Genomic DNA, 287,001 nt, shown 5'->3' with positions numbered 1-287,001 from the left:
GGAAACACCTGGAGCAGAACCTCAGAGCTCTAACTACAAAACAGGCCAAATGGCTTCCTCCTGTTTAGAACTGTTCTTGAGTTTCAAAGTCCAAAATTATATTATAGTCTCCCCACAAGTTCTGAAGAACTCTAGATTTTCTGAACTGAATGGATCTGTACAATACGCAGTATTGTGTGAGACTCAACAGTTAGAAACTTATCACCATTCAGTTTCCAGTATGACCTGGCTATAGTCTGTAATGTCTCAGATTGTCTCTATCTCTCCTCTGCAGTACTCTGAGAGTGTTGTAATCACAGGTCCCGGAAAGATGGAGAAGGCTTCTGTGTAAAATGCTGGGTAGTCCCTGTAGTTTCAGAAGATGTGGATTCGAATCTGAACTGGGTCATTGCCCATATGCAAATCCATTAGAATTCCCCTAAGTGGTGGCCAGTAGCTAGCCAAGGGCACGCATTGCTGGGCCCAAGTGTGTGTTTTCCTTCGTCTGGCCTGCAGTAACAACTCAGAGGTTTACTGATCACCTCTGCACATTGTGTTGCATCAAAGAAAGCTGCAACAGTTCTTGGACCCATGACCTTGCTAAACTATGTGTCCTTAGCATTTCAGAGGGCAAGCAAGTTGAGCTGTAAATCACACCTTAATATCTTTGGATAGGATGCAACCTGAGTTACAGAGATACCTCACATAGCTGAGCTGACCGAAGCAATCCTGGTGAAGTACCTTGCTCAGCGATGCCATGAACCCACATCCCTCCAGTTAGTCCAAAGATATCCCTGCCACTCTCCATTGTCTCCTGCTTTACGCCTACCTGTGCCTGTAATCTCATTTGACTCCAGCATTATCATGGCTATTCTGCGACAGTTCACCTTAAACACATGTGCCCAACAGGTCAGAGCAGTCCAATGAATCCAAACTATGTGGGATGCAGTTTTCTCCACAAGCCAGCAATGAAACTGTTTTGTTTTAGTGCTAGCCCCACCTGCTGTATTTTGTCTGACAAAAGCACAAGCATTTGACTTCTTTTATGGCACCTGTCGTAAGACAGGAAGAGGTTTTATTAGCCTAGAGATATCTGAAACCACATAACTTGAAAAGGAGCCACTAGGGCAAGTATGCCAGTAATTCTGTGCTTGGAAATAATTCTTGCCATATTTCTGATCTGATTTTCCAAGACTGTTCTTCAAAGCGCGGTGGGGGAATTATGTGGCGTTAATCAAAACCGTCGCTGTTCAGTCCTGGCGGCAGCTAGCCACAGTCAGGCATAACTTCACACTGCATTCTTCCTCTGGTGCAATTCCACAGGGATGCCACCTATGGACAAGGCCATACAATCCGGACATGATGTGAAACCCGGAGCACGCACGTCCTGCTGGCTGGCCATCAAGGTTTTGTATGGCCTCACGCTGATAAAGACAAGAGGAGAGGGAGGTGACCCAGGGTGGCTTGCTGGGTTGCTGCCTCCCTTCCTGAACATTATTTTGCAAGTATAATACAGAAACCTGTCACACTAACAGCACTTCATTCTGGGAGCCTGTAATGGGAAACATAGGGCAATGTTCAAAAGCTACAGCACACACACAGTCCCTGTGCCAAACGCTCACTGTGTATGAATCCGGTCTTCCAGCACTCAGGAAGAGAACTGGACAGGCAAGGCTCAAAGCACCTGCAGGTTGTCTGCTGCTTTCTTTTTAAGGCATGCTCTCTCCATTTCCGAATTTCTCCCCTCACATGCCTGACAGGTATCTAAGAATTAATGGTTAATGACTTACTGGATTGTATTAATTGCCAAGGTGTATCTGTCTCATCTTCAATGATAATGAGAGAAAGTCCATGGCGAACGAAAATGTAAGTGTTCGCAAACAGTGCATTGGGGCCTTGTTTCTTTTTCAGACATCTTTTAAAGACTGAACTCGGATGGGCCCAAAATATCAGCACGTCTAAAAACAGTGCTTTCAGGAAGGCTCAGATCTCTTGATCCTCCTGTGCGTCGGTTTCTCCTGCTTCTCGTTTCCCCTTTCCTCCTGGAGTGTGGGCGACGGTCGACGCAGCCGGTCGCCCTGCAGATGCAGGAAACCAGGGGCCCGGGAAGCCCGAGGACAAGAGTGAGCTCTTCCTGCAGCCCTGAGCAGCACCAAGCAGCTTTCTGAGAATGGGTGGATGAAGTGGTCCCCTGCCACACTCAAATCAGAGCCCTTAAACATACTGAAGCCATTCGGCTCCCCCAGCTCTCTACACCCATGTGTAAACATCCGCCATATTGCAAGAGTGTCTGAGTCAGGCCCTGCAGAATATGACAAGAGACATGAACTGCAGCACATAATGCAGTGATTAAACCAACTCTCTTTTATGCTTAATTTGCTTTAATGTGGTAGAGCCTAAAATAGCCCTCCTGCACGCCAGCCGAAAAAGAGCCCTGTCACTCTGACAGCCCGGCCTCTCTTGTGATGTCCTCGTGCTTCCTGGGCCCCTGGTTTCCTGCGTCTGCAGGGCGACCGGCTGTGTCGACCGTCGCCCACACTCCAGGAGGAAAGGGGAAACGAGAAGCAGGAGAAACCGACGCACAGGAGGATCCGGAGACAGTCATTCCTGCAGCTCTTCTCGGCTTCCTGAAAACGCTGCCTATGTTTAGACTTTTTGATATTTTGGGCCCATACGAATTCAGTCTTTAAAAGAAAATGTCTGAAAAAGAAATAAGATCACAGAGGCTACACTGCTGAACAACACTTGAGCCTCAATGAGCAGCCTGCTAGAAGTCAATGTCAGCAGTGCACAATCACAAAGTGCACAGCAGTGCAGATATGCAGCTGCATTGATTGTTTTCTCCTTTGGGTGTTTTATGTGAAAACAGCCCGAGCAAAAACGGAAAACATGATTCAGACCCTTGTGATGCCCACTTCAAGACCAATGCTGACCTTTATGCTTTGAACTTTGCCTTAATTTGGAATCCAGTCTTTTCCTATAACCTGTGAGCAAAATGAAATACTTCTGAGTCATCAAAAACAAAACCCTGACGTGCTATTTATAGATCTCCATGCTAAGGGGATTACTTGATGGGAAGTTCCTCCTGTTGTTCTGCACAAGTGACTTAAAAGGCTTTATTATTCCTCACCATAAAAGGCCAACAGCAGCCCAGGCCTCTGGTGAGGGAGAGATCTTGGGCCCGTTCAACAATGGGACTGTTAAAGCCATAAAATTGCCCCCCCCCCCCACACCACAGCCCCTCTAACCCTGACGTCAGTCCCAGAAACAAACAGACCCCTAATCTGGAGGGCAGGACAGCTGCCGCGTGCCAGCAGCTGAACTCAGCGCATGGAAATACAGGCTGACATCAGCGTGTCAGGGGTCTCCGCTTCACAAAGCCGGCCGCTGGCTCGGAGCTCGCCGAGCTTCCGTAGCCTTCCGGGAAGCTGCGAGCAGCTCGTGTTGGAAAAGGGTTGTTTTTCTCTGTTAGTCAGACGGCGTCATGTGAGCTCAGAGGCTGAGATCATCGGCTCAGAGCCGCTGCAGCGATCGGACAGCAATGACACACAGCGAGAGGAGAGAGGAGGGGGGGAAACTGGGGCAGGAGGCTAAGATCACTCTTTACAGGAACGATGCAGGTCCACGAGGCACCTCTCCTGCCACTTTCACTATTAACGCTGTGAGAGCGTCTCTTTCTTCCTCACTGAGATGGCAGCCAGTCAGACCGCCAAGATACTCAGACAAACCGGGCTCAGAACCAGCTGGTACCACCTGCATCTTCAAGGTTAGCCCTGAACCTCACTGGCAGAAGGAAATACAAAGGAGCATTGCTGCTGGACAGAAGTGTCACCCCTGTTCGGCACACTCTCGCCTCGTCACAGTATTTTGAACTGCTCCATTCCTCATTTCTGCAGCTAATTTTGCCATTTACTTGCTGAAAAAACAGCTCCCCTGTACTTTCATGATATGAGACACTGACACTAAATAACAAAAAACGCAAAGCTTTATTAATTGAGCAAGACCACTGTTAGATTACCTGAGTTCACAGTTCACAGGACAAGTTCTCGTTCTAATAATCTCTAGTCTACATTGGCTGTGTTTCACTAGGTAATGTAACTGCTACAGTTTCACTGTCCTTTTGAAGTACTACCCTCTTGATGTAAATATATAGCTAGGTTTGTCAGCCTACAGGGTTCCCAGCTGGAAAAAGTATAAATGTAAACACAAAGAACAGCTGTGGGAATATAGAGCAACAAACCCAACCATGTTGTTAAAGCTGATACCCTAGTTTGTTTTCCCCCCATAAAACAGCTGGATGAAATACTTGGAAAAATTAACCACTAATTACCAAACAGGCAAGATGGCCTCCTCTTCTTTGTCACCTTTCTCATGTTCTTATCTGTAAGAATAACAGAGCTTGCTGTTGCCTGGTATCAGCAGCTTAGTCCTGATGTGCTTCTGACACCAGGTCTGCTGCAGCCAGGCTGAGCTCCGACTTGGCCGGACCTCAAGCTGCCTGGCAGGGAGGTCCCCTGGCTTCCCAATGTGCACCTGGAGGGACTGCCCCTGCCACAGCTGCTCAAACACTCCCTCCCCTCTCCCCCCATGCCACACGGTGCACGCACACACAGACACACACACACAATGGCGCTTGGCTTTTGCTCCAGGCAGGTCTCCAGCTTCACCTGTTAGATCACTTCTTGCTGCAATCAAATTTGTCTCGGGCTGTGTGAAAACTCAAGACCTGTGCTGGATTCCAAGGGATGTTGTGTACTGCAGGTTTCATTAAAACCTCATTCAAATCTATGGTTACTCACACTCAGTATGCACATATGTATATTTATTTAAACTACACAGTTTGTATACTGTAACACACATATATAGTAATAAGTAGTATTTATTACACACTTTACATTACTTATATATAAACAAAGCATCATTTATATATAAGAATCTATAATAAACAGAATTGACTGCAGTGGCAAACTGCAAATTTACCATACAGTGGTACCACAGCAAATGATTGTGTGAACTACATTGCATTACAAACATGCTGGCACCAACTAAGGGCTTTTAGATTCAGCTTCCAGAGCTGTAGACTGAAAAAGTATCTATTTATTTAAACTGAAAAGGTATTTATTTTATCTCAATCTGAAGGTGACTTCAGATCTTCAGGGGGAAAACATCACACCTGGCTCATGGCAACAGAGACCTGATTTCCTTGAGCTTTTTAGTAAGCCTGTCTCACAGCTTTCAAGTGTCTTGTAGCACTGTTCAAATACAGATATGATCATATTCTAAGATGCACTTTCAAAAGTGTTTTCTTTTAATTTATTTTTTCAAGCACATGTTGTAAAACTCATTTCTCACAGCAATGTTTCCTCTGGAATAGCCCAACTTATCCTTTCATCTTAAACTTCAGAAATTCCTTCAATGTCAAGAGAGAAATGGAAATGGCAGGAATCCACTATGGACTTGAAGCTACCAGCACGCTGTAATAGTTCAGACCTTCACAACTGAGCCAAAAGCACTTGCAGAAAAAATCACTTTGAATCGCAGTACAATGAAACCTCTTCAGACACGAGATTTGGAAGACGCAACCATTGCGCAGGAATGGTGTGAAATGGCAAAGAACCTATTAACAGTCTGGAATAGGAGCTGGCCTGCGGCTTAATCTGAAATTTCTGTTCAGTTCCTAGGGAGTGCGCCAGGAATTCACACAAACGCAGCAGAAAAGGCCATGACTTCACAACATAAGCTTGCTGACAGTTTTCCACAGGCTTGCAAAATCCAGCTCCGGGTAGGCAGTTGCAGGCTGCCACAGTCTAAGCAGACGAAAAGGCAAAGTGCCTGACATGGCTGTTGCAGGACTTATTTAGTAATCGGAGCAAAGGCAAATTGTCTGAGACCCCCCGATGGTACTGAAGGCAATGAGACTGGTCACTTTAGACAGCAAAGCTTCAATAAATGAAAGAGGAGTTTCTAACTACAGATCTTGCTTTGCAGCACACTGATGTTTCACAAGAGAGTTCATATGTATATCCCACTGACAGGGAAAAAACATTACAATGGGCACAGACTCACAGATCCATTCAACAGGAGGCAGGAGAACAAGGACAAATTTGGCCACAAATCGAGGTCTGTGCGATCAGGAAGAGACAGTGGAGTCAGAATCGCTTCACTTATTAAAAGGTGGGAGAGGGACATTAATGTTTAATAGAACTGATCTTAGCTTAACATGCCTTAACCTTAGCATACTATATGTTTTATGCTAACCATATGTTTTTATCACAAAATACTTTTCATTCCATTTCTTGTTTGAAGTTGTATTTAAACAAGCTTTAGTTACACTCATTTATTACAGCTGTACTGAAATCCTAACGGCACGATAACTGTACTTTGGTGGCCCACTGGCAATAAATGAATTTTTGGGATTTTAGTTTGCATCTCCAGGAGCCATAAACAACTTGCAGTCAAACAGCCATGTGTGAGCTGTACTGAAAACACAACTTTGAAAGAGCTGAGACATCCCACATGGATATAAGGATAATGGATCCACAGGATGTTTGGAAATCTCTTATCTACAGGGACAGATGAAATATCTTTAGAACTAATTCCAAGCAATACAAGATTACACAAGAAGGAAGGAGGCATCTATGGCATCATAAAGCACAATGAATGCACTCAATGGTGGGACCTACCAGCACTTGACTTCAGTGAAAGGTTTTTAAATTAAATCAGACATGAATCCATTCAGCTGCCCCTGGGATTTACTCAGAGCTCTTGACTACCCAACTAACCAATCAAGTCAAGATCAACGTGAAACGTGTTTAGCCACTGACACTGGAAAGTCCCCATTAAAACCAGCAGGACAGGAGATCTCTGGGGTCAAAGGTAAAGACCCAAGCCTGTGTAAAATGAGAAACCCAGAAGGTGACTGGGCCCTTCGGCTCACAGACATCACTAGCGCGTGGTAAAGCAGATTCAGATATGACCAAACAGACTGTGGAAAGATCCCTATGCACCTGTTTACAAATGGAAGGAAATTTCTTTGTATCTCTTCCAAATCCAGCTTTTAGGGAGTTTTCACATACTGTGCACATCTACTAGTGTTTTCTAGATGATTAAGGCTTCAAATACCTGTTGTAATCAGTCCATTTCCCAGATCGGAATCAAATCCTCCCACAGCTGTGTCTCACTGAGGCTCAGAGAAGAGCACAAGGAGCTGCACAAGCTGGGAGGAAAGGTTCACACAGCTCAAGAAGCAGAGGGAAGAACTCCAGGGTTTCTTCAGTGCAAACAGATCGCAGCTCTTTGCCTACTAAATGTCTAAGAGGTACAGCACACAGGATTCCCTTCAACTTCGGTGTTCAGAGCCTGCCAGATGGAACACTAAAATTCCAATAAAATATTAAGGCCTCTGCTAAAACTTAAATGTGGGTCGTAGGGGCTAAACAAGGTCACAATAAGAGTGAAATGCTACAAATTCTAAATTAAGAAACAAAAAATGCACACATAGCCTTTTGAAAGTTTTTTCTGGAGACAATGTCCTGTTGTGTCTACCCTGTGACGAAGTCTCCTCTCCGTCATGTGAAACTGGGCATAGCGCCCACTCCCACACACTTCACGTGGAAAATGAAATAGGCTAAACCACATGTTGTTTGGGGAGCCATGTGAGTGAGGCTGCCTCGGCCACTGAGATATTCTCACATCAATAACACACACAATCAACTGCCCGTGCCCAGTCAGGCCTGACCTCACTGAGACGCTCTCTCTGAGCTGACCTCCTGGGAACAGCAGTGCCCAGCGTTACTGTGGTCTCCTAGCCCTGCAACAGAAAACAAGTACCACCCCTGCTCAGATTGCTGGTGCCAATGGTCTTTTTCAGCCCTTTCACACAGGAATTACTGATAACTTTGAACATATCTAAATACTCGTCATTCCCTTTAAATGTTTATTTACGAGATCTTTATGTCGAAAAGGTAACATGCAGACCACAAGATTTCAGTAACAATTATTCCAAATTCAGGCTATATTACTACTGATTAAGATCATTGCCAGCACACTGCAGACAGGATATAAGACTAGATAAAGCCTTGATTAGCAAAGTCAACACAAGTTTTTAGACGGGGCTGTTTTGGTAGTTTAAGTGTTCCTGTTTGCAGATGTGAAGCATGAAAGCACATTTTCTGTTCTCTGTATGACTTATTTTTCTTTTTTTACCAAAATTGCTAGTATTTGATGTCAGTGATTTATAAGAAAAGTTACAGAAAAGGTTAAAACAAAAGTTAAATGACTCACACCCTGCCATTCAGCAGCACAGTGATTAGTGCATAGGCTTGACTGCATACAGAAAAAGAGTCTTAAACAAGTTAGCAGGTCCATGACTGGTGGCAGCTGGGACTGGTGATCACACAGCCTGAAGCGGCACAGTGGTCAGCATTGCTGTCTCACAGCACCAGAGCCCCGGGTTCAATTCCAGACCTGGGGTGCTGTCTGCGTGGAGTGTGTATGTTCTCACTGTGTTCAAGGTGGTTTCCTCCAGGTGCTCCAGCTACCTCCGACAGTCCAAAGACATGCTGATGGGTTAATTGGCTACTGGGAAAACTGGTCCTGGAGTGAGCGCGTCTGTGTCTGCCTTGTGCTGGACTGGTGTCCTGTCCAGGGTGTACCCTGCCTTGCACCCGTTGCTTGTCGGGATGGGCTCAGGCTTGCCCTGTATTGGACATTTCCTATTGGATATTGTTTCGGATAATGGATTACAGAAACCAGCAAACACAAGGGTGCCCCTGGACCAGCACTAGACTGTGGTCCATGGATCCCTGGTGCTGCTGCAGGTCTGCAGAACAAAACCAACTGAGTGCTAATTATGTCTTAATTGCAATAGATTTCCAAAAGCAGTGAAGTGCAAAAAAACACTAGCACTGTGTGGGGGGCCCAACACTTGTGAAGACCTCAATCCTATTGCAAACAGGTGAACCAGCACGAGCAGCTCAGTACTACAGTGCAATACTCCCATCACAACCATAACTGTCGGATTCCCGGCTGGACCAAGGGCTGCAAACATGGTAACTCTGCAATTCATTACACCTCTCATTCCAGCTGTTCTCACTGCCTGCAGAAACCCGACACATAATTAAGGAAGGGATTCCAATATTTTGGCCAATTAGTGTCAGTACTGCACCCACTGGTTTTAAGTACCAAAAACACAAGTTCTCAAAACTAAACTTTAACACGTCCAACGCAGTACGGATTCCTGCAGCATTAAATAGTTAAGACCTTGTGCAAAATATTAAAAGTGTAAGAGAAAAACCCTGTGAATAAAACAATGTGGAAGAACATGTGAAAACAAAGCCATGTGTCCAGTTCTTGCTGCAAATAACTGATTGCATGCCTGTTTCATTTCTGTGCAGGAAAAACCCACTGGATTTATGACACGAGGCTGGATAATCAGAGAGCAACTAATGAACAGAAACACTAAGAAAGATACAGCAGGACTGGCGTTAGTTAGCAGTTCAATTTCGCACATTAGGAATGACAACATCACATGCTGAACTGCCTGCTACATATTTTACATTCAATTCACAAAGAAGAGACATGTTGTAAAAAGACAGTATGCAACTGTATTAAAATATGAGACACAGTAGTCCAGTTCTTCTCCAAACACAACATGCAACGATGACAAAAGTGAGTGTAGGTTTTCCAGGCCCTGATGCGGATGGCGGTATAAAGAGCCAAGCCAAGTGTTTCTGCCTGCTCCGTTTTGTGCTTGGAGTTTTGCAGCTGTACTGGCCGCATGTTAAAGCTCAGTGCGGGAGACTGATGCCCAGGCCCTCCCCTTTCCCCGGGACACCCCCCCCCCATGGGGCTCTCTTCCTGCCCACCCCAGCTCCAGCTGGGAGCTCCGCTGTGGCTTTCGGGAAGCCTTGACAGGAGAGTCACGCTGTCTCGGCGGCCGGCAGGAAGCTGGGAGCATGCATGGGCTGGGAGACAGCCTGCCTCCCCCCGGAGACCGCGGAGAGGCTGGGAAAGTGGGATGAAATTGACACTGGGCAGGAGACGGCCATTGTTCTGTCAGGGCCCAGACTTGGGTGGATTGGACAGATCAGCAGGGATGCAGTTAGTAATTTCACAGAACACTGTACTGTCCTTTACCAACCCACCACTTACTCCAGAGAGCAGACTCTTGGGATGTACTTATCTCTCCAGCATTTTACAAACCACATCCTTACTGCTGGACTTTTTTCTCCCCTTGTCTCCTGAATCAAGACACGCTTGTCTGATGTCCAAGAGCCCTGATAACCACACAATGGTCTCTTCCACCCGAGTGTCTAGCTAACAGACATAGTTTAAGACATAGTATATACATGAAAAAACCTTCCAGGAAACCAGACCTGCAAGTCAAACAAATTAACTCCCTCCAACTTTTCTGCACAGCAGCCTACAAAATCTGAACCAAAAAAGATTTTTCTCCCTCTCCCATCAGTAGCTTCACAGCTGCTTTACGTACTAATATTTCTGCAACAGGCACTTAAAATTGGAATGGCGCCAAACTAGAAGCCTGATATTTGGAGCCGACCGCATTAAACCAAAGATATGAAATTAAAAAAAACCACCTTCTTAAAGAAGTTAACCAGCAATCGGAAAGTGCAGAGCTAGTGTGTAAAATTACCTTAAATAACAATGCACTGAAAACTTGATGGTAGACCTCAGATGGGAAACTGTAAGACACTGGTAAAATCTCCCCAGCTTTCCTATGTGACTCAACAAGAAAAGCAGCAAGTTCAGTAGAAGTCTGACTCCATGCTCCATCTCTGAAGGCTATCGACTAAGGCAGTTGCTCAGAAAGGCTCAGTTTTTAGCCAAGAAAAGAGGAAATGGTGATAAAGGGGGAAAGAAATCCTAGAAAACCGAAAGAAATAGACAGTTTTGTTAGATGTTGTCTTGTTGACACAACAGGCAAAAAGCCCACTCTTGCCCTCACTTGTCATTGTGAAAATAAAGGCCAGTCACACAGTGCATTAGAACACACTGCACGCCAGGCTCCAGGGCTCGCGGAACGGGAATGACTTCCAGGAGTCTTGAACGGAAACCTGCTGGCTCAGAGGACGTGGGATTTCTGAGCAGGTGAGACAGGTTGCTGAGCAGGTCGGACAGAGAGTACAGCAAGTTTCACCTGGGGGGGGAGTGGGGCCCTGAGAAAGCCTGGATCCCCTGCACAAAACTGAAGAGACACAAACCCCCTGTCCCACAGCTTGGCCTTGCACATGGTACAGGGAAACTGGCAAACAAAAGGTCACACAGAGCAAAATGGATTTTTTTTTGTCTTCAAAAAATAAAATTAGACTTTGTATTCAGAAGTCACTTATTTATGTAATTAAGTACTTATATAAGTGGCATATAAATGCAGTATTAATGACCAGTGAGGTTGAAAGAAAAATAAGTATAAAAAATAAAATACATGAATGCTGTTATCTATCTGCACTTTAGATGCAACCAGGGATGTTAGACACCCAGGCACTCGGCCAGCACATACCCTGTAGGAATACTGACTAAATACAAACACGCACGCGGACATGCTCGACAGTTCCGGTCAAGTCAGAAAACCTGAATGTTTATTATGCTTATGGCTTGATAGACGCAATGCAAGAATTTGTGTAACGTATGCAAGCTTTTCTAAACTGATCCAGCCAGAGCTGGCCAGACAGGTGGGTGAGGTGATCTCTCCAGGGGAACAGCCCACACATCAAGGCCTGTAACTCCACAGCAGCAGGGAGTTTCTGGGGGGCAGGGAGTGTCCAGCTGTGCCCTGTAGCACAAGGAGTCAGTATGCAAAGCGCAGGGTCTGGCTGGGGGTCCTGGAGTGGGACAAGGGAGTGATTTGCATGCGGGAGGCAGTGTCTCTGTGGCACAAAAGGCTGGTTTGCCAGTTCTCTCCTGCCTGCAGTCGCCTGGCAGTCACATGCAAATGAAGGCGCGGGCGGACAGCGAGGTGCCACCGGCACTCCCGGCGCCTCTCGTGTCCTGACATGATCTGGATCACCGTGGCGACTGCCCCTCAGGCCTGTGGTGTGCACACGTTCAACTGCACGATCCGAGCCAGGGACTGCAGAATTCCTGCTGAACGCCACCCGCCACCCGCCACTCTCTGACAGCAGCTCTCAGGTTTGGGAAACTGCTCTAAGATAAAGGTGGAAGAGCTGTCTTAATTCACTTCCTTCTGAACCTTTGGTTTATGCAAGGATGAGACTCTTTTAGTACGTCTGTGCTAGCACAAGCACAGACAGGCTGTAATCAGGCATGATCAAGAACCCCTAAGGTCCTCTCAGAAAGATCATCCCCAAAGGCATCAATTTCCTACTGCAATCTACATGTGCAGGCTGACAGACCATTGTGCTAACAAATACGACGCTCATCTCAACACTGATTGTGTACTGCAGTCTTCAAGACTGGCAGGGAGGGCAACATGCTCTCTAAGAGCACATTCATGACATTCACATGTTGGAGAAGCTGTCTCAGTGAGAACAGCGTGCCCAGCTAGCTACAATCTGCACATACAGCACTGCGGTGACAGGGGGCCCAGTCTGTACTCCACTGCAACAGCACCGAAAGCAGATTTCTGAGCTGTTTCCCCATTTTCATAAAAGTCCAATTAAAAAACTTCACAAATCAATATGATCATTTTTTCTTACCTTTTCGCTTGGTCTCAAACTGTTCCTGCAAGAGAGAAAAAAATAAATTAGTGGAATTATTGTGAGAGGGACAAACATGCTTAACCCCTGCATGCCTTCAATACAAAGACATATATAAAAATTCATTATACTCTGTGTTCTGGGTTTTCTGCTATTAGCAGCTATGGCATCTTCACTAGGTCCCATTTAGCCAAACATAATCACTGCCCCCTGCGTATTTTTAATTCGAATTTAATTAGAATTATTTGAAACTTTGTAGCTGTGATCATTATACATCACATACATCTCTATTCTGTTGAAAACAATGTTGTTAGGATATCTTGTTCTACACCTGGAGGAAATAAATGCACAGCCATACAGAAAAATCAAATGTTCAACTGCAGGACGGATCAATTGGGCAACAAACCAGGCAAAATTCAAAGGGATGCCACATGCCAAAAGATAAACACTGAAAACATGAAACACCAGTTACAGTATACTAAGCTTGGATAAAACACATAGCACTAAAAGGAGTTAGATGGGGAACTTGGCTTTGTAACTTCTGGAGAACCTGCTGCAGATATTAATGTTCAAACCTGATATCCCTACTACAGGTACAAAATGGTTCTGCTCTTCTAATATTGGAAAAATATCTTCAAAACATTTATATTTTCCCCCAAAAGGGATCAAAGCGCAAGCGGCCATCAAGAGGCCCTGGCCCTCAAATGCCTACCCTACCGCAGCAACGAAAACCGTCGAGCTAAACCGATCAATGATTCAATTCAGTGTTTTAGTCACATCATTCAGAAGTTCCTTTAAACAAAAGCCAGAAGAAACTGGGTGAGATCCCAGGAATTGGTTTTCCAAGACACTGATTTAACAGCAGGAGCTGAAGTGTTTTAGGAAATCTACTTTGGGTGCTTCCTATTTAAACTGAGGTGAAGCATCTCTCACTGTATACAAAGAGATGCACCACGTCTGGCTTGACTTCCAGCATCCCACTCCTGCAGGCTGCAGGAATGCTTCTGTGACGGTTACAGCCCTCTGCAGGCAACCCCTCCTACATCCTGCCCAATCTCAACTGAGGCACCAGCCTGACAGGACACCCTTGGCAGCTCTCCTCCTGCACAGCCTGCACCTTCTATGGGCAGGAAAAGCTGTCCGCTTGTCACATCAGCCTACGAAAGGTGGCCGACATCAGAAAAACCACCAAGAAAAGGATAATTTTAGCAGACGGTATTTTAGGAACAGGAGGAGTTTTCTCCTAAAGATAAGGCGTCAGATGACTAATTCATTATCACATAACAGCAACCACATAACAAAGTGCAAAGTAAAAAGCATTCCCATGAAATTTACATCAATTGTCTTTAAATGGCCACAATTAACTAAAAGCACAGACTGAAACTTGAATGAGATGGAGAAAATCAGCCAAGAGGAATAGTCAAATATCTCTCCTAACCAGTGTGAAAAGCTGGTAGACACCCCAAAAGACTTAAAGATGTTATTCAAGCAAAAGGTGGCTCTAGCAAATATTAATGCATGGTGTCTGAATACTTATGCAAGCTGGTTTGTTACTTTAAGATATCTGCTGACAAATAACTAATCTTGTCTGTCTGAGCATGTGAATTTGCAATTAAAATACTGGTTGAAAAAAGATGTGTAAGTAGAATTTGAAATCCAGCAATATTTGTCTGTATATCCATCCTTTGCTTTGATTTGGAGTCACTGTCTGGTGCACAAACAACAGGTTCATTTGGTTCTGTCCAGGGGGCAAAGCCTTTGAAAGTGATGTCTTTTTGTTGAGTCCTAGACCTTCGTGCATCATTCACGCTCCTCTCACCTCTCTCCCCCTGTGCTTTCTCACACTGCTCGCTGGTCACTCAGCTGCTCCTACTCTTCTCTCTCCCGCCTCTGGAGCTCATTCTACCCCTCTGTACCCCTGTGTTGGCACCCCGAGCCCTGAAGCATCAGCCCAGCACCCCTTCAAGATCCCCAGCTCAGATCACACCTGGATCCACTGCTGAGGTCATAGGGTCTTGCATCGCCCCGCTCAGTGCATTACGTTGAAACTCTGCTGTTTATACCATGTTACACAACATGGGCTATTAGCCCTGCATCAATCTTCCTACAGTCAAGGACTTGTTCTGAAAGTGCTGGGCGAAGGCTTCAATTAAGGAGACACTAAAGAGAGTTAAACTGTACTTTTTAAAATCTCCTCACCTTTTACTGAACATTCAAACATCTCGGCAAGCAGTGGTTCAGTTGATCTAATTAAGGATTAAGGACAGGGTGTGGCGATCACTTTAACCACATATAGCCAAAAGCAGAGAGCAGCTCTCACTTTTGGGAAACGATCTCGGTGGCCATTTATAATAAATCAGAAACCAATGAATCAGAGTGAAAAAAAATGACTTATCTTCCAGTGCTGCTGTGGGGCTGGGGCTAACAGACAGTGCATACTGGTTTGTGACTAAATACAAAACCATCCTCAAGCTCAACCGATTTTCGTTTTAAGAGCGTGCATTAATTTCAAGGCCACGTTGTCAAGACACTGCCAGACTCGGAAAGACTACCTTCCCAGGTGGCCCAAACGATGCAGGCTCTACTCTACGATCACGGGTCCGAGCCCGGCTCATGACACTAGTCGACTGTAACCAGGATTCTTTAAGAGTTAGTGCAGAGCTGGTACAGGGCTGTATTGCCTGGGAGCTGTTGATTGACGAGTGGCTCAAAGGTGGTCAGGCTGGAGTCTGTGCAGTTCCTTATTGTGTGCTGTGTGCAGGCAGAGATTCTTAACAAAAGATATAACCTTGTAACAAAGAAATGCACAAACTGTGGACGGCGTATTCAAATAGCATCAGTGACTGCCGGTAACACAGCGAGCTGCAGTCTGATCAGCAGGACTGCTGGTAACACAGCGAGCTGCAGTCTGATCAGCAGGACTGCTTGTAACACAGTGAGCTGCAGTCTGATCAGCAGGACTGCTGGTAACACAGCGAGCTGCAGTCTGATCATCAGGACTGCTGGTAACACAGCGAGCTGCAGTCTGATCATCAGGACTGCTGGTAACACAGCGAGCTGCAGTCTGATCAGCAGGACTGCTGGTAACACAGCGAGCTGCAGTCTGATCAGCAGGACTGCTGGTAACACAGCGAGCTGCAGTCTGATCAGCAGGACTGCCGGTAACACAGCGAGCTGCAGTCTGATCAGCAGGACTGCCGGTAACACAGCGAGCTGCAGTCTGATCAGCAGGACTGCTGGTAACACAGTGAGCTGCAGTCTGATCAGCAGGACTGCTGGTAACACAGTGAGCTGCAGTCTGATCAGCAGGAAAATGCTAAGGTGACACACACATGAATGAACACCTCTTCCAAGGCCCCACTGGATAATTAATCACAGCACAATGACAAGTGAGCACTGGGAGCAACCTTGTTGCTCTATTAAGCAAATCCCTGCTGGATTGGGAGCGCTGTGGGATCGGCACACAGATGGACCTTCTCTTTCATGTCTTACGATGACATTCAGCAGTGCTCTGCCCCCCCACGCGCGCTGCCAGGGTGGCGCGTTGCCGCTGAGCGACAGGACCCCTCGCCGCTGCAGCCGGGCGATCCACCTGGCTGGTTAACCCCACCTCCCGCCCAACTCGGCCCATCACACGTGCCAGCGCGTTCGAGTGCAGGGCTGCTCCTCCAAAGCACCCCAGTATGCATCGTCCAGTACGTCCTCAGACAGCAGCCGTGCCCATATCCTTATCCAGCTGAGCAGAAATGCAATAATTAGCATTAATTAGAAAGCTGGACCCAGAAAACAGAAAAAAATGAGCACTGGGAAGCATGTGCTGTGCAGCTCTGTTTTAATCCCAAAAGATGCTCATTTTGCAACTAGGGGAGAGCAAAACCAAGCTTTGTCTGTTTTGTTTACATTTTAAAACAGGAACTTTGATTCCGAATGGCTTGGAGACCTAAAAAACTCTTGGCTTTCAGTGCAAAGCTGGTCGCGAGCGGACCTGACACCGCACCTTCAATAACGAGAACAGAAAGCTGGCGAAGGAGACGTGGGCTCTGGCGCGAGACTCGTCTGCAGGGCCTGGCGAGCACACTGCACCGACCAAGCAGAAACCTCCACATCTGTCTCGGCACATTTACTCAAGACAAAGTAGCGGACAGGAACCGCGCTAGGCTGACGTGCAAACAGCCTACTGCTCAGCAGCCCTGAAACGGCGCACATTGCTGAGCGATGGCACTTTCATTTCTGCTCCTGAAACAGGAAAGCAGGGCTTTAAAAATCTCTGTGCTGGAATCAAACCTTTACCTGGCCAGCAGCACACATTACAATGTCCATCCATTTTCTAACTGCTGCGTCCAGTTCTGGGTTGCGGGGGAGACAATCCTTTCCCTGCACAAGGCAGGGTACACCCTGGAGGGGACGCCAGCGCATCGCAGGGCAGGCACACACAAACACAGACACGCACCAACTCACATAAGGGCTAATTGTCTTTGGACTTTGGAAACTCACATGAACACAGTGAGAACGTGGAAACTTCACAGACAGCACCCCAGGTCAGAAATTGAACCCAGGGCCCCAGCGCTGCAAGGCAGCAATGCTGACCCCTGCGCCACATTATAATATCAATGAAACTAATCATTTGAGCTTTGCCACTCCAAACATCATTAGACAGGAAAATACTAATTTTCAGAGAAGGCTGGAAACAAAACCAGTTAAAATGTCACTAAGAGCCTTTAAAGAAGCCTGTGGGCTTGTGAACAGCTCCCTGCTCTCCGCTCCTGCTCCGGGAGGCGAGGCGAGGAAACAAAAACATGCCCAGACACTTGACACTCTTCAAAGAGCGAGCACTGCGATCCGCACGCAGGAAGAGCCCACGCGCAGCAGAGAGGGCTGGAGAGCGCCGGCCAGGCTGGATCGGGGGGGGGGGGGGGGGGGGGGTGAGAGAGCACGGAGCGGGAACGCGCGAGACGGAGAGAGGGCAGGGAGGCGAGAATGCGAGGGACACAGAGCAGGGACGCGACAGAGGGGCGTAGGCAGAGACAGGCTGGGCGACACTGCCGAGTGACAGACCGCGAGAGAACAGGGCGGAATGACAGCTTTGGTGTGACCTGACACGCACTGTCCAGGGCCAAGAGGTGCAGAGCACTTTCCAGGAAGCCTGAGAGAAAGAAAGGATCACATATCTATATCCAGGGAGGATTCAAGCCATGCAGACTCCGGTACGGATGTATACACAGGAGACCCAGTATTTCACCTGCTGCGTCTGAACAATGCGTCTCCATGCAATCATCATTTGGCTTAAGGGATCAACATTTTGTTCATCTCTGATGAAGCAAACAGGCATTTTGCAAACTGCACTGTGCAGGTGCCCCAGGCCCTGGTCCTGGAGAGCCGCGGTCCAGTTATTCTTTCACCCTAAATCAGTTATTCCAAGATTAGGAGCTCCTGTAACAGCAACTGATTAAGTAAGCAAGTAATGTTTCCGTTACAGGAACACTGGTTCTTGAAGGCATAAGAATATTCTGATTTTTTTTTTCAAATAATCTCTAAAAGACTGAACACACCTCTGGTTTAACTGATCATATGTAGATTGCTCCAGGCCTTTAGAGGGTGATGATTTAAAGGCTGCCTATAAACCCTACTGGAAGGGGGAGACCCCTGCAGCAGGCTGTCCGCTTCTCTGTATATTTGAGGTCATGCTCAAACTTGAGCAAGCAAACAGGGAGAAACAACTAAAATGGAAAAAAAGGAAACAGTGAGACAAAAGAATAAAGGGTCTTTCCTTTGTGAATTAGCTCACTTTAAAAAAAGATACTGCAACAGCCTACATAAAAATCCATCATGGGAAGGAGTGATTTTACCACACCAGTCCTGCAGGGCCTCCTAGCACACGGAGGGCACTGTGAGCCTGAAGTGTGCTCTGCGCTGCTAGGAGCCTGTGACCAAATAAGGGCAGAGGAGGAAACTGAGAAGAAAGCAGGAGGTCCCGAGAGGAACCATGTGGCTTTCTGCTGAGCATGCTGCACACACCCACTTCACACAGGCACTGTCTGCCCTGCAGCTCGGAGTGGAAGAAAACCCGCCTTGAGGTTTTCCACTGCGTTACATCTGCGCTGATTTCCTGCAGCAAGAAAACAAGAACTGGAAAAAAAATCTGTAAAGGGAGATTCTGCCCAAAGAGAGCCAAAACAAATGCTGGGCCGCTGGCAGTGGTGGGGTGGAAGATTGTTTTTTCCCAAGTGCCTCTTGAACTTGTACCATCCAAATTAAGGTTCCGTTGCCTGTCAGTGGCGGGTCAGTCACAGGCACCGTTTGCTAGCTGCACTGTGGATGCACTGGTGTTACTGGTCATTATCTCAAGTTATCTCCTTATCTTGTGGCTGGACATCTACAAAGGGAAACATCAATCTGTAATGTATTTGGAAGCACAGGGCCGTTTTTGCAAGTTCGTAGAAAATCCCACATTCCCATATATTGAATTTACTAACAAACAAAGTCACACGTTAGTCCCCAAGCCAGGCGTTTTGTGAACATCATTTTCAAGCACTTCGGATACAATGCAGTGCTGTAGGGAATGCAACAGCCCCCCGGGCACTCTGATGATGAGAACAGCACTGTAGCTGCACAAGGAAGTCATTGTTTCCTTGCTGTGGCTGAATGATAATTTGTACTTCAGCTAAAAAAATAACAGCTTTGCAAATCTTTATCATTCTGACATTATTAAGAGCTCGTTCCACGTATGAAGGCTTGAAAGGTGAAGAACATAGGTGGTACCTGTGCAGGGTTCAAAGGTCACTTGCCAGACAGAAGCCTGCACCATTCCTGAGAGCCCAATGACTGCTTCCCGCTCACTTCATGACCGAGCGTTAAGAGCCAATGTCCTGGGCTGGGAAGCTTCCTGCCCAGATTGCAGCGTGCCGCACCCCGGCACCGAGCCACGCGGCCCTGTCTCCTTCAGCCCCACCCTGTCTGAACGAGACACACCAGGAAGTGGCAGCGCGTGTCTGGGGGGAGAGCTGCAGGAGGCCTGAAGCCATCATCTCGATTCGAACGGGCAGAACTCGATCCTCTCTGAATCGACCTGGGACACGAGCGACAGGAAAACAAAAGGAACCGCTTCCTGCGTGCTCAGGTGGTGCCTCTCTCTTTGTGGCTGGAGCTCACCTTGAAGAGCAGGTGGGAAGGACAATTTCTAGCTCTTCCTGCCCTGCATTCACCTCACTCAAGCTTGTGAAGTCTCGTCTCCTGCCCGACAGCAGCTGATCGCTGATTATTAAGCTTTGCCTTCACCTCAGTGTCGGCTTTCTGCTGATGAACAAAACGTCCTGTGGGAGAACACGGAACAACAGTATAGGTCGCCGTTTCCGCATGTATTGAGGGTAAAGAGGGAATGCTTCTTTACGTCAGTCTTGTCGTTGTGCATTTATGGATTTCCAGCCCTGTGATGGACTGGTCTGGACCTGTTGCTTGCTGGGATAGGCTCTGGCTCGCTTGCGACCCTGAATTCGAAAAAGCGGTTAGAAAATGGATTGAAGGATGTGGACTAGCAAAGCCAGGACTAACAATGGCGAGGGAGTGCTCTGCATTCCCATTAAAGGTGCTCTGGTGCTCGACAACAGTTTATCCCATCCGGACTACAGGCTGGCTTCAGGAATATCAGGGGCTCTGGGCAACAGTTCAGGACATAGTCTTGCATAAATCAAGAGGTAAGGAGGTACTGTAGGTATCTGATTTTTCACATCACTATATGCTTCAGTTGAGGATTGGTCCTTGAAGTGTGCTGCAGAAAATCAGAGAATACTTGAATCCTAAACAAGGCCTCAGAAAAACTGTCTGCAAGACCAGTTCTGCTAGAGGCTTAAGAAGAGATGGTGGCTTATTCCCTGCTTCCTCCTGTCGCAAAGATGAAAAAGGTCTAAACAGGATGTTAGCCTGTTAGCAGTTCCTGGAGATGGATATAATACCTGACCACCAAACTGAAGCCATCTAAGAAAAAAGACATTGTAAGTGAGGATCTCCCTTAAGTGTTTTTAGTCAATAACGTCACTATTCTGAACACGAGGAATAATCAATTCCAAATTTGAGAAGTGTTTGTCTTTGACCAGAGTCCGCATGACGAGTTACACCCAACTTGTAAGAGAGGAATTTTAAAGGTGACCTGCCACTAATTACACAAGAAAAGTAACTTTGCAGTAATACCAAGTGTGATAATAATCAAACTGTCGAAATGCTGACCCAGACTCACAATTACTGTGAACTGATGTCAAGAGAATAATGACCTTTTCATGAGGGTGAAACCACTGACATTTCTCTAGTGACTGAGCCATACTGTATTGGCCACAAAAAAGAGATTTAATCTTGCAGAGATGAGTGGTGGGTTTGAGCCCTGGAAGTACGTAATGAGAAAACAAATCCCCCTTTAAGAGTTGAATGTCACGATCGTGGTTTCCCTGGAGATCAAACTCGGGTTACACTGCACAATTTCAGAGCCGGAGAGGGGAGGTGAAATCCTTCAGCTGAGAGCTGTTACAGCAACACACTCTCTCTGGCGCGCAGTCCGCCGCCCCCTCACGAGGTAATCCCCTCCACGGCTCGGCGTCATGAAAACAACACCCACACGCCGCTCGGCCGGCCTCCCTCTTTGTTCCGTAACGTGCCGCGGGTTCCTCCTTACGCACGCCGTCGACAGCGTGAGAAGGGATGACGCCTTCTCCCACAGTCCTCGCTGCGAGGACAGTGCGTGAGCGCGCACGTGTGTGCGGGGGGTTCTCTCGATCCAAACCACAAGGCCCCGGTGACGGCTATCAGCCTTCATTGGAAAGCAAATTCCTCCCTGTCCTCAGGGGTACCTGGTGCGTTTTCATTTTACTTAGGAAGGACCTCAATACCGATACAACAAAACTGAGAAGTGTTACAATCCTTCTTCCACAGCTGCCTCTGTTCTGTTATGGTATTATGCAAAAAAAAACATGCAAATACATAAGACAGGGAAAAGATATTACAGGATAAAAATACAAACACATGAACAGTGCACTATTTTTCAGAAAGAGTAAATAACTGCTGGGATATGAAGCACTGGCTTCACTGGGAACAGAGGATAAAATAAAGGGGCTGACTGAACCTCACTGCAAATTTATTCCGTTCGACCAATTTCACTTTCCACTGAGCTGTCAGTTCTCAGGCTCTGTCACTTCATCTCCCTACCTGCCCCTGCCCCTGCCCCTGCCCCCACCCCCGGGGCAGATCCTGCTCAGCCTCACGGGCACAGGCCTGCCGGAAGGCCGACACCTTGTAGGGCACAGGGACATGGGAGACACTTGTCAGGGCTGCGATTTGTAATTCAGCTGTCAGCTCGTCTTTAATCCTCCCCCTCCCACACGCACAGCTTCACAATGGCACAGGACGGGGAAAAAAAAGGGATGAGAGAATTACTCTTCTCTGACAGCAGCGCTCGTGGTCGCCAAGGAAACACGGAGCCTCTTAACACACTTTGCTGGTTTTTATCTTCAAAGCACCCGGGACTATTAGCACTCGGGTCTACCATGAAGAGCCCCTAGCGAAGGGCTCGGCCCGCATTTGCAAAAGACAATACAAGGGCAGACTGGAAGATCATTTCCGATGCTCCATCTGAAGCACGTGCCTTGGAAAGAAAGGGGGGCTGGTCTTGCGTGCTTCAGGAGGAGATCCTTCCTTTACAGGGGGCCTGCCCGGAAGCAAAGACGTTCGCACCGGGGAACCCCAACACCTCCATCACCGGGATGCTCTCAGCTCAGCCTGGATTTTCCCCATCTCGCCCGAATCTGTTAAGTCGCTACTCAAGTCGAACTCTCAAGACTCAATCAGAAACTGGCTGAGGAGGTGTCACTCTGCCCCTTTTCTTTCCTGAAAGATCACGGAGAGGAAAATAAATTGCGGCCAATTAACTTTCACTGTTTTGGTGCCTATACCCTGAGAGAGCCCTGGAACCATGACTCCCAGAGCAGACCAGTAACACAGAACACAGAACTGTTCCACTGCGGCACTCTTCTGTGCGACACTCTGGTCTATACGGTCTTTGTGCTGTCCACAGGGAGGGAACTCAAACCCCTCAGCCGTTCCTCCTGAAGCCCAGGGCTTTCAGTCCCTAAATGATTTGAAAAAGCCCTCCTGTTCACACATCAGCCCAGAGGTGATTGAAAATGTGATGTTTGGTACACAAGCAGGCAAGGGAGAACACAGCAATTTTCCCTTTTCTTCTGCAAAAAACAAATATCAAAGTTTAGTCACCCAGCCAGTGAGCAACACCAGTGAAAGCGTCAGGGCTTATTGGAAATAAAGAGGCCGGCCTCCCCCCTCCCCTGTACTGACACACTGGCCCTCCCCCACACGCTGCCAGCCACACTGCTGATGTCATCAGGGCCAGCAGCGCGCGCGCACAGCACACACACACGGCCTGAGATCACCGCTCCGCCCTCTCACGGCAGCAGCCCGAGCCCCCCACAGCCCAGCCTGGGAATAACAGCACATGCCTCACCTCCGAGAGCAGCACTGCGAGGCGTGAGCTCTGTGCTGCAGCCAGAGTGCGAACATGCAGACGAGGTTCTCAGTGAAGATGCTCAAATGAGCATTAAACCTGAAGCTTCTTACAACTCTTTACCTGCATTGAGGAAAGGCAGATGGAATGCAACAGGAAACGGTGTATAAACACATGCATCGCTATTATATACATTGCAATCTCAAACTCCAGGGCCACTTATCTTTTTTTAAAGGTATTTTCTGCAAACTTTACAGTCTTTCATCAACCCTTCCCAAGTATTGCTTGTTTATATTGCGCCTTTCAGCTCAATGAAGTAAAGTACAAGTACACTAACCCGCTACACTGATATACTGAGTACCTGTAGGATCGGCTCTAGAATACCAGTAGGCTGGAAAACAGTTCAAGGAGAGAAACAAAGAACAGGTATATACAGCGCGACACAGAAATCCCTCCAGGGGACAGAACAGACAGTCTTTACTGTAACTCACTATTCTCAGCAGTGTAAGCAGGGTGCTCTGATTTTCTCTCACAGTCCAAAAACATATTGGCAGGTTAATTATATACTAGGAAGACAGGGCCTAGTATGAGTGTGTGCGTGTGTCTGTCCTGCGATGGACTGAGGGCCCGTCTTGGGTGTACCCTGCCTTGTGCCTGTTGCTTATTTGTAAGCTCCAGCTGCCCCGGCAACCCAGAATTGGAAGAAGCCGTTAACAAATGGACTGATGGATGGAAAAACCATGCCGTCTTTTAAAAATCTGTTGCATAACAGCTAATGTGTGCAAAATATTTAAAAATGACACTGTATAGCACATATGTAAATTTGCAGCAGGATCTCTGAAAAATACAACATAAAAATGCAATAGACTACACACGCATGCAGTTTAATGGTACATACTACAAGAGGGGATTTTTTATGTTTTTCCCCCATAGGCAATGTTATACTGCTATACTGAGTGATGTTACAAGATTTGGTAATATATTGCTTTTGCATTTCACTACTGTCTCGGCTTAATTTGGGAGACACAAGTCATGTCTGGATTTGGGAGCCTGAGCCTTTCACCTTTCCAGGCAAATGACTTCAGAGAGATGCAAATTCTGCTCCCAGACAGGAGCGGCTCAGAGCCCTGCTGTAGACATTCCAACTGGGGGAGCAGAGACTGGCGTCTTTAGGGAAGAGAAAACGCCAGCATCTCGCGGCTCTGCAAGCCCTTCTTAAAGGATCTGTAGCAGTTGCAGGGAATTAAATGCTGTCAGAGCTGCACAGGGGCTGTAAAAAAAACTGCCCAGAGGCCACACCAGCACAAGCACACTGTATAACCCCAAGTGCACTGCAAGGAATACAAAGAGAATATTATCATACCACTGTTCTCCAAGCACTGAGCAAACCACAGTTTGATAAAGCGTCTTTCATAAACTCGATCCAGAGGACCAGCCCACTATAAGGCTCGTTTGTACTGTCTTTTGCACTCAGCCTGTCTGCCTGTGATTTATCTCTCCACACGTCGTTTTTTTTAATAAATCCAGACATGTGGTGCTTGTATTCATCTGAAAGCAACTGGAAAATAATTAAAAAACACTCAAATAAAAACAATTGATAATGAAGCTGACTGATGTTATCTGAAGGAGTGCCAAGTATAATGTGTAATTTATAACCTAGATTCAGGATCGTCAGAATGTCTCCCTCCCCCCGTTCCTTAATTAAACACAGATTTTTGAGAGCCACGTTACCATCACCATCGAGTAGTGTGAGCTCAGATCACAAAAGCTAAGCAATGCTAGGCCTGGCTAGCACTGTACTGGGAATGGGAGATCTTCAAGATAAGAGTTTTCTAGAGCAGGTGGCACACTTCCCTCCACCAATGCCCTCCTACTGTGACCAGGGTCACTGTGCTAAAGGAGGAGCCATCAATCGGAAGAGATGTGTTTAACTAGGTCCTGACTACTCAGTCCTTATACATCTCATGGAACTGTGACCTAGAGTAAGGCTGTTAACCTGACCTGCGTATATTCTATAGGTACAGAGTAACTTGCTCTAAAGCCCCCCCCCAATTAATTCAATTATTCAATTAGTGAAGTCATTGCTCATATCTCCACCCGATTGTGGATGCTGATGCAGTTTATTATTCAAACGTCTTTATCCTACAGTGCCTTGCAAAAGTTTTCAACCTGGTTTTAATTATGTCACATTGCGCGAGATTGATTTCAAATGATTTATGCACCTTTTCTGCTAGTGAATTAGCTTAGGCAAAACAAATACAGATTGCTGTTCTGGGTGAAATAAATGCTTAAGAGAAAAATCAAAAACTAAAATATGTTGATTCCTTCCCTAAGTGGAAGGACCTCAGACAGCAATCACTGCTTCGAGTCTCTTTGAATAAGTCTCTACCAACTTTGCAATACTGGGATGGTGCAATTTCTACCAGAAATTTGGGAAATTATTAGGTGATGAGCAGTTTTGAAGGAATGATGTATTTGTGCCGGCCTAGCTGGATAAAACACTGTGAATATAGTCTTGTGATCTCCTGTGGCAGCTGTGCAGGGTCTGGAAAGAGTTCCACTTTCACCAAGACTCGCTGAGACATTCCCCAGGGAAGAGCCACACTAGACTTCTACACTCTCTGCAGTCCGACGTGAAAAAGCAGAAGGAAGACGGACTGACGCGGCGCGAACCCACAGGTGAAGCACTGTGATCTCAGATGTGCACGTCAGCCGTCTGCATTCCCCACTCAATTCCCCTCTCTCAGCACTCTCGGCTTTTACAGAGAGCAACTGCCAACTAAAAATAGAAAATTCAGCATGCGGAAAAAAAACTAAGAGGAAATTGAGGAAGAAAATATGTAAGAAAAAACAGATCCTGAATTTTACAAAATGTGTTCACTTTTTATATACACTAGATACATATAGAAAATGTCTTATTACTGAAAGCAGTAGACCCAGGACAGAACCCTAATTATGCCGTTTTAAGAATCACACGCAATAACCTTTTCCCTTACAGATAATAGTTTAATATGACTTTTACTCCCTAATTGTAACAACACCTGATCTGGACCACAATCGCTTCATCATGTAACAATGTCTAACTCTGTAGAGTCCAAGGACAGAAAGCGTGTAGAGGGCTGGCTCATAACTGGACAAAGCAGAAACCTGTCTGAGCAGAGTGAGCGAGGGTGCAAAAATAATAGAGAATTTATTACAAATATTTTAACCTCCCCCCCTGAAAAATACAGCTCTTTTAAACTAAACTCTTCTAAGCTCTTCTATGGCTCAGGCCATACAGCATCCCAGTAAGCAGGCTCACTCTACGACTTGGAGACCTGCACACACCCACCTGCTTTTCAGCTCACAGGCCAAGGGTTATCAATTACAAACAGCTGTTAGCTTGTTAACAGCTTGTTGAATTAATTAGCTGCGTATTTAAATTTGTAGTCTGAATTTACATCTGCACAGACACTAAAATATCCACTAAATGCCCTAATACATACACTGTAAGAAAAGTATATATCATAATATACAGGCAAAACCTTAATTACTTATTTAAAGCAATTAATGAGGTTAGAAGAACGATGAGCTCTTTAAATAATCTTTAATAAAATTGGCAGCAGTGAGTTCTAATTTTGGGCTTTGGGATCCCACTGCTGTGAAGCAGAGATATACACACACAGATTTTAACAAACCACTTTCCTGTTCCCTCACAAGGAAACGGGCCCTGGCTGGACCTGAACTGAAATGGACCTGTTCCAGGTCGATCCAAAGTAAGGGGTTGCATGAGGACGTCCGTGAAGCTCCACCTTCACAACATGCAGAGACAGCAGGAAAGGCTTGTATCTCCCCTACGTACAGATCCATGAAGTTGATCAGACCTCAGGGCTGCAAAGACGCTGGTCAAGACCAGACCCCAGCAACCCAGGCTCTCCAAGCAGCACCCAGGGGTCCACCCTCAGTCCTAGCAGCTCCTCTCAGAGGCCCCCTGAGTGGCCAGAGGTCAGGCTGGGGGCACAGGGGCAGGAGAGGCAGGGGGGCGTGCCCTGTGGTGATCCCTCCCAGAGCGGGAGAGGTCGCACGGCCCTCCCGGCCCGCAGAGGGTGCCAAGGTCACAGGATCCGCCAGGACACGCGCCTCCCTGCAGCGCCAGCTCAGCAGGTGTGGCAGAAAGCACGCGCCCGCTCCCTGGCTGTCTCCCGGGCCCTTTGTGCTGCTTCCACAACCGCCCCGGGTGCCTAAATGAGCCCATTGTCTGCGCGGCTGCCATAGTGATCTCGTCTTGCACCACGGATTTCCAAACCCTTCCAGCCGGTTTCGCTGCGCGAGGGACATGAATACCGCCCGTTTCAGGTGAGTGGCGACATGCCGACTCGAGCAGAGGTCAGGAGCCATTGTACCTATTAGATCACTTGATTGATTCCCCTAATCAAGTCAGCTGAGGACGAAATAAAGGAAACCAGACCTGCCAGGTTTTAAGGAAGTGGTGTTTCCAAACCTTCGAAGGAACCAGCCTCATTTTTTTTTTGCTTCAGTTGTTGTTGCACAATCTCAGGGTTACTGTGGCTGTGCTGCCGAGGCCCGTGACGCACAGAAAGAGAGTGCTTCATGTTTTCCACCCCCAAAACCTGTCAGTTTTACCCTCTTAGGCAGCAGTGTCAATGAAGGGCCAGCTGATGAAGAGCATCAGGGCCTTTTAAAAACTTCAGAAAAAACCTTCAAAAACCTCTCTGTTTCCAATCTGATTCAAGTCTGTGGTCCTGGTAGTCTTTAAGTATCAAAGTGATCAGCAGCTCTTGGATTCATTACGATAATTAAGGTTCAGTTCAGCACTTACTGTAGCTTATTGGGAGGTTCACAGCCCTGTAATGGCAGGAGCTCCTGCTATGTAAGTGATAAAGGATTCTCTCACAACGAGTAGCATGAAAAGCCTAACCTCTTTCAGCCATGTTTCATGCTGAGACTGCTCCTCATGTCTCCCCAGTGTGAGATAAAGAAAAACACATTATTTACTCTGACTAAAAGTTAAAAGTGTTGTCCCAGGGTAATGCTGTAATTGGATGCTGTACACAGACCTGTAGAGCAAAACTGAAAAATGCTCCTCAGTTAAGGTGCCTCATCAGAATTAAGAGCACGGCTGTGTGTTTTACTGTGCTCGCAGCAACTCGCACCTGTGAACAAGCGATCAGTTGGTCTTGTGCCAGAAAGATTCAATCGTAATTCGCTCAGTTCAGGTTTTAAATGGGGTGTGGGTGGAATCTGCCTGTATTTACAGTAAACAGGTGGCAGCACTGTGATCAGCAGGCAGGCTGAAGCTGATGCAGCTGACATTCAGGAAACTGACTCAGTGTGAGACTGCAGAGCTAAGAGCCCCCCATGAGCTGGGATGCCCCCCTCAGAAAACCTCTCAGCCTGTAACTCCTACTCTTTCACCTCTCACTAGTATTTTGCCCCAGCATCTCCGAACCACTGATCTGAGAAAGCCGGGCCCACCAAAAAACCACAGGCGTTCTACAGTGAAATCATCACTTACTGTTATACCGGGACCTAAGAATCAGTGCAGTATCCCGCTGGGGTATTACTGATCCATTCTCCTTTGGCAGGACTGCACACTGGAATCACTGCACAGCAAGCAGAGCTTGATTACATAAGGATTCTTAACGCTGCACTGGACACTTCTGTTCAGCAGCATGGAGATATTTATACTGTACATAAACAAAATGGGCTGTGGATGAGGCACCAACACTCAGCTACTGTAATACAGTGTACAGTGTCTATAAGGACAGGCTCAGGGTCATTTTAAAGGGACGACAGGTGATTAAAATTAAACACTCGACACGAAAGGCCCTGAGTACAAGTCACTGTGTCCCAAACTACTTTTTTTACACTGCCTGCATGCTTTCTGTAACACTGGGTTTGCACACCGCTGAAGCAGAACACTCTAAAACCCAGAGGACAAAGAGGTCATTATAACACAGCCCTAATGGGCTCCCGATCGCACCTAGTACTGAAGCATGAGGGCACACCTGGGCTATCAGTAATAACTGCAGTGTGGACCCTCTACACAATGTGGTCACTTCATAAAGAAAAACAGTGACTGAGACAAACATCTCTGGACACTCTCTGTCATCCGCTTGCCTCAGAATCTGAAGTTTAACATGTGCTCTGATTCCTTTATATTGGCACTTTTGTTTGCACAAACGCGCAACTTGCGGAGTCTCTGTGAGCTTGCGGTGGGTTGGACCTGCTGTGCTGGTGGCGCTGCAGGGCTACAGCAGGGAGAGAGGATCAGCGCACACCTCTGAGCCCCAGCACAGGCATCCTGCTCCTGCTCGAGTGAGCTGATGAACAAACTAGGCATCTCAAAACTGGCAGGTTTAAGAAGAAAAACACATTATTTGCTCAGACTAAAAGTTAAAAGAAGTGTTGTTCCAGGGTAGTGCAATAATTTCCAATAATAATTGAACTACTTTCCCCTTATTACCACTCTGCTCTCTGAATTTCAATGTCTTCTCAGGCAGACAGTAATGCACTCACTCTGACCCTGGGTCAGAATGGATAAAACCTTCTCATATCTCAGTACTTTAGTTATTTTTCCTTTTGGATTTTGCAATGACAATATTTAGGTTCAATAAAATGTTTATGCATATTCACAAAGTCACAACCTTTCCTCAATAACAAAAAAAAAAACAGGGAGGAGGAGATCAAACATAATGTATTAACATTAAGAAATACTTGTTCGTTGATGGCTGGAATACAACAATTTCACTTTCAATTACTTGCCAAAGAGAAAATGTCACTCAGTGATGATAAGCTGATTCACTCACTTAAATGTCAGGACTGAGCTAGAAAATCACTAGTGCTGAACTACAGTTCTGCAGAAGATGGGCATAGATACTGTAATCAAAAACATATCAGTGAGAATATGGGCGATCAGGCTGCACTTCTGGTGCATGTTGTGCCATGTGGCAAATTAAGTATCTGTACATGCATCTTAAATGTCAGACCTGCCTGGTCTATTAGCAAACAGTCTATTTCATATCAGCCCAGCCTATCTGCATACCACTTGTGGCTTGTACTGTAAACCAGCTATGGCTTAATTGCACTTTATCTGTCTGGCTAAACAAGTGATTTGATTAATAAGGTTTCAGAATCTGGATAATTCAGTCATACAGCTGTGATAGGAGATGGAACAACAGATAGGAGGGCAGGCAGTAAGAAAATACTCTGCATCTCCCTGCAATGCTGATGACAATGAAAACACTCCAGCTTCAGCAGAGCCCGGACAGGCCTCTGGTACTGTAGCTGGGAGGAAGGAAATTTGCTGTGAAATGTCCCATCATGCGTGGGTACTGTCCCTTCCATCTATCACACAGGGGACTGATCAATCAATGACTTGCACTCTCATTCTGACGAAAAAGTCGCTTTTCGCTTTTTGTGAAAAGCCCGACAAGACAGAAAGCCCCCATGATTAACTAGAAAATCTCACTTCACGCCAGAGAGAGGCAACTGCTGCAGAGAGAACCCTCACCCTTTTCTAGAAATGATTTTCAAAAACATGCTGCTGATATTTAACCCTGTGAAACATTGTTGTGTAAAAACCCACAGATCTTTAATCTACCTTTGTAAGAGGTGGAGAACGTCTCGGAACAGGGCTTATTTTACTGGGCTGTTACTCTCTCTCAGGTTTTGAGAAGGTTATTATACAACCTGAATCAGCTTAGCATACTGACTATAAGGCAAGCTGTGCTGAAGAACACTGTGTGCAAGACTGCAATGTCCTTGTGCCACTTGAATAAATGTGCCTGTTTCTAATGAAGAAAGCCGGAGTGAGGCGCTCAAGTGAGCAAGCCAGCGTCTGGAACATGTAATTGAATTGTGCTCAGAGGGGGGAGGGGGTGTGTGCTTGTGGTTTTACATTTGTTTTGTCTGCACGAGTTGCAGGTGTTGGAGAGGATGCATGCCCCTCCCCACCTGCTTGTCAATGCGCATGTGGGCGCGTGCAGAGCCTTCAGAGGCAAATGCAGAGCCCCCATCTCCAGCAGAAGAGCCTGCTAATGTTCCATGTGCGTACCACCACCTCCCCTCCCCGCCCTCCCCCTCTTCCCCTTTACAGCGCGTGTCACCACGCCGCCCCGAAAGGCCACATGAGTCACAGCCTGGCCCTCAGCGGAGTGCGCAGTGGGCATGTGCTCGGCTCAACACCTCATCCCAAAACACCACCAGGCCCCCACACCTCTCCGTCCCCTCGCTGCAGCAGGCAGAATGGGACCAGTGAAGAGTTACCGCTGCCGAGCACGGAAGCCAGCGACTCTCTGGGTCTCTCCCACCTGTGGATCCCGCAGGGCGGCCGCGTCCCAGACAAACACACCCCAACCCCTCGTGTAGAAGATGGCAGGGGAAGGAAGCAGTGTTCTAACCTGCAAACCCTGCGAACTGAAAGCACCTCTTCACTGCACACATCAACACGGGGGCAGCCAAGCACACTGCCTTCACATGCTGTTTACCACCAGCTCCTTAAACACAAGGATGCAAATGACAGCCCTCAAGCACTCCAGCCTTCATGAGTTTTCACTGCACAGCTTGTACGAGAGCCTGTAATTCCTTAATCATAAATCAAGCAGATATGCAAACAATCTTTTGAACATCCAAATCAAGTAGAACTATGATGATTTTTAACATCCAATTGTCCAAAACCTATAACTGAATATTTCTAGATGTTTGAGATCTGTCACAATAGTTCAACACAAAACCATTTTTATTTTTAGGCCTTTTCCTTCCTGTTTATTATTTAGAATAAATAAAATGACTGTAGTGCACTTTCCTATCTTGAAAGTCAACATATTGGGGTGAGTGACACCAGTAAAATGTAATGTAGCTGTAACTGGAGTGCTGAGACAGCATGTTACTAAGTTATAATCTCAATACTTCTAAAACGACCACATTTTCAGTTTATTTGCTGAAAACAGGAGAGAAATGGATCTTCACAACTGTTCCAGTTCCTTAAGTATAAAGGGGAGAAGAAGGTTATTCTATCTGTATGTATACCACTGAACAGTATACTGTACCTGAAAGGCTTACTGTGTGAGTACAGTCCTGCTCTGCTGAGACAGGCCTTCTCACTCTGCAGTAATGTGCAGGGCCCTGCCTCCAGCTCTCCTGTTCAAACCTACAGGAGACACTACCACCACCATTTTCTTCAGGTGTGCGCTGCGTGTGCTGTTGTGCTATGCTTTGAAATTCTTGAGAAGTGTAAAGAAAACTACCATTATTATTAAACAGTCAAGAGCGCTTAAGCCTGTTTAAAGGGGAAAGCCATGCTGGTATGGCTTCTGTATTGCTGCAGTGTGCTGGATACAGACAGCAGAAAAAAACAGCTGCTGACACTATCCATACACTGCATTAAAACACAATAATTGGTCAAATGATGCTCCATATCTATTTCATCTTAGAAGAGCTGGCACGTAAACACCAAAGAATCATCCTTCGTGATGCACACTGAGGGTGAACCCTCTATTAGGGCATCTGTGATATTGCAATGTTTGTAAGAAGAAGGGCAAACTGCACTTTGGGACAACAAACCAAGTTCATTTTCTGGAGGAAAAGAGGCGATTGTCTTTTAATTGTGCTAGGTGGGAAAACGTATAGCCGCTGATGAGTGTCACAGGCACAGTGCAGGGGCCTGATGGTTTGGGAAGGTTTCGAGCCCCTCTGTAACGTCACCCTGCTGTGAATGCTGTTGTTATTGAAAACTGCAGAGGTCCTGACAAATCCAGGAATTTGAATTAGAATTCTCCCTGAGGCAAGAGTCTGATGGCTGTGGATTTATTGCCTACCTGTTCCACAACACTGTGAGTTTCTGGTTTCACTATGGAAATGACTAATTCAACAAATCCTTTAGATGGTTTACAGTAGCTCTGTTAAATTAAAGGTGATTTTCTTTTCATCTGAGCCCTACTGTAAAACTCACACTAGTAAATTTCCCTTGGTTGGGTTTTCTTTTAACAACAAAGAAAAAGCAGAGAAAAGGCGGCGTACATGAGGCCAGACATGTGGCTGGTGGATTATGCTCAGGATGGGCTGTGAGGAGCTGCAACATTAGCTCATTATTAGTGCAGAGCAAACTACAGTTCTGAAAATCCTTTCAGCAACTGTATGGATTTTTGACACCAATACAAGTAATCAAAAAACAGCTACCCTGCTTTCTCTCTCAGTTACACTACCAAGAGGGCTCCTAGAAGGGCTGCTTTATGTTAGGACTTGCAGTCAGGATTGGAGATCTTCCGCTGAAACGTTCTGGTTTCTTGACCAACGGGATGGTGCCTTTCATCCACGGAGACACAGACTTGGGCGAGGGGAATCAATGCCCAATCCATGGCATTGGCATTGTGCTGCAAACATGCATTGGACCTCAGTTGAATGTCGGAGCTCAAGGAGGTGGCAAAGTTTTACTGATCAGTGTGACGTGCACAGACTCACAGAAAAAGTCTAAACTTGAACTGCAAAACTCCAAGTAACAAGCACGTTGCTATAAGCCTGCACTTATCTTTCAAATTATATGGAATTACGCTTAATGTCTGTCTTCATCACTGAGACCTTATGCAGCAATACTGTCAGTCCATCCACTTCTCTGCTGCTGCTGAGCAAGACACGCCCCCTCATCCATCCAACCAATCATTTTCTTTGTTTGCAGTCCAGCCCCAGGTGCTTGCAGCCAATCGCTGCAGAGCACTGAAAGAGGTCTCACCCTTAAGGATCTGCTCCCACTAGCTACAAATAAGAGACAAGAAAAGGCTGGAAATGTCAAAAAATCGACCTACTGTTCTGCACTGCAGTGTTCTTAAAGGTCGAGTGATACAGTACACAGAGTCACGCACAGCCGTCTTTGTTCACGTACGTTATTTCTGTTGACTTAGCATCTCAGAACGACCTTCCTCGTTCTTGGCGATTGCCCAACTTGCCAAGACTATTATTTTCTTTCAAAATCCACAAACATTTCAAAACGTCTTGGGAAAAGAAACATTTGCATTCGGACACAGGTTTGAAATAATGGAACATTTTTGGGGGAAATGTCAACAATTCTTTGGCACCATGTCCTTCTCCACACTCACTCGGCGTGTTTAATTATCCGGACATCCCGGAGCCTTCAAGTCAACTACAGACCAGTCTCACTCACCCTTGTAAACTTTCCTAAAGCAATTAAAATCAACAGCAATTCAGCACCTACGCTACAGAAGCAAGCACTATGTGTCACAGAGATTAGTTAATTCACTACAATACCTCAATACCAAGAGGCAGGATTAAAGTATATTTTTCTGTTACAGATAGCCAATTCTTACATCTGCAGGTACAGTATACATCTTTACACCGGGTTATCACAGACGTCTTAAATGCCATTTTAAAATTCTTGCTGTGGCGATTCCCTGTGGCATGAATACGTGAGTGAGATGCCTGGGCTCTACTCTCGCTAAATGTGCCCTGTCTTTAGTAAAAAAAAATTCCAACAAGTTTGCAAGCATGAATGAGAAAATTCCCCAATTTCTGAATTTAATCATCTGTTTCGTGCAGCCTGGGAAACTCAGGGTTGACAGTCGACTTAATGACAGAGCAAAGTGTTTAACTGCAGGTATGCAGACCGTGAAACTGCTGAGCGATTTCTTCCATGATATTGTCTGAAAATGGTCTGTCCTGGACAGCTACACCCACCATTCCTCCAAACAAGCAGTGCAAGTCGTCTGCGTGACCCCCCCAGCCGGATCGGTTCACAGACAGCCCTGCATGCAGACAAGACAGGACATGTCTGGAAACAAGCTGGCCCACTCCTGTACTTCCGGGATCTTACTGCCACATGGGATCTTCATCTGCACTGCTACTCTAACTCCAAACTTCCAGTCGGCAGTACAGCACAGGGGGCTAGACGTCTCACACCTGGGCTCGTGGGCACCGAGGGCACCATCATCTACAACAACAAACCAGAGACAAGCCCCGCAGCTCCTGCAGCGGCTGACGCGCGCTGACCTCTTGCCCTGACGGACCTGCAGCTGTGAGGGTGTGAAAGTAAGAGACTTTTACACCGGGGCTCAGCAGGGAAGAGGTCCCGCTAGTACTTCCAGCCAAGCCTGGGAAAAATTCAGACTCGGCTCTCTGTGACGAGCAAACGTTTCTCTGTTTCCGAAGTCTGGCTCAAATAACCACTCAGAAGTCTTTAAAGATGGTGTTCCCGAGCAGATGAAGCCCAGATGTACAACTTGTTTTCATGCTATGAGAAAGCTGGAGAGACGGCAAACCCCAGAGCATGTACTGTACTGTACTGTGCCTGCAGAAGTCTGTTCCCAACTCACCCTGCCCACGTGTCTGAACGTGCCCTGGGGAGAGCGCGCACTCTTTGCATATCCTCATCTTTGATCTCCCTTTTTACAACTGCCTGCAAACAGGGAGAGTTATGAACTAAGTGGTGCTGCAATTTTGGGCACTATAAATATTCCAAGTTTAAAGCGGGTCTCCAAACTGATAATTACAAATCCCTCCCTCCCTCCATTAAATTCAACATCCTCGAACCATAGCAACAGATCCCCCGACAGTATTCCTAGCCCAATTTATAATGTTGCATGTCCATCTGCATCAGGCCGTGCATGATTCATAAGACCAAGCCAGTAGATTGCAAAGGTGTTTGTGCATGGTCTGTTTTGTGCCAAGTATATTACTGCAGTTGAATCCTGTGTCACAGTGACTTTTTTCTGTGGGAGCATTCTGCTTTTAAAATGACCAATGGAGAAACTGTTATACAGACAGTCAATGCACAGCTGACTTTACATACCTGGAGTTTAGATGCTATTATATTTGGGTGAGAAAGTCCAGGGGATTTCCTGGGACATTGACTATATCTAAACCCCAGCTTGAAATCCATTCCAGAGTGAGGCAGTCTGATACTTCCCAAGCTACTTCAGAAGACAAATAAAAATGGACCTGCAGTCCACAAGTCTAGTGGAAGACAAACGTATTCAGTTCATTGCTTACTGGCTGGCATGTCCTGCAATCCTGCACCCTGACTTACACACATAAAGGCAAGGCAAGCTGTTGTGTGGCAATGAAAATTCATGGGTGAAGCAGAAAACAGTGGCTTTTGTTAATGAATAATCAGCTAAGCATACTATTTCATAAGATTCTCAGCAAACGTTTGCTTCCAGCAACTAGTTTGTGCCCCCTGCACTACAAACTGCTTTTCTTCAAAGTTAGCTTTCCTCCACCAGTTCTTGAAAACAGGTAACAACGCCAAGAAAAAAAACACACCTTAGGTAAAAGATTGTACTTGAACAGTTCTATTTACCTTGCAAAAGTTTTTTTATAGCCGTGCTTATTGGAAATCTAGTCATACTATCTGTGCAAGCACTAGACTGGAAACAGCTGTTTCACAATGCAATTAGTTTTAACAAGATAAAGAATTTCTTTGAGAACATCCTGTACACACAGTAACTCCTGGTCAGGTCATGCCATTCAAGAACTTTTGTCTTTAGTTCATTCGCAAGTTAGCTGATCTGCCAGTATAATACAGTATCATCTTAATTACAAAATAAAAGCAAAAGCCACAAAAACTTTGGAAGCTCTTCTTTTGAGCATTTTTCATTTTGAGGTATATGAAAGAATGCGACTTCCATATGCCAGATATTGACACTTATCTGAAAGAAGAACATAAGACAATGATCTAGGAATTCATGTGAACTCATCTCTTTCTTCCAATAAGCACTGCATGGAATCATAAAACAGGCCAACAAAATTCCTGTTTAATACAGTATAAGTGCATCATTTAAGTCATGGTGCACCTCTCTGCAGTCATCTTGGACATTCACTGTAGGTCTTATCCTGGACACAACCAGCCTCATCATGCCTAACCTTTCATTTAAAATCACAATCAAGCCAATGTTCTGTAAATGTCCCAGTTTCCTGTATGGAGGTGAAATGACACCTCCGTGACTGCCCCTCCTGTGCCTGTGTGTCTCATGGAGAGTAAGATGGGGTATGTGAAAAGACAAATTCCTAATGCAAGAAATTGTATTTGGCTAATAAAGTGATCTTATCTTAGTGTGCAAAACTGTTGGATTCCATGCACAATCAAACATGTATAAAAACACCACTTATTTACCTAATCTCTCTCTGCCATTTTAAGAATAAACTAAAGCAGAAAAACTTTATTTTCACACAGATTTCAAACCCTAGTCTTGAAGAACTGCAAATATAATACATTTTATAGTTCACCCTGAATCCCCAAAATGTCTTTGATGCTTGATGAAGCATATTAGAAACATCCTTGATGAAGATATAAGTTTTGAATGATCTGTGAACAGACTTGAAATCACAAATTTCAAAAAGCCTTCAGTGGCCTTTAATGGTTAGCTATAAGGTTAGCTAAACAGGGGCTCTTCAGGTGCAGGGCTGGAGGTGTCTGCTTTTAAATACATAGATCATGTGCACAACTCCACGTTTTAGAAGACCAGAACTGTGTTAAGACTGTGAGCTCTCTCCCCCGGCAGACAAACCAGGAGCAGGCATTTCTCCCTTCTCCACAGCCCTTCCTGGCTTCCTTTAATGACAAGGTCACCTGACAGTCCGCTCTCCAGCCGAACCTCCGTGGTAACTCCAGCACATTCCTGACGGCTGCAGTAGTTATTTTTGTCAGGGCGGTACGCAGTTAGTAAACAGGGGAAGAGAGCATGTTGTCAGTGACAGTTTCTGAACAAAGGTCAGAAAGAAGAGGACAGGTACTTTGTGTTCAGCACAAGCAGATCACTTTGGTGACTTGGGAAAAAACATTCCGGTACTCTAGACCGGATCCAGGCATTGCAGCCTGACCTAAGGATTCTTAGCCAGCAGCTAAATAACCCTGCAACTAACAACTGGCACCATCCTTCAGGTGCGACCTAAAACCATCCAAACCAGTCCTAACTAAAAATCCTAGACCCTTTCTCAAAGAGGGTAGGAGTGTGACCCCAGTGTCCTGGCTGAATTTCCTCCTGGCTTTTACCAATCATGGCCTCCTAATAATCCTCATTTCTGAACTGGCTTCATCACTCTGCTCTCCTCCCCACTAAGAGCTGGTGTGTGGGGAGCATACTGGTGCACTCTGCCTACCATCACAGCATCCAGGTGGGCTGCACACTGGCGGTGGTGGAGGAGAGTCCCAGTGTATTGATATATTTGATTAATTATATACATATGCACTTGCCCAGTTCTACCTTCAGCAAGGATCTTAGTTATTAGATTGAACTTTTCAGTCTATCTGACAATTTGAGTGTAAATTAAGAGGCCTGGTTAATGTGTGGTGAGTTAATTCTCACTCCAAATATAGCAGAACAAGAGAGGACTATTGTCAGACTGAAGTCTCACATTCATGAGAGGGGCAGGCTGCAAACAGCTCTAAAGGCAGTCAGGCAGCCACTGAAAAGCCAGCTGTGACAAAGACAAAACATCACCCTGGTCAGCACCATTAGCGCCCAGAACGAAGTTCAGTTCCAGGGGTGCTATCTGTGTGGAGCCTTATATTCTCCCAGTGTTTGCATTTCCTCCCACAGTGCAAAGACATACTGGTGGGTTAACTGGCGTCTCGGAAAACTGTCCCTGGAGTGAGTGTGTGTGTTTGTGTGTGTGCCCTGTGATGGTCTTGCGCCCATTGCTTGCTGGGATAGGCTCCAGCTCTCCTGCAGCCCTGTACTGGATAAAGAGGTTAGAAAATGGATGGATGGATGGATGGAGATCACATTTTCAAATTCAGCACAATTTTAGTTTTGCACTGGGAAACTATCTAATTCACGACAAATGGCTGTCTCTCACACTGGCAATTTAATCAATCCTTAACAATCAACTGGCAGTTTCAGAATTTATGGAAACTACGCAAACCTGGAGAACCGTGAATGCCTGTATACACACAAGGATAGTACTGAAAGTGTTTAGACAACACATTTTCTGGTTTCTATGCTACACATCCATGTAACATACGAAAGAGTTTAATATATGTTCGAATATTATCACAGAACATAAGGAAAAACAATTAAACTCTACTTCCTCCCCCAAAGAATCCCACAAGCAGATAAGGTCAGTTTATAGTAACCTCCGGAGTTCACTGCTGTCTCGGGGCGGCCCTGGGAAAGTGCCTGTGCCTCAGGCTAGGTGTGAAATCTAGCAGCCTGCTTCAGGTGGCAGCAGGGGGCCGAGCAGGCCCCTGGGCCCGACACCTCGGAGGGAGCAGGGGAGCCAGCGTGGGAGGGAAAGGAGGGGGGCAGCAGGGGGCCCAGGCCGTGAGAATATAGCGCTTGCTGGGCAAGAGGCCTGAGGGCAAGCTGGGCTACTTGTTGATTTAACTAATGGGGAATGTGAAGGGCTGTCCACCACACTCCTTGTCCACATTCAGAGATTAGAGGGAAATGCAAGATTATCACAGCTACTAGGAACAACAAGGTGTGCATATGTGCATTTTTAAAAGACTTTGCAGGACAAATAATGGGCAGCCAATGGAAAAACTTAACCTGTTGTCCTCAGATGCACCAGATGTCAAGGGTATAAACATGGTCCTCAGACCAGGGTTCACCATACTGACACCCCTACAACACCCCCTGCATGACTGCTAGTGCACCAGCACTCGGGTTTGTCGTTTGGGGGGTTTCTACCTCCTTATCCACATGGTCACCCATCAAACTAAGCCGAACGTGCCATTAAAATTCTCACTTTATTGGAAGTTTGTCTGATTTTTCCAACCTCAGGAAAATAAAACAGGTGCAATTTTCACTCTCTGTTATGTTCTGTTTACCCACGGTTATTTATACAATATTTTCCAGAGAGAACATTCATTCTGTGCCTGTTCTGGAAAGGAATTTACAAAGATAAAGCTGTGGTTTTGTTCCTGCACATGTCACAAGTTAGGAGCGGCAATAAATCTCCCACTGTGCAGCATGTACTCCGCGTGCTGATGCCGATTCCGATCTGGAAAGATCCGAGACACGCTGGGGCCTGGGTGTTCCTCAACAGTGGCACATTTCCACAGAAGGCTGGCCGGCCGTCACCCGTAACTACAAACACTTGGAACACAAGCCGGAGGAAGCAGAATCAGGCAGTGGCTGCACTGCTCTTTCCTTCCACAATCTTCTACGGTCCCTGGAAGGGACGCTGGACGCAGGATAACAGACCAGCGCTGACTTGTGCCAGAGGCTGTCTGTGTGCTCTGTGCTCTGAGATGGCTGTAGAGCCCAAGGCGAGATGATTGACAGACACGACTGGAAAGCTGGCCAGCTGTCAGATGCCACCCAGCCCCACTCTCTGCTCCCCTAGTGTGCATTCACATAGCAGCGACCCTACCTCACTGCAAAATCACACACCCGCGGTGTCAAGAGCAGATAACCAGGCACCTGGGGCCAGTTCTTCTAGGCTCTCTGTGGGGCTGTGCTCAGCTGCAGGTGGGGGAATAGATCTTGTTCTTTTGCTTCTCCTTTGTACAAGACCTTCTGCCCCTTTTTTCTTCTGAAATGGGCAGGAATCACCAGGCAACAGCACACGCCAAGCCAAGAAAATGCTCAGGGTTCCCAACACCTGGCCGTGGTTAAACAGTAACAGGCATTCCAGAGCAGGGACGCTTGGTCCACATGCACAGACTTACACACACTGCCACAGCCCTGCGAGGTCTCATCAGAGCATTCTGTTTAAAATGAGCTTTTCCTAAACCAGTAAATAGAAACATTTTAGTTAGGACAATAAAATCGCATTGCACCCTCTTGCACCCTCTACAAATTCAACTTAAATTCACGAAAAACACAGCATGGCTTCTCATAGGAGTACAAACCTGTCTTATATAAGAGCATAGAAACGATTCTGCATTTCTTGAAGGTGCTGCAATATCAGTTTCATTTCATTTTCAAGATGTAAACAGTCCAACACTTATTACCAGACGAACCAGGTGACAAGTAGAAACTGAGGGGAAGTTGTTTAAGAACTGAGAACAAGAACCACTTCTGTGCACAAAAGGTTGTGAGAATCTGCAACAACTTATTTTTTTGTCAGTCACTACCCTGGTTTCATCCAAGCAACAGCTGGATCAGATGCTCTGTTAGCTGCATACTATCAAACAGGACTGATGTCGCTCCTTGATTGTGACCTTGTGTGTTCTAATAAAAATATATTTTGTCTTTTATGCATTTTACAATTTATGAAACATTGAAGGGAACAAGGTGACTCTTCACAAACAGTTTCAAATAAACTTTCTTTAAAACTGTTCCTTCTGTCTCATCTACATCTGTGATGCACCAAGCTGAAGTTCAGAAAAAAAAAAGTTTTTTCAGATCTATCAGAAAGCTGCATTCTCCGGATAAGAGGCAGGTCTGATCTGAAATATTTCTGTAAATATTTTCCCAACTCTTGCATTCTCCGGTAAATGCTGGCTGCATTCTTCCACTGGTTAGACTCCTCTCCCATCCCAGGCACTGCCTTCACCTCTGTGCGGTTTGCACTGGTTCAACATGCTCATCCAGGTTCATGTCCAACAGGTGCAACTCGCATGTGCCCAAGAATCTGCACAAATGATACTCTAAGTCACTACCAACTAAGGACCAAACCCTTAATCTTAATCTTAATATGTCACTAATACATCTCCTGGTATGAGAATAATGCAGTAGCACAAGATACCTGGGATTTTGTTTGCTTGACAAATATCCAATAAAACTGCACTGCTCATTCTACACTTGTCAAACTTACCAGTTTTGTTCTGGTGAATTAATGAAGAAAAAGCAGCACAATAAGTCATTGAATAATGTAGATGGCATCACCTTATGCAAATATAGACTCCCAAGCCTGAGTGATGCATGTTGATCAGAATTTAGTGGCTGTTCTATTTTTTCCCCATTCATTTAATGATAATAAATTAATTATATTTTGCTCAATAACATTTAGGTTTCTACTATTCTGCTAAAACTTCCTGCCAATCATCTCTACGAGAGCAGTTAGCTCAGTCACTGAGTTCTTTCTCCTAAGACTACCCACAAGGTATAAACACAGGGATTCAGATTCCTGTGTGACGTCACTCTGCTTCTCCGAGCATATTTCTTCCCAACCAGGAGGGGCATTTTGCTTCCTACAGAGCCCTGCCATTGGCTGGCCTTGACAAATACAGACGTATAGATACTTGTAAAATGAAATTGAAAACAGGAAACACAGGAAAAGGCAGCAAAGGAATTTCTGCATCTCATTTTTTGGCCACTTGCATTTTGCAGGGCCTGAGGGCAAACTGCCATCTACAAGGCCATGTTACAGGTGGAGGTAAAGCCTACTGTCGCGCTGTACTAATCCAGACCAGATTCTGGAAGCCCGACTGGCCTGTCCTCCGCTTTGAGCAGCGCAGTTGTGTTGCATGCACAAAAATACCAGCGCCATGCAGCCCAAACCCAACTGTGCTCGCAAAAATCTTTCAGTCATCAGCTGTTGAAGCTGACCAATTCACTGAAGCTATTTCAGCTCTGCCGTACCTACTGATCACATGAAATGTGAACCAGGACCTTGAAGGTCCAGAACACCACGTGACTGGGACCCTGATTTGTTCCATGTGTGGGCCAAAGAGTTTAAACTGGTATATTCTCATAATGCAAATTGTCCAGTAATGGAGGATCCAGAATTTAGAGCAGGACGTACAACAGAGGTCTCCAAATGAGTGCAGGTTATGTAAGTAACTCCTGAAGATCTATGAAGGTGCAAACTATAGAAATGAATTAGGTTGTGTGGATATACCCCAGGTCCTCCGTCCAGCTCAGACTGACTGGAGTAGCTGCTAAACTGCACAGAATCTTTCATTAGAGAACAAAGCTATTCTCCATATGATTAGCCCGGTTGGGGAGTGAAAATAGGGGTATTGTAATAAGACAATGGCTGCAACAGTTATCGCATTAAGTGGCATTTCTCCAGTCTGAGAAGGGTACAGAGGTTTCAAGTTAATGGAAGCAGTTTATGTGAAAAACTTTTCCTCGAAAGCACCGATAGCTGATCAATAAGAAATTCCTCCCCAGCCACCATCATGTTAGTGCAAATGAAATAACGCATAGGAACTAGAAGGTAAAAGACCTACAGTTACAGGTGAGCCTGTGAATTGACAATCCACTTCTAGAATATGCACAATGGCAAGGACCATTGCATATTTCTCAACTGTTTCCCCAGGGCCTTAAAATTCCACAACTCTGCATTATCATCAGACTTGTGAGAGCCATGGAATGGGACTGCAGAGCTGATCCCGTCACCTCAGAAATGCACTCAGAGCCAGTCTCTTGCAGATGCTGATTTAAGAGATCACCAAGCTCAGAATTCTGATTTCTCAGTCCAGCCGAACGCTGCTTCACCCCAAGACACTGAAGAATGAAGAACTGCACAGTGCAACAGACTCAGCAATGCACTCATGCGCTGGTATGGAAGGGTTTCTAGCACAGTACACAAGAAGATGAACATTGATGAGGAGTAACTGATGCACATTATGATGAAAGAAAACATTCTGAATGGATTATTATTTTAGTTAAAGAAATAATTCAAAGCTTACAATTAGATCATGTTTCAAAGCAGAGCGAAGGGAATACTTTATACTATTTTAGGCACACTGCTAAAAAAAAGGATGTTTTGCACACTAAATTGGAAAAAAAGGATTACTAAGGATTTTATTAACGTGGAAAAGACTGCGGTAGAATTAGTTCTCTTGAACAGTGTGTCTTTCCAGGAAAAAGGCAGAACCAGCATGAAATACAGACTCCGTAAACTCGAGACAGAACACTTTCAGCCTCTTGCATGTAAACTGCGTCCAGGAACATCACGACCACAGAAAGCGACTCTCATAAAACACTGACAGCCTGGAAGCAAAGAGACTAAAAAAATCAACCTGAAATCTGACAATTTCAGGCTTAAGCGAACAAAAACATCTTAATGATATTCACAAGAAATATTAAATATCACCAAGGGGGGTGATGGCATTAGCAGTTACAACTCGATTCAAAAGTTCAAGGTCTGGGGAGCAGCATCTGATCTGTGATGGCCTATGATCCTGTTGTGCAGATGTGCACTGTGTTTTTGGATCTGTGGTATAAATCACAGAGGACACTTCAGGTTTCTTGTGAAATGGCAAGCAAGAAACACTTCTGGAGAATCTGCAGTTCATGAGAAAAGCCTAATATTCCTACTAAAGAAAAGCCCGAAGTACAAAAGTGTCTTTTTCTTACTTGATGTGTGAGACTCTGGAATTCAACACAATTACCCAGCTTCTTCTATCTTTGCATTTATGGTGATGTCTGCTTCTAACGGGTGGCTAATTTCCAGCCTTTCTGAAGCGAGGCATGTGGACACTGGCAAAGCCCCTGCCCGTCATGTTCACAGCGTGTGCCCCAGGTCACTTCCATCTGCTCTGCACTCGAATGAGCGCTTTCAGGTTGAGAAGTGTTTCTAAAAATTATGCACATCAACGTGTGTAGAGATGAGCGCAAAACACAAAAAAGGGACTTTCACAATGAGAGTGGTTTAATTATAACAAATGAAAAATGAATCACTGCAATTTTGCAGTGGCAGAAATTCACACCTCCAAAGTTTCTTACAAACATAATTAGACGTGCACAGCACTGAAAAAAGTTGAAACTGTAAAAAAAAGATACCATTATATCGGATTTGAAGGAAATCCGGAAGTGTCTTGACAATAATAAGCTAACAAGCACTGCCAGCCTGTCAGATTGGTTACAGATTTATAACATGACCATACTAAGCACACCGAGTTCAGGCTGGAGGAAGAGAGTGAGTAGTACAATGCAAGGACATTTTTCAAAAGGAGTGGGGACTCACACCCACAAACTTCCAATAAGGGGCTCAGAGCCCAACTTTGCCCCCCCCACCACCCCACTGCCCTCTCATGTGGGTTCAGAACAATCCTGACTACAGAGATACAAGTCTATTGATCTACAGCAGCTTGGGAGGAACTGAATCACCAACAGTGACAGGCAGGAGAGGAGAGGAATGCTTCACACACACAAATATATATATATGCTTGCAGACGTTACTGAGTGTAATGCATATCTAATCTAAAGTTTTTTAAAACAGAAAAACTGAAGTTTACCTTGAAAAGCATGTTTTTTTTCACTGGTTTGGTTTAATTGATTATTAGTTGAAAAAGTATGAGAGCTGGTTTGTAGAAAAATCAATGCAGAAACCCTCCCTGATGAATCATCAAGTCCTGGGAAACTGGATCAAACTCATCAAATCACTTGCCTGCAGCCCTTTGCTCCCAGGTGTGTGTGCTGCTCCCAGTCTGGGAACCACAGCTCCAGCCCTCCTAAATGTCTAGACTGCCTGACAACTGCACTGCGTTACCTACCAGCAGGGCTCAATCACCTCTTGTCCAGCTGTGGTAATAATTAACAGTCCCCTTCCAGCAGGAGGCAGTATTGCACGGCCACAGTGGTCAAGAAACAAGGATGAGGTTGTATGATCATTCTGTATGTCAATGAACACATCAGTGTCTTCAGCATGTTTTGTCTTGCAGGTTTCATTGACAACAGACATTTCTGTACATACACACAAGACACAAGAGGAATAATTCCTTGATCATCAGGGAATGGTTTAACCAGCCCCAGCCTTTCTCGCAGTACACGATTGCAGAAGATGGTATGCAGAATCACAGTTGGATACTTCGGTTTTGCCAGCTTCATGTAAAATGAGCACAAAAATTTATCAAAGTTTTGCAATGCACTCCAGAGCTGCAAGCTGAAGAAAATCCTACAGGTTCTAAAACCTCGATCACACTGCTGTTTCCCCGAATTGGAGGCAATTCTTAAAAAGAAAACCTCACAGCTTGCAAGTCTCCTTCAAAGCATGTTTTATCTGATAGAATGTGGGATCAAAGGTTTCTGTGTACTGTGCAGGAAAATAATTTGATTCTGAGAAAATAAATTAGCCTGTAGAACAACCACCAAACTGGTGCTCTGAGATCCCATGAAAAGCAATTGGCATGAAATATGACTGAAGGCAGCTATATGCTGTTAAGAGTTTTGCTTTGAGCTCCCGTTTTCTGCTTTTGACACAGAATGCTAATGCATTATCACCACCATCCTTGTAAAACAGTGATCTAACACCACAACTTGATTCTAAACACAGGTTTCAGATCATCTGTGTGGAATCAGAAAGGTCGGGGAATGAGGAAACCACGACGAAGGAACCCGGGTCCTTTGCTAAGAATGGCGAGTGTGCGCGCAGGCACGAGAGGGGGGGTGTTGGGGGGCACCCCACTTCACGGAGGACTGAAACAAAAGGTTAGACTGTGCAGGTGGGAGGGAGAGTGGGAGGGAGAGGAAGAGACAGCAAGAACGAGAGAGGGAGGGAGGGAGGGAGGGGGAGCAGGCTGCTGCAGCCCTTACTCATTCGGGGAGCGCTGTTCAAGGCATTCCTTCCCCGCAGGGGGAGAAGAGCTGTTTGAGATGCAGATGGAACGCAGCGCTGCGGAAACGCCCATCGGAGAGCGGCATGCATGCGCGAGTGCGAGTAGGTGGGGATAGGCTGACTGCGATGGATACGATGGCTCCAAACCAGCAACCGGAGGACACTGGGAAGGGCTGGGAGGCGGCTGTGTAATCATCTCCTTCAACACAAACCTCCTCGAGTCGCCTTGCTCTGCACGCAATTGCACAAGGCCTCAAAACGTGCAAGGGAGGTATTCAGATGCGCCTCAAACTAATTGCAATCAGTTTTATTTATACAAGACTGAGTTCTGTTGGGTTGCTATGAGCTAACCTTCTCAGCAGGTGTGGTTCTCATTGCCAAACCATAGACTGTAAATGCACATACTCCCATTAAGTTCAATATGCAACAATAGCAGAGCAGTCTTGCTTAATCTTATTTTCAGTCTTGTCTCAGTAACATTAGTATTACAATGTAACTGTCATACTGGTCTTCAAATTGGCGATAACAAATAATGCATTTAAAACAAGAACGGCTTCTGGTCCCATTATGAAAATCCGGTAGAAGCTTAGAAAAGGTTACAGCTGGAGTAAGAGCACATTTCACTTTGATCTGATTGCATGTTCAGTGGGAACAACCACTGAAAACTGGAGCTCTATATTGGGGAAAAAACAGACTCATTCACATTCCATATGCACCTATGCAGAACCTGGAGCTGGACACCCACAAACCTTGCGAGGCAAAAAATATTCATTCCAGGTATTTTCTACACATCAGAGGTTTTCAACATAAACTGACCTATTTTTCTAACCAGTGACATCCAGTCATATGAGAAACGGAGAAAAACGGGGTTCTGAGCACATGAGTCAATATCCACTAGAGAGGGACCTGAGAATGTGCTGATTCATGCGGGAAGTTTTCACATTGAGTTCATATGTCTTTATTGAGTCAGCAGTTCTGGTAATGCGCCTGACTGTTCAAGACTGGCTGTTCACATCTCTGCAGAGCTGGTTAAGATGGGGACAAACTGGACTCAGATCGGGCAAAGACTTTCCCTGAAACGAAAGTTATTCATTCTCTCAGCATGACTACATAGGAGATTAATCTGCAAATAGAATAATTCAAATTCTTGCTATATATAAACATACCAAAATAACAATGCACAGGTTTCAAGAATTCTGGAGATGGAGCTGAAATCTTGGTTTTCATGCACAAAAGGGCAAAACTCACTTGTGCTCTATATTTGAAATTTTTTTTGCAGGCCCTGGACTTGGAACAACTGGGGTGTGCTACTCAGTTCCAGGGTTCAATCTTTGCCCTGGGTGTCTGTCTGTGTGGCGTTGCACTCTCTCTTTCAGCCTCACTGGTTAGGTTAAGTTGACTCTAAACTGTCCCTCTGTCCACAGCCCTGTGATGGATGGGCATCCCATCCAGAGAGAGCGCTTATGGGCTTATCGCTGTGGCGAGGAGCTTGCAGCCTCTGAGCGCAGATTTATAGTGATCTAGTGAGAGTACAAGGAACATAAAACAGGGAAAAACCTCAAATATCCTGCGATTCTTAAGCACAGGCGTCAACCATCACCAGAAACAAAGCAGGCACATTCTGCAGAACAGGATTTCATCCACTGAGCTATCATAGGTATTTAAGACAGCTGTCAGGATCACTGGCTAATATCCAATAATTAAAGTCAGTTGTACACTTGCATTGATCTATTCGTCCCAACAGCTGTAATTAAACTAACAGCAAGTTAAATAACAGACTGGGGCTTTCTCCAGCTCTGTGCATCTCTAAGGCTGTTCAAAGGTTTTCTTTCAATCTAGAAAGATGGCTTACAGATTTTTCAACCTGGCCTTCAGTGATTTAGAAGGACACAGAGATGCCTTTAGCCAAATGCTAACTTGAGAGATAAGACAATGTCCCCAGTTCTCTCAATAATATTACAGATCTGGATCGGTACTGCATCAGCCTAACTGGCCACATGCAGCTCTTGTTAGCAATGACTCCCAAGAGCGAGGCTAAGAGCAATCGCTGTGGTTGAAAGGGTCTATTGCCTCAATCTGTTTAAAATGTTCGCACAACGATTTGTGATGTTCATGCATAAAACAGCTTTGAATTCTGTTTTCCTGCTATGCTTGATCTCACTGCCTTGTTACACGGAGTCTGTCCAAACTTAACCACTAAAGTGTACAGCTAAAGCTAACTGCTGAGATCTAAAGCGCACAGCAAACCGATCCGAACAACACAAGGGAATGTCTGCACGCACAATGTCAGGGGTTGATCAAGTCAGATAATGCCAGAGGAGAACTGGGAAAGCAAGGGGCTTCCTGTGCAAGAACAAAACTTCACAGCTTGTTTTCTCCCTCCTTTCCCTCGCAAAACTTGAAACATATCTAGACACAAACACAGCGTCTCCCCTGAAGGTGGTTTCCGGCGGTGTGTTTGGCAGGCGAGACCCAAAACTGTCTTAAAAAACTTGCACTGACTCAGAGTCTGAGCGTAACTGATGTAACTCTGAAAGAATCCTGCAGTCCTGGCCAGTCTAGACTGTTGTCTCCTTTCCGAAAGGTTGGAATGATGTTAAAAACAGCCACTGCTTATACACAGTCCAGTACTGCCACCCTGTGGCCAAGTGAAGTATTGTCCTGAAGGAAACAACCTGCTTTCCTGTACAAGACCATTCACTGAAAGACTAAAATATTTGTAAAAACCAACAGGAAAAAAAAAGATGTACATAAAAGGTAATCTTGAAGAACATCCTTATTCCTTCCTTAAAATTGCATTAAAGAGAGGGGCCAGGAGTACTTGTGAATTGAACATTTAAGTTTCAAGAGGTAGTATGAGCAGTGCCTTTCACATGCAGGAGGCCTTATATTCACATGAAGGGTTACAACAATCACATCGCTGTTTATATTCCACAGCCATTCTTCAAGCACTCACACATTCAGTGGGTGTTTTTTTAGTAGTCCATCTGGTACATCTTCCTTTAATGTATCACTTCCCAGAATCTCCGGTTCCTGTTTGAGATTACGCTGTGCACATTTTGGCTGCTGCTTCTCCACTGGTGTATTAGGCTGTGCTTTAAATTTTTTAAATTCTTGTTTATATATTTCTTTTTACTTTTTATTTGCCGATTTGGATGCCAATTGCTGCATCTGTTGAAATATTCAAGGAAGGGGTCCTTCACTGCTCACATGGAGATCACGGCTCAGTAACATTAATGCCCTACTGAAGCTCTCAAATCCACTCCTCACAGGTTCAAGAGGAAATGCAAAGGGGAAGTCTATTAGCGTTGCACAGGCCACCACCTATCAGCTCCTGAGGCCTGCACAAACCTGATTTTCTTTCATACCACTTTTTATCTATTTTAGCTACTTCTGTACACTATTTTTGTTGTAACAGCTATATATTTCATTATATATATATATCAATGCAACAATAACACACTCATAAGTCTGTTATCCAACCAGCAGTGAACATCTATTTGAAAATAAAACACCGGTTCACTTTTGGTAGCCTATAGACAACCAAAGACAACCAAAAACAGTGGTTTTTATTTCAAGCAAACTGATTAAATAAAAGCGCAGGCAGCAGGGATATCACTCGGAGGTGGAGCAAAGTGGAGCAGGACGTGGAATGTGAAAGAAAGGGGACAGTCGGGAATCCCGCTGTGTTGAAAACTGTGCTCTGTGGAGCGAGGGAATCATGTGTCCTTGGGCCACAGTGGCCAACCTCTCAGGACCTGCGCTCCTCCACACACACAGCCCCCCAGGACACAAGAGGTCATGCCGTGCCCATGCTGCGCCCTCTGCTGGGCTGTCATGCTTCCTGCGGGCTCATCTCCCGTCTGGCACCACTGTCGGCTTCCAGCTGCCGGACTACACACACGTGCTGCAGCCTCCCGCGTGCAAACGGCGCTGCGGAACCGTACTCGGGCTCCTTCTCCAAATATCGCCTGGGGCGGGCGTGCTCACAGACGACTTCTGACTCAGACCATCCCAGCCTCAGCGCCATCTATCCGATTACTGTAGTCACACCTTCCTTTAAGCCAGACCGGCTCAGTCAAGCCAACTTCAAGACAAGAATGAGCAACTTGCAGGTCCAGAATGGAAAAACCAAGTGGCTCAGAAATCACAGTGGCGAAAAGCAGGGGCAGAGGCTTCTCATGTTGCTCCATTTTGTAGAAGCGAATTTCATCTAGAAATTAAACAGTTTTAATTTAAAGGCAGATGAACTCCTGAGGGATGGGGATGATACAATGTGTCTAAAATAACCCCTAGAACCATCACTGTGAACATGAGCCAGACATTTCTTAATTAGTCAAAACTAAGGTGAAATGCCCCAGCCCTCACTTTCCGAGTTAAAATACACCTCCATCTAGCAGCTGTCCACTGCCTCTAGAAGGAAACACCACTGAGCTGCACTTTGAGCCACTTCAGGTTTTAAGAGCAGCAGTTGCTGAATACAAGAAGCTCGGCACCCACTGCAGAGTAGGGGCACCGCTTTTAATATTGCCACAAAAGAGCTAAAATAATAACATCGCTTTTCTGCTTTGTTCGGACAATTTATACTTGTGATCGAAGCTCACAGATGCAGAAATGGACAAGCCTGCGACAGGGGTTCTCCATTGGAAGTAAAAAACAAAACAAGATCAAACACACGTGCTCATTGTCACACTGCTGCAAGGACTTCTGGGAAAGATTGTGGCTTTCAATGGCAGCTGCAAAGCATTTTCTTTCAGAACAACAGAACGGCTGAGAGGCTTTATCCTCGGCTTCCTACCTACAGCAAGCAGCCAGGGCCTCTGGGTGCAAGGATGCTGCACCGTGACTCACTCTGCTGCAGCTAAGACTGGAAGTGCATTATTAATTTAAGGCATCTCCAGGTGCCGCAGTGATGACTAGCCTGGAAAACAAAGCGTGAAACAACACTACACACTTCCCGGAAAGATGAGAGCTGGGGAGTGTGGGCTTGCTGCCGGCTGTCATTCCCAGCAGAGGCAATGGATCCAGAGATACAGGAAAGGATGAGGTGCTTTAAGACGAGGCATAAGCCGTCTGCAGAACTGGCCAATCACAGCACGGTGTGTTCCGAGGGCAGCCAATCGGAGACGAGCGGGAGGGGGGTGGCTGGCGGTGCTTGTGTTGATGGAGTGGGGGAGGAGGCGGGGGGGTTCCAGTCATCGCTGTCATAGTCTAGAGGCTTTCGTCACTGCGGAACAGAGTACAGAGTGTCCCCAGCACAGCCAAGCTTGGCTACATCGATAACTCCGCACGACCTGGGAAACACAAACATCTCGGACTCCGCGGGGCAGTGACCGTCCCTGGGGTCCTCTAATCACATGGAGACGAGGGGGGGCGGGGAGTAGGATACTGTACAACAGTAAACATCCCTCTGGTCCAGGTGCAATGGCAACAGACCCCCCCCATACCAAATTTTAGAAATTAGAAACTGATAAGCAAACAGATTAACAGCTTAGACCCTGCGGAACCCATCCATCTATTTTTTAATTGCTTTATCGAAGTCTGGATTGCGGGGAACTGGAGCCTAGCAAGCAATGGGCGCAAGGCAGGGTACCACTGGACGGGACTCCAGTCTACAGCTGGGAACACACAGGCCAATTTTCCCAGAAGCCAATTAATCTACCTGCATGTCTTTGGACTGTGGAAAGAAACAGGAGCAAACCCACGTGATCATGGGAGACCAGGCAAACTCCACACAGACAGCACCCCAGTCTTCTGGGATCGAACCCTGGGCCCCAGCACAGCTTAGCAAAGCTAAGTGATGCACTACTGTGCTGCATGTTTATGAAAACGCTCTGCAAAACTATGTAATTCAAATAGAGGATACAATCCGATCATTGCACACTGGCAATAAAGCAAACGCACAGAATATCTGCTACTTGAGTTATGACAAATTCTTCCAGGAATACAAGTGTCACTACTACTTACCTAGCAGTAGGTCCAATTTGAATGGCAGAGCATTTAGGACTACAACCAAAGGTTTATACTTCAGAGGCAATAGGAAAAGGTAGGTAACAAATACATTAAACTTCTCATCTTCTCCCTCTGCTGAGATTCTGTTTTCTCAAAGACTAAAATCACTTTCCAATTTTCAACATATCTGCATTTGCACTGTGTATAAAAACCTGAATCACCAGCTCTTGTGCTGGATCGTCAAAGGTACGTCTGGGTTTCACTTCAAATGAGTGTTCAGTTACCCAATGGAAACTATAATGTGCTTAATTAGTCAAGATCAACAGTGTTTAGACACTGTTTAAAGTACACCCAAAAGGCTGTGGTTCTCCCGAGACAGGGCTGCAAAATAATTAACACTGCATGGATGCAGAAACAGTAGCAGGAGAGGAACTCCCATTTCACACCAGCCTCTTTGGAGAGTTCGACACAGGAGCACCACTGACGCTGAAAGAGAAATTTACCATCATCTCTCACAGCAGCCTTCAGACAGGGATTTACTATCAATTCATCTTGAACTGATGACTTCTTCTCTCATGCCTCTTCTACTGCAAACATGAAAATCAAGGAACTCCTTGTATTTAGTTTTTTTTATTAACAAATGTTTCTTCATTTCCATACCTGTATGTTAATTTAAGGATGAACTGCAATTGTGTAGAACTATATTACTGGGACTACAGATTCGCAATGTGACTGCAGAAGGTACAGGGGCTTAGGGAGTAGTGGCTCACCTGGAATTCTGCTGTGTTGGAAAAACTCTGCACTGTGGAGCAAGGGAATGGGACGCACACAGTGCACAAGCTCTCAGGAAGTGTACACACACGATTACTGTAATCCACATCTTAGCACTGACCTAAACTGGCACAATACAAATTAAAACTATTAATAAACAACACAGTTTGAACAGTGGCACAGAGGTAAGCATTGTGCCTCACAGCACTGGGGCTCTGGATTAAAGTGCAGAAAGGGGGTGCTGTCTGGGTGGAGTGTGCACGTTCTCCGTGCATTTCAGTTGGTTTTCTCTGGGTGCTGCAGTTTCCTTCCACGGTCCAAAGATATACTGGTAGGTTAGTGGACTTGTGGGAAAGGCATGAGTGTGTGTGTCTGGGGCTGTGCGTCCTGTCCAGGGTGTACCCTGCCCTGTGCCCGCCGCCTGCCTGGATAGGCTCCCACGCCCCTGTCACCCTGAACTGGAAGAAACAGTGAGAAAATGGATGGGTGGGATAAAAAATTGCTCTCGTGTATAAAATACAATCTTACTGCTCAGTTTTGCAGCCGGTAGCTCCCTGATGATAATGGCTGGTTTCAGAAAGTGGTCCCGCCTAACTGAAAACACCTCATCGCCTCCGACCTCGGATAAAAGCCTGACCGGAGGGCGTGTGCGGCTCCCAGACTCCCTCCGGAGAGGAGGAGAGGGTGAGGGAAATTTCCAGCGGGGAGGAGGAGGGGGAGAATACGTATGGAGTGAGATTTTCCAGGCGGGCCTCCCTGCTGGTGCCCTGGCAGGCGGCAGCGCAGGGCTCCCGAGAGGGCTGGAGGCCAGCCAAGCGCACACGTGTGTATACACGGGCAGGGAGCCAGGGACGCACATGGGAGGAGAGCAAAAAAACATCAACATGTTGTGAAAGCAGAGGGGCAGAGTGGGAGGGGCCGGATCTCTCGGGACGGCACAGGACGAGACCCCCTCCTCCTCTCTCGGCTTACTCCATCAACCCCGCTCGGATGTCAGCCCAGTGGGCTTCACGTGCTTCGGCCAGTCTGATGGACAACAGAGAGCCTATACAGTAGCGTGCATGATAATTAAAACACTGAGACCTGGAACTTACTGTTACTTATTGACCGTATCTTGCTTTGGACAAACACAGTGATTCACTTCAAAAGGCTTCTTGCAAATTCATTTTAAATGAAACTCCGTTAAGATCAAAGCACAGGTTTCTGCAGGGAGTGTAAAAGTAAGAGTTGTTAGTGCTAACACGAAACATCAGAGCAGCCACAAATGAAAGGAAACCCATCAGACTCACAAGGTTCTGTTTAAACTGCATAATTGGGAAGACCACACCCCCTTTCCCCAGCCCCGCCCCCTTAGAAAGGGACAATCTAGATCAACCAATCAAAGCTCACCTGAATGTGCTCAGGTGGGAGGAAACCGGGGGACCTGTGGAAAACCCACATTCATACTGCAGGAACACACACAAGTGACAAATAGCTGAATCTAACCCAGGACCCAGGTCTATCTCTTGTTAAATAAGACCATAACCAGTAACATATCTGGCTGTTTTACTTCCATCCTTTCACTAGGTTACTTGAAACCACTTCTAAGAAAGCCAAATGTAATGTAAGGTGTGTGGCTGTGTTTCTACTTCAGGTCTGGACTAATAAGAACATTAATACATTTGATTATTTTGCCAGATTTGCAGAGAAAGTTTCTTACACATAATAAAGCAATACCACTGAAGTGAAGGGGTATTATAATAAATTTACATAACATACACAACTATGTAACTGGGCAATTTCAAAGCTAGTAATGACCTTTGTGTTTTTTTCACGCTTCACTCCAGGTTTATTTTAGGACCAGAACTCCTTGTGCTGTAAAGCGATCCCTCTGAAAACCCCATCTCTCATGAGACCCCTCACTCCAACGTTACACTGCCAGTCTTTTCTAGACACTACTACAGGGTGGACTGGCTGGGCAGCTGGACTTTGCTACTAAGGCAAGAATCCAAGTCCGTTCAACCTGTGTAACATCCTTGCGATGTTCTGGAGAAATCCAGAATTGCTTGCTGCTCTCTGCAGTTTCCCAGAACAGGGAGTTGCTTTTCCTGTGTTCCCAGTTATAGTCTTTGTTATGAGTCAGGGAAAACAAGAATCTGGACTGCTCCAACATTAAATAACACAAAAGGTAGGCTGTGAAGGTTAGGGATCATCTGAAACTCATTTTTTGCTCATTCAGTGAAACAGAACTCCCAGGAGGTCAAAGCTCAGTGCACGTCGGGGTTTTTTTTACTTACAAGCTCTTGCACAAAGTCAACTAATGAAGCAGACAAGCAATAAGATTAAGATTGTAACATTCACGCTGGAGTGGGCTGGTCCAACGGTGAATCGAACCCAGGTCACCAGCTTCTGACACCAGGAAAAGTCTCAACACCGACTCGTGGTCAGTGACACACCGAGGGTGATGTACAGACACCAGCAGGTCAACTTTCATCAAAACATAAGATCACGCAAAAAAACCCTGAGTCAATGATCATATAAAAAAAATTAGTCCTTTTTTCCTCATTTTTCTCTTAGAAAAGTTGAAAATGTCACTTTTTTCCTAACCAGTATAATGCGCATTGTTCTCTGAAATCTACTCAAGGTTTCCCTTGACACGTTAAGATTGATCTCCCCCACTCCCCAAACCCCCCAAGGTCCACTAAAAAGCTTGAAGTGACTCACGTTACTGTAAAACATTTACGCAAGAACACGCAGATCTTCTGATCCAGCACGTGTTTCTTTTAGCTGGTACAACTGAACTCAATTTCCTGGCTGAAAGCTTTTTCAGGAATTCATTTGGTTCAGATTCACAAATCAAAAGCTCATCTGTGAAACTGCATTACAGGTCCTTTGGGAACCAGTGGAGGAAACCCACAGTCCTGCCCAGCGCTTTCCATCCGTATCGGCATCAGCGTCTTGGCTCTGACGCTGTTCAGAGGCCGAACGAGAGAACGTAAAACAAACTGGAAAGACTTCAGCACACACGTTTGTGGGCAGAGCAGAAAACACCTAGGCTGTCAATTAAAACAACTGTTTTCCCTTTTAACTGAAGGCAGAGGAAAAATGAAAAGCCATGTAAGACACCATTGAAAAGTAACACACCTAACTATTGTTATATTTAAAAAATCTTCATTTTGATCAAGTTTAAAGCAGCAGTGTATATCGCATCTGACACTCCGGCTGGCACAGGTTTCATTCCCGGTTGCAGGAGTTTTCTCGGTGCTTTTCAGTTCAGACAGCACATCGCAAGCGACACTGCACAATTGTAACAGGGGCTCAAAGTGAGACTGTTGGTTTGCGAGATTGAAATCCTGGTTTTCCAGCTGGATGTTCAAATACCTGATTTGAAGACGTGAATCAACTAATCCTTTGATCAACTGAATCCTTTAAATTGTTTTTCAGTTCTTGAACAGCAGGGGATGCTTGCAAGTGGAAATGGCCACCTTTTCTCCAACTTAAAAACAGAATTGTTAACTGACCTGATGCACAACCCAGAGAAAGTTACAGGGTGTTTCTAGTAAAAGTGTTTGCACAGTTTCTAGTAAAAGAGGTGGCTCCTGCTCATGAGGCCACAAAAAGGGCCACCGTTAAAGCACAGGAGTTTTCGGCCGGTTTAAAAGGTCTGAGTAGTACGCAGGGTAAAGAGCAGGGTTTGTCCTGCCAGAAATACACTCAGCCATACAAAGGAAAGTATTTTGCTTCTCTAGTAATACAATAGACCATGATGTACAGTACTCTCACAGGAGACTGCTGAACAAAGTGAAACCATGAATCATACAGTGCATTTTCTCCGACACTACACAGGAGACTGCAGGCTGACCGTTTCAAGAATTCAACAGCTCGGAGGCAACACATCTGGAGGGAGATCAGGGAGCAACCAGGGAAGGATGGACTTTCAGCCCTCTATTGAAGTGCGGGTGAAGGACTTGAAGTTTGGCTGCAATTACAGTTTGTGTGCCTCTCTCCAGGGCTGTGTTAGAGTGCAGAACCCACACACTGCCTGGAGCACCGGGGCAGGATGAGGAACAACCAGAAAGAAGAGTAACTCTGCCACTAGCAGCAATCGCACAGCACTGCGCAGACAAGTGCCCCAGGGCTCATCCTACAAGGGATACTTTCTGGGGCTTCACACTAGGCCGAAGTATTAAGACTTATTTTCTATAACGCTGAATGCCAATCTAAAAGGTCTGAGGTAAGGTCAGTGGCGTTGCTGGGGTATTCGTAACACTGGACAGCAGAGAAAGCCATCTGCTCTACACTCTGGTGGGGGGGGCTGGAACTGTCGTCAGCTCGCTGGCTGAGGCAGGACCCCCTTTCTGCAGACATCTCAGTCTTACGCAGGTCTGCCTGGTCGGTGACTCCCGAACTCCGAGCAGGATTTATCCGCCAGTGAAGACTCCCTGAGGACTGAGGAAGTTGCTGGGAAAGGCCACAGGAGGCTCTGCAAGCGACCCGAGATTCACCCCTGTGTTTACAACACTCTTCACAGCTCGTTATCCAGATCTGACTGTCCTTCTGGGGAACAGACTAATACTTTCCCAGAAAACCAGAAAAAAAAAATCTGGCACGGTCTTAAAAGTTGCATCAAAGCAGAGTTTTTAAGTGGATCGTGTTGGAAATTAGGTGGGAGCAGGTCAGAGTCCAGCACTCGTCTTACAAACAGAAGCGACACTGAAAGCTCGGTTTGCACGAGCTGAAGCTGAAACAAAGCTCGAAACTCCTCTGGACAAAACCATATCAGCTTCCCATGAATCTATTCCAAATACCAATACAGTCAAACACTTCCTGAACCTTTACTCCAACACATGTTCTTCCTTACTCACAAGCCTCCGATTATCAAAAACCAGAAACTGACAGTGCCTTATCCTGCATGTGGAAAGTTTCAGTCTAACCCACAAGGGGAAATCTACCATGTTTCCCCTCACAATTCGAACTCCAAGGAGGGAAGTTTTCTAGCCTCGGGCAGTATGCAGTTTTCCGTAGTCCAATATACTATTATATATCAATAGTATACACCAAAACACCTTTATAAATATACACACATTTTCCCCATAAGGTGGAAAGTCCCATCTTCAGGCCAGAGACTGTGAACACTTGTAGGAAGAGAAGTAGTTTTTGGTAGAAATTGGGTCAGGTTTTTGGTGCATTACAGTCAGGCAGGCCCTCAGGGATTATTTATCCCATTGAACACACTTGCATTTCGTTGTGCCTCTATGTGAGGAGTTCAATAGGCACTTAGACCCAATATTGCACAACATGGCTTACGAGCTCCCATGAGGCCTAAAGAACTACATGTTCTTTCTCTGGGGGGCTGTTGGCTTTGCAACCAGTATGAGGGTCTCTGGAAATATCCTGCCACGTGCATAAACAACCCAAAATTGCTCAACACCAAAGTTATGGACAAAGCCGTGGCTGCAGACTCCTTCCAAACTCAGTATTTTACCTTTGCTCCCTGGCCAGCTACGTGAAGCCTTGCACAGCCCTGACCTGCTGCAGTGATATTCATACACGCGCAGCGAACCCCTAGAAACAGGGTGGACTTATTAAACCAACAAGTCACTGAAGTGTTTGGGCAGAATGAGAACACAGGGAGAACTGAAGGCCGCCACCCCCGCCCGATGCTTCCGGCAGGATTGTGTCCCTTAATTCACATTCCTACACCCTCCTTGGCACGAAGCTCAGGAGTGGAGAATGAGTGAAACCACAGACCTGTCCCACATGTCAACAGCAGAAACTCTGGGCACCGGCTCCCCCTAGTGGCAGACGCCACACCTGCCGCAGCTGCTCTGGTGTTCTGGTCAACAAGTCCAGACGCTGTCTACCAACCCCCCAGGCCTCTTCCCCAGAACACTGTGCTGGTGAAAAGCATGCGCTCACACGTCAATACCTGTACACAACACGCATTCATGCACGCTTGGAGCGACGCGTGAATACGCTTACAAGGGCAGCCTACAATCCAGACGACCCGGGAGTCACATCACAGCGCAGGGAAGACGCATCACCACGCGGAGAAAGCCATCGTTATCAACTGACTGCCTCTTCAGTTGTTTACAGCAGGGTGACTCATTTAAGAAAAATTAAAAGCACGTAAACAACGGGTTTTGGCCCGGCGAGTCCGAGAACGGGGCGCGCTCGGCGGCGGAAGGCGTGAAGCGCAGCTTCGCGGGGATGTCCCGGCCCACGCTCCTCACAGGCCTGAAGAGGATTTCCACGGCTCCAGCTGGCTCTCCCACTTCTTTCTCGCCCGCCCAGGAGGGCCTAATCCTTCCCTTGTAAGGAAGAATTTCCGCCACGCCGCCGTGCGCCCCAGTGCGGGACGCTCGGGGCTCCCCCAGACTCTCCGACCCCGGAAGCGAGCTCAGTAAAAGCCCAATCTTTCCAATATTTCACACACTCAACTGGAAAGGAAGACCTGTGGAACAAGGGACTGATGCCAGATCAAGTGAGTGGTTTTTTTCCGCTTGCGACCGGTTTGCACACTCAGAAAATGAGTCGGGGAAACAACTGTGATTCAGAAGTGATCAGATGTTAATACACTGCAAATAAAAACGGTACTACTAGATATCATTACAACGCTTCTTGAAAACGGGGACAAGTCTGTTTTTTTAACAGCAAAGAAGATTCTCCTCAAAACAGTGGTTAAACCTTATCCTTTCTTACGTGCAGGGTTGGAATTTTATAGACTGTGACACAGTGTTCCCTCTGCGCTGTGCTCTGACTCACTCAGATTCACACACCGGGCTACTAAATCACTGGCTCGACGCTCTGCAGCACCGCAGGGGTGCTCGGACTAAACATTACGCCCCGAGTGCTGAAAAATGCACAACCTGCAACTCTCAAGATAAGAAAAAAGGATGTTATAAACACCTCTGACTTCAGAAAGCAAACTGCCTTTAACAGGAACTTTCATAAGCAACAAAAAATGACCTGAACAAAACAGCAAAACAAACTCCCACCAGACCGGCCATCCTTCACCTTGAGATCACACCGGCCAGAAAAAGTGCAACATCACAAATGATCACAGAGGGCTTCAGAGAGCAGGACTGCTAACAATCCTCAGAAACAAAGCAACTTTATGTGTTTCCAGGAAGTCATCTCTACATTAATTACTCTAGAAACAGAACTGCATCAACTGGACCTTGGATTTGTGTCACTCAAAGGGAGGAGGGTTCAGTCACTCAAGGCTATAAAATTAGGAGGATTCACAGAGAGGTTCAGAAATTAATGATGGTAGCCGACTCAGGCCTTGAAATAGGAATCTCTTGGTAACAAGCCCTTTTCCTTAACCACAGGGCTCAACTGGTCTCCTTTAGTTAGCTCTGTTTCAAAGATCTGGGCATCCTTCTTTGTGATTTAAAAAAGTCCTGTGCAAATACCCCCTCACTGTGCATGAAGAGCAGCACAGGTGAGCACGTGCTGTGTGTGTGTGTGTGTGTGTGTGTGTGTGTGTGTGTGTGTGTGTGCTGTGAACGTGCGCACAAGCAGGTCCGCGCCTGTCCGCCGCCCCTCTGCGCTCCACCTGGGACTGACCGTGTCCCCTCATCCTCCGCTGACCCACTTTCCACCGGCGTGGAGCTTCCGGCTGGAGCTCAGCGGCTCAGGGAGCAGAAACAGCCTCCTGCCCCCCCCCCCACCATGGGCAGACACGCCGGCCCCAGGGCGAGCAAGGCAATCAGGCCGAAGAGCTCTTGAACTTTATGAAAAGACAGCTTCACTGAAGCACAAAAAAAGATGAAGTGGGGACGGGAAGCAATTACTACACCTCGCTGACGGGGATGTGCTTTGTGTTTCCTCGGTGTTTGAGGTGAGTCAGCTCGTTTACATAACGCACTCCGGGGAGCTGGTAATCGAGCTGACACCGAGAAGCCGGTTGGCCCACTTCTAAGCCGCTCTCCAAATCAAGGGACCTCTAGTTCCAGGATATGGCTGCTCGCTCACCAACGAGAACAGGTTCGTACCCTCGTCTACAGCCTTCTCGATCTGCCGTGCCGTCCGGTCCCTCACACACTGACCTCGAGAGAGCAAGCTCTCCGTGTCTAGCGGCACAGATCCCACCACGTCTGCGACCTCCCAGTGCTCCCCGTGACCGTGACGTCTCTGCAGTCGATTCCAAAACATTCCTGAAACCGGTCAGGAAGCTGGAGGGGGAGGGGGGAGGAGAAGCTACACCCAGAAACCCTCAATAACAACATAACGTCAGCAAACCGAAGGAAACTACTCAGCCCATGTAGGACAGGTGGCTGCTAGTCAGCCATTGATCCAAGGATCTTGTCTAGCCATGTTTCTGAAGGAAACCAGTGTTAGCATTAAAATCCTCAGCTGGACAGCTTGCTCCAGAATCCCACAGTCCTTTGCGCAAAGAAACGTTCTCAGTTTTAAAAACCCTTAACTGCAGTTTCCTGTGGTTCATGGCTGGTTCAAGAGCAGTTCGCTATTAGTTATGAACAACTTGACAAGGCTGGTTTTGTCAATGTGCTGAATCAGGCTCCTTCACAGCCTTTTCTGTCCAGCACGAAAAAGAGTACGTCCATTTAGTTCCCAATACCCATCCATCCACTTTCTAACTGCTGTAGCCGAATCAGAAGAAACCCACCAGGACACAGGGAGAACATACTAACTCCACACGGACAACACCCCAGATATTGAACCCAGAACCCCAGCAACGCGATCCACTGCACCACCGTGCTGCCCTCGTCTAATCTCAAAAGGCGTACAGTACTTTCACAACTCCCTTTCAAATCTGGGAAAGCACAGCATTTGTATGCCAGCAGGATACCCTTTTCAGCATTCACAAAATGACTGATGTCTTTGGTGTGCTTTTACTAATTCATCTGCAAGTTTCTGCGGTCCGGAAGTCACTGTATTATTCATGTGTTGTCTCTCATGCTGCTTTTCTAAAATAATAATGCACCATGAACACACCTTATTTTGAACAGACGCAGCAGAACAAAGCTCTCTAGTGCCGGGCTGTGCTGGGGCTTTCAGGAAGCGTTATCAGCAGTGAGCACAAGCCAGCTCTGCAGAACGGCGATCGGTGTGGGTACGACCAGGCCGAAGCAGCTCTCAAAGGGCTCTTCTCAGAGAGCAGCTGCACGCCGAGGCAGAGGTGCTGCAGGGCTCCTCGGCGAGGAGGAGGTCAGGGGATGACGCTGTTGGAGCGAGGAGTGATTCAGCCACAGCCCACTTCTGGGATGGGTCTTCAATTCCTCGTTTTGAAACGGATCTCCCAGGTACTCTCAAGCCGCGCTCTCATGTGTAAATAGCCCCCTGCTGCTCCTCCCCACAGTGATCCCAGAGACACACAGGCACACAGACCTCGAAAACCGTCAGCCATAGCTGCAGGACTGGGAAGAAAAGAATGCCCCCTCCCACCAGGGCTCATTTTCCTACAAGCCAATGAATCTCCCAGCATGTCTCTGGACTTTGGGCGGAAACCGGAGCACCCAGAGGAAACCCACACAAACTCCACGCAGACAGCACCCCAGGATCAGGACTGAACCCAGGACCCCAGCACTGCGAGGCAACAACGCTAACCACTGCGCCACTGTGCTGCCCGCATTTCTATAAATCCCCAAAACAAAAAGATCACAACTTCATGAAAAAAAATTATTTCCCGTTGTGCTGCTAACTTGGCAGCTGTAACCAAGATTGGAAGAGGGATTTTGTGAGACAACTACCATTGTTGATGTAGGTTACTCCGCTTGTCCTGCTTGTGTGCGCTTACTTATCTCTGCATGACCTCAACAGCAACAGCAGTGTGATCCAAAGACTGCAAGATCCCGTGCATGAAAATGGCTTTCAAAGGGCTATGGCGCCCCCGTGTGGTCAAAACAAATGTTTGCAGCTATAAGCACAATAGACCAGAGGTATTCAGTTTTTTCTTGATAGACAACTCTTATCAAGGACTCCAGAATAAACATAAATCTTACTTTATGACTACAATCCCGATAACCAATGCAGTTAAGAGAATACCACAAGTCAAGAGACCCACTATTAGCACTGTCAGACAGCAGATCAATTGCATGATTCTCAAGATACTTCTGTGAATGCAATCCTCTTAGGCTTCTTAAAAATAGCTATCAGGTGCCAAATTAAATTAAAGAGGTTATAACAGGCACTGGCATATGGGTTTCCAACACAGCTCCTCTAGATCTAGAATACCGCAGAATTCATGTCCCGTTCATAAATAACTCTTCCCCTTGGCGCAGGGAAAAACAATACAGTTAAGGCTGGGTGGTGCCCCTTATCCACGGCCTTTAAAAGAGACACAGGCAACCCGCTTGGGTCTGGACCTCCAGGACGTGGATTGGATCATAAGAGCAAAGGATCCAAATGGGAGGAGGCCTGTCTGCCCATGTGGGAGATAATCTGTAGTTATTTGATCCCTGGATCTCATCCTGCCGCTTCCCTGAGAGAAACCAGGGTTTCGGCTTCAACACCATGGCTGGGCAGCCGGTTCCAGACTCCCACAACCCTCTGCGTACAGATCTGCATCCTGTTCTTGGTTTCACATGCTTTTTCACATAGTTTCCACTTCTGCCTCCTCATTCACGTTTCACTGTTGATTTTGGGGAATTCCGCTGGACTGACTTGGTCAGAGTCTTTGAAGATTTTAAATACCCGTATCCTGGAGAAACCCTGGGCTGGCGGGCTGCCCTGCTGCACGAGGGAAGGGTCCCTGGGAGACCTGCTGGCCTGAGTGCAGATGAAGTCTGGGTCACATGACCAGCGGAGCGATGGCTGGGATTCTCCCAACAGTGGCGAGCGATTTGGTCAAGCCTTGGCAAGTCTCGGCTCTCAGCGACACAGCGCCTCCTGTGGACACCTGGACACTTGCACACCACATGGCGGTCGGCGAGGGACACGCCTCTCCCCCAGTCAGCTCCAAGTCCCCGGCACAGGGTGGGGCAGGGCTGCCTGGATCGTGGGGCTCGACCGCAAGGAGGCTGGAAGTGTCTCGCTCTGCCCCCTTGTGCGGGCACAGGGTTCGAAGCTGCCAGATGGAATATGAAAGCACAATGGCTTTTCCAAATCAGGCACGTATAACACAAGAAAATGCATAACTGGCGAATGCACATTTTTTTTTAAACAAAGAAAACCTCTGCAACAGAATTTCACAGCGCCTGAACAAAACCACCTCCGCTGTCTCTCGATACACACAAGCCCCTTCAGGCGTGAAAAGGAACAGAACCTCTCGCTACCTTCCTGACCACATGGTTGCTCCCACAATGCTGTGCTCAAGGAGCCTTGCAGAAAAGGACACAGCGCCTGAGAGTTTCTGGAACTTTCAACCAGCCTGAGCCACGTTTCAGCCGTGTCCTCCAGCAGTGCAGTGAAAGCCTTAACCGATCGCAGAACAAGATGTGCTTGATGAGGCCACAGCCTGCCTGCGGCTCAGCCTCTGCTCTTCATGATCGTCACCGAAGCAGAAGGCTGTGCTGCTGCTGGGAAGGTCTAGCTGTGAGAGGTACTGGGGAGGGATGAGTTATTTTCACAGAGGGAGCGGAAGTTGGCCAATGCCCCTTCACAGCTGGGGTGACCAGTGTCCAGTCCAAGGGGGATCTTGTGGTTTCCGTGAGCTTAATGCTCCAGAGAGTAGGAAATCCACCGGTCCAGTGAGCTGTGAAGGACGTCAACCTTTCATCATGCTGCATGAGGGCACCCACAACTGCAGAGGACAAACTAACAGGATAGTGCTGTGTGTATCAAGTTCTTTTTTTTCTAGCACAGCCCTTCATCTCTCTTTGCAGCTTCACCAACACCTTCTCTCAGCAGAAGCTGGCCAGTGAGAGGAGACACTACAGGGACACGACCTGTTTTTAGACCGTGTACAGTGATGGTATACACCAGGGGGGCGCTGTGTCAACTGGTGTCCAGGCAATAGGGGGTCCCCAATTTACGTTAAGGTGGGAGACAAGAATGTTGCGATGTCTAAAAAGATTTTTTTTAATTAAAGGGAATGGAACAATACAAATATGGAGCCATAAGAGCCAATGTTTTGCCAATGTGAATGCAGGGCATTTTCCATTAAGAATGAATGGAACAGAGTCAGGTTAGGAACCATACGTTAGACCAAGTGTGCGTTTCACTTGTAGCTGCCCAAATGTCGTGTTATAAGTCCCTGTTAGATGCCTAAATAATACAATTAGTAGGAAAATTAGGTAGGGGAAATAAAATCCACAAGAATTCATGTAATTCACTTGAGATACATTCCTAACATACAGTTTGGACAGGGGTGTATACTTTGAATGCACTAATAACCCAGAAAAACACAGAAAGAGTGTCACTAATCTCTACCACAGCAGCTTGTAAAGCAATTTCTCTCGCATTTCGTCCCTTTACTGTCCCTTTGTGTCAAATCGTTTACCCTGAAGTGCCGGCAGGAAGGCATACAGAATAACAGGAGTACAGTGGAAACGCATGCAAGGTCTTCAGTATACGACATATTCAGATAAAGCCTTTCTATCATCTGTTTGTATTTTCTGGGATTTTGTATATAATTCTGCAACACTTCCAGTACAACAGTCAGCTCGACTGAGTAAGGTCAGAAGGAACCTGTATTTATTAGATCAGAATATAACATCAGCCACGTTCCTCTACAGGCCTGGAGCAGGAAAAAATAATACTGCAGATGGCCTACTATAACATGGGCGAAATATGACAGAACAAAAGCATCAAAGATCACCTGTTGACCAGACAAAGGCTTTCAGGGACAAGAGCCCAACAGAACACATGTGTGTTAATCAGCCATGGACTGTGCTGCAAAATGCAGGTATTAGGCAATGTTCCTACCTTGACCAGGGCAAACGTCCAGTAAGCTCAGCTTTTTCAGAGAGTTCCCAGGCTAAGGTCTCTTCCCTGAATAAGAAAAGAAAAAAGACAGGACACCAGTCAGACCATGACGAGTACCTGCAGGAAGAACAGAGCAACATTCTGCGGTGCAAAACATTACTCGTCCTCACAAATTAATCCTGTCCTAAAAAAAAACAGGACACATCTGGAAAAAGAACAAGGCATCTAATGTGTATGTATATAAGCTCTTTAAGACAATGCACTTTGATTTAAAATTATAATTTCTCCCCTATTGTTTGTACGGAGTACCTTGCTAAAGGCTTGTAGCAAAACAGCCACCAGAGGGCGCCTGTTCACTGCAAACTCCCTTCTGTTTCCTGGTAAATCATTACCCCTACTTTTCACAAAATAGCCACTAGGACTGCAGCTGACCGTCAGAGCTCTCCCACCTTTTCTCGTCTGCATATGTACACACAAACGCCAGAACCTGCTGCACTTGGAGATTTTTAAACTCTAGTACACGACAACGCTATTTTTAAACATTGGTACACAGTAACTTGTAAAAAAACCCACTTACATCCCAAAATAGAGGGAATAGGCCCTATTACATTGTAAACAAGCAGGCATGTGATTAGATCTTTTAATCCAGTTTTCCGACAAATACTACTTGCATGCAGATCACGTTAGAACACTGCGGAGGTGAAATGTAAGCTGCTATTATTCGCTTGTACATCGCATTAGTGATCATGGTGGACTGGTCAGCAGGAAGGCCCGCTTCACGTCGCGATTCTCGCTCGTAGCAAGACCAGCAGTGTGCAACAACATGGCGACTTACTTTCACAAGGTTCACGATGGTGCTTAATTCGAAATCTGTAAAACTTTTCTACATCGCCAGTTAATTCATTCTGTTACTGAAATCGAATAACCGGTCTAAGACATTGGGACTGGAGTTCTCCTTTATAATGACTTCATAAATCGGTTCCTTTTTCACACGCATTGAAGGCAAAACAGAAAACGACAGGTGCTGTATCTAATTAAAAGCAATCCGACTGTGTAAGAACCTGAGAAAGGTTACAAACAAGGCTGGGCCACCTTGCTTGTTTGGATCCACATTTTGAATGTGCTGATCACTTCCTGTGAACCGACACAGCCAGCTGCTGCTCTGAGGGCAGCCTGGGCGACACTGGCTGCTGCTGTTCCCGAGCGCCCAGCAGGGGGCATCAGAATGTCACCTTCTTACCAGACAGGCAATCCGTCCAACCATTTTCCAACTGCGTCTTCCAATACAGAATCCCAGGGAGCCAGAGCCCATCCCAATCCAACAATCAATCAATCAGCAGGAAGAGGCACAAGGCAGGATCCCAGACAGGACACAAACATACTCCCACCGTGCCACTGAACCACCCATTAAACATGTCCAGGAAACGCATTTAAAATAAAAATACCACAGCTTTAACATTTAAAAATGAACTGAACTTGGATCCAAAGAGCCTGGGTATTTACGCCTTGATGGCTCCAGACACCCCGGTTTTAGAGTTTCCTCTGCAGTGTCTGCATAGCTCTGCTGTTTAGCTTGGACAGCCATCCCTGAGCCGTAATGTCATTGTGAATTAGTGCTTAGCTATTTAAACATTTAACTTGAACATGTAAACTGTCATCTGATCTTTGAAACGACGACAAGCATTTGTCAGGGTACAATAAAGGAGAAGGGCATGAGGCCAGTTATGTTGAAGACCACTGGAGCTGCTTCTTATCTGCAACAAACTCAGCACTGTTCTTTCTCAATGCATTACGAACTCCCTAACAGACGTGTTTAAAGTAGGAATACTGAAGGCATTTCCTTTCTCCCTAAATCCAGCCTGCTACCGATCCCGAGTCCCTGAGTCCCAGGAATGGGCGCTTGGCATGTTGCCTCCTCACTCGCCGAGAGCCCAGACCGCACTTGGCGTAGCTCGATCGCTACGGCCCCCACCCAGACAGCATCCTAGCAACTGCCAGCGCTGTTCGCTTTCCCCTGGGGTCTCATGAAACACTGACTCCTGAGCTGGGACACCTGGGATGCGTCTGGAGGTGGACTAACCAGCTGCTCAGGGCTGGGTTAGCACTCTTGTGCAGAAGCCAGAGGCTTCAGGCTGAAGGCCCTATTGCCTCAAACCCCAGCAAGGCTATTTTTCTGTGCAGAACAATCGCGATGATTATCCCGACTAGGTTTATTCAGAGCAGTTAAAAAACGACAGGGGAGAGAAAAGCCCACACGCCGATTTCGCTGCATGACATTCGCTCTCGCCTCAGATGTGCCATCGAAACGCCCGAGCACTGATCTTTCTATGGGCAGCCGCCAACTGCTCTATTCTTCACATGCCTCCTAAACAGCTGTAGCATAATAGGCCAGGTGTCGCCACCGGAGGGAGGAAGAGTGTGCTGCTTCTTCCTCACACCGCTGAGCCCACAGAGCACGTGCGCAAGCACCCAGCGACTCGCCAGGGCAGGGTGCCCATCCACCCCTCGCGCGCGGGATCCGGTCCCGAACGTCTCTGAGGCTCAGGCGGCTGTGTGCATGGTGAGCCACCGCAGTCCCAGTAAACAGCAATTTCAGCACCTCTGGCCAGCTCTCCCTGGGGGCATCCTACTGAACTGATAGCTCCCAGTGCAGAACGAACGCCCTGTACACTCCGCCAGCAAAGGCAGGTCTTAGCTACCCTGAACCCCAGGGAGAAGGAAAAGATCTTCAATAGACCTAAAATAAGAGTTCAATAGCAGGGAGATGGTATCACTAGGTCTACTCTGCCAAAGTATTAGTTCCTTTGAATTTGGCAAAGATGAGCACAAAGTAACCTGCATGAGAAGAATCACTTGCCATTGTGCCAGTTTCACTTACACACACCAGACAAACCAGACAGACAATAGCTAAGTTCACTTTACCTACTTAGGCAAAATTTATCTCTTTTTATGCAACTAGGCCATGCAGTATAATTAGCAATGAAGATTCTCAGTTAATTACATTACTATAAAGGTTAAGTGATTTATTTCTGTAATCAGTGTGCCGTGTAAGTCTACCAGTAATTAAGCGTTGGTCCCTGTAAGGCCTAACTCACATAAAAGAGCAAGCTGGTTGCAGCAGTCAAACCCATGGAGAACTGAGGTATCTCTCTGAAGAAAGTACAGCTTGGCCATTTACCCTGGCCATAAACACATAAATCAGTTACTTTTTCTTGCTACACAAAACAGTACATATAGCTTTCACATCAAGGGCTCGGGGTGGCAAGGAGACAGTGGTCAGCATTGCTGCCTCGCAGCACTGGGGCCCTGGGTTCAATTCCAAACCTGGGGTGCTGTCTGTGTGGAGTTTGGATGTTCCCCTGTATTTGCATGGGTTTCCTCCAGGTACTCCTGTTTCCTCCCACAGTTCAAAGGCATGCTGGAAGGTTAATTGGCTTCTGGGACAGTGCTGTCCAGGGTGTGTGTGTCTGTAAGTGTCCTGTGGTGGCCAGCTGTCCTGTCAATGGTGTGTGTGTCTGTAAGTGTCCTATGATGGCCAACTGTCCTGTCAATGGTGTGTGCGTCTGTAAGTGTCCTGTGGTGGCCAGCTGTCCTGTCCAGGGTGTACCCTGCCATGCACATACTGCTCGCTGGGATATGATCTGGCTCACCTGCAACTGAGCTGCAGAAAGCGGTTAGAAAACAGATGGATCAAGGGCTCAGCATTGTGCTGATGGCGATTTACACAAGCCTAGGAAAGAGCACAGTACAACTGAATGTTCTTTACTCTATGTGAGGATGTGCAGCGCACCTCAGAAACACTTGGAACACCTGGGACAGGAGTCAGAAATTAGCCCAGCAGCATGAGTGCAGCATATGAGTTCCTGCCACTAACATTGATATCTTTTATATCAATTTTATAACAGCAAAACACCCCATCCAGCTCCCACTAATGGTTATTCAAACAATCTGTTAAGAGAATGAAATCGCTTGTGTCCACATTTTCAGCCGTTTCCAAGAACATCAACCCGATCAGGGTGCTGGAGACTCCTGCTCTGAAGCTCTTACTGTTGGAGGCGAGTGACACCTTTACTTCACATTAACAGATGGGAGATCACAGCTTGTTAGTGATGTGAATACAGACTTTGCACAAAAAAGAACAAAATACAAAAAAATGAAAAGGGCTTCTGTTAAAAAATGAACTACTAATAGCTCTAATGTGAGAAAACTGCTTTGTGGTTGTTGGATAGAGAAAATATTACCCCATTTCCTTATAAAATGAATTCCACAAGTCATTGAAAAAGCAGAATTCCAACCACATGAACAACACGCTCTTGGTGAAACAAGAGGGCCAAGTGCTGATGTCTGTCTCGCTAGGTTGTGCCTGCTGGAGATCCCACACCTGGAGAACAATCCGAAGCCTCAAAGCGACATTCCCAACATTCCCACAGGTTCATATCACCCCCCATCTGAGAGTCCAGTTTAGAAAGATGAACTTCAGCTTGCATGTCATAAACAAGCACAATGAAACGAAAACACTGCTCACCCTGAGACTCTGATGGATTTTACAGCTTCGTTTGTAAGATCTATGAAGGCTCCTGTGAAGCAACAGGCCGTTCCGCAGGCTGCAGAGGCAGAAATCCAGACCCACTTTCTTGCGCTTTTCTTTGGATTCACCGATTAAGCTATTACTGTATCCTCAGAGTTCGCACCTTTTGCTTTTCATGCTCTGTATTACTTATCACACTGATGCTGCTTCCTTTCCAGATCACTTAATAATTCACTGTGACATAAACCCAGTGTTTTTACTAAAAAACAAGAAAAAAAAAGATGCTGGGATCCATGGCTGTCCGGTGGACACGCCTGTGACCTTTAACCCCAGCCTTCGAAGGAGGATACAAAAAAAAAACCCACACAATACCAGGATGTCCCACAGGCCAAACCCACGTCACTCATTGCCAGGGCTGTGACGGGCGGGCTCTGCCAAGGCCCGGGCAGCACGCTGTCCCGGGAAGAAGAAAGGGGACCGTCCAGCGTGTAATCTTCGTCACGCTCCAGGCGGACGAGCCAAAGAGCGAGGAAATGAGAAGAACCGCTGCCAGGACCCATCCCAAACTGCACAAAGTCTCGGGAATTTCGAGAGTCTGGTTCTTGCCCCCCATCCCAGCAAACTCATCGCATCGACCCATCGATCCAGCACAGGGTGGAGCTGGAGCCTCGGGCACAAGGCAGGGTACACCCTGGACAGGACGCCAGCCCATCACAGGGCAACAGGCACAAACACAGGCAGACTGTGGGGGGGGGGAGAATCAGAACACCCTAAGGAAACCCACACAAACCCAGGGAGAACATGCAAACTCCACACAGATGGTACCTCAGGCCAAGAACGGAACCCAGGGCCCCAGAGCTGTGAAGAAGCAATGCTGACCTCTGCACCACCAGGCCTCCACATTCATCTACTTTTTACAATTTGGTGACTTATTTAAAACGGGCTGATGGAGAAATCGCTTTAAACAACAATTCTCTGTGGGATCTCTCGGACTGTCTCTGGTCCCAGACCTGGTGAACAGGGCGCAGGGGCTCATGGGCTCTCCACTCATGCCTGAAAGAAAGTCCTGGCTCTCCTTCACATTCTGCACATCCTTACCAACAGCAGCTGCCGGGTGCGTCTGGATTGTATACTAGACCACTGTGCTACTTCTTCATTCGTCCTTCATGGGTTAATAAACAGATTCAAAACCTCTTTGTAAAAATGTTTTCAATTAGTGCTCTTAGAAAAATCATCTGATTGATATGCATTGTTTCATTTTTCAATGCATAAACTGAGGAAGATGGTGCCATATGACATTTTTGACAAAACAACTGTCTGGAAGAGAGAAAATGGGCTTTCAGTTTCTTCCATGTCCCTGTTTTCTTTACCGTCTTGTTGAGTGCATATTGGAAAGGCGCAGCAAAACACTGTGTAATTACTAAATCTGAAAGGCACAAAGGAAAATGGGATGCTCCTGAAAAGTGAATATTCTGGTTTTTGTGCTAGTCAATAGATTGCTGAAAAATTAGCCACAGCAGAACCTAAACTGGTTTACAATTTCAAGGAATGAAATATCGTTTTTTTAGAAGAAAAGACTCGTTCTAATTGAGGAACTGGAGACAGGGTGGCGCTGTGTGTGTTGATTTCTGTTAATCTAATTCCGTAAGAAGATTAATATGACTTCCGGAGCTGTACCTCTCCCTCAACATAACAACAATAAAAAAAGAGACGTTAACTGCACGTCATGCTCTAGATTGTAATCTCAAAGCAGAGTTTTTTTCTCCCCCCAAACCCTGGTCTACAGCCAGCAAAAATGAACGGTGTCCCAGACAATTTTTGGTTTGGTTTTTGCATACCACTGAAGCTAAAAGACAGATCTCTGTGCTGCTCAGTCACTGTGAGCCAGGGATCTGGTTGCTGGATGAGAGCAAGAAAAACTGGGAGCGCAAAAGTTCTTTTAAAACAATGAGCTGATGTCTTCAGGAAAAAGCTAACAAGTCACATCTCACAAAAGGTTACAATTTGAGAGTTCTTTTGCTTTGAGGTGAACTAATCTGATTCCCAGGCCTTCTATTAGTTAACTTTTTTCCATTTCATATCGACTCCCTTCCAAATGACTGATTTATAAAGAGGCTCTCAGCCTGTGTGCCAAGCTGGGGAACAATAGAAGCCCCCCCAGCTCCCGAATCCACCTATCAGAGTCATCCGTCGGCCGAGCCAAGGCGAGCTGGAGGAGAGAGGGCACTGCAGATCCCAGCAGACTTTGCTGCACTGCAAGCCCAGGGGACCTGACCTCAGTGGTGCACAGCCAGTGACCTGCACATCTCCAGTCTGCCTCCCATCATTCCCTCACAGGACGTCCCCACACCAATCCTCTCCCTTCCCACGCTTCCTCGAGAGGTGAAAGCTCTCGGGATCCCAGGCCTCAGCGGGTCAGATCAACCGCTTGCTCTAGTGGGCAACACCGGTCACAGGGAGGGTGGGCAGGAAAGAGGGCATGACTTGTCGGCAATCGAAGACAATCCCCCGGCGCTGCACTTCTCATCGGAGGAGGAGCAACAGTTCGATCAGAGCCCGGCCCCTCTGACGGCCAGCAGCCATCGCCGGCCGAGACGACCACCTTCTCGCTCTCTCCGCAGGTGGGATTAGTGAAAGACACACCAAAGCGGAGACAAACGAGTGGAAATAAATAAATAACTTCCACAGCTACTTAGCAACCGGAGTACCAGCCTAGAGAGCTAATGGTGTCCAAACAGCGAGTTCGTGACCAGCACTGCGTGGCCTGGAAACGAAAAACTGTTCGCAAAGTACCACATCCCAGTAACTCTCCTGCTTTTGTCAGTGACAGCCCAGAGACGGACCTCAGACTTCAGACTGCCCACGTCCAATTCGTCTCTACGTCATCTGGAGATTTAATTTTCCATCCGACGATAAGCCCCCCCTAAAAGAAGAGACTTCATTGCCTTTGGGGTGAAGACGCACTACGATACACACACACCCAGCCGTGAACTGGAGATGCTGGGACTTGTGCAGCTCAACCTGTGGTCTGGGCACTGGATCAGAAGTTAACCTCCGAGCGAGTCGCCCTCCTTCGCACATCCTTTATGAAAACTCTGTGGTCTGGCAATAACCTCTTCCCAAGTCAAACCAGCTCCAAACCAGTTAGCAGGTAAATATTAAGCAAATGAGATGTAATCCGTCTGCACACGGATCTTAAGGGCCACTGTTTTGTCTCCACAGTATGCAAGTCGCCCATCCCTGCAGAAAGAGGACCCACTGCTCTCCTGTTTCACACCTGCCCAGCAAGTGGCAAGGAAGGGCCCTGCAGCACACCCACATGAGGAACCTCACCCCGGCACCTGGAAACGAGGGCTCATCAACACAGATCTAGCTCTTTACATCTTGTAGAACACTCAATCAATTCATTCCTCCAGTGTCTCAGTGAAATTGACAGGTCTTGTAGTGGACATGCGCTGAAAGTCAGCTTCCCTTGTGGTTGCGAGTCCACAGAGTTCATGGCGAATTTTGTAGTGAATTTACGCCCAACACACCCAGAAAAATAAACCCCTAATGCACCTAATGGCTCAATATGCTTTCCCTGCAAGTCATACAACAGGATAAGGTCCCGATATTTAAACGAAGACTAGTGGTTTTAAGAGGTGCTATTTTGGTTAATCAGGGGGAGCTCATTAAATAACATCCCTGTTTTTCACACGAGAGAGAATAAACACATTTGTACAATTCTATCCAAAAGGTTCTGGGGTACAATTTGGACCAGTAAGTCAAATCTGAATAACTTTTAAAAAAGAGTTTGTTTCCTCTCGCTCTCTCATTAGGAAGAAAACATCTTGTGTTATTAATTCCCCAGCAAGCACATTAGTCAATACAGAAGCAATGAAGCAGTTCATCAAGTCAAAGTGTTAATCACCTCAGCGTCACTCAAAACCCCCAGCAGAGAAGAGAAGCGCTTCTCAATCATCCATTCTGGTAGCTCTGTTGCAGGAATGTTAAAACAGAGCACAAGTGACGCAGGTATGGAATGAAGTGATCAATAAAATAAGAAGATCTAATCTGGCTCAGTTGAGGTGGCAGTAAGAATTTTACAGTCCAAATGTACTTTCCACAAGAAAGAAATTCATGATGGGACTTGAGGCACTCTAAAAGGCAAGGCTATAGCACTATTGAATCTTCAAGAATTCACCATGTCAAGAAATATTGTTCTGAATGGCATTTTTACAGATGTACGTTAAACGCTAAAAAGCATCCCTTTACTGTCCTTTTCAAAAATCGCCACCAACATAAAATTAAATCAGAAGTCACACAGCATAAAAATTAGTTAGGATGAGAATTTTTCTGTTGAAATTAAGTGAGACTTCACGGGTTGTTTTACACAGATCAAAATGAAAGGCTTTAATACAAAGAAAACCAACTTTTAGCAGACATGTGCACACAGCGAGCCAGGTCTGTCACTTCTGAAGCATGGAGCTCCTGTTGGAAGCTTGACTAAGCACAACAGCTCACCACACCAGCAAAGCACCAGTTCTTGCAGTGGGCTTTTCCAAAGGCACTTTCAGGTCAGTTCAGGATACAGTTAAACCTGCTCAGTGGAGGCGGAACTTTTCCCCCAACAAACAACTGAGGTTTCTGAAGAACTTTTATTAAGGTCCCTAATGTAAGGTCCATTCTTCAACTAAACATCACAGGAATTCATTATAACACATGCACTTGGATTGGGAACCGGATACGACAGGAATCAATGCAAAATCTATAGAGTCATGACCTCTTACAGGGCAGATGTAGGAACTGGCGTACAGCAGGGGTACATTGTAGGCCCAATGCTCTTTTTGATCACCAACAGTTTAGATCTGGGTATAGTTAGCAAATTAACCAAATTCACTGATGACAGAAGTATAGAGGGAGTAGCATCAAACAGCATCAAGAGACTTATGATATGACAGACAAGATCGTGGATTTTGCAGACACATTTAAAATAGACTGCAAAGTGATCCACACAGGAAGTAGAAGCATGCATTATACATATCACATGAGCAATTCAGAGCTATAGGACCTACTCGTGAAAGAGATCTGGGTGTTTATACAGATTCTTCCATATGTTCATCAATACAATTGGGGGAAGCTATAAAACTGTATAGAAATATAGCAAAACAAGTGTGGAATTTAAATCAAAGGCAGTTCTAGCCAAACCTCTATCTCTTCAAGGTAGTTGAGAACAGGCGTCTCAAACTCTGACACCAGAGAACTTAAGGGCCCTCCGATTTTGTTCCAAACTGAGAAGTCAATTAAACCTAAATATTTCCTTTAAAATATTCAAGATTTAAAATGTTAGTTAATTACTCACAACGTTCACTTTTTTAAAGGTACAGTTGCTTATAAAACACATGGAAGCCTGGTTAGAAGAACTATATTTAGGATGTTAGTTAATTAGAGCAGTAATAATAATAATAATAATTGCTTACACTTATATAGCGCTTTTCTGGACACTCCACTCAAAGCGCTTTACAGGTAATGGGGACTCCCCTCCACCACCACCAATGTGCAGCATCCACCTGGATGATGCGACGGCAGCCATAGTGCGCCAGAACGCTCACCACACATCAGCTATCAGTGGGGAGGAGAGCAGAGTAATGTAGCCAATTCATAGAGGGGGATTATTAGGAGGCCATGATTAGTAAGGGCCAATTGGAAATTTGGCCAGGACACCGGGGTTACACCCCTACTCTTTTCGAGAAGCGCCCTGGGATTTTTAATGACCACAGAGAGTCAGGACCTCGGTTTTACGTCTCATCCGAAGGACGGCGCCTGTTTACAGTATAGTGTCCCCGTCACTATACTGGGGCATTAGGACCCACATGGACCGCAGGGTGAGCGCCCCCCGCTGGCCCCACTAACACCTCTTCCAGCAGCAACCTTAGTTTGTCCCAGGAGGTCTCCCATCCAGGTACTGACCAGGCTCACACCTGCTTAGCTTCAGTGGGTTGCCAGTTGTGAGTTGCAGGGTGATATGGCTGCTGATATGCTGTAATGTATGCGAGGTCTTAGCTGGAAAAAACACAAAGGTATCAGGCCCTCCCATCTGCGAGTGCATAAAATAGGGGTTATAGAGGAGGTCTGCTAAAAAACAAAATAAAAATTAGGAGGGAGAATAACGAACTTCTTTACATCACGAGCAGACCATGTGGACGTCCTAGTCAGGCAGTTTAAGCCCCAGCTACAGGTTCCTTCAGGAATAATTTGCACAGAAGTCTAGATTCACTCAGCCACTAAAGTACCAGACAAACCTGATGGGCAGAACCTTCTCACCTGCATCTCCTACGTACTGTATTTACAATCGCTCCTACATATTCTGCCATCATGTACCAGCGCACCATGAGAATCATTCCATACCAGATGCCGCTACGTCTTACAAATTCAGCCTTTCACACCAGCGGGTATCAAACTGTAATGGCCAATTAACACAAGCAATAAAGACAGCATCTGGAAAAGCAATCCAACCAGCTGTGACAAGCTCGTCCAATTGACTAAAACACAGAATGTTATTTGGCATTCAAGACAGCACAAATCCTTGCCAAAAAAACAAGCAAAGAACACAACTTCACTAGACACACTGTGAAGTCTAAGACAGCTGCAGCTGAAGAGTTAATGTGTTCTAGAATGAATTACTTTTGACAGCGTTCACCAGTGTGCTTACCTAATAAGCTTAAAATAAAAATCAATTCAATACAGGGAGGGATTGCTTTTTTCAGGGCTGATCAACAAGTGCTTCTAGAAAGCTCATTGGTCTTATCTTTGATAAGCTAGATAAGCAGAATTACCATTTGTTCCAGATCACTGGATCACTAGTTCTGGATCGCTATAAACCTTTCAGGAGTGTGACTCCCTAGAAACAAGCACATTGCATTCTGTGAGCAACGTTGGTCTCCAAAGCCCTGTCCCAAAACACTGCCAGAAAATTCTCACTGCCAATGACGTTGCTTAACATGCTAAGGAAGTTTCAAACTTAAAGTCTTGCACCTTTCTAGATCTATCTTTTATCTGCTACAGTTCCTTCTCAACAGCTTGCCGCTAAGCGCTTTTCAGAACTATGTTACAGTTAACAGCAACAGCAGACCGTGTGGGCACCCAGGAGAGGAAAACAAAACCTCCAGGTGGGAGAAAAGAAACCTCTGAGGGCCCCAGGCCCATCAGTTGCTCCCCTCTCTCCCAGCAATGCATTAGCAGTACATTAGACCCATGGAGTGTTTCCTTGGAAACAAAACCTGTGATCTCCAGGTCTGCACTTTCACGGAAGGTACTTTGGGGGTCCCTTATGCTTTGTAGAGGTATCCCATCCACCTGTTTTCGAACGCTCTTTATCCAATTCAGGGCCAAAGGGGAGCTGAAGCCTACGCAGCATGTAATGGGCACAACGCACGATACACCCTGGACAGGACACCAGTCCATCACAGGGCAAACACTGACACACTGACACACACACACACACACACCGGACAGTTAACTTTCAATGTCAGTGCACTGTGGGAGGAAATGGGAGCAGCCGGAAGCAATCACAGGGAGAACCTACAAACTCCACACAGATAGCACCCCAGGTCTGGAATTGGACCCAGGGCTCCAGCGCAGTGACGCAGTAACGCGAACGGTGCCACCCTATAGAGGCATTCTGTTCCTAAAATCCACAGATCACAGAAGCATGTCCAAGGCTGAGCCACTGAAACTATAGTCCATCGACACCTTCAGACTCTTTGTTTTTCTAACTAAGGCCGAAATGACACTCAATTTAGCTGCCTTGAGAAACGAAACATCCACCAACTGCACTCACCAAACATATTTCTATATCTCTGGGCAACAAGTCAAGAAGCTCTAACCCTCACACACCAGAGCCAACAGGAATTCTACGTGTTTAAACAAGAAAGGAACCAGGAAATCAAACAATGCAAAGTATATAAACACAACCCAGCCGAGAGGAGACAGACAGCGTCCAGGAGCCTCACTTTTGTCTCACCTCCAGCAGACCAGAGCATTAAAAAAAAAAAGAGAATGGAGTTTTCTATACTGATGGGCCCTTTATTTTAATTAATAACTTGGAATCACGCATATGCAGGGTATAGCTAGAGAAACAATCTTAGAATGACATTTCTGAACTGAACACTCAGCAGTGACAGCACATACACTCTTCCTCAACAAACACCTCCATGAGAACGGTGCCTTTTCTCCTGACTGTGTCCCGGGTTGAGTGCAGGTCACAGAGCCAAACGCAGACGGGTAACAGCCATGGCAGAGACACTCTGGGCTCTCAAAACCAGACACCTGTCTGACAGGTGAATGTTGCTGGTGTACCCCTGACACAATTACACTCTGCGCTCTCAAAACCAGACACCTGTCTGACAGGTGAATGTTGCTGGTGTACCCCTGACACAATTACACTCTGGGCTCTCAAAACCAGACACCTGTCTGACAGGTGAATGTTGCTGGTGTACCCCTGACACAATTACACTCTGCGCTCTCAAAACCAGACACCTGTCTGACAGGTGAATGCTGCTGGTGTATCACTGACTAAATTACACAGAAGGGGGGGGAAAAAAAAGCTTTCCTAGAAAATCAAGCGTCTCCTGCTCAACTTTTCACGACATAATTGTAGCAGAGGTGCCAAACACAGGTAACTGGAGCAGTAGTGCCACTCGCGCTCAGCAGTTTGGGAGAATTTCCTACGACATACAGAAACTCACCAAAATTAAAGTGATTAATTTCACATAAGAGGTGAACAAGTTCGCATCACTGACCTAAGTTTCAGCGTATAGCGTGAACCACAATGCATTAGAAACGTTCAGGCGTAAACAAACGTTATTAATAAGAGTATGTAGACACCAAACGGGGGGGAAAACTCTGGAAACCCTCCTGTATTCTGCCTATTCGAATTATTTCAAACAGTAATCAGAAATTACTTCCTACTTTCCGTCTATCTGACAAAACGGCTCTTTCTTCAGGACTGAACCTTCCAACAATGTTGAATTATTAATTTATTTATAACCGGGGAGCAACAATTTATATTCACACGACGGCGTGCTCCAGGGCATTATTTCCAGAGCCGTTGTACTCGGTTTTCTGGCTAACGCAAGTAATTAAATAATCCTCACCGCAAGCAAACCTGAATTCTGTTCTAAAAAAAAAAGAAATCATATATTTGAGTTAGAAATCCACGCAGTCCATTGTATTCCGTGATATATACCGGCCTACCGAGCTCCCCAGATCCCATCGCACCTCAATTTTACTCGCTGTCTCCCTGCTTTTCCACACAGGACCTGGAGAAACACACACTGTCCCCCTAAATACCAGCCAGACATCTTACTTCGCAAAACGCAGAATCACTTTCTGTGCGATTTGCGGGGACAAAATTCGTATTGCAATCGCGTCTCACTTAAAAAAAAAAAGAGAGATACATTTATTCCTTTGCAGTATCGCCACCCCTCCTCGGTCGCTACTCTCTAACTCGTCCGCTGGCGTGTTTTTCCCCCCTTTCTTTGAAGAATAAACAGAACAATACGCAGGGTTTAAAAGACCACTTGGTGTGTTAGCTTAAACCCTCCTCTCCACACTCCTCCGCCGCTCGTCCTAGCGAAAGACCGAAAGCGATACCGGACCCGAGCCGCCGTACAGAACCGGCACAGGAGCGGTGCGTAACCCCCGTCCCCCGCTTGCAAGAAAATTACACATTTCGCCAGAAGGGCATGCTTTTTTTTCTCGCACCTGTGCAATAAATTATAAACAGCGTTGCATTAAGCTACTCACCACCGAATGGTTGATCTATTTAAAGGGCCAGGTCCTCTCTCCCTCTCGATCCACCGAGCCCACCCCCTCACCCGAACCGGAGTCCACCCTACCCCCCTCCCTCGCCTCTTGTGACAGCGCGCTCTCACACAAACATGCTTTATTTTCCCTTCCCTCGGAGCGGACCGAGATCGGCTCGCAGGGAGGCGGGCCCTGTCCGGCCCCGACAGCCAATCGGCACGCGTCTCGGCTTACACTACAGCCGGGCGGGTTAGGCTGTGCCTTCCCCAGCGCCAGCGATTTTGGTCGAAGTAGCTGCGGTTGTAGCTGGCTGCTTGCCTTCGGCGCAGTACTCCATCCAGGCATTAGCCTGGTGTACTAGCTCAAACCCTTCATGTCTTTACGAGCTGTGGTCTGAGTGGCAGCTGTTCGTCCTGAATCTGGCTGAAGGGGGCCAACAATAACCCAACAATCTGTCCTGGTTGAGATGCACACCTTCAAAGACGCTTGGAGCTTTGCATTGTCCAAGTGTATATAGTGCAGTCATTATTTTTTTAGGTTTCCTTATTCATATTTCAATTATTACCAATTTCGATTTCGTTATTTAATTACTGTATGAGTAGTGGTATTGGACAAAAGTTTAAGGCCTTAAAAAACTTAAGAGGTACAAATCACCTGCAGGTCAAAAGGCTGGCATTTCTAAACAGTCTGAGAACAGAACAGATCTCAGCAATATTATCTCATGTTTCACACAACCTGCATTCAAAATAACCGAGCAGCTTTCCCTGTTGTTAGCGGGGTTGCCAGAATAAGTGATTTTGCACAACCGGATAATAACGAGTTGGTTTGCTATCTTGTCACGGCCCACGACGATCACAGCAGTAATTGAGAAGCTCGCTACAAAGTAAAATCACGGACAAACATCTACGGCTACACTGGGAAGCAGAACAGGATTATTAGAACGCATCCAATCTCACGTGTTTTTTTTCCGATTTTAGTTGCTATGGACAGTATCATTTCCCTTTAAGAAACGGGGTTTTGCTTCTGATTTGTCAACTGCAAAATATCATTTGCATTAGAATTACATTTAGCAATTGTAGCCAAGACAATGATTTGCTGGAAAATTTTTAGAATTGCAGATTTGGCGGTGCGGTGGCTCTGTGGCTCAGGATCTGCACCAGTGGCTGGAAGGTGGCCAGTTTGTATCCCGCGACCAGCAGAGGAATCCTACTTCGTTGGGTCCCTGAGCAAGGCCCTTAACCCCAACTGCTCCAGGGGTGCCGTAGAAATGGCTGACCCTGAGCTCTGACCCCCAGGCTTCTCTCCCTGTCTGTGTGTCTCATGGAGAGCAAGTTAGGGTCTGCAAAAAGACAAATTCCTAATAAAAGATATGGCCAGATAAAAAGTGATCTGAGTTAATTACTTGTAACTCTGACCATCATGATAACATTTAAACAGGTAAAATGTACATACATTAAGGCTCATTAAAAACCCCGAAAATAAAAAAAAAGTTGAAAATGATTTTAAAGATCTCACCTTTGCATTCACATTTAGAAATTCGAGTCTTTATTTCAGGGGTTTTTGACACATGAATAGTGAGTTACAGTATCGTAGCTCAAACTATGGATTATTCTGCCACCCTGGGTGTTTCTAACACGATGTTGTCAAGGGCAAACAGTGGATCCTGTGTGTCAGAGACCCCACTTACCCATATGGAGGTATGGTCAGCTCTGACAGGACACTCGTCACTGGACCACAGGGTCATTGTGTAAAATGGTGGCACCCTTCCCTTCAGACCAGAAGGTCCTACCCAGCCGTGACGAGGAAACTGCGCTCTAGGTCCGGAGCTGCGATTTTCCAGCTGACCCACTGAGGTACTGACACCCCCATGGTCCTGGGACGCTCTTCAAAAGAGCAGAGTGACTGACTTGGATTAATGACTATGCATGCTTCTCCATTGTTGCCATATTTAAATCTCTAGTTTTGATGTGCTCCAGTATCGTGAAATAGACACAACACTGTTGCTGTAGAAGACTGGAATACTGCAGCAGCCTTATTTAGTGAAGTGTTTATTCACACAAGTGCTGCTGAGCCAGACGCGTGTTTGATGTGCTGGTCGGGTCCCGAGGGCTGCAGACGGGGGGATATCGATTCACACAGTGGGACTCTCAGCAGGAACACGTCTCACACGAAGAGACGGAGTGAACCACATTGAACACTGGGGGCACTGTTTCCCAGTATCTAAACAGAGCCTGGTCTGACAGAATCCTGTCTCCAGTATATTTACAATATTTATTTAGTTATCTCGCTTGTTATCTTATTTTTGACTACGTGAAGATAAGAATGCTATTTGTTCAATCTATTCCCAGAGTTCTTCTCGGTATGAATGTAATATTATTTATAGTGTTTCCAGGTGCACAGGATTTTCTGTGAAGTATTCTTCTGTGTAGAAGAATACAGAATCTACCAGCCAAGAGGATGTTAAGAATTGGTTCAAGTGGTGTTTCCTACAACACGCCCTCACTTTTCAGATGTTGGCTCCACTTACATGTGACTGACATATGTCAATGAGTTTATAACGTGATCACTTTCCACTTAATTTTGCATACCAGATAGAAGCATTCCTGTACACATTTATTCCCACAGAGAAACCAATACTCTGCTCATTATTTAGTATTAGACAGAATAAGGATATATCCAGAGCAGAACTGACTATGCAGTAGCACTGCCCTCTACAGGACATTCCTTAATGCAGAACTGCTACTTACCTTCCACAAGAAGTTGAGAATCATTTCTGTTTTTATCATAATCATTTGAAATATCATCGCAAAAGGAATAAAGACACACACTTGTATATGGAAGCCTGATGCACGAGGTAGAGCCTGGCACAGTAGAATAATGTTGACATTTACACCATGAGAGATCTGCATGAATCCCATTTTAAGGACTCTTTCTGTAATAGCACCAGGCTCTCCAGACACGCACAGCACTCGGAATGATCTGAGTATACAAAGTGAATTTTGTAAAATTTTGGGGACAAAAACAAGAGGGATGGGCTGTACAATACCAGCGAGACGGGGTTCCAGAACTATTTCATTTAGAAGGTCTGATAAAGGCTGAACAATCAACCATCTGAGCAGGCAAGGCCATCTGACTGCATTTAAAAGCAGAGGCATGTCCAGGCAGAAGAGCTCCCAGGCTTTAAGAGGGGAAATGGAAGACTAACAGCCTCTCCACTACATGCTGGTGAACTGCAAAGTGTATTTATAGCCCTGGAGAAACAAGGAAATAGAGATTGTGGCTGCAGAGAGTTAGAGAGAAATCAGTGTCTCTGATCACCTCCCTGAGGACAGACACGTCAAGCATGAAGCAAACACGACATGCAAATACAAGACATGAGTCACAGGTCAGAACTGCAGTGAGCGGAGCTGAGAAAACTCTACCTAGGTGCTTTTCTGGGGCTTGGGGGAGATCACAGAAGTTAAAGCAGAGAGTAGGGAGTAGGATTACTCCCAGGAAGCAAGACATTTATGAGAAAAATGATTACATCTGTTTTTTTTCAGAGGGAAGGCATCTTATGGATGTATTATAAGACTCCACCATTCAGCTTTTTCTAGTATTAATTTTTACATTCGGACTTACATTTGGAAAGCCTGCCTTTTTGGGATTCAACATAGTTAATTTTTGAAAATCATTCTTCCAAAAAACATATGGTAGTCCTCCAATGTCATGCCTATGTAATAAAACAATTCTAATCTTATGTGCTGAGGTGTAATGCAGTATCATACATTTATGCCTGTTAAATTCCAGACCTCTGTCCAAAATACAGGTACACATTTGTTGTGCAAACAGTAATTAAGATAACTGAGGAAGCTGGAATTGCTAACTAGCTAGTGGTCTAGCCAGTTGTATTCCTCTTTTGTAAACTTGTCTAACTTGTCCAAGATGCTACCCAGTAGATTACAGCCTCAAAGTAGCATTTTAGTGCTTTTCATACACATATAAGCTGTCATAATATTTTCTTGTGTTGTCCCTAATATGAATTGATGGAAACCAAACCAAAAAATTATAATAAAAAGATATAAGTCTAAATATTTATTATATATGTTTTGGGATTAATAAGTGCATTTTAACACTCAGATGATTATACTGTATCTGTTTCCTTAGTTTGTTTTTTCCAGAAATGAGCTTGTTTTCCTTTACAAACCATCTTGCCCCTTTTTCATGGTCTAGTTGCTCAAAGCTGAAAATCAGAAAATTCATTCTGCTCTGGACTCCTGTCAGCAACAGAGACAAAGAGCTTATGAGCTCTTCACAACTCAGCTAAGACTGGGAGGCTGGGAGAGAAAGGGTCTACTTTAGATTGAGAGATACAAAGGAAGAAATCGGTGCTACATCTTGACAAATCCACAGGATAAAGCCTTTGGGATGGGAAGGGAAAGTTTGTTGTGCAGAGTTTCTTTGCTGTTGGAAACCATATTGAAATAATCTCAGCATCTGAAATATGGAATCAGATAACAAATATGGGTTATATCCTGTGATAAAAGGGATTTGATATTGAATGCCATCTGTCAGGAGCTCCCAAGGAGCATATGTAGCCTCCCCTCACTATTCTCAGAAACTAAGGCCAGCAAAAAGCATGTTGTCAGGCTAATGATGGATTTTCCTTCTGTTACAATGCGCTATTCACCACTGAACCTCTCAAAGAGCCTCACACTGAATCGCGCAAACGATTCAACAAATGTAACAATGTACAATGTAACAAAGCGCAATAATGAAAACATCAATTTATTGCAATTTGACACTTGAAATTTAAGCCGTCCTGGAATTCAGACACACAAAACGATTTAGCTCTGGGTGTTTTGTTGATCCCAAAGGAACGGGCGAGGCAGAACGACTGGCCTGTGTTACAGTGTTATCGGTACTTCAGTCTGCAGAGAAACACAGATCCATCAGCCTATCACAGGGCAAACACACAGACACGAACACTCTCACACCAGGGCCATTTTTCCAGGAGACAATTAACCTATCAGCATACCAGCATGTCTTTGGCCTGTGGAAGGAAGGCGGAGCTCCCAGGGGAAACCCACACAACCTTGGGGAGAACATGCAAACTCCACACAGACACATCTAAGGTCTGGAATTGAGCCCCCCTGTGCTGTGAGGCAGCAATGCTGACCCCTGCGCCATCATGCTCCCTGAAACACAAACCTCCCAGTGAAACAAAAACTCCAGGAGGCTAAAAGCATTATTGCTGTGACAAACCCACAAGGCACCCTGCCCCTTCTGCGTGGAGAATATACAGTTAATGAAAGAGAATCAGCATTGAAGAAAGTGAGCCTCTGAAAGCATTGCCCTACTTCTCTGGGCTTGGTGTCAGCATATTTCTGTTTCATTGCTGTGAAAAAGTGAAATCAAGAAAAGTTCAACCTCCTTACATTGCACTTTGTACTGCTTCACCCACAGCTTTACATTGTAGAATATTTAATGTCCTGTTATTTGTTAGGTTTCTATGTGTGGTGGTTTTGGGTAACTTTTCTTCCATTTTCAGGTTGATTTCCATCAGCCTGCTTTTGGTTAATATTAAGCTGATATCTAACATGGTTTCTGAAGGCTACACAGTAATCACGCAAAATAATCGAAAACTGGGCATTTTCCTCATTGTGCTCTGCTATGTGAAAGGAGAGGGATGTATTTATGATTCCAGCTGCACTTGCCTTTGGTGCATCACTGATGGCAAAGTTAGACCTGGCTAATTTGTCAGTTATTCAACATATTCATGCAACACCACCAGGAAGCATCTGTAACAAGACATGGAAGAAACAAAAACACTATATGTTTTGTGGCCCCACTTCTTGCTCTACAAATTGAATTTTCCCAGAAACTAAATAAAAGGTGAAACCAGCAAAAGCACAGAGTGAGCCCTATGGCTAAGATGCGGTGAGTATGAACCTGGGTCGTCATGTCACAAACTGTCTGGGACCAGGACTTTTTTCTTCTGTCAAGGCTGCTCATTCCGAAATGGAAGGGCTCTTTACATCAGAAATCTGTGCTTGTTGCATGGATAAAAAACAATATCGTTTGCAGCTTGATCCAGACATTTTTAAGTAAGAAAAGTGGGCGTCCTACAGGCAACAAGGTTTTGTTGCTGAAGGAGATGAAGAGGCGCTGTAACAGATACAGCGAGAGTCGGGGGGCAGAGAGGAGCCTGCGTCAGGGTCGATAAAGCGTGCTCTGTCAGTGCTGCCTCTCTCTGCAGTGCAGTCAGCAGGCAGCCCTCTCTCCCACGCCTGCGCGGGACTTTCTCACAGTGCCCGAGAGCCTCCTGAGTGGGCGAAAGGGGGCTGGAGAGTTGAGATGTAAAGGGCACTTCTGTCAGGTTCCTGGGAACAAACTGATGTTTTATGCATGAATGCTCTTCCACCCTCCAGCAGAGTTTCTTCTGATCCTGTCATCAGAACCCCACCAAAATCAGACTGTGGTTTCTTCAAGTAGAGTGTAAATGGCCAAGATCACCTGGAAGCAGGGGGGAGGTAATTAGGAAGGGTTATTCAGGCATTTCAGTAATTAATTAGGTTCTATCCACCCCTTGTGCAGTACAAGATGAAGCTACAGTGGTGGCTGAGTTCCGTCGAGTCGGTATCGACTCCTGGCGACCCTGTGGACAGTCCCACCATCACTATCCATAGAGCTCTCATGGCAAGACACAGAAGCAGATCGCCAGGCCTTTCTTCCATGCAGATAGTGCGAGTCTCGTTGCCGTTGTCACTGATACGTGACCCTCCACCACCAACACCACCCCATACTGCTGCTGCCCAGTCTGGGTTATTAGAGAACCTTGCACCCAACACGGGACACAAACCCACTACCCTGAGATGATGAGTCTCATGCTCTCCCAACAGAGCACGTCGGGGCAAGTGAAGCTACAGTACTAATCTGATTTCTGAGTTTTTTTGTGGTTTAAAACAACAGACTATTGAAACAACCTCCCTTGTAGCTCTGAATGTGTCTGGGTATGTGCTTAGATAAATCTTCTCCAGCCATGGCCTGGGACATTCAGGAAATCACCTCATTAAGGACAACAGGCCATATAGTGAACCCTGGCTCTGAAAAGGGTTCCACCATATAAAATTTTCCCAAGATGACCAGCATAGCTCGCAGTGATCACTTCCATCCTCCTTTCTTTTTAATTGTTTCTTTCAATTCAGGGTCGCGGGGAGCCAGTCCATCACAGAACTGATTCACAGTCACAGACACACTCACTCACAGCAGGGCCAATTTTCCCAGAAGCTCATTAACCTACCAGAATGTTTCTAGACTGTGGGAGGAAACCAGCACCTGGAGGAACTTGGGGAGCACATACAAACTCCACACAGACAGCACCCCAGGTCCTTAATTGAACCCAGGGCCCCAGCACTGTGGGGCAGCAATGCTGACTGATTGCTGTGGGCTGATCTAGTCAGATCTCAGATGCTGACCCTTTATAAGGAAAGCCAGGCTGCTGCTGTAAATAGTGCTGGTGGACCAGTAGGTAGTGCTCCTCCTTCTGGACCGCAGTTTCCAAACCCAGTCCATGACCCAGTATGGTGACCGGAGACACTGTGCCATAGGAGGTACTTTCCTTCGGAGAGGACATGATACTGAGGCTCTGAATATTTTTTCGATCATTAATGAGTAAAAGACGTCTCTACCTGATCACTCCTGCCAGGCAGGTGTTGTGGTTCAGGAACGGATGAAGAGGATCCTCCTATTTGCCATCTATTGAGGGGGAAAAATACATTTAAAAATGGAGAGAGTTATTAAGCACTGGTACAAGCCTGAATCCAGTCCACTTACCAGTAGTATAGTGTGTGTTCAACATGCTTCCCCTTGAAGAGCGTTTTCTGATTCTGGGTTTACAACCAGTGAACAATGTCTGCTGAATATCTCACTGTGGTGGACGAACTGGGTCCCCTCCTTTTTCCCACGTGTAAAGAACAACAGAAAGCTCTGGGGTTCTTTGAGATCAAATGTGAAATTTAAATATAAAGACTCCATAAAGAAAGTATGTATTTCAATCCAAAGCACAATACAGCATGTGGAAAACACCTCCTCTCATAGTGCTGGGGCCACATTGTGTCACTTTGCACTGAAAATGGTTTCTGTTGCAGTGTCACATTAACTGACAACCTCAGTACTGCTAAGCTGGGAATGGCTCTGGCCTTGTAAACACTGGCCCCCAGCTCTTCACATTCATCAGCTGTACCTTCTCCAGGTGACTAATTTGCAGTGGTGATATTTATAGAAAGACTATTTTTTTAAACTGCAGTGCCCTCATTTTTGCTGAGGCATGAAATTGTTCTGATGCCTATACATTTCTTCTCCTCTTTTCTGCAAACTGCTTTTTCAATGACCAGCTTTACAGAGAACTCTGAGGGGAAGTGCAGCACGGGGCCAAACTCTGCCTACGGAATATCTCTGGGATTTATGGATCTGACCCAAATGAATGACTTCCTTTTTCACCACATCTAATCCTGCTAAACGTGATACGTATGATTAGATACTGAACCGATTGCTGTCCCAATATATACAGTAGCTGAAGCAGAAGGTTCATAGACACTGCAAATGCTAAAACATATTTTTATTCAGAAATTTAAGCCAGAGAAATTTAAGAAAGAGTCTTTCCAGTTCCTCGTATTGATCATTTCAAACCATGAATCTCCAAAGGAATTAAGTTTTGAATTGAAAAACAGAGAGAGAATATGCCAGTTTTGGTATAATTATCAGAAGTGTAATCAAGAATGAAATAAAGTCTGAGACGGGGGAGTTTGGGAAAGATTTAGCTGAGACAGCAGTAGGCTTTCCATCTGGTTTCTTGTGCCAGTTTGCTCTTGCTGGAAGCTCATTTTAAAGATGCACAGCTTTGCGGCTCCTAAAAATAAAGAATCAAAATGAATTGGCCTGGGTAATGATACAGTTGGTTCTCCAAGTCTTTCCTGGAGTCCCTGCATATTCTCTTTTCATTGTTTGGACTTTGTGTTATCAGCTCCTCCCGCACGAAACTCCTCTGTCTCAAAGCAGAGCAGCGCAATGATCCCAGTAGAGAAGCCACTAGCCTCCTAAGACAGAGGTTGTGGGTTCGAGTCCCAATTCTTAATGTTCTGTTATGAGTGTACCAATTCCTTTGATCACATTGCCCACTCACTGAAAGTTTACAGCTGTCAGCCGTGTGAGTTGCGAAGGGCTTTACTGTTTGATTGACTAATGATTTAAAGTACAACTTCCTGTGAGCAGTCTCTACACCACCCCATAATATCCCACAACAGGAGGGCAGCAATATCAGCAATACTCTGGTCACGGTCAGGTAACACCATGCGAAGTCCAGCCACTTTCCTCATGGGGTAGAAATCACCTTCAGCCTAGTCTGCCTGCTGGACCTTGAGGCTCGAGTCCTGTGTGGGCAGGGTGTCGCAAATGTTTACTTTGATTTTCTTATCATTTGTTTGACTCCCATTTACAGGGTAATAATACATAGAACGGTTGTAATTAGATCATTGTAATCTGTTAGGTTCTGGCAGAGTAGAAATACAGAGCACAATACCTTATAGTAAACAGCAGTGAATGGATATAGGACTACAGTACAATGGGTTTGATCAGCGAGCATGCAATGTGACAAACATTTCTGAAAAGTATGGTTTTTATCTCATGTTAACTGTCCATGCAGTGAAACAGCACTATTCATTGACTGTTCAATCAGTAGTTGTTAAAAATATAGAGCCAACAACGCAACCAAAGATGATGTAATGTCACAGACATGTTAATCCCCTTCTTCAAAATATTAGGTTCCTATAGTAGATACTGAATGAACTGGGAACCAATCCCCTTGGAAGGGATGATTTATAATTAGTATGTCTCTGTGAGGTGGGAGAAAATCAAACCACCTGGCAAAAAACTCTTGTGAATGTGGGAAAGTTTTTGCAGAATAATGTTTTGACTCCCGATTGAGCCCTTTATTGCAGCCAAGCCCTAATCCCATCAGAATATACTTGCTGGTGCCCTTGAGAGCTCAGTAGTTCGGATGACCCTACACTGCAATTTGGCAAAATTACAACCCTGTCATCTGTCAGAAGAATTGTCTTGCTGAGATTCCAGAAGGCTGGGAATCCATCACTGGCTGTCACAGACTCTCCAGAGCTCATTAAGACGACTAGGGATGAGAGGAGAAAGAGAGAGAGGGAATTAGAGAGGCGACAAAGGAACGAAAACAGGGAATTTAAAAAGCAGAGAGCTGTATGGTGCTGCCAGCCTCTATAATCCTCTCAAAACTCAAATGAAATCTAGGGGGAAAAATAAACTGGGCTCTGTTATTTGAAATCACTCGCAATTTGGCATTTTTAATCCCAACCTCTAATGCAGCACACTCACCTCTGCAGTGATGTTACTGACGCCAGACACCAGCCCAGTTTTATTTGTCAACTATTGTATTTGTGTGTGTGTGTGTGTGTGTGTGTGTGTGTGTGTGTGTGTGTGTGTGTGTGTGTGTGTGTGTGTGTGTGTGTGAGAGAGAGAGCGGGGAGGGAGGTGAAAGATTGTGAATGAATTCCATATTTCATTTCTGCTGCCTTTGCTGAAGGTCGTTCTGAAAAAGAAGCTATCTGAGTCCTTCCAGTTCCATTGAGAGAACTGTCAGGCATGACTGATTGTGTTAAACCGGTCCCACCGATAACTCTCCAGCAAGGAAAGTGAAAAGGTCTCTCCTGCTCTCCAATTTTATGATCTGGTAATTCCCTTTTTACCTTTTCATTTTCTCTTTACAAAAGAAGTGCAGTAACAGATAAGAAATTGACCGAATCCTTAGAAGGTGAAGGCTGTTGTACTGAAGGTGGTTATTTAAGTGTTTGGTGCAACTCCTGAAAAGCTAGGGCACAAGGCAGGATTACACCCTTGATGGGATGCTAGTCTATCTACATGTATCTGCACATTCACATGGACAATTTAAAGACATCCATTAACCCTGTCAGCACGTCCTTGGTAAGTGAGAGGAAACTGGGCACCCAGAGAAAGCTCATAAACAGGAGAGCACACAAACTCCACAAAGACAGGCACCACAACCCAGAACTGAACCTGGGCTTTGTTAACATCTTGAGAGTTCTTGTGCTTTCAAGGCCATTAAAACAATTATTTGTAGCAGTAAAATTTTACTTTTTTTTCCTTGGCCTTTCAAATTTTCAAATCAATCTGTAACATGATCGTACCCTCATATACCTTTTTTGTACATAAAATATGCACTGCCTGCCTCAAACAATTAAGTAACACAAATGAATTGCACCGTATTTAGAACTAATGATGCATAGCCTGTACAGTGTCTTATAAATGACCACAAGCAAGAGGTTTCAGTTGTCTCACTTTTTTAGCTTTTATTAAAAAATCAGTATTTCGCAGACCTTGATATTTTATCTCCTTTGTCATGGGATGCATGAGCACAGTATATTTTAATAGGAAGACTATTGCTAGAATTAAATGCAATCTAATATCATGTTAAATTAAAAAAATAATTGGAAATCAGAAGAGTAAGAAGAATGACATGAAGAAAAGCAAAAAGATGCTTCACAGTTTTTGTCCTGTTGGCATGCTGGCGTAAGCATACAGCGAGGTACCAGTGCTGTCCATGCCAGGGAAGGGTCTGGTATGAAACAGAAGATTTCTCTGTGGTTCAACAGCCATCACTGAAATCTTGGCCCAACCTTGATTCAATCTGCATTTCACTTATTGCAACACAAGGCGTCCCCCCAAATCCCAGATACAAGGGACTTGAAAAGCGTGTATCCATAGCCCCCCCAAGTGGCCGGTGTGCAGCAGTGGAGACCCCAGGCTCGGATTCCCCTCAAAGACTCAGAACAGTGGCCTCATACTGACAGGCGCTCAACTGGACTGAAGCCCCCTTGACTGAACCACTATGGTATGAGAGACCAGCGCCCAGGACCGTGATTCAGAGACAGAAGGATCCCCAGACGAGAATTCCTAACCGCAGTGGGAGAACAGAAGGACTGTGGTTTAAAAGCCCAGTAAGCAGGCGGGCTCCCTGCGTGCAGCTGTAGTAAATGCACCTCAGACCCAGATCTCCAACCCCAGGACACAGTTCCACAATGTTTAGCCGGTGAGTTTCCCGTTCCAGAGTCACTACCACACAATGTGTGTCTGCCTGTCTCAGACAACCAGAGACCAGGGTGAACGCAGGGTGACGTCCACTCCTGGGATCAGAAACTCAACGCCACAGGAAGCAATGTTTTGTTTGCCATTTGGGACTGAAGTCATGTTCTACAACTGCATAAAGATGGAAAAGAGTAAAATAAGCTACAATCCATCACCTGGGGTTTGGGGATCTAAGGAGCAGGTGTGGATTCATGTCAGCTGTATCTCCCCCATGTGGGGCCACATAAACGACAGAGCTCAGGGCGTTTGAACTGTGTCACCACAAGACTGTCTACCGTTCATTCCCAGCAACCAGCATTGACCCACTGATACCTTGTACATTTATAGAAGTAAAATTTACACGTATTTACAATTGAACAATGCAAAAAGTACATGATTTTGCAGAACAAAGTGCCTTTGTTGAATCCTAACAGGTTTCTTAAGATTGTTTCCTGGCATTCAGAACACAGTGCCTTCCCTATTACAGTAAGTCACAAATATACAGCCATATGTTTTCTGTATGGGTTACAGAGGTACATTTCTCTGTTTTGAAAAATAATTGACTCCTTTTATCCTCAGGTAAAACACATATTTCAAAACACAAACACAATAAATGTCTTCTGTGTGCTGAACTATTTTTTTGTTCTTTTGAATTTGAAGAACATCACAAAGGGTTTTCTGCATATCTGCACATGATTCTCATCCAAAAATGAGACTGCAGTGAAGAAATATTGGTTTCTTTATCGACTGAAATGGTTTCGAATGACATTAGTCTTGAGGGGAGACAGGAAGATACACCATCTCCAGCCCTCTGCCCCGCATGGCTCAAACAGACAGTGTAATATCAAGTGTGGGTACGAATTCTGTGATAGTGCCATTGTTACAGGACTGGCCTTTGCAATCAGTGAGCTTCACCAGTTTGGGCTGAGCAATGGGGGTTCAGGGATTCAGGGATACAGGGATGTGCCTGAGGCAGCAGTTTACATCTGCTGTGCAGACACAGATGCTAACCTGCCTAATCTACAGCTATAAAGGCCAAAGGTGGCAAGGAAATGTTTTGAAGGATCATAGAACCATCATAGTTTGAACAAAAAGCCATCTTCTTCACTGGTAGACTGTTGCTTTAAAGTACTTCGTAATCATTTGGTAAAAACATAATGACAGAATGCAACTGCAGTGTAAGATTCTGAGAGTGAAGTGGATGGGACAGGCAGTTCGGGAAAGTGGGGGACTGACTGTCCTGTCCCTGGGTTTCGTTTTAAGATGTTGGAAGAGAAGAGAGAGTGGGCGTGTAATACTTCAGACACACACTCAGTGGCTTTTTGAATGTGGACCCTAAAGATAGCAGTGGAATGAATGGGATTACTATGCAAGCACACAGAACAGACAACACATTTCATCTTATTGCATGCTGAAAAGAAAATCATGACAGACCCACATATGTCTTTTTAAGCTCTGCCATTTCAGTCTGCCTTACGGTTGGATGCAAGTGTATTTTCCAAGGCAATGCAACCCAGTGTTGCCATTAGCCCAGCTCTAAAGCCAAAACTGTTCACGATAGCCAGGCTTGACTCAGGACAGATATTGCACTTGTGCAATTCCATGACATGCAAACAAAGAAATGAGCTCCCACCAATAAAGACAGCAAACATGTCAGAGTGGAAGCAGACAACACAGGGGAGAGGCAACTCGAAAACTATTACTTCTACCAACTGTAGTTAAATGTACATGTCTTACATTTTGATATACATCTCAATGTGCAAACAATAGGACTGCAGAGTGTAAGGAAAAGATTCCAACCAAAAGAACAGCATGCTGACAGGTTTCCTAGCATGTCTGACATCACTGGCCATAATATTAGACAATCCTGTACATCTGGGGAAGATATCCATCATCTCCCCAGGTCAGAACAAGCCCCTCAGTCTCAGACTCATTCAAAACACCTGGAGCCAGAGACACATGGATTCCACCCTGCCACTCACCTGTACACTCCTCCCAGCTTGAACTAAACTCGATCCTGCGGGAGGCCAGGACGAGACTGGACTGCGAATAGTTCAAACCCCTGTGACACACACACACTGAGTCCGGTACAAACTGGACTTGCTACCCACTTCACCCACTTCTATGAAAACATGGTAAGCCCCAGTTGGGTATGTGGTATTGAAGGTAGCACATCGCAAACCTAATAATAATAATTTACAGTCAGCGAAAGAGCCTTTACTGTACACCATGTGGAGAAAAGCTCGGAAAGATCAACCTAGATTGCTTATTGTTTTCTACAGCATTACAACCTGTGCTTCCCTTTACCAAGATCCTGAATTAACCAATCACCCCAGTCAATGTATAGATTTCTCTTTTAGTATGAAATATTGTTCACTTAACATGGGTCTCTTTAGCAGGCAAAACTGCTTTTTCTCAGGGTGCAGTGTTACAAGGCAGCCGTGACCCCGGGAAAAGGTTCACTGACAGACTGTCTGATCCCATTCTGTTGTCATCGAAATGAAGATATAAAGTCAAATCAACAATATAAAGTCTTAGTCTTAAATTCCGATTTGTTGGACAGAACACTGACTTCCCCAAAAAGCGACAGCTAACTAAGGACTGGATTAAATTCAGCTTTTCACTAATCTGCCCGTCCTGAATGAATGATGTCATGCAGTTTCACATTGAGTAGAGATTGATACCTCTGGGAGATAAGCCAGCATCCAACATTGGGTTGAGTGTGAAGTGACTGATCAAATGAACCAAGAAGAAAGAACTACCAGCAGCCTGAACAACAAATATATTTTGAATATCTTCTGACATTTAACTACTAGTGGAAAGCAACTAGTTTACCACTAGTATTAATAGTATTACTTACGAGGCAAATATCAGTGTTTTGTTTCTCAAAAAGGTGCTAAGTATCAACAATTTACATCTGCTATACATGACTTAAGTGCTATTTCAGTCTCATACATTATATGTGAAACCCTATCTAAAGTGTTATTACCAGAGCTCCTAATTACAATGCCTATTTTGCCTCTAGAACACATTAAAATACAATATTTGAAAACAAATCTAAATACCAAGAAACAAGTCAACATAAAATCTCAAAACACTGTACCTCTACCACATGTACAGGTATAACAAAATCTACAACTTGCAACTGGAACATTTATTCACAGTAATGCTTTTCCTTTGAAGTCTTTTCTGGCCTCATTTGTGGTTGCCTTTTTTCATACCACAGAAAAACAGCCATTGTTTCAAAAAGTTTAAAAAATATATGATAGTATTCAGTCTCATGGCTGCAGCAGATTTAAGATTACCCCGAAGTGAAAAAGAGAACCCCTTGCTGCTGTCTTCTCACTGTGTATGTATCATCACCAAACACAACTACAGTATAAGTATTTTTGGCCAATTTGTACATATTAAAAAGCCATTTACAAGGCAAGTACAGTAACACAGAGTATGGCATTTTACACATTGGTCAGGAAATCCCAATCCCAAGGTAACACATGATAAATAATATACATTATATATAGTCTTTTTCACACATTTCATGAAAATCTGAAGAATGAACACTGCATTGCTTTGTTTCTTGTAGAGTTGGGGAAGACAGGAACTCACTCTGTGCAGTAAAATGAGCATATTGCCATGGAGGAATTTGCCCCCATCTCTGCTCCTCACAAGAACGACTAACATCTCACTGGGAACACATAGAAAATTGTGCTTTAAATAATCTGCAGGCGCATTGCAAAGCCCCATATCTTTGGCTGCATCTGATGTCCAGCTTTCTTTCATTTTCTGAATGTTTGGGTAAAAACAAAACTATATTTTGAATTTTGATTAATTAAGAAACAGGGGTTCATTTTTTCCTACAGCTAGAAAGTTAATGTCTAGTGTGTCCGTAGGGGCAGTGCAGGCCTGTTCTTGGTTTCTGTTCTTCGGTCTGCAGATGGTATTGATTTCAACAACTAAATTAATAAAAAAAATAAGCTACAAATCATTTGTATCTGTGGACAGTGGTGCAGCATACCAGCAAACCCTTCTACAAAGGAGTGTGTAATTAGTCCATTTCAACAATTAGCAGTTTAGACTATGTTAATCGCTGCTCTCCAGTAATCCATCCATCCACTTTCTAACCACATTATCCAGTTCAGGGTCTTGGGGAAGCCGGATTCTATCCCTGGAAGCACTGGGCGCAAGGCAGGATACACCCTGCATGGGACACCAGTCCATCACAGGGCTCACACAGACACAAATACAGACACACCTCAGGGTCAGTTTTCACAGAAACTAATTAATCTACCAGTATGTCTTTGGACTGTAGGAGCAAACTAGAGCCCATGGAGGAAAGCCATGTGAATACCGTGAGAACACAGAAACTCCACGCAGCCAGCAACCCTGGTCTGAAACTGAACCCACAGCCCCAGCACTGCAAGACAGCAATGCTGACCACTGCAACACCATGCTGCCCACAATCCAGTCATTTCACTCATCAATCGGCTCCTCCTCCTTTAAGTTAAAAAAAGAATGCAAGTTTCTGCTACTGTTAGTAAGGTGAGAGAGTCGATTTGAATTTTTCTGTTCATTTTATGTCTGCAATCTTGAGCAGCTGGATACTGACATTGCTGTATATCTGTCTCTCTCACGTGTTATTGTGCTTTAGTAAATATAAAATAGCATTTTGATATAAATCCACAGACAGGAAATAAATGATGGAAATGTTAAGGTCGAACTGAGGAAGAAATGGTAGTGTATTGAACATGGAACAGTAGTGAATGGGCTAAACTATCCCTACTCTTACCCAACGCTAAAAAATCTGAAACGGAGGGGATCAAGCCTACAGATACAGAAATCATCATCCACAATTAACCCACAGCTGCTTCTTAAGAGATGAGAGAATGTCTGTCTGATTACTGTATGATAGGGTTAAGAGGGCCACACATTCAGTCTTCATGCTCAGCATACTGTATGCATTTATTGAGGGAGTAAAAATCAATATTGAGCAAAAAGAAAGTGCACCACTCAGTTTACTCTCTACTTTTTTCTCTGTTTGCTGCCATTTTCTAATAATAGCAAGAAAATCGTGGGTTTCAGGAATCAGTCCAAAGTTGCTAATTTGCCCCTGTGAGCAACCTGTGTACAAACTGCTGTCTCCACAGCAAATGATTTGGGTGAACAGGCTGTCCACAGATGGAAAAAGCAGGCCTTGAATTTGAGCTTCCTGCATTCATCAAGGAAGAGAGGTGGCCTGAAGGCAAATCAGATACTTGATTCTTTGTTTCCACCTCCCATTAGACCTGTATGGGAAATGTGCTGAAACCAGCAGTTCCGCTGTGGAGGAGGCCCGCTGTTGCAGATAACGAGGAGTTTAGTTCTTCAATCAAGAGACTGAATTTATTTCTAAAAATGACCCTTTTCTCTTTCTACTCCTGCCACAGTTAGCAGACTCCTGTGTGCTGAAATACACAAACATAAAAAACTTGTAGTAAAACATGCACTTGGACATTAACACCTGTAAAGTGCTTTCTAAGAGGAACTTAAGTTTTTTTTTTGGTGAATAGATATATTGCTCAACAAAGCTGATATTCTCATAAATTTAGCATAAATACCCTCATGAAATGAGACCACTGGGTCACAACATAAAAATCTATTATGAAATGAATGAACACCTGTGACTCCTTTAGGTCTCTTAACATACAACTTGATGCTGGTGCATCTCACAGAGCCAAAGAGACACTTCTGCCTAAGATACTTAGGAGACAAATAAACCAATTACCAATACCAATTATACTTTTAAAGACATGGGGCAGGTGTTGTTTGCTTCTCTAGAGGAATATTTTCATATTTCTCTAATGTGTTGTACTGTAGAAGACATTCAGTGTAGGCACGTTTTCATCACTAGGCTTAAACCTTCCTCGTGTGCAGCAAAAACTTCTTGATGAATATTTTAAGCTGTCTAAACCAAGTTGTGTGTAGTCAGCATTTTGAATATGTATGAAAACACAGTGCACAGCTACGGAAATCTAGGTATGAAAATCTTGCTTTTCTCCCTCAGCACAGAATAGCCACAGATGTTCCTACTGGATACATATACCCACAGACTCCTTTTAGATGACTCATTCCCACATTGTCCATCAGTTATTCAAATTCATTTAAACACATTTGTCTCTTCAAAAAGTTATCAACGGGTTTTTTTTTCTAGAACTAGAACACCCAGTCGGGTTTTATCCTCTATTTTAGGTTGGGACTGCAACACAGCAGGATACTGCAGTATTATAAATTAGCTCAGGTAATGTTAAAGACTGTCAAAATGTCAAACCAGAAGGCTTCTCACAACAGAGGACAGAATGAAGCAGGATTTAAAAGGGAGGATCCAATATCATCCTTGAAGCTACAATCCTTTTTTAAAGAGGCCGCTGTTCTGTGATGGTGTGTGCCCTTTGTAGACTGAATCGTTGCAATGCTTGATTTTCACTCTGGGTAACATGCTCTCTAAGTGATGAACGGATGAGACAGCCCACGGCGGAAAACAAGGCCTCTGAAATACAGAAAACATTCGGGCCTGGCTCCCCTGTGATCTTGACGTGGATTTCGCAGTTAGAAAATGTGTGGCTGAATATTAGGATCCTCTCCAGTCTGCTGAAACATCATGCAGTCCTATACGCTGCAGAGTATCAGACTTCTCATTCTGTCGGCCGATTTCTGGAGATTTTCACAATCTGCAGTGTGATATAACGGTTTCAGAAATACAGTGTAAGCACAAAAAACATGCCTTCTGATAGAACGATTACATGATTTCCAACAAGATTCATCTTCAGGCCCATTAGATCTGTCATTTCCGTGCTCACAGGGGACTCCTGTTGGTCTGAAGCTCCTCTGAGTGACTGAGGAAGTGAGGATCAGTCTGCACTGGGATGCAGAGCACACACTGCACGTACAGTAATTACTTTGCACCAGCAGGAGTAAAAATTTTCTGCCAGCTCGGTTTCATGGGAGCACCCTACGTCTGCTGCTGGCATTGCAGAACGAAAACTTCTACATAAGCAGGCAAAAGTCAAAAGCTTTGATGACAAAAGTCATCGGCATAGGTAAAAAAAAATCAGGTTTTGAGCACCTTCCTAAAATTAATTAAATCTTGCTTGCCACTGAACACACAAAGTACAATTAATCAGTGCGCAAAACATGTAAGAATGTATGATTAAAAACCCTCACTGTAAAGACATTCGTTGAACCACTATATACCGTTCCCTAGAGCTACAGTAGGTCTTTCCAATCTCGGGCAGTTTCACAAGGACAAACGCTGGCCTCACATCATCCCCTACCGACCTGGAATTGTAAGTCATCAGCCTCAGCAGTTCACACTAGTCCGTCACGCCTTGTCCGTGCCCGAGACCGCGGGTCTTCCCTGCTGGGCAGTCCTGTGAGTCACTGGGGACTGCGCACAACAGACAAATCAGCCTAGACTGCGAACTGCAGCTCCACCATAAAAGCCTGTGATGACACACGCACATGCATAGCCTCCATCCCCAAATGTTTAAAAAAAATAAAAAATACCCTGCCATTGAAACATAGAAAAAAAAACATTTAACCTGCCTCGTGGGTGCAATTCAGTTAGCACCTTGAAAGACTTGTGTGGCGTTTGGTAATGTTTTTTTTTCATTATTATAATTAAAAAAATGCAAAAACAAAAATTGTGCTGGTATTTTAAAACTACAGCTTACATGTTACCTGTATACTTTGTACAGTAAGTGCATTGTAGACGTAAGCTGCAGAGAACACAAGATGAAAGTCTACAAAACACAGAAAACTATTCCTATAATTGAGTGTTATCAGTGACCCTGCTAATTTTGGACGAACTGATGCCGAATAATAAACATGAAAAAATCAGAAACAATCTCACAGGCATGGAAACGGGAAACACAGGCAATAATAACCATTGTTATAGTAGTGGCACATACAGAAATAGATCATTTGCAAAGCCTTTAGAAGCTAATTTGTAGTCATTAATGGAACAAAACTGCAATTAAAGAACAGCTACACAACTTTGCATCTGTTCCCCCTTTTTCGAAGCCAGCGGTTCACATGAAAATGTTGCACTACAGTTGTCACTTGTCCCCGAACAGCTCCTGCTCAACTGTGCGTTTGTGCTTCACAGCTGAGCGGGAGGTGGGGCGTATTCCGCACCACCAGCACTTGAACAGAACCGACAACCGTCCGTGTGCACCCGCGTTCGGCACCCGAGAGTGTTTCATCCCGGCTGCCATTGAACAGCACCTGAACACGATGCCCCTCTCTCTCTACTGCAATATTTTTAGGGTGCAGCTCTGACGATAGCAGTTCTGTGGGCTCATGGGTTTCACAGAGAGTCTCTGGTTTGCTGGGGTTCCCACTCCTGTGCAGGGCCAGTCACAGGACAAGACTTATAGGAGAGAGAGGCAAAAGTGGCCATGGGAAAACGACATTGCGTGCAGGATGTTTTTGGTCAGGCTATATTTCAACATGGTCTTATGTTAAATGACACCTGAGTAGAGGTCACTTGTGATGCTGTAACAACTTTGATAATCCATCCATTTTCTAACCAATGCAGGGTCAGGACTGCAGGAGGAAACCCATGCAAACTGGGGAGAACATGCAAACTCCACACAGACAGTGCCCCAAGTCCAGATTTGAACCTAGGGCCACATTGCTGTGAGCAAAAATGCTAACTACTGCATCATTTTGCCATCCTGAACAGAAAATTTACTCCCCTAATTTCCCCTTAATTTAATTATAAAATTAATTATGGGCACTTGTTTTAAAAACTGAAGCAAGTACATGAGTCCTCATAACATCTGTTACATAAGATGGCATTAAAATAAAGCCTGACCATTTTTCTTTATCTGGAGCTGGTTATGATCATCTTGTGACAAATGCCAGTGGGCTCTCAGGGGCATGCATCTGCTTTCTTTTATGTGTCTCAGTGCCACAGCACGACAGAAGAAAGAAAAACTGCAGCCTCTCAAAACCCTCACCTACCAGCGCTCTGCCTGGGTTTCTGATTTACTGGCTGAGTTCACTGGTCTGTGCGTCAATGCTTCACTCTTCAAATGTGTTACAGACCCTTAAGCAATGAGAGCTTATACAATCGTCCTCCAGAATGACGCACAAGGTAGTTGTCCTGTTCCTTGCATCCTCAGATTAAAATAATTTTGGAAAAAAAAGTTCAGAAATCTGTTCCTTCCTGCATTTGTCCCCCCTTTTTTTTTTACCAGAAACCAGCTACAGGACTGAACACCGAGTCCTGCTGTTCAGGACTGAAGGGGACAGCAGGGGGGACAGCCAGGGGACGCTGTTGCTGCAGCTGGCACTGCTCTCCGGTTGTTCAGGTAGACCTGTCCCACTGCGAAGGGTTGGCCCAGCTCTTAGAGGAGCCTGCAAGCAGAGCCGATGACAAAGACACACCTCGTCTCCTCCGTCCTGGTGCGCCTCAGCTCTTGACCGCCAGCGTGCGCCGTCTTTTATCGGGGGAGTGACTCGGTCCTCCAGACAAACGGCAGGTGGATGCGGTTTTGGAGCACGCTGCTGTTGAGCTTATTTCTTCATCAAGTTCCCGAGGGCAAAGGAGCTTGACTCTAGAGCGGTTTTTAAGTGTTCCCCCCTACCGTCGACACACACAGATCAGGGGGTTCCCAAGTCCTGTCCGGGGCTGAGGCTGGATGGGTGTCAGTCATAAAAATGCCAATGAAAGAGTCATAAGAAAACAAAACTGGGTTGCAAACAAGGCCCCTCCAGCTTGCTAGTCCTCCAGGTATTCGTTTGCTCTACTTTAGTTAGGCCATTAAGAACACAATTGCTTAAGTGGAGTAGCTAAACAGGTTTTTTCAACAGCTTATTGGGCCAGAACTCATCTGGGTTTCTGTAGCGTTAAGCTACTAATGAGCAGATCACCCCCCTGGATGGGGCTCTGAACACTTCAGGAGCCTCCTGTTTGAAGGCTGCAGGAATGCAGCCCCCAGGACTCAGTCAGACCAGGAGCCCCAGAGGCAGAGTCACCTGTGGGCCACACTTTGGAATTTCAAGTGCAAGGAAACATGACGCATGAGAAAGGTGAAACATGAAGGGATGAAAAGATATTGCTTTAGCCCAGAGGATGGTTTCCTATAAAACAAAAGAACTGTGCATTTTATCAGTTAATTAATGACAACACTACAATCTAGGGTTGTGATTATGGGAGTGTGACTAAACATCTTTTTTGTACTGTTTGAAAATTAGTGGAAGAACAAATGCTCAAGAGCAGGCATAAACTCAACATATAGCTCATGCTCAAGACAGGTTTGTCTCACCTTTTCCACAAGTGATTAGACCAGCTCTGAGCTACCAGTACTGTAACGACCCACCTTCGACGAGCCCATCTCTGTGATTCTCTTCATGCTGTGTCTTCTATGACTGCAGAGTGCATCATGGTAAATCCCCTTCTGTGGGTGCAAGACCCTCACCAGCACAATGGCTCCCTAGATTCTTACTGTATGTCTGTTCGTCTGACCACTAACCAACAGGAATCTCTTCCAGGAGGCTATCTTTTAATCAACACCAAAGTTATCAGTTACATAATTAAGGATCACAGAAAAGACCAAGCCCCAGACAGTTTTACAGGTCACCCTAATCAGCCCGTAAAGATTGGGAACACTTGCAAGTTATTGAGCAGTTAATCAAATAATCTGTTCATCCCTTGAAGTCTCAAGATATTTGTTCCAGATAATCTGTAACTTCCTACATTTATATCACCTGTATTTGAGAATATTTTCTAAACCTTTTGAGATTATTTCATGCCAACAACAACACTCACCATAAAGCAGAAATAAATTGGATTACTCACTAAGAACCACGTTCAGTCCTAAACTGTGTTTTGCAACAGGGTCTGGTCTCATTTGAGAATATTTTATCTTTTATTCTAATTATTTATAGAGCAAGCAATACAATAAGGCAAATAATGTCTTAATCTGGAGGTTTGTATTTGACTATGGACTTAACACTGTAGTTAGGGACACTAGCAACTGAAGAGGCTTCATTCTTTTTTATGTCCTTAGCCTAAAAGTAACCTATCCATGAAAAGATTTTGACTACATTTTCTGTTAAAGACACAAACCCCCTGAGATAGGTAGGAGGACACACACATTTTCTGCTTGGCCTTATTCTGCTTGTATCACACTCTCCCTTGTCCTGCCAAAGTCATTCCTGATCTACAAACCACCCACTCGGTTTACAGGTAATGGAGAAAACTGATGTGATCTTTTTAGTTTGCAAGGTGGTTCCTGGTCCAGCACCACATTGCAACTGTTCTACATCTCCCTGGAACACCAAATAGAACAGCCTTGTGCAACTAGGCCCATTTAAATAGTTGGGGATTGTAATTGTGAGTTAGTGAACAACATGCCTAATTTAGATACACACAAAGCCAAGACTGGCAGAACAAAAACAATCAGTAAAGCAGGAAATTAAAGGGACCAGCTGGGAATGATTTCATAATGGAAATATTTTCACAACTGGGAAATGTCCCATTCTGATCCTCCAAATCTGGAATCTCTGACCAATTGTGTTTTAATGTTAAGGCCTCCAATGATGTCCAAACCAGGGGGCCTTGGGCTCACTTTCTAGATACGGACCTTGAGCAGGTTGATGTTCTCCACTGTAGGGAGGAAATTTCTTTTCTTTTCCCTGCAAAAGGAAGATCTCTGTCCTGTGGCCTCCTTTTCTCTTTCTTCCCATCCTTCCCACTTGCAGGGAGAGACTGCAAGATTCTGGATTCGTGTGGGGGAATGAGGATGAGGTGGCCCCGGAGGGGGAGGCAGGATGCATGAGGAAGAAGGAATAGGAGGCGGCACTGCAAAACGACTCCCGTTCACATATCCTCCGTAAACTCCATGAGACATGCAGTTCCTGTCCCTTTACTGCTTTCCCCCATTCCCTCTAAGTCATCTTCTGGAAGGGATAGCTATGGAGTGGAATGCGTGATAGATGTGTCTAACGTGTCTTCTTCATTCCAGGTTCATGCCAGGGTTGGGGCGTTGCTGCTGGGACAGGCGCAGGGCATGTTATTTTCTCAGAGACCCCTTGTGCTTTCTCCTCCCCTCCCCCGACCCCCTCCCCCCCAGCCCCACCCCCACTCCGGTAGCCTCCCGATCTCTCCGTCGGTCTCCAACGCGGCCTACATGATGCTGCACTTCCCCTTGATCTTGTCCGCCCGCTTCTGCTTGCTGGAGCGCTTGCCGTCAATGTTGAGGCTCATGTTCCTCTTCTTCTCCAGGTTGAGCAGCTCCTGGAAGAGCTCCTTGACGTTGTAGTTCATCTTCGCCGAGGTCTCCATGAAGGCGCACTTCCACGCGGCCGCCTGGGCCTCCCCTTCCTTGGTCTCGACCTCCCGCTGGGTCTCGTCGCACTTGTTGCCGACCAGCATGACGGGGATGTTCTCCACGCTGCCCTTGATCTGCAGGACCTGCTGGTAGATGGGCTTCAGCTCCTCCAGAGACTGGCGGCTGGTGATGGAGTAGACCAGGATGAAGGCGTGGCCCTTGGAGATGGAGAGGCGCTGCATGGCGGGGAACTGGTGGCTGCCCGTGGTGTCGGTGATCTGCAGGGTGCAGACGCTCTTGTCACAGCTGATCACCTGCCGGTAGGTGTCCTCGATGGTGGGGATGTAGGTGTCGCGGAAGGTCCCCTTGACGAAACGCAGCACTAACGAGCTCTTGCCCACACCCCCTGCCCCAAACACCACCACCCGGTAGTCGTTGCTCTGCTCTGGCATGTCGAGCCTTTGTCCTCTATCTCTTCTTTTTCGTCTGGTTTCGTCTTTTAATTCAGGCCTACAAAGCAAACACAAAAACATGTGGTTGTCAATATATGTTGGCTCGTACACTGGTCTCCTGAGGTATGTTAGAAACCTCATGTTGTCTTACTTATGAGCAGACAGGTCCCCAGTGTAAGGGAAATGAAGGGAGGAGGGGGAGGGGTTATATTTTATTGTGCTGTTGAAGTGTGTGAATTGATAGCACCCAAGAAACACAATTGCAAGAAACAATCGGAACATATACAATTAAGTGCAACACAAGCATGTTGAAGGATGTTCTACTGAAGAGAACTCAGTTAACAAAGACTTTTATTATAGTTTACTCAGACTGAACAGACTGCACCTTATCCACATCCCTGAGGTCACAGAAGCTTTTCTCCTGAGTGTCACTGGGGCTCTGGTAATATCACCACTCGCCTGTCTGCTACAGATTGCACCAACAGAAGGATTCTCATAATAAACACAACAGGGATTCAGTCTTTTTTTAGCTTTCAAATTCACACAGAGAGGCAATGAAACCATTAAAGCTGTATGTGAGTTTTGAGAAAAATACACATGAAGTTCTCAGCTAATGCTTTTCAGACATGTCTGCTATACTTCATCTCAACCTGATATATTTATGTAGATTTATTTTTCCATAGCAATAATGCAGCACTATACAGTACCATTGTTATATATTGTATTTTACTTTTCTTATATACTTTTAATTATGTTAATTATGACAAATGTTTGTTTCTTTTTCATAGATTTTGCTTTAATTTGTTTACTTCTAATCTATCACTGCTTTTGTTCCTTCCGATATACGGATCTGCGCCAGTCCCTCTCTAACCCCCTGTGGTGGGGAAACATCTAGATAAATGTGCCTTACAAGTAAATCCCATCCTCTGACTCCTTTTAAAAAATTGCGGCCCGGATTGATTATCATTAATCTGTACAAAACCCAGGAGGCTCCAGGGATCAATGGAACTTCAGAGCTGCTGCTGCCTGAGGCACCAGTTTCACACAGAGCAGCAGCCCAGGTGCCACAGTCTCACAGACCAGCTTGGAAATAATCAGCCCTCTATTAAAGTAACTAGCATGTTGTATTGCTTAGTACTTCATCGATAGCTCCAGTTATTGCTCACTTTCTTAAGTCATTGAGTGGACATTTTTATTAATACATATATTTAAATACACCACACACAGACACACATGGTGACCAGCCCAAACAAGTCATCCCTAAGACGGACCCAAACCTGAATCATTTGAACCATTTCAGCCTTCTGCATGAGGTTCTTGGCCAGGCCCTGTCGGATGCCCAGTTGTGGTTGTGCCATCTTTGTTTTGCACTCGGTGTTGTGCCATGTGCTCTGCGCTAGCGTGCGAATAGTCAAACAGGCGTGGAAGAACAATCACATACTGTATGTAAGTGCGATACTGCGAATCGCCCTGCCAGCACGATTTATAGCCAAGAAGGCATGCAAGGTAGTGTGTATGCGACTATGAGCACCACGGTATCCCTTTCAGAATGTCATTATGTGTGTGTTGTTGAAACCTGCAGGGAGTATGGTGCACCTTGCCAACTCCTAAATCACCAAGATAAAGGCTCAGCAGAGGCCTTCACTGCGACCGGCTGCTCGCTGCTGCTGTCAGCAGAACGGTCAGGCCCCATCAGCAAGTCATCCATCTTGCGAGGGCTCGAGCCGAGGCCGTCTCCCTCAAGGGCCCGGGGGGCCGGGGCTCTCGGGGGAGTTCGACACACCACACGGCCGCCACCGTCAAGGTGAGGAGGAGGAGGAAAGGCCCGTTGGCTCAGTTTTAACCCCGCAGTGATCCGAGTTGCCGGAGCTTCCCCTGCACTGCGATAAAAAAGCAAACGATCGCACATTCCTCGAGCGTGCCTGGATTGAATGGAAGTTGTTTCGTGTCACAGCATGGGCTGGGCATGCAAGTAAATGCCCACTCAAATGCCCAGACTGTCGAAGTGGCAAGCCAGGCAGTCCTGAGTGTGTGTCCCGAGTGTGTGTGTCCCGGGTGTGTTGGTGTGGCTGTTCAGCAATGGAGGGACATCCCTCCCAGGGACAGGGTACCCCGACTTGTTCCCGTTGCTTTGCAGGACAGCCTCCAGCTCCCCCAGGTTCCTGGGGTGGAAGAAGTGGTCACAAAATGGAGCGATGGTTTTCCTGTGGTCACTGCTCCTCTAGCCAGGCCCTCACGTTTTATAAGAACAATGGACGCTATTGAAACAGTGTGTCCAAGGGATCTAGTGCCAAGGATAATCAAGCACAATCTGATTTTAAAGTCAGGATAAGCAGTGCAAGTGCAAGTCTTTTTCAGGCAGCAGTACTTCAGTCTCCCTAGACTCGAACCCGCACCTCAAGTCAGGGGGTGGCATCAGAAGGCTTCCGGTGGACTCGTGGTGTATCAGCCTACAGTATGTGAGCAGGTAGCTGCATCTCCTCAAGCTCCATCCTCCAGATGAGCTGTAAAATCAAACTCCTGTTGTAAAGCGATTGTGGAAGCATTTATTGATGCCAGTTTTAGCTTCTGTAAGCTACTATGGATAGAAACGCCTACTTATGCTTTATTATTGCTGTAGATTTCAAAAAGAAAAAAAATGCTTCACTGCTTCTCAATTCCCAATGCTATGCACAAATTCTGAAAATGCAGTACTCTACAGCAGCACTTTTTAAAAAACTGTTACTTGACCTTTTGGCTGAAATAAGAGCCTTTAATAAAAGGCAGATCAGAGCTCCGTGCCCCAGTATAGATCGGTTACTTCATGCGTAGTCTACCCTGGTCCTCCCAGTAGACGTCTTCAGAAACAGTGAAACACGAACCAGAGGGCACAAGCTGCTTCAAGCATGGCATCTGGAAGAGGGAGCAGGCCAAGGCACAACTGTAGGAACACCCACAATCCCCACAATCCCCACAATCCCCACAATCCCCACAGACGGGCCAGGCCTCGGCACCAAGACGCTGGCGACTGCCAGTGCCCCACCCTAGTCTGAAGTTTCAGCATGCTAACCTCACCAATCAGTGGTTTTAGCAAACCTACCTGATCGTCTACAAATCTGGTCACTAGACATAGCAGTCAGTTACATTTTATGTTTAATTTTATGTCTATTATGTATTCGAAAGAATATCCACAGAAATGGCAGGAACAATTCACTGACCAAGGTTTTGGATAATACATTGAAATTTGGGAAGTTCGCACATCTAACAGTAAGATTGCTGCCATAGGAGTACAACAACAGTAACCCATCTTGGATTAAGAAATCCCTGTTTCCTCGTGAGATAGGCAATTGTATACTTCATATGTGCTGCATTCACAGATAAGACTTGCAAATCCTTTGGATCTTTGTGGTTACTTTTCAAGATGAACGTTTTGATTGTGGAAAAATACTCACTGCACACTGAGCAGAACTAAAACAAATACCCAGTAAAGTGTCGCAGGGGGCCGAGTCATTGGATTCTAATCATACGGAATGAGAACTATGAGGCTATATAAGAGAATATATCAATGTAAATTACCATATTCTACAAATTATTAGAATGTAGGTAGCATTATTATTAAAATAATTATTATTGTAATTAAACTTATTGCAAAGTATTACAAATACTGAAAGTTATTAATTTCCAAAAATCACAACTGGCAGCCCACTGGAGCTCAGCAGGTGTGAGCCTGGCCAGTGCCTGGATGGGAGACCTCCTGGGAAAGCTAAGGCTGCTGCTGGAGGAGGTGTTAGTGGGGCCAGTAGGGGGCGCTCACCCTGCAGTCTATGTGGGTCCTAATGTCCCACTATAGTGACGGGGACATGAGACTGTAAAAAGGTGCTGTCCTTCAGAGGAGATGTAAAACCGAGGTCCTGACTCTCTGTGGTCATTAAAAAAGAAATGGAACCAGAGGCTCAATGCTTGCTTCTATTGGCGATACAGCCCTCACAAGCTGAGTTAGTCAGTTTATAAAAATCCCTTCATGTCTTTTTAGAACAACAATAAAGAGAAATCAGGCGGAAATCTGGCACTGGCTTTCCAAAGAGAGGTCCTGTTGAGAGATGACTAAGCTAATGATATATCATTGATTTTAATTCTAGTTTCCAGTTAATTTATAGATGACCCCTGCTGATTCATGATGACCAACATAAATGCCAGCTGGAATGTATGCGTGTGCTTTAAATTCTAATTATTAATAGTATTTCCATGGGCAATGGCTGGATCAGAGAGCCTTTTTTTAGAAAACCCACAAGAGGCTCAGCTTCTCTTATCCGGAAGCTGATGAAGTTTATCTGTGGGAGTGGAAGGATTAAAACACATAAGAGTCACGCTCTGGAATTGTGTCATATAAACTGTACGATGCCATATATTTCTTGTCACAAGAGGAAAGCTCTCCGGTGCGGAGGGGAAGGTTACAGTAATCTGGTGCGGAATTCTCTTTTCTTTCTTGACAGATGCAAGGCCTCTCACAGCGCCTTGCCTGTGTGACCGGCAGTCTCGCTGTGCTTGTGCGTGTTCTCTCTGCTCATCTCTGGGGTTTCTCTGTTCAGTGGGTTTTTTTTTTTATATACTGTAACTCTGGGATTTCTCTGGTTGCTATGGAAACAGCTCCGAAGGGCAAGTCCATCAGAGACTGTCAGTCAGAGCCGAGGAAAAGAGAGCAGAGCTCAGCAGAGGTTTGGGGGGACGACACGGCAACTTCCTTAAGAGCACTGCGGTTACCGTGACGACCTGCCTACAGTTGTTTTACTCTTTGTAACTTCCCTCAGCCCTGCCTCTCCCCTCCGAACCAGCACAAAGGGGCTGTGATTTTTCTCACCCATTTGATCAAGTGCACTTATAAAGAGTGGTGAACTGTGTTCCTGATTTGACCTCCAGGGCTTTATTCTTAAAGGCTCCACCCAGAATATTTCAAACAAAGGTTATCAACGAAAAAGCACATGTTTTTTTTGGACAAAAATTGAAATATTTTTCCATTTCCAGGTATAAACAAAGCAATAAACAGCAGTTTTGCTCATATTGAGCAGCTGCACTTACATTAAAAGTAAATGATTTGGGGGAAAACATCAGTGCATTAAGACCTGGGTGGCGATATTAGACGGTTCGGCAGCTGGTAGGAATAAAACCCCTGCTGTGGATCACTCTAACTCATTCCTGCCTTTTCTCTGTGCTGTAAAAAAAACAAATTGACTCTAGAACTGGACATCACCCCACGAAGTCAGGGTTAGTTCCTGAATATTTCAGTGTAGTTACAGGCAGACCTAACGAGCTGCTTTACCCTTGCCGGCAGCAGATTGAGCGCTGGCCACCCGATGCCATGTTAAGAGAGGGTCAGGCTGGCAGCGCCCACAGCTGAAAGAACTGCACCTCCCCGCACGCACCCTGCAGCTTCCCAGCTCATCCCAGCAAGGACCATGGGCACACATCTGCATACCGGGTGTCAAAGGCCGTTAATTCCACACAGTGCGTGGGAGCCAAATGCCACCAAGCCTAAATTGACAACATGGGCTATTTCAGTGCCCTAATCAGCCTCATCCCCTGATTAAAAGACCCTCTCTTCCTCCCTCCCCTGCCACCCTTATTAAAATAACAAACCGAATTTGTCAGGTTCTGCTGGCCAAAAGCACAAAACCCGGTCGTGATTCCCCTTTGTTCTTCTTAACCGCCTTAAAGGGACACCAAACACACAACACACAGAAGCGGTTATCCTCAGAGGAATCCCTTCAATGTAGCACCAGGCTAACAATCTACAGTGTGTTACACATATACCCCCCCTGCAAGTTCTTCCTACTAGTGCAGAATGCTTTGCAGAAGGTTCTTTTTTCATGACATGTGTTCTGTGTGGATCATCGGGAGAGAAGTTGTGAGAAAAAGTAATATGCAATTTGGGACACCAGGAAAAAAAACAGCAACTCCATTTTTGCTCCTCCATCACTCCTACATTTAGAGAACCCAGGCTGCATTACAAGCCTCTCATTACAGATTATTTTGGGGAATTGGAAATGAACAATGAAATGACACCTACAGTATATTAATGTAGGCACTTGCTGTTGTGAAAAATGCTCATGCTATTTTTGCAGCATGGCTTCTCATGTAATCACTCAGATCGGTATTGCATCTAATTTAGGCTGTGTTTGCCAGGGAGGTACAGTACCATATGGCATACGCAGCTCATTCAGCAGATGCAATTTGGATGCCAGGACTCAGACTTGACAGAGGACATAAATGTAAATGAAAGTCGTCATCTCAGGTGGCCTTTTCATTGAAATGTTCTTGCTTTAGTAAATGGATGTATTCAAGACCTCTTCACTTATATTAGACGTGTCTATCGACGAGTGATTCTCCACTCTACCATTAAACAGTAAAATCAGCTATCTTTAAAGGAAACGTTGTGCCACCTTTATTAACCACTTCTTCCAATGCAGGGTCACGGGGGAGACGGAGTCTAACCCGACAGGAATATGTGTCCACTCACTGGACTCAAGCCCTCGTTACAGTCAGCCAAGATGAAACATCTCCTCACCCCAGAGACAGGACACGCTGGTAGATGGGGACTTGAACAGCACCAAGGTGCAAAATCAAGAAATGAGAACCATCAAGACACCCAGGAGGAGAGCAGCATCCATTCCACATTTGGATAGTTTTATCTACAGATTCACCAATAGGGTCCCAGGATGCATGTTTTCAGCAGAATATCTTACACAACTCAGATCTTACACAATTCTGTCTGTAGCATTTTGGAGTTTCTGCTAATAGTTAACATGTTCTTAATTCTCTTGTCAGCTTGATGAATTTCTCTTTTTCTAGTTGAGCTGTTTTTTTCTTGCCTGGCACTGGATTATACCAGAAATCAATACTAATGCATCTGACCCTGGACATCTAGCTTCTGCTGAGATCTTCAAATCTATCCTGGGTTCTTCACAATCCCGAACATGACTGACAGGCCCGAGAATGTAACCTCTGCTCTGTGTAGTTCAGCGCAGAGCACGAAGAGCAGAGGGTAAACTACAAAGCCAGTGGGAGCAGGTTTAAATTCACTCATTGAAGCAACTGCACACTCCTCCCCTGTCCAGTGGAACTGCTGGTGTAGAATGGCTGTTGTGTCACCCAGACGGGGCCTCTCTTCAGTGGTAGATGAACTGGGTCCACCGTTATATGTAAAACGCTTTGGGGTCATTTGGGATGCACTACATGAATGCAAAAAGAATTAGTGTTATTTCCAAGATAGGATTTGTAAAATTGTCCTGTGATAGACCTGCGTCCCATCCAAGATATTATCCTGCTCCGTGCCCGTTGCTTGCCAGTTTAGGCTCCAACTCCCCCGCGACCCTGAATTGTATGGAATTGCATGGGCAGAAAATGGGTGGGTGGATGTAGAATTGTATTAGCAGCTCTGTGGCTGGTTGATTTCTTTACATTTTGAACAATAAGCATATTGGTTCTCTTCTTGTTTGACAACAGACTGCACTGCAGTGAAGAGGTCCCCAGCCCCAGCTCACCAGTGGCAGGACCTTCAAACAGGGACCCTGGTTTCTTCAGAATCAAGTGGAGAGAATTCAGTTTCCAGATCTTAACCTGCAGATTCCATTCAGTGCATTACAAGCTCTTCTGGGGTGCCACTCTCATTATACAGTGTCACCTGTTTTGTGTTAAGTTAAATATTTATCTTTTGCTGTTTTTTTAATGCTTACCCACTGATTTCCAGCAGCAGGCTGGAGTATCTATTGGTTTTTTAGGCAAGGTCAGACAGCCTATCAAGCTGTCTATCAAGCCTATGCCGTGAGCTTGCATTGATGCTTAGCCGACATCTGTTCAGCAGTGCAATCAGACTACCTGTCTTCCAACTCAGATGGTGTCCAGACAATCAACCTCTATAAAACTGTCCTCATGCAAGAGGAGACTCCCAGCAGACTCCTTAGCCAGACACAGGTGTGTGCTATACAGTCAAGGATATTTTATGGCAAATCAGTTCATAGAAAATCTCAATGCCGGTCTAGATCCTAGGCAACCCCTTGATTTTTGCCATTACAAAAATTACTTGACTTAATTATTACAGCCAATCCCTGATCAATTAAGTTCTTGAGAACTCAGCTGGAACCCCTCAAGCCCCATAATAAGAAAACAGTTATTAAAGGACAGTTTTTTTTTCATGATGTCCTTCATGGATCAAGAGCAAAATATAAATTTTGTTTTTGCCAGAAGCAAAAGGAAGTTAAAGACGTGTGTCAGTGCCCTTGGGTGGCAGTATAAATACAGAGAGGCTCTGCTCATCACAGTGCACTCAGAGCGAACACGTCTGACCAGACGGCTGCCAACACATGCAGTCTTCCACCCCTCATTGCGACAAGCACTTGCTTGAAAGGTCCTTCGATTTTCAGAACAGCCCTGCTGTGTACCTCTGGACCTGGAGAGCTGCCATGTCTTGTGGTTTTCATCCCACCCTGGACTCTTAATGACTCAATCTGAATCGGTTGTTCACTTAATGGATCTTTATTATCACTTCCAGGTCTTTACGCATTGAGGACTACAAACTGGTTCACTGCAGCCCTCCAGGATCAGGGCTTTATATCACTGATCTACAAACTCCACGTTTATCAGAAAGACTAGAAAAACCTCTCCTACTATATCGCGGTATCATACCATCTAGATGGACAGGAGCTTTAAATATTTTGAAAAACCTTACAGTAACTTTGCTGGAATCCAAACAATGTCCATACAAACACACAAGTGAGACATCTGCAATTAATAAGGAATGACAGCATCAATGATGCAGAGGCCAGAGCTGTCATACCAATCACACCTTTTAACTGCTTTTGTGCCCCGCAGGTTCCTCATGAATGTCCCGTGCTACGTTTTATTTAATGCTTGTTTTCATCATTCCTAATCTGCTGCTCTTTGCAATAGGATTAGGCATCATTCAGACTTGTCAGGAGGGAATGGTAGCAAGCCGGTGAGCACTGCTGCCTGACTGCTCTGGGTTCCAGGGTTAAATTCCAGCCTGGGATGTCTGTCTGTGTTCTCACTGGGATCCTTTATTTTTCCTGGGCTTGTCCGCTTCCTCCCACCTGCCAGAGACGTGATGGCTGGGCTGTGACTGCCGATTGTAAATTGCTCCACTAATAATTTCATTAGCACCTTTCACATCTTTAATTAGACATCAAGGTATTTCAGCTCACCATAGAATTCTGTGGCAGACTGGAACACTCTTACCTTGGTCAGAAGAAAATGTTGCTTAACAAAAAGCTACAATATTGTTAATATTGACAACCCATTTTTGTGCAAAAGGTGTGCAGACATTTATTATGGAAAACCGGGCATCCTGAATTGGTAACGCAAACTCATTGTGTGACACAAAGGAAAACTGCAGAAAGATATTCCCACCGGACTTTATCAAAGTATTATTATTAAAGTGCAAACGTTCGAAACAAACAAGGGAGCAGAAACATGCTCGGGCTATTGTTCGCCTGCTTCTAAAAGCTCATTGGAGACACTCAGGATGCGTCACTCTTTTTTGTGATCATGTAATTAAACACACCTAGAAATCTTACGGGCTGCTTGTTGAAGATTTATATAAATCTCATAGCACCATCTATATCAGCTCTCTATTAATTCACCTTTAAATTAATTTTGCATTACTGAAGGTTATTAAGCTGCAAGCCTGTTAAAGAATCCTAGTCTCCTGAAGATAACAGCACTCTAATTACTATGGTGTGTTGAGGTCTTTCTGCTTCTACCATTGAGGAAGGTTGTGGAGCTGACTTTGTTAAATCACCCTGTAACTTCACCTGACCTGCCACTAATCCATTATTCCCTGGTTTTTCACCATAATGTTTCTCTTGAGACCTGACGATCTCATACCACACTTACAGAGGCAGAGGCCAAAATGTCAGCCAGCCATTAATCTACAGCACTGCCCACACAGGAAAATGAAGCTTGCTCACTCTGTAGGCATGGCATCGATCCTCTCAGAAGGAGGACTGAGGCTTTGGCTCTTGGAACAGACAGCAGCAGAAGGTGCTCATGGGAAGAGTGCATGCTGATGACAGGAAGGTTAAGAATTACAGTCAAGATCCCGGCTTTCTAGGACTTGCGACTGTAGCACCATGTACAGAATTGGTGAAACTGGCTGAGTGCCACCAAAAGTGGGCTAGGATTAGTCAGCCCACTAGTAACTCCACAAATCCATCCACCCTGTGCCGCCCTCTCGGTGAAGCCTCTCAGAGAGTTTGCTAAAAGAGCCCGGAGATGCAATGAAATCTGAATGCAAATTTGCCATCCAGAGCAATTTAGTTCATCTAAACACGAAGCCCATTAGATACAGTGTGCAGTCTGTGCTGGGGCTTGCCCGCAGTGCTGAGACTGTGCACTTTAGACCCTGCCACATCAGTTATGGAAGTTTGCTCTGAGATGCATTTGCTGAACTTTCCCGATATTCTACTGCTAATGTGCAGCTTCTCACAGCGATGTTGTAAGAAGAGCGCAGTGTGTAGCAGTGGTGGTGGAGCAATGCACTAGACCTGTGTTCATTACAGATGAGAGCCCAAGCATTACTCACTCCCAAGCACCTCAGACTTTTCAAGCTCACAGGAACTGGAGTTAATGATGTAAACACCCATCATATAAAAAAAAAATGTGGCACCAGAGTTAGTTTTATTAAATACAGAACACATTATTCCCCTTTGTTCTTCAAAGCTGGAATGCAGGATTCATTGGCACACTGGATCTGGGGGGACTGAGGATCAGCAGGTGTTCCTGAAACTAACCCTTCAATCAGAGCCTTTCAACTGCATGAACGCAATATAAGAGCTGTAGTGCAAATCAACCTAGCACACATGACGTCAGATGTAGCTCACATTGCCTGGCTTCACTAAGATTACACTGCAGCTCAATAATTTGGATCTGTCAGGGACCGTTTTCCTTCCCTACAGGAATAATGGGGCCAATCTGTTATTACCTGTGGGGTGCCGTTGACAACTGGCACCTAGAAATAGGCCTAGTTCCCTACAGCAACATTGCCAAATCTGCAATGCTCCTTAACTGTCACACAATGCACTGGTTTGGTGATTTTCTGAGTCAGAACTCCTGCTTTTCTGCACCTTTTGTATCATAAACAGCGACACCGGTAATAAAGTACTGGACAAGATGAGAAAGCAGGAAAACCTGTTCATGTGAGCACAGTAAACCAAACTGGCCAGTGGTCAAAATAATGGAATTTCCTTTCAACCTTTAGAAAGTTCCGTTTAACAGAACCTCCACAGAAAGAGCAACAGAAGCTGGTCTCAGTTACCTGTCAGATCCAGCTAAAAAGAGAGATATCCAGTACAGAGTCAGGTGCGGAGCCCCAATGTTAAGGGGGTAAAGACTAATAATTTTGTGTTCAATCCACTTCCTCTGTTTCAGTGCTTGGGGATCATGTCTTCTCTTGAACTAAGACATCTCCCCCCAAGCGTGACTTTAGAACACAAGTGGACAATAAGAGGGAGTGCTTTAGAATTGAAATGTGTGGTCCTTCTTTACACAAAGGGCCGTGGGTGTCTGCAATAAACTTTCCAGCTATGGTGTTGCAGTTAATTTCCTGTGATACGTCAGGAAAAGACCGAACAGTTTCTTTAGATTGATAAAATAACTGTCAAACAACTAGTCAGGAAGGACCAAACAGAACCAAAACCTCTTCTCTTCTATAACATCTCTCATGTTAGTATCCTCTTAAGATGCAGTGGAATCCAAAGCAAACAGGAATAAGGAATACAAATAGGGAGTAGATATTAAGAATCAATATCAAGCCAAGAGCCAAGTATGTTATGACAACCCTCACTGCAAACAAGCCTGGATATACAGTATGTATTCTACTCACCTGAAATGTAAACTAGTCAGGTCTCTCTCTGTGCTACAATATGGTACATAATTATGAAAGAAATGTGTGTTCTTGTCCAAAGATGTCACCTTTTTGATTCATGCCAATATGTTGTTTCCCCGGCTTTGTGAGCTGATATCTGCAAAGTAATAAAAATTTACAGATAAAGACTATGGCTCATTAAAGATCTCTTCCAAACTTATTGCCTATTACAATAAAGAGAATTAACCCCAACAGGGCTGGATTTATAAATCGCTGGACACAGCTTTGTAATGCGCAAAATGTACAAGACAGGGCCAATTAAAGACATTTCAAAAGAAAGTACTTCTTGACACACTATTGCTAGTGATCCCCTCACGCCAGTGTTAAAACAAATCTGCAGTTTTAAACTTGCATTGTAAGGATTCACCGAGGGAGAGAATTAAATGGAGAAAACAGGGCGGTCTCTGAAAAGTGAAGGCCATCAGAGAAAAAGGAGATGGCTCTATAGCAGAAAAAGGAATGGACGACGAAGGCAATTTTGGGACAACGCTGCAATCTAAAAAGGAATCTCAGGGGAAAACAGTCTCCCTGAATAGAGAAAGACGCCCTGCCACAACATCCTGTGTTGGATACTCAGAAAGACATGGTACAGCAGCAGAGCCAGGACCGCACAGCTCCCGGATCCCGAGTTTGATCCAAGGCTGGGACTCCTCTGGGTCGGGGTGCACCAGCATCATCAATTATTTGGAATCAGTTTTTGGGGGGTGACGAAGGTAAAATCGGCATTCAATTACCACGTGCTCTCGATATCTAAAGGATCGGCAGAAGCCAGGTGTGGGGTACAAGCTGTCCACTCATGTCAGAAATCTGTATTCACGACCACAGTGAGCGCCTCCGATCACTGCGGAACTGTTCCGCAGCTGAGCACCCTCCGCGCTCCTAGCCCGGTACAAGCATCAGCACTGGTGTCGAAGCGAAACCGACACAGGAGGCATGTACGACGTTTTCTATGCCATTAAGGCTGATGGCAGATTAAAACGTGGGGCTTTGTTTGCTTAGCCTCTAAAATGACATTTTCGTGAGAGAATAAACTCATTTCCCCCCCCTTCAGCTCCACTTCTTCCCACGGACAACGAGCGAGTCTCGCCCCAGTTCCCCAACGCAGATGGTGGATGCGACGGGATCACAGCCTCTCCTCCTCATTCCCGGGCTTGTTTTCAACACCCCCCCTTATGCCCTACAATTGTTGTCACCGCGTTATATAACACGACACATCAGCCCCCACAAACGCGCCCCGAACTTGGGAGTGAATACATGCCGCTATGCGTTCTGGCGAATGTAAGGCGGAGAAAAGGCTTCTGAGAAGCAAAAATCACGTGTTTTCTGCAGCGTGCACGAAAATAATTGGAACGTCTTGATTCCGGTTCTATTTACAACACAACTAACATGAGCGCTTCTGCCTTGCACTGTCAATTAAATGTGATGACATGACAGCGTATACAGCAATACTCAGGTCGCTTCAGGGAAACGACGATGAACATACAAGTGCTGTATATCCGCACACGGCCACAGTATAATGGTTCTTATACAACATAAACGTGGCCTCAATGGATGCCGAACTGTATGGCGTGACGTTCGCCTACACCCACGAAGCGGGGCAAAGTTTACGCGTGTTTGATTGTGACATGTTTCTGCGCGTTAATTACACAGCGCTGACGAGATGTTAACTACAACTCCCAGCCCAAATCACTGGAATTAACAGCGCCCGCTGCCTTCACAGCCCGGTTGACTCAATCTAGCCCTTCCTTCGCGCAGCGAAATCACACAGAGCCTCCTCGTCACACGCAGGGCACAAGAACGAGCCGGCACATTCTCAACGGAGCAGTCCCTGGTCCTTCCATTGCAAGCCGCTACACGCACACTGCTACGCGTAAAACAAAAAACATGCTGCTGGAAGCATCTTCTGTGAATTTCACTGTGAAAGAATGCGTCCTTCCTCCGAAAGACATTTAAAAACCGAAAACACCCCAAACTAACCGGCTACCAGCCCGCAGCATTGTGACACTCTCAATTAGTCTACACGTCACGCAGGAACCGAACCAAAAAAAAGACCCATTTAAAAAACCTGCTAATTCGGATGTAGCCGTCGGTATTTGTAAAAGCCTTCATATTTCACCAGACAGAAGGAAAAAAAACAAACAAATGACACTCCTGCTGCCTGCAGACCCACAGAAAGCAGCGCACGCCGCCCGCCTGCACATTCTCCCGGCGTCTCGCTGATCTTCATTCATAAAGCCTCACCTGATCACAGCTGTGCCGTATTCACACAGCTGTCGGCTCCTCCGCTTACTCAATATTCAGCGCTGCTCATTTCCCACCGGCACCAACAGAGCGTCCGGGGGACCGTTTCACATCAAGACACATCTATAAGACCACCATACCTTGGCGCCAGGGGAAGTGAGCGAAAACGGCATCACCGGGCAGGAGGACGCGTGTCCGACAGCACTATCGCTATTCTGTTCGGTATGCCAGGGCACCACAGCCTCTCGGGTGGAATGCAAACACGTAAGAACGAGGGAATTCTGCTTACCCTGAGCCGTCTGCCTCTCGTATCTGCGAACGAATGGATGCACAATCCCTTTAGATCATCTTAGTGGATTCTTATTGCTGATGTAGTCCTGTAATCACGGACCTTGACTGCAGTTTCTGTTTTCTCCGATTTGAAACCCCCGATACCAAAGATAGGAGGCGCCTTTGTTCTGCCAGCCCGCTCGCTCCTCACTGAGTACTGACGCAGATGACTGCCGCTCCGAAAAACAGCGACCCCCCCACCGCTGCCTCGATCTTCAAAAACTAAAACCAATTGCTCTTCTAACGTTATGACGTACTAACGTTTTATTTCTGACTTCCCTTTAACTTACCCTATTATTAATTTAAATGAAAGCCAGATTTCACAGGGCGAGGCAGAAAGGCCACGCCTCAGACCGAATCATGGAGATTGAGACTTGAACGCGTAACCCATTAACGACACCGCAACAAAGATTGTTAATAAACCCCACAAAAGATCAATACGTTTCGTAGACGTTCTGTGCACACACACACAAAATGAAAACATTTCCAATGATGTATTTACCAAGCAAGCGAAAGTACTGCATTACAACATTATAACCTCATTTATTATGCGCTGAGTGGTCAATTGCGCACCTCCAGATATTCCAGCAAACCTGTAACACTCCTGGGAAGGGTAAAGTTTAAATACAATTTGTAACCCACCAGTAGATTTGTGTCTAGTAATAGTTACTTTTTCAAAAATGTACTTAACAACTCCTTCCCGAAGGACTAGGGCAGAATTCGTTTTTTTTTTTTCACTACAGCGACAAGAAATGTCAGGGAAAGAGATCAGGATATTTCATGTTCCACAGGAGGCAGATGTATTGACGCAGCCACTGACCAAAACCACGTTTGAAGACCGGAACATGTAGGTCAGTTATCCGTGTGGGATGTACTAAGCAAGTGAGAATACGCATTTTGTCTGCACTGATGCAGCTTGACGTCCGGCCCTGAACACAGACAGGTGTGTATCAATGTAGCGTCACAAACAGTTCCGCCCCACCGCCCTCCTGACATCACTGGCTCCAGGCTGCGGCAGAGTCACTCTGGCCCGGCTCAAGTGCTCTGGCCGCACTCGCCTGCCAGGTAGACGTGCGGGACCGTCACCAGTCACTCCTCCAGCCCCAGAGCCGAGGCTCGGCTCCCGTCTCCGATCTGCGCCCGAAGCGGATTGCACAGGGAGACTCCGGACGGCAAGACTGCACAACAAATTCGTTGTTTCCGAAAAGTGAAAATAATAAAAAGAGAAAGTGACACCTTGATATACAGATTGTTCAAAAATGTCAGCAAGAGAAAAGCTTATTTTTCAAACCTTGTATCGATGGAAGCTCCCATAATTCATTTCTCCAGCAGCAGCAAGTGAGGCCGCAGAGACGCCCACATAGTGGACAGACCCTTACACAAACTCAACACAGAGGAGAAGGGAGGCTGGGTGCATTCTGTATGGAGTTTGCATGTTATTCTGTTCTTACCATATAGCATGCTTTTCTGAAGCTTAGTCCACTTTGGCCTAGTTATTTAAATACTGCGTAATCTCCAGTTGGTCTGTGACCCCACACACCATGAGTCAGTTAGTAGCACCTGACATGATTGTTGTGTCCTGATCATCTTACCTCACCTCTGGCCAGCTCTTCCGTGTGAAAAAGCGCTTGTCTGCTGTTGCTTCTGTGTCTTGTGTACCAGGGAGCACAGAACAGCATTGACTGCTGAAATTAATCAGCCTGCCTGTTACAGTGTTCATCCTAATCTAATCGAATACACAGATCTGGAGTATTCTTCAAAACGTGAGTGGTGCATAATTCTTCCAAGTATTGGCCGTTCTTAGTGCAAAATGAATTTGAAACAATGCGGCTTTACCTCCTTGGATCCTTGTGAAATCCAGGCATATCCACCGTCGTGTACACAGTCAGGGGTGGGGCGCTGACCATGTGAACTGAGTGGTGACAGAGGACATGTGAGCCTGGTGGGGTGGGGGCCCATCTCTGTAGCTGCAGGGTCACGTGATCACCAACATCTTGGGCTTCATATGAGCAAGATTATAGTCACATCTGTATAATATCCTTGTCGGGATCTTTCTTTACCGTTTTTACCTTGGATGCTGGTGTTCTCCTTGCTACGCATTTCACCAGCTGTCACAGTACAGTGCAGCTTTTATTGCTGCAGGAGCTGTAAAAAAGGTACTTTTGGTGGCATTTTTTAGACCAGGTATGATTATTACTGATAAAGTAAGGGAAGGGTGCTTTACCAAGGGAAAAGGATTAACAGCTTCAAGTAGACCAGATTTGTTGCCTTGTTGTCTAGAATATAATTTTTCCAATAAGAGTGCTTCCAGGCGTCTTGGGCTTTGTGCGGCACATTGCAGTTGTACTCTGCCCCGAAAGAAAATCCTTGAAAATATACAAAACAGTGTAATATGAGCCACATGTTGGGATATGAATTAATATGAATATGAAGTTTAAACTAATAATTGAAGGTGAAAAATAAACTTTTAAACACGTTCAAAGGAAAGTGTGGTCACAAAGGAAGAAGATGGAATGTCAGCTCCAGTGAACGGACAGGGCGCACAGTGCATCTTGGGAATTCTTCAGGGGCATGTCAGAGGCAAAGGTCTGGTACTGTTAAAGCAAAGGTCATGACCTCCCTGGAGGTCTTCTAGCTAGGTCAAATGGACAGGAAGCACTGGGCTCAGTTTATTGAGTCAGTCAGCATCATCAAGCTGGATTTCTCCAATTCTTGCCACTTTGTTTTCCAAACCAGCGACACCCCAGCTGCAGCCTCGTCTCTTCAGAGGCACGAACTGACAAGGCGTGACCATTCTCAGAGAAACACAACGGAGAAAAATAAGGCTTCTGCTTTCCTGTGGAGCAGAGACAGGGGGCACTGAACAGTGAGGGGTACCAGCATTTAGGTGAGATGTTCTGGCAAGGTCCCAAGTGTCTAGCTCTACAGATTGAAGACCCAACAGAACACTGTGGATTAAGGGAGTTTACTTTAATGTTCTGGCTGGACTCTGGTTAAGAGTTCCGTAGTATAAAAATGACTCAGGCAGTATAGTGGCTGCTGTAATTCCTCTTTCACAATCTTGCCCGGGCCATTAATAACTCATGGTGCCCACTCCTCACTTGCAAGGCACATTAGTGTACTTTGCCATCGGAAAGAGCTGCAGCAGCATATAGAGGTATAAGACCTTCCTCCCTTAGGCTTTCCAGTGAGTATCAATATTGAGGAAATTAAAAGGCCATGGAAAAAGACGAGGTAATGAGCACATCCTGACGAGAGGTGTGGTCTGTGCGTTGATATGGCTTGGACTGAGAGAACTCTCTCTGAAAGGGGGCTCTGCCACCAGCTCGAGCTGTAAAGGCTGTGGCTCTACAAATTCAAGGAGCCTCTTTGGCATGACTGATAAACGGCAGGGTTGCCAAAGCGGTCAAATTTAGCGATACATTTAAGGACATGTACAATAAAAACGTTGTCTGAGAGTCTCACTGTCTGTTCCTCAGCCTGCAGCTCTATTGAATTTCCTCCTCCCTCTCCCAGCACGATTGAAAGCTGTTCTCATTTTGGCAGGTGTAGGAATTCCGAGATTAGATTTGTTGCTTTAGGGAAGAATATCCAATCAGAGTATTTCTCACAGTGCAGTAGGAAATGCACCTTTGTCTCTGTTTCTCCCCGCTGGCAGTGGGAGCACAGCCTGTCCTCTCTGGGGAGCCAGGTCTCCCTGTGTCCAGTTTTGTATGTCACTGAGCCTGAGCTTTGTCAGGGTTTGTTTCTCTTTACTGACTTTTACCCTGATCAGATACACAGCTAGTGTGTATTGTCTTTTTAGAGCCCAGTACAGTAGCGTTCCAGTTTGTGTTGTGTTAGTGTGTCCACGTGGGTGAGGTAATGTTGTTAGTCTTGTGCTGTGATTGGATTCACTCTAATCTGCGGTGCTTTACCAGTGCTGTCCTGAGACCGCTTGGTCATAGTGAGACCATCTTTGGAATGGTAAAATGTATCACTAGACATTATACATCACTTATGGAAATGAACACGTAAATGAGAATATATCTTAAAATGCCATTCTTCAATTATTCAGAAGTGCTGTAATTTAAATGTGCAATACTTAAATAAATGTGATAAATTGTAACTACATAGCACAAGTTATTCCATGACTAACTAGTGAATACAAGTGTTGCCTTAAAGGTCAGTTATTTATAGTCTTTTTAAAATGGCTGCTCTCTTTTTACAGGCGAGAGATGGCTGCATTAGTGCTACTTTACTTGAACTTTAGATTTATTTAAAAACACCTATTGAGACCACCGACCTAACAGAGATACTGTTCAAAGTGTCATTTAAACGCTGCCTTGAACATTCATGTGATGCAGTATTGCCCCTGTACTTTCTCTCAGTGCATGGAAGACATTACTCACAGTGTTATCTCCCGCGCCACCGGCCAAACAGAAAGGATTTATGAATGCAGGTCTCCCTCTTGTGGCCATGTAAGGAAATGCAGATCTACACCCCTGAAGCGCTGAACGCACATGCCGACGGTGGAAAGAATGGCGAACGTGATATATATACAGTATATATGGTAGTATTGGAGGCAAGTTTATATATGGACCAGTCTTGTAAAACCAGTTGATTCTATATACTAAAGAAGTTGAAATTTTGAGTTTTAAAGTAAAATCAAAATCATAGTCCGATTTCTAGTTCATGAGATGACGATTGGAACGCGTTATTAATATTAAATACATAAGTATGCCTGCTGACTTATTTACATATCGGGTAAATAATACTGAGTAAATGATATTTGCAATAAACGGACCGCGTTTGCAATGTGTAAAGCCCAATTTTAATTAAATGGAAGCATCTCTGTGTACAAATTACAGACATATTTCTGTAAATATTATGCGTATACATTTACAGGTGTGTATTTGTCGCGTTTAGCTGCAGACGAGTGACGTCGTTCTAGACAAGAGTTCTAAACAAATACCTGAATCCCATATAACTCCACAGGGCCAGTGTCACAAAAAATGCAAAAAAAAATGTCTTGTTAGAATATTAAAAAAAAAATAACGTCTGGCCTGTTACTGAGTCAGTAAGTGCCTTTGGACAAGCAACACGTTTGGAAGATACAGACTCGAACCTGTGGAAAGAGCCTTTATTTGATATTTCAGCCCTCACCCTCTTGGCGTGAGAGACAGCTGCATGGTCTCATGGATGAGGAAACACGAAGTATCAGTGGAGCAGGAGATTAGCAAGAACAGGGGGCTCGTCCTCATCCCAGACTCTTCAGATCCACTCATTTTGGTGAAAAGTTGATTTTGCCCAGTTCAGGAGTAAATCAGCCTAATTAACTCCTGGACAAAATCAGCCTACAAAATCGGAATACAGACTTGACCATTTCAAATAGGAGGAGGAAACATTGAGGACATGTTTTCACAGTATGAATGATTTCACTGCAGGCATTTACAGGGTCTGCTTGTATTAAATGAGAAACCCCAGTCAGAAACATGCTCCCGGAGACTGAATTGCTGTAGCCTGCAACAGAAGAACACATTCTGGAGATCCGATTCAGGGGTTCAGACTCCTGAGGAAATATAAAAGTGGAACTCAACAAGGACAATCAGAACTAACAAGGGAAAATAAAAGCTCAGACAGAGTAAGAGCCTCTTACACTGGGAGTACCTTCAGCTAAACACATGGGAGGGTTTGGGACTGAACCCTGGGCCTCAGAATTGAAAAGAAGAAATGCTGAACACTGCGCCAACATGTGCCCCTATTTTGGACTTATATTTATTAAAACTAAAATGGCTTAATTCTTCTGACACTGAAGAAGAAACTAACTTTCTCTTCCAGTAATTATATGGTGACAGTCAGAACCTGCTGATGTGCCCATTAAAGTACATAAAGACCCCAGCAGTGCCTAAAACAACACATTTCCCTATATTTCCCTGAAGAAAAGACATAATTTGGTGTTCAGCACTCGCAACATGCTGGGAGAAACCAGTCACTGCAGGTGCTCACTTCAAACAGACAGATCTAACAGGAACTGGGCCATGACAGCGGACTACCCATTAGAGATCAGTTTGCTGCCTAATTATTTTCCATGGCCCTGTGCCGCAGACAATACAGCAATCAGTTCTTGGCTCTTCTTCAAACCCCGCGCTTTATGTAAATATCACTCTGAAATGGTGTCATGTGGTTGGCAGATAGCAGCCCCTGTAAATAACAAATTTAGTCCTTTGATTTCAAAGTTCAGGATTGTACTTGATCTGCATAATAATAAGCTCTGAATCAAAGGAATGGCACGTTTTAGGATTATGAACACTTTTGGACTCTGGGCCTGACATTGTGAGAGCAACTAAAGTGAGCTGTATTATTCATACGACGAAACCGTGTTGCATCTTGAGAATTGAAACACTCATTCGCTGCCAACCTGCCCTGCGACCTGGGAATGATATTACTGCATCAATTACGTGCAGCTGTTGACGCCCTGTGTATGTACCTGTGTTACAGGGAACTGGAAGACAAGTTGCACAACGTAATAGAAACTGTGCAGTAAGGTGCTATAGTAGACAACAGGCTGTCCCAAAATCCGCTACTCACAACTCTAACTGTCTTTACTGGCTGTACTGTATTATAATAATTCAAGGTGAATCTGCCTGGGCTGTATAAATAGATTGATATTAACCAGATGTGGCAGGAGGCTTTAAATGACATATTATTACACGTAAATACAAACGGAATCATAGACATTTTCACTAGGGTGTGTAAATAAATGTATAACTTTCCGGCGTTAAAGCCGCCAGCCACTACTATACAACCTAACGACATTTGACAGACTTTGCCGAAGTCTTTAAGACGTGGGGACAAAATATCAAAAAAGAAGTGTCACCGTACAGGTTACTAAGTCACATTAAATACGCGCAAGCCGCTAATTGGCAGGGCCTGGCAGCGCTATAGCTTTGTTTGACATAAATTGTGGACAAAAATATTTTGGAAAGTCCAATTTTACCGTCCCGACACATACAGTACGCGCGTACTTGCCAAGTGTCGGTATGACGAGAACCGCACAAGCAGAATGACTTTCAGGAACAGAGCCCCCCGGTGGTGAGGCGCAGCATCGCGTCCCTGGCGTCGACTCGGCCCAGCCCTCCGGCAGAGCGAGAGGAGGCAGGCGCAGGGATACAGGCGGAGAGCAGCACAGCATCCTTGCGCGACGGAGGGAGCGGACAGCATCCTTCAGACCTTCATGGGCTTGCACTGGCTCCACGCCCTACTCCAGTCCGCGCTCTTCGGAAATGAGGTGAGCAATTACACAGTGCGCACGAAAATACAGGCAAGCCCGACATCGACGGCGCCTTTTGTACAGTTATGCTTGCTTATCTGTTTCGGAAAAACACAGCGGTGCTGCGCGTTAAAATAAAGATGGGGGGTTTAAAATGCCTGTGCGCTTCGGGGCATCATCGTCCTTAGATCCTGACTCGAATATTAAGCAGAGCTACAGTCTGGGACTGTAACAGCGGCGGTGGTGATATGACAGTGATGTCTCGGGAGAATTTGTTATTTTCCCCTTTGATTTGTTTCGGTCCCGAACAAAGGGAAAACGACAGTGTCATTGTAAATTGTTGTTTGTTATTTTTTTATTGATTCAAACCCGCATTTCTGGTGTGGCGTGAGGCGGTCAGGTGTGCAAGGTCAGTGCTGAGCAATCCCCTGCACCTGTTTTCGCTGGAACCTCGTCCTCTCGGAGAGAGCAGATGGCATTTTTAAAATCAAAGGTTCAATTACGATAACTGCCATTTTAGTATCTCCGTGAGAGCGGCGATTTGGGGTTTGGTCTGTGCTTTATAGCATTTATTAAAATTATTCTGTGTGTGTTTTACTGTCTTCCGGATTAAATATTAGCATTGGCATTTAAGGTAAGAAGAGCTGTTGGGTAAAACGATTGTGTATTTGCCTGTACACACAATGCGTTATTACACTTGACTGCCCTGTATCAACTCACTGTGCAAAGCTATACTGCGAGAATATAACATCGATTCTTAAAGACAGATTTAAGTTTTTAATAGGTTTTCCTGTAGGATGGTGATACTCCAATACTCTAATTGATCCTCTAATTTCTGCTCTGTTCAATATTTTACATTTACGGAGTTTTAGGATAATCCCCGCACCCTTCCATTTAACTCGATATTTTTTAGTAAATATGTGTGCTCTTTGTGTAGAGGTGTATGTGCAGTACGTGCAGTATATGTATATGTCGGTTTGTGTATCCGTGTGAAATAAAGCGAAGCTTACCGTGAGAAGTCCGTTTTCTTTCCCTGGTTAACCTGTGGTATCTGCTGTACCTTACCCTTTGCAAGTGTAGAACGTCTCGGTGATGTCAATAGACATGCAGCATCTCCCGAAGGCACGGCTACAGACTGTTTCGTATCCGCTTTGAAATACTTCGGTTTCTTGTGGATTCAGGTTAAACTTGGTTATTTCAAGGGATGTGGCCGTTTCCGACATACTGTACAACTACAAGCAATCGCGCTGGGCATTTCGGGTCGTAAGGCTGTGCTGGACTTGGCTGTCTCGCCATCGCTTAGTAATACTGCCTGAATTTGATTAAACCAAGTAGCCTGGATGACGGAAAAAGAAATGCTCCGTCTGGTCAAGCTCAGTCTGTTTTGTTTGCGGCTTCTGTTGCTTTTTATAAGAAGAGGCCAATGTAAATGACTTCTGCTCTTGCCCCTACTAAAATATTATCTTCTCTTATGCTCCTTCTTCCCCTTGGTAAACCACCAAACCCGAGAAGGAAGGTGGGACAAAGCTGCCTGTCCAGTTACAGGCTAGGAAACAGCATCATATACTGTATCTGAAAGGAAAGCTCTTGAGATCCTCCTCATATTGCAGTCTCATGGAGAAGGGCTGCAGTAATCCTATAGTCCCTTTTCCCACCAGCAATACAACATGTCTGAACCCTAATACAGAGTTGTCCAATCCTGGCCTCGCAGTGCCAGTGTGTTTGCAGGTTTTCAATCCAAGTTGACCCTTAGCAACCTGAATAAGGTTATTATTGAGATCCAGGTGGCAATGTATTGACCCAGCTCTTCAGGAGCTGTATAAAAAACTAAAATGCTGAGTACTGTCCTGTTTCTATTTTGTAATTTCAGTAGCAGAGTGGGGGAGGCTGTAGCTCAGTTGCATGAGCTGTTCAAGTGGTATCTGCTGGGGTTTAGACTAAGATACAGCACGAAACAGCCCTTGTTGAGGGAGGTTTCTGACTCAGGGGCTCTCATTATAAAGTGTAGCTTTTGATATAGTCAGTCATGCCATTTTACTCCAATTTCACTGTATTGGTTTTGTTCCTGTTTGCCTAACTGGAGACATTTCATAATTCTGGATTGTTCTTAATCTTTTTCCAGTTACTTATGGTGTTCCACAAGGTGCTGTGCTTGGACCAGTGCTGTTGAGTTCATATGTGTTGGCTCCTATGTGTTTACTACTGTGCTCATATTAACTTGCAAACTAACTTGATTATGGCTGTGCATCTCCTACACTTTCCAACTCCTCGCCTGCTGTTAAGATATGGGTGGAAGAGAACTTTCATTAGCTGATCTGTGACAAGACTGGGATTATACTTATTGGTTACGCAAATTTGCTGATTTCAGTGTTGCTGTTGATGGTGCTGAAATGAAACCCTCGAGTGAAGTTAGAAAACCTGGTGTTATTTTTGGCCCTGGATTCACATTCAAAGCTTTAATTAGTCCAAATCTTGACCTAAAATCAGTGCATTCAAGTCTTATTTTACCCAAAAATCTTTGCTTGAGTGTAGAACTCTCTGTAGAATGTCTAGTGGACATTCAAAAAGAACAAAGTAAGCAAAATGTCAGTCTGCAAAGGAACAAGTAATAGGTTTATTCCATGCTGAAAAGAAAAGAAAGAAAACAACGTTTCGGTCGTGGAGCCTTCTTCAGGTGTGAGGTCTTCACCTGAACTAAAATGTCAGTCTGTCAACCAGCTTGAGTCTGGATGATGAATTTGGTTCAAAGGTAAAAAGCTGTTCAGGTCATCATTCCTAATGATCTCCACAATTATGTCATTCAGCGAACTATCTGCTTAAGCGGTTCACTGGGAGCTCAGGCAGAACCAATCTGAAGGTCACTGGTCGATGTCTGGGTTTTGTCATTGGCCTCCCAATAGATGGCGCACCTGTGGCTTCCTGTGGCCAAGCTTGGGAGTGTTCAAAGTCGGGAAAGATTTGCTCCACTTCTGCTTGCCCAGTATTTTTCCAGATTGTTCAAAATCATTTCAGAGATAGTTTCTTTACTTCTTCATTCGAGGGTTTCTGGTTTCTTTCAGCAGTTTCCCGAAGGAGCCCAAGGGCCACTCTGTGGTCTTGGATGGAGGCCATTAACACAGCAGGCAGGAGACATCTGCTCTGAAACAGAAATCCTTTCTTGAAAGTATTTTTTTACTATGGACTTATTAAGCGGAAGCTTTCTCCTGAAACTTCCATTTCTACCATGTGGGTGTTCTGAGTGAAGTAACGTGATCAAAGGAGTGACAACCGTGTCCCACCCAGGACACCGAGCCCTAATCCAGAGACCTTTATCACCACTCCCTACACTTGGCTACTCCAAGCGATACCTTTTGTGCCAAATTGTCACATTGTGTTTCTTGTTTTTGTCAGTCTTTCCAGTCAACAGCTTTTCTCACATCAGATTTAGGTTTGTTCTTTCTCTAATTTTACATTTTTTTAGTGCTGCTTTTTTTGTTGTTTTGCACACCACTGGTAAAAATATAGGCAGGTGTGGTAGCAGAGTGGTTAGTGTTGCTGTCTTGAACCAGAATGTGCCCATCAGAGGCTCAGTGTCCATCGCTGTCCTCTCAGGGACACAGATCACACGTGCCACAAATCATGCTCACATCACCAGAATAAAATGGCTGGCTGTTATATAATGCTTCATTTTTTAAGACAACTGGGATTTGCAAGCTGTCTGCTGCTATGGTGGAGAGCAGTGTAGGCCTCCCCTGTTTCAGAGAGCAGAAACCACGTGTCTCATATTGTTAGATCCTCTAAATTGCCTGGCAGAATGAAAGTGATGTATTCTGAAATTAAAATTTAGAAACATAACCCATCCTGGAAATATTTAGACCCCTCTCTGGAAGAAAGAACCGAACAGGATTTAACCTCTGGAGTCTGAAGGCTCCTAGAGAGAGTGTTTTGAAGAACATTTCACGTGTGTGACTCAGCTTTTACTCAATTCGAAAAAGGAGAGACGCATGTTTATTATCTGTAGACTTTTAATTTTGAAATTGCAGGTGTATCAGTATTTTGATTTGATTCAGATTTGAGTTCTCTCTAGCAATCAAGCGCTTAGGTTCAGATAACAGCTGCTGGTTGTAGTCCAGGTTTGAAAAACCTTTGTGCGAGTCATGGGTTGTAGGTAGGGTTTGGAACAAATTTTACTAATAGTTTATGTTATCTTAGAAAAAGTGCCTTTCTGACCTACCTTTCAGAATGTTCAACTAAACCTCTAATCCGTAATATCATTTTCCTCTTCATTTTTACAGTTTTTGTTTTGCTCTTTTTTGTTGCATGTGACTCGCTTTGTGATTTTTTTTAATTTTCCTGATAAAAGGAAACCAATCAATATATTGCTGCTGCCTTAGCTAATTAACCTGCCTTTAATGTGAAGATTTTAAGACCTTTCTGTTCTCATCTGACACTGGACTGCTGTTTGATGAGATTGTCTCTGTTGTGCATCTCTCTGATCTCTTCACCATGCCAGATCACCACGCTTGTATACCAGAGGAGTGCAGTTAAGGGCTCTTTGCAAGCAAGTGACCACTAGGATTGTAACCAGAAGAACTTCACGGCTCTTTAATGCCACTCGGTATACACAAATAATATATATCGCACTACTGTTTTTTTTTGCATTTCATGATCATCTTTTCTATGGCTACAAATAAAACAGGGGACTGCTCCATCTCAAGTACTTTTCATGCCCTACAAAAAGTGATCTACAGTACTTGGAAAGAATGGAAAGAAGTGAAGAGTAAATTAAAGAGTTTGTGCTTATGTGGTGTTAAGAGAAGAGTTGGTCTCTTGCAGGACCTAAAGGCCAAGGATTGTGACCATATGAATTGATGCAGCGTCCCTGGAGAGGCTGTGATTGTGACACAATCGCTTGAGTGTGTCCTCTATAGTTCAGGCTTGTCGCTCACAGCCTTTTTCAATCATAGCCTGGGCAGCTCAGAAGAGGCCATATCGATTTCTGTCCCTCATTGTCCAGCTATTTATATGCAGGTCACAGATGCTCCTTTCTGAAGCAAAATTTCACATTTAGCCTGTGGCAGTGACAGCTTCAGTAGTGGTAAGCTAATATGCAGCATATCTCTATGAAAAGGAGAAACTGCTCCTCATTAGCACTTAGAACCGAACAGGGACACCAACTCACCTGCTGCAGTAGGTAAAAATGAAAATAAATCTTGAACTGCTCTTGTGGGTGAAATGTGACAAGCCAGTGAGTTCTATTACTCGCAAAAAGCGTAAGTGAAGAGAAAATTAAACAGGAAAATTAAATGCTTGTTTACTTGGGGGAAAATTCACTTTATCCTTTTTCTTGCAAAATGGGGTCCAAACCTTCTTATTGTATCTGAAACTACAGAAACTATAGAAATTCTGTACTAAGTGTACTTGATGGAGGTGAGACAGATAATTGATAGTGCATCATTTGCCCACGAGGCTAATCCAGGTAACACCTGTAGGCAAACTGAAACACGGTTTGGTTTCTAAATGTAGAAAAATGAGCATTTCAGTCACAACGTCCATAAGTCTAATGAACCTGTACCTTCAGAAGGTGATAAGAAAAGTTGGGGATGGGAGATGGCTCCTTTTTATTTTTAGAACATTTAGAAGTAAGCAGCACAACGTCCTGATCTTTGTCCTAACCGTGAGGATGCCATAGAAAAGAAGGATCTAGAACCACTTTCAGTGACTTTCAGTCTTCGTTTTTCCACTGTTTTCCCTTCGCATAGGGGTATTGACATTGAGGTTTTACAATTCTGAACAGAACACCAAGCTCAAAACTGTCTGATGACGGATGACTGGTGCAGAAAACTGACTAGACCACATTGAAATCAGTATCGGTTCAGCACGACTTGGTTTAATATTTCATTTTTTTAAAGTGCAGATTTGGAGCAAGACAGATTTTGAACTGTGGTCTGAGGAGTGTATGAACACGAGGAGAAGCAACACCAGAGGGTAGTAAACAGGTCTCCATATCGGGGAGATCTGTTCCTTCCTCACAAAATGAGATAAAGGCCACCAGAGCGAGCTGGAAATATCAGGACATCAGAACAGGGGAGGTTGTGCATTAGGAGAGAAAATGGGACTTGATTATTATTATTGGTTATTTATAGACAATCCATCTCTTTGTCCACTTCAGAGTCTCAGGTGGAAATTTGCCTGCTGCTTGCTGGGATAGGCTCCAGCTCCACCGTGCGAGGTGGATGAAGCCGTTGAAAAATGGATGGAAGGTGCTGGTGATCTACTGGCCCAGTTGTGTGCTACATACACAAACCCCTGGCTCTGTGGCAGCTTTCCATCAGATCAGAGGAGGAACCAAACCCCACTGCTGTCAGGTGCCGAGTTCAAGACGCACGTGGTGTTTGTTTGCAAGTCTCCTGAACATTGTTCTTGCAAATACACAAATATACAATAGAAGTAGCTGGATGGGCCCCTTGGACCAATTGGCTACTAGCAACCAAAGAAGCTACATGGACCAAATGATCTCCTCTTGTTTGTAGCCTCTCTTATGTTCTTAAATGCTGGCTGCAGCTCCAATAAGTGTTTCCTGTAGGACTATTTACAGTCAGAACCGAGTGGGGAGCAGTGCCAGCATGCTAGATGCAAAGGAACGAGCAAAGGTTAATTCCTCACTGAAAAGAAATAAACACCTTCATACTTAAAAGATGTCTTCACAGCCAGAACATTTTGTTTTGTTTTTTCCTGGAAGTGGAGGCGTCCTCTGCCTGTTCTAGCGTTCAGAGGTGAACACAGAGGTGAGATCACCAGTCCTCTTCCGGTCTGCCTTAATGATGTGCTCCGTGAGACATGTTGCAGGGCCCGACTCTTCTTAAAGAAATTCATTATTTTCCTGCCTCCCATCTGAAGCTCATTCATCCTTCAGCGCTCGCTGATGAGGTTGCCATGGTGACAGTGCTATCTCGCTTTGAACTGGAGGTAAAAAGGGGAAAGGGATAGCTTTGTGTGTTTGCAACGTTTTCTTTGTCACTGCAGTGTTTGTAGTGCTGTCTGAGAGACAGCATGGGGAATAAATACTTTTGCTCATGCACTGATTTTTAAAATGCAGATTTTATATTGGGAAGGAAGGGATTTCGAGATGTTTGGAAGACATTGCTCAGATTTCTTATATTTGGTCAATGTTTTTTGTTAAATCCAATGTCTTTCATGTTATAGAATTCTACAGTGGCGTTCCTTTCCCTGGAAAGCCTTAACCCTGTGTGGTGTCTCCGGGGGGAAAGATTTATGTAAGCCAGACAAAAGTACTCACACCACACTTCTCTTCTTTTATTTCCGGGGAGTTTTCTCAGTTTCTCCAGTCCGTACGTCTTCCAAGCCAATCCGCAATCCGTTCGCTCAATCCTTATTCAGTCCAAGTTCCAAAGTCCGTAAAGTACCACACATCCACGTCGTATCCAAATTACAAACCGTAAACTGTAAACCGTAATCCTTTATTTCTTCCGTTAATCCCTTATTCTTTCATCCTTACAACACCAACCTGATTCCACTATCTCCTCCAAAACGCATTCACCTACTGGCTTCCGCGCCGGTTCACTGTTTCCAGGGTATATATATATTTTGTTTCCTGATGAGACACACCTGTGTCTTGTTGTTTTTCGAAACTGAGCCCTTTCCATCTGCGGGTCAGCTGGTTTCTCTTGGCAACCATCTTGCTCAGGTCTCAATCGAGTATATTGAGCAGACCGTTCCTGAAATACCTGTCCGGGATGACCCTTCCCCTGGCCATCTTACACCTGGTAGAACCTGTATAATTTAAAGTGAGACATGGTCCATATACTCTATTAGGGCTGTGAAAAAGATATGAAGTGATGTCATCCTGTTCACTTGCATTACATTTATCCTATAATATTGATACACGTCTGTCTCTTTATTGAACACGTAATTTCATATAATTATTAATTTAGTTGGCATACACTTTTATTCAAAGCAATCTACAGTGACCTCTTTTTATGTACAAAACTGGTACACATTTTTAAGGTTGGTTTTCTGGAATTGAGTACTGCACCTCACTCAGGAGAACACACACAGCATCCTTGCTGGGATTTGAACCCACAACCCTTTGGTCACAAGTTCAGAGCCCTGATTCGTGGATGTGGACCAATAATGGTGAAGTGCAGCCAATCAGCCAAAGCTTAACCTCCAACACTGCTCTGTATGTCTTCAAATATATAAGACTTTATTCAACATTTGACAATGTTCAAATCCTGTCACGTAAGGTGCAGCCTTGCAGATTCTACAGGAACCTGTGTTATTCACTGCTTTTTAGGTTCTGGAATAGGTTTAAATTTATATGCACAGGGAATCAAGTATCGTTGAATAACAAAGCTCAGACGTACTAGTGAGACCTATAGAACTGGATTTGAACACATCTGCTGCTCCGTCATGCAAAGATAAACCTAATATTTCAACAGGCCGTGAATAAAAATAGACTCCCCTCCCTTTGCTGTAATTCCTTCACGTCTCTCTTGGTCTTTATTTGCACAAAATTGTGGACTGAACCTATTGAGAATTTTCATTTGTTTACAGCTGGCTGGTCTCATGGAATTAATGAGCCATAATTTAATATGAAGATGTATTCAAAGCAAACCTTTAGCAGTACAGCATAATGCTTGCAAGAATTTAATGCAGAGAGCAATCTCATCTGCACTGCTGTAAGAATGTGACTAGCACAGGGGTTTCATAATATACTGAATTGTTGTTGCTGTGTATTTCTAGTGCATTTATGCATCTGAATAAATATAAGGTACTAGGATTCCCAGATAAAACATTCCTGTGCTGTTCAATAGGGGTCAGGGCTAAGGGCTGTTGAATTTTAATCAAGGCATCAGATGTTTGGTGACCTTTCCAAAATGTCTCCTCCTTGAGAAGCCAATGGAAGAAGTGTGCTGGGGCTGTCTTTTTTTAACCGCTGTTTTTCCATAAGGGCCCTTTTAGGGGACAAGGACACCCATGCTCAATGTAAATGAAAGCTTCTCCCCATGAAAATTAAAAAAAGAGAGCACGCAAGCTGAATGTTAAAGCTTTGTCACCCTTGTGAAAAAGCAAGTTTACAGCTTAGAGACTCTGACACATTCAGATAGGAGCTCAGTTCCACCTCTGTCCTGCAGTTCCATTCTGTGGAAATTTAGAAGCAAGAGCTGAGCTTCTTCTGTTAGTTATTATGCACAGTAGATTAGAGCACAACACAAATCTGTGTCTAAGCAGTACTGCAGCCAGGGAGGGGAGGGGGTGGGATTTCTATAAAAGACTGGAAGATTGGAAATTGGGACTGTTTGCTTTTATAGCTCATCACATTTCTTGTCTGCAGCTGATTTTGCCTTTTACTGCTGCGCATTGCCACCTTGCTCAGGCAGGGGGATTGGCCGTTGCCTTGGTAACTAGCCGAGCCGGTGTGCCCCATTGGCTGGCTGCTGACACCCTTGGCTGCAGCTGAAACATTTCCCTCCAGGGGAAGATTTGAATGGATTACCCAGAAAGCACTGCAGCTAGAGAACCCGAAGGGGGATGGGGGGGGGACAGGTCTGAAACATGAAGGAAAATAAACCAAAATGCTCTGGTTTGAAGCCCCCTGCCTGCCCAACCCCCCAAGCATACACTAGGCTGGCATAAATTTTGTTGCTGCTATTAAAGTCACCAGGCGGTTACAGTGGGGGTTTCAGGGCTGGTGCTCATGCTGACTAGATCTGTCAGTGCGCATTCTGTTTGATCAAACACAGAAGCGGACAGCTGGGCTCAAATCCCATGGGATGATCCCACATGCGGTATCTTCATTAGGCATCTTCCTGCATCCATATGGTTATCCATCCCTGCTCTTTGCACTAGCATGCAAAATAATGGAGACACGCGAGGAAAGGATCTTGGAATCGAAAAAAGAGTTCGATCTGTAGCAAAGCGCTGGTGTAGGTGTGATAAAAAACAGAAAGTGGATATTGCACCAGGCAGATGTGTACCTGCCTAAGACTCCTCTAATAATACAAAAGGACCAAGCTACTGTAGCTCATTATTAACTACCACCTTACAGGCATGCATCAGATCTTTTAAAATTAATTGAAATCTATGCAATTGGTCTCCCCTGTGCTTATTTATATAACCAAACCTGACCTGAAACGTCCTTCCCTGCCTCATTTGCTGCAGAAGTGTCAGGCTGAACTCACTCATCCGTTCTGTGAGACTATTGTCCTTGCAGCAAAGGGCAAGGGCAGCAACGAAGAAGAATCGGATAGAATAAAAAAACACTTTCATTTCTAGGCTTTTTTAGAGGCTGTGAATTTTAAACAACCAATTGTTGTTTTTTTGCTACGCCCACCCAGTTCTGGGATTGCCAGCTGTGTGTTTTGGCTGACAGGTATAAACCCTGCACCCGCACACAGGGGAGAGTGGGGAAGTGCAGGCAGACTCCTTCAAGCCCCCAGCTCCAAGCTGCTCACCTTAACATCACAGGGGGCACCGCCACATACCAGAGGATCAGTTCTGATTGGAGGAGAGACACTTCACTCACTGACACCCCACTCAGGAGGCCACAGGGGGCGCTGTTTTGCTGAGCCCTGCAGTCTTTTGTGTTCAGATGTATAATGAATTGTAACACCCATGTTTCCTCTAACTGATGTTCTGTAGCACAATCAAAACATTTTGGAAATATAGCATAGAACCTGAAGTCTTACTAAGTGCAGATTTGAAGCAATTTACTAAATTATGGATGAATAATTTGCAAATTATAGAACAGCGGTGCACAACTCAGTGCCCAAGGATTTTATTACCTAATTGAACTCATTATTTGCATAGAGGGACAAGGTGAAGTCTTTCCTTATTCTTAAGAACCTGAATAGACATATAAAACCCTCTTGACAATTGCCTGTTGTGCTCCCCTGTTATAGTAAGGGGTCATTTCCTACTAAGGAATGAGACTTTAATTCGGTCTGCGGACCGCAGCCTATAAAAATTGATTTATTGGATTGCTTTAAGTCCAGTAATTAAAGACCTTAAAGGGTCCTCACTATAGCACTCAAGGCAATCCTGACCCTCCTTGGGATTTAAGTGGATTTGGGTGTATCAGCTGAAATGCATGAGTCTTTTCTTTTTAAATTGCTTCAGAGCCCCCATCTGAGAAATTTACTGCACTGCCATTGCCTGCCCCTCCCCCCAAAAAAAGTTTGCACTCTATCTTGACCTCGTAATGTGCAGATTGCAGTGATCTGTGGTGTAAGAGTCTGCTGCACTCTGTGCTCTGAATGATACCTCTGGATAATGCCATATAAGATGAGAGCTCTTTTGTTTCTGTAATGCGCCATTTCCATTGAGCTGGAGTTCAGACATTAATAGAGTGAATCCTTCCACAGGATGCCATGATGTGTTTGCAAAAGGCTTTTAACATCATGCTTGCTGATCATCTGGGACCTTACATTAAAGTAGCTCCAAAATTAAAACGAATTTCTCTTTTCGACACGCTGTCTTGGCTGGTGAGTGCATTTGGCTGTGGGGGGAGTGATAATTTCTTCAGCATCCCCTGAGACTTGCCTTAATGTGGAATCAGTCTCCTGCCTTAAGGAGTAATGATGCAAACCTTTGTTTAGCTGTAGTAAATTATTCATTTTTTTCTTATTAAAAATTCAAAATAATTTTTCTTTTGGTATCCTCCAATTTGTCAGTGACAATAGTTAGATAAACAGGCCATCACAGCAAACGCTATAGTAAGAATGCATGCTTCTGTGGAAATAAATGCAGACAGTCAGGACATCTGCCTGTTTAGGGTGGGTGATCTTCATTTCTTGCGGCACGGTGGCACAGTGGTCAGCATTGCTGGGGCTCTGGGCTCAATTCCAGACCTGGGGTGCTGTCTGTGTGGAGTTTGGACGTTCTCCCCTTGTTTGCGTGGGATTCCTTTCAGTGCTTCGCTATTCTCCCACAATCCAAAGACATACTGGTAAGTTAATTGGCTTCTTGTGTGAGTGTGTGTGTTTGTGTCTGTGTGTGCCCTGTGATGGATTGACATCTTACCCAGGGTGTATTCCACCATTCATTAATTTCCTGCCAGGATAGGCTCCTGTGCTCCCGTGACCCTGAATATGATGAAAATTGATCTCCCTTCCTAGTACAGCCCAGGCTCAGCTTCTGAGATCTGATGAGGTCAATCTAGGAGGTTGCAAATCAGTTTGTCAGGACCTCATTATTCCCAGTACAAGGCAAGTCTGGATGTATGGCAAGACAAGAATGTCTGTATTTGTCCATCGCTAACCTGTGGTGGTTTAGTCTCAAATATTCAGATACAAGAGTAAAAGATTCTTACTTGTACTGGCTTTTCCTTTTTTTAAATAATTTTATTGAATTATCACCCCAGAAACTGTAATTCAGGCCCGGCCAACTGTAAACATTGATCAAAACCGTGATAAAGGCATTGTGACAGGTGATGAACACTGCCTGTGTAACAGCTGCTGCTGCTGATGGTGAGCCAAGTGTGCGAGATCAGCTCTGATCTTGATCATCGCGAATTGGACCCCCAGCAATCCTGCGGGAAACATTCTGAGGGACACTTGTGTTTGCCAGAAACATGACTGATCCAGGTGAAGAATTCACATTGCTCTTGGTCTTAGTGATTCACCCGCACTCCCAGCTCCTGCTCTGCTACACTACCACACAGAAACAATAACAAATAACTTGTTTTATTGTAAATAATCATTGTTGTGTTGTGTTTGTTGCAGTTACTAGTAACTACTCAGCTCTTGTTAATAACTGTACAGTATATAATCTTATTTGCAATGGCTCTCAAATGTCACAAATCTGTGACATTGATCAATAGAGCTGATTGATGAAGGAATAATGAACAGCCGATCTGTATTAGTTACAGTATCTACCGCACATTCTAAGCACCATTTTTCATCTGATCCATGTGTAAGGCTTCATTTTTCACATTCAGTTCTTCTAGTACAAGATGGGATTTGAAAAGTATCCTTATCTACAAGCGTTACAGTCACCCTATACCCTGGGCACAGTCATCTAAGAAAGACCAGCTGCTGGGTGCAGTGTTGGTGGACCAATAGGTGGTGATCTTTATTGATCTGGACCCAGAATATCCAATTTAATGTCCCACTAATCTGGCCAGGAACCATGTGCTTTAGAAGAGACGGCCTTGGTTACTTCTTCATTAAAGATTCCATGACACTGTCCATAAGTGGGGGGATGTTAACACTGGTCTGCTCTGGACTTCTCCCCTTTCTCACTTCTTTTTTTCTTTGCTCTTCATCACTTCTGATGTGTAGTGGGACAGCCGACAGTGGTGGCTGAAGTGAGTTCTCTCCTATCTGTAAGTGTTTTGAGATCCTTTGAGAGGAAATTAACTTTATTAATGTAAGTTATGATGCATCAAGAGTACAGCTTGCATAGCAAGTGCAAGGGGATTTTGATAAAAATGTGTTTGACACCTGGCTCAGGCAGGAGATGGCAGTCTCTGTTCCAGTTACTCAAGGCTGTGTCCTCTCTCTCTCACTCTGCGTCCAGGGATTGGACAGCGTGAGGATGTCAGGGTCTGTAGCTTCGTACGACCAGCTGGTCAGGCAGGTGGAGGCGCTGAGGAAGGAGAACACCCACCTGCGGAGGGAGCTGGAAGACAACTCCAACCACCTGTCCAAGCTGGAGAACGAGACCTCCGACATGAAGGTGAGGGGGATCGGAGAGAGAGGCCGGTCTGCCAGAGCTGCCCTTCCCAGACTAGTAGGTAGTAGGCAGAAAACTGCATTCGTAAACACTCATACACCATAAGAATGCTTTTATATTTTGTACTAAATTTTAAATGGCAAATCATCTTTCCAGCAATGACTCCAGTAACTCATGAAAAAGAATGAGATTTCTACAGCTCATCAAATAGGTATTTACATATTGCCAGCTCCATGTGCCTGACAGGAGAGAGAATTCTGACTGGAGGAGCAACATCTCTTCCCAACATCAATGTGAACCTATAGGCCCCCCCCAGTCACAGCATTCCTGGCTCCCTGAGCAGCCAAGAGACCTCTGTTCTCCTGCTCATCCCAGCCCTTCTCCTGCAGAGCCCCGCTGCCCAGGGAGTCCTGGTTACAGATGGCTAGCGACATGACCAGGTTCAGCCCGGCAACTCAGAACCCGAGCCGCTCGAGAGACCTGAGCGACCCTGAATTTCATTTTCAATGTGGATTAACTGCTTAACTTTACTGGGAAAACAGTAATGTTACAAAAAGGGGTGAACAAGAATTCTAAAGTAAGGAGTTATCACATTAATAGGAACATCATGTCTTGATATGAGCATGCTGTGCAAGCAAGGTATGAAGATTACCAATAATTTAACCACCTAAGGTCCCAGAATGCCAGGCATCAAATGCAAACTGATTTCTTTATTCTCTGGTAAAGTAATGACCAGCATGAAGACTGGGGTCTCTTAATTGTTCCCGTGTGCTGGTCTGGGGGTGTAGTCCTGCCTCAGTCTGTTAAGAAGGATCCTACCACCTGGGTCTTGAAACAAAATGGGAAGGAGAAGGCAGTACCCTCTACACCAGTGGAGGCTGCACAACCCAAAGCTGCTGACAAGTTTTAAACACGTGAGGAAGCTGAAGAGTAAGATGGAGTTAGGAACCATGAGATGGTGTCACCCGTTACATCTGTAAGGCTCCCTGTATTTATTGATCCTGCATGTCGAAACACGGCTCCAGTAACCGTGGCAGGTCGTGGAAGCATGGGGTTCCAGTAAGAACCCGCATCAGATTTCATCCGTTGCCAGTAATGACATTACCTGCTTGTTTTCCGGGAGATAGAACCATGTACTAATGGACAACAAAATCAAAATTCACAAGACTTGGACACAGAGCCTCCGCCTGACAGGCTGCTTATTTGACTTCACATGAACTCTTCCAGATGAACTAGAAATTAGACTTGACTGACATCCCCATTGCCACCAGGGTCACTTTTATATTCTTTCTTCCTTTTGCTTAAGATGGTGTTGATTTTTTTTACTTGATCTTTTTGGCGTATGCATTTGCCTCATTAAATGTTGTAATTTTAAAGGTGTTGTGTTTTTAAAGGGGAAAAAATGGTCTATGATAAACTTGAAATGTGCACAAATTTACCATAGTGAAAAAACAGCCTCTTAAATGTAGCTTAAGTGACTTAAATCTGTGAACCATTCACCACTTCTGGCTGTTCACAATGGCATGTGTAAAAATGAAAATAGATTTTTCTGCCTGCTAATGGAATAAGATTTCTCCACATTTGTTAGATTCACAAAATACAGAGGACGTAAAAACTGTCCCCCTTGTATAGTAATGGAACAGGGAAGCTCTGAAAGATAGTCCTCTCTCCCACGTTGGCCAAGTGAAGAGACACAAGTCTGTGGTAGGTGCAGGGAACTCTTGACGTGCAATAGAGGCTAACTTACAGTACCTGAAAGGCTGGTGCTGAAAGAGCTGTAAAAGGTCTCTCCTGTGCTTCATGAGTGTTGAACCAAGAACAAGCTAAGTCATGGCTGATGGCGCTTTGCCAATGAATCAAATCATTCACATTCATTCACTCACTCAGAAAAGGGCACTACTCACTTTCTTTTGGGAACCAGCTTTCTCTGAGGGCTTACTTTTGCAGTGCTTTGGCATCTAAGCTTGGTTTCCTGAATGGTGCTTAAGTCACATCGTTACCTCTCCCCAGGGCATGCAGTATTCCGTGTTTCATTTTAGCGAGCTGTAGTTCTGGCATGCACCGTAATACAGTAAGTGGATGAGTGTCAGCACTAAGAGTCTGGGGGGCTAAAGCACATGTTGAGTTGGGGTGATAGTTATCTAGCCCAAAAAACTTCTTAGGACTCCTTTGAACCCAGGATCAGAGGATCAAAAACATCCAGTTCCCCAAAACCCATTCCCCATGCATCTACGAACAAGGTACCTTGCCCTTGTAGCTCCTGTTAACCCTACCAGCAGTACTGGAGATACAGCTATAAGTTACCAGTGTCCCAAGATGAATCTTGCTTTTCTCAGTTCGCTTAACGCTCCATAAACCAAAACTGGGAAGAGGTCTAACCTTCAGGTTTATGAAGCATCTTCATTTTAATAAGGACTTGCAACATCCACAGACCTGGACCACCCTGCTCTGCACCTGAAAAGCACTTTAACTTGTAGAAATGGTACAGCCTAAAACACAAAAAGCTCCTGTTGACCTACTTACTTTATTCCATACATTTCCACAACAGATTTACTATGATCTACATTCCAGATTGCTTTTTCTGCTGCACTAATCCTGCCATGTTGATTTTACTGGGTCACTATTTCACATCTGCCCCAACAGCGATTTTAAGGTACAGAAAGAAGTACAGCTTAGTTTCAGTTCACAATCCTGTAAGGTGGCCGAGTTGCAAGCCTGCACATCTGTCTGTTTAAGAAATTAAAATGATGCCTTTTCACCCTCTAATAGCATTTCGTAGACCTTTTTCACTGGATTTCCAGATTCTGTTTTACCTTTTGATCATGCGGTGTTTAAAGGGTGCACCCATTAACAAATAAGTAAATTGATCTATTAATATAACTTAGTAAGCACTTAATAGGTGCTAGTTACAAGCACAGAATGCCACAGTTGAGCTATTGCAAGGATAAGGAAGATTTCCAACAGCTAGCACTGCAAAAGGATAGCTATTCCCACTGCCTCTTAAGGTTGTGATTCATTTAAGAAAAATCTATAAGTGAGCTAATTATCATCACTTACTAATGGACATATTAATATTTAAGTGGTACCCCATAAAATAAAAGGTGCCCCATCTTCTTTGCATCAAGATGGTGTACAAATGCCTTTTCACTTATAAGATATTTATGCACATCTCAGGTTATAACGCAGACCCCATCTTCATTATCTTTATGGGATAGCAGACCCTGATTAATCACAGTCCCAGATGTGCCTACTTTATCCATTAGGTGCTCCCAGATTCTTTGTATGACCGTACTGAGACACCTTGTGGGAGCTGGTTTCTGCAGACAGGTTGTTTTTGCTTCGTCCTCCAATGCCAGAGTATGCACTAGTTCATCTCGTTTTGAAATGGTTTCTTCATAGTTGTTATTAAAATGTTTTCCACAGTTACAGTTCTTTTCCCCATTTCAGAATGGGTATAAAAATAAAAGCCTAACTCCGACAAGACTTCCTAAATAATTTCATCTACAAGTCCAGCCTGACAGACGCTGAGACAGGCCGTGATGCTCGGCTCTTTCTCCCAACTCCAGGAGGTGCTGAAGCAGCTCCAGTGCAAACTGGAGCAGGAGGCTCGAACGCTGGCCTCCACCGGGAGAACAGACGTGCTCGACCAGCTCAAAGGTATGCTGACCACATCCCATCTCTGTCTGTGCAGTGGGCCTCAGGTATTTTTGAGAGCTCTATCACAGGAAACTGATGGTTTTGTCTTTAACGTTAGCATTGATTGGGTAGTTTGCATGGAAAGCCAGATATAGTCTTTGAGCATGACTTAAATGCTGCAGATCTGATTAAGGAATTAGAAAACAACTGCTCTTTTAAAAGGCCCTGGTTCTTGACCCTCCTAGAGTTGCACATGGACTTGACGAACTATTACGAGCTGAAGTACCAGCCCCACAATCTGCGGGGGTCCCAGGCAGCCCAGGCCGCTGAAGAGGAGGACCGAACCCCAGCTCCGTCCTCCGATCTGGGGAGGGCCGGAGACAGGAGCCCCCTGCACGCCGCCTCCAGGCAGGCGCCCCCAGTGCAGGGGGAAGGGGCAGCACTGCACCCCGGACCCCCACACATCCTGGAGGGAGCTCTGCAGAAGACGGGCACCAGCGGGGAGGGCAGGGTCACAGCCCAGCACCTAGAGGACCTCTGCAAAGAGAGGTGCGCCCGCGTGGTGTTTCTCTGTGCCCCGCTCAACACGCTGCATGAAGTCAGTAAAAAACACCAACAGCCTGATTAGAGTTTTATCTTGGAATTTGCCTTTCCCACATGTTTATCCATAATTTTAGGAACTGGAATATACTGTAAAAGTACTGTATGTCCCCATATCTTGAAGACCACAGTGTGCAAATTTGTTTGCCACTTCTTCTGTATCTCACTGTCTGCCTGCAGGTGCTAAAGAATCAGATTTACAGAAGTAACCTGTTTACACAAAATATTAAATTCTAAGTATGATGAAATCACATCATTTTGGATGCATAAACCCGGGGTTTATTTTATAGTACTTTATTTTTTTAATTTATCCACATCACCTTACAGGTGTCTGATCCCAGTGTTTAATCATCAATATTTAACAATCGTTCAAATCCCTGTGCCTGTTAGGGAGTTCTGAGCTGGCATGGCTCTCGGCACGATCATTACGTAAGAATGTCTAGTTTTACGCGGACTTTCACTCGAACAGTTTGTGATCGGTTTTAAAAAACGGCCAGTGGGGGAAGCAGCAAAGTAAGCGTGAAAGTCCCCCCTCCACACCGTCACGCACAGAAACAGGCAGGCGGGTCCGCCGACTGCAGCTCCTCCGGACAGCGGGCTGAGCGCTCTGGGGGTTGTGGCTCTGTTCCAGGACGCTGCTGCTGAGCGAGATTGAGAAGGAGGAGCGAGAGCGGCGCTGGTACTACTCCCAGCTGCAGGGGCTGTCGCAGCGGCTGGCCGAGCTGCCGCGCGTCGAGACGGTGAGCGGCTCTATACAAGTGAAATTAGGCCATTGCCTGTGGTTCGTTAGTCCATTCTTAATATAGCGTAAACCGATCATATTAATTATAATTATACTGGTATATTAGTGGGAAGAACAGTGGCACAGTGGTTAGCATGATAATAATTACAATTGTCTAAACTAAAGTGAATCAGGTGTAGTTTTATTCTAGCAGCCGTTTGAGCCGCATGGTCGTGTAATACTGCTCGACATGTTTCAGTAATGCACAGCGCCTGGGCTCTAGGGCCAGTTCTAGACCTGGGGTGCTGTCTGCGTGGAGTTTGCATGTTCCTCCCTCTGCCCAAAGACATGCTGGTAGGTTAACTGGCTCCTGAGGAAACTGGCCCTGGTGTGAGTGTGTGTGTGTGTTTGTGAGCCCTACAACAGACTGGCGTCTATTGTGGATGTACCCTGCCTTAATGGGATTGGATCTGCCTCCTCCTGTTAGAAAACTGATAGGTGGATAATGCAAGTATTAGTTCTGACTACTACACCTGCGAGAAAACAAATGAACCAGAGCTCTTGCAGTGATTTCCCTACATGTCCCTCATTCTCCATCAGCAGGAGCTTTACTACCAGTTCCCAAACCTGCAGGCTGTGATTTCAGACCCCACTCAGTTCTGCCTCTTGCAGTTCAAGCTGTTTAGAAATCCGCACCGAAACAATAATCCACAGCTGTCCTGCACCTAAGCTCCCCCTGACCCGTGGCAAGCTGGGTAGAGCCCCAGTCCCGGCGGATGCCTCTCGCGCCCGGCGTGACTGACTCCTGATCCCTGACCCCTGACCCCCTGCTCTCCCACTGCGCAGTTCTCCATGCAGATGGACCTGATCCGCCAGCAGCTGGAGTTCGAGGCCCAGCAGCTGCGCTCCGTCATGGAGGAGAGATTCGGCACGAGCGACGAAATGGTCCAGCGGACGCAGGTGGGGACCCTCACCCTCTGACTCTGTTTGACAGCTGCGTTGATGAACCGGGGGGACCCACGGCCACAACATTAAGAAAAGGGGTGCTTCCCCTTCTTGGAAGCCTCTTTTATCGGACAAGCACCCCTTCTTTTAATTGGATTAAAATTAAAATAAAAGTCCAGTATTCTTACTGTTTTGCCTGTTTTTGACTCAGTGACTATAAGACTATCGCTAAACCTGCCAGGACCCTAAATTAACATCAGCTGTCTGCAGTTCACCTCTCTAGAGGCTGCGGTCCTTCAGGTTTCTAGACTTGTATCTGTTAGTCAGCACCTGATGTTACCAGCTACTCAGTACAGTGTCATCGAAGGCCTTGTAGAATTAAGGCAAATGGTCCAGTGGTTTGACTCTGGCTGTAATGAGTTCAGCTGTTTAGATGACTTTGTGATTTTCTTGGACAGATAGACATTAGAATGTGTATTCTGTGACTGGTTTGTCTTTTTAAATTCTCCGCTTAAATATGCATTTCTCTGTATCTTAATGTTTCTGGTAACACAAGAAATTGGCCAGGGCTACACTGTACTTGGAGTACAACAGGCCTTATTATTACGTTTAGAGCACAGCTGGAGAAGATACTTTTTTGTGCCTTCCTGAAGGGCCTTTTGGTAAGGATGAACCTGTTTCAAATCTTCACTGAGTTGCGCGGTGACTGCTGGGGTCCCTACAGCACACCTGTTAGTGTATCGTTGTGAAGTACCCGGCCTGGTCGAGTTTATCAAAGGGAATCCTCCTGGCCTTGTCCTGCAGGAATTTCAGGGCTGCTTGGAAATGCTTTTGAATCTAAAAAATATAGAAATGAAAGATCCTGTGTATTCCAGGAGTAAACTGAGCAGTGTGTTTACCATGCAAAAGAAAGAGGCTCCAGCTTTCTGCCCTGACGCTCACGTCTGGCTCTTGTTCCAGATCCGGGTGGCGCGTCTGGAGCAGCTGGAGAAGGAGCTGCAGGAGGCCCAGGAAACACAGGAGAAGACCCCCCAGCCGGAGGCTCAGGTGAGACCCGACATTGCACTGCTCACTTTGATTCATTTTTAAAATGTTCTCAAAATTGCTGTTAATTTTAATAAGTATACCTTTATCCAAGTAATCTGTTATTTTTGAAAAGTAACTTCACCCCAACACTCTTTATGAATATAATATATAAACGATGCTCTCTTCCTTAGGGCTCTCTTTGTTTCTTTAAAATGAATTCTTCTTCACTGCATCTCCCACATGCTCATTGGCAGGCCAGCAGCGGATGTTTTACAGATGTGCTGAAGTATTAAGATGCAGCAGTTGCTCTGGGAGTTCCACAGAATGCACCCACTGACACCATACGTTCTAGAGCCGACTCAGGCCCTTAAAAATTATTACAACCCCCCCCAGTGAGATGTAATGGCCAGGCACTGCTGCATGCGGACACCTTTTCATAATCAACACCTCAGAGACAAAGTATTCTCACTTGAGCTGTTTGTGATTTGCACATAAGGCAGGACTAGAAAAAAGGCAGAACAAACCAGCTCGTTAATGCTTATGTGGGCATCAAACAGTATGGTAATTCAGCTCAGAAAGGGGAGGCAGACTCTCCTGCAGAGCTCGGCAGAACACAGTAATTATTAATAAAGTAGAGAAAAAACAGCACCCCCGTGGAGAGGTTATTGTTAAAATAGTAATTTAAGAATAAATCAAGATGTTACCAGCGTTCTGGCTGGTGATGCATTCTGAATGGGTCATAAAGTAAATTGCTGAGTACGGTTCCTGTACTTCAAAAATGTTAAAAATTATATTAGATAATAATTCTATAGAAAACTCTCCTTTCTTTGTACTGAATCTTCTTTTTTAATGGGAAGCTTTTTCTACAAATCAGAGCCGATCAAGGAGACTGTTAATGTTCCTAAATTGGATAACATGTGAACACGTCACAGATAAGAGCTTGGTGTAAACGGTAAAGGCTCCCAGACAGCTAAGGGTTAAGCCGGAGTGTCTGCCGGCTGCTCTGGAGTGCTGCAGTGCTGCCGCGCTCCACCGCAGGAGGAGGCAGGGAGGTGTCAGCCATGGCTCACGCTGGAGCCCGCAGCCTGCTCGGCCGGGGCCGACTCGGGCCGGCCGCTGTCGCCTCCCGCTCGGGCGCCAGCGTGTTGCCGTGTTGCTATGCAGAAGGAGCTGTGACTCGCGCGGCGCCTCTGCTCTGATTGGCCGGGTGAGCGGAGTGCTGCATCCTGAGCCTGGCAGTGCGGAGATGCTCGTCTCCAGCTCTCATGCCTGCCATCAGTCAAGCGTGAAGTCAGCCTGAGAACACAGCCGAGGCTTCTGGGATGCGCCGACAGGCAGCAGAAAGGACTTATACCTTCATCTTCTGTACTGGGTGTGCTTCCCTGTTCACCAGGTGGCATTTGTAGCTTGTGTGAGAGAACAGGAGGGTCAAGCAGGACTCTTCTTGCCTTTTTTTAACAAAAATCCAGGTAGGACGACAAACACGAAGCTGTGATCTAACTGTGTTGAACCGCATTGGGCTTCTGTGGGCGAGGGGAGCAGTAGTTATGATGGGGAGGAGGGATGTGCCGGTCAAAATATGGCTGGAATCTTGCTAAGTCTTTGCCACCCCAAAGCGCGCACACCACACCGCCCTGCACTCACGTGTGCGGTGCTCATGCACACAGATCTGCTGCAGCAGCTCCTGCCCAGCCCAGCCCTTTGTCTGCGCAGCAGCCGGGCCGAGTCCTCGGAGCTGCAGCTGCTGGGTCTCCATGGTGACCGGAAAGGGGGCAAAGTTTGGGTTTGTCTCCGCGGGACTGAGAGACTAAAGGGGGGCTTGAATGTGCGTGTCTGTGCGATTGTGCATGCAGGTCACCCACTGTGTTTGCTGGGAAAGGGAGCTGTAAAATCCAGAGGATCAAGAGCTTGCATTTGTGAGATGATGTCCGATTGTGAATTTAGCCGTTGGCATTGACGTAGTTTCTCATTTGCGGGGTGGCGAGCATTTGGATAGACTCATCGCTTACACTGAAGTACAGTCATTCCAGGAGTGCTGTGACTCCGTTACTGCTATCTGTGACAGCGTTTGACTGCATTATTGCCCTTTCTAACTTGAGAGATCAGAGGGTGGGTGGGAATGACGAATGCAAATATTAAAGGCTTCTCACATGGTATTGCTGGCATTCGGCCTAATTGAAGGATAAAATTTGACATTTTCTTCAATAGCCGTTGACACATTGATTCATAGAGCAGCCAACCTATTTTTAAAAAATTGCCAGAACAAGCAAGTGTAACTATCACTGGTCTTAATGATTTTAATAAGTGCAAAGACACATTGTCTACTGCATTTGCTTTTTTTATCATCAGGCGGAGTCAAGCCACTCTGCAGTAGGTCATATCTGCTTCCAAAAGAAGAAAACTGCTCTGTGAAGGAGCTCTGGCTGACCACACCAGCGCAACTCACCACAAATGCTCTTGTGCATTTCAGACCCATAGCTGTGGAAAACTGTCCATCCCGGAATCAGAGAACACAGCCTGCTGTGCCATTTCAGAAGCCCCAAGTGACACTGGAAGTAAAGTAAGAGCCTGTCTTTTACATCAGATTTTTTTACAGCAGTGTGTGACTGGACATTCTCTCCCTCCCTGCTAGCAATCCCAGTGCTTTTATAAGATCACATCGCAAGTCTTGCCACACATTTTCTTGTACAGACAACCTTTTCGTAGCTGATTAGAAGATGTTATTTTGAAGCAATATCCAGTAGCAAAAGGAAGCAGCACAAAGAGCAGTAATGGGCCCCTGAAAGCCTCCAATCAATATTAGCTGGTTTGCTCTGAACAGTACTTTCTACCCGATGAGCTAAGACTGTGTTATTAAATACCACTGGCGCCGGCTTACCCAGCCATGTCAACAGAGTAACAGACTGCTACACAAACTCATCACCCACAATACTTTCATCATGTAACCACTAAAGCTGAGGTGAATGTGTTTTTACTTTGTATGTGTTTGGGAATTCAGTTCTGTACCTGGGGTGCTGTCTGCGTGCAGTTTGTATGTTCTCCGTGTGTTCATGTGGGTTTCCTCCAGGTGCTCCGGTTTCTTCCCACAGTCCAAGGACATGCTGGGAGGTTTGTTGGCTTCTGGGAAAGCTGGCTCTGGCGTGAGTGTGTGCCCTGCGATGCAGCGGATGTTTTACAGATGTGCTGAAGTATTAAGATGCAGCAGTTGCTCTGGGAGTTCCAATGAGTGCTCCCACTGACACCATACGTTCTAGAGCCGACTCAGGCCCTTAAAAATTATTACAACCCCCCCCCAGTGAGATGAAATGGCCAGGCCCCTGTGCAGCTGGACTGATGGATGGAACTCTGTGGCAAGGCTCTGCATAACTACCCTAACTCACTCTTCCCAGAGAATCTGCGCTTTCGGATTCTGGTGCATGGTGCAGGTGGGCCGGGCTGACGGCGGCTGTCTCTCTCCAGGTGGAGATGGTGTTCTGGCTGCTGTCCATGCTGGCCACGCGGGACCGCGAGGAGATGTCCCGCACCCTGCTGACCATGTCCAGCTCCCAGGAGAGCTGCGTGGCCATGCGCAAGTCGGGCTGCGTGCCCCTGCTGGTGCAGATCCTGCACGACGGGCCCGGCGTGGGCGGGGGCGGGGGCTGTAGCCGAGAGGCCCGGGCACGAGCCAGCGCCGCCCTGCACAACATCGTCTACTCGCAACCCGACGAGGGCCAGGCCCGTCGCGAGATGAGGGTCCTGCACGTGCTGGAGCAGATCCGCGCCCACTGCGAGGGCGGCTGGGACTGGCTGGAGACCCACCGCAGCCCCGCCGGCCAGGAGGGGAGCAGCGCTACAGGTCAGGAACCGCCACGCGGTGCCCAGACTGGACACGGAGGGCTGATGTGGGAACACCAGGCACCCTACACGTAGTTAACATTTGCAAGGCCCGCAGTACAGGGCCGGGAATCGGAAAGTAGCTCGTTGATGAACACTGGGCGTCCCCAAGAATTAACATTAAATGTCGTAAAAATCACATGCATTAAAAAGTATACAGTAAATGCTCACTAGAAGTTCAGCTCATATAAAAGCATTTATCAAAAAATGTAAAACATCGATTTATCTTAATCTGGCAAGTGCCCAGTCAAAATAGGATTGTGACAGTGGGGACAGTGCAGTCGGAGGGAAACTAAAGCACAGAGTGTGATGATAAGATATGTGCCCTCGAATGCACCTGAGAAAAGATATGTGTTGACTTTTAATAGATGACACAACCTAACGTCCTCATTCCAAGTTATTTCCCTGACTTCAGCGGAGGACCTGTCAGATTATGGAAGCTGTTAATGTTGGAGAGCTACCTCGATACAGCCTTGGGCATAAGGTTTTGTTTTAATTAAAGCCATATTAAATGCACTGTTTTCTTCTAACAATGAATGTATGATGCTGAATTCTAGGTAGACATTGCTTCTCTCAGCTTTGGCTGTTCCTAAGGCGGTTGTCTTATTGCAATATTGCACTGTTTCCTGTCCTCAGCCACTCCTGAGCCAGTGGAGCCTCAGATCTGCCAGGCTATGTGTGCGATCATGAAGCTGTCCTTCGAAGAGGAGTATCGGAGAGCCATGAATGAGCTCGGTAAGCCTAGGGGATGTAAGAAACCGAAACCAGCACAGTCTGGGGGCTCCTGACTCCTGACACATCTCACTGCTTCCAATGTCTACATTACATCCATCCATTTTCTAACCGCTTCATCCGATTCAGGGTCATGGCAGAGTCGGAGCACATCCAGGCAATCAGCAGGCGCAAACAGGGTACACCCTGGACAGTAATGCCAGTCCATCACTGGCCAGATACACACACTCACACCATGGCCAGTTCTCCCAGAAGCCAGTTTACCTACAACAATGTCTTTGGACTGTGGGAGGAAACCCAGGAGAACACAGGGACAACATACAAACTCCAGAATTGAACCCAGGGACTCCATGCTGCAGGGCAGCCATGCCAACCCCCGCAATACCACGCCACTGAACATTACCAGAAACTGCATTAGACAAACACATGCATGCATACTGTACGAGTGAAATTTCCATCGACACGAATGGAAACTAGGAACTGCCTCGTATGCCTGCAAGCATTGCTGGATGCCTGGGTGTTGAAGCCTCTTTGTTGAAGTGGTGGTGGCTTGTGCGCTTGGCAGGGGGTCTGCAAGCCGTGGCAGAGCTGGTGCAGCTGGACCAGGAGCTCTACGGCACGCTGAGCGAGCCTCTCAGCCTGGCACTGAGGCGCTACGCGGGAATGGCTCTCACCAACCTCACCTTCGGAGACGTCGTCAACAAGGTGAGAGCTCGACCAGCCCCTTCACTCTTAGGTGACTGGACAATTAATACAGGACAAACACCCGATGCACTTGAACTTGCCAAAGGCATTCACTTCGAAATGTTTTGATTTTACACAGGCCGCGCTGTGCTCCAAGAAGAGCTGCCTGCAAGCTATTGTTGCCCAGCTTGCTTCTGACAGTGAGGAATTGCACCAGGTAGTGTCCAAAATACTTTTAAGGGTTAAAACTAAACACACTTTAACCACCTGCAGCCTCCGAGCTGGGATCAAAGACACTTGTATGAAGAGCAAGACAGAGGAAACTAGGAAACAGCCACTAATGAATAAGCCTCAAGACATTAGCACAGGATCAATACAGAGGAAAATAAGCACAAATGTCTATATATTCAAATTGTATTGAGAAAGATGTTACATATATTGAATATATAACCCATCTATGCTCTTTCAGACAATCTGCAAACATTTAGGTCGAGTCCAAGACAAGGCTGCAGTGTCTAGAGTCTAACCCAGCAGACAAAGGGCACAAGGCAGGAAAGAGGAAAGACGATTGTGGAAATTGTACCATATGGCATTAGAAACCCTCACCAAACCTGCACAAATGATGCACCAAACTGACTTCTGCCCCATCAAGATGCTCTATAGGTTTTGGAAATTTAAATACTAAGTGACATATCTTTATATAACAACATGTAAGGTCAGGGGAGGATGACTCAGGGATCCCAAAACCAAGGAAGATCCTTCTTGTAGATGATATTGTCCCTTCCTTCTGCCTTCTCTTCAGGTGGTGTCCAGTATTCTGAGAAACCTGTCATGGCGGGCTGACATCAACAGCAAGAAGATTCTACGAGAGGTGGGCAGCGTGACTGCACTGACCACCTGTGCGCTGCAGGCAACTAAGGTGAGGATTTCTTACCACAGTACCAAATAATTATTTTACAAACTGGATGGGAATTGGCTTATTTTAATAAACCTATTCAAGGACATCATTTCATTATTTGAAAGATTTAAGTCAGCAGTCATACATACCTATAAAACTGCTCCAAGGAAGAACCTGAAAAGACAGGAACTCTGGGTATGAACGCTGCTGTTGTGTTTCATGTCTTCCAGGAATCCACTCTGAAAAGTCTGCTTAGTGCCCTATGGAATCTGTCGGCACACAGCACCGAAAACAAGGTGGCAATCTGCTCGGTGGATGGGGCATTAGGCTTCCTAGTGAGCACACTCACCTACAAATGCCAGAGCAACTCCCTAGCCATCATAGAGAGTGGTGGGGGCATTCTGCGCAATGTGTCCAGCCTGGTGGCCACCCGTGATGATTACAGGTACCCAGAGACGTCATTTTAGTTCATACTCGGCCAGGAGAACCTATAACCTGGTAGATCCAAACAGCATTTTCACCTGCATTCTTTACAAAAAGAGCTCATAGCACTCAGTAGACACTCACTGCCGGGCATGGGGGTGAAACTATTAGTTTGTAAGTATCACTCTGGGCATTTCTCTAGAGGAAATTAAATTAATCATTTGTTTCTAAAACCTGAAAACTATAAAGAAGTTAGTGTTGTCCAGAGCCTCGAAAAAACAGGACTAAGAATGACTATCTTTATTATGGAAATTTAACATTATGGATAACAACTGCCCATGAAGGGCAAAGTCTGAATCACTCAAGGACTAAATACTGGCTTAGTTTAAACAGATATAATTAAATAATTCCCCCCTTATTTGAGTAACACCTCCCTTTATATTTTGCAGGCAAATCCTTCGTGACCACAACTGCCTACAGACTCTTCTGCAGCACCTCAGGTCCCACAGTCTGACTATTGTGAGCAATGCCTGTGGGACACTGTGGAACCTGTCTGCCCGGAGCCCCAAGGACCAGGAGCTGCTGTGGGACCTGGGGGCAGTCAGCATGCTGCGCAACCTCATCCACTCCAAGCACAAGATGATTGCCATGGGCAGTGCCGCAGCTCTCAGGAACCTCCTCACTAATCGTCCGCCAAAGTACAAAGATGCAGCTGTCGTCTCTCCTGGGTCCTGCATGCCATCCCTCTACATGAGGAAGCAGAAGGCACTGGAGGCAGAGCTGGATGCCAAACATTTAGCAGAAACCTTTGATTCCATAGAGAAGCAGCAGAGCCCTAAGCTTCAAAGCATCAACAAGCCATTGCGACATATTGAGAGCCTGGCTAAAGATTATGCCTCTGATTCTGGCTGCTTTGATGATGATGAAGCTCCCAATGTCTCTACCAGTTTAGACACGGGGAGCTTCTCCATGCTATCCATGTTTCTCAACTCTTCTAACTTTCTTCAGGGCCAGTCCCGCAAAAAGGGAAGTGAACCTGAAAGAGATGTTGACCCACAGGCAGAAGATGGCAAGAAGCCCCAGCCTGCAGATGATGACGTATCTGTGGCAGCAGAGAAATTAGCCAAAAAGATCACCACAACAGTGGCCAAGATCGACAAGCTTGTGGAGGACATCACCATGCACACATCATCAGAGGACAGTTTCAGCCTGAGCTCTGAAGATCACTTCGTGGACTGGCAATATGGATCAGATGAACTCCATGAAGCCAGGGCCAAATCTTGCTCTCCTTGTCGTCTCTCAGATACCAGCAGTTTTGCCCGTAGAGAACGCCTGAGCAGGGCACATGCCCTTCTGCGCCTCAAGACTGCACACACCAGCTTGTCCACGGACAGTTTGAACAGTGGAAGTACCAGTGATGGTTACTCTGGCAGCAAAGACCAGATCCGGCCCTCTGCAAGGTCAGCCACTGTGCAAAGGCGACCAAACAGGCTGGAGCTGAAAGTGGCTCAACAAGGCTATCTAGATAAACATGATCACTGCATTCCAGCAGAAACAAACCCTAATGATGTGGCAGAAAAGGACTCTGAAGATAGAACAAATATGAGCTTACCAAACCAAAGTAGCACCGATGCAGAAGACCAATGCAAAGAACCACCACCACCAACACCAGCCACCGAGCCTACCAGACTCTCTTCTGAAACCAATGTGCCCACTATAAAGCTGTCCCCTTCCTACCAGCACGTCCCCTTAATTGGGAGTGTAGCTAAGTTTGGTATTCCCAGGAATCCAATTAACTCTCAAGGGATGAGGAGACAAGCTTGGATCCCAGCAATAAACAGTGGGGGCATAATGAAGCAGCCTCCAGTAATCCAAGCCCGGAGCCCAACGCTCAGTCAGTTGGAGACCTTGCAGAAGTACTCAGTAGAGAACACGCCAATCTGTTTCTCCCGTTGTAGCTCTCTGTCCTCACTGTCATCTGCAGATGGAGCCTTGGACGGGCAGAGCCAGAGTGAAAATGAACTAGAGAGCGACTCATCAGTAGAAATAATTGACGTGGAAGACTGTGATCTGGAAAAGAATGAAGAGGAGTCCTTGGAAGATTTGAGTGAAAGTCAACTAGTAGTCTCAGAGCAGAAACAATGTGTTAGTGCAGGCAGCCCTACTTCCCAGCCCATTGAAATTCCCTGCCACATCAAACGGGAAAAGGTTTTCTTGAGGGGGGTGTCGCCAGGCAGACATGAAGACATGACTCCGTCTAGTTCCTCTGAGAACTATATCCATGAGACCCCACTGGTAATGAGTCGCTGCAGCTCTGTGAGCTCTCTGGGTAGCTTTGAGTCGCCCTCCATTGCCAGTTCTATACAGAGTGACCCATGCAGTGAGATGATTAGTGGAACTATTAGCCCCAGTGATCTGCCAGACAGTCCTGGCCAGACCATGCCCCCGAGTCGCAGCAAGACTCCCTGCTACGCGGATGCAAGTGGGCAGGAAGCCCAGGCTGGTGGAGGACAGTGGGAGAGTAACCTACGCAAGTTAATGGAGATTGCAGATTTCAAGGAGAGGTTCAACCTACCACCTGACTTGGATACCATGATCTACTTCACTGTAGAAAAGCCTACAGAGAACTTCTCCTGTGCTTCTAGTCTTAGTGCCCTACCTCTCCATGAGCATTATATTCAGAAAGATGTGGAGCTCAAGCTGATGCCCCTCCTTCATGAAAAGGACAACTCCCCCTTTAACACAGCCCATGGACAGAGAGAAGAAACTGGGGAAGAACATCCTCTTTTGGGAGCAGAGAATCAGGCGGATAGATACGGCGAGGGCAACTCTGATGATGACATAGAAATCCTTAAAGAATGCATCAACTCGGCAATGCCTTCCAAATTTAGGAAGGTCAGGACCTCACTGATGTCCAGTCTCTCCACCCAGGTTCTCAGCTCTCAAACTCGAAGGTCTATGCAGCTGCCTGTTTACATGCTGTTGCCTGCTCAAACCAATCAGATGGGCTCAATGAGGAAGACTGCAAGGCCAGATAAGGACTTCTATCAAGATGATTCTTCTTTTACTGATTCAGCAGAAGGGACCCCTGTGAACCTCTCGAGCACTACGTCCCTAAGTGATGAAACGCTTCAGTATCCAGTAAAGGAGGAAAAGGGCTTAAAAGACTGGCAGCTGAGAAGAATGGAGAAACAGGACATGATGGCTCTTGAAGCAAAGAGAATTGAAGATCTTCGTTCGTTCTCCCACTTCCATAAGCCCACAAAAATGGCTGGTCACGCTGAGATGGTGACTAACCAAATGAACAGGGTTATCAAGACAGTGTTGCCCACGCAAGGAGTGCAGATGCACAGCAGGGAGGCCAAAGCATCTCTTTCTCAGCTCAGAAGTAGAGACCAGTCACCTAGCCATATGATTCAAAGAAAAGACCAGAGTCATCCAAGGAATTTGCCAAAGTTAGACTTGCCCATCAGGAAGCAGAGTGCAGGAATGCACCAAGGCCAGAACAACTATGGGGAGTATGTCCATGGTAACTTGGCATTCCAGTCTATGCGTCATACAACACCCACAGAGGAAGCTATTTATTGCTTTTATGATGATCAGATGGAGGCAAAGAGGGAGGGAGGGAGGAAAGCAAGCACTGGAAGAAAGCAAATCAAGGAGGCAAACAGAAACATTTTGACCCATGCAGCGGCCAGTGCAGACCGGAGCATCAACCTACAATCAAAGCAAAAATGTATAACTAATAAGCTAAAGCACAATTTGATCATGGATGAGACACCTCCCTGTTACTCTCTCAGTTCCTCTCTTAGTTCTCTGAGTGATGCAGATTTAGAGGAACACCAGGGGAAAGCTCAGCAGGTGTGGGTGAAAAGTAAGCGTCACACAACATCAGGCCATAACCGCGATGCCTCAAAGAACTGTGGTCAAAATGATGAAGACAGCTCATCCAGTTCAGTCAGTCTGGACTCGGAGGACGACTTGCTGCAAAAGTGCATAACCTCTGCTATGCCCAAACAGAGAAGGAGGCATTCTGCCCGAAAAAGGAAATCAGAGAAGAAACAAAAACTGAAGAAAGCAGTGGAAGGCTGGAATCCAGCAAGGGACCAGGAGAGTGACAACATGGCATCAGACAAAGACTCAGACCTCAACAGCATTGAGTGGAGAGCCATTCAGGAAGGTGCCCACTCCATTGTTACAAGGCTGCAGGCTGCTTCGAAATCCAGGGAGCCTTCTTCTGAGTCTGAGTCTGTCCTTTCTTGCATGTCTGGTGTGTCCAGCTTCCACACAAACCAAGAGAAGAGTGACAAGAAGAAGAATGTCAAAGAACAAGGAAAGGGTAACAAAATGCCAGATGGCAGAAACCCCAGAACACAGCTAGATTTTGCCCAGCGTAAGCCTGTGCCAAACCTGCCTGTAGTATTCAGAGGTAGGACAGTGATCTACATGCCAAATCCTAAAAAGGAAACCAACAGTTCACAAAAACCTCCCTTGAAAAAAGCATCTCCTAAGACTGAAACTCCAGTGAAGAATCCGAACCTGGCTCAGCAGAGATCAAGAAGCCTGCACAGACTGGGACGAGCTAATGATTCAACTGAGCTCTCCTTACCTAAAAGAAGTTCCACACCACCAGCCAGGATCCCCAAGAGCACATCTTCAGGGTCCTCCCAAAACTCCACACCATCAAGACAGCCCCAGAAGAAACTCACTTCCCCCTCGCAAAGCAGTAAACAGATCCCAAAGAAAGACGTGAAGCCCACGAACAGCCCCACTGACAAGAAAACAAGCCCGGCTGCATCTCCTTCTCCCAAATCTCCCGCTCACAAAAAAACCCAGAAGTCACCTGTTCGAATCCCGTTCATGCAGACTCCTTCAAGGCAACCAATGGCTTCCCGGACTATATCACCTTTAGTCACCAATCAGCCCTCACCAGGCATCAGCAGACAAAACACGCAGCTGAAAAGGACCCTTCCTGCCAACCGTCTGGATTTGGTTCGGATGTCATCCACACGTTCGAGCAGCAGTGAGTCGGACCGGGCTGGCTTCCTGAGACAGCTGACTTTCATCAAAGAATCTCCCAGCCTCTTACGACAGAGAAGTGAAATTCCCTCCTCGAGGTCTGTACCTACCTCTAAGTGTGCATCCCCACGTAAAATGCGTCCAGGTGCCCCTGCTGCTTTTCTCTGTTCCTCGCGCTGCCAGGAATTGAAGGGTGTTGGACAGGGACCGAGAGAAACACAGGATGAAGGACAGGGGCAGGGAGCCCAACGTCAGAGGGCGGCTCTCTCCAGAGCCAGTTCTAGTGACCGAGGTCTTTCAGGCGTACGTCCAGCCAGGAGAACCAGCTCGGAGAGCCCCTGCAGAGCCCCTCAGAAGAACATCTCTGGAGCTTGGCAACGGGAGAGAGATACCTTCAAACGGCACTCTTCCTCCCCTCACATTAACATACTGAAGAGGGCCACCAGCCGTTCCTCCATTTTGTCCTCTTCTTCCGAGTCCAGTGGGAAAGTGAAAAGCGAAGAGGACAGAAAGACACAGAAGCAGCAGGAACCTCGAGGGAGGGGCAAAATCACCTGGAGAAGGATTCGGGACGAAGACGTGCCCCACATCTTAAAAAGCACCCTCCCCTCCACAGCACTGCCCCTCGTGCCATCCCCCGAGGGGCAAAAGCCGATGCCTCCACTGCCCGGAAAGCTCCCCACCATCACTCTGCCTCCTAGGAAAACCAGTGATGCCACTGTCCAGACAGAGGACTTCGCCACAAACAAGACCAACTCCAGCACGTCTCCCACAATAGAAAGAGCTGGAGAGATAAGTGAGGAGGCAGCCCTCTTCAGAAAGATCAGCACTGCCTCAAGCTCCAGTGCGTCTGTTCAAGAGGGGGACCCAAATGAATTGCCAGGTTCCTTTAAGAGCCAGACCACGCCATGTGCTTCCCATGCCATCGAAGGGCACAATGGTGGCATCGGTCACTTCCGCCAGAGCTCGCCCAGCAAGGCTGTGAGAGTAACCCCCTTCAACTACATCCCCAGTCCCATGGCGTGCGGCTCGCAGAGCACGCAGATCCGAGCACCGACGCTGAACGAAAAGCCCGGGGAAAGACTTGAAGCTTAAGTCACAAATATTCTTTTCCTTGAACTAAGATCTCTAGGCACCAACTGTGCTCCTGAAACATTGCACTCAGGTGGATTTCTGATATATCAACCCTTTTACCTCTGGAAGTTTGCATTTATAACAAGACTCACTTGCATCAGGAATCATGTGTCTTTTAAGGGTGCAAATGGGTATCCTGAAAATATACACAATGTGTGCCTACAGACAAAGTGGTGCAAAAGATTGAAGTGGAAGATCCCACTGACTGTTATGTGACAAGCTAGTTCTAGGCACACATTTATGTACAACATTACTGGAGGTTGAAGAGAAGGGGGAACTTTTTAGAGATCTTCTGAACATAGAATCTGTAACTGATTACTGTCTGAGATTCACCTTTTTGTACTTTTTGTATTTGTACATATAACTTTGCCTGTTAGAAGTGTTAGATTAAATGTGTAAACTGAAAAAAAAGGTCTGCAGATTTTGGGATACAAAAGGTTAAGCAGTTAACCTCTGTCTGTTTTGCAGACAATGAATCAAGATTCAAAGACCAATACAATATGCAACTACTCCAAATGTGAGACTGGGTGCTCGTCTCATATACTGTATACATAATTATATATTTGAAAGGACTTGTCTCCTCTCATGGGTCAAAAGAAAAAAACACTTTAGCTCTGGCTGTTATAACTCAACATGTAAGAATTATGGATCAAATATCTTCACGTACAGCATTTCTTACTACGTCAAATGTTTCTCTTTTACAAGGCACTTCAGACTGAGACTATTATACTCTTTTCATCTTTCACTTTTGAAATCAAATCAAATCCAAGACTTACACTACAAAATACCCTGAAAACAATCTGTGCTTGCTGGAATTCTGAGGAACCCCGTCTTTCTTCAGCAGTATTAATTCCTACCCTGCAATGGAGAAGTCCCTGCTACCTTCCCAGTGAGCAAACAGCCTCAACTGCCAACCTAGACTGCATGCTGAATATTCACCACCTGTAAACACCAGTTCAATTATGTCGATGTTGTCCAGCAGCACTCTTAAAGAGGAACAAATACTGTATACAGCTCTGTTACATCGGTGTCGAAGGAACTTATTTAAATACAAAGGTATTTTTCTTTCAGCAATCTGTTAGTGAGCCAGGCTTTATGACTGTAATTAATCCAGCTGAATAGCTGTTATGAATTCTGCTTATTCGTCTGCTCTGTTTCATTAGTGTTTGCCTCTAGAATCAGGTAAAGCTCAGCTAATATCAAGAAAGCAAAAATATTGTGGCTAAGTGCAAGCAATTTGCAAGATGGGAGATACTGCTAACATTGTGTGCTAACAGGACACTGGCAATTGTATTTACTACTGCTTTGATATAGAACAGGATACTGTATTAAGGTATTCAGTTGCAGATCTGAGTCTAAAATGCATTTTTCTGTAGAAAAACAAACGTCCATTGGAAAAGTGGTTCTTTCTCATATTTCACAGCTAACACATTTTAAATCTTAGGGCTACTCTGAGATATAGGCCATAGGAGTCTTACAAGGACAAATCTGACTATCATTCAGTGATATGTTATTTTATACTGTCATTCGGGCTTTTCAGTTACTCTCTGTACATTACCTTTGTTATAAATCACCACAAATTGTGCTAGAAAAAATATCCAGCACTCACATTAATGCCTTGAGAAAATCTGATAATCCATCAACATTTATGTAGGGTAAATGTTTTATTAAAGTACAGATCCATCCAGTACAGGGTTGCTGGGTAAAGTAGAGATGTAGAAAACAATTTCGTAGTTACTATGGTACTTTTCTTTGCGATTTGACTTCACTCAGAAATGTTTTTCATAAAAGATGTTGCACAAAAGCAACAGTGTCTGATAATCATTCATCTGAGGAGACTCTAATGGAAATCCTGAGGATGACCTGTGAAAGCTCACTCTTAAAGCAAATCATTACACATTCCTAGAACAAATTAAGTTCAGCAAATCAACTAAGAACCACTGTTCCAATGTTTCTTCTACAAGTTACCTTGCAATTGAATATGAAACAAACAATATCCCACTTCTCTTGTGAAAGAGTGTTTTTCTGTCATACAATCTATACTCCTGTGCTTGGGTTAATATATGAATTGCAGTGAAATGTATCAATATGGAAGCCAACAAATACTATTTAGAGAACAAATTTAACCTCATTTGCACTTTTTGTGAACCTGCATTCATACTGATTGACATGTCAGTACTGGCAAAAGAAACATCTGTTGATGTACCTGGTGAGGGTACCCTGAACTGTCACATGGTTTGAACCTGAAAGCTGTTACTTGTAGATGGTAGGTTCATAAACGTGATATGATCAAGGCTAACTAGTCTAGGCCTGCTCAGCTGTTGAGGCTGTGGTTTAAAAAAATCACAGTAAGGCTTGTGAACAACATAGATCCAAGACAAATGGCTAATGTATTGTGTCTGAAGAGAAAGAATCCACAAAAATAAATGTTTTCATCCAACCAACTGGTGGTGTTTCATTCACAGCACATGAGAGACTGATGCAGGAATGCCCCTTCTACCTCTTTATCCAATACAGGGTCATGGGGGAGCTGGAGCCTATCCCAGCAAGCAACAGGCACAAGGCAGGGTACACGCTGTACATCCAGGACGACGGACACACTCACGCCAGAAACTTTTTTTCTGGAAGCCCGTTAGCCCTCCAGTATGTCTTTGGACAGTTGGAGATAACCTGGAGGAAACCCACGGAAACACAGGGAGAACACAAACTCCACACAACAAACAGGACACTGTTCTGCACCACTCAATGTGAAACTGATCTAGAGTAAGTCCTGAGTAAGTTTACACGGAGAATGGATGCTAGAGCAGAGATGATACAAAGAACTGTGCAGACATGAAGCGCGGTTAATTATGGATGACAACGTAAATCATCCTTAACAAGGAAATGTGGAGATGTCAACCACACAAAAAGCAAATGCCGTAACGCCAATGTTTTTTTTTATTGAAATAAGGGATTTACACCAGTCTTGACATTGAACATCATTTATCTTTTAGCTTATCTACTTATTGTGTTACAAAATGAGAGTTTTTAAATTATTTTAACAACTACTAAACGAGCATCCTGAAATCTTTCCCTGTACGACACTTGGCTTCTTTGTGCCATTTCCCCCACAGGAAGTAATTTCTGAGTGGCAACATGCGTGCACGACCAGGGTACAACAGATGAATGACTGCTTATACTATGAATACTATAACTGAAGGGGCTGCGCTGATTACAAATGAAAAAACAGACACTTATTTACAGACCACTGTTACACCCCAACATTCCTTTTCCATTCTCGTTGAATGGTGTTTTTTTGAAGGATTTCCTCTCACAATAAAGGAGCTACAGAGTCCTTCCAGCCCAGCTGGGCATCTTCTTGCTTCTGTGTTTCTGCTGCCAGTCGCACTGCACCAGAGGCGGGGGCCGCTGCGTTATTGCTCATACAGGAGTTTACCGCAGGGCAGGGTCCTGGAGGGTGCCTAAGGGTGCCCGAGGGCCCGTCTCACAGCGCTCTCCCCCTGACCTCGGCCACAGTCTGCTCCAGCCTCTCTCCGGCCAGGCGGAGCTCCCCCCTCCGGGCGGCCAGCTGCGCCTGGGCCTCCTGCAGCTGCTCGACCCACTCCAGGTACCTCCGGCTCTGCAGGTATCGGCTCTCCACCTCTCCCTCCGCCGCTGTCCCACGATCTTTCACAACAGCAAAGACGCTGGATTGAGAACCGCGGCCCCCCAACAGGCAAACCACACCACCCGCCTGCGCACTCAGGCCACAGAGCAGCGGAGGGGTACAGGTGCTTTCAAGCTTTTCAAACTCATGGGGACTCACCAGAACGGGCTCAGGGCTGGCACCACGCATTTCCCAAGCAATATGCAAGTTAGTCCATTGATGGGCAATGACCTGTTCACGTAACAGGGCTCATACTTCGTGATTTTCATGATAACGTCACGACCCGCCCCTCCCCCCAAAAAAGCATACCTGAGAGTTTGGAACCTGCACACCAGGGTCACACAAACGCTGCACGTAGAGGTTAATGAACAGCTGTACCCCCCACATTTTAATTCTGTAAATTTAGTTACAAGTGACGTGGCACAGAACCCAGAAAAGGATTTTCAGCGCACGGCTGAGAGGTACCTTGTGAGCAGTCCTGAAACATGGTAAAGACCGGGTCGCTAGGAGAGGCCCTGCCAACATCCTCCAGGATCTGGTCGACGGTGGGCGGATCAGGGCGCGTTGGCAGAATTACTCGCTTCTTACTCTTAGAGCCCATTGCTCAGATCCTGGCAAAGGAGAGAAGCAGCAGAGTTGTAGAGCAGGACTGAAGATCACTTTTGCATTGACTCGCTTTCTGTACACATTGGATACATGTTTTTCATCAATACAAACAGCTACCTATGCTTTATTTTAAAATTATCAAACAAAAATAGTTTAAAAAGTACATTTTGCAGAACGACGTTAAATAATACACTGATAAAGATAAAGCTGTTCGCTATATTTTATCGAACTGTACATCCGCCTACATCTGTAATCCTGAAAAAAAGGACATTCAAGCTAGGAAAATAACCGTAATTACCATGCAATATGTACAATGCTTTCTTATAACGCCGTCTCCTCTTGCAGCATATCCCGGGGAAAACGACGAAAGCCACATCAGTCAGCTTTAGGATCATGTGCTGACTTCCTTGTCACGTGACAAAACACAGGAAGCCAGGCGCCTATCACGTGATCAGGGTGACGAAGGGGAAAGTTGCGCAAGCGCACATCTTACAGGCTACAATTATTGTGCACATGCTTTTCGTTTGGATGGTTTAATATGCTCTAAAAGTAGTGTTTGATTGCTTAAATAACTATGTGTATTTTCAAAACTGGTTTAGGTAATAAAAATGATAATACACTTGCACAAATGACCATCCCATGTGGGCCATTGTCATTCCATGATCCAATTCAATTCAAAATACTTTATTCATTCCCTGGGGGCAATTTAAGACTGTGCAGACTCCGGGCGTGTAGTCTTGGCATCCATTGGCATCTGGGTGTCTTTGCAGGAACAACAGATTAGGATAAGGTATACCCACTAAGGAACTATAACCATCCATCCATCTTCTAACCTCTTCATCCAGTTCAGGTCATGGAGGACCCAGAGCTTGTCCCAGGAAGCACCTGGAGCAAGGCAGGGTCACTGCAGGGCAAAGACACAAGCACAGGCACCAGGCTAATTTCCCCAGAAGCCAACTATCCTACCAGCATGTTTTCAGACTGTGGGAGGAAACTGGAGCACCTGGAGGAAACCAAGGCAAACCTGGGGAGAACATGCAAACTCCACACAGACAGCACCCCAGGTCCAGAAATGAACCAAGGGCTCAGCACGGTCTCACCAGTTTTAATAACCAATAGGTGAAAACCTTCCCAGTTGAAAAAGCTTCCATATCACCCTTGCATCCCTTGAAACCTTTATAGATTTTACAGGCAGCATTTTATTAGGTATTAACTGCCAATTGTAACAATGCAAATGATGGGTGTACATGCTAGTGACAAGACCAAACAAATTCAGTTGTTCACAGGTTTATTGATAGAAATTTAAAAAAAGACAAAATTCACATGTACAAAGAAGAAATTACCTCCCCTCCCCCCCCCGATAATAAGTACATAAGTGAAGCTCTGATTGAAAATGCCTTTGAGTATGATAAAAAAATCAATCATTTAAAATACTATTGTGATTTATGACTGACAGTTGTTGTGGCTGTTTTGACAATAGTCCTCAACTAGAGAAGCGAAGCTGAAATATGAACAGACACAGCTATCGTGAACTTCAGAAAGAGCTCACGTATCTCACTCAGCTGCCATCACGGTCACGGAGGGAGAAAGAAACCCAGTCCTGGACATAAGATGGGAATGAAAATTCAACGAAACTCAACACAAAAGTATCCTGCTCCATAATTTTCCATTCACTGTATTCAACCTTGATACACATTGAACAAGTGTGGTTCTTCAATCAAACTTAAGTGAAGTGGTTCATTGCAGAAGTTCACTATCAGTTCACAACTATAGTGCAAATTCCACTACTGCCCCAACAGATTACATTTTTTAATCTATAATTCCCGCTCATGTGCACACTGGGCCCATTTGATTGCACTGATGTACGTATTCTGCACAAAAATTAACTGCCATCAGAGTCCCCCTCATGTCCCCCTACCTCCTGCTAATGAGATGATAGTTTTAGTCGATAGCAAGACTGAACCTGAGCCTTTCCAGATTTCAGTCACTTCAATTCTAATTGTTCCTAGCAACCATGAGCTCATCCTCACCACAGCGGTCAGCCCTGATTTTATGTGCGATTTTATCCTCTAATCTGCAGGAGAGCCGATACAGCACCAGTCAGCATTTGTGTTCCTTGCAGAGGACTTGTGTGTGGTTTGGTACGATATTACAAGAAACAAACAAGAACAAAAAGGAATGGCAGGTGTAAGGCTCTGTCCAAAACAATGGAAAATGCATAAAAAAACTCAAGTTAAAAATTGCTTGGGTATTGCAAGCAGGAGGCGTCGGTCTTGACTGGAAGCAAAACTATTTTATTCTAAAAGCCAGCACAAAAGTGAATATCTCCATACATGTACAGTATCAGCCCTGATGAGCTTCATGCAGTGGTACACAGTGCTTTAAAGCACTGTGCCAGTGGAGGGTTTGTCTTCTTTCAGATGGCACTCATACTCGTGGGTCAGCAGGCCTTTCTTGTTCAGATGGCATTTTCCTTCTACCACAGGGGGGGTAACATGGGAGCAGATCAGTCGGTTAAGATGAGCTGGAGTCTCCTGGTTCAAGCAGTGGGAGCGGAAGTGTACCTCTTCACCAAATCACTGGGACTTCTCATGGTTGAGCACATGATCAACGGCTAGCTTGGAGGCTGGAAGAAGACCAGAATAATAGATACTTAAAAGCAGGGCAATCTAATGAGCAGAAACTAGGACTCAACTAACAAGCCTATGAATCAGCTGTTGCCACTAGTGGAGCTGCTCTCTGAGCAGCACATAACTACAGCAGAGAAGGAAAATGTTCTGCTCGCAGAAAAGCACAGATGTAACTACTAATCCCATCTGGGACCAGTGCAGCACTGCTGTGAGGATCTATATTAGCACAACATGTGAAGCAGTGCTGTCTCCTTTATCAGCAGATAGCTTAACTCTTTCAAACTTTATTTGTGAGACACACTGGCTTCCCATCTACCCAGTTCCTCCTTCACTTAACCTCTGTAATGATCCGATGAGCTAGTCAGATATAATGCTACTTAAAATGCTCTATATCACCATTAAAATTAAAAGTTGTTCCACTCTACCCTGTGATCAAATGGATCTTTTATACCAACAATTTTAACTGGACATGTTTAATTTTTTAAGGTAATTTAAATCAACTTTAAATCAGTCAGGTTAGATTGAGATCCTGGGTTGCAATGAAAATCCTGGACAGTTACCTAAATTAAACTCCCCTTTTGTATTTCCTCTTTAGAGTTCATGAGTTTAAGAGAGTTCCACATCTTAACCATGTAAGCAAAAAATGGTACATTACACTGTACACATTATTTATGATATTCTGTATATTACCTATATTATTCATAAATGCATTTATGAAAACAGGGCTAGAAAGAAAATCTACACAACTCTGAATTAGGCATCCTTGACCACTAAGGTGGTTATTCCAGGTAAGCAGTGATGGCTTGCAGCCTAACCTGAAAGCAAAGGACACAAGGCAGGGCTACACCCTGGATGGGACACCAGTCCATCAAAACACATTCAACACAGGACAATTTAGAGACACCGCTTAACCCAGCCAGCATGCCTTTGTAAAGGAGAACCCACAGCACCTGGAGAAGACATGCAAACGTGGAATAACATGCAGACTCCACAAAGAAGCACCCCAGTCAGGTATCAAACCCAGGACCTAAGAGCTGGGAGGCATCAGCACTAACTGTCCTGCCACCCAAGGGGATGAAGCTTTATTTTAATTGTATAAGCAAATTCCAAGATGCGGAGCCCCTCTCCAATAAAGACACTGTACCACATGGTCTATAGTCACAAGGAATGGAGAACTCCTGCCTCACACTGACTGCTGCACTCCTGTTTCTCTGGCACCAGAAATCAGCAGTGCAAACAGAAATCTACAATAAATCTTTTAATTTGAGGCTAAGGCAGTGGTAGGGTCATTTCTTCTTGTTCTAGGAAAGGTCACCGATAAAGCTTTTATTACTGTGGTGAATTCATGTGGCTGCTTGTTCAGACATCTTTCAGAATGAAGGAATCAGAAAATGCTGATAAATGAACTTGGTCTCCATCTAATAACATGTTGAAATAAAATGTCTTTGAGTTTTGCAATTGCACAAAGCACTGCAATGCAGCATTATTATACAAGACAATGATGTCCAAAACCCTTTGTAATGGGATCTGCGACGGAGTTAACTTGGTGCCAACATTATGAGGGCATTATATATATACAGGAAAAAAACACAGTGAAATCGTGGGAGTCCAAAGGTAACCCGATGCCATAAAATTTCCACTTAATTCTTGCTGACCTGAGAGTACAAAAACAAGAGAAGGATGCAAACTTTGTCAAACTTACCTGCTCAGTCTACAGACAGATCAGGCTACATGGGTACAGACATGCAAGGCAGAGAGATGCGACAATGGAAAATATGCTAAAAAAATCAGTCATTTCACTTGAATGGGTTTTAGATACATCAGACATCTCGGCTGATTTCAGAGCCAGTGTTTTCATGTACTTTTCTCATCCTGAATCTGGGCTTCAAGTGAGAAGACACACGAACAACACAACTTACACCTGGCCCGTGACTTCAGTCGTGATATGAATGCCCCTCCTCTCAAAACAGCTTGATAGAACAGCGTGGGAGAACAGTCAGTGTGGCAAACTGGTTTGTGCTGAAAGCCCTCCCAGATGCGAGTTCTTATATTTCTAAACACTGCTTGAAAAGCAAGTTTCAAATTTGAAAAGTACACAAAAAGAAACTGAAACCAATACAGCACTAATAGTCCTTAAATATCTTTGAAGGTGTGTCTGTAAGTCCTTTTAGCTTCCAAATGAGATGTGCTTCAATGTTCAAGCCAGGCTCTTTATCTATACAGCAATCAAACGGTTTTATCCAAATGTCCAGACTCATCAGCTATAAATAAGTCAGTTCTCTGTCTTTTCTGCTTTTATTGTTCATCAATTTACAGCGAAAGTATGAAAAATAGAGAACGCTCACTATAAATTGAAAAAATGGTTTCTCCATAGCTGTGAATGGAAGGGCTTAAAAACTGCACATATCCAACAAACCTGAAATCAAACAGATTCATGGCCATGGAATCTAGAAAGAAAAAGTGCTTGTGTAGCAGTGCAGGTCAATATCCGAGCTCCACACAGTCCCACTGTGATGCTTCAAAGGTGAAAAGATTGACTTACACTAAGTATTTAAGACCAAAGGGACCCTCATTTGTGGGGAAAAAAAGTATTTTATGGTTTGATCTTTTAGCAATAAGGTTGAACAGGGAAGGGCATTGTGAGTGTGTGCAAGGACTCTTTTCAGCTGCAGGGGTCTGCAGATGAGGAAAAGAATGAATACCTGAAGGACCAGAGCTGCCTGAAGGACACGGACCACACTGCTCAGTGGCTTTCTACAGTAACTGACCTGCACTGGGTGGGTCTTAAACAACTGAACACCAACACTGCTCGATATTGTCTGTAGGAACAAGTCCTGCAACTAATCGGATAGTTCAAGAAAAGTACATCAAACTTTGTCCTGCATTGAATTCTGATAAAGTCTGGCAATTAGTTTAGTTTTTTTTTTCTGTAAAAAACCTGCTGTTAAAGATGGGCAACACCTGTAATCTGTGGATGAATCAGGGAAGGAATCTGTTCCTCTAAGAAAACTGGTCCTTGAGAGATCAAGAGTGCAGAGATTTCAGCCCTTGATTCTCTCTGAAGTAATTTAACAAGCCACCTGTTGAATTGATCAATGTGGCATTGCGCCTCAGCTCCTGTCACGTCCAATTAATGTCCCTAACGAGACAGAAACTGGGCCAAACTAATCCCTATTCCTGCTTAGGTTTCCAAACACATGAATTGTTTTAATCTGCTAACATCTCCAGCTAACAGCACAAAGTAATTTGATATTCAAGCCCCAGGAGAACAATTAAAAAAAGTTCAGAGAAAAATCTCACCAGCAGCAGCAGAAAATACCCCCCACAGCAAGCCTGTGCATCTTTGCTTTCATGCAGAACTAGAAGTAAAGGCTTTTCCTTCCAATCAGTAGCATTATTGTAATAGTTTCTACAAAGAGAGAATATTGATGTAATGACCTTGACACAGATGTCTTGTAGAGCTCAGGATATTTTAATTCCCTTATTCTTAATGACGTGAGAGTGGCAGCTCTGCTTCACTTCCTGATCTCTGGGGTTTACCCATATTCCAGATTTTCTTTATCTGATGGCTTGAGTGCATGACAATGCCTATGCTATGCCATTGCACAGACCAAAAGCTGGCAGCAGGTGGCGCTCCCAATTTTACATTATCCACTGCCAGACACCTTCTTGAGCCAGAAGAGAAATTATCAGGATTGAGCCATTTAAACAGTCTTACCCACAGACATTGAGAAACTCTGTGAGCTTTAGCAGTTAAGTTGGGTTGTCATAGGAAGTTTACCTTAGTAGCTTTGCGACAATCCTTCCAAAAATCATTATTTCTAAAGCTGCACGGTACAGATGTCACCTTTTCTAGAAAAATAAGGTATCTTAACTAGAGCTTGCTTTAAAGAATGGACATTAAATGAAATGAATGGGCAAATAATCAGTAACATTTAAAATTGAATATTGATCACACTGAATGAATTGCCTACTTTGTAGGTACGATGCGCCATGCGTTCCAGTGGGAGGAGTATGAGAAACAGCCAAGACAGGGCTCTGTTTCTGGGAAGCAGCTCGGAGGTGAAAAGCACTATGCGAGGCATCGTTTGAAGGTATTTGCTTTGCCACACACCTGTGTGGCCCTGTGCAGTGTCACGTCTGTCAGCCGCGCTCCCACCAGAGAGAGGTGAGAGCGCAGAGCTTCTCAAGAGCGGTGTGTGAAGCAGGCAGGGGCGGGGAGAGGGTGGAGGGCCGACGACAATGAATTTAAACACCTGATGAGCATGAAGATTCATAACAGGTATGCTGAGCTGATCACAAGCATTATTAGTTATTATTAGGGAAATTAACAGAAAAACCTATCCATACCCAGGCAGGAATAATGTTTGGGTTGAACTATGCTGTTAAAATGAACATTCAAAGCATTTTGATGTTATGCAAAATAATTTCTCCCATTTTTTCACCTCCGAATAAAACTCATTCAGAATCTCAAAGACCAAATTTAAAGAAAAAAATTTTGGGCCCTTCTTCCACACTGGAACACTCTCTCACTTGTCAGGAATCTTCACATGCTTAGGACCTCTTAATAAGTGCGGAGCAAATTCTGTTCTTAAGCAAAAATCCATCTGTTCCAGACACCGTTTCCACCTGTGACAGCTCTGTCACATAAGTGCCTGGACTTTCCAACTCTGCAGGAACCCCCAGCAGAAAACACAATCACATGATCTTCTATTAGGAGATTATACACTATTAGGAGGCTTATCTTTTCAGAAAGTCCCCCTCTTCATGTTGGCATTTTCAGGACAACGCAGTTCTTCCATCAGCAGACGATAATGGAGGAACTGGATTTGACTGTTTCAGTTTTGCTTGGTACTCGTCATCCCATGCAGTTCAGCGTCAATAACTGCAGCTACCTTTAGGATTTTGTCAATCTACACCTGTGGGTCTCTGGAGTCGGAATGGCGTGGGAGTTAATCATGCAGTGTGTGCTCTGGCAACAAGGTGCTGGAAAGCTCAAGCCGGCCTCTAGGCAGAAGCTGCAGTCACATGGGGAGGAGGGAGTCAAGGAGCAGTTAGTTACATACAGACGTGCTGGGCAGCTCTTTAGGGCCTGCCTCCGGGGGCAGAAGGGTCTTGCTTTGTACCAGTGTGTGCAGGACTGCAGCCGGAAGAAAAACGGAAGAAGAAAAGAGAGCTGGTAAGTATTTAAGCAAACATGCGGTCACACATTAAGGCCTAGATTAACAAAAACATTGGAGCAGCCTGCTGGGCACAAATTGTAATTGCACTACAGTGCTTAATGGCAGGGCTCGTCTTCGCAAGGCAAGGGGTCTCCGGGAAATAATAAATTACAATTTTGCACTGATCTCATTAGCGGGCAGGTTGAAGGTTTGATTTCAGCCAGTACTAAAGTGCAAAGCAGGCTGCTCTAGAATTTACTCTTCAGATGAAAGCCGTGAGACATTTGAAATTGAAGGGAACTCAGTAAAAACATTCATTACAAGTTGCTGCAATCTGCATTCATCTAAATTTTTTCAGTCACCAGACAATCACCAAAACATGGTCTATTAGCAACCAAAATGAGATAACTTCACTCCGTTTTATCTAGAAGTGTTGGAGATTGGATTCCATGAGATGACACGGCAGTATGGGCTAAGACACAGGCAATAATATTTCAATCTCCCTCATCACAGCGACTCTTTATACTTACAGGACAAGGAAAAAACAGTAGAGAGTACAGAGAAGACAGACAATTAAAATCGTCATTATCATTACTGGGTATTAAAGCAAAATAGGCTTTCTCTCACAAAAGCAATTATCCAGCAATTATTGCAACCTCTGATGTTTTAATTGCATGGTCTAAAAGCATGTTAAAGTAGATTATTCAGGCAGGCACAATACAATAAGCATACAGCTCTAGTCTGCAATGCTCCATCTTGCTGCACTCTCTGGAGATTTCAAGTGCTAGCTTTAGAAGTACCACTTCAGGAACAACTAAGCAATATGCTTTGCTGAAGATTTTAAGGAAGGGATAAAATAAATTATTAACATCAGATAACAAAAGAAAATGGGATATCAGCAATTTTATTTCAGGTCTTTTAGCAGCTTTTTACATGGAAGCTGAACATAGAAAAGACATAGGAGTTTAGCTTCTGCTTAGTTCTGTAATTTTAGCTTTCCATTTCAGGTCCAGATTTTCCATCAGACATCTGACAGTGCAAATGTTTACTCCAAGATTCAGTTCTTGGCACGAATGTAATTTGGTTTTACAAAGCAAAGCCATTTGCAGGCATTAAAATGGTGGAGTCCCCAGTGTGCCTTCAAATGAGGGTTAAATATGCAATTAGTGCATATTGGAGAAAAGTCCCAACAATACTCTGTGACTGGTTATAAAGAGAATCATTTAATTAAAAAAATACCATGTTTCCATTAATATTTGAGAGTTGGCAAATACTTCGGCTCACTGGTGTGTGGCGTATTTTTTAATTGAAGTCAAGAAGGGGGAAACAGAAAGGCTTGTTTTTCACGAGCTGCAGACATTTCAGAGCATAATTAGAGGCCGTGTTTACATTGTGTACACTCACCTCCAAACAAATGAAGAAAAGGACTAGCAGCTTCCAGCTTTTTAAAACAAAGGAAGAATTCTGAACCAAACTGGCTGGAAATAAAGGGTAAATACTGCGAGAGCAAAATACTGAAAGAAGCACCAATACATCTTATTTTCTTGTAAATGTTACTGATCGATGTAGAGAAGCACAGTACCACACAATTGTGCTCATTTAAGGCTTATGTAAACACCAACTGTAAATAATTTGATTTATATAGGACATCAATGAAAATCCAGTTGACATATTGCAAGGTGAGCTGTTCTTTAGGAAAGCAGCTTTAGTCTTAATTTTCAAGGGCAGTGAAAGAGAGCAGTCGGGCCTAGTTCATTAAACTTTAAAACCACTTTACATTTGCGCGTTTGCTTCTTACGAGAGACTAATCCATAATTTAACAGACAGCAGATGAAACTGCTTTCATTTTGAAACCATACTGCTTTTTCAACTTTTCAAGATTGTGGTAAACTGGGCTTGGCAGAAAACGGCTAATTGTTTATGCTAATCCTGAACCACACCTGTAACACGAAACCATAAAGGACTCTGGGGTATAGAGAGAAAACAGCAATCCCACTTAGGTTTTAAATATAAGATCCCAAACTCTCTTCTGCACCATTTTTCCCACACAGGAGAACATATTTACAATTCCGAGGGCATTTTGTGACAAATCAGATTCTAAAAAAATTAAGGAAAGCAACAGGCCCAGTTAAGCCCAGCAAGAGCATCTACCCTAACTTCTCCTTTTCATAGTTCTGTGTACCAACCACATTTGTGCCTGGCTAGTCATTAATACCACAGCCGAAGAGGATAGCTTTATATACAATAGAAAAGACCTTTCTTGTGTTGGACTACAGACAAACATGTCTTCCTCACTCTTCATTCTGGAGGATTTTCGTTCTCATATACTATGAATGTGTTTAAACCAAAGATCCATTTGAGATGGCCGTTTTAAACCTGCAAAGAAATACTGTACCCCAGAGCTCTGCTCAGCATCTAAGCAATAATAAGTGGATGGAATGAAAATGTAAAAAAGGTCACAAGGTCAGAGACGGTTTTATTGCATAGCTCGTGGGAATTTTTAGCAGATGACTGTTTGATAGAAGCTCTTGGGGTCCAGGGAACTGGCTTCAACCACATGGCAACAATGATGGATCCAGTCACCTGCTGTTCTCTGTGTAAAGGGGTCCTTTATATTTTCTATCATAAAAGTAGCCCCTCCCCACCTCCATTTGTGACCCTGGCTTTAAGTCAGTTCCCTCTTTCTACAAAACACAATCGCTGACAGTGACACATCTTGCAGGTGCCCAAGACTGGATCACTGCAAGACGCTGCCAGTGTCGCAGCTCGGCCACTGAATTACCACACAAGTGCTACACAGGAACCCAAGTTACAAAGGATGGATGACTGAATGGCCTCTTATCTCGTTTTGTAATTAGTAGCTCATTGATCCAAGGATCTCATCAAGCTGTTTCTTGAATGAAACCAGGGTACCGGCTGCAACAGGATTGTGGAGGAGCTTGTTCCACACTCCTACCAGCCTCAGTGTACAAAAACGCTCCCTGTCCCGACGGGAGGATCTCATCCAGCCATTGACCTCACCAATACGGTTGGCTGGCTTGGGCCACGCCCCCGCACGTCATTGGGGAGAGAAGCGCGCTCTCGGTTCGAGATGCAGGATGTTGCTCAGAGAGCCAGCAGACACGCGGGGCCCCCGGCTGTACCTTCGCGGGTGACGTTCTCCGCCGCGTTGATGGCCTTCCCACTCAGGTCGTTGACCACACTGTCCACGGAGGCCTGGTGCTTGAGGAAGAATGGGCGGACGAGACGCGTGTACAAGATCTGCGACCCGTTCCAGCTCACTGGGGCCATGCACCACAGCAGGAAGATGCACTGAGAGGAGAGAGAGGAGAAGAGGGGGTTACAGCCGCAGAGAGAGACTGGGAAGCAGGATCAAGGGGAAAAGGCAGAAATTGGAAGGGTATGAGCCAAGGAGTGAACACTGGGAAATGGGATAATGAAAAAGCAGCAGGAACCGGTACAAGGAGAAGAAAATACACTTGCAGAGCACATGATTAAGACCACGGAACAAAGAAGTGTAGAGCAGACAATCTTACAGAGACAGCGTATAATCAAAAAAATAAGGTGCTTCTTTCCTTGAGCCAAAAGGTAAACAACAGGACTGAGCCACTACCTGACCCATAAAACATTATCTAATAATTCATCCTTAAAATGTTTCATGCCAACAGGAATCATTGAAACAAAATCAGTCTCACACTGAACATGCTAATTGCAGATTGGATACATCATTGCACATCGCCTGGAGAACCATACATGAATAAAGAGGCATATTTTGCATTGTATGTGTGGCAGATGCCACAATCGGTGTCAACAATGATCAGTGACTGCTCATATTTATGGGGTTTATTTGTATCAGTGCAGCTCGAAAAAGAAATGTTCCTTTAGCAGGAGCCAATTCCAACAAAAATGTTCAATGACAATCTGAGTCTCAAAACAAAAACAAGGCCTTTTCGAGAACCTAACCATTCTCATCTAGCAATCCACCCACTACATTAGGCTCATTTCCACTTAAAGTCACACCCACCCAACATTTAACAGGAGAATGCCAAAATAACACTGAGAAAGAGATTTATTGGGAAAGTAGCGATTAAACCATTGTTACTTTGAGTTCTGAAAGCTTGGTATTTCTATAGGTGGAATGTTTTTTTTTTTTAAACCAGAGCAGCCCAGACAACAGCTGTCATTAACGGTTGTGTGCACACGGAGGTCTTGGGTTTGCTCCTGTTCAGCACCTGTCACCAGCTCCGTTTCTGAGAAACGGTGCAACACCGAGTGGAATTTCCTTAGAACAGTTCTCATGTAAAACACAGCGCCTCCACAAGCAGTCTGTATAATTGCCTATTATTTTATTCACAGCTATTTATCAAGGATATCCCAGAGGGATGTTTCACAGATTTATTTTATTTAGTTTTACTTTAGTTTTGCCAACTCTCATGTCTACCCACATCTTCCCAGCTCAATAGTTGTACAGAACAGTAAGGCCATAAACAGGCCAGCCTAACAAGATGGCTTCTAAACACAGTACAGTACATACTGACTTGGTAATATGGAGGAGCTTACATACTACACAAATCAGTAGCCAAAGACTCCATTGAACTGTCTGTAAGGAAGCACAGCACGCAGTCTGGTCAGGTTCATTTTCATAATCCCCCTGCTATACTGCTGCTGGTACCAGTCCCTGATCTATTCTGCCTTAATTTATGGCCATGTGGCAGAACCAGATGAAAGAAGAATTATTTTTCTCTGTAAATGCCCCTATAAGGCTCTGCTTCACACCCAAAGAAGGCTATACAGCTGAAACGTCTTCTCTTTTCAGCATGGAATTTATTTGTTCCTTTGCAGCCTATGCATGCTGATACAGCTCCCCACTTGAACTATACTTAATGCAGTACTACTCTACTATAATAAAGTTTAGTAACAGTAATATTTTGTCTATAGTAATAGACAAGAAAGTTAATTAAATGTACTCACTGTCGCACCAACTTCGTCTCTTGCCCCCTGTGGTTAATCTCATTCTCTTTCTTCTTCTAATTTCTTTTATTATCCTCTCAGTGGGAAATACGAGAACTAAGAATTTAGGGACCCACAGAGGTTTTTATTTTGCAACATAACACTCAAGTACAGACATTACTCTCATGATAGAGTGCTGACACAGCTTTTATGTCCACACACAAAGCACATCTAGCGCTTTCTTCATGGAAACCGCATAACTAAAGCATCACCCACGATGCCCTGCTACCGTACATAAGCATGTTACCTCACGTACCCCTGCTGTGCCTCTACTACAGTAACCCATGCAGGTCAGGTACAGCAGGCGTGAGAGATGTAGGAGCGCACATGCGCATCTTCTGCACAGACCAGGAACAAGCCATTCTGGTCCTCGAATGCAGAAAAAGCAAGATTTACCGTACCACCCAAATGAAAGTAACTTTCTGCATAACGATTTGGGGTTGGAAAAAAATCAGACCCTCTCTCCTCTCCTTACCTTTAATGCGTAGTAAAAGGGAAACCAGTAGAGAAAGATGTCAGAGAAGAACTCCGCCACGCTGAAGATGCCGTACACCACCCAGTACGTCAGCCACTTCGTGTCGTCCTCCTTGTTAGCGCTCTCGATGGCCTTGATCCTGCGAGAGGAGAGGGGGGCACCGAGGTCAAAGCTGGCAGGAGGAGCAGCTGCTTCACTGGGGTCCGTCCTCTGTGTCCACTGGATACCTGTACTCTGTGTCTCCCTCCATGACTAACATGCTCTATAGAAATGAAACTGGTGGCTGAGTGTGTTTTTTCTTGTGAATGCTTTCTTAAAGCTTTTTTATTGTCTACAGTGTCGAGGGAATAAATAGCCCAGACATCGCTGATTCCAGCTGTAGTGCACAACTGGCGGAGCGACTCCAGAGGTGGGAGGCCTAGTGTGGACGAGGACATCAGGAGCTTGCCAGGTAACAGTGCCCCCTGGGGGCTTGTATTTCTGCATGTCAAATCATGCTCTAAAGTGAAGGCTTGATATTCAAACTAGACAGACAATCCTGATAGACTCATGAAACGGGAAAAATTGTACTTACGAGAAATAAGCCGGATACACAAATCCTATTAAATTGCAGAGCAAGGAGGCTCCATAGCCAAAAATCAAATACAGGCCAGTGAAGGAGACTGTACCTGTAAACAAAGCAGAAAACTTGAATGAGTACTGAAATTATTCAAAAATACATATTCGAATGACCGCTGCAGTCATCACCGATTAAAAACTTCCTGTGCTCTTCCATGTCCAAAAACATAGTGGTAGGTTAATTGGCTTCTGGGAAAAGTGACCCTTGTGTGAGTGCATGGGTGCTCGTATCTGTGCGTCCCTTCCAGGGTGTACCCTGCCTGGCACCCATTGCTTGCCAGGATAGGCTTCTGCTCCTCCAAAGAAGCGACTAGAAAAGTTTGTTTGAATGAAGCCAGGGTACCACTTCAATAACATGACTGAGTAGTTTATTCCATGTTGTGGAAGGCTAAGCAACATTGTTACTCTGCCTTTGCCTTAGTAAAGAACTGATACCCACACCTGTAGCAGCTCAATTCTTATTCCTTTGTTCAGGTTCCGTCTGGCAATTTTTCTGCCATTAATGTATTCTTTGTTGCCCATGGTACATCCTGCAGCTCACAAAAGCTGAAATAGATCCAACTGCTGAGAAGCGAGTGAAACTGCTGAGCTTTCTCTCCAAGATATCATGCACTCATTGTGCACATTTTTCTAGGGAACACTTTCATAAACCTTTTTATTGTCTACAGAGCCAAGTAAATAAAAGCGATTCCTACAGGATATAAACAAGGATAACGAGCAGATAAGCAAATAAGACAGGCATAAACCAGGCACTCTCAAACATCCAGGCGCTCTCACAGGGCGGTGTGTACCGTAAGGTAATTTGTGCCTGACCTCACCCGGCTCAAGACATAAAGGCTTGTGCTGCACATCGACAGTATTTAATACAAACTCAGAAGTGACGCAACTGAGTCTGTCTCATGAACGTTCAGCAGGTACTGACAGCTTTTGTGTCCCATGTGGACATTTAAAAAAATATATATTCTGCAAAATTATTTTTTTTCTTCACAACCTCCTGAAAGATTTCAACACCAAAATACACCTTTGTTTTCCAAATCAAACTAACTGGCTTTTCCTGTCTTATGTACAATTTTTTTGTATTTCCTCAAGCTTGCCCTCATTGCCCTCTGAACTCTACTGGTCCTCATGCAAATAGAGTCTCCCACAAGCTTGTGTTAAATTGTGCCTGTTGCTGGGTGGGTTTTTCTGTTAAATGACCATCACATTTCCTAGATCTGGAGCTGACCCCTAGAATAATTATTTTGGATTTTTTACATCTGATATTTTCGAGGTGCAGCAACGTCATTTTAGTAAGTGCACTGAAGAGTTATTCAACAACAGCTACAATTTTATTTGCATAAGCAAATCATATCCGCAGGCTGTTTTTCATTCTTTAAAGTGGGCAGTGTCAGCACTATCTGTTTTGTTAATCTTTCAACTCCTTATTCCGTTTCTTTTATAGTCCTGAAGTTTAACATCACCAACCTGTCTTCCACTGTGTGCATGTTCAACTCCAGAGAAAAACAAGATAATTAGTGCCTTAAAATTAAGAAGATAGATCTCTGGATACCACCACATATTACATTTCCTGGTTTGGCCCCCAAACACAGCAACTTGATTTGGACCTCTTGTGACATCCAAATAGACAAATCAATTTAAAAATCTATTGCAAAGCAGGAGAACTAGTTATGCGATACCTGATTCATCTTAAGAAAGACCACAGTATGTGTGTTCATCACATAGGTGCTCAACTCCAGGCCTGGAGGAACAGAAAACAATATTGAAAGGACTCTGGTCCATTACAGGGGATGTCTTCACAGTAACGCAACACAATTAACAATCAGGACAACTGATCAGTTAAAAGAAACTGATCCAGAACTGTAGAACAGAAACGTGTATGCTACAATGATAAAGGTCCCCATTCAAACATCTCAATCAAATCCAGCCAGACTTTTACAGAAGTCGGTAGGAACACGTGGGAGCCCAGCACCAGTTATCCTGCAGGCAGCTGTGGTATACTATGCAGCACTAGGGTGCTGGTGCTGCCTGGAGCCCATTATTTTTCATTAGAAAGCATGCTCTGCAAGATGAGTGCATGTCTGTTCAGTGAAGGAACAAATAACTGGCTTTCAAACAATATGACACTATATACCACCATGTGAGTCACCAAATGTTTAAGCAACTGGTCTGTAACATTTCCTGTCACTATCTCATTCTGAAGAACTTTATAATGTAAATAAAATGTGCATAATGCTCCATGAAAGTCTTAATAAAAGAAGAAAATTCAAATATATCTTATCTTTTTGTGTTCTTTCAATCAGGTTACTAAAAGAAAACGATTCAACAGTAAATATCTTCACGTAAGTATGTTAAGGTCAGATGGCTTCTTCTTGATCAGCAATGACTTCAGCTAAACCTTTCCTGTAACTGTTCATCAGTCTCTTGCACTGACTTCCTGAATGTTGTCCCATTCGTCCTTGTAGAACTGTTTCAAGTTGGCGACATTTGAGAGTTTCCTTGCATGTTCAGCTTGCTTCAGTTGATGAAGGGATGGTCTAACATTCTCACCCAGGCGTTGCTCATACAATTCATGATTCCATCAATGAAGGCAAGCGGCCTCAAACCATGATATTCCCACCACCATGCTTGATGACTGGAAGGATATTTCCCACAATTAATATTGGGCGTTCACAAACATTTTATCTGCACTGTACAGCTTCGCAGTCTATAAAACACAGTCCTAAAATAGTGTTAATAGATAATATGGCCATAATCTACTGCAAAGTGTCCCTTGCATAGCAAACCAGTTTTAGTCAGGCTAGGAATTGGTGAGGCACAATGTTTCTTTTTGCTGGAGAGTCCTGTGGCAGATGGCACAGAGTAGCTTTTCACCCTGCAGCACAAACGTCACTAAGCTATTTATAATATTTGTAATACTGTGTCCCAGATCAACACCAATATCCATCCGACCCACAGTGAGGAATACGTAGCACAACTAAAGAGTGGAAATCAAAAAATGTATTGAGCTTCAGCTTTTGAATTGCATTAAATACTGAAGATTGTGTTCATCTCTTTGGGGAAAATAAAAACATTGGAACTCAACTATCCATTCATTTTCTAACTGCTTTATCTAACACAGGGCCACGGGGGAGCTGGAGTCTATCCCAGCAGGCAACGGACACAAGGCAGGGCACGCCCTATGGGACAGCAGTCCATCACAGGCACAAACACTCACACACATGGGCTAAAACACTAAGAAGCCAGGTAACCTATCAGCATGTCTTTGGACTGTGGGAGAAAATCAGAGCACCTGGAGAAAGCTCACACAAACCCAGGGAGAACATGCAAACTCCACACAGACAGCACCCCAGGTCTGGAATCGAACCTGGGGCCCCAGTGCTGCTGACCACTGTGCCACTTTGCCAATCTAATCTAAACTATCCTGATTAGAAAGAAGTTTTTGTGGCAGGTTCCGAGTCCAAGGGACCAAACTACGAAATCTCAAGAAGAGGGATTATCCATGCTTAGCCAGTAACCACAACAGCAAACTGTAAAGCGAACCTGTAGGAGGCTCATCTCAGTAATCAGAAGCATCAGGCGGACAGAACTGACAGAAAACACTGATTATAAACAACCATGAACTGAGATGAACACATCTTTACTCTGAACCCTCCCATGACAGAGTAACCTTTAAGTATTCTGTCTTGTGTTCATTTGATACACAACTATTTTAATTTAAAAATAGCCCTGGGACCAGCTGTCAGGATGGAGAAGTGAACTTATATACAGTTCAGGTTGCCAGTCATGGAGCAACTATAGATGGCTCTAACCATCACTAGGAGACAACGGGTATTTTAAGATGGGAGACACTCTGTCAAAGGGACTCTTTAGAAATAGTTTTTTCTGTTATAATTTTAAAAATCCATCTCCCTCTATCAGGGCAGAAAACACAAAAATAAGAAAGTCCTCCAATATATGGTTTAATTTCAAATTTATGCACATGAACTAGCTGATTCTACTGAGATGTCTGAGATTGTTTTTTTATGTGTTACCACACCACTTTTTGGATTATGGAAGACTAAAGCAACTATCGGTGCAGTGAGGCGATGCTACATCGGAATACAAAAAAAAGTCGCTTGAGGGTGACGTAAAATATGTGGAATATTTGCACGGCTTGTCGGATTGCCTGCGAAAGGCGCAGGTGTGTCGCTCTGTCCAGCTCAGCGCAGGCACAGGACACCGAACAGGCGGCAGAAACTGATAGCTCACATTCAAGATTATGTTACAAATAACCCGCAGCCCGAGGAAGGGAAGTTATTACATAATTTAACATGCATTTGACGATATCTTACTGCTCTGTTATTGGCATTCAACAAAACAGTTCGTATACAACATTATTGTATAATAATGTTGTTATTATAATAATAGCCTGCCGTTGAGAAGGTACAAAATCATTAAGACGGAGATATGTTTTCCAACACCTTAGGTTGTTACATATTTCCACTCAATCATTTTAACTGAAAGTTAATTATACTTATAGTATTATGCTCTATCGAAAACTTATCAATCAAAAGGTAAACGGACATTATTAACATTAATAAAATTTCAAACATCGTGAGAGGCATAACGATCAACTCTCTCAAAGAGACCAAAGGAGTACATACAGTACTACAATTCGTAATGAACAAGGATTACATTTCGGCAGTTGCAATGAGATTTAATTCAACAGTTGGGCACTTAATTCCAGTTAAGAGCTGCACAGAGATTAACCTGAGCCTACCGCCATTTACACTCACAGCTGCAGAAGAACCACCGTTTACTGAAACTACTCCAGCAGATGGTCGGGCTACAGCAGCGTTGTCGGACCGAACTGAAGTTTTAGGTTGTTTTTTAATACACAAAAGGTCTTTCCGTGATATACAACACTAAAGTGCCATTATCAATTTTCACCACAGTGACAATTTAAGAAAAATACCAAAATGAAAATTAAACTCACTAAAATATTCAGCCACGTTTCGTGCAAGGTGAAAGGTAGTGCGGGCATATGGAAGGTGACTCACCTGTCGCCAGGTAACGTTTCTTAATTCCGGTTTTCTCCTCGATCTTCCCCAGGCAGTCGGTTACAAAGTTCTTCTCGTTCAGAAACTTCTCAAAACGGTCTTTCAGTTTGGCAAACATGGTCGAACGCAACAGTTTTTTTTTTGTCTCTAAATCGACATCTGCAAACAAGGACCGCCAGAGAGGACAGAAACGGAGAATGCGAAAGGCTAGGAAGTGTTTCGGTTCCGATTATTTCGGGAATGTGAAATCTTCAATTTCGCTGACGGGACTAGCACTCTGCCCCGGTCTTTCAATCCGCTTTGTGACCGAGCCGCCACTCAGTGCGTCACGGCCGGAGGAGGGGGGTTAGATTGTCAGCTGACACGCACCCGCAGCAGGTGCACAGGTGAGAGAGCAGGTGTAGGACAAGGGAAACGTTCATCAGCCAGACGTCATTAGAGAACGCAATACAGCTTTCGAGTTATAGTTTACTTGAAACAGACTTTGATGTGTCGGAACTGATATACTCCTAGTCTAGGATGAAAACGTAAAGTTATTTATAAACGTCAAACATTTTAGACGAACCTTCAGTTCTTAAAACCCATCTGTATTTCCCAACACGTAATTCAGTTCTGATATACCGTACATGACTTTTATGTCGATACGCATTCATATACTGTAGGTCTCTGGTATAATTTCTGGTGGACTGAAATTTCATTTTTATTTGTTTTGTTTTTTATTTGTACTTAATTAGAATCAGTTTAGCTGTACTATGTGCAATTGTAAAATTGAAAATGTTTTATCTTCACTGAACAGAAAACAGTCGTAAAAAATGACTGGGAATAAAGTCTCCAGTCTTGCACTGGTACTTGAGTACACTGCGTTCAGCGCCTCCTCTGTGTTACTCTTCCTATCCAGCAAGTGACGCTATGTGCCTAAAAATACACTGCGGCCCATTGACTAACACCATAATAATCAATACAAAATCAGAGAACGCCAATGATAGTGGGTGTGATCTCATTAATGTATATAAGACATAAAAAATAACAATGCTGCTGCATTTCTCTTAATCACACTCAAAACCATTGCAGAATTATAATTAAATAAAAAAAACAAAAGCAATATACAATAAACAGTAAAAAACTAGAGAAATATATTAATATTCCCCTCATTGAGAACAACTGACTAAAGAAAATATATAAAAGTGACACTATTACTCATAATAGGATGTCACATAGTTGTTTTTCTGTCCTCTTGGGTCCGGGGTCCGATTCTGAATCAATGCACATTGCGTGTGGAGTTTGCATGTCCCACTCGGGGTCACATGGGTTTGCTCTGCATGCTGCAGTTTCCTCCCACCATCCAAGCCCTCACTGCCCAGGTGTCCCTGTGTGCACCTGTGAGTGTGTGTGCCCCAGGAGCCAGGGCAGGGCAGAAGCTGCCTTGTGCCCTTGTCTGCCCTTGTCTGCCTCAGCTCACGGCTCAGCTCACTGTGAGCCTGGACTTAGCACTTCTTAAACATGGAGAGTTAATAGTATATCTTTCAAAACAAGGGGCAGAGGCAGTATAGTAGTGACAATTCTGTGTAGACGCCAATAGGTGTCCTTTTGTATCAAACGGCCCCTTTCTGTAGGTAGGAAACTCCTGTCTTTAGCCCCTCAAGAGATGCACAGACATGTTTAGAGTTAGGGTCCCTTTTCTATACATCAGAGATATGTCAAAGCTAATACTAGATGATCGCTTGCAAGTTTTGACAAGCTGCAAGTGTGTGACTGTGTGTTTGTGGCTATGTCTTAGTGCCCTGAGGACTATTGTAAAGGCTGTGGAAAAAGCATTCAATTCCCAGGAAAATAATGATTCAATTTGTGGTTTCAACAAATACTGTAGTTGTGCCTTTGGGCTGTCTTCTATGTGCAATCACAGGCTAAAGTATGCATCCTATTATGAATAGCAGGACAAGATCCACACAAAAATCTAACCTGAAACTACAATTAATGCTTTTTGGCAAAACCTGTTATCTATCCTGTAATGGGTACTCCAGCAATCGTACAGTGATTCTATTGTACGAATCGAAGGCCAGGGTGATATCTGCCGTGAGCTTGGTTTCGGTTTTCTGCTTCATCTCCAGGGGGCTGGAATGAGCTGTCTGCCACAGACGCTGCAGGTATTTCCTCTTACTCAGTCAAGAATGTGCACAGCGCCCCTGTCCAGGCAAGCTCACACAAGCCGATCTCGCAGGAAAAGAGAGGAAAAGGCAGCGAATCGACGACGTGGGTTTGTGTGAAGTCCGACAGCCACTGTCTACAACCCCCGATGTTCCCCAAAGACATCTCGAAAGGTAACCAAGTCCTGGAAAGTCTTTCAAAACTATGAAGGCAATCGACACCATTAGGTATACCCTGTTCGCATTCTGTTACCTGTTCTGGGTAAGTGTTTGCCTTTCGGTTTTGATCGCTCGTTTTCCTGATGGTCCTGAAGACCAGTGAGGGGAATCATCTGCAGATTCGCTCAGATTGAAGATCTTAAGATTTACTGCACTCAGAGTCACTCTGAGTGACCGGAGGGAATAAATAAGCACATTTGAATAAAACGGTCAGACTAATAAAGTCCTAATTATTACTAATAAATTATGAAGTTATAAGATAGACTTAGTCAGGGGCTGCTGGTTGATTTGTTCAGGCAGGGGAATGTTTTCAGGTGAAATTGTCAAACCTATACAGTAGGTGTGCTCTATACTCAAGCTGATTTTAAATCAGTCTTCCTTGGTAATTTTTCAAAAACATTTTTTGGGGATAAGAAAAAGTTAATTAGGCGAAATACACACAAATCGTAACTATCATATTGCATAGTTCTAAAGCTATTTCACAAGAAAAATACATGTAGGAAAAAGGTGCATCTAGTCACACACATGGTTTGCCTGCAGGCTTCTTTGATTTTAAAAAAATGAAAACACGGAATGTTGTTTATGGTGGAGAATTGATTCACTTACAGTAGGTTATTTTTCATTACATGTAAATAATGTGGGGGTTTAAAATGCCAGTTTTTTAGTGGAAAAAGTTTAATTCCAGATACAGCTAGTAGCATTAAAATCAATACTAAAATTCTTTAACACAGTTTTAAATAAATACCTACTAACTTAGATCTTTTGCAGTGTGGTGCCTATCTTAAAAAGGCTGTGTGGTGATCTGAGACATGAACCAACACTTGATACTTTTCACCATACAGGGAAGTGTTTACAAGTTCATTAGGAAATAATACAGGCTGTGCAGATACAGACATCTAAAACAGAAACTCAGGATACATACTGTAGATGGTGTGCTGTTCAGGCGTGCAATGACTAACTACAGGCCACTTGTAGTCATAATCGGAAGGCATTAATGGGGGCCTTCATTATTAAACTAGTTTTCAGTTGTAAAAACAGATTTTGGCATAGGTTAACCATCTTCCTTTATGATGGTGTTGAGTGTAAAAGATCAAAATAATAGAAGATATAATAAGAGCTTGCATAATCATTATTTATTCTTCTAGAGGAGGTTAAAGTCTATATCTACATGTCAGGCTGTACAGAGGGGATTTGTCCTGAATAAGTCTCTCGGTAAAGACAGACATTATTCTGTAATACATCTGACTTCTGTGCTTCTTAGCTATTTGTTGCTTAAATTACTGTCTCCTCACTTACATACATAGGTTGCAAGTGCTGTGCTGATCTCAGTTGGCATCTATGCCAAAACTGCCAAGGAGGGTGGTGAGTACCCAGTCTAACCAGCTAAAACACTGGGAGAAAGATAAAGCAAACCAATTCAATCGCTTGAAAACTAAATTAATTTAAATTCAATTATCAAATATTTTTGCACTCGATCTGTAGTTTGACCTAACCATTGCCTTAATTTCTACGGTTCACTTCACTGTGTTTCACCATATTAAATCCTGTTGTACTGCAGCAAAGGTTCCTTAGAAATATTTGTCATGGTATTCCTGTGGTCCAATGCAGTACATACTGTAGAATGTAAACCCCAGAGCACCAATGTACAGTAAGAACATTACTGTAGAGACAGCATTTGTTTCTGCAATGTTGAGCACAGATCTTTTATAAAACACGTAATAATAAAGAGACAAAGTACAGTAGTTAGAAGATGTATGGGAGAATGCAGAAAACGAATTGGAGTATTCTAATTCCAGTGGTTACAACCCATCCACTCTCTAACTGGTTTATCCAATAAAGAGTTGCAGGGCACCTGGAGTGTTTCACGACAGGAATGAGCACATTGAGTGACCTTATTGCAGCAGTCAAACACTGTCCTCACAGGACTGTTTCCCCTGCATGACAATTCTTTTCACATGGTATTCTTTCATCATGGGGTCTAGTAACCATTAGTGACAATGCATTAATCACAAAATAACAGATTATCCATCATAGGATATATGAAGTTAAACTCTCCTTAACAGTATGAATTAGTCATTCATGAAGATACAGGGTTAATTTTTTTCTGAGAACATCTGTTCTGTGTTTTTTTCAGGTGTGGTAGACTCCTTGACCGCAGACCCTGCCCTGATATTGATCGTTATTGGCTCTTTAATGTTCATCATTACATTTTTTGGGTGCTTTGGGGCTTTGAGAGATGTAACTGCGCTGCTGTACATTGTAAGTATTGAATGCTCTCAGGATTTGGCATGCTTGCCTGCTTTTTCTGCACTGCTTTAAGCTGGATCTAGTTTATTTCAGCATCTGTTGAAAACAGGTGGTTGTGAAATCTAAGGATGCTGTAGACTGTAGCAACTTGTTTTTTATATGTAATACGGGAGGCATGGTGATGCAGTGGTGAGCAGTGCGCTGAGGGCCCGGGGAAATTGGCCCTGGTTGTGAGTGTGTGCTCTGGGATAGACTGGTGTCCCATCCAGAGTGTATCCTGCCTTGAGCCTCCTGCTTGCTGGGATAGGCTCTGGCTTCCCAGAGGCTCTGTACTGGATAAAGTGGTTTGAAAATGAATGGATGGATGGATGGATGTGACCTTCTATTGACAAACAACCTTCCACCCCTCTTAAAGCAGTAAAACACTAACAGTCTCGAACCCATCGACTGGTCTTGTGTCTTTTTCAGTTCACTGTGATCTTAGCGGCCGTCCTTTTACTGCAGATCGCAGCCGCTGCCCTTGGATTTCTGTTCTCAGACATGGTACGCGCTGGTGAGCCAGTTACATTTTCCTTTCGCTTCATTTGGCACGTGACAATGAAAATGAATATGAATTACCATCGGAAGCAGTCTGAAGCAGAGCTGTCACGGGACATCACATCTTCAGAATCCGGCTAAGAATTTTCTTGGTTTGGGGAGTTCACTTGAGACTCACTGTTTCATCCTGAGAGCAAGCACTCTGATCCTCAAATTCTTTCTCTCTAGAGGGTTTTGAAATGTTGTAGTTTCTAATGTAGGCCAGTAGTTTTAAGATAGCTTATAAACCTCAGCAACAGGACACCTGTTGTTTCTTGCGTTTGGTGTGCGGTTCTGCCAGCCGGGACAGGGGAAGAGACTGACCGGGATATTACTCTCCATGCAGGTGCTAGGGCGGACAGAGATGCTCATGAGAAGAGGGATTGCTCAGTACCGGGATGACATGGATCTGGAAAACATAATCGATTTTGTCCAGAAAAAGGTGGATATTGATACAGAGCTGTACTGATTTCTCACAGTTCTTGAAACATTGGAATGTCTTTGCTCCAATGTGGAAATGGGACTGGATGAGAGCAGCCGTGGGATGAACCATTCATGCTGTCAGTACAAAGGTGTTTTTATTTCAATCAAGAGGGAGACGTTCAGGATGTATTTGCTTTTGTAGCAGATTTCTGTTTTTCAGCAACAGTAACAGTGGATTTGAAAGAACTTAGGAAGAATAGAAGTACATTAGGAGTAGTTATTTAATTGATTCCCAAATTCTCTACATACAATGCCTGCTATAATGAGACAAAACAGTGCTTATTAGGAGTAAATTAGGAGTTTTTTAAATTAGGAGCTTTTTAAATCTGGCTGTGGCAGAGAACAACATGAAAGTTGATAAGTTTCCTCATGTGGTCTGAAATTGGGCTCTTTGCTGTATTCATCAATGTGTTTCTTCCTTTTCCAAAGTTTCAGTGCTGTGGAGTGCAGCAGTACAGAGACTGGTCGCTCAATGTTTACTTCGAATGTGTGGATCCCAACCCCAGCCTTGAGCGCTGTGGCGTGCCTTTCTCTTGTTGCGTCAGGAGGAGAAATGAGGTGAGAATGGGTGAATTTAGTGAAAGTGTGACAACATAAAGTCTGATTCCAAACAACTTTTTTAGGATTTTTAGTATCTGCTTTTAGGTCATAAAATAATACATGAAGCTTGTTAGTGGCTGAGGGCTTCCACTCTTTCACTCTTCAATGTCTGCTCCAACAGATCTTCACAAATTATCCGATATTTATGTTTGCTGGGAGGACTCGAGCTGGAATGGCCACCTGTAAAGACTGAAACAGTAATTTCCGACAGAGCTCTGCAAAGTTGTCTCCCTTTTTCGCAACCCACCGCATGTACTAGTGCTCCGTTTGTGCTGATTTCTGTTCCTTTTCTTCCCGAGATCCCTGTACTGGATAAAGTGTTTAGAAAATGCATGGATGATTTAATTAGAAAACAGTATCTGGTCTTGGCAATGGTAGGGAGATTGTATTTCTGTTTGTTAATTCCATTAATAAAAATTGAGAGTGTAGCTCAAATAAGGTTTGATAACATCCCCTGACAAATCAGTGATCCATGTTCTCTGGAGCAGGATTAGAGGTTTTTGCAGGCAGTGGGCAGTTAAGGCTGGAGCATTAACAGTAGAATAGACATTTTCTGTACTCGGTCTTCTGAGAGAGGCCCATTGCCCCATGTTGTTCAGCTGCTGTGTGCTTTGTTTTTGCAGTCAGTCCTCAACACTATGTGTGGTTATGGAGTTCAAAGTCTGGATGCAGAGTCGGTGAAAGAGCACATTTACGCTGATGGCTGCCTGGACAAAATTGTCACATGGGGAAAGCAGAACCTTCTCCTGATAGGAGGATTAACCATTGGATTACTTGGCCTAGAGGTGGGTCTGCACAAGGCCACTCTGCATTTAAATACATGGGACCCATTTCAAATTGTGAAAGTTGCCAGTCTGCATACTGTTTATACAGTGTATTAGCACTGTAATCCAGCATGTTATGCAGTTTCCAGGTATCTACTACAGCATTAGGAAGAGAGAACAATATAATTATTGCACTGAGAATCTATAAGTCTGTGAGTTGAGGAGCGTCTTCCAAGTTTATGAGACCAAGTCTTTGGGATCTGCAACTGTTGTATCACATACGCACCTCCCTGGCTCCCTGTTAGTCAGAAAGGAGCAAGACAGCTTTCTTCAGCTCAATACTGAATACAATCTGTGTAAAAATTAGTTAGGCATGAGTAAACAGAACATATGTTAGCTCTAGGTCTAAAAATTCTTGTTGACACATGCTTTTCTCTTCACTTTTTTCCCCCTAGATTTTTATGATCACGTTGGCTGCCATCCAGATCTTTCAACTCAAGAAGGAGCAGATGGAGGGCAGTGAAGACAGCCACACAGGCAAAGAAAAGAGAAGTTTCAAAGACTAAGCAGGGTTACCCACCTTAAGAGCCCTGTTTTTCCAGATTAACATTGGATACATGCAGTGCCCTGAAAGTATAAAATGAGCACCTCTTTCTATAACACAGGAAACTTTGGGGGGCTGGTGGAAGTGTGATGTAGTTTGCTCGTTAAATAGTTCATGGGGTCAGACATTGGACAAGGATTGTGTTTTAGAATGTACCCCAATATTGCGCAAGTGAGCCATGCCAGGGGGAGAATTAGGCAATAAAATATGAGTCTCACAAAACACTATCCACTGTGAGAGGTGTTCATCTTACTCTGCTATGGAAATGTAATGTATATACAGTACATATATTTGGAGTTCTACAGTTTCATTTTTAAATTCATATTAGCTTCTCTTTAGGTTTCTAGAAATATCTGAGTGCACATTATCAGGAGAGGAGACGAACCCAGATATCAGCTGAAATGACCACAGTTCGTGGTAACTTTATCACAATGAAACAGGGATGTTGCAGAGCAAAGCTTTACATTTAAATGCAAAGCATTCTGATAGAGTACAGACTGGAGACTGTGGTGTGTTGGACACATGGAACCGTAATTAGCAAACTGAGGAATTAGCAAAAGGGTAGAAACAGAGTTTACACTATTACAGTAATTCAAAATGTGAAATTAAACACAATTGTGTTGAGCAACTTTAGCATGGCACCTTGGATATATATCTAGAATTTTCTGGCTCAACCAGGCTTCAGACTTGGGAGGGGAGATTTTGTTTTTGCTTAAAAAGTCCATGTATCATTTTCAATATTTATTTTTAACTAATGTATTAACTCTTTTTTAATGCAAACACATGTGAAGATCATCTCAAGTCTGTGAAACACTTTATGCATTTCAATTGTATTTTGAAACAGGTGTATGTGATTTTTGTATATATTGTATCTGAGAACATGAAAATAAAATTCTTTAACTACAATATTTTATTGTAAATGGTTAAAAATCTGCATTTGAGTCTTTTAAAATTAAAATTAATGCTTAATAATCTTAAGTATTCAGACTCGGATGTGTTTTTTATCCTCTAGGGCAACACTGAGAACTGTGCAGAGGGGAAAATAAGATTGCATGCAATTCATAAAGAACTTTACACTTTAAAGTAAAAACATTAACCCTATAGTATCTTTAAAAATGAAGGCAAGTTCTAATGCATTTTGGACTTGCCACTGAGGACTCAATGGTAAATAAAAAACGAATTTCTTTGGAATATTTATTCTTAATCCCATAAATTTAAATAAACTTCACACTGTGCAATCAAGGACCCCGTGAATACACGAATACCTGTTTGGATTTGAAAAGGTCCATTACTTAAGACACTTATTTTTTCTTACTCCGGACAGCTGAGACCATATAGCACACGAATAAAAAAATCAACGTCAGAATAAAGCGCACATTTGTGAGCTCCGAGACTTCTGTTCCCGTCGGCGATGCTGGGCCTGGAGTCCAGCTGCTGTCCCTGAGCTCAGCGGCAGAGAGGCCGCTGTCTTCCTGGGCGTGACCTCGCACTGCGCCCGGACGTTTCGGAGCGGGTCGTACTGTGGGTCTATCGACTCGGGGCAGCGGAATCTCTCCTTGATCACGAATCCCAGCTGAGAAATCGCCACGAAGCCGTCCGCCCAGGCCACGATCTTAGGAACTGAGGCGTAAACGTACTGAACCGCTAACAGCCGTCCTGCGAAGCAAACGCAATACAGGAAAGCCGTCTTTACAGAATAGTGCCAAGGGACCGTGCGTGCCAAAATGTCACCAAGAAGGACTCATCTTAAATAAGAGTTAATTAGTTTTCGCCTTTTCAACTTCGCTATCCTTGCATTTATGGTGGACTGAATATTGTCTAAGCAAAGGGATTATTTTTGGCCAAAGTGTGCAATATTTTGCTACTGCTTGTCACGGGTGGATTACTGTGGATTACTGTACTAGTGATCGAGTGTAACATGTTTACATGATTACAGGCTCATATGAGCCGTTATGACTGCCGGCTCAGCTAGTCTGTAAGAATCTGTCCAGCACGCAGACAGACGCGGCAGTTTGACAGGACTGTCGAGGACACAGCCTCTCTGTGATCTCCGGCACCTTGAGGTCCCTACTGTGCGTACCTTACGTGTGGGTCATCTTCATTGTTATATATGTACTCTGTGTTTGACATGCGTGTGTTATTGATGCTTTTTCTTTCGCTTCTCTGCACCCATGTCTATTTTCTGTTATTTCGAGCACATCACAAAAATCGATTTGGCAAAAAAGTTGATTGTGACTTTTGAGTAGTGCAGCAGCCTCCGTGGTCAAGGGCTCTAGGTTTACAACCCAGGTTAGACACTTTTTAAGGCCCTACACACATCTCTGACCGCTCCCTAGGTACCAAGCAGGGATCTCCACTCTGCACCTTTTAGTAGCGCTTTCTGACGCAGGGGTGTCTCTGCGCCTGCGCTCGGCCGTCCTGCTCCAGAAGCCACTCCCTGACACTGAGACATGTCATCTCTGACAGTTTGTAACTCTAGAATCAAGACATATCTGTTTAATGGGGCTTTTAATTCATGTTTTCCCGTTTCTTATTTTCTAGTTTTGAGTCTCTATCGTTACTTCTTTACTTCTGTTCTGTACTGTTTCTTTTTCTCTTGTTTGTTTTACCCTGTAAAGTTCCCCTAAACACTATTGGTGTACAGGAGCACTGAAATAAAAGATGAGAAAATCCGTAATTACCACTGCTGGTTTCCCACACTTTGATTGTTCGGTCTTGCGAGCCAGTGAACACATAGCGATCGTCTTCAGAGAAAACCGCACAGAGAATCCCTTCGAAAAAGAAACCCTGGACATCAAACAGAAGAGATTGATTGGCACCGGAGAAACAGTGGGGATCAGCACAAATTGCAAATCAAAACCAAAAATAGTGCTCCTTTGCAAAATGATACATGCATACAATGCGCTATAAGGGGTAATGATAATGATCATCAAGACAAAGCAAGTTAAAATGCTGGCCCATTTGAAAACTAAGCACATTGTAAGTGGCTTTTCTTTGGGTGGAGGAGTTGTTCTCTTTTTGCGCTACATTTTCTACGTAGAAATGACATTTCATGTTTGACATTAGTCTTCCTTGAAAAGCACTTTCACTTTTCATGCTGAAAACAATTATACAAAAAAAAAACTAAAAAGAAAGAGTAAGAAAATACATTTTCAATAAATGGCACAAAAGGTCATATTGCAGGTCAAAAACATGACAAAATACTAAATCGTTCATTTATTGAGATACATTTTTAAATATAACAGTTATTGATGTACATCAGCAGTTTGTAAAGTGGAAATGTGGCAATTATCGCAACTTGGCAAATAAGGCACTGCAAGAGTTTACTTGTAATTGATGTTTTTAGCATCTTCTAACTTTAGAATTTAGGAAATAACCAATTCATCATATATATAGTATATAATAGACAAAACAATCCCCGTGATCCCAATCCACTCTCCTGCTGTCTGATGGAAACAGTACTACTTGAGTATCTCAGCTGAAGGAGAAGGTTTCCCATGACGCTGGAGGAATGCAGCATGCTTCAGACATGTCCCAGTTCCACAGTGAGAGGGTTCGCCTGTCCTGCTCACATGCAGCACTCTCAATCCTCCTCTCTTGACTGCCTCCTGTCTCAGGATCCTGGATAAACACACGTCGCCCCTGGGTGCTCACCTTGTAATTCATCTCGTGGTCCACGAGTAAGGGCGACAGACGCCAGAGGCGCTGGACGGAGTCCTGGGAGCCTACCAGGCTGAACTCTTCGCTGTTACTGACAGCGATGCATGTGACCTTCGTCCGGTGTCCCTCCAGGGCCACTGCCTCAGAGCCCCCGAGGTCGCGCAGCCAGACCTGGCCGCTGTCAGCGCCGTACAGGACTCTGCAGTCCGAGAGCACGGCCGCGCAGGAGAGCGCCCAGGGCCGCCCGGGGCCCGGCAGGGGCAGCTTCCCTAGCGCCCGCTCCACTGTGGGATAGGCGTCGCCCGGGCTGATTTCGAACACGCAGATGGCGTCTTCGTACGCCACGGCCAGCCGGTCCTCCCGCTTGCTGACTGCCAGGCCCAGCACCGGGGACAGAGACTCCGGAGGAGGGATGCACATGGCCTCCGGCCCGAAGCCCAGCGGGTAGATGAGGATGGTGCCGGTTTGCAGCCCGCAGAACAAAAGCTGCCTTGACTGGGCTACTTCCAGGCAGGACACCTCGGCGGACACAGCCCTTTCTTCCGAGCACCGGCCTGTGACACGGGCCGGGGGAAGATGGGGAACAAGGAGGGAAAAGTGTAAGATGTGCCCTTTTACAAAACAACCTGCAATGGGTTTTCCTGGTACTGACTGCGCTGTGAGGGGCGACACCTGCTGGCTAGATGTGGTAAGTGACTAACGGCGTTCACTGACGGGTGAAAATTGACAAATTTAAATATTGTAGGTGACGTTTCTGTCTCAGGTGTAGCGCAAGGAAGGTCTACATTTGAGTCCGGGATGGACAGAATAATAATCAGACCCCCTCCCTGAGTTATTACTGGTTGACTATGCCATTATTTCTTTTAAAAAAAAAGAGAATAAGAAATAAAATCAATTATTGACTTAAAACAAACACTGCATGCCTGTATAGAACCTATTAAAACAATCATTATTTAAATTCATTTACCCGACTGGCAGTCCCACACCACAACTTCCCGCCTGTCTCCTGGTCTGAGGAAGTACACAAAATCCCCGCTGTGTGAAAGGGTTGGCAGTAAACTGCGGCCCGGGAAGGGAGGTTTGGTCTTGTGGCCGCGGCTGTAATCCAGCTGCCAGAGCTTCAGGTAGTAGGCGCTCCTGGAGGCGGAGACGACAGTGTCCTGAAGCAGCGCCAGGCCCGTGACGGCGGCCCCCATGCCCGTGAAAGAGTCCAGGAGCAGCCCCTGGGATAGGCACCACACCTGCGGCAAGAGGCAGAGGCAGAGGACGGGTACCGATGAAGCAGAGCGTGCTCATGCAAAGCTGTCCACCAGCCCTGACCACAGGAGGCCTGGCTTTGATCTGTCTACAGCAGGGTCACCCACCCGGGTCCTGGGGAGCCCCACTCCAGATAACCCTCCAGGCCAGATGAGCTCTGAATTACATACATGTACGGGTCACGTGTTTAAGTGATCACAGTGAAATCGGTGGTTGCACGATGACCTGCGGAATCTGCTCACCCGTATAGTTTCGTCCAGTGACCCAGTGACCACCACACTGCGGTTCTCTGCTATGGCCGCCGTCAGCACGATATCTTCATGTTCAAAGCTATGCGCCAAGAACCTCTCCACTGAGTCAGCGGTGACCCGGAACATTGCAATGTGCTTTGCATAGCCTGCATTATAAAAGAAAACACAAACCAACATGTATCTCTCACTGCTCATAAATGCAGACGAGCTCCTCGCTGTCCATGTACAAGACACTAATGGAAATTTCACCTTTTAACTCTGTTTGGTTGAATGAAGGCTTGATATATTATTTTAAGGAAGGTAGCCATCGGCTTTGGTAAGTTTAAAAGTTTTATTCTCATCAGAATTGGAAATTGTACTTGTATGTTTGTTAAGTCCGTTAATACAAATTGCCAGTGTAGCGAGGGCAGCAGGGTGGCTCAGTGGTCAGCACTGCTGCCTTGCAGAGCTTTGGCTCTTAGTCCAGTTCTGGACTGGAGCTGCTAGAGTGTGCCCTGCGATGGACTGGAGTCCTGTCCAGGGTGTGTGAGTGTGAGTGTGCCCTGCGATGGACTGGAGTCCTGTCCAGGGTGTGTGAGTGTGTGTGTGACCTGTGATGGACTAGTAGATACCTGCCCCCTAGTGTTCAGTAAAACTTACTATGATTTAAGATTTACCTGCACACAGAACTGTTTCATCATCAGACACAGCAAGAAATGAGACAGAAGAAGAAACATTTGCAACAGAGCACCTCCCGTCATCTGACACCTACAGAGGAAGCAGATTAAAATTAAAGTAGGTCTGTTTTAAGGGCTGGTTTTTGTAAGAGCACAATGATTTGTTCATAATGTTCCCCAGAATAAGACAGGACTAGGTTTCTGAATACTGGTTTTAGAGTTAGTATTGAGTTCATGGTCCAAGCCTGGATATTCCACAGATATTTCTGAAAAGATTTAGAGTGGACAAATCAAGAACGTGACATTTTTCAATTGCAAGGGGTCATTCCTCAGTCTTCCTTCTGAGATTCTGCAGCATTCTGTCCTTCCACTCACAAGCACTTTCTAATAATAGCAGCACACTTCAAAATTCAGAAGCATGAGTCAACAAACACAGACACAGCATCGGACACAGGAGCAGGGTCCAATTCATTTGTGACAATGTCTCAGGTACTTGTTACAGTTTCAGAGGGTTTACCAGATAAACTGATCCTTCCCTGGAGCCAGCGACCACTCTTCCACATGTTCTTAGCGGCAGGACGCAGGTCCAGGTCAGTTTCAGGTCATCCGTCAGCGAACAGGCACGTTGTTTCAGACCGGTAGTGCTGTCCCAAAACGTAAGGACCCCCTCATCAGAGAGGGAGACTACAGCTGCCCCCTTCCCCTGGAGAACAGCAAATACTGCAGCGTCGCCCCCCTCGATGTGGAACAGGAGCTCTGCCGTTTCGAGGTGCCAAGCGCTCATCTGTTCAGACAGATGTGAGAGAAAGCAAAGGACACGTTCAGCTGGTTTTTAACTCGGGTGGTGAAACAAGAGCCTTCATTTTTAAGCAAGACCAGGAGGAAGGTTCTTCATTCAGGACACTCCTGGCAATGGCCAACAATCTGAGAGAGGGAGCTCCTGTGAGTGGCCTGTGGTTGCATGTGAAATGACAGCAAATAATGCTCCTGAGCACCCAGTGATGGTGCCTGACTTAATTGGCCCACATGCTCCTGCTTTTCCAGACTAGGCCATGAGATTAGCCATATGTCACTGGGATTCCTCAATTAGCTACAGGATGGCTAGGCGTGAGGAGGACAAGGTCTTTCTTGGCTTTCTGTGCAGGAACCATTCCTGGGACCTGCTCACTGTCCTGCGGGCCTGCAGCAACACCAGTTTGAGTAGCACCTCTCCTCCAGTTTGCACTAACTCTCCTGCAAGGGGCTGTGGGGCTCACAGCCTGTCAAACAACTAGGGCTCACGGAGGAGCAAACAAGCTCCTTCCTCTTGTGCAGCATGGGGAATTCGCACACACGTGATTAACAATCACCATTTCAGAACCGGAAAGAACAAGAGAAAGGCTACAAACAATTGGAAGCCATTAGGCCCACTGGCCTGTCTGAGAGTTGATGACTGATTCAAGAAAGAAACCATGGTACTGGCTTCAACAACATGGCTGGGTAGCTTGTTCCACACTCTCACAACTCTTTGTGCAAAAGACATGTCTCCTGGTCTTGGTTTTAAATGCACTTCTACTTAGTTTCCATGTGTGTCCTCTGCTTCATGTCTCACTGGTCATTCTGAAGACGTCCTCCGTGTTGACCCTGTTGGGGCCTTTTGAGGATTTTTAATTCTCGTATCAGGTCCCCTTGTAGTCTCGTAAGGAAACAAAGCACTTGGAGACTCCAAATAATAAGAGAGACACAGAACTACTGATGATGTGAAACGTTTGGCTGTACCTGCGATCCACACGTTGAATAGATGACTCCCCTCTGCTCTGTCACGTGACGCTGGGTGCAGACTGGGGCACCGAACGGTCCCTCGTTAATGCAGTAAATCTGCTTCCCACTCAGCAGGTCCCACAGCCGCAGGGTGCTGTCTCTGGACGCCGACAGACAGCGAGCTCCCTTGTCCAGCACCTTCACACTCTGCACCTCCGCTACCAACAACCACAACGCATTTACTTCCAGCTACCAATCGCTTTACTAAAGCAAGATAAACAATTACAGTATCTGCAGATCCACAGTCACTTTTCAAGCAAAGTATATTACTTTTTACCACCTTCCCTAAATATACATTTTCGTACAGAACAACTTGTTTGGATTCAGCATATTACATCAATAGAAGCGAAGGTAATCTTTGTCTTTCTGATTGCAGATTTTGGGCCAGATGTATTTAAACAAATATCATGAACTTTTGATCTATAAGTAGCTTCTAAAATATAGAATTGATACCAGTGTTTTTTATCAGCTTGTTAATTCTTCACTTGATTGCTTCAGTGAGCTAAAATCTGACCTGGTGAACGACTTTCTAAAGTCTCAAGACCTCTGTCTCAGTAATCAGCTGTGTCAGTGTGTGCTGGTGGCAAAGGAACTAGTGAAGCTAATCCCAGACTGAAAATGTTGAACACCGCAATAAGAAACACAGCATTTTAGCTGTTGAATCTTTGGGTGAGAGAGAGAGTGATAATAAAGGACAAACGAACACAGTACAGAGCAGGGGTGAGAATGGGCACAGGTGAGGAGAATTCACAGGAAGGGGGAAATGAGGAAGAGGTGTGAAAAGCTGAAATCTGTTAATGAATGGAGAAGATTGGAAAAGACAGACTGAGTTCTTTATAAATCCGCACCATCCATTCTCACATTCTCTGTCCTTTCCTCTCCTGTGCTTTCAATTCCAGCCACCTTATTCTCTCTCACACCTGTACAAGGCTTATTCATCTTTCTATTTTTCAGCATGGAATGAACCTTTACTTGTTATGAGATATTCTCAGACCTACTGTTTCCGTCAACATTGTTCTTTTTACTGTATATATCCGGACTTTCCTTTGCCAGCCTGACCTTGAGAAGTGTTTCCTCCCCTCACCTGTGTGGCCAATCAGTGTGTGGACAACTTCTGTGTCCAGCAGGTTCCACACGATCATTCTTCCCTCCTCAGAGCCCACAATCAAGAGACCCTTCTCAGGACACAGGTCCATCACCGTAACTCCTTTAGAGGAGAAGGTTAGAAGTGTATTTTATTGTTCTTATCCTAAAGAAGCTGTATTACAGCTGGAGGCTTATCCTCAGATGTTTAAGTTCTTGCCTGACACTCTGCATATATCATGCATATATATTCTTTATATTTTTAGTTGCTTCCTACAATAAGAATATGAACAATTCTGATAATATTGTATAAGGCTAGAACATGAAAACTGAATTGGAATTAAGTTACCGAATGCATGATTTCTATAATTTGATCATTTTAACATTTGCTCTGAATGACTGCACAATTTGAAGTTCTGCTACAATTTATGTCTAGAATTTCTGGATCAAAAAAAGAGATGCACTCCGCCCAATAGTCCCCTGATGCCATTGCAATTTTCATGCACTCACCAGCTCCAGCTTTGTAAGGTTTGAAGGTGGCAGAGCTGCTGATATGATTAATAAAAATTACTTATTTTTAGAGATTGATAAATGAATTAGCATGGCACAGCATCCCAAAACCCACCCTAAAAGCCACAGATGAAGTCTTGCTCACATAAGTTTTCATAGAGCAGTCCGTCCAAAATCTTATTTTCCTAACCTGATACCGAAATCTAGGTGATTGTAAAGAAACAGCCATATCTCAGCAGTCTGTGACAGTTTGCTCTGCAGCTGCATTTGCCCAAGACATGGATAGTAAGATCTGCTGGGGCTGCACACTGTACCTTTCTGAAATCCTGTAAGAGTAGTCTTCAGAGGACCTCCTGGAGCCTGGAAGAAGCCACACTGAGGGATAAGTATTGGGTTCTTACAGGCAGAGAACCAGTCCTGGCACTGAACGCACAGGCGCCCGATCAGCGAAGGGTATGAGTCAGCAAAGCAGCAGAGCCTGGTGAAGACTTCGGTGTAGAAGAGGGAAGGGTCTATAGGAGAGAAAGAAACCAAAAGGAACATAAATCAGAACGTGCAAGAGTCTTCACGATGCACAGGCAAAATCCAGTCTTACCCATTTGTCCTTCGATGAAATCCAGTGTAGGTTTCAACAGCAGACACGTGTCTCGTACGAGCTGGAGCTCAGGGCTGTTGCTGTGTTCAGTGCACATGGACAGGTCTTCAATGACCTCTGCTATTCCCCAGGTAAGGGTCTTACAGCACAGCCAGTCTGTATTACCTAAAGTAAGAGAAAACATGTGTCAAACAGCCTGTGGTCCAGCATTGAGTTTATTCTATCTTATCACTGCTTATTACTGCTACTAATACTACTGCCAATATTTAGGACTAACTTGACTCTGGGCTATAAGAGATTGCTGGATAGCCAGTGATGAGGCTATCAGGATTAAGCGCTCCTTCCCTGAGCCCAAGATCTCTCTCAGTACCCCACAAGGGTTCCAAACTCGTGCAGTTTCATTCTGTTATAAACTGCAGGCAACTGCCAGCATTCAGATTCTCCGAAGGGATAGGGAAGCTGCAGTGTGTACTGTAAGTCCTTCGAGAGTACGAGACGGCTGGGAAGGGAACACTGATTCGGTTGCTAAATAGCCCTGGTTTCTAAGGTGGTACCTGAGGGATCTCTGGAAGGGGCCAGTAAAAAAATGAACTAATCTCGAAGGAGATTACAAAGGAATCGAGGAACACCATGGATTAACAAGAGAGATTGTTGTAGTTCACAGAGGGGAGGCGAAACTTAATATCCACAGGGATCACTGCGTCTGGGAATCAGTGAGCAAAGGGCTCAGAGATCTAGACTGTGTTGAAGCTCAGGTGGAGCGAGAGTGCTAACTACAAGAATCTTCTCTGGTGACTTAATCTGGCGCCGTGATATCAGAGTCTCGGTGGTAGCTGAGAGTTTCCCTGCAGAGGGGGAGCTCTCGGATGAGAGTACCTCCAGCAATGACAGGCAGAATCTCACCTCTAAGTATATTCCCTAAGGTTAGGGAGAATCTGGGTATCCAGTGCTAGGGTACTCATGCTCTGGAAAAAGGTTTGGAGACTTTAGACCTGAGCTGCATAGCGACAGAACCCTCAAGGAGAAACCCAGTTACAGGCCGCAGAACAGCCACAGAGTCACAGGTTTGTATTGAAGAGCTGCACACCTCTGGGCAGGTGGCACACAAAATGGCATTAAGTCAGAAACTAGTCGTCACTCTATAAGCCTTAGGCAGCGGAGGTCAGTTTTCATGGCCAGACTTTGCTCACTGCCCTGGAGCAGGGGTTTTTGTGTTTTTGATATGAGAAAGGCAGTTAAGCAATGTTACAATTTTAAGGGATGTTATTTTGGATTGTTATTAATTTGGAGCTGAAAGTGTTACTATCCTGTCTGTAACTGTGAGCTGCTACAGGAATAAAACCTCAGTTATTGAAATACCATCCTGTGCTGGTATGTGGGTACACTGATGGCACTGGGGGTCTGACAGCCTGTGCAGAGAGAAGGGTCCCAGTGCCTGTAGAACTTGTCACTATTGTGCCACAAACACTCAGCACACAGTAACAGAAACGTGATTCTTTCCTTATGATCTCTATTTGGTTCTGAACTTTAACTTGACCAAAGATCTCACCAATCACTTCCTGTCGGAGCTCCTCCCAGCGCCCTGCATGAAGGAGGTGATAGGGCAGCTCCTGCAGCTTCCTCCGATTGGCCACGTGCTTGGTGAACCACAGGGGCTGGGGTGCCACCTGCTCAACACACAGGATGTGCTGTAACACTACAACAAACACTTCCCAGTCCAGTTACAGAGACGTGTGGCCTCAGATCAGTGGACCTGATTAATATAAACTGCAGCTGTTCAAAAACTCTTCCATCATGCCTGAAGGTTGGAGCACCAACAACTTAGACCCAGTATTATCAGAAAACTATTCCAAACAAACCTATCAATCCTATTGATTTCATTTTAAAGGGAAACACAAACTAAGTGCCTTTTGAGTTTAGAAAAGAGATTTGGTTGGGTCTTACCAATATCACCCCAACAATGACTTCCAAAACATAGTGAAACTACTGTACACTGATCAAAATCTGAAACACATTTGTGACTTAAATTATAAGCACCGCAGGGTCAACTAGAGAAGTCAGGCCTTCCTGCGTACCTTTCTGTCAGCACTCAGGCTGGTCTTCAGTGAGGGCAGGAGCACAGGCTTTCTGTTCCCCTGGCTCCACGTGCCCAGGAAGAATTCAGACAGGATGCTGTGGCTTTGGCTCCTACGCTCCGCTGAAAGGTATCTCTTCTGGACCATTTCAATAAACTGTCTGTCGAAGAGAGAGCAGATCACTCAGTGGAATGCTGGTTATTCTTCTGAGTGCCTGTGAATTTTTACAAGTTGTTGTATGGGCTGAACACATGGACCGGCAGACCGGCAGGGAGAAACTCCCTGGTTTCTCCAACCTTGACCAATGATTAAACAAATGTGTTTCGCTGCTGCATCAATTACATGGATTAGATTTACATAAAGAAATGCAAACTCCTAGGTTAGGATTATGGGGTCAGATGAGAGGTTTAACATAATCTCTTTCTTATCTGTTCAGGTTTGTGAACTCCTAACAGCTTTATAGTCCAGTTTATTGATGTTTTAATTTAAATGAATATAGAGGGAAAACCAAAACAATAGGAGTGAGAGATGAGGCAATTTAATATTTAGAATGTGTTTTTTTAACTGATAAAAGCTGTTTTAGGTGTTTTTTTAAAAGATGTTGCTTTCTTTGGGTAGTCAGCACAATGACAGACCAACATGTAAAGAAGAGAAATGAATAAAAAGTGATGTTAAAATTCTGCATTTTCTGCCTTCACAATTGGAAAGCTACAAATTGAATGAACTACTTGATGAATCTTACTTTCTTTTTCAACATTACTTTTCACAAATGCTTGCCAGTTGTTGGATCTGGAGAAGGGAAATGTAACAGTATTCTTGGTTTATTGCTCCACAGTCCTCTAAGCCTGGGTCCGCTCCTCGTGGTCGAGATGTGCTTGGTTCACCTGTGATAGAGCCCCAGGACTCTGGTCCCGTCAGACTGCCGTTCCACCAGATACTCGGCCAGGTCGTGCCGGAGCCTCGTCCACAGCAGGGGGGGCAGGCGGATGATCTCATGGTTCGGCGGGGGCCAGTACTGGTAGATGTCAGCAAGAACGGCATCATCCAGGGACAGGACGTCCTGCAACTCGGCCTCCGTCAGCCCGCGCCTGCAGGAGGATCAAAAGCTTCGGGCTCAACCAGAGTGCTCGGCGCACGCATCTCAAAATTTATTTTCAACAAAACAAAATTTCCTTTCAATAAGACCCTCAATATTTCCCATAATTCCACCACAGAGTGCTTTGCTTTGACAGGGCCTTGAGCTTAATTAGATGGAAAAATGTATATTTTTGGAAAATAAACTTTTTTAAACAATGGAATGTTTCACAAGAAAAGATTCACATTCTTGGTGGACTCCAACTAAATTATTTTAAATTCTTTGAATTCTTTAAACAAGGACCAGAAACATTTTGAGTCTGATTGCTTCATTACTTTGGAGCCACAGCTGCAACTTTATTAGATAATGTTGGGCCACCTACTTTGACAAGACAATGTATCCCAAAGCGTGGCTCACGAGCTGTTCTCCATGCTGCTTCTCCAGGCGCTCGAAGAGCAGTGACACTGCCTCCTGAGTTGTGCTTGCAACCCGGAGCTCAGACAGGGGTGTGTAGGATGTCCACTGTTTGGCAGCATCTAGGGTCAGCTTCATCAGCAAAGGATGACCGCAGTGACTGAAGCTCTGGAGCACGAGCTCCCTCTGCGCTGGAGTCAAACAGCGCTTCACCGCGCTCATGTAGGAATCAATGACTTCTCCCCCTTGGTCCTGAGACAGCTGCTCAACCTTGAAAAAACTCTGTGGCTCCAAGATCACCCCTTGGAGGACCTCCAAAATGGAATATCCCTTCTCCAAAGTGGAGACGATGAGGTGAACATTTGGGGGGATCTCCTTAGGTAGCCAGTGCAGTTTGTGGGCATTGTTAGAGGGTGACAGCTGGTCCAGGGAGTCTAGAATGAGGACAAGTGGCTCGTTCTGTTGTGACACGGCATCAAGAGTCCGGTGGAAGAACCTCACCAGATCTTCATAAGTGTTGGCGGTTTGCGTAGTGGGAAAGGGCAGCCCAAAAGCACCACAGATCTGAAAGCAGATGGTCTTCAAAACAGAGTCAATCTCGGAGCTCAGAGGTGATGTACCCAGAAGCCTCAGCACCACAGCCGCCCCAGAGCCCAACACACAATACACCTCCTGTGCCAGCTTGCACATTATGGCCGTTTTCCCAATGCCAGAAGGTCCATAAACAATCAGAGGCCCATGATGGCTGTTGTTTGAGTCCTGGATGGCTTTGCAGATGGTGTTTAGGAGGTTACCTCGCCCACAGAATACGGCACACTTGGCCAAGCTCAGAACTATGTGATGAGTGATCTCACGAAGAAGCCAACCCCACTCCTTCTCTCCCGTAGTTTGTGCAGCCCTTCTGCTGATCTGCTGCTTCATCTGGGAGACAAACTGCTTACAGAGGCTCTGCAGGTACTTGGCGTGTTCCTGGCGTTGTGGGTCAATGGCTCCCTTGCTGAGCTGCACTGAATGTACATTGAGCTGTCCAGAACAAAAGCTTGAAATCCGGGCCTTCAAGCTGGACAGGAGCTCCTGGGCCTCCAGGTCCACAAGTCCATCCCTGGTGACATCAATGAACTGGGAGACGCTCTCCTGGCTGTTGGTCCTGCTGAGGTTAGGTAGCTCCCTCAAGAAGAGCACTGCATAGGTCTCATTGTTCTGCGCCTCCAACATACCCTGCTCAATTTCCCACTCTGTCACTAAGCAGAGAAAGAGACATTTATTTCACTTGGGTTTATCACAGGCACATTTTTTTGGGTGGATGTCTGACTGCTAAAACCTATCAATTGGTACCTGATTTGAAAAACCTGTGCTTCTGCTCCTGGGTGAAGTCTCCGTCAGTTTCCGCTTGAGCTGCAGCCACTCGGAGCAGCCGGGAGAGTTGGGCTTCTGTGGTCTGCCAGGCCCTGATGTCCCTCTCCCTCTGCAGCTGGCTCCCTGGGCTGTTGTCGTCATAGTGACGGAGGTGGGTGGTGATTGGCTGGAGGATGTACACGGGCGGGACCGAGTTCTCATCCTTCCAAAACCACTGGCTGAGGAGCTTCACCGCGTCGCCGTTGGGGTGGAGCTTGGATAGAAGGAGCTCAAACTCCTCGTCCCGGATGACCCGGGGGATGGGCCGGTAGCCATACCGATTACCAACGAGGGCCTGAGAGAAGAAAGGAGGTCTAAACCTGGGCCAGTAGAAGCTGGTTTCACTCACTCTGTGCAATTAGCAATCAGAATAACTCTTTTTTCAAACCTTCACAAAGCCAGCTGCTGAGACACACATGCGAAGAAGCAAATTTGAACAAAGAGCTAGGGTTTTAGTATTGATGACTTAACTATAAATACATACAGTATACCCAGAGAAAACTATAATATCACAAAAGAGCTATTTAAGATCACAAGACCCAGGTGGACATTTGACCCATTTTGCATGATATGGGAGCTACTATATGGCATACATAACTTTGGAAACAGAGATACTTTAAAGAAGGAAGTTGAAGGCATTGTGAAACAGTCTTTATTGAACAGTTGGCCACCAGTAAGGAGCAACGTATTCCACTCACGGTGAAGGTGGGGCCCACAGACACCCTCCGACATGATTGAATCTCCTGGAGGCACAATTCAGTGGTCATGTGATCCACAACTACGGTATCGCGGACCCCCCATCTCATATCCACAACCTAGGAAAGTAGATTGTCAAGGCATGTGTCTGAACACCAGGATTTCACTCTGAGTTTTTAAAGAAAGGAACAGGAGCACATTAGAATAACTGATGACTCCAGATGTCAACCATTTACCAAAGACATCTGTCCTGTTCTTTAAAATGTTCAAATTACACCTGACTTGGTGCAGTTTTAATTGGACTTGCTCTCCTTTATAAAACCATGGCACTCAACCCTTTCTAATAACGTGACCCAGAAACAGGTCTTTGGAATTATACACACCTCGAAGACTAAGCCGAGACTCTGACAGTAGACTTGTAGTTCTGGGTAAGCTTTTTCCAGCAGAGCATCTCTCTCGCTGCTCATGTCTAAAACACAAAATTGATTTACAGTGTCTAAACCTTTGGAACATCTTTTCAGTGGGCAATGAGCACATATTATCCTGAGCCTAGGCTATTTTTATTCTGAAGAAAATGTGTAGGGAGGGCTTCATACTTTTACAATAAACCATTATCAGGATTTTAACCCCTTTAATTTGAATTTCTGTACTTTATTCAAACAGGTGAGGCGGCACGTAGGAACTTATCTCCCATCTTTTTATTATGTAAGGACAGTGATAGGTTCTGGGGGATTTTTGTTCTCCAGAGCTAGTTTTAGGTGACTAACCTCCCCTAATCAATTTGCGTCTGCAAACAGAAACTGTGGGAACTGGAAACTTTGCATCAGGACAACCGATTGATGTTTTAAAAATAGACTTACCGGAGAAAGTTGAACTGATAAAGACTCGAACCACACTGGACCTGAGCTCCGATATTCCACTGGCATGTCCCTTTAGAAGGTCGAGCCCTAGCGTCTCTTTCATAGATGCTGCAGTCATTTTCACTCATGGATTTCCTTGGGATTCTGCCCTTCTTACTATCATAATGGTGAACAAGTCCTGTTGGAAAAAATATATACAGTGCCTTGCAAAATTATTCAAACCCTTCCTGTGGTGTTCCATTCTTCCATTTTCCAATCACTTTATCCAATTCATGGTTATTGGGGAGCCAGGGCCTATCCTGACAAGCAATGGGCACAAAGCAGGGCACACCCAGACACTCAACCCAAAGCCAATTACCCTACCAGTATTCTTGGTACAGAGGAAACAATGCAAACACATAGAGAACATACAGTACAGACTCCACAATGACAGCACCCCAGGACTGGAACTGAACTCAGGCCCCAGCACTGCGCCATCATGCTGCCCACCTATGGTGCCCCTTGTTGTAAAATTACAAAATGCATATACATTATGAAAACTTCATATTTCATTCAAAATCTATTCCACTTGCAGTGTATTTGCAAACTGAAGATATCTCAGTTATCTTAGTAAGTTTCAGAAAATAACAGTGTGAGAAAGGCAAGAGGAGCCCACTTAGCTCATTTATTGTTTTGCAGTTAATTGATCCCAGATCTTAATCAGCTGTTTCTTAGGCCATTTCTCAGCCACTGGCCTCACACCCCCCTCCAGCTCCCCCTGGTCTGTCGCTGATGGGCAGGGGCAGCCTGATCTGGGCAATGTCTGGGTGTTACGATGCACATTCCACTAACTGATGACTGAGCAGACCGTGCTCATAGGAATTGTCATCTCCTGATCTGTGCTTGATCTCTGATTTGCTTTGCAAGTTCATTAGTCTTCATGATTAAATGTGCCCAGGGAATCTCACAGAGACAGGTGTTTTTATTCTGAACCACTACTGTTACACTCAGACAGAGGCCACTTAAATAATTTTGTGGCTCATTAAGGTAATTAATATAACGTCTAACATCTAACCTCAATATTTAATTCAACTGTTTTTTGCAATATGAAGGTAAATTTCTACCAATATATTTCTATCTGTAAAAAAACCGCAAGAGTTATTGAAGCACGGAAACGTGGGCATGCTGAAGGACAGCACTCCATGACCTGCTAGCAACAGAACCAATTAAGAAACAATATAGGCAAAACTGTCTGTTGTTACCTTTCAGTGTTTTTTGGCAAAAAAAATACTATTTAAATTTTGATATACAAAGGAAAAGCGATCAGATCCATAATAGAGCAAATTCCTTGAACGGGGAGCGATCGGGACCGTCCTCTCTAAGGTGGGGAGGAAAAGTTTGATCCCTCGTTACTTACTCGTTTAATCTTCTCGGGCATGCGAGGGCTGGAAAAGAGCGCACTTTCGTCTTGATAGCTGAGTAGATTCGTGACACTAAGAACTTGTTCTAGAACTAAGAGAGTATCTGGTCGAGAAAAAAAGCAGAAATATTGGGGAGATCCGTAGCTAAGATTTCGGGTTTCTCCTGTTTATTTCTTGCGCCATATTCCTACCTAAAACTAAACAATTATACAGTACACAACACAAGCTTTTTCAAGACTTAAGGTGGCAGCTACATCACTACCACAAGGTTTAGCATGTGACTACATTCAGCTTGCATCCGATTATAATAATATTTAGCAAATAATGTTAAGTGTTGATTAAGAACGCGAAACGTTACAAACGAGAGGAGCCCAAACATGTCATGTAACGGGTTTGGTTCCTGAAAGCCAAGCAAGTCGAGGATTTTATCCAGCTGCTTCTTTAAAAAGTCCAGTGTGCTGGCATCTAAGATTTTTCTGAGGGATACAATTTATTATTTCATGAAATGCAAGAAAACAAGTCATTTTACCGTGTATGCCGAGTCGTGGGTGAACGCTGCAGCGACGTTATTAGAAGTGGTTTAGTGCTGCTGAGATCATTTTTAAGTGTTTCATCTGGGGGTATTACAAGCTGTTTAGTGGAGCAAAGCTTTTCTTCAACGTTTCATCCTTGGAGATCACTCTCTCCAAGACAACCTCTGTTTACCGTGTCGTTAGTTGTTCTGAAACGAGGCCCGGGGGCTGTTCTGGTGAGCTGGGATTAACTGTAATCATGTGGGAGAGGCGGGCCTCCTGGGCTATATCGATTTTCACCTATTGTATTTGTAACAACCGGCTACCGGACCACCACATACCTGCTGTGCCAACACGCGGACACTTCGTGAACTGAACCGGCGATCCACATACGCACTATACAAGTTGAAGACTTTGTAACGTGTCCTGTTTAGCCTAAAAGCAAATATTTTATGTAGAAAATGGTTATCATGTAAAAGTAATGCCCACAATTTAGTGGTGTCCATTCCTTTCAGACATAATCTGCTGTGTCTACACAAACAACCTTTGTTATAAATGAATGTGTTGATTTACAGATGAAAGACAATACTGAGAAGTATTGTATGACTAAAACCAGTTTAACGGTTTCACACAATAAAAAAACAAGAATATCCAATTAAAACCACACACAAGTTTACCTGTAGCACAGACAACATAGTTTTCCCTCTGATTTATATTACAAATTACCCTTTCAATCCTTAAGCACAATTCACAAAATCATACATTTACAATTTTAAAAGACTTGCAAATATGCCAATTCCTTTGCCTCCAGAGCTACAGGCAAGTGCGCCAATGCTGCCTGCATTGTCTCAGTAAGTACCAGTCCAGACCTCCCAACAGAGAGCTCTCTGTACAGGCCAGAGAGGACAGAAAGAAAAGACTTACTGCAGCGCTTAGACCTGGATCAATTTAGCCACTACATCTTTCAAACATGAGAGGTCTCAAGGTGCCTGGGATGAATTCAACTTTCAATAAAGTATTTTTCATGTGTTTAACTGTCCCTCACACCTTTATTTTGAATTAAAGTATCCAGCTGTTAAATGGTGTGTCTGGTGGTAGTTTAAGTACAGCATTTTTTCAAGAGCAGCCACCAATAACAGCCATAATTTTCAAAAGCAGAGAAACAAAGGATAAGTTGTGTAATATGGTGCCTTCTGTTCAGAATTAAAAACATTCCCATTAGTTTCACTTCTTGTCCCTTGGTAGTTTTCTCGTTTCAAGATAAAAAGATTTAGTTGTTTTAGCATGCCAATGTAGGACACTCCTGTATGCCCCAAAATGCACCTGCTTGCTTTAGTAAACTGATTCCATTGTAAAATTACCTTTTACCTGGGACCCCCTGCAGAGTGAGGAGTGACCAAGGAGGAGCTGCACAGGTGGAGGAGAGATGCAGGAGATTAATGCAGGGGGGTATTGTACAGTTTTTTTTGTTTGAGGAAATGACATCAGGAATGCTTATGATTTAGGACAGCTGAGGCTGATTGAACTTGGCTACGGTCATCCCTCCCGAATGTTCATTGTAAACGCCACAAAAATTAAATACACCTCAATATAAGGTGTCCTCCAGCCCCAACAGATTTGAACAGTGGTATGAAAGCTAGCAGGTTCTGCTCCCTCTTGCTCGCTGTGTAGCAAGCTAATGAAGTCAAATTAACTGCAGTCTCAGCCTAGAAGGAGCAGCATTTCAGTGGGCGATGAAGCAAATCCATTGTTGCTTCAGTGCTCAGGGATTCCCCAGCTGACAAGTGCTACATAAATGAAAGCTATGCTACTGTGTCAAGTTCCAGATTAACTCTAAATCCATTCTACACAGCCCTCTTCATGCATATGGACAGGGTAAGAGCTCAATGTACAAATGAGATAGATTTTGGTTCTTGTGACTCCACTGGTTGGGGATGATATCTACTCAGGTACACTCAACCATGGTAAAATGCTTATCTCTGCAAGTGCGTGCTCATTATTGTAATTGCGCTGAGATGAAACGAGCAGGGTTATCACTGTAAATTAGATGGTTTTATCATGTCAAATAAATAGCTATCATGGCCGAGCCACAGGTCTAATTAAGTGAAATAAAGTTACAGTAACCAGCTCCTCACTGCAGACAACTGTGTAGGGTGTGTAGCAGTACCAACATCCAGGTGGTACATGAGGAAGTGGGACTGGCTTGTTATGTAGTTACTAAGTCAGATGTACAGCAACCTCAAACCACATATCTAGTGACTCAACAATGAGGACATCAAGGAGAAACAACAAAGTAACACCAACACTGTGAGTAATATTTTGAACATTTTTCATGATTCTCAACTGGTTTCAAATACAATCCCAAAAAATTATTTGAAACAGCCCAAAGTCATCTCAAAAAACTGAACACCGCATACAAGGGGGGAGTAGGGAAGGTCAGGTGGGGTGGAGGGGGTGGGTCAGGGTCTTTCTCAAACCGCCTGGACTGCAGTCTCTTGCACTGGCCACAGGTGCGCTGGGGTTGGTGTGGGTGGGTTAATCTGGGTGCATCAGAGGGGAGGAGGAGGTCAGCAGGCGCAGGGCGTGCCTGCTTCCACCTCCACTGACAGTCCTTTGCTTAAGAGGAACGCTTCCTGTTTTGGTTCGCGACCCAGGAAGTTCTGTAGCATGTCGGCTGCATCCATCGACCCTCCGGGTTTTAAGATGCAGTTCCTGTAGTCCAGGCCCACCTATTGGAATAAGAGGCAAGCGCACTGAGAAACACATATAGTAAATATGCAAAAGTAGTCTGAGTGGTTCAGAGGACATGTTAGGGCTGTGAAGATTAAAGATTTCTCCAAGTCCATAGTTTCTCATTTCACCTCAGACGGCCATGATCACACCGATCTCTCCGTCTGTGTTCTCAAAGAAGGGTTTCTTTACTCCCACAGCAGAAAGACATCAGAAACAAAAATTCTCCTGAAACTTGGTTCACACCTTCCCCCTTCTCTCAATGACAGATTTGTTTTCATGTAATCTTATCTATTCTCATGCAGGTTTCAACTTCACCCCTCTCTTCACCTCTCTCCACTTCGCACCACCTGAGTGGCCTCTCTGCCTCTCCCCTGCTCCAGCCTCCTCCACTCTCCCAGCTTTCGTTCTCCTGTGCTATTTAATCTTTGCTGTCTGCCCTGTCTTTCTCACACCCGAAGAAGGCTCCACAGCCAAAACATTGTGTTTTTTCACTTTTTTCACCGAGCCCCAGAACTCCTTGGGAAAATGAAATATTTAACAGATAAAGGTGTACTGACCTTGGGGTTCATGATGCCCTCCAGTTTGAAGCGGGCATAAAACATATCCATGGAGAAGACCTCACTCCACAGGTACCCGTAGTACTGAGCATCGTAGCCTCCGGCCAGGTGGCCAAATGTGGCCGGCATGTTGGTGCCTGAAGGATGGAGAAGACAGAGTTAACAGCCGAGCTCCTCCCAACATGCCCGCCTTTCACAGCCATTTGGAATGTGCTACCCATCAGGCCCTTCTGTGTCCCACAGGAGTTAGCGCCTCCCGGAGGAGCAGGTCGTCTCTCACTGACATCGCGGTGAGCCAGCAGCATCAACAGCTGGGGGCTCCAAACTCCGGCACGTCTCTGTCGTACCTCCTGCTCCTTCCACTGAGTCGGCTTTATCAGACCTCCTTTTTTTGTACATGTTAATGTGTTTTCTTCTAGCTCTAGTTATCATGGTGTCATACACAGGTGCCGGTTCAGTAAGGGTGCGGTAGGACTCCATCACGGGGCTCTGTTTGCGCTCATTTCCTGAGCCAGGTTTCCCAGCCCCTGCCTGTCATACCTGAGGAAGCAGGCACCCCCAGGATGTCCCGGCACAGCCTGGCGTACTCCTCCGCCGGGTCGAGGCCCTTCTTGGTGTGCAGGGCCTGGTCCACCTTGGCCAGAACGATCTGCCGCAGGTTGAAGAGACCTGAGTGATGGAGAGCCCAGACAAACCGAAACATCTGTTACTCTAGAGCCAAACACAGAACATTCCTTTATTTAACGCACTTGGGATGGGATCAGGTTTCATACTGCTGTATTTGTAATTCTTTGCTATAGGGTGCTTTAAGGTGAAGCACAAAGGGAGTTATACAGCAAAACAATATTGACTAAGCTCGATGTCTCTGTGTCACAATTAGGCCCTGGAGTTTTTCTTGAGTAATTTTCTATCCTGTAGTTCAGGCGCACTTTATGTGATGAACAACCTTATCCAGGGAGATATTAGCACAGACCAACATATCTGTCAGACTATAAATTACAGCAGTTTTCCCTAGCCAAGACGGTGTCAGTGTCAACAGTGTCCATCTTCGATGAAGGGAGCCATCGCATGACACCTACACTGACAGTCTAGTGTCACCATTTAACCTAAACACGCTTTCAACATGGGAGGAAAGCGCAGAAGACTCAGAAAACACGTGCGGACATTGAGACACCATGCAAACTCTGCACAGAAGGAGCCCAAGTCCAGAATGAAATCCAAGGTCTCAGTACTCAGGAGCCATGAGGTAGCAGTGCTGACTGCCAACACCTCTGTGCTACCTGTCATCACGTCTTCTTAAGGCTACATTTCTGGCTCAATATGGAAAATCAGTATCTAAATTATGTTAAGAATAAGCAAATCAGTTTGGGAAATGAGACAAATGCAGATCTGGACACCAGTGGACAGGACTTGCTCTGATCACAGGATGACTACCCATTCCTGGACATAATGCTGCACTTCTTCTTTGCAGAACAGCCACGGGACCCAAACCGCGCACGGCCTTGCTCCAGGGGGTTACCGGTGTTGGCCAGGCGAGACTTGATGAGCTTGTCCAGCAGCTCCTCGGGGATGGGGCTGCCGGTCTTGTAGTGCTTGGACATCCGCTGCAGGGGCTCCTTCTCCCACACCCAGTTCTCCAGCATCTGAGAGGGCGCCTCCACGAAGTCCCGCTCCACGTGGGTGCCGCTGAACATGGCAAACTCCGTCTGCGGGGGCACGAGGCGTTGAGTGTGCGATCCACTTATTATTCTGGGTCATGCTAAATCCCCTGATGTTTCACGATTAGGACATTTGTTTATCATCTTGATCAATTAAGCAAGTCATTTTATAATGAAGGGAACACTGTTCCTTGAGGGATGAAGGAGTTTTGTTCGAAACGATCCCTCAGTGACTTAATTGAACATAACACCTGTTTAATCGATCAGGCTTAAATTGTTTCAGGCCTGTACAAATTGTTGATTTAAAAGCTGTCTATAAAGCCTGCTGGACTGGGGTCATTTTCACTAATTTCAACACTGTATATAATGAAGAAAAAAGCCCTTAAATCTAAAATTCAGACCTAACTAACTGAAATAGCTACACCTCTCTCAAGCAGTCGTGTTCATTGTTATACCGTTCCCACACAAGCGCAGAAGCCCCAGAAGCTCCAGGATGCGCCACAGTACTCAGGGCCCTCCCTCACCTGTGCACAGAGCTGGTGCATGACGTGGCCGAACTCGTGGAAGTAGGTCTCCACCTCGTCGTGCTGCAGCAGCGAAGGGGCCTCGGCGGTGGGCTTGCTGAAGTTGGCCACCATGGCGGCCACCGCGATCTGCCGGGTCCCGTCAGGGAGCAGGCAGCCTGGCTGCAGGCCAAAACAGGCCGCATGGCCGTACTTCCCCTCCCTGCCAAACACAGGAGTTCAGCGCTGGGAGTGCGGCCTTACAGCTGCAAACGCATCGGTCAAACAGTCGTGGAGCTACTAGATCAGACTTCCTTTGGGAAAACCACCGGGGAAAAAAACATACTTGTCCTACTACTATACTTACTACAGAAAAGGGCAGACCTCTGTAGATTGCAGATGAGCGTTTATCAGTATGTGGATTCAAAATCGACTAGGAAATTTTACCGTTTTGAAAAGTAGTCAATTTCACAAAACCACGACACAATTTTAAACCTCAAAGCAATAGAGACTGACAATGTATAGTTTCATCTTAGACCCAAAGAACACTCCATCGTGCCTTTTCATTTAGAATACCAGTTGGAGGGTACTGGATTATTCTTCCTTTTTAGGAAGAACATCAGCACTGCTGCACGATGCTCAGGTGTGTTGAAACACAAGACTCACCTGGGGAAAAGGTCCAGGTAGAACTGGCCAATGATGTCACCAGAAGCGCGGTCCTTGACAGTATACAGCTTGACGTCCTCGTGCCACACAGGGGCACCCTCCTCTAGCTGGAAACTGAGGCCCAGCAGGTCCTGGTAGATGTCCAGCAAACCCTGGGTGACCACCTCCATGGGGAAATACTCCTTCAGGAGGTTCTGGTCCACCGCATACTGGGTCTCCTCGACCTGGGTCATGTAGTACCGGGTGTCCCAGGCATGGATTTGCCCATCAAACTTCGGCCCCCGCTTCTCGCATTCCTTCTCCTTCAGTTTAAGGATGACCGCCCGCTCCTCCTGGCCCAGCGGCTTCAGCTTCTGCGAGAGTTCATCTGCACCAGAAAACCAAGCAATTACTGGACTGCTGGCAGAACAAACTCCTTCATGACCTCTTTGTGGAAGATGACTTTTCGGACACAAGTGCACATTAAGAGAAGGTGCATTTTAATAGTAACTAGGTAGGGTATCTTCATTACACAAAGAGTTTTAGGTGTCTGTAACAAGTTACGCACTCAGGCTGCTGAAGCTTACAAGGCAGGAATCCTTCAAGGAACAGCTGTATGAGATCTTGAAATCAATAACCTACTACCAACCAAATGATGAGCCAAACAGCCTCTGATACTTTAGCTTTCTCAAAGTTTTTTGTGCACTGTCCCAGAATGCATTTATGGTGCGTCTTCCAATCTGGAATTTAGGTGGGATTAAACAAATTGCAAACAACAAGCAGTCATATCTATGTCCCTTTGTGTACAGATGCTCTGCCAGTTCTCAGCAGCAGTAGAAACACCGATACAGACAGAGAGAGGGTCATTTTTATATACTGATTATGTCGCTCATCTCACTCGACTTTCTGGCCTAAGGCCCAAGAGGCTTCTAGGCAAAGAGGTTGGGTACCCAGGAACGCAGCCACTTGTTTGCTGGACTTAGCCATGTTCATCTCCAGGACGAAGTCAGCGTGGTTGAAGAACCCAAGGAGGGCGCATTTCTGGGCACGCAGCTCCACCAGCTCCTTCAGGATCTCCGAGTTATCCTGCATGGGGAGACGGGACATTTCTCAGCAGGGCTGCCCTGGACAAGCAGAGCCACAAGCTCTGCCGGACATTACTCCTGGCCCAGGAAGGCTCCAGATTCTCATTTCAGAGTGTTTGCCTTTCTGTTATTTTAGTAAACTCTGATTTCATTTTGAAGGAATCCTTAGGGTATACTATTCTGCTATTCTACTGATGCTGAAGTAAACTAAACTGATAAAGACAACACCTAGCACACAATGGAGCAGACAAACATGGTTACAGATGCTCTGGCGTTAATGCCAGGGGCACAGAGATCTTGTGGGAGTCAATGGGACAACTTTGCTCCCTTTGGAGGAGTCGATTTCAACACCGCGGGGCTCTGGGAGTGAGTTCGGGCTGAGGAAGGAGCATGACCTCTTTGCATCGGGAGTTGAAGGCCTCCTCCATTTTCTTTCTGGTCTCGGGGACGTGGCACTTCTTCATGGTAGGGAAGTAGTGAGGGTACTTCAGAGTGACCTTTAGCTTGCCATCCTCGTCCGTCTCCAGGGAGCTGAGGAAGTCTTCAGGGAGTCCTCCTGGGAGAAGAGTAATCAAGGAGTATTGCACATCAAAATCTGGAGAAGTTCTGCTCCAGAGGAAGAGCGCCAACCTACCAACACCTCTTACAGCAGCTATTTTTACTACTACAGTAGCACATATAAAAACAAAGACTAAAAATAATTATTTCACACACGTCAAGCAGACCAGCAGCCTAATCTGTAGAATAAGGGTGCTAAACAGATGCAGTCCAGTCCAGAGACAGTCTTACCCAGCTCCTCTCTGCTGAAGGAGAGGCTGGTGGTATCCTCATTCAGGTGCTTGTTGAAATCGATACACAAGTTGCTCAATTTCTTCTTGATTTTCTTAATTTCCTGAAAAAAATTAAGACGAAAAGATGTCCTATCTCATTTTTAGGAGAGACCGGTCAAGCCTTGTAGAGGAACAGGTGCTAATTTGGATAAGTAATATCTTTTTGCCTTTAAGAAATGCGAGGAAAGAGGTGTATGGGAGGTGTATGGGAGGTGTATGGGAGGTGTATGGGAGGTGTATGGGAGGTGTATGGGAGGTGTATGGGAGGTGTATGGGAGGTGTATGGGAGGTGTATGGGAGGTGTAACAGTGCACACTGATGACTTACCTCCTGCGTCTCTTTGGGCAGATGGAGGCCATTCCTCTTCCCAAGCTTAATCAGTCTCTCCATGTACCTTTTGGCTTCAGGGCGCAGGCTGTCTGCATCTAGCTTCTCCTGTAAACGAGCAAGAAGGGCCTGCTGAAGTCGTTCATCTCTCTTTGCTTGCAGCAGCGCAGAGTTCTGGTATAAGCTCTGGACTCCACACCAGGGGTCATGGGTTCAGATCTGCTGGGGAGTCTGCTGTAGCGCCCATGAGCAAAGCACTCGACTCTGATTGCTCTAGCAAACAGCCTGCTGTAAAACCACGCTGCTGGTTGTCATTGGAAATGAGAATTTCGCAAATTAGTTACTTGGTAAAAAAAGGATGAAAAATTGTGCCCCTAAGTGATAGATCTTCCAATATTCTCTTCACAAGAAGAACTCAGCCTCATTCAAACACACATCTTTACCCGAGACAGAGCACCCATTACAATCAATTTCAACCATTTACACTCATTCTTCTCATTGTGGGATGCTTGTAAACCCCCTGCATAATTTGATACTAATGGCCTTCCCCCCAGGGACGGAGCTCAGAGACGAAATAACAAGCTCAGGGCAGTTGCTTCACTTCCAAGTATCTATGCTGCCTGGGAAAAACCTCCTATGGGGACACAATGAGATTGCTGCCTGGATGGCTGAAAGTGAATACAGGGATCTACAGAGGACTAGCTGCGAGCTTTTGCACCAGACATTTCTGCTCCCAGATGAGGGGCGTATGGGGCCAGGCTGCAACCTTGGCCATAGCCCCTTGAATGTTCGTGTGAAGATGATCTCCCACAGAATGACAACTGCATATTATATCACATGCATGAAGCTCACAGGCGATTCACAGTTGCAGCTTAGTGTCTCTAATATCAGCAACTAACCTGACTCCCTGCCCGATGTCCATTTCTTAATAAAGCCGAGATGAATCCTCGGTGAGTGGAGAGGCCTGCACACTCCCCTGCCTGCTGTATTTCACTGCTAAGCGAACGAACCGACCCGTGACAGAGCACAATGTCAGATAGAATGGTTCCGTCTAGCAAACGGAATCAAGGGGTGTCACCTCATCTCTTCTGCTCACTGGGGTCTCTCCCCAACACCCATCTGCCTTGCTCGTCGCCCACCTGTGCGGCAGAAGCCAGGCGGCAGCTCGGGGCCCTCACCTGCAGAGCCACGATCCTCCTGTAGACGTCCTCCCTCATGCTCATCTCCACGTCGAACTCCGACAGCTTCTTGTCGGCCTCAGTACTGGCCTCCCGCACCTCCTTGTTGGAGGACACATGCTGGGGGAAGTCAAGCACGTTCCTCTGCACTGAAAAAGATACAGGTTACACGTTCAATCCTTAGGACACCACCTTCAGGCTAATTGGACAAATAAAGACTTCATGCATAATAAACCACAAAGGAACAAGTAAAGGTTTATTTGAAAAGAGAAGAAAGGAAACACGTTTTGGCTGTGGAGTGTTGTGTTTCCTGTCTTCTCTTTTCAGCAGGAATAACCTAACAAAAAAGGGGAATGTCAGCACTCGGACAAAGGAGATTCTGACAAAGTTGCAGCCCCCCCCAACTACAGATTTACGCCAGGCCTCCAAACAATCAAAACCTCAGAAAAAAATGTATATACTTCCCAGTTCCTTTAACAATACCTACATACAATTTGTTGTCAAACACAGGCAAAGTGTCAGCTACTCTTTATGTAGAAAATGCTGAGCACTCTATACCATTGCCTGCTGCATTCCTGCCAGCTCAGGCCTTTAACAAAGGCTCTGTAGTGGCCTGTGTGTTAAGTGATGTTGCTGTGGGCTTATCTGGACTTATCTGCTTATGCAAACAAGCGTTTTTATTTTAGTCAAGTAAAGTCGCTAAAGAAATCTGCAAACAGATTTTAAAAATCTGATGCCATTTATCCCTTTTACTGACATTTATGACTTCAGTGCTTGTAATTACTGCATGTCATGACAGCATACATTTAATACACTTTAAAACAGTCATGGGCAGGAAACTAACCTACTTCAGCAAGACGTAGTTGGTTTTTCTCAGCACTTGTAAGAGTGAAGGTATTTTTAAGGAATTTTGTACCAAATGGCACGAGATTTGTTTACTCCTTTTAGGTTGTTCAGATCCTAGGTCATCATCTGTTCCTTCCGTTTAGATTCACGTGAGGAACCTTCAAGAGTTAACAACACCAGCTTACAATTCCCTTTCCAAATCCCTTATCCGGATATCCTGGTATCTGGACCTGGAGTGAGGACACAGCTTTAGAGACACACGGATTTTCATTTTTAAAGACCAATTAGTGGCCTAACTGAATCCGTTATTGGCTCAGGGAGGCATGATTCCAACTGTTTCTCGAAACCAGCCGAAGCGTGGCTCTCCAGGACCAGGACCGAAGAGGTGAGCTCGCGTTCTGAACGGAAAACCAGCCCACGTGTCCGTGTGCCGCCACGAGCGGAAACGCAGCAGGACGCGTCCTTACCCGTGTACTCCACCTCCACGTCGGCCAGCGCTTTCAGGGCGTTGTCGTAGGTGACGGCCTCCAGCTCCAGGGCCCCCACGGCGTCGTACACGCGCTTGGTCCTCTCGATCAGCTCGTCGGCCAGCTGCCGGATCTGCTCGGGGCTCAGGTCCCAGCGCAGGCGGTTCTCGGCGCAGACCCGCGGGGCGCTGGCGATCACGACCTCACCTGCCGAGGGGGCGGGGGATGGGTCAGGCCCTGCACCGCGCTGGCCAACGCTGGTCAGGACAACGTCAGGGCAGCTGGACGCTTGCGGACAGGGGCACTGGGGGGGGTTACAGTGTTTCCCCTTCTTGCCTACCAGCTGCGACAAAACAATTCGCTCCAGCTAGGTGGAGCAGAGCAGTGTACCGGCGTGGTCCTCGCTTCAAGAAGTAGCTCAGACTCCTCACTGTCATGGTTGTTTCTTGGGCTCGGATACGTCCGAACATGTGCTCGATGATAAACTCTTGCTCCCCCACTCTTCTGCAGCCAAATAGACAGTGCACCAGTAATCATCCCGTGTCTTTTGATAACCTGCTGACGTGTTTTATTTGTAAAGTAAAATGCTGAAACCTGCACAACTGTACCTTTGTCTGACGGACACCGGGTTTACTATGGGGGCATGGTGTGTCACCTTTGATATGACCTTTGACCTGTTCCAACAGAACAGTTACAAACTCCAACTGCAGTTGCTTAGAATGATGAGTACTGTTCACAGCACTAGCGTGTGTGTGCAGGGCACTTCTGGATGGGCTAAATGGGCAAAGGCTGTGGCCCCCAATGACAAAAATCGCACGAGACAAAATTTAAAAGCACACAACACAACTCCTTTTTATGCAGAAAAAAATATGCAGAATGCAGAAATTCTGGAAAACAAAACAATTAAAGCTGTGGCACTGAAATTGTACAGGGTGACATACAGTGGCTCATGTCTGCGATGTGCTCCTGATCTATGATGCTTACCAGAAATGAAGAAGTGTGACGTGGGTAATGTAGCCAATCAATCCTCACCAACACAAACAGCCCTGAAGTTGTGCGAGATGCTGAAGTCTACAGGTTGGCTAACAACCCGTCATCTCTTTTGTGAGACAACGTTAAAACACGATTGCTAAATGTTTTGTTCACAAGCTCAGGCTACTGGAGAACCATATTTAACCATCAACAGTACCTTAAATTAAAATTTTCTTAGTGCCAGGAGAGGTTTACAGAGGGCACTCCAAAAGCCCAATGATAACCACCCACAGCACATGTCCCTTAGTGTGACCGGAGAGGAATATGCTGACTGACTGACACCCAGAGAAATTCCTTTCAAAAAGAACATGCCTGAACTCTCTTAGGGGGACATTATACAGGTGGTGTTTTTAACTGTTCAAAATAACACTTATTAATTATTATCTGTTTTTGCAATTATGGAAAATGTTTAATAGTTTCAAACACTACATAAGCAAACGGAGTTTCAGATCTACTGAATGTCAGTTTTTCGAGTAACTCCTTTCTGGATATAATTTTGTTATACTGTACTGTAGTGCAGGTGGCTACAGAAAAAGACGTGACTGATGCAATTGAATATATGGGTCCCTTTTTTGCAAGACAATCTGTGTAGAGCTTCTTCGTAGCTTAGGTTAGGAGTGTCACCTAAATCACCACTCTTAAATCACGTCCACCTGACACTGACAGTGACAGATACACTGACACAGTGACATCCGCGAAAAGATTACTCGAGCCGACGATTAGGGGGACAAGCGAGTTTCATCCACGACCACGGACTGAATTTTTGGGAAATTCTTCTTTCAAAACAAATCCACCTCGAAAAGAAGGAAATCTACCAACTACTCGAACCTATAGCTTGCCTCCTCAAGTTGACTCCCGTGTTACTCTTGTAATCAAATACCTAAACGCGATTCCCACTTATCTGCTCGGGAGAGTTGGGAGCTGGGACTGCCCGCAGTGAAACTCGTGTAAACAGACTGTGTCTGGGAGGGGTGACCTCAAGTTCACGGCTGCACTTTGCGAGAGCAAATGATTGAGCACGTTATCCCAGCTAGACACACGCCGCCTTTGCCGGACTTTTCAGTGGAAAATATTGAAGTTATCTGAAGAAAAACTGCACTCCATAAAAAAAAAATACATTTTAACGTTTTAATTACGTAACCCCCCGTAAAGTAACATAGTACGGTCCGATTTCTGAGCAGCACCCAGTATACAAAAAGCAATTCATCTTGCAAATGAGAGGAGCTCATCGAAGAAATTTAAACTGTGGGTACTTATGGGGACGTAGGTTGACAAAAAAAAGGTTTAATAACTCACCTGTCGGGGCCATAGTACACAAGGATGAAGTAAATTCGCCCTGCAAATACTCCGCTGAAGAGCTCCGGGTCAGAATGGTGTCTGCTCACACTGAACCACGCTACTACCGGGCTGAGCAGCAGAAACTCGGTGGTTGGTTGGCCATCCTGTCAATCACTCGTTCCCCTGGAAACCGGCGGTCGCTTCCGCTTCGGGGGGCGTTGTTTTATTAACGGTACTTCCGTCCCAGACTCCTGACTGTCCCGTCTGTTTAATTAATTTCACAACAGTGCGGCGGGTCGCCCTGAGCCTCGGTTGCAGGTTACGGCAAACAAAAATAACAGCACACGTCAGCGGCGACTCTGAATGGTCGACCCCGATGCCCTCTGTTTCGCGATTCCACGGCAAAGGCACTTTAACTGTTGTGGGACAAGGTGAAAAAAAATACCCAGCGAAATCAATAAAGAAACTAAAACGTAATTAAAAAACTAGCAATTATTTAATACAGTCACACACCCGCGCCACATGCTTTCGTTTTTTTTGTTTTGCCGAAAACATCTATTTGTTCGAATATAATCGTTCTGGGGGGGGGAGGGGATGTAGGCACGTCCGACGCGTGACGTCAGAGGACGCAGACGGCCGTCACGCAGCGCAGCGCGAGGAAACTGCGGAGAGCCGGAACCGGGAGGTGAGACCCAACTTTTCTTGCTGCCGTTTTCATTAAAACCCGCACGGTAAACGCCGTTGCCCCGAGCGGGGCAGTCCCCCCCTCCGGCAGGCGGCGATCGCAGGGGCTCTGGGGGCACCTTGCAGAAAGGGGGTTGGTAGCGGCGGCGTCGTCAGCGAAGCGGCCAGTTTTGCTGTACGCTGCGTTGTCCCAGATTTACGGTAAGGCCGCACGGAGGAGCGGCGGCAGTGCTGGAATCTTCTGTTTGACAAAACTCACAGCCGGCCGAGGTTTGGTCAGACAGGTGGGAAGGACGGCGTCCCTGCTTCGGCTAGATCATCAGACCGCCCGGTCGGATTCACTCGGCACAAGCGCGTAGTCTCCTCTGATCGCTCGTTCGGCGCAGGGCAGAACTCTTTCATCGATTAAAAAAAAGTACGGATTTAAAGAACTGGGCAGACTGACAACTGCGGTCGCCGGGGACTTGTTGAGAATTTGTCTGTTCTGTAGTTTTACGAGACAGTTTTCGTACAGCAGTAGTCTCATATGATGCACAGGTTCGGGGACACAGCTCTGCAGAATTGGGAGAGTCAAGAGCGGCCTTACTGAGTGTACTCCGTGTAGGTTTTGGTCAGTATTCAGTGTTTGAAGTTGCTTCACAGGGTGCGGTTACGATTAATCAATAGTAAAGTTAATTATGCCATTTTCAAGTGCAGTGTAGTATAATCCAGCCACAGGCTGTCTGTGTGTACGAGGTACGTGAAAGCTTGGGACGACCTATTAGATCAGCTCAGCGCGTACACGTTCACCTACCGTGACATAACACGTGAGTCACCTTTTTCCGGAACATGCCAGATCCGAAAAGCAAAAGTAGGTTGCTGGTACGAAGGTCCCCAAATAAAACAAGTTACTTCGTGTATTGCTACGTCCAGTGCAAGCTATTGATAAAAATAAATTCATTTTCGCCAGCAGTGTGTGTAGTCTGCCATTTTATTTCATACGCATATTAGGAGGATTTGCATAAGCAATTCTAGTGCGAGCTGCCGTGCTTTGCTGCTGACGATCCACAGCTCCTCCGTCGTGGTCTTCATTTCTAGACGCGAGAGCAGGCCTGTTCTTGAAGGGTGGGGGGGTCACTCTGAGCCACAGTTCTGGTCTCCTGAACCTGGCCGGGGCTGGTTTGCTCCCTGTTTACTCATGCTCCCAGGCATCTGCGAGGAACTGTGCTGTTTCTGGAGGAGTTAATTGGATAATGTCAACTCCAGAATAAGCGGTCGCGCACAAAATGTGCATAGCACGGTATGCGTCAATAGACAAAAAAAATTGTAATGCAAATGACAAAGTTGGTGTGTGGTAACGCCAAGCCAATGCCCTGTTTATTTTAAAGGCTCTTTGTTTTTGTACAATTTGCAGCACGGCTGGCTAGCACATAGGCACCAAGCATCTGCAGCATACTCCTCCTGCTGGTCGTTATTTTTAACCTGATAACTGATGACCTGTCCCCACTGAATATCACTTTCTGCACTGGATCGGGTGCTTTAAGTGAGAGTGGGGAGGCTTCCCATTTAATCAAATAGTGTAACTCAGATGTTAATGGATTCAGTTTCTCCAGAAGAATGTGGGGTTGTAATACCTTATTGCAAATTTAGGAATCACCTTAGAGTCCCAACAGCAGTAGCTAAATGAAGAGCAGTAGTAATCTTTATATTTAGACTTGCTTCTTTTTGTGTGTGTATTTATCAAATGGTGCCACAACCATGACTGAGACACCTGTTAATTGGAAAGAGTGGAGCAGTAAAGTTGATTGAGCTCACAGGGCTATTGGCACATGAAAGACAGATCTGTAAGAGAACTGAGAGAGCAAGACTTCTCCATTTATCACAGGGGTAACCTCCTGAGCTGTGCAGGTGTCCTTGATACAGCTGGGTCAGTTGATGCTCTCTGGGTTATCTGCCTTCCTAAAAACACAACAGTAGTTTCCTCAGTGGGGACTTGAAGCCCTATTCTTCTCAAACGTTTAAACATGACCCTTCCTTTCCAGAATCTCCAGAAACCTTACCTACTGCCCCAGCCTACCCCCTCAGCTACCAAATGGCAGACACAAAGCGTATCGCATTCTCCATCATTCAGTTTCTCCATGACCAGCTCAACTCGGGGGACTTATCTTCAGATGCACAGGAAAGCCTGGAAGGTAAGACGACAATTTCTTAAACCGGTACTGACATTCAGTTTTAATTTTAGGCTGTAGCAGAATTTTAGTGACCTTTGCTTACAGCAGCACATTCCCAGTGGAAATGGCAATAAGTGCAATAATCACTTTGCAATAAGTAGACATCAATAGCCAGCACTGTTTTCAGCATTACAGGACAGTGCCTTGCTCTGTGCTGAATCTGCTTTCACTGGGAGCCTGTGACTTTTGCTCCTGGGCTCTTGTGAGTGCTGGTGGAGATGAGGCTGTCACAGACAGGTGTTTTCAGTTCTGGTTACAGTGTGAGAAGGTGCCACTTGGGGGTGGCACATGATTAGCCATGCCAAGAGAAGCTGGGACAGGGTCACACGTGACAGGTGTCATCTCCACTTTGGATTGTAACTCGTCCTGCTGTACAGACTACCCTAGTCCAGGAGAGCCCCGGTCCAGCCAGACTTACAAACTGCTTCTGGCGTTTGGAAACAGTACCTGTGAATTATTAATGACTTAAGCTAGTGATTGCTTCAATTTAAAATACTCTGGCCCTCGGGGCTGGAGGACACTCACATTTCATCCCAAATGATTGTTAAATAATTTGACAAATAGCCTACTTAACTGATTGCCATTTAATTGTTCATACTCTTTTGAAATTGGTGGTTTAAGATTGAGCTGTAAAATGTACTGGTTTGAGGCTCTCCAGGAGCAGGATTGGGCACACCTCACCTGCAATTGAGTTTTACGTAAAATACAGCTGCACTCTTTTTCTCTTTTTCTGATATAACACTGATATTGTCCAATATGCAATAGTCTGTTTCAGCATGATACCTTCATGAATGGGAAACAAACTTGATTTGCTACATGCATTTTCTAATCAGATATATAAAATACAGTCTACAAACTGCAGTCACCATAGTAAGGCATTAGCTTAAAGTTCAGCAGTGAATGTGTATGCCATATCTTAACATGCAAGCTTATTGTTGTCACTTCCTTCTAAATTCAGTCAAAACCAATTTTATGTACAGAAATGACTAAAGAAAGTATAAAGGAACTATCATCTGTTAATGCAGCATTTTAACTACGTTCTTGTTTATTAGACCGATGAACGGTTCTGGGTAAACTTTGGTTTTAATGTTTTTGCCTGTTAAATGCTAGGTTACCGCCTTTGTGTGTTTGTACAACTCTTAGTCCACTCGCTAACTGGACTGGCGGGGGAATGGGACTCCTTAGTGTTTTTTAAATCACTGTTTCTGTTTGCCAGTTGCAATCCAGTGCCTGGAGACGGCCTTTGGAGTCTCCCTTGAGGATCAGAGCCTAGCAGTGATGCAGACGCTCCCAGAGCTCTTTGTCTCAGCCACAAACAAGGTGAGGAGCTGCCGCAGGGCACCGAGCTCCGTGTTTGTCGTACGCCCCCTTTCTTTCCTCAGCACTGTTATCTAAATCATGTCCGGACTGTGCTGTTGACGTTTTAGATCTGGATCTTTTAACTGGAAAACTGAAAATGAAGGCACATTGTCTGGATTTTAACATTTCTGAATCTCTTCATTATCTCATCTCATCAGTCCCTTACCTGCAACGGACATGTCAGAGATCCTTTGTAAAGGTCGGCGCTTGTTGCGTGGTATCACCTGGTTTACAAAGACATGCTGCAGGCTAGCTGGCAATTAGATGTGCAGTCCTTGACTTCACTTTACAAGCTGGTTACTTGCTATACAAATGACGGGCTGTGTGTACTTGCTAGGGTAGTGATTTTGTGTGAAACCCCAAGATTCCTGCACTGCTCCATGGTCTCCATTATTTTACAGTAGCTCCTTCTGCATGCAACAATTTTAAGTGTTTTTAGGTAAGATTGGGCATCGCTCCCCAGTTTTGTCTGATCTGCAAGCAATCAGCCATGTCGCATTCCTACTGTCAATTTTCTGATACTCAAGATCTTAAACTCCCGTGTGCCTTTATTTTGGATTGCACTGCTGATTCCCAGTTTCAGGATATCTGTGACCACATGCTCGGCTGCAACACGTTTTCCCTCCTAGTAATTATTGATTGAACCGGTGTCCTGTTGGCATCTCTGCTGAAAGCTGTTTGATCGTTTCAGCCGGAGACACCGCAGGTACAGATCAATGCCGTCCCAGACACCCCCACAGAGGAGGACATTGCCGAAGCAGAGAGGCTCAAAACAGATGGTAAGGACTCTGTCATAGTCCTGCAACAGAATTTTTACTATGTGCTCATTACACATTACAGAGCATCAAATTATGCGTTTTGTGGCTTATAAGAATGGGTGAGTTTTTGATTACTGAGCTATTCCATTAAAACATTTTTTCAGATCCAATTAAAAAAGGTTGTTCTCTCTGTCACTTGTCGTTTTAATTTTGAACCACAGTTTTGGTATTACCAGGCCTTGTAGGGTTTAGTGTTTTTTGTAAACACTACCAAGAAGACCAACAATCTGTTCGTCTGTGATAGGAATGTGAGGAAGTATTTATATGGGAAAGGGTATAAAATACATCTGTGCACTTTTTTGGGGGGTTTACCCACATTCCACATCCAACTTTACAGAGCCTGTGCAGATCTTCAAGGATGAATGGGCAAAACTCCCAAATCCAGATGTGTCTGTATCACCTTTGCACAGGAAAGGAAGACTCAAAGCTATAATTGCTGCAAAAAAATACTTTTAACAAAGTATTGACTCAGGGCTCTGAATACTAAAGTAAACCAAGATATTTCTGTTTTTCATTTTTGTGAATTGTTACACACTAAAAATATTTTCCCCTTTAAATCATTGCATACCTTGTGTGGATCAAGGTGGGGGGGGGATTATTTCAATGCATTTAAAAGTCTGCTCATAAGACAGCACTGCAGTTTTTCAGAGCTGTTTCTAAAACACTGTATGTGGTCTGAAAGTAGATTTTGATTTTTCACTGTTCAGATCAAGCAAGGACCAAGCCCTCAACTTAAAGAATCTCTACACTGTGCTGCCATTGATACAACAGTCTTTGACTTGAGCTTAACATCCTGCTTCAGTGTTTTCCCCAGTTCCCCATCTAAGTTGATTTGATTTGCTTTGCAGGTAATGACCAGATGAAGGCAGAGAATTTTGGTCCTGCAGTGGAGTTCTACTCAAAAGCCATAGAGCTAAATCCCCGCAATGCGGTGTACTTCTGCAACAGGTATGGCCTGAAAGCAGTACTGGTTTGGATGGTTTGTATTTAGGAACGGCCTATTTAAGCTATTTAAAAAACAGATGGTGTATGCCATGTATGTACGACTCTCAGAATAAATACTTTGAACCCTATTTGACTGTTCAGTGCGTCCTTAACTTCTGGAGTGTCTGGATTGTTTGTAGGGCTGCTGCATACAGCAAGCTGGGGAACTATGCTGGAGCTGTGCAGGACTGTGAGCAAGCCATCACTATCGACCCCAGCTACAGCAAAGCCTATGGCCGAATGGGGTAGGAACAGCCAGAACCTGGCCTTTTCTATCCCTCTGTTGCAGACCAGTGACCTAACGTTGAAACTGTGAGACAACGTCTGTGACAAACGCATTGCAATTTTCGTGTGTTGCCATGTTTGAACATCCAGGCTATTTTCTGGAAGTTTTTTTTTGTCTCCTTAGTTCATTCTGTGCTTTCTCTGAAAGGTGTACCTTCAACCCTGTCTCCTCAGGCTCGCTCTGGCTAGTTTAAACAAACACTCAGAAGCGGTCAGTTACTACAAGAAAGCTTTGGAACTCGACCCTGAAAACGATACTTATAAATCCAACCTGAAAATAGCAGAGCAAAAAATGAGAGAGATGCCAAGTCCGGTAAGTTTAGATGAAATTGTTTTTTGAGAAGCATATCATCCCAGTATGTTTGGTTTCCAGACGTTACACTCTTACAAGATGACAACATTGAGACAAATGCATTAATAGCAAAGACTTGAAAGGCTATTTAATAGAATTAAAATAGATGCCCTTCTAAAAAATATCAGATTGCCGAAATGAGCATGTGGTTAGATAATTTGCAGACATATGCATCCAGGCAAGGGTAAATCTGAGATCTTGCTGAGCCAGGTTTTGGTAAATAGGAATCGAGCAATTTTTTCTCATCCCAGAGAGAGAGAGAGACATCTCCCCACCTATCACCTGTCAGATCCATTCCTTTGTTGACATGCTTCACTCCATAGTGCCATACAGGACAATTGGCAACAAATACCAGAGCATCATATCTCTCCTCAACTCGCACGTAAGCTTGCAGTTTCCAGGGGTAGCTGTTGCGTGGAAGGCTCAGGAAATGGTGGTCAGATCAAGCCCAGCCGAGGCGAGTGGAACCCGGTCACTTTAGGGTTACTGCTTGAGCAGTCCTTGACACAGCTGACTAGTGACTGAAACAGCAACATGTGGTCTACCACACTTTGTTTTTTCATCTCCAGATCCATAGTCTGAAGAGTATTGATTGCATGGATTGGTTGTGCACTCCTTCTGGTTCTTAATGGGTCACCTGAGTGCATAGCATTATTGGAAACATGGCAGTTAACTGTGTTTTTTTTTAATTTTTCTAGTTTAATAACCTGATATTGAGTTATACAGACAGTTCAGTTACAGAAGAGTGGTTTTCTATTTTCCACATTTCAGGCGATAAGGTGAAATGAGAGTTCTTTTGCATTTGTGAAAATGTTCCGGTCGTATTAACAGCATTATTAATAGTAACAGTATTAATAGCAATAGAAAAGACAGGAACGGTAGCTGAAATAATGTTCATTACCTGAACCACAATTATTGCACAGTGGTGATGGCTGCATGAGAAGATGCTAAGGTCTTGCAATATGATTGAAATAGTCAAAAGCAAGGTAGTTTAAAAAAACAACAGAAGCCCAAAAGATAAATGATTTTCTAATAACTGTATGTTTTACATATGTTCGATATATATTTTGTATTAGAAAGGAACAAGTACAGGTTTATTCCATTCTGAAAAGAAAGGAAAAGAAACACAATGTTTCTGCTGTGGAGCCTTCTTCTGGTGTGAGGTGCTGTTACTGCGCATGCTGACTACTTACTTGAACTATTTTATATTACTGCTGTTTTTCTTAATAATTTACTCCCTCTTGATGAATTTAGACTTCCAATATTCTCAGCTTCATGATGAAATAAGGGAACGGTGAATTCTTCTGCTTGGCTCAGTATCCTGTTTTTCTTCTTTTAGACAGGGGGAATGGGTGGAGTTGACCTAGCAGGATTGCTTAGCAACCCTGGCTTCATGAACATGGTAAGGTCAGAATGCCTATAGATCTTTTGGGTTGGGATCCATGTGGAGTTTTAACGCATGGTACTGTAACTACTGAATCACTCGGTTTACAAACAAGGTCCCTCGCTGTACTCGGAACACTTCATACTCTGAACAGACGGTATTCCTCAATATGTTAACAGGGTTTTGAATACCTCTGTTGGTGTTCCACAACAGTCAATCGAGTTTGTCCATTGTATTTTACTTACTTGTAATTTACTAATTGTGCAGAGTAGACACTTTACATTTGAATAGATTTCTGCAAATGGATCTCTCGCTAATAAAATTATTCCTAAAAGGAAATATTGATTGATCTTGATCAATATATTGATACAATTTTCAACATCCAGTGAAGCACATTTGCTTCAAAATAATAATTCCTTTCATTTATATATGTATAGTTTATAATCCATTTAATCCTAAAGGGTTGCAAGCGCTTCACATAAAGAAGGGGTTTCAGATTCAGGGGGTCAGGCAGAAAAGCAGGATGTTGCTTCTCCAGTTGAATTAAAACAGGTGTTTTCTTCCTCGTTTTTTTGGGGAGGGAAGCAGTGTGGAAGCATAGTTCCTGCTGATGTGCGGTGGGCAGTTGTGTTGTATGTTTGAAATTGTTTCTTCGGATCCACAACACCTCTGTTGTCAACAGCAAACTAGCAGGACTGAAAGTGTTCTGAAGCATTGATTTTGACTCCTCATCAGTTTTGGTTAAACTTTTAAGTTTCTGTTAAGACCTATTTTCAGAAGCTTGCCAAAATGAGGATCAGATTCATTGAAAATATTGCATCTAAATAGGTGCTTTTCAAACCTGTCTTGCAAAATGTGACTCCTCAAATTTTACTTCAATAAAGCTTTGCATTATTTAAAAGATTGCAAGTTTAAAATTGCTCTATACAGTTTTCAGGCTTATAGGCAGTTAAGATGTCCTTATTTTGAACTCCTGTTTCCTTCTCTTTTAGATTAGCACTTAAGGTTAGTATTACTGTAGCTGTTATAGTCAGAAATGATTTATATTACAGTCTGTAAAAGTCAGGAAGTGTTCTGGGAGCTGATTTTCAGCAGGTATCACCCAGTAGATTAAGGCTTTATCTATTAGTAGTGAACATTCTAATTGTGATTGGTGTTTGATTTCAGGCATCAAGTCTGATGAACAACCCTCAAGTTCAACAGCTGTAAGTCCTTTTAAAACAAGACTTTATTTATATTCACCCTACTTTGTTCTATAAGGCACTCTGTTATGGCCCAAGTTGATATTACGTGTCACATGCATGTGGTAAGATATAGGTGTGTATTTTTTTCAATGGGGTTTGAGCCTATCACAAATAACGGGCTATTTGACCAAAATATTAAAATATTAAATATAAACGTGTGATAGTTCTAGTCTAAGCACAAGTCTAAGATCTAGATGGCTAAAAGAGTTGATAATTAACTATATTAAAGTATTTAATCACCACACCTTGGAAGCCCTGTAACTCTGGCTGTGCATGAAAATGTTTCAAAAAGTTTTTTAAAAATGGTAACATTGGACTTCAAATAGAATATGCTAAACTAACAGAAAAGCCAGTAACATGAAGACAAGTGGCCTTGTGAATACAAAGTCCAAATCCCTCATCAAATGTCTAAGAAAATCAGGTACAAAATGGTTTAATGGCATGCTCATTTCTGCATGAAGAAATGAAGGCGCTGTGCTGAAGATTTCTGGTGAAGTTCTGTATTATAACTCATTCTCAGCACACCTGCTTTTGCAGTGTGAAAGATGTGACTTCAGTGTCTTTAGATTGGTATTTTATAAATAAAAATGGTATGCCAGATTTTCATTGATGTCCTGTGTTTTGGTGTGTGGACCTCTCCCTGTCTTGGGGACCTGTCTGTGCTTTTCCAGAGGTTCATTCATGCTTTGATGATCCCCCACCCCCACCCCCCCCTCTTCTTGCTCTGCAGGATGTCTGGGATGATGTCGGGGGCCTATGGGCCAATGGGAGCAACGGCAGGAGGCGGCCCAGGCCCAAATGACCTCTCTGGGCTTATCCAAGCGTGAGTGTCCAGCAGCGTTATCAGCTCAGCGCCCCTTGAGCTGAAATTTGCAAACTGGTGTCAGTCAGGCTGTACCAATAGAATATGGTACCACATGTTTAAGGTGCAGACCTGTGAGTCAAAGTTTCTTGCAAATACCAACCGAAGGGCATCTGATTTTGCGTATTTATTTCCTGTATAGGCAAGGCTGGCTTTTTTTAAATGGGTCTGCACTGTCTTTCTCTGTGGACGCCTTTGGGGAAATGGTCTTGTTTCAGAAGGCGTCGGCTAAGTGCCTCTCCTGATGCTCTCCTGCAGGGGTCAGCAGTTTGCCCAGCAGATGCAGCAGCAGAACCCAGAGCTGATTGAGCAGCTGAGGAGCCAAATCCGGAGTCGGACGCCCAGCGCCAGCAACGAGGAGCAGCCCTGACAGGGACGGTGAGGGAAGACCTGCTCTTTACCCCGCCTGTAGGGCACCAGTACTCTTCACCACAAACATGGGTGCATACTTTACCCCTTCGGGTTTTTTGTCCCACTCACATAAATTACATGCACAGTCCTGTTTTAATGTACTCTATTAAAACAGGATATTTCGGGGTGTTTTTTTCCCCCCAGTAGCTTTGTAAAATTAGGTTGTACTGTATGACATGTGGGTCCCAGTGAGTAATATTGCTGGCTCTCAGAGCTGGGGTCCTGGATCTGGGGTGCTGTCTGCGTGGAGTTAGCTCCAGGTTATGTAGCTTTTCTCCAGGTGCTGTGTTTGTTCCCCACAGCTCAAGGCCATAGGTCAGTTGGCTTTACATCTTGCTGGGATGGGCTATAGCTCCCCTGCGTCCCGGAATTGGCGGAAGCAGTTAGAAAATGGATGGATATATTAAATGTGATCTCGCCTATGACTTAATTTGTTTTATTTTGGTATTGTGTATCCATTGACTGCCTTTTTGGGGTGTGTAAATGTGCAAAATAGTTTCCATATTTCTTATTACAGAAAAAGAGACATGAAGTTAATTTAACAAAGTGTGGATTTAACAGATATAAAAAAAACGAATAAGCTCCACTTAGAGTGCAGTTGAAAGTGTCTAAAGTAAATGACCTATATTACATTAAATCTAGGTTGGTCCTGAAACTAAATTGGTAAGGACAAACCCAAATATAAAACCCTGAAAGTCACAATGGACTCTTCACTGTTATTGTGTCATCTTAATGTGAGAAACTAAATGTTGGAGCAAAGGTAAGGCAGTGTGATCTACTTATATTTTGTGCAAGATTCAGTAGTCTCTTCAACACTGGATTTGAAAGTGTGTGTGTGAAAACATCACAATTCAAGTCTTATTACACTGGGTATCCTTTTTGCCTGTTAGAGGCTGTGATCAGAACAGCCAAAACATTGCATAGCTGCCTAAATGTAAGCAGTCAAATTTCTAATATAACAGCGTTACAAATTATCATCGTGCCCCCGGTCACATCCACCACAGTGACAGTGCAGGCCATAGCAGAGGTCACCCTTCACAGCTGACGCACTTGCTGTGATAACCATCTGCTTTCTGGCTTGAATGGTTTTTCGCTGATCTATGGTTGTCTTTCCTTATATGCCATGCCTGCTTATATAATAACTTCCTGGCTTCTGGACGATACCACTGTTCAAAGATGTGCAATGTGGATATATTTCTCTTGCACATCTTTACTTTAAGCTGTCATATTCCTCTGATAAAGATTGAGGTGTAAAAGGCCCTGTCAATCTGTAGACATTCTCATGTCAATGGAAGCCTGCAAATCATGCAAAATGGCATCATCCTGGAGTGAGGAAGCAGCTGCAGCAGCTATTTTTATTAAGGAATAAGTAACAGCTGTGAAGCCTTCTTCAGGTGTCAGCTTCGCAGGCGAAACGTTGTTTTCTCTCTTCTTTCAGCATGGAATCAACCTGTTGTTCCTTTGCAGACTATGTATGCTGACACAGCTCCCTACCTGAGCTATTTTTATGAGTCTATCTTTACTGCGTTTCAGTTCTGTCTCACAGTGCAACAATAGATTGCTCTACTACATCTGGATCTCACATTTGCTAGCTGCACATTTGGTGCTGCCCTTTTCCTTCATGGTATTTAACCTTTTGTGTTATACCCACCTGATTTGAATTTGCCAGCTGTATGTTTTTCTCAGCTCAGCCCGTGGTTATGAACCCGTGGATAGGAATAAGGAAGGTTGGGCAGGCACCTCCTCCCAGTCCCCTTCAAGCCAATCGTATTTTATTACATCACAGGCAGCGTCGCTCATTACTGGTTGTTCAGCACTGACTCGTCCCTCACTATAACAGTACAGCCTTCCCGCAAGAACCTGGGATGCTGCAGGTGTCAAGGGTCACCAGCACAGCCCCGGCTGACCAATTACAGCCTGCCTTTGGCAGTGCTCAGCCAATTGTGTGCCTCCTCTTAGGGAATCTCAGTCACAGACTGCTGACCCTTGACACCTGGATCTTATAGGCCAACTTGCACTCTGAATGCTTCTATTGGTGGAAACACTTCGGAGGCCCTCTTGTCAAACGTATTGAAAGTGAGCAGCATCGCTGAGAATCCAGACCCGCTCATGAGTAGAGTCACACGAGGCACCTACCTTTCCTGTGTGAAACAGTGTGAACTCCTGTGTGATGGCTCAGTACTACATCAGACCCTCACGAGAGGTTCTTGCAAGATGGTTCTGAGTTGGGATAAAGTGTGCCAGCTCTTTTCTAGGCTGGGCAGTTCCCACAACATACCACATTGTTGTCTGGACTATCTTCCAAAAAACACTTGTCGCATTTGTTCTGTGGACTTTATCAACCTTATTCTTTGAGGTAAATTTGTAAATTTGCTGCGGATCTTATCCCAAGCCGCTACAGCTCACCTCTGTGTGAAAGGGACTCAGGATGTGGAGATACTTAAAAATAGAGAAACAGTCAACAAGAAACATGGTACAGCGAGGAATCAGTAACCAGATGTGATTTTTTTTCTTTACATTAATAAAGGATAAATTAAAGTATTCTGTTTTTTATCCAAATATGAAGACTTCTTAAAACATGACTTGCTTCTTTTTTTTTTTTGCAGGTGGGGCTTTGTGCGATAACACTTGAAGACAGGCTGTCCCTTATTTTTGTTTTGGATTTGATCGCAACTGTAGGACAAGGAAAAATAATTTTTGCATGTTGGGCCCCCAAATTTTTGTTCTTTCTTCCCAGTTAAACCACAAAATGAAACTCAGATGTAAGTAGAGGACATGCCCTCTGATTGAAATCATCTTGGAGCCTCCTCTGGATTTGAACACCTCCACCCTGTTGTTCTCTCAGCTGCATAATGGCAGTTTAAGCTCATGATTGTTGTGTGTAGCCGATCATATCCAGCGGACTTAATCTTGTAATTCACAATTGTTGTCTGGACTATCTTCCAAAAAACACTTGTCGCATTTGTTCTGTGGACTCACTGCAGAAATTTCTGTATGTAACCTTATTCTTTGAGGTAAATTTGTTCATTTTTAAGTGATGCAGAAAAAAGTCCACAGTATTGAAAACTTTATTTATACCGGTGTAGTGTAGTCAGTAAATATGTGCAGAAAATGCTTTTGGAAATTTAAGGAAAAAAATAAATATCGGTCTTGAATCATTACTACCTGTTGTCAAGGGAAAATCTTGGAGACCTTCAACTTGAAATGCAGAGATAAAGCTGTTTCTGCTGTCTTTGTTTTCTGGAAAAATGACATCAAAACTGGTGCCAAACTCTCTGGTTTCTTCCGTTTTGGTTTTTTTTTTGTTGGTTTCTTCGTGATCAAGAGAGAATGTGAACCTTCAAGGATTGGGAGACCTTGCTGTGCTGCAGTGCAGGAATCTGTTTCTGCACTGTTGGTTGTGCTGTGTCAGAGTTCCCTAGCTCGGTGGCCAGTTTCACAAAGTTAAACACCTTCATCATTTTTTGGTTTAAGGATTTTGCACTGAGCATCTAAACACATTAATGTAAATATCATATTTAAGGGAAATATCTTTGTTTAATTCTTAAGGTATATAGGACATGGACTTGGTCCACAGGATCCCCTGTCTTAATTGCATTGGCTAATTAACTAATTTACTTATCTCTATTGCTCTAATACCATTACAGCTTTTCCAAGGTTGGACAGGAATGGAAATTATGTGGGGTTTAAAGTGCCCTCTCGTTTGATTTAGATCTGGAATTACAGCACTGGAAGTCGATACTAAAAATGCTTTGAATAGGCGAGACTGATGTTATTCCCTCTTGTATTTCTAAATCCATTTCTGGGTCACCTCCTAGGGGCTGGTAACTAACAAATGATTGAAAAAAACCTGAGGACAGTCAGATGCAGCGTGGTTTGCTCAGTGCTTTTGTGGATATGAACAACAAGTAGGGTGTTTCTGAAGCCGAGGACTGAAGAAAGGCAGCTTCATTAAGGGGATTAACCCTCCATCCCATATGCTTTATCCATCACAGGGTCGCAGGGGAGCTGAACCAAATATGGCACAGACACAGTGGCTCTCTAGGATCAGGATTGGATTCTCCTGTTGTGGGATTTCTAAATAATTTCTGGATATTAAGATTTCCATTTCAGAATGGGCTGCACGGTGGCATACTGGTCAGCATCGATGCCCCTCAGCACTGTGGCTCTGGGTTCAATTCCAGACCTGGGGTGCTCTGTGTGGAGTTTGTATGTTCTCCCTCTGTTCTCATGGGTTTCTACCAGGAGTTCCTGGTTTCTTTCCCACAGTCCAAGGACAGATGGTAGATTAGACCCTGTTGTCAATTGCTCCAGTCCTAGATGGTGCATATTCACTGTTTGCCAGCCAAATTGCCACCGTGATGATGGTGACTGTGTACTTTTCTGACAACCTTCATTTCATTTTCTGCAATGAATACTTGAAGAAATAAGCATAGGTTTTGGATTTCCTTTGCTGCTATTGTCCACTGGGGGAGGGGGGCTTGACGAATGCACAGTACAGTGTAACCATAATCTGTCATTGTACTGCACTCCTGCTTTTAAATGTTTTACAAAGAAGGAAACAAAAACCTTAAAGATCCAAGTCCTTATTGTCAATTGTTTTGTATGTGTGTGAGCCTGAGCTTTTGTTAACGTGTTCATAAGTGTTTCCCTGTAACGTTATACATACTGATGCAATTTGTGGACAGATCCTGCAGTGCAGTGAGTGGAAGACATGCCCAGCGTGTAGCAGTTAATTTCTCGGACAATATTAAGGACGAAGAAGGGTTGAGGCAATAAAGCACTGGAAAAACCAGCTTGACAAGTTACAGTGGAATCCATCATGGGATTTATAGACGCTTCTGTGACTGGCCCACAGCAGATACATCTTGGGTGACTGCATTGAGAAGCAAGGGGATGGAGTTACAAGTGGGCGCTATTGTAAAGTAAAATACCACAATTCCACCCATTACAGGATGAAACTGTGTATGGATATTGCTTATTGCTTATGAATGTCCATGTAATACGTGGAATGCAATTTCTTGTTTTCTGTGTGAAATCAGAGAAAGCAGTTCGAGCAGTTGGTTAATGTCTCCAGGCGTTTTAAATTGTCCCCTATAAGAGACTGCTTTAATGATCTGTGTCAAGTCTAGCTCGCTGTGATTCTGTGGGTGTTTGGTCCATGACAAGTTTCTTGCAAATCTTCAGGAAACGTAAGCTGATGATTTACAGAATTTCTGCATGTTGTTGCTCTGAAGAAGGAAAAGGTTTCCAAAATGTCTGGCCCTTGTCCCAAGTGGACTTTTTGCAGGCAGTTCAGTCAAATCCCCAAATCCCAACATTTTCTCAGTGGAGTGGAGTCACATCGATTTTGCCTTCTTAGCTGGGATCTTATTCGAAAGGAGTCAAAGTCCAATCCAGATGGTCTTCTTAATTTTGAATGATTTAACTGACAAGAACTGCAAACACTTCTGTGCAGGCCTGGGGAGACTTGGCAGCTCCAGCTGTCTCTCAAATCATTAGCTTTAAAACATGTTTGGAAAAATGACTGTACTGCTCATCCAATCATTCAATTGGTTAATTAAGAGGATTAATTGAAAGGAATACCGGAATACTGGCCAGGGTCACAAGTGTCTTCAACCCTCCGTACTGTATATACCTCCTTTCCCAGAATTTTTACTGTACAGCAATCTGCACACTTGCTGTGAAGTCAAACTAAATGTGTTTTGTACAAAGGACATTACTAAAAAAATACCTTCCAGATGTTTCTGTGTTCCTTGCTGTTTGTTGAAGTGAGTTTTTGTTTTACACATGCACTTATATAATTGAATTTTTCATAGTGCATGACGTTTGTGACGTGAAAGGTTTTCAAGGAACCAAATGAAGCTGCTTGGAATCAGTTTAGTTTTTGTCTTTTTCAAATTAACATCTTGCGATTCTCCTGGGACTGTGTCACACTCTCACATGAATTATCACAGCTGTGGTTGTGGCCAACATTCATTTATACTGTATTTTAATATTGTAGTGGATCTATCTGACATTTTCTATTATGAAAATACAATAATTCTATAAAGGGATGACTTCACTCATTCTCTCATAGTTATGATGGAACAGGAACTCTCAAGTTGCAGTTTTTACCAAACTGGCATAATGAGACTAAAATTAGATCTTCCTTTTCTTTTTCACTGTATCTAACTTGGTGTCCTTTGTAAAGTCATAGGTGATCTATGGAAATATGGTTTCTTGGATGCAGTTCAGATGTTTGTTGACTTTCTTTGTAAATGGATGTTACAATAGACTCATTCACTGCCCAAAAGTATTGAGGTGGATGGCTTGAAACATTTGACAGTACTTGGGAAAGAGATAAGCAATAGTGTTGATATTGTGCACAGTGGGGTGTACCAAAAATTCCTTTTCAGCCCATATCCTGTATGTTAAAATGGTCTGTTGCTTTTGCTTTTCCTTTGTAATAAAAGTTTTGTTACCATTTGGGAAGATGTGGTCTGGTTGCTGGTAGAACAAACTGTCTCCATTTAAATACAAATAGATTCACTGAAGAAGTTACAACTGGGACTAAAGGTTTTTTGTAAATTTGAAATAATGGTAAGGATTATTTTGGTAAAATATGACAAACTGCAACACCAAGGATGCTTTTCCTCTCCATGTGAAATAGGATTTTAAAATAAAATATAAAATAACAAAGTGTAAAATTAACTCTTCTAAAGCAGTACTTCATTAACACACCTTCCCTATGTGGATTCCCCCTCCTGGCTCGTGAGTTTGCACCAGACATCCACAACTCTGAAGAAGTGTTTTCTGTTTATTCTAAATTCACACTTAACTTCCCTGTTCTGCTACACTCATTTAGGGGTGATCAGTGGAGTACTGCAGGGATCTGTTTTAGGACCATGTTCTTCTTAATTTATATCAATCTGTTGTAGACTAAGTGTCAAACTCACTTCCTGTAGGAGCCTGGTGTCTTGTTTCTTTCCAACCTGAGCTGTCAATTAAACAAACTCATTATTTTCTTAGAAACATATGGTGCATTTCTTAAGGGTTTTTACAGTTAATAACTCCACACTATTGCTTCATTAATAGCATAGCTACCAAAAAGACACTGTGGAGCCAACTTAGAAAGATTACAGTCATGCAAATGATGAAAGCCGCTGTGTAAGTGAGAGCTCAGATAAAATGAAAATCACTAGGTCTGTGCACGTTCTCTCTGTTTGCAGGTGTTCCCTGCCTTGTGTCCATTGCTTGGTGAGACAGGCTCTGGCTTCCTGCAGCCCTGTATTGGATAATGTGGGTAGGAAATGGATGAACGGACTAGTGAACTTTGCATAAAATGACTTCATAGGGGGAAATTAAAAAGGTTCACCCAGGACTGGGGAAACCCTGCCTCTTTAGTATTTGCCTTGCAAATTTAACATAGATAAGTGGATAAGATAAGATAAACAAACTCCAAATTCCTATATTAATAGTTTAGGCAGTAGAAGGGAACCAGAGGTTGAAGAAGAAGAAAATGGGTCTTTTTGTTATATTATGTGTTTTAGACAATATGAAGCAGAAAGGTAAACAACATCGACAGTGAATCAAAGTGCAACAGAAGACAGAGGAAATTATGGCCATGGGCTCATTAAACTGACAGCGGGGGACAGGGGCGGGTTATTACATGGAGGGTTTTGGGATCTGGAACAAGCTACCCAGCCACGTCAAAACTGATTTCCGACAGTCTTTCGGAAAGAGCCTTGTCGTAAATTGGGCCTAGTTGGACTAGACTTGTTTTTAACATTATACTTCATTATAGTTACACGCACTATTTCACTTTCAGATTACAGTCTCAAGAATCACTAGTCCCGTTAAGATTTTTCGTTCAGTTCAAATTGAATTCTACAGCTTTGGCAAGGTCATTACACCACTGGAAGCACTTTTTGTAAATATTATTACATTAATTTTTGTTCCAATCTTACAAAAATAAATAGGGTAGGCTGTGGTTCAAACCTGTATAAAGCCTGACTTCTGAATGTCACCACCGTGGAACATACAAGAGAGATGTTCATGAGCAAATCTTAAAAGCTACCACACACACAATCGTTGTACAGCTGTCAAAATGTAATATGTGCGCTTCGCAGGATCACTTTAATTTGGTGGTGACGAATTATCCTGGTAGGCTTTCGTTACAGCACGGTGTTTTGTCACTGTGGAGTTTTGCTTGCAGAGTGGAACTACATTTTACACACCGAGTACATTCAGGAACGATTTCAGGCGGTCAAGGGGGGGTCTATTTTTGACGACGCACAGGAGGATGAACGACAGATTGATTGACAGCAATCCCACAAATCGAGACGCGAGGAAATTCGTGCGCTGTCCAATGGTGATCGACCGGAGGGAGGGGCTTACAGATCAGGTGCGCAGAAGGCGGAAGGTTCGCTGAAGTGGAAAGGTGAGTTGTGTGTCAAGTCGTTAGAAAATATCTAAATGTTAACGTTGATTATTGTTCTATATAAATAAGACAGTGATAACCAACATCAAGTTAAGTAAATTGCAATTCTGATTTAAAGCTCACGGATTACATTTCTGTCATACAATGAATGCAAGTGAGCTTTTCTGCAGTTGCTATTTGCTTTTTTCTTAAGATTACAATATGAATAACAGTAGCAGCGTGTGTAAATATCATAGTAGGTGTCAGTATTAGTAGCAGTGTATATGTGGTCCTGTATGCGTCCTCATTCTACCAGTTAATCGCGTTGAAGTTTTTAGTTTTTCTGTTTGGTCACAGGTATGTACGTGGTTGTAATGACATCGTACAAACGTGCAGGTAATTTTCAGATTGGAAGATGAAATAACACGCTTTTAATTAAATGCCGCCAGCAATGCTGGATCCTAATTTGAAACGTTTCTAAGTCTGAGAAAATGCGTAGCGATCAGGTTTCGCAGCCGGGAAGCGAAGTCAGATGTGCGATAAAAATGACGGTGACGGACGAGAGGCTCTGAAAGCTTGTCAAACCCTGAGCGATGATTTCGCATATCGGGATTGTATCGTGAAAAGGGATTAACTTTAAAATGCTGGTCTGTGAATTACTGTGTACTGCAAGTGTGGTACAACATTATGGAACACGAAAGCACTAACAGGCGGTATTTAACGATTCTTCATGTCAAAGCAAGTCTGACCTGTTTGCAAGAGAGTAGTAGCTAGTTGGAGCTGAAGCTGTATGTCAGCTTTAGTGACTGACACTAATAACTATAACAACAGACATCTCGTCAAAATAAAAACAAAAACACGACAGTGTGGCGGCGTGATGTTTTTTGATGATGCTCTTGGGGATCTTTCCATCCGCGTTTGGAAAGTTTTCTGCAGATCCAATAATATCCATTAACCACGCTGCATCTGGTGACCTCAGTTACTGATTAAGGACACCAAAGGTCTTAAAATGAGTGGTCTCTACTCTTCACATTGCCGACACTTCACTACGGACACAGCTCGAAAGGGGAACAGGGAGTGCAGATGGTATCTGTAACTCGGTAAAATTGACATAAAGTAGCGTCCAGAGAGTTCTCGGACACCGCACAAACTGCCTTCGCAGACGTGTGCTGCACAATGGTATATGTACCACTGCTGATAATGGTTGCATACCTGTAATTTGTAAAAAAAAATAGAAATGAAGATTTTAGAGCAGGTAGCCCATTAAGGTTCTTTATGTACTGTATTCCGATCTATTTCTTTTTGTGTTCCCAGGTTGGGTAGTTATGCTCCCTGCTGTCCCAGAGAGGAGAGCTGGCCTTGTTCTCTCCTCTGATCCCATGTCTGAGAGGCTGGGCAGCTGTATCCCCGGCGCCTGATCTTTCACCCAGCACCTGTCCGTCCGAGTGCCCCCCCCGCCTCTCACCATGGACATCGTGGTGGCCAAGGTGCTGTGCCTGCTCGGGGTCTTCCTGCTCATGATGGGTGGCGCCCTGATCCCTGTGAGGGTCATGCAGGCAGACTACGAGAAAGCTCAGCGCTCCAGGAAGGTCCTGGCGCTCTGCAACTCTTTCGGAGGAGGCGTCTTCCTGGCCACCTGCTTCAATGCTTTGCTTCCTGCCGTGCGGGGGAAGGTAAGGCTGGCGTCATGGCTGCCTGGTGCAGGAGGAACTTTTCTGTCGCCTCTCAGGTGCCGTTGATACCGAGCCGCGCTCTGGACTGGACTGGACTGGACTGGCACCAACGTTCTGCTCTGGACTGGACTGGACTGGCACCAACGTTCTGCTCTGGGCTGCTTTGCTTTTTAGTGCAAAGCTGGGGGTGTTTAAGATGTGAATTTGCTGGATCAGTAAAAAAGGATCTCATCTAATTAAGTGGTTTTCTCTTTTTGCAAAGTAGAAAACGTAAAAATGTTGCTATTAGTAACAATAACAATTAAGCAATTATTTTCTGCATTATTGCTAATCTGATGGTTTTTAATGTCTGCTTGAAATAGAGACTTAAATGTTTAAATAAATAGAAACTAAATTGTGCTCCAGAACCATGAAGACTTACTTAAATGTCAGTGTTCTGGGAGAACTGAAGAATGGCATTTAATGCAGTCACCTGCAAGGTATTGGTACCCTTGATAAAGATGAGCAGAAAGGACTGTATAAAAATAAACAAGACAGGTAGTGAGCTATATTTAATGAACAAAAATATGGCAATTGCTCAGAGAAAAAGTTTTTTTCTTAACAAATAATATTAATTCTCAAAAAGATAGGGGTCAAAAAAAGATTCTTGTAAATAAAATGAAACAAAATTAAATCTGCATTTACATTCTACTTTTAATGTTAATCTCAGTCTTAAGGAAAATACTTCCTGGCTTCCTGTTTCACTGGGGTGTAAAAATGAGGTAACACATGTAAGATCCATCACCATTGGGAAAGGCAAAGAACTCATACAGGAAAAAAGACAAACGGATGTCGACCTTCATAAATCAGTGAATGGGTAGAAAAAAGCCCTAAAAATCCCAGTTACCACTATGAGGGCATTAAGAACTTTTAAACCACTTGAACAGTGGTACACAAGCCTGGTAGAAGACACAAGTACAGTATATGTGTTGCCCCCACATATAGTAGGCCTCAGAAGCAGAATTACAGAATTTATTTGCATCTTGGGGTCACAACGTCTCCTGTTTTACATTTAGATGCTGCCTTTATGCCAACAGCTATTTTGAAGGGCTGCAAATAAACTTTATTGAGAGCAACCAACAGACCTCTGCACCGGGTGTTTGCTAAATGTCACAGGCACTTGGAGAGGGACTGGATGCTGTGGTCGGATCAGACGGAAATAGAGCTCTTTGGTCACACGCACCAGTATTGGCTTTGGCCTCGAAAGAAAGATGTGTATGTGGGAAAGAGTTTGTTTTTCAGGTGGCTATGGGAGCACATAAAACACTGAGCGGAAAGAAGGAGTGAAATAGAAAAGCCATGTTGTCTCCCTCTTTGCTTTTACATTAGCTTAGTCAGAACTACTGAAGGTCTTCAAGACTTCTCAGCCCTGTCCATTTATTTAAAATTGCCTCACTGTCCTTCCCCAGGTGAATGAGGTCCTGAAGCTGGTGAGCATCCAGACAGATTACCCCTTGGCTGAGACCATGATGATGCTGGGCTTCTTCCTGACGGTGTTCGTTGAGCAGGCGGTGCTGACCTTTCGAAAGGAGAAACCCTCATTCATCGACCTGGAGACCTTCAACGCGGGGGGCTCGGAGGCAGGCAGTGACTCGGAGTACGACACGCCCTTCATCGCCCCTCCCCGCGGCGCCAACGGCAACCACCACCATCACCACGGGCACCTGAACCCAACGGAGCTGGCACGCGCCGGGCCCCTGCGTCTCGCCAGCCTTGTTTTCGCCCTGTCCGCCCACTCTGTCTTTGAGGGCCTGGCTCTGGGGCTGCAGGAGGAAGGTCCGAAGCTAGCCAGCCTCTTCCTGGGTGTAGCCATCCACGAAGCCCTGGCAGCCATAGCTCTGGGAGTAAGCATGGCCAAGTCTTCCTTGCCCATGAGGGACGCAGCCAAACTGGCAGCCACGGTCAGCTTGATGATCCCGCTGGGCATCGGGGTGGGCATGGGCATCGAGACCGCTCAGAACCTGGCGGGCAGCATCGCCTCGGTGGCGCTGCAGGGGCTGGCTGCTGGCACCTTCCTCTTCGTCACTTTCTTCGAGATCCTGTCCCGTGAGCTGGAGGACAAGCACGACCGCCTGCTCAAGGTGCTCTTCCTCATCCTCGGCTACGCCGTCCTGGCGGGCCTCGTCTTTATCAAGTGGTAGGTCCAGAGACTGCGAGCCGTTGACACGGGCAGCTTCAGAGCTAATACAAGATCCTTCCTCAAACAGGGCTGTCAGTTCATCAGCATGGTGTTGTGAGACCAAAGACGAACACAGTGGGACAGCATAGCCCCCATATCACAGATCTCCTCCCTCATGAACTTCTTGACATTTGCTGGTCAAAAATGACTGTCGTTTGGAGCCTTCGTCCTAAATTACAGAATCACCACAACTTCAGTTTCTCCTGTAGGGCTGCTCCACAGTACACTCACAGTATCAGCTGTTTCTGCTGGTGGTCTCTTTTTGTCGCTCTTGGTTCTCTCCACAGTTGTCTTCTTTATGTTTCTGGTAGATCCAGGGAGACAGTCTGGACGAAGGCCTTTCTACAGCTCAGGTGCTGCAGCTCAGACGCTTCCTTGAGGCTCAAGGGCTCCACTTAGTCCATTCTACTGCACCTGTCTAGTTGTCTACTGATTTAGTGACGCACACTAATTGGCAGACCTGACTAATTCAGGTTCTTCATAAAACTACATCAAACTTAAGCGTTTTGGGTTTCTGAGTGTATGAATAACTTTTACAAGAAATAGTCCAGGTTATGAAAGTGTGAAGCCACCAATGAATTTGATTTTTAAACATGTACTGAACAATACTGCTACTGAGCACAAGAAGAGAGAATCCAACTGTTACTGTTTCATGTGAATATACTTTGTTTTCCTTCATTTTGTTTTGGCAGCTGGGCCTATTTAGAACACGTCTTTTTATTAGGGACTACTCACTGCTGTCTGAAACCATCCTGATGCTCGTTTTGGCTTAGATCATTCGTGTCACCTTAGAGAATGTAATAATATTGAATAAATAAGAGATCAATAAGATTGCCTTAGGGCGACATACAGTGTGATTGAATTGTTTTGCAACATTTAGTTGAGCACAGGTGCTAACAGATTCTTACAGCAGCTACTTGTCATGGGCGATTGAGTTGAACTTGAAACTGGAGTACGAGGCAGCTCCCCGCAGACGCTCAGAATGGTGATTTCTGAACCTGCTGAAATTGTGCATTGTTTGTCTCATTTAAATGAAATTAATTCTCCTGAAAAAAGCACACCTGGTCTGCAATATCTGACAGTGACTTACTGTATAGTAGTGCACTTCCCTTGATACCTTTCCATACAATTTCTGACTTTATCTTCTCGACACAAGATTATTTCTTTACACTTTCATTTATCACCCAGTAAAAACATATTTTCGTTATTGATGGTTAACGCTTTTGTGTGCAGCTCGACTCCCCTGCTGGGCTTTTAGTTAAAATTTAACACTTTGTATATACCTGTAAAGCAACATAGGTTCATTTTTAAGAAGGTGTTGATATTTCTTGTTGAAAATAATGAAGGTATTTTATGTATTTATATGATTTGCAATACACTGGGTGACAAAATATTCTAGGATACATCTTGCTGCTAGAAAGATGGGTATATATATTTGTACTGATATGTTGTTCTGTAACAATCTTGTGGTTTTGTTATGTGTTCCTTCTGTTATCTGTAATTTATTTTTATTCATTGTTTTTACTTGTTTGTTTTTATTTTCGGTTTGGTTTACAAAATAGATCATTACAATCTGAAGAGGGGACAGAGACTTCTCTCTTTTTGTTAAGCAAACGTCTTCCCAGGTCCCATCATGCCTTGCAGCATATAGGTTCAGGATGGGGTCTCCTTCATTGCCAATCGGCAACAGGTCAGCATGGCACTGCAGTTTAGTGTGCGGACAACTCACACCCTCACCTGAGCACAGCATGGGTCACGTTCTCAGAAAGGGACATGATGATGATGATAATAATAATAATAATAATTAATAATTGCTTACACTTATATAGCCCTTTCTGGACACTCCACTCAAAGCGCTTTACAGGTAATGGGGTCTCCCCTCCACCACCACCAGTGTGCAGCCCCACCTGGATGATGTCTTGTGTCAGTCTTCTGCACTGTTTCACTCAAACTCCCGTCCCTTCTCGCAGTTGATCCTAAACTGGTCTCTGGGAATCTGTCAACACTTTGAACTGATTACTATGGATCTCTGCCACATGGACCATATTGTCACCTTGAAGTCCCTGTGGAATCTCAGAGGTCCCCTAGTTTTCTGTGAGGCTGTTGCACAAGGTTTCGGACAGGCCTGCCGTATCAAACAGACTGGCTTTATCTGTTAAACATTCGATCGATTCATGAGAATCTCCGAGCATTACAGCATCAGAGCACAGATCTGGATATTGGTACTTAAACAGCAGAACTTCCTATCAATCCAAATCCCAATCAGGGATTTATTTTTGTGAAGGAATACAAGAATTATTTTGTTACTCAGTAAAAAAAAAATGGTTTTGCTAGAATTTGGCTCTGAATGGTGTAGGAAGGTCTACTGTTTCACTTGATAATGGTGGAAAGAGTATGTAACCACACTTTAGTTATTGATACAGTAATACTTGGACAGGGGATAGCAAAGAGGAAAATGCTCATATTTGGTTCTTTTGATATTTTTGGGACTTTTTTGTTATTTTAGCACAGATATTTTATTCATGTCCATGTCCCTGGTTGCAAAAATATTGTCTTAAGGTACTTTGGAATTTGAATTGATACTAGCAATAGACTTTGATGTCTTCTAAATCTGCTTTTCAGTGTTTCACCTCTTAAATCCAACTAGCCAAAAAAGATTGTAAAAAAGTTTAAGAACTACAGGTTAATATTGCTTTGTCTGAGTACAACAGATTATTTTTCACTTTTTCCAGATCATTCATTATTATAATCATTTCTACTGTTGTATGTGTGTATATTGTACTAAGTGTAACAAAGTGTTAGGGTTTAGTGTCTGTGCTGCTGAACGTGATTAAATGTGATTAAATGTTATTTATTGTTCTGTGGTGAGAGCATTATAGTCAGAATGTTTTTTTTAAACGTTTCTAGCTGTGGAAAACTATTTTTAGAAGTGAGCTTGATGAAAAGAGAACATTGATATTGGTTGATGTTAACAATGTTATGAGTCTACATATCGGGAAGGTGTCTTTTAATTTAGTTTACTGTTTCCAGGGAACTGTAGAAAAATGGCAGTTAATTTCCAAGAGTCACTGAAAATGGCAGGGAAAACATTCTATTTAAAGTAAAATTCAAAAATGTATATTAACAGAACAACTTCCACCAACTGCCCACAGAACTAGGGAAATCTTTTCATTCTAAATGATATGTACACAGAAGATAAGAGGAACAGCTGATAGCAAGGAGTTCACCTGTTTAGCTGATCATTTTAAAATTGTTTCAGGCCTTTAGAAATGGTTGATTTAAAGCTTTTTTTTATGAAACCTTCTGGACTGGGGCTCTTCTCCAGGGACAGGGTTGCAGACCCCTGCTCTAGTGCTTGGGCTGTTTAAAAAATAAAAACATCTGTGATTTTCTGACTTCAGGTGACATGTTAATTCTGACAGGTGTGAGGTAAATAGATGTTACACATTATTAGGGCAGTGCAGTATTTATCAGTGTCTTCTATAACAGATGAGTGTCGCGCAGTCTTGGTCTTGAAATTGCCCTGTGTCTTCTGATTCTCATTCCAACTAAGATTGTAAGCAATCGAGCTTATTGAATTCTTATTTAAACCAAAATTCAAATGAATACAATGAGCAGAACTCTGTTTCAGTTTGGTTTATAATTTATTGCACCACTCTAGCTTTCTGAACAACTCTTTATGATGAATTGCCGGCACGCAGACGCAGGTGGGAGTGACGCTGTCACAGCTGCTCAGAGCTCTCGGTGCTGCAGGGGCCTGCTGGTTCAGCTCAACCGCGTCATTGAGACAAAAGATCTAAGTGAGAGTAAATCTGAAACTCAGGATCTGGCACAGGTTTTCTTCCAATTTCTGATTTCGTTTTGTTTATTAAGAATTGAAACAGTTGTTAAAAATACATACAACCCATATAAATCTAGAGCTTGACGAGGTCAGACAACTAAGCTCAGTTGAAATAAAATCAAGGAGAAACAGGAGATGCTCAGACTGGGCCACGTGGTGACAAGTAGTGTAGTCACTGCTGTTCTCATTTCATGCACTCCTTGTCTTAAAACCTTAATCCCAGAGTTTCATTTTGTGCTCTTGTTTTGTCATAGGAGACTTGTTAGACGTCTTAAGTCTGCTTTAAACAGAATTTCATAAATGCGGTTATTAACTGGTATACAGTAGGAAACTAAAAAAAAATAAAATAAATTTTGATGCTTTTAAAGGCACCCTTGATACAAGTTAATCGGTTATGGATTGTTTGTGGTGTAGAAGTGTCAATTATGTGAAGTAAAATGGAGGACATGGGTGGAACAAAAAAACATTTCTACCTTCGAAGATGAGGGTTGACACCCTGCTGGGTGGGGCCATGGTCAAAACAAGCTCTCTGTTAGGTGATGGAAATGAATCCTCAGGGAATTATCAGAACCCCCGTTTCCTGTCTGCTTCAGGGCTGGATTTCAAAACGAATTTCTGCTTGGTGGTCACCCAGAATCCTAGCTCTGAGGCTCTGCTATTTCAATACTGGGCTCTTCTATTCTACTGCCAGGCTTGGGCACAAGCCTGGTTAAGTTAATTAGCTCCGTTGTGTATTTAAGGAGCTGACTTTAGCAAAGAACTGTACTGGAATTGATCAGAAGTCTTGGAATATGAGGGTTTTTACTTTCCTAGGAACACCCAAAAATATTTTAAGACTATCCATTTGCTTTAGATTTGGACTCTGACTTAGTACTTTCAAGAGTAAAATATTTTGCACATTATGTGCCAAATAACTAATCAAATTTCTTTGCCCTTCATGTAATATGTAGGATGAATCAGGAGATTTAGTTTGAATTTATTTATTGGGTGATTGTAGCTGTGATCCGCTCTTCAACAGGCTCTCTAAAGCCTTTAAGATTACCTTTGGTGAAGATAATATTAGTTGGTTGAAGACAGACATCGATTGACCTGTCAGATCTTTTTTTTCGGGCAGATATATTGTTAAAGTGTTCATGTATAAATGTAGATCAGAATATCAGTATCACTGCTACAAGATTTATGGTGAATGATTGATAGGAAAGGATGTGATGTAATATATATATATATTTCTGTAACTATTATTTTTTAATATAGAATAAAGAAAAAGTAACTTCATGCCTTGACAAGCTATTTTCTTCACTATGTGTGTGTTTATGTAAATATTGGAAGACTTCAAGAGATCCTGGTAAACAACATAGTCCAGCTCACTAGTAATCTTTATTTTTAATCTAATCTTTCATCTACAAACTCAGTTTAATGTTTGTGTTGATAATGGTCCCAGATGGACAGATAATGCAAATGTAGATTTAGTTTCAAATTCTGCTTTTTTCCCTGCTGAGCTACACCTCTGGGCAATTTTTTTTTTGCATAGTCTTGAATGTTAAACGATTCACAATTGAATTGATGTCATCTTTCTGTGCCGTCGGTGAGAGAAACGTTGTTGTGGTTGTTGTAGCTGCTGATTTAGAGAGTCCTTTCGAAGACTAGATTCATAGGGAACTTATTTGGTTGTAGTAATGTCTTTGGTCTGAGGGTTTCGTCCAGCCGTCCCGTCACATAGCTGGGTGACCTGGAGGCATGGCTTCAATCTTCATGTGAAGAAGGATTCCAGAACAGTTTCTGGGGCCTTTCTGAAGCTACGGAATGTAAAAGCAACACTTGTGAGTTCCTGTGAGCATCAGACTCCTGGCCATGTGGTCACAAAGGGCAATCCCCAAATCAGCTTAGCTGTCTCACTGCCACCTTACCACAAGAATAGATACAGGGAGGGTTGTATTGTAACACAGCCTCAATCCTCTTACCTACAGCCAGAGATTTAGAATAAAACAAAGGCACAGTGAAAGGAGTAGTCACACATCCATGCACCACAGCCAATCTGTTTAGTCCTGAGTCCCAGCAGCTCAAAGCCTATCCCAGGAACACAGGATCCCAGGCAGGACAGCGACCTGATTGGGGTGCCAGTCCATCACAGGACCACACACGGACAGTGGTCTTGATTAAGAGACAGCAGCCAGTGGTCTTGAATAGCTTCCTGTCTTGTTTTTTTACTGAGGCCCATGCTGGGATTGCACACATGCATGTCTTGATGAGTCCCCAGTAGACTTATACAATGCTTGCTGTTAACAGTTTCCACGAGGGCGTTGTTCTTAAAAGGCAAGAAAGGGTAATACGAAAAATAGAGTAAAGACAATAGATAACAACAATGAGTAAAAAAGCAATGTAATTCATTTAAACTCTAGAGTACTATGTCAGGCTGCATACCCAAGTTGCTTTTTTAAAGCTTGTGTAGCTTGAAAGAGGTGGATATTTTGTGTTCAGTGACTAAACTGCTTAAGAGGGGGATTAAGAGGTTAAGAAAGAGAAGAGTTTCTGAAAGACAAAGAAAATAGTAACCAAATCTGAAAGCAGCTGTCTGCAGAAAGAGACAATGGAATTGTAACTGGAATACACCCTCTTTGACGCATTTATGATTACATAAACAGATAAGTCCACAGCAATATCACCTAACACACAGGCCATTTATGATTACTGTTATCCTAAGAACTGTACTGCATTGCTTAGTACACCCCTGCAGTTCCTCACTGTGACAGACAGGTGGCAGGCTGCCATCAAAAGGTCAGATCCTGCTCTTGGTGAAAACGGCTCCACTCTGGAACATTTCCTAGAAATCATTCTAATAACGCTGCCATTGTTGGCTCCATTGTTATTCCTTTCACTAGAAATGTGTAGATGTTTTTCTATTATGTTGTTGGTGTTCTGTAGTTGATGTAATGTCTTATCATATCAATATTAAGCAAAGATAGAGAAATCCCTATACATAAGGATGAGAAGGGTTTTACTCCACATGAAACTCATTAGCTGACAGTACATTGTTTTTTTATAATTTTGCTACATAGCATTAGACATTTTTGACAAAGCAGGTTTATGTTTATTTCATTATCTGTGTTCTAGCAAACACAAGTAAATTCTATTGAAATTATCAAACTTTTAAAGGTTAAAATTACCCTGTTCAAAGTTTTATTTATGATGTAATTACAAAGATGTATTTATGAATGTATTTGCATACATACGTTTTTTTTATTGCACTTTAGCAAGTGATTTCTGTGAGGTGGAAGACATACTGTAACTATGTCCTGTGCCAAGGTTTCAAGAACTGAGTCCAATACAAAAGGAAATACAACTGCCCAGTTGTGTGGCAGCCATGCATTACCTATTAAGAGAAAAGTGCTTGGGTTTTTAATAAAAACAGCACAAACCAGAGTCTAATCCCAAAAAACAACACAATAAATAAGAAATAAAAACAACTCACAGTCGTGTGACCTAACTATTTCTCTAAACTATATGAAGATTTTGTATAGCAGTATAAGCAATGGCCTTTAATATTTCCTTCTGTAATAAACGCAGAATGTTTCAAGAATGCCTTATATGCAGTTGTCCTGTGCGCTCTCAGATATATAATTACCTACTTAAGTAAGTTGAAATTTGAGACACAGGATCCCTTTTTTCCAGATCTCAGAGTTGGTGTTAGAGGAGAGAGTAACACTTGACATGTTTGACAAATTACATTGGCTTACATAACCAAGTTCCTCTCTCACTTCAACCCCGAAAGAATGCTTAGATGTAATCCTCTTTTCACAGAAGTGGTTCTACAAATACCAGGCTAATCATTACTGCCCTCAATGAAGGTTCTTAAACCATCACTGACTTCCTATGCCAGAGTCAGAAAGGCACCTGTCAGTTTTCCTTCTTTATGTGTGAGATGGCAGGTTATGTCACTGCTACAGTTGGGCAACAATTACGTATGAAACATTTGTGCCGTGCCTATTAAGACAACGTGTTCTCAGAAACGGCTGGAAATAAGTACCCACAGTGGCAAATGGCCCAGATTCTGTTTAGTTTCTTAGTTCCTGTGTTAAACCTGATATAAGAAACATGTTCAAGGTACTTGAATTTGTGCTTTTGTAAGCATAATGTAAGGGTCTTGCTCAGTAAATTCCTGACATAATAATATTATTATATTATGGCTGACTGGTACAGACAGTGCAGTGTGATAGTGTTTGATTTGCAGGAGTCAGCACTCCTGAGGTGACCACACACCTCTAAACCGTCTAGTCCAGGTTAGATTCATGTGTATGAGCTCTGGACGCAGCTGGAAAGCAGTGGTGCCCTGGGTTCAGTTCTTTGGGTGCTGTCTGTGTGGAGTTTGTATGTTTGTATGTTCATGTGGGTTCCCTCTGGGCGCTGGATGCCTGTTGCTTGCTGCGATAAGCTCCCCTGTGACTTTGCAGTGGACAAAGCAGTTAGAAAATGGTTAGGTGGACCAAAAGACTTTTAACAACAGTACATGGCCTCACACATTTTTCCAGACATCTTGATTTCATTTAGCCTTTTATATCGTTAGCTCCAACACATGTACAGTACGCTTCCTGAAGGATATCTAGAAGACAACTCATCTGCTTATTCATCCGCACTGGATTGCTTGTAGTTAAGCATGCCAGCACTTCATGACATTAACTCTTAATGGAAAATGAGCAGTAAGAGGAGTTTAAAATACCAGAAAAGAAGAGATTCAAACACATTATCCATATGTCTGAATAGTGCAAAATTCTTGTTAATCATCTGGAATCTAGATCTCGATGTTGGACCTCTGTGAGCACAAAAGCAGCTTGAGCTGGATGTGGCCTTTTTCCCCACAAGGCTCAGCAATATGTGCTGGCCAGTCCCACCCTCTCTGCTGCCAGGATTGCCTACAGTGAGACAGCAGTGTTTACACAGATTTTCCCTGTTATTCAATAGGGGTGAAATCTGGATATTTCTGGAATTGTTCTGGTCAGGGAATCATGCCTCATGCTCCTAAAGTTATCCATGCAGTGCCTGACATTGGAACACTCTATGTAACTGAAAGTTACTAATATTTTGGACAGTGGGTGTATAGACACATATGCCTTGCCTATGGGCTGTGAATTCAAGTCACCTCTGTAGGCCTGTTGTACCTGGAGCTACTTGAAACACAGGGAGGCTTGGCAGGCTTTGTCCTGCAGGTTTGCTGCAGGTGTTCAGTGCAAATAGCACCTTGGATATAGGAAGCAGGTAATGGGACAAAGGCAAGATGTTTAAAAACATCAAAGAAATGTGATTGCCTACGATTGGAGCAAAGGGAGGAAACATCAATACCATCACTGATTATTGGAATCATGCTTGTTGCTCTCTGCTTTAGATGAGATTGTCTTTACTTAAGGAACTAGTGTAAATTTAGCACAGGTGAAAACACTCTATCCCTGATTCTTTGCTCTAATGTCATTAAAACAGACCCAGACATTACGATCCAGAGGTTGTGGGGCAGGGCTTGTCTCGGAGCCAGTTCCCAAAATAAAAGCAATAATCTTCTACAAAATGATTTGTAACTATTTGAGTTCTTGAAATAGAAAAGATAACAATACCTCAGTTTCCTAAATATGAATTCGTTCAACATACAACAAACGTTACATGTTTGTACTGTAGGCAGGCTGTCACTATGAAAGTATGCCTGTGAGGATTTTATTTTTGCAAAAGCTGTTTCACACTAATTCCAAATACAGTGATCAGTTTGTTCTGTATTTGTTACTTTTAAGGAAAATTAATTTCTAAGGAATTATTGATCAAAAAAAGCCTAGCAATGAATATTTATTCAAGTATACTGTATATATAAATCTCTTTCCCCTTTTTTCATCCTGAGCGAGAGAGGGTGTGTATCCTGTAGAAAGCACAACATGGCCGGGATTTATAGGGCAACTTTACTTTTCTAGATTCTCTAATAAAACAATACTCATCATGCACATTTAGTTTCAAGAAAATAATAAAATATCATTTCATTATCTAGTGCAGAGGATACGTGAATCAAACCCAAATCTGAAGTAGGATAATTTACTAATATATTGTAGATATTGTTTGCTAAAGAAACAAAGAAAGGTTACAAGTTATAGGAGCCATTTAGCCCCATCAGCCTGTTTATCATTTACCATGATTTATGTCAGTTCAATTTGAATTTGTTCTTTCCATTTAACATTGAAGAAAGGGACAAAACCTGAAGAGAATTGAATTCTGTCTTTCATGTGTGGGCTTGTCAGTGTGACATAACTAACTCTGACCAATGAAATGGACAAATATTCTGAATATATCTTACTTACTTACAGAAGGTTCTTTAGGTAATATAGCAGAAAAGCTTTTTTTTCTGGTTCTAAACAAGAAAATAGCCACTCCTTTACCAGATCAGTGCAGTGAGCTCCAAGTCATGTTTTGCCAGAACACAGAACACTTTTTGTGTGAAGTGATGCAACTGCCCTCAGAATATATGACATTCAAAAATATTTTTTTAACAAACCAATTACATAGTGGTTGTACATGATTTACATTGAGTACTCGCAAACAACTGCATAATAAATGCTGAATATGTGGTGTTTTTAATTAGGTCTTAGTAAAAATGGCATAAACACTATTTATCTCCATCAGGCATTGGTTTGGAGTTGCCTGAAGGTTAGGTAGCTGATACACATCTTCTAAAACCCTTACAATACCCTCCTGATTTAGATTCATTCAATTAAGAACCAACATTTTAAAACAACGCCTCGCACGCCGCAACAAAGAAGTGTTAAATTTCATTATGCTGTCCTAAGCTCCTTAGGGGCCTTAGCATTTCATAGTCTCCCGGGGACTTTAGCATCAATTAATCCCTGATTGCTTGATCCTAAGTTAGAAAGGTTTACACAAATTGGCCTGCGTCGCACTTCCTGCGAGTGGGGATTTTAGTATGGACCAGTTACTTCTGCCGACACAGGCCAGCAATACGAGCCCTCTGAGCTGTCTCTCTGCCATCTGGAAAGCCATGCTGGAATGTATGAAAAACTCCCTGCAGAGCCTGTTAGCCCTCAACTGGGATCGCCTGAAAGCCTGGGGCAGGGATTTCTGCAAGCGCAATGGCCTGTTGTCGCTGTCTGTGATGTCGGTGGTGGGCGGCTGCCTGCTGGGTTTCTTGCTCAGGGACTTGGAGCTCTCCGAACAGGTAAGTGCGGGGCAAAACGGGCTTTCTTGAGTTCTGGTTCATAGCAGGAGGCTGGAAGCCCCATTTTACTGACATACAGAACGGCAAACAAATATGTTGTGAGCTCAAGGGTTTGGCATCAAATCCAATAATGCAAGTTCATTGCTCACTGCAGACCAGTCTTTTCAAGATGTTTTTGTCTGGAATTAACACTCTGAATGTGTGAGAGGGGCTATGCACAGCTCTGGTGAACACTAGTTCTTGCTTTATATTTAGTGCAGTTCAGTCATTAAACTTTATTACAAATGTCCACTTAACTCTAGAAAGACAACAGTAGAACAGTTTCCTAACCCTGGTGTGCCTGAGCTGGCATTCAGCCGTTTCTGCTGAGCTCTCTTTCTTAGCGGAACTGTGCCAGACTGGTCCATGAAGTTAAATAAGATAAAGGAGATTTATTCTTCTAGAAAACATCTACAATGTTTCACTAAAAAATTCAAGCAGGCTTACATAGCCCATTAACCTCCTTTGGCAACATTCCTCATATGCAACATTCCTGATTTGCCAAACCTGTAAATTTAGTCCTCTTTTACCGTGTTATACCACAGCAGCACATTACATTGCATAGTGGGGGAAGAAATCCCATTGATAAAAAAGTAACAGCTTAACACACCAGCAGCTTTAAGCCAGATAAGACATGTCTTAAAAACTCTCTCACTATTCGCACACAAATCCCAGTGCCACTAAGTGAGCTTATCTGAGTGCTGAAGCCTTGGAACGCAATGAAATACGAGCTTCTAGTTTGTAGATTTTAAAACAGAGCTATAAAATATCAGTACTCATGTTTATAATGAAATACTTAAACCATATATGAAATACCTAATCTGTATAGACTCATAAGATTTCCAGACCAATTTAAAGTTATGGTTATGTCATCTGTACATTATGTGAATTAGTACTGTTAGTACTAGTGAAGTTTTGAACAATCCTTCATTAGTGTGTTTCTAACTGTTAAAGGTCAAATTGCACCCCTTTTCCAATTTCTAAAATAACTGCTTTAATGGATGGTGTGAGCATCTTTATGCTAACAGCTAACATGTGAGAGGCCATGATGCAATGCCTCCTGCTCTTGTAACAACAGATAATTCAATTGTGACCTAAAGGCGGAAGAGACTTAGGAGAAACTAAGCCCTTGCCAGCAGCCCCAGCTCAGTCACACGCTGACAGTCTGAAACAGACCTGGGCCCTATGACTTGGTCCAGGTGTAAATGTGAGATATTGCTTCACCAGCTGAATTACAGGAGAACTGTGGTGAGGAACTGGTACCCCTTCTAGCCATCTAGCATCAGTAACCACTTTATCTTTGAGGTGTCTTAGCAAGCTGGGCCCATGCTAACTCACCCAGGGTGTGAATACGCCCTGGACAGGAAGCCAGTCCGTGGCAGGGTGCACATGTCTTCATCCTGGTTAGCATGTATTTGGAAGGTGGGAGTGCATGGTGGCATTTTGGAAAAAAAGCCATGTGAACTAGATGAGACCATGCAGACTCCACCTAGAAGACATCTCAGGCTTCATTCAAACTCAGGATCAGACAGCTGTGAGGCAGCAGTGTTACCCACCTCCCATTAGTCTAACACAGTCAAGATTAAAGGGTAATGAAACAGAGGTAACAGGTTAAATTCCAGTCACTTTGAAATATCAGTTCCGAGCTACCTTGATTATTACATCAGTGCCGAGAGATCAAGCAGTAAGCCTTCATGCTTTGAAAGCTGGCAGTGTTTCCCAATACTAGATCCATTTCACCATAAGACACCCACTGCCTTTCTCTGCCATGGTCTGTCCGCGTACTGGAATGGCTGTTGGTAACAAACAATGTCTCTACATGCCTTCTGTTCCCTGTCTAGGCAAAAATCTACTTCTCCTTCCCCGGAGAGCTCCTCATGAGGATGCTGAAGATGCTGATTCTTCCTCTCATCACTTCCAGGTAAGATGTGCTGGTTTTCCTTAGGTTCTATACTTCTTTTAAAATAAATAAATTATATAAGAAAGGGTTATACTAATGTACTTATACTGTGATTTTTTTAATTTAATAATAAGAACAAGATAACTGCACAGGTTGGGCTGTCACTATGTCAGTCTTAATTCTTTTCATTGTATTGTGTTCTTCGGCATGAGAACCACTTTATAAGCGGCAGGGTTTTGTGTGGGTGCGGGAAGCCCCTATATCGCAGGGGGTGTTAGTTCTATGTTTCTACTCCAGGGGAGGGCACAGGGGTGGGACAGGAGAGTAGGGTCCCTGGAAGAAGTTTTCTCCTATTGCACAGAATAACCATGAGTGTTTGGTGAGCCCTGATGCATCCTGGGAGGTGTGTGTATGTATGTGCGTGGGTTGAGGTGGTGTGGTGACAGCTCCAGTACCAACCACCCCAGCCAGACCTGAGAAGGTATCTCCATGAATGAACTACAGCCGTGACTGGATGTAGCAAGAGGCTTCTAATTTGCACCAGCAACTCTTATACACCGTGGTTAGTGTGAAACTGTAGATTGTGTTGCAGATTTAAAAAATTAACACCCTGCAGCACACAGAGAGCACAGGTCTGTCTCCTTCAGACAGTGCAGGAGTCCTCCATGCTTTCTCAGGGACAAGAAGAAGAGACTATTGTCCACTGGAGCTCCACAGAAGATCTCAGCTGCCTTCTGCTGCCCGTAACCATGAGCTGCTTTGACTGTTTCCTCTCCAGCTTAATGTCGGGCCTGTCTGCTATGGACACCAAGGCGTGTGGCCGCATGGGCCTGATCACCATCACGTACTACCTGTGGACCACCTTCATGGCCGTGATCGTGGGCATTGTCCTGGTGCTCATCATCCACCCTGGCAACGCCTCCGAGAAGGAAGGCAGCCGAGTGGGGGGCGGGCCGGTCATGACCTCCGCGGACGCCCTGCTAGATCTCATCAGGTAAACCCTGTGTGTGCGGTGTGTGGTGTGCGTTTACGGACCGCTCTCTGGCGTGTGTGTGCTGACTGGACAGACAGACAAGTGGTGACAATGTGACCCAGAACAAGAAGGGTCATTCCAAAGATGATACACATTTTGGCTCTTATGCCACAGTACTAAAAGGAATTAACAGGAAGGACCAACTGTTCCTATCTCTTATAAACACTCCGTTTCTGACTTTGCAGCTTTTTGTTTCTTAATTGAATGATTCTGCAAATCATTTTCAGATTCTGCACTGTCATGTAATATAGTGTATTTTCTTATTACTAATGTATGCGAATGATTTATATTCCGTATTATGGATATGAGAAAGGTTTGTTTCATAGGCATTCACACAGGAGATTCTGATTAATTTTCGGGCTGTGAACATATGAAAGATCATGAGAAACATTGAAGCAGCTTATAAATGTTGCTTCCTCTAGTGGGATAGGGCACTTGTATAGATTTGGTCATTGTACAAACCTATAACATACCCCACTGAAGTAGTTTCGCTCAAATTAGAAAATCTGCTTCCTTAACGGGTTTTGTACCAATTTCCAGTATCCCTCACAGCTTTGTACAGAACATGATATTCTGCCAATGTTAATTGCTAATAAGAGCATCAAGCTCTTAATTCTGAGACACTGCTTTATTAAGATGCTGAATCCCTGGTCTGAGGTTTTTGTCTCGGCTTCATAACAATCCCATTAAGGCACAGTGGTATTACAGTATTTTTAGTAATCCGTGCCACAAGAACGTCTTAGCTACCGCAACGCTAGTGACTTCCAGAGACTGATCCGATCACTACACCAAATGTATTTGACTCTCCAGGAAGCTGCCCTCTGTACTGTGCTGAGATCCAGCACCAGACAGCAGGCTGAACATACAGTATCCATAGCGTCCCTCTGTCGCTCGCCACTTCATTTTCAAAGTGAAAAAAGGAGTTCAGTCTTACCTCAGTGAGGGTGAAATAGTCAACAGTGCCTCAACAGCAAGAAGAACACAATGATGGATTGATGCAGACAGAAAAGAGCAAATAGCAACTCTTTTCAAGCACGAAGCTCTTCCTCGGGCGGAAGCAGGGTAGCCTTTGTATCCGACAAATCCTACATAATCACACTAGCTGTTATGGTCAAATAACGTCTTGCTCAGGATTCTACTGTTTAGTTACAACAACAAGACGGCAAGTTAGTTCTGAAGCTGGTCCAGAAATCCAGCTGTTAGACAGCTGGGAGGAGGGGTGGAGCTCACAACCTGGCCAAGCTTCTTGCTGCGGGAAACCCTGAACCGCCATCCACACAGCCCTGTGTCTTTTCTGTCATTCTTGTGTTCAAGCTTAAATACAGCCACTACCAAGTCATGGATAACTAACCCTAATGGAAGATTCAGACCTTCATTTCATTAAAAAAAAACAATGCTCTTTTCCTTGTTTCTTCACAGGAATATGTTTCCTGCCAATCTGATCGAAGCAACATTCCAACAGGTAAGAAGAATTTGCCTCCATGATTAGGATTGTTTCATTCATATTATTTAACAAAAAACAGTGTCCTTAAAAAAGACTAAATATACATTAAAAAGGCTGAATATTTTGTCAAGGCATTTGGTCCTGACAGAACCCTGTGAAATGTGGTGTGTTCTCTCTGGACTGAAGCCCTTTGTTTCATTGTGTCTGTTCTAGTATCGCACGCAGCTGGTTCCAGTCCTCAGACCGGCTTCGAGTGGCCGAATCACTGGCGTTTCACCCAACTATGTCTATTTCGTCCCCGACGAGACCAATCCCAACATGGGCCGGCCTGTGTTTCTGGAGCTCACCCCCTCACCACAGGTTGACTACAAGTCCATCCCGGGAAGCAGCAAGGGGATGAACGTGCTGGGCGTGGTCATCTTCTCGGCCACCATAGGTACCAGGGGACTCCATGATGAGGGGTCGGCGTGACGCCAGAGACATTTTAGAAAGAAAAGACTTTCAGGGTCAGGAGCAATGGTTAGCATGGCTGCCATGCACCACTGGGGCCCTGGGTTCAATTCCTGGGGTGCTGTCTGTGAGGAGTTTGTGGGCTCTCTTTGTGTTCATGTGGGTTTCCTCCTGCAGTCCAGTTGGTTCCTGGGAAAATTGGTCCTGGTGTGAGTGTGTGCATTTGTGTCTGTCTCCCTGCGATGGACTGGTGTTCTATCCCGTGTGTATCCCATCCTGTATCTGTTGCTTGCCGGGACAGGCTCTGGCTTCTCCATAACCCAGAAAATTATGTTAGAAAAACAGTTTGAAAATGGATGGAAGGACTTTTTAAAGGCCCAAAACCAAATTTCCTCCAGTTTTTCTTAAAGTAGCATTAAGAGCTCAAAGGCTCTAAAATGGGAATGATAGATTATTAGTTTCATTTTTATTGCACGCTTGCCTCCATCTCACAGAGCTCTCCTTGCCTTTTCTTTGAAGGCCTGTTGCTGGGGAAGATGGGGGAAAGAGGGACACCAATGGTCAACGTCTGTCAGTGCATTAACGAGTGTGTCATGAAGATCATTAATGCAGCTGTTTGGTGAGTTGATACATGAGCCTTATACCTCCCAGAAAATACAATAATATCAGAATGTAAAGGAGCCATGGGCAGCGTTTAAGAGCACAAGGATAAACCAATCAATATGGGGATTGTTTTGGCCAAGGAAGGTGATGGAAGTCAGCATAGTTTCTTTATTTGACTGGATATTAATTTAAAATATTGTATCGACCCTGCAGCAGTCACTGTTGTTTGCTACATTCAGTGTGTGCGCATGTGGTGTATCTGGTTGAAAGGCCTAGAGTTGCTGGCTGTAGTTCATTACGAGCAAAGAGAGAAACATCCTAATCTCCACCTCTGTCCTGGGCCTCCTTGTTAATGCTACAAAGAAATGGCTCAGCGATACAACGCTTTGGCCAGTGAATATAGAGGTGTGGTATTTGTGGGTCACTGCTAAGCAATACTTTTCCTGCTTTTGCTGTTAAAATGATTAAAGATGCAAAATGCCAGATGGCTGATCAATAAACTGCTTATATTTTAAATTAATTCACAAAGTTTGTTTCCTCCACATTTATTTTGTAAACCAAAATAATCAAAACAAAAACCTGACTCCTACCAAAGTTCTAGCTCTACTTGTCAGAACCCTTTCCCCAACTATACAAGGGGTTGAATTAATTCCAGCGCTCTAAAGAATAAAAATAATTTAACAATAATCACGTTACTCACGTCACCAGTGTTCTCTTCTCCTCTGTCCCTCCTGGTTTATCACAGCTGCAACTCTCAATCTCATTCAGCTCTTTTCAAGCACTGGACTGGCTTCTCCCTACAGAAGCCTCCCATTGACACCTCAACCCTCCAGGCAGGAAAGTAGCTTCTCTCAAGCTGCACGTATCAAAGACAGCAGAATTCAGCTTGAAGCAGCAAAGTAACACAGCCTACATTGCTTCCCAATAAACACCCACCTCCATGAAAACTTTCAGGGTATTTCATGTGAACTTACTTCCTATTTTCTGTTCCATCTTACAAGTCAAGCATCTTTTCTTAATTCACAGGTATTTTCCCTTTGGAATTGTGTTCCTAGTGGCCGGAAAAATCCTGGAGATGGAAGATCCGTCTGAGGTGGGACAGAAGCTGGGGATGTACGCAATCACGGTCCTGTCAGGCCTCCTCATTCACGGGCTCATTCTCCTCCCCCTGTTCTACCTCATCCTGACCCGGAAGAACCCCTTCAAGTTCATTCGCGGGCTTCTGCAGGCCCTGGTCATCGCCCTGGCAACCTCTTCAAGGTACCGCTTCCCAGCTTCAGCTAGAACTGGGTTTCCTCGATGTCCCATATCTCCCACAGGGAAATGCAAAGTTATGAGAAACCAGTTGAAAGCTCTTTACATATACATTAGCAGTTTCCATTGTGTTTCTGTGTCATTGTCTTCTAAGTAGCAGTTTTAGTGTCTATCAATGTCTGAAGAACTTGCTGCTCAAACTCCTGAGCAGAGCCTGTTGCTCCCGGTCCAGCCTGCATGGTTAGGGAGTAGGTGGCTTTTCTGACTGCACTTCCTCATTCTCAGCTGCATGTGGTGGCAGGGTTCATAGCTGCAAGCTGAGCCACGAAAAACATGATTTGAAATTGGTGGGTTCCAGCTAGGGTGGGTGTAACTGAAGAAATGACTGGGCAGTTTTGTGTTTTTAAAAGACCGCAGCCTGGGCAGCTGACCTTGGGGAATGACTGGGAGACAGGGCTCTAGAATTGTGCTGTCCTGCTGTCCTCTAGTTCCGCCACTCTGCCCATCACCATGAAGTGCTTGCTGGAGAACAATGGCATCGACCGGAGGATAGCCAGGTTTGTCCTGCCCGTGGGCGCCACCATCAACATGGACGGCACAGCCCTGTATGAAGCAGTGGCTGCCATCTTCATTGCGCAGGTCAATGACTACGAGCTGGACTTCGGGCAGCTGGTCACAATCAGGTAACTTCTGCTGGGTAAAATCGGAAGATTTTAAGGCAATTATTCTTTACTCTTGTTGAAGGTGTGCAGAAATCAAAGCTCCGGAAAGACCCAGCTCTCACACAGCACTGTGTACGACTCCCCTGCACTGATGAGACTGACTTACTCCTTCTGTTCCCCTGCAGTATAACAGCAACAGCAGCAAGTATAGGAGCAGCTGGGATCCCGCAGGCAGGCCTCGTTACCATGGTGATAGTGTTGACCTCCGTAGGCCTGCCACCGGATGACATCTCCCTGATCGTGGCAGTTGACTGGGCCCTGTAAGTAAAACATCCCAGCCAAGGTTTGCAACCCTCTTCAGTGCAAATGCATGGATTTCTAAGCTTTTAAAAACCTTTTCGTTTTCAATATAAGGACAGACCTCTCTTCATTCTTCGTGTAATGAAGTCCAGTTATCCACTGAGAGCAAATTACCTGTTCAGTTCCCACAGTCTTTTGCTCACATGGGGAAAAAATGAACTGATTTTTTAATAAATGAGTTGTGAAGAGGGTATCACAGTGGCACAGCTGTTAGCATTGCTGCCGCACAGCACTGAGGTCCAGGGTTCAATTCCTGTGTGCTATCTGCATGGAGTTTGTATGTTCTGCCCGTGTGGGTCTCCTCCCACAATCCAAAGGCAGCATTTTCTGGGTTAAATGTCTTCTGGAAGAATTAGCCCTGGTGTGAGGGTGTGTGTGTGTGTGCCCTGCGATGGACTGGCATCCCATCCAGGGTGTGTCCCACCTTGTGCACTTTCTTTGCCAGGATAGGCTCCAGTGAGTCTGGAGCGGATGAAGCTGTCAGAAACTGAATGGACAGACTGATGAGTGGTTCTGAAGGTCAAGGGACCTGAGTGTGGTAACTCCCTTCCTGTGTCCTTTCAGGGATCGGTTCAGGACAATGATCAATGTGCTAGGAGACGCACTTGCTGCAGGAATAATCGCTCATATTTGTCGGAAAGACTTTCAGACGGACCCAAACAAGGTTTGGCATTATTTGTACTCCAAATATCTATATTTTTGCACTTAGATCTTTTTGGGCACATTTGAGTTTATAATTATGTTGTTTGTACTGAAATATAGCCTGTGAAATAAATTTGTACTTACAATGTTTAGAACATAGCAAGCCTAATACATTGAGCTTTTAATTCAAATTTTATTTGTGTAGCATATACTATGCAACATGTTCTTAGTTTGAAGACCATGATTCAGTGACGGTGGATCGACAGCGAATTTGGAGGGTAGCATTTTTTTTTAAATGCTGTTTGCTTGAAATATGATAATACTTTATTATCAGATTTCCAAGAAATGTGTCTTGCATCAACACGGCTATGTTTTACACACATAGAAACACACAAAATATACATTAAATAACAGACATTCACTTCACACCACTCCTGCAGGAATCCCCTAATTACACCAGAACCCTTTAAATTTACTCCCCGCAACTACACCAGACCCATTTAAATACACATCACCCCTTCCCTTTTCTACCTAATCCACTGACATTAATTACCCATAAACCATTACTGGTTTAAAGACAAAGACAAAGAACTGTGGCAAAAATTAGGCAGTTTTTTACTGTCTGTGTTCCAGGAGAACCCCTCTAGCGGCATCCAGGACCTACCCATGACAGAGATCCCACTGCTGGCGAACAAAGACTGTGTGTTTGAAGTGATTGGGGACACCGTAACTGAGCGGCCTACAGTGTATTACAACATCTGCCAAGTGTGATGCCAACAGAACATCCAGGGAAAAAATAGCAGCTGGACTGTTTGTAGAATTCCCTGGGCTGCAGGGTCTTCTGGTCCTCATTGCTCAAGCCCAGAAGGAACCTCTCTTCTTTCGTTTTTCATTTCAGATTTATTTTCACTATTCGGTATTTGAGCCGAGTCACTGAAGATTCAAGGGATTACCATTTTCACAATTGTGCCATTGTACAGTATGTAAACTATGACAAACAATGAACATTCCCCCCCCCCCCCCATCTACTGTATCTGTATCCAGCTTGTCTTTTGGGTTGGACTACCAGCTGCTCAAGAACAAGACCCAAGACCAGCGCCCACCAGCGTAAGAGATAAATGAAATTGATTTAGTCCACGTTTCACTTTCTGCGATATTGTTGCTTTGGAAGTGTGACATATTTCTTGTATGACCATGAAAGGCTGTTCTCTCGCTGTATATATGCACAGGGGGGAGAAAGAACAAAAAAATGATAAGGACTGCAAAAAAAAAATAATCTTCTCCTGCTCTGCCTGGAATATCATACCCGCACAAACTACAGGAAATGAATCTTTGTGTCTTGGAACGGAGGAGATTACGGGGGTCTTGATTCACGTCGTTAAAGTCCCAGAGAATCTCTCTTACTTCCAATCACCTGACGCAGAAACAGCCACACGTTGAAATGGAGTCTGCTTCCTTTCCACAGTGTTCAGATTAGAATCTCTAAAACGGCGTCTGTTCACAGCAGATAAGGTGGCGCCGAATGAATTCGCTCCCATGTGCCTTCTGTTGATTTCTCTCTGAGGTTTCATGTAGATATGCCTTCAGAACCACCAGCTTAAACTAAAAGGTGCACAACCCTTGGTTTGGCTCTAAATTATGCTTAAGACCGGAAGCGCATTTGTGCTTTCCTTCCTTGGGGTTGAGGAATCTAATCCTGGTCCTGGGGAGCTGCATAGGGTCAAAATCTTTGGAAAGTAGCGGAAGAACGCTTAAAGATGTAGAAAATCTATAAAAACTGCAGTAAGGGCAGTACCAAACGAGGTTAGAATAAAAAGCTTCAGACTCTCTGACCCTGCTGGACCAGGACCAGGATATCCCTGGTGTAAACCATTGAGGTTATATTTTTTTAAGCCTTTTCAGCCAGTGAGAAGGTGTAGCGGAAATCAAGCATTTATTTTTCAGAAGCGTGAGAATTCAGACTGCAGGTTTCCAACCCTTGTCCAGGAGCAACACTGTGCCTAAAGTGTTCAGTCCAGCTGAGTTTTCTAACTCTCCAGTGCTTACTGAGGACTTAATTCATCTGCTTGATCATTTAGACCTTGTTTTGTTTCTAAACTTGTTTCTTCAATCGGTCCCGAGTGTCAAAAACACCTAACGACAAGGAGACTTTACATTGTCTCTCCTTAACTTGCTTAGTGGTATTTCTCCCTAAATTGCTCTTAGTACTTGATCAATTGATGATAGATGAGGTGTGAATGATACCCTAAGACACACCGATGCATCCACAGTGGGAATAACCCTGCACCAGACACTATATTGAACAGATTTCTCCCAGCTGAGGTCCACCCGGTCACAATTCAGGCAGTCCATGTGAATGAGGGAAGTTAAGATGCCTAGAAATTAATTCAGGGTTGATGGAGCATACTAATCCCATCTGACCTTTTCAGAGCTGAAAACAAAATGTACAAATATGTCCAAAATAAAAAAAACTGAAATCAATTAGTCTGTGATGGAGAACTCATCTGGTTAAAAAAAAGACACAGTGTTGTGCCAGGACCAGCCTAGGAACTGGGAAACATCTGCTATAGATTACTTCAGAGGGGAAAATAATTGAAAAATCTAACCTCTTTCTCAAGATCTAGTAGAAACATAAACAGGAATGACATGCTGGTAAATAAAGATCCAGTAATAGTAATCTTTAGAGCTCATACAGGCTCAGTATAATGTTCAGTAGTCATTCCTGCTTAAGGAGTTGTGCTTTGTAATAGGGAGTCAATGTAAAATCAAAGTGTGTTATAGCTTTTCTTTTCCCAGATTTTTAAAGGGGCATCACATTTCATCTTTGGAATGCTCTGGAAAATGGGACAATGATTATAGCAGGGGCTGTTTTTCAAAAGCTCAGGCTCCTACATGTTCTCAGTGAGATTTAGTGTTGCCTTAAATGTGATCTTTAGACATCAGCCAAGAATTGTAGACAGTCCGACAACATAGTCAAAGCAGTTTTTCCTCTATTACAATGTTTCCCAGGAATTATGTCATTTTGCCAATTTCTTTCCCTAACTGTTCCCATTATGTTGGCAGACTCAAAATGGCAAATTACAGATTTTAATTCATAGGGCTGATGTGGTTTTTAATTAATGATTATTTTTGTTGTGGTTTGGTTATGATATTTTGTAATAAAACTTTGCATCTGAGCTGAAGACTTATTTTTCATTTACATTTTAATTTCAAACCACCAAAAACACGGCACAAGCAACCCCTTTTGAGACTAGGAACACCACGCAAGGGAAGGCCTCAGCTCAGACTGTTAATATATCAGCTACCATAACAATAAAAGCAGGACAGATGCTTAGTCCACTGTTGTGCAATCAACCATCACTTACCTTGTGCACCAGCATATATTTATTCTCCAGTGATGACTGGATTCCCCGCTCAGTCGTGAGTATTGCTCATGGCTCATGTTTCCTCTGGTCTAGTCTCTCGCTCGTTTGTGACCACGTCTCTGGCTTTTCCATTGCGCTGTCATCCGTGTTCACCTGTGCATCGACCCAGCCTGCCTGACGGCTCCCTGGACTGCTTGCTTGTGTTCGTGATGGACACAGATCGCGTTTAGTTTCACTCTTCCCTCCTTGCTCAGCCTCTGCACATGCTCGAGGCTTCTGTATGTCATCAGACAAGTGCAGCAGTCTCACAGGATCTGTCCAGATCTCTATTTGGACCAAAATGGACCAAAGAGCTTAACAAAAAGACTTCAGAACACACCCCAATTACACTGCAGAAGAATCACAAAAATGCTCTCAATAATTAGTATTTTTATTTTGGTTGGGAAGAGAGGAAAGGTGTTACTTTGGAGTATATTTGAATGAGAACCTTGCATCTGCAACCGATAATCCTCAGGTAGTACACAAGCATTTTGGCACTATGCCTTAACAGACCAATTAGTTTTTATTTCTTTAATAACATTGTATATTCAAACATCTAGTTTTTCAGTGGTTTTCATAGTATAAAAAGGTATTTTTTTTAAATTTGGTTAAAGACAATTGCCTTTAGAGTCTAGGCTTACTTAAGTGTTCAAAAAGCCCTAAACTGAAATACCATTTGTAATGGCAGTAAATATAGAAAACACCAATACTAATTTTTTTAAACTTTCTTGGCTGTCACATTTACACAAAGCAACTTGCATTTGGCCAATTCACTCAGTTTTTTACACAACTCAGGTGAAACAACAGCTTTCTCTCACCTGAGATACAACCTTCCATTTACAAGTCTGGAACTCAGACTGCTGCCCCTTCTTAGACTGGCTCAAGCCTTCCTCCATCCTGTTCTACACCAGCTTGACTTTGCTATAACCCACCTCGTTTCTTACAAATGCGAGCTTAAGGTGGAGAAGATCATCTGTTCAAAGTTAAGCTCCTTATTCAGAGAAAGAGAACATTCTGCCTGACAACCTTGCCCAAAATAACTGTCTCTAAAGCACAAGTGCATAATCAGCAAATGCACTTTTGCTTTGGATTAAAACCTACTTTATCTGCGCACAAAACATGTGCAGCACAGCAAAGCACGCAAGCTATCCAGATCAGTTACTGCCACTGAACCGCTCCAACAGGAAAGATTACATTTGCAATTTGACATTTTTAGGATAATTTATATTGCAATAATTCACTTAAATAAAATAAAATAAAACTTTTGTTCTGTGATCCCCCTCATCTTCAGATTCAGGTAACAAGGTTGTCAAGACCAGAAAAAAACAGTCCAAGGCTGTTGAAACAAAAGGACTCCCTGTTTGACATCCACTAATTTCCTGTCCACCCCCTGGTTTTCAACCTATTCAGATTCAATCCTGTATCATGCATTAGAAATGTATAATTTAAAATTTCTCTGCTTGATGATTGCACTTTCCAACATGTAGCCATCAAGCATGGTTTTAATTTGCCAAAGGCACAAATATTGCAGTTTTGATTTAATCTGGGAGCTAATCAAAACACAGTAATCTCCACTAGAACGTCAACAGATTAAGCCTCCTTGGTTCTACTCTGCACTTCCCTAAGCACGGCTCCTTGCAATTTTCCAAGAAAGTTGCTTTATACCAGGTGTTCCAAATCCAGTCCTGGGAACCAAAACACCAGCTGGGTTCTGATCCACCTGCACCTTCATTTCAATAGCTGGACCCTGAACAAATGTAATAGATTTAATTTGAAATCTGCTCTGTTCTGAAACCTGTTGGGAGCTGAATTTTATCTCAAGTAATTTAAAATACTTACCAGGGAGCAGAAAAAAAAACAAAAATAGCGCATCTAAATTAAAGAGTCATGTAAGTAAACTGCTCAGCTGTAATAGAAATGGGCAGGTGTGTGTTGGTCACAAGGACCAGAATTGGGAACCCCTGCTTTATACAATAGATTATTACTTTGTTTTGAGGATACAACACACAATTTCCCACTTGTGCACCCCTTTGATTCCAGCTCATTTCTTCCAACAACATAGCCATCTACTAGCATTTCAACTTTTACCTCCCAAAACATTTGCAATGTGTGTTGCCAGTGACTAATGCTTCTCATTCATTTTCTATGAAGCTTGTCGCCACCTAGTGCGAGAAACGTGCAAAGCTCAGCCCCCACCCTAGCTGATGCTGCTAGGGAAGCTGCCGAGTCAGAGCAACTGCAGTGACTATATTTGCAACACATACCTGTTTGCCCCACCACCCCACCTTCAAAATCAGTATTGGCTCTTGTAGCTCTAAAGGCAATAGGTAGATCTTATGGTCCATCGAAATGCTGTTGTATATGAAATATGGGTTAAAATCAACTCCATGAAGCTTCCTGAAAAAAAAACCTCTCCAACAAAACTGGAATTTTAATATGGAGTAACCACAAAAACCATTTCAGACAAGATGACATAAAGGCTTCCCCAGTCCCTGCTGATTATTCACAAATGCATTCCCCAAATTAGCATATTTTTCAGAACATAATTAACAGTTCAACCACCAGGAGAGCAGAAATAGCCGAGATGACCAGGTCACCCCGTCCATACTATCTGAACGTGCCCGAAAGTCTGAATAGGGCAGATGACTGGGGTGTGGCGCCGTTTGCACTGGGACAAACCACAGCTTCAGGTCATCTATTTTAGGGTCATCTGTCTTAGCTTATATTATATCAGATCACACAGGCTTCTGAAAAATTTACAGAAATTTGTTTCTCCCCAAGAAACAGAGTTAAACCCCCACTTTCCAACAAAAACTGATCAATAATACAATTACCAAGTCCGCTGTTTAAGTAGATATGAAAATTGAAAAAGCAGGGACATACATTAGCAGCAAGTAAAACTTAAATGCAATAAAGGACTTACAGCTTTCAAGCATGCTCATCAATTATGGTAACCCATCCTCCCAACCCGACCAAGTTTTTCTCACAAACACTGCAGACTTTTAAAAGTATCACAGAAAAGGAAGAAAACACAGGAACCCGAGCGTCACAATTACACAAGAAGAAAAGGCTCATTTTAATGTCACTGTGAATCCTGTAAATACGCAGGGTCATGTAACTGAAGGAGCACATTTCTTGAGTTGAATTTTATATCATGGTTGAATACTGAATCTCCATTCACTTTAGGTTTCCACACATCCATCGGAAAATGACAGCACACAGCCTCGTTACACCAAGTGGCTCAGAACAAGAAACCATAAAACGATTTTCATCTTTATTTTCTTCAGCTTTGAAAAACAGTGTCTGACTTTTTATTTAAAATAATTCATGTTAGACAGTACAGTTTTGAACAGAAAGATACCTCAAAATAAATATTTATCCAAAAAAAAACAAAACCAAAAAAAGTCAAGAAACACTCTAAACTAAGATTACAAAAAATGTATTACCATATACAATATGGGTAAAATAAAGCCTTCTGGTCCTTACTCAGCATGCAGCACAGGCACTGCCAAGTTCCTGGTCATTCTTATATAAATTAAGGCTACAAAAACATAAGGGTGGCGCACTATAGTTAATCCAGTTTCTTAAAAAAATTAAAACGGCGCAGTATTAACAAATCAAAATTAAAATAAGCAATAAGACGGTCTTCAAATGAAAGATGAAAGAAAATGAGCTTATGAAAAAGTAAACTATGCATTACAGAAGCTCACTTCCAAAGAGCTTCTATGAAACTAAAATTAATGCCCCTATTTTCATTTAAAAAATACGTGCAGGTAACTAGAGATTCTCTCCATCTACTGGTATGGTAAGCCCTACTAATACAGCTATAAAATCTCAAAGGGTTACAGCTCATTCCTGAACAGTGTGTGTATATTGAAAATTCAGTGTTGGGGTGAGTGGTGGCATCAATACTAGAAAACCAGTGGTTTTCACGGCAAAATTTCTTACATTTCTTCAAAACAAACTGAAGAGACATATGTAGTCAACTACAAGACATGAAAACTACAAAACACCTTAAGACAAACAAAGCTCTAACCTAGGATCCAGATGATACTTGATTTGGCCTTTTAAATCTGGTAGAAATTGCCAAGAAATATCCAAAATAAATACAAGGCTGTAGGAACAGGTTAAAACAAGTGCAAAAACCCACTAGCCATCTCCAGGACACTCACACTGAATGCAAAGATTTTCAAAGTACAACTATGGCAAAAAGCAACTGAAGTGATCGCACACTTTTTTTCAACTCAGCACTTCATCTGAACACATTCTCTCAGTATTTTGAACGCAAGTCCGTTAAAAGCTGTTCTCTAAAAGTACAATAAAATCTTTAAAATCTTCATCGCAACAAAAAGTGGGATTTTCCCCCTAAGAACGTGCTCTGAAATATAATAAAAATCAGATTCCTTAAGGCGAGCAATCTTAACTTCACTGCAGTATTGTAATTTTCAGGTATGGTCAAGCTTTCTTTATACAGAACAAAATAAATTGTTTAAAGGAAAAATCGTAATTGCATACAAAAACACTTTTCAGTTTCGAATCTATATTGGCCAGCTTGGTGTCTTTCACAACTCTTGCACAGAAAGTAATTTGCGCATGGTCAACCACTAATTTTTAACTCATTTAATAGCCAGGTTTACATTAAGTCTTTAACGCTGTCCAAAAGATACTTTGAACAAACAATGATTAATTCAGTCAAATGTTTTTACTTGTTTATGAACTGTTCCAACTTACATCTGGAAGATAAATCAGCTATTATATAAAAGTCAATTCAATCCTGAATAGCTTTTCTTCAACAGGGTGTAAAATAAACCAATATATCATCTTCACAAATTGTTTGAGCAAAGTTTAAAGATAACTACTAGGTGAGTGGGACCTGGAAAAACAAGTTACTACTGACTTTCCTAGAAGACAACTTAACTTGGTTCTGAAAATAAGATTACCCCCAAAGTCTCTGCTAATGCTTTTATTACTAAAATCAACAAGCACAGCAAAGCAGCAAAGGAAATAAACCTCCACCTGTGCACTTCATTTGCCTCTTCAAAAATGTATGGCGCTTAAGATGGGGGGAAATAAACTGTATTGCCAACAGCTGGATTTAAAATACAAATTAGATTCATCCCTTGTTAAAATTCTTGCTACCCTTTTCAGCTCAGACTGAGGATGGTCAATGTCTTGTTTGCCTGGTGCTCCCAACACATATGAAATTAAAAAAATAAAAGCAAAGAAAACTGAAAATAACAAATGAAACAAAAAACTTCAGCAAAACAAAATCAAATTTAATGATCAGAATAAATGCAAAAGTAAAACAATCAAACAAAACAAAGGAAACACAAAAAAGCAAAAAAGAAAATTAACAGAACCAAAAAGTCTCAAGGCAGTTTCCAGAATCTTGGGATTAGTTTTAAATCTATTTTAAACAAAGATTTTATATGTTACCAACTAAACTGCATGGAAAAAAGCTTAAGTACTTTTTCAGTTTTCTCAATAGAGAATGAATTAACATAAAGCCCCATTTAAAATAAAATAAAACAGAACCAGCTAGAAGGGATGCAAAGAAACTCCAATGCTCAAATGTTTGTATAGTAATTCAGTACCTGTTCAGCCCCTCTTGAATTTCAGAAATAATTCAGTGGGATTAAAATTCACTTCATCAGACCTGCATGTCAGGGTAACACTGGTTGACTTTTGAGGTTCATTCTTGACATTTTGCTGAATGGCCCAAACATCCCCCTTTCATTTGTAAACTTTCTTAATGTCTTGTATCTCTTTGGTCCTTCTTTAACAGCATCTGGATCTAACTAGGTCCCTTTCAAAACAACTTTAAAAATTCTTTTGCCAGCTCCAAAACACCTTTTCCTCAATGCCACGCCTCATTGGGATCTGTTCAATTGAACACCAGCATGCTGTGCCTTCACAGGAACTCTGATTCATGTATAAATGGGAAAACCTCTAATTTACCAAGTGCTTGGTAGTTCAGTTACTGATATTTACACAACCCTGAAAAAAAAATAGCAAATCAAGTTAAGGAGGGTGATAAAGGGGGTTTAGGAATTTAAGGCATCTGTAACCAGTATTCTCAATTTTTTTCTAGTGTAAAAAGTAGATGGAACTAAAAAATGACAGTATAGCGAATCAGAGCCTTAAAGACATTGCATGCTGCGTTATTTTACCATGCATATGGCACAAAGTAACATCACCAAGTCTAGCATCACAGAAATTAATTTAAAAACTCAGAATTGGTCAATAGGTCATGGGATCTCTCAAAAACATTTGAACACGTTTGTTGCATCCCAGAGTATCAAAAAAAACCTACACTTTCCTATAAACTAGGACAAAGAAAACACATGTAAATTGGCGTAGAATGGTATTACACTAACAAAGAAAAATTTGCCTTTTCAACTGTTTTTTTGTAGAAAATCTGTGAGGACAAGTGATTTACTTGTGAGACTTGCTGGTTTTGAATGAGACCTGCAGGATTTTGTCCCCAAGGCGATAACCATTGAGGCTGGCGATGGCCATAGCAGCCTCTTCATAGTTTGTCATGGTCACGAAACCAAACCCTTTACATTTATTGGTGTTAAAATCACGGATCACTTTCACGTTAGTGACTGCTCCAAAGGGCCCAAACATCTGCCAGAGGATTCCTTCATCTGCATCCTGCCCAAGATTGTAGATGAAGATACACCAGCCAGACGTGGAGTTCCCAGGAACATTGACACCAGACAGACCACTCATGTGATCTACACTCATGGGGGAAAACCTACAGGAGAAAAAACAGAGTCAACCCACCATGCTGCTGGACAGTATTGAACCTGATGGGGGGAGGGGAGGGGGGATGACCACTTTCCCAAGCAACTGTAAGGTGACAAGGGTCAATTTGGAACCTTGTTTCCTTATCTCCATATACAACAGAAGAGTTCAAACTAAATTCTGAAAATCTTCCAAATATAGCCTGAAATAGAACTAGGAAAACCTAGTTAAAACAGTATATACCTCCGACATAGGTTCAACACAAGTGAAAATAAAACTTGGAACACGACCAATGATTTAAATGATGGTATAATCAATTATTCGACACAGTAAAGCTATGAATGTCTATTAATTCTATGAAAGGATAAAGTTAAACTTCCTTTTTTCACAAATGGGGGGAAAAAAACTCCAAAAACCAAGCTGCACAGTAAACGTCAATAAAGGAAGGGCTAGATGGACACATGCTCAACTCCAAAATAGATCATAATATTAAGCTCAAGAGGTTATAAAAGCTTATTTTGAAGTAGAGAACACATGCATCCAGCTCATCTTATTTTGTTCTCATGGTCTGGACAGCTGTTAAGGGACAATGCAAATGAAGCCGTTAACGGTCACGCCCGACCGTGCGGGCCCTCACCTGAACCTCTGTGCCTGGTGGTGGACCGGCCCGCCGAAGCGCCGCGACTGCGAGTGGTACAGCTGGGAGAGCAGAGCCGAGTTCTTGGCCTGATTGGGGTTCGCTGCGAATTTCACGGTGATGGGCTCCGTGGCGCCGGGGGGCTTCTGACCGTTCAGGTCTTTGATGGCGTCTTCCGCCTCGGCTCTTTTATCAAAGCGGATGAAGGCAACGCCGCGGGACAAACCTAGAACGCGTGGAGGGAAAAAATAAAAATAAAAATCGGTTCGTTATCCCAGGCTGGCTCCACATCAGCCTGTGCGAAGGCTGCCAAGGGAGCAGTGGACAGCAGCGCCAGGCGTCAAGACAAACGTGTGCTTTACGCGGTTTCAAGCGTCGATGCCCACCTGAAGCCTGATCGACGAGGACACGCGAGTTAATGATGCGGCCGTATCGTGTGAACATGTCCTCCACATCTTTCTGTGTCATGGACTTGGGCAGACCACTTATGTACAGATTCGCATCCTTAATGGTGTCAGAACTTGGCCGGGCATAGGAAACCTAACAAAAGAAAAGGGAAACATTCTTTTAGTTAGAATACTAGCTTTTTAAATGGCATTGAAAAAATCCAAAATAATTTGCTGCATTAGAAGCTCTATAAATGGGAAGTTTTTCTTCATGGACTAAGCAGTTTATCCACCTTTAAAGCAGCTCTCTACAATGCTGGAAAAATTAAACCTTGCTCACTGGCCTGTAAGACATAAACCTTGTGCTAACAAACTTTAAAAGGTAAAGGAAGATGAACTTCTACTGAATATTGTATTTACTGCATTACAGAATTAGTTCTGTATATTTTCACTTGTTTTTAAACACATCCTAATGAAAATGTTATTTCGAAACTGACTCGTTTCACTTTCAAATTTGTATATTTATCCAGGTGTCATTACCCTCCACTTGACAGTAGCCATTAAACAAATCCCTTAAGATTAAAAATCTTAAGACAAGTACTAGTGGATTTGTCTGAATAAACTTTCCAACAATCTTTTCACCATTTAACAAACCTCAGACGACTCCACATCAGACCCCAACCCACCCACCTTAAAAAAGAAAAAAAACTGTAGACAGTAGGGCATGTGTGCTCTAAAGTACTGAATTCCTATTCCTAAATGAGGAGATATAAAAAGGTTTGCAACAGAATACACATCTTGCACAGACATTTATCATGCAGGACTTCTGGTTGATATGCCACCCCACCAGAGGGAATAAGGGTTTGCTCCAGATACAATATAGCTTAGGAAAGCAGTGAAGCTACTGAATGGAAGACAAAGTTAAGATCTGGTCAACAGGGCCAATACAAAGTATACAGAATATTCAAGTTTAGCTGCAATAGTTTTCCCTTCCCCAACACTCACTTGGATATAAAAGTCGTCAGAAAAGAAATCCTGCACGACAACTCTCATGGCAAGAGCAAGCCAGTGGTCTGGGTTTTGTTTAAATCAGGTAAGATGCAATTGCACACTGGACAAAAAAAAATCAATTTTAAACTAACCAGGCCTTTCAGAACTATGTCCCAGTGCTCGCCTCCTCAATCTTCAACATAAAATGGATGCTTTGTATCACAGGGTTAGCCCTCTGCTGCCCAGGGACTATTTATACACAAGTCACATCTATGAGTTGACACATGTATACAAGAACACCTCTTTGCACGTTACCTTGATAGTTTTAGACTGTAGTCTCAGCCCATTGAGTGTATTGATTGCCCTTTCTGCATCACTAGGGTTAACATAGTTAACAAATCCGTACCCTAAACTGTGGCCTAGAGAAAAAAAAGGAAAACAATAAAATAAAATAAAAAACGTTTAATGGCTCCAAATTCTGTAGACTGGAAAAATTAATTCTTCAACAAAATAAATCTGTACAATGCATGCTAATCTATAAAGTTCAAACATGTACAAAAGAAAACTGCCTTCACACATTCACAAGTGCTTTGCTGGAGACAGAATATGGCCAAGACTATAATTCAAACCTTAGGATGTTTGTAAAATTGAGACTGGGAAGGAACTAATCTCTAATTACATGTTATATAAACATAACATTCTGAAAGGATGTGTATAAGCCTTGGTCTCTCAAAACCACCCTCCTAATAAATAAATCCATTTAGTGTCCTAAAAGTTGTAACCTAGAGGTCCAAACTGCCAATCATCTGACGTGCAGAGGACAAGATTTTGAGCCTTGCTGCAGAAATAAAAAAAAAACGCATTTTATAACATTTGGGTGCAAACAGGAAAAAAAGAGTTGAGTCTTTAAGACGTACATCCAATAATCTGAGGGAACTTATACACTACCTCTATGAATGCACACACAAATGGAATGCAGCTCCATAACTAAGATTCTGAAGGTATGGATAAGTATTTCCATACAAAACACACACTGAGTTGCATACGAAAAGCAATAAAATAAAAGCTCCTTCTTTGTGCCCATAGTGACTCAATGAAAACTAGCGTTTGCAATTTTTTTACAACTTTTTTTTCAAGTAGGACTTGAAAAAACACAGAGCTAAAAAAAAAAGTAGGATTTTCACTTAACTCACATATGAGCCAAGTTAATGGCACACTCACTCACTCAAAGACCGCTTGACAAGGTGATCTTGAATGGCCATGGAAGGCCTCCCTATCATTATGGACTCGCTCGTGTCTCTAATGAGGATTACCTGCCACTTTGTCGCGGATGAGCTTGGCGGACTCGACCTCCCCGATGCTGCTGAAAAGGCTACGCAGCTCATCCTGGGTCATGTTCTGGGGAAGGTAATTGACGATCAAGTTTGTTTTGGCATCCTTTGATTCATCTGCCATGTGGTCTTCGTAACCATTTGACATGTCATAAACTTCCTAGAAACGTGAAAGGCAAAGGGTTACATTTTAGTGCACTAGTAGCCATGCACAAGCTCAGGAGTACCGTGAATAAAGATAGGGAAAACCAGCCCCTAACCATTTCATTTTTAAAAACAACAACAGTACTTTTTAAAGAGAAAAGCTCAACCAAAAGCAATAAAATAAAACATGTTATATGTTATGTTAATACAAAAGAGGTGTATTGTATGACCATACTGCTGACACTATACTCACGCATCTTTCACTAGTTAAACCTCCAATGCAACATACACCACAATCTGCTGTAACAGACCACGTTGCTTTGATGTTTACAAGTAATTCCCCCATTTCTATTTTTACTCCATTATATCAAATGTGTCATTTCATTCAAGTACCACATCTTAAGATGAAATGCAAGAATACTGAAGTACAAAAAGCAGAAGCTCACATGGTAAACATGAAGAAAACTGCCCTCATTAATAGGTTAACAGGTAACTCTGGAAAATGAAGCAGATAACAGTGCTGTTTAACAAGAATAAGTTTATCAAATGACACAAATGCAAATTAAATTGAAAAGCAATGCTTAGCTGTTAGCAGTGATTCTAGGCTACATTTTTAAGGTCGACCACCTCTGACTAGAACACCGATTTAAAACCAACGGTACCCAATTCTTCAACTCCTTCCCTGATGCTATGCTCATGCTGAAAACAGACATTGTGTAACAAACATGACTTAGAAGCACCTGTACTAAATGAAACTATACTGGTAACTTGCTAAGAATAAAATAAGCTCACTTCTGAAATAATAATGGTATATTCTAGGTGCATAAGTACGAATGGATGCATTCACAAGAGAGAATAATGACTTGCCCCACCAATTTTAAAATCATCTTACAGCCTCTGATTAAAATAAACAACAAATTATATTTCAATTGCATCACAAACAAGGAAAGAAACTGTGCTGCAGCTGACAACGTAACATTTCTACTGTCATAATATCCACTGAACAGATGCACTGTACTGAAAATCATATTCCAATTGATAAACCTGCACGTAGTATTTACAAATAAGGTTCAAACAATATCTATGATTCCCTGGTACACAAACCATTCTCTGGCACTTTTTCTCAAGCCAGAGAGCAAATAAGGGAAACAGGCCTTTTTGACCCCTGGTAAGCAGCTACCATAAAAAAGGCGCTTTTTACAAAAAAAACGTTTCCTTCAACACTGTGGTCTGGGCACAAGTCTTGAGAGGTGTAGGCTATGTACTCAGCATGGGTTCACAAAGGGAACCAAAACTAGCTGGCATGTTTAATGCTTTGTTGCATGAATGATGTCAATGTTTAGAATTAAAAAAATACATCTTATAATGCTCTCAACCTGACTCACGTCTGCATTGAGAGTGCAATGGCAAGCTGTTCTAAATTCTGAATGAAACCCTGTGTTTCAAATATATGCAGCAGACCTAAGATTGCAAGAATGAGGACATTCATAAAGATCAGGGTTTCTGCTTTGCAGACATTGTTCTGTTTGCTGACGCTGCTTGCAGGACTAGACTACTGATTCAGAAAGTTTCTGCAAAATGTTCAAGTTTCCCCACTGACAAACACCTTATTGTCATTCTTGTGCAACACTGCATACTTAGCAGTTACCAGAGAAGGCTCTTTCATTATGTCCAAGCCCCGGAGCTGCTGGGGAGAATCAGCTGCAGCAAACTGAACTTGCTGAAACTCAACTGAAGGCCTTGCGAACTGAACTCAAGTCGCTAGGGGCAGGCCAGTGCCTTTCAGTCCTGGCCCTGGACCAGGATAAATGGGGGGCAGGGCAGTGGCTCTGCGCCTGTGGCTGGGAGGTTGCCGGTTCGAATCCCGCGGCCGGCAGAGAAATCCTCCTCCGTTGGCCCCCTGAGCAAGGCCCTTAACCCCAACTGCTCCAAGGCGCCGTATAAATGGCTGACCCTGCGCTCTGACCCCAGGCTGTGTGTCTTATGGAGAGCAAGTTGGGGCATGCAAAAAGACAAATTCATAATACAAGAAATTGCATATGGCCAATAATGTGATTTTCTAAATGAACATCCTCGATGATCAACACCACTGTGAGCTGAATGATTCCAAAATGCATTAAAAAAAATGACACACCCTGAAAGAAAACTAGAGGAAAATCAACTTTCAGCAAGTTACACAATGCTGCCAATACTTTCAAATGTTACTGTGACTTTAAATCCCTCGGACATAAGTCATTAATGGAACATTAAAGGGCTTCTGGACACTACGTCATAAAGGTTTAGATATTAAACTAACAAGTGCAATTCCCTATCAATACAATTATCATGCACTACTTGTCTTCAAATATCCTGCAGCTCAGTTTTATATCAAGCTCAATCTGTGTACTCATTTCATGCCACAGAAGGATGGCACACTCAGGACACTACAGAGTATCTCCCTCACCACAAACAAATCCTTACTCCTTCACACTATACTTGCTGTAAAATGTGCATGAGCTACACCTTGTGTAAAATAATTATATCAGGGGATTCTGACACAATATTCAAGCAATTTCTTTATGTAAAGCGTTGTGGGAGTGTAGATCAAGCCACCCAGCCTTGCTGTAGAAGACAACACCTAGACGTCTTTCAAGAAATGGTAGGATGAGATTCTTAGATCAACTAGCTGCCAAATGAGCACCATTCATATTTTCACTACAATAGTAATATAGCAGGTCTTTTACCAAAAGATTCCTTATTCTTTATGTACACCGTGAGAGAGTGTGATAAAACAGTGCAACATCACTCTCAGAAAGCCAAACATCTGAGAACACAGAACATTTTGTGACGAAAATGCTGAACAGCCCCTTTACCAGCTTTGCATTTTTTTCAGATTTTCTTAATTAAAACTGCAGTTTTGGAATGTGATAAAGCCGAGGAACAGCTTACTAACACTAATGTTACAAAGCTTTTTAATTGTAAGTGTACCGAAAGTGGGTAGCTTTACGACTTTCCACTTCCACCTGCTTTGACTTCAAGGCATTCCTTCACAACCTCACAGATTGCAGCTTTGCTCAATTGGCTCCTCAAACCACAGACAGCAATGGTCTGAACAACATCAGCAGAGTAAAACTTACTTATCTCACTACAGTCTAAACCCATTATGTATAGTATTATTCGTAAACATGATATCTTACAATACTAACAAAGAAATGTAAGCTGGTGTTAAAATGTTGTGTGACATGAAACTTTAAGAACAAGCCATATACAGTGCTTAACTGCTAAAGCTAATAATTAAGGGTTGGAGAACACAAAATGCCTTTAAAGAACTGATTTTTAAAACTTTTCAGTAAACTGGTTAATCCTTGCTCTACAGTGTAATGGCCTGAAATTGCTCTAACTGAAGCGCAGTGCAAGTTCCCTGCTTGCTGTACTGCCGATTGTGCAGGAAAATAGTAACAACCTTAAACTTGAAAGGGGGGTGGGGCTAGCCCAAATTCATCACACTTGTCTATAAAATATTCAGCCAACCTACAAAGGTAGGCATACCTTCTTCAGCTTAACAGCACCTACACCAAGTTAGTCATGTTTTAACTGTAAACAATTTTTTATACAATTTACAAGAAAAGGATAGTATAAGAAAGAAAAAATGGCAATAGAAAACTCGCGTTAAAATATAATGTCCTGAAATATTTAGGGCATTATATCTGAATACAATACAGTTCTATACAAACTTTCTTAGTGTACAAATCTGCTACTCACTTTTAAGTATCTAATGTGGCCCCTTCTGACTGCCATGAAGACAATTCACAGATCCCAAATCTGAAGGTATCAAAAAATAAAGTAATAAAAATATGCTGTGAAAAACGGGGTAAGGGAGGGAAAAAAACAGAAGGTGGTCAGCCCTTTTCAGGAAATACCTGTGGGGAAAAAAACAGAAAAATGGTCAACTTTTCAGCATGTATTTTAACACATCACTTTCATTCTGCCTACAGATATTTTATTACTATACCCCTTCACAGAAATGCAGCTAGTTTTACATTAACTATAAACCCTTCTTCCAGCTGTACACGCATGGGAGACCTGCAGAAATGTTGGCAGACAATTTGGATTCTTACAATTTGTAAAACATAAAATGAGGGTGAAAATACCAAAGGGAAACAATCAATCTCTATTAATCTTTTAAACTGCTTTAATTCCAAAAACCCAATGCATGAAACAGATGTGTATACTATTAAACGACTCCTGTGTTAACATTTTCAGATTTCAACCAGTGGCTATACTCCTTGCTTCAGCAGTGGATTCCCAACATTTGATTTTTTACAGCCCACAACTAGGTTAAGAAGATTTATACAGCTCAAATACTTAAAGCACACCATTTTTGCAAAAAAGGCACAACTGTTTTTCTCCATCTTACTTTCTGCAAAACCAACATACTTTGCAATGCATGCAAATAGCAACTATAGTTGTTTTGATTAAATTATTATGACTGAAGATATTTTACATATGTGAAAAATACTGTGGGCCCAGCGCATATCAATAAAGATCCAAACTGTAAAACAACCCTGGTAAAGGTCTATAAACCTGTTTTGTTTTTTACTTTCTCACAATTCACTACACCATAAAACAAAAGTAAACTCAAAACTATACGATATTTAAAAAAAATAAGGATTTTATATGTTAAACATTCACATATGCACGCAAGACTCTTATAAAGCATAGAAGCTAAGACTTTTTTTTTGGAGGGGAGGCAGCATTGCGAGAATAAATTGAGGTGCGTTTTCTGGCTTAAACAAGAGACACTCGCAAATCTGGTCGTGCAATTTTATCAACACCTGGGGGACCATGATTACAGACCTCAGCTACAAAAAGACAAGGTCCCGTTGAGTAACTAAAAACATAAACGCTCATTCGTGCTCGGGGAGACCTGAGCCTGGATGAAAAACGACTGGGTATCAGGGAATCTCATATTCACGGTGAACAGACCAGAGTCCCACCGAGGTGAGCGCACATTCTTCAACACTGCAATGCACTGCTGAAGACACAAACTACCAGGGTACACGTAGTTACAGTATTTAATGGGTAAAGACGCGACAGCACACCGGCATCGCATCAATACTGTGATCACGCCACAAATGCAGCTTCTCACACATGCAAACGCTGTCTGGGGGAAATCTGTCCAGGACTCTCCGCCGACAGACTCGGCAAACGAGCTAAGCGTTTCATTTTAGCGGCTTCACCGGCAACTAGCCTACGGGACCGCAGCAAAGGGCTTCAATTTATTCAGAAGAGGCCGTTCTCGGCTTCATCGCATCTGATTTTGAAACAGACCGCCCATCTGGGCGCAAGGACAGGAAAAAAAAAAGACACCAGGGAAAGAAAAGCCGCCTTTTAGCTTTCGGTAAAAATCAAAGATCTGGGGATGCAACCGAGTTTTATTTCCACACTAAGCTGCATGATTAATAAAATACTCGCCAAAGACCATTAAAACTTTAACGAGTTTCTATACGACTTTTCTGCACCTCAGCTTATGGACAGATATGCAAATGACATTTTCGGAATGTAAATACAAAATCATTACGTATGAGTATTTACGGCTAGTGCGCTGGTCGTTTCTAATCCAAGCCAAGTTGCAAAGCCCTTTTTTAAAAACATATACTGGGAGAATTTAAGATATTCGTCACAGACTCATTCTTCTTTTCCCAGGCATAGGCTGGCAGCAGGCTGTGATGGTGGGGGGGCGTGAGTTTACAAGCACTTACACAACACAACGTAAAAGCAAAACAGAAAATAAAACATGAAAATAACCGTTAAACACAAAAACGTGCGAATTAAATATGGTCTCTCATGCCCTCTTTCCTCACAGGCCCTAAATCCCCGCTGTTTCTTTACATCCACAGCGCCTTCTGCCTGCTTCCATTCCCGGTCTGAAAACCCCGCGCAGGCGGCGGCTACTCGGAGGGGCCTACGTAGGCCTCTCCTCGTCACCGCATGGCGACCCCCCGTTTTCATCCATAACCCCGTCATTTTCTACACACCGAGCCGTGGGGACGTTTCGAGGCGACTCACCTGCTTAACCGTAACTCCGACGCTGTTTTTATGGTAAAGAGCTCGACCCCGGCTCTGATGTCGACGTTGTTATTTCGAAGCTACGGCTCCTCCTGACACAATGAACACCAGGATCCGCGACCACTGCCGGCGAGAGACTGGACTTGCGCACGTCCCGCCCCCCGTCGTCCCCTATTAGACAATTCCCCTGTCACTCATTCCCGATGTGCACCTCGATTGGCTATCTTATTTGTCACGGTCAAATACGTCAGGGAGCTCCCGCCTTCCTCGCATTGTGATTGGATGATCGGTCTGTTTGTCCTAATAACGTCTAGTGCAATTGTCCCACGGTACCATCAATCACTTAAGATTACATTGTTTTTTTTCCCCCTCTATGTAGTTGCAGAGCTGCGGAGCGGCCCGTATACATTAACATCAGGGTTGGCTGGGTCTGTTTCAGTGATCGTCAAATAATGGGCGTTCAGGATTTATCGTATCTGCGTCCAAGGTCAGAAGCCTCCCAGTAAGGACACGAAAAGTGGAGAACGATTTTTTCCCCGTCAGCTCTGCAAACCGTGGCTATAACGGCGAATCGCGATACTGTAATGCGTTATAACCTACCCTGTATTTGCAAATGAGATCACCTGTCTTATTTTTTTCCCCGGGATGCAAAAAAAAGCACGCCTCAAAATAAACTAAGTACCTCGTTGCTGGTGAGTTTTGCAACGTATCTGAGAAAAGAAAATCTAATGTTTCGTGGGAATTCATAAATCTGGAGTCGTAGCTCGGTGGCGCAGCGCTGGGGCCCCAGCTTCAATTTCTGATGCACGGAGTTTTCCCAGAAGCCAATTAACCTACCAGTATGTCTTTGGAGTGTGGCAGGAATCCCATAGGAATATAGTGAGACCATACAAACTCCATGCAGACAGCACCCCAGCTCTGGAATTGAACCCAGCTCTGTTAAATCCCTCTTGTGCAGCTTCCGTTGTAATTGTCTGGCTCTTGCTAAGGTGTCCTTTAGGTACAGTAGGTGGTGAGGGGTAGGAGAGTACATTGTTATACAATTGTCTTCTTAGTTTATTCTGTCACAAAAAGAAATCAGTGATAATCTTGTCAGCAGACATTTGTGAATGAAATATACCAGTAAAAAGAGTGGTCATTTTATCAACATTCAGTATTTGGAGTTAATTTGCATTTTTCGTGTAGCCTCCTTCAGTACCGATACCCGTGTAGCAGCTGTTTCCTCAGCTGATTTCTAGTGAGAAATTTCTAGTTTCCTCCCACTGTGCAGACATCCTGGTGGGTTATTTGCCAATGTGGGAAGACTGGCACCAGTGTGTGCCTTGTGCTGGACTGGCATCCTGTCCAGGGTGTACGCTGCCTTGTGCCTGTTGCTGCTGGAGACAGGCTTCAGCTCCTCTATGACCCTGGAATGGATTACGTTATTAGAAGAAGTTATACAGAAGTAGTTAGTATTGACAAGAGAACAGTGTCTATTTCTTTTCCAGAGTGTTGCAGAAAAAGCCTTCTGTATTGGAGTATCAGCACTCCCGTCTCATGGCTGTTATATCATTTTGAGCTCAACCATATTCACAGACAAAAGGCGTCACAAAAATGTAAAAATAAAATGAAGCCATGCTGTTACTTCCGCTTTACAAGGTGTGTCATACGCTTTGGTTCATAACAGCTGTAATCAAATTGCTTTACCGTGACCCCTCTGGTTTCCAAACCGGTTTCTGTGCCTCCAGCTCAGCCTGCTCGAGGCAACACACTCGGGATACTTCAGATTTCCTACCAGGAGGAATGAAACACCACGTCCAGACTGGCAGTTCACTTGCTAGGGAGCGTTCTTTCTTTTTTCGTTCCTGTCCGATGTGGAAACCTCCGGCGTGGTTCTCAGCTTGTTGTCCTGGCGCCTCTGTAGTTGCTCCTGCCTACGGGCTCCTGCCCCTCGACCCCTCTGCACAAGAGTGCCGAGACCCCACCTGTTCTCTCGCCAGCACCCGCACCCTGGTGGTCCTACCCTCTTCATGGCAGTACTGACAACGAAGCCTGATCTTCCTCTCTTTCCCACCTTCAGAGTCCAGTAGCCCCTTCTGCATCTCCTCCTGGAAGGTTTCATACCACCTTAAGGTCAGCTTCTCTCAACTGATCCTCTTTTATTTCTCTCCTGCCAATTGTCGTATCTCCATTCTATTTGAACCTTATACCCTCTCCTACTCGGGCACCAACAGAAAACACAGATCATCCTTGACTCCTTCCTCTCCTGTTCCCAACACTTTCTTTCCTATTCCTCAGCAAAATGCTCAGCTCTGGGCTCCAGGGTCTCTTCCAATCACACTACTGTAAGTCTCTTTGCTGGCCTAAATCCCTGCACTGGCTCCTTATTGCT

The 287,001-nt window shown here is 44.3% G+C and overlaps 12 protein-coding genes across 28 annotated transcripts in view; 5 read left to right on the top strand and 7 right to left on the bottom strand.

The window, feature by feature from the left end:
• The window catches only part of gng7 (guanine nucleotide binding protein (G protein), gamma 7), a 102,045-nt gene extending 21,502 nt beyond the window's left edge, over positions 1 to 80,543 (bottom strand). The window contains exons 1-3 of one of the 4 annotated variants that reach the window (XM_088622240.1): positions 80,408 to 80,543; positions 66,094 to 66,159; positions 12,654 to 12,678 (exon numbers count right to left, since the gene is read on the bottom strand). The gene's annotated coding sequence lies outside the window, so the exon portion shown is untranslated. The other 3 variants (XM_088622241.1, XM_088622244.1, XM_088622243.1) reach the window with 3 other exon arrangements.
• An 11,219-nt stretch (positions 80,544 to 91,762) lies between these two features.
• diras1a (DIRAS family, GTP-binding RAS-like 1a) lies at positions 91,763 to 120,243 on the bottom strand. 4 transcript variants are annotated; one of them, XM_088621891.1, is made up of 2 exons: positions 119,754 to 120,243; positions 91,763 to 105,365 (listed from the first exon to the last, which is right to left on the bottom strand). In XM_088621891.1, exon 2 carries the CDS (start codon positions 105,321 to 105,323, stop codon positions 104,727 to 104,729), a length of 597 nt encoding a protein of 198 aa, XP_088478017.1. In that variant the 5' UTR covers positions 105,324 to 105,365; positions 119,754 to 120,243; the 3' UTR covers positions 91,763 to 104,726. The 4 variants fall into 4 exon arrangements, with proteins under 4 accessions (XP_088478017.1, XP_088478015.1, XP_088478019.1 ...); XM_088621889.1 differs by having other exon boundaries at positions 91,763 to 105,381; positions 119,768 to 120,236; XM_088621893.1 differs by lacking the exon at positions 119,754 to 120,243 and adding an exon at positions 119,619 to 119,729 and having other exon boundaries at positions 91,763 to 105,381.
• A 6,638-nt stretch (positions 120,244 to 126,881) lies between these two features.
• On the top strand, positions 126,882 to 162,868 carry apc2 (APC regulator of WNT signaling pathway 2). 2 transcript variants are annotated; one of them, XM_088621788.1, is made up of 15 exons: positions 126,882 to 127,078; positions 140,582 to 140,794; positions 144,304 to 144,394; positions 144,619 to 144,922; positions 145,605 to 145,713; positions 146,541 to 146,654; positions 147,600 to 147,686; positions 150,136 to 150,225; positions 151,125 to 151,500; positions 152,175 to 152,273; positions 152,836 to 152,975; positions 153,094 to 153,171; positions 153,757 to 153,873; positions 154,083 to 154,297; positions 154,725 to 162,868. In XM_088621788.1, the coding sequence occupies exons 1-15, from the start codon at positions 127,025 to 127,027 to the stop codon at positions 160,387 to 160,389; spliced, it is 7,752 nt and encodes a 2,583-aa protein (XP_088477914.1). In that variant the 5' UTR covers positions 126,882 to 127,024; the 3' UTR covers positions 160,390 to 162,868. The 2 variants fall into 2 exon arrangements, with proteins under 2 accessions (XP_088477914.1, XP_088477915.1); XM_088621789.1 differs by having other exon boundaries at positions 126,883 to 127,078; positions 140,582 to 140,740.
• A 474-nt stretch (positions 162,869 to 163,342) lies between these two features.
• c27h19orf25 (chromosome 27 C19orf25 homolog) lies at positions 163,343 to 165,125 on the bottom strand. The gene is made up of 3 exons (XM_088621790.1): positions 164,979 to 165,125; positions 164,540 to 164,685; positions 163,343 to 164,094 (listed from the first exon to the last, which is right to left on the bottom strand). Exons 2-3 carry the CDS (start codon positions 164,673 to 164,675, stop codon positions 163,913 to 163,915), a joined length of 318 nt encoding a protein of 105 aa, XP_088477916.1. The 5' UTR covers positions 164,676 to 164,685; positions 164,979 to 165,125; the 3' UTR covers positions 163,343 to 163,912.
• An 826-nt stretch (positions 165,126 to 165,951) lies between these two features.
• Positions 165,952 to 183,948, bottom strand: reep6 (receptor accessory protein 6). 3 transcript variants are annotated; one of them, XM_088621910.1, is made up of 7 exons: positions 183,615 to 183,948; positions 178,532 to 178,625; positions 177,958 to 178,096; positions 175,616 to 175,784; positions 172,377 to 172,450; positions 169,013 to 169,037; positions 165,952 to 167,306 (listed from the first exon to the last, which is right to left on the bottom strand). In XM_088621910.1, the coding sequence occupies exons 1-6, from the start codon at positions 183,730 to 183,732 to the stop codon at positions 169,017 to 169,019; spliced, it is 615 nt and encodes a 204-aa protein (XP_088478036.1). In that variant the 5' UTR covers positions 183,733 to 183,948; the 3' UTR covers positions 165,952 to 167,306; positions 169,013 to 169,016. The 3 variants fall into 3 exon arrangements, with proteins under 3 accessions (XP_088478036.1, XP_088478037.1, XP_088478038.1); XM_088621911.1 differs by lacking the exon at positions 169,013 to 169,037; XM_088621912.1 differs by lacking the exons at positions 169,013 to 169,037; positions 172,377 to 172,450 and having other exon boundaries at positions 183,615 to 183,946.
• A 1,728-nt stretch (positions 183,949 to 185,676) lies between these two features.
• LOC148638938 (tetraspanin-33) lies at positions 185,677 to 192,157 on the top strand. Of its 2 annotated transcripts, XM_088622363.1 has the most exons (8): positions 185,677 to 186,020; positions 187,282 to 187,339; positions 188,112 to 188,236; positions 188,693 to 188,767; positions 189,147 to 189,242; positions 189,713 to 189,841; positions 190,507 to 190,668; positions 191,103 to 192,157. In XM_088622363.1, exons 1-8 carry the CDS (start codon positions 185,964 to 185,966, stop codon positions 191,211 to 191,213), a joined length of 813 nt encoding a protein of 270 aa, XP_088478489.1. In that variant the 5' UTR covers positions 185,677 to 185,963; the 3' UTR covers positions 191,214 to 192,157. The 2 variants fall into 2 exon arrangements, with proteins under 2 accessions (XP_088478489.1, XP_088478490.1); XM_088622364.1 differs by lacking the exon at positions 187,282 to 187,339 and having other exon boundaries at positions 185,680 to 185,932.
• On the bottom strand, positions 191,542 to 211,656 carry nwd1 (NACHT and WD repeat domain containing 1). Of its 2 annotated transcripts, none has more exons than XM_088622355.1 (20): positions 209,508 to 211,656; positions 207,579 to 207,756; positions 207,102 to 207,187; positions 206,721 to 206,837; positions 205,963 to 206,317; positions 204,596 to 205,868; positions 204,023 to 204,226; positions 203,139 to 203,298; positions 202,613 to 202,730; positions 201,064 to 201,228; positions 200,783 to 200,980; positions 199,960 to 200,082; positions 198,834 to 199,033; positions 197,593 to 197,859; positions 197,076 to 197,166; positions 196,411 to 196,565; positions 195,879 to 196,152; positions 194,906 to 195,465; positions 193,933 to 194,038; positions 191,542 to 192,907 (listed from the first exon to the last, which is right to left on the bottom strand). In XM_088622355.1, the coding sequence occupies exons 2-20, from the start codon at positions 207,694 to 207,696 to the stop codon at positions 192,612 to 192,614; spliced, it is 4,866 nt and encodes a 1,621-aa protein (XP_088478481.1). In that variant the 5' UTR covers positions 207,697 to 207,756; positions 209,508 to 211,656; the 3' UTR covers positions 191,542 to 192,611. The 2 variants fall into 2 exon arrangements, with proteins under 2 accessions (XP_088478481.1, XP_088478482.1); XM_088622356.1 differs by lacking the exon at positions 209,508 to 211,656 and adding an exon at positions 208,975 to 209,471.
• Positions 211,657 to 211,802: 146 nt separating this feature from the next.
• Positions 211,803 to 222,879, bottom strand: thop1 (thimet oligopeptidase 1). The gene is made up of 13 exons (XM_088622357.1): positions 222,648 to 222,879; positions 220,320 to 220,526; positions 219,007 to 219,155; positions 217,829 to 217,936; positions 217,461 to 217,563; positions 217,067 to 217,227; positions 216,537 to 216,672; positions 215,608 to 215,974; positions 214,963 to 215,164; positions 214,300 to 214,486; positions 213,321 to 213,449; positions 212,781 to 212,917; positions 211,803 to 212,219 (listed from the first exon to the last, which is right to left on the bottom strand). The coding sequence occupies exons 1-13, from the start codon at positions 222,658 to 222,660 to the stop codon at positions 212,058 to 212,060; spliced, it is 2,061 nt and encodes a 686-aa protein (XP_088478483.1). The 5' UTR covers positions 222,661 to 222,879; the 3' UTR covers positions 211,803 to 212,057.
• Positions 222,880 to 223,174: 295 nt separating this feature from the next.
• sgta (small glutamine rich tetratricopeptide repeat co-chaperone alpha) lies at positions 223,175 to 239,690 on the top strand. Of its 5 annotated transcripts, none has more exons than XR_015930888.1 (12): positions 223,175 to 223,314; positions 225,335 to 225,484; positions 226,740 to 226,843; positions 227,574 to 227,661; positions 228,549 to 228,648; positions 228,825 to 228,929; positions 229,144 to 229,282; positions 230,661 to 230,723; positions 231,873 to 231,910; positions 232,680 to 232,772; positions 233,070 to 233,252; positions 235,829 to 239,690. XR_015930888.1 is itself a non-coding variant. In XM_088622359.1 (12 exons), exons 2-11 carry the CDS (start codon positions 225,385 to 225,387, stop codon positions 233,179 to 233,181), a joined length of 942 nt encoding a protein of 313 aa, XP_088478485.1. In that variant the 5' UTR covers positions 223,175 to 223,314; positions 225,335 to 225,384; the 3' UTR covers positions 233,182 to 233,190; positions 235,829 to 239,690. The 5 variants fall into 5 exon arrangements, 4 of the variants coding, with proteins under 4 accessions (XP_088478485.1, XP_088478488.1, XP_088478486.1 ...); XM_088622359.1 differs by having other exon boundaries at positions 233,070 to 233,190; XM_088622360.1 differs by lacking the exon at positions 223,175 to 223,314 and adding an exon at positions 223,336 to 223,514 and having other exon boundaries at positions 233,070 to 233,190.
• Positions 239,691 to 241,498: 1,808 nt separating this feature from the next.
• LOC148638934 (zinc transporter ZIP3-like) lies at positions 241,499 to 247,092 on the top strand. The gene is made up of 3 exons (XM_088622075.1): positions 241,499 to 241,644; positions 242,938 to 243,296; positions 244,745 to 247,092. The coding sequence occupies exons 2-3, from the start codon at positions 243,090 to 243,092 to the stop codon at positions 245,474 to 245,476; spliced, it is 939 nt and encodes a 312-aa protein (XP_088478201.1). The 5' UTR covers positions 241,499 to 241,644; positions 242,938 to 243,089; the 3' UTR covers positions 245,477 to 247,092.
• A 910-nt stretch (positions 247,093 to 248,002) lies between these two features.
• On the top strand, positions 248,003 to 268,122 carry slc1a8b (solute carrier family 1 member 8b). The gene is made up of 11 exons (XM_088621872.1): positions 248,003 to 256,553; positions 258,434 to 258,513; positions 259,271 to 259,486; positions 260,945 to 260,987; positions 261,183 to 261,405; positions 261,939 to 262,038; positions 263,049 to 263,282; positions 263,765 to 263,959; positions 264,124 to 264,258; positions 264,863 to 264,962; positions 265,574 to 268,122. Exons 1-11 carry the CDS (start codon positions 256,302 to 256,304, stop codon positions 265,709 to 265,711), a joined length of 1,716 nt encoding a protein of 571 aa, XP_088477998.1. The 5' UTR covers positions 248,003 to 256,301; the 3' UTR covers positions 265,712 to 268,122.
• Positions 268,123 to 271,604: 3,482 nt separating this feature from the next.
• On the bottom strand, positions 271,605 to 284,787 carry elavl1a (ELAV like RNA binding protein 1a). 2 transcript variants are annotated; one of them, XM_088622347.1, is made up of 7 exons: positions 284,631 to 284,787; positions 282,324 to 282,481; positions 278,421 to 278,598; positions 277,423 to 277,526; positions 276,118 to 276,271; positions 275,732 to 275,957; positions 271,605 to 275,104 (listed from the first exon to the last, which is right to left on the bottom strand). In XM_088622347.1, the coding sequence occupies exons 2-7, from the start codon at positions 282,357 to 282,359 to the stop codon at positions 274,780 to 274,782; spliced, it is 1,023 nt and encodes a 340-aa protein (XP_088478473.1). In that variant the 5' UTR covers positions 282,360 to 282,481; positions 284,631 to 284,787; the 3' UTR covers positions 271,605 to 274,779. The 2 variants fall into 2 exon arrangements, with proteins under 2 accessions (XP_088478473.1, XP_088478474.1); XM_088622348.1 differs by lacking the exons at positions 277,423 to 277,526; positions 284,631 to 284,787 and having other exon boundaries at positions 282,324 to 282,479.
• Positions 284,788 to 287,001: the final 2,214 nt, after the last annotated feature.

The sequence above is a fragment of the Lepisosteus platostomus genome, chromosome 27 (genome assembly GCF_059453375.1).
Source record: "Lepisosteus platostomus isolate fLepPlt1 chromosome 27, fLepPlt1.hap1, whole genome shotgun sequence".
NCBI classification, from domain to species: Eukaryota; Metazoa; Chordata; class Actinopteri; order Semionotiformes; family Lepisosteidae; genus Lepisosteus; species Lepisosteus platostomus.
The sequence above is the reverse complement of the archived record's forward strand: the minus strand, read 5'-3'. Positions and strand labels throughout refer to the sequence as shown.

Bases quoted from the DNA above. Each gene is read 5' to 3' on its own strand.
- diras1a (XM_088621891.1), bottom strand. From the start codon at position 105,323: ATGCCAGAGCAGAGCAACGACTACCGGGTGGTGGTGTTTGGGGCAGGG.
- apc2 (XM_088621788.1), top strand. From the start codon at position 127,025: ATGGGCTTGCACTGGCTCCACGCCCTACTCCAGTCCGCGCTCTTCGGA. The intron at 145,714-146,540 runs GTGAGCGGCTCT...CCCACTGCGCAG, and splicing joins AGCTGCCGCGCGTCGAGACG to TTCTCCATGCAGATGGACCT. The intron at 154,298-154,724 runs GTACCCAGAGAC...TATATTTTGCAG, and splicing joins GCCACCCGTGATGATTACAG to GCAAATCCTTCGTGACCACA.
- c27h19orf25 (XM_088621790.1), bottom strand. From the start codon at position 164,675: ATGGGCTCTAAGAGTAAGAAGCGAGTAATTCTGCCAACGCGCCCTGAT. The intron at 164,095-164,539 runs GTACCTCTCAGC...CTGTTGTGAAAG, and splicing joins GTTTCAGGACTGCTCACAAG to ATCGTGGGACAGCGGCGGAG.
- reep6 (XM_088621910.1), bottom strand. From the start codon at position 183,732: ATGTTTGCCAAACTGAAAGACCGTTTTGAGAAGTTTCTGAACGAGAAG. The intron at 172,451-175,615 runs GTACAGCCGGGG...TTCCGGCTGCAG, and splicing joins GGAGAACGTCACCCGCGAAG to TCCTGCACACACTGGTACAA. The intron at 169,038-172,376 runs GTATGTAACTAA...GTACCCATGTAG, and splicing joins AAGAGCTGCCCAGCACGTCT to CCTGATCTGTCTGTAGACTG.
- LOC148638938 (XM_088622363.1), top strand. From the start codon at position 185,964: ATGAAGGCAATCGACACCATTAGGTATACCCTGTTCGCATTCTGTTAC. The intron at 188,237-188,692 runs GTAAGTATTGAA...TGTCTTTTTCAG, and splicing joins TAACTGCGCTGCTGTACATT to TTCACTGTGATCTTAGCGGC. The intron at 190,669-191,102 runs GTGGGTCTGCAC...TTTTCCCCCTAG, and splicing joins TTGGATTACTTGGCCTAGAG to ATTTTTATGATCACGTTGGC.
- nwd1 (XM_088622355.1), bottom strand. From the start codon at position 207,696: ATGACTGCAGCATCTATGAAAGAGACGCTAGGGCTCGACCTTCTAAAG. The intron at 202,731-203,138 runs GTACGCAGGAAG...TGTGTTGAGCAG, and splicing joins GCCTGAGTGCTGACAGAAAG to GTGGCACCCCAGCCCCTGTG. The intron at 200,083-200,782 runs GTACAGTGTGCA...TCTCCTCTAAAG, and splicing joins TCTTACAGGATTTCAGAAAG to GAGTTACGGTGATGGACCTG.
- thop1 (XM_088622357.1), bottom strand. The intron at 215,975-216,536 runs GTACCCAACCTC...TTTCTGGTGCAG, and splicing joins ACAAGTGGCTGCGTTCCTGG to ATGAACTCTCGCAGAAGCTG. The intron at 214,487-214,962 runs GTGAGGGAGGGC...GTGCCCCCGCAG, and splicing joins TGCACCAGCTCTGTGCACAG to ACGGAGTTTGCCATGTTCAG.
- sgta (XM_088622359.1), top strand. From the start codon at position 225,385: ATGGCAGACACAAAGCGTATCGCATTCTCCATCATTCAGTTTCTCCAT. The intron at 227,662-228,548 runs GTAAGGACTCTG...TTTGCTTTGCAG, and splicing joins AGAGAGGCTCAAAACAGATG to GTAATGACCAGATGAAGGCA. The intron at 229,283-230,660 runs GTAAGTTTAGAT...TTCTTCTTTTAG, and splicing joins TGAGAGAGATGCCAAGTCCG to ACAGGGGGAATGGGTGGAGT.
- LOC148638934 (XM_088622075.1), top strand. From the start codon at position 243,090: ATGGACATCGTGGTGGCCAAGGTGCTGTGCCTGCTCGGGGTCTTCCTG. The intron at 243,297-244,744 runs GTAAGGCTGGCG...GTCCTTCCCCAG, and splicing joins TTCCTGCCGTGCGGGGGAAG to GTGAATGAGGTCCTGAAGCT.
- slc1a8b (XM_088621872.1), top strand. From the start codon at position 256,302: ATGGACCAGTTACTTCTGCCGACACAGGCCAGCAATACGAGCCCTCTG. The intron at 260,988-261,182 runs GTAAGAAGAATT...TGTCTGTTCTAG, and splicing joins TCGAAGCAACATTCCAACAG to TATCGCACGCAGCTGGTTCC. The intron at 264,963-265,573 runs GTTTGGCATTAT...TCTGTGTTCCAG, and splicing joins TTCAGACGGACCCAAACAAG to GAGAACCCCTCTAGCGGCAT.
- elavl1a (XM_088622347.1), bottom strand. From the start codon at position 282,359: ATGGCAGTCAGAAGGGGCCACATTAGATACTTAAAA. The intron at 278,599-282,323 runs GTGAGTAGCAGA...TCACGTTTCTAG, and splicing joins GCCACATTAGATACTTAAAA to GAAGTTTATGACATGTCAAA. The intron at 277,527-278,420 runs GTAATCCTCATT...TTTTTTCTCTAG, and splicing joins CATCCGCGACAAAGTGGCAG to GCCACAGTTTAGGGTACGGA.